The sequence below is a fragment of the Anopheles cruzii genome, chromosome 3, assembly GCF_943734635.1.
Source record: "Anopheles cruzii chromosome 3, idAnoCruzAS_RS32_06, whole genome shotgun sequence".
Lineage (NCBI taxonomy): Eukaryota > Metazoa > Arthropoda > Insecta > Diptera > Culicidae > Anopheles > Anopheles cruzii.
This window is the reverse complement of record NC_069145.1, coordinates 82,752,951-83,029,329: the sequence shown is the minus strand read 5'-3', so window position 1 is coordinate 83,029,329 and position 276,379 is coordinate 82,752,951. Positions and strand designations below refer to the sequence as shown.

General features: G+C 52.3%; 3 protein-coding genes across 3 annotated transcripts; 1 reads left to right on the top strand and 2 right to left on the bottom strand.

Moving 5' to 3' along the window:
- The first annotated feature begins 1,207 nt into the window (after positions 1–1,207).
- Positions 1,208–6,944, top strand: LOC128271148 (tripartite motif-containing protein 45). The gene is made up of 7 exons (XM_053008588.1): positions 1,208–1,830; positions 1,890–2,101; positions 2,746–2,918; positions 3,152–3,391; positions 5,016–5,583; positions 6,100–6,629; positions 6,699–6,944. Exons 1-7 carry the CDS (start codon positions 1,208–1,210, stop codon positions 6,942–6,944), a joined length of 2,592 nt encoding a protein of 863 aa, XP_052864548.1.
- Positions 6,945–34,490: 27,546 nt separating this feature from the next.
- Positions 34,491–139,725, bottom strand: LOC128274670 (neural-cadherin-like). The gene is made up of 11 exons (XM_053012938.1): positions 139,623–139,725; positions 83,407–83,550; positions 52,521–52,636; positions 52,274–52,438; positions 40,886–41,023; positions 36,844–40,487; positions 35,835–36,005; positions 35,518–35,759; positions 35,234–35,443; positions 34,939–35,112; positions 34,491–34,810 (listed from the first exon to the last, which is right to left on the bottom strand). The coding sequence occupies exons 1-11, from the start codon at positions 139,654–139,656 to the stop codon at positions 34,692–34,694; spliced, it is 5,157 nt and encodes a 1,718-aa protein (XP_052868898.1). The 5' UTR covers positions 139,657–139,725; the 3' UTR covers positions 34,491–34,691.
- A 112,244-nt stretch (positions 139,726–251,969) lies between these two features.
- Positions 251,970–272,660, bottom strand: LOC128271147 (geranylgeranyl transferase type-2 subunit alpha). Its single transcript, XM_053008587.1, has 5 exons — positions 272,651–272,660; positions 259,766–259,803; positions 253,452–253,690; positions 253,208–253,386; positions 251,970–253,147 (listed from the first exon to the last, which is right to left on the bottom strand). Exons 1-5 carry the CDS (start codon positions 272,658–272,660, stop codon positions 251,970–251,972), a joined length of 1,644 nt encoding a protein of 547 aa, XP_052864547.1.
- Positions 272,661–276,379: the final 3,719 nt, after the last annotated feature.

The following is a 276,379-nucleotide window of genomic DNA, read 5'->3' as shown; positions in this document are numbered from 1 at the left end:
CTGACAATGTATGGATTTGCGCCAGTCAATTTCGAATCATACTCGAGCGTAAGATATCGGCTTTGTTGGCGTGATTTAATATAGTTCCATATTTTCAAAACGTTTTCCTTTGCAACAGGTTTTGAAAAAACTATACCAGTTTTTTGTATTGGTCATGCAGTACGTCGAGTAAGATGCATTTTAATTTCAACCTATTTTGGTAAGCATTTTCATAGTGTTTGAGCTTTCTCATACCCATCGCGAATAAAAGCTGGTGAAAGTATTAGTAGCAAGGATCGCTTCGCAAACTGGTACTTGATTGCTCCTTCAATAGCCATTCGTTTTATCAAGCACATAGGCTGTAGTCGGAAATTCTGGAAAGGTCTGAAAATATGGAATTGAAACGTAGTCCTAGTTTAGTCTGACACTATCTGTGTTTTCATGTTCTGCGAGAGCACTGGAAAATTGATCATTGGTACAGAGATAAAGACCGGAACGATCGGAGGTAACAAGATCCTGTGGTTAACTTCCTTGTACACCTGTGAACTTACTGATAGATTTACGTTGTGCATTGCAGCATTTGAAACAACACCGTGCCATTATTAGGCTTTAAGCGGATTACGATTTTCGCTTTGCTAGGTTGATGAGAACTAATTTGCCGATGAACTTGCCTTGGTTGAAATTCAAACGGAACGCACCTCTTCATCAACTTCATCACACAACCACCGCCAACCGGAGACAGGAGTTACATCTTTGATGCTTTCTGGTCACGGCCAATAGACGCATTCCACACAGCTTAGCTCGACCGGCAACTTAGCAACAGGAATGCCACGGCAATTGATGTGTTTTGTGAGAAATAAAATTCAAACCATGCCCCGTGAAGGCGTAAACCAACTGCCACATGCCAAATGCCTAACATTCTGCACTTCCGCGCAATTCCACGGCCGGGAGTCCGGGTTGTTAATTTAATTACCAATGCAAACCACGGGCATGTCGCGCGGGTGTTGTTTGCATTCCATTCTACCTGGGGGTGCCCGGTCAGTTGGGAAATAGCTGCCACCGGGCGCGGCCAGGTTGTTTGACGGAAAAATAGCTCCCCGGAGTGGACTCCCCCGTGCTGTGGTTTGGCCGTCGATAAACTTTCCGCGCGCGCTCAGTCGGTCGGTGGCCGAATTGGCGAATGGATTCGGGTTCGGAGCAATCGAGTGCGGTGTCCGTTGCAGAAGCGATGCCCACCGACTCCGGCGCGAGTCCTCCGGGCGATGAATCGGAGGACGAGGCCGAAAGTGATTACGATGGGCAGCGACGACCATCGGCAATCCGTGGCCGTCCGCCGGCCGATGCACCGGCCGACGCGGAACGGTACGTCCGGCTGCAGGAGGAGGAACACATCGAGCCGTCCGTCGTCGTGCTGAAGAATGGGTTCGGCCACCCTCCGGAGGGTGGCCCGGTGACGGTCGAGTCACTGCTAAAGGCGGGCGGAAAATTGACTTTTAATCTAACCCCCGAGCAACTCGGCTTGCCGCCGGTGCCCGCCACCGGGGGTCGCGCGAACCGCCACCTGAGGACGCCCTGCGACCGAAGTTCTCCGGTGCCGCCGGCCGAAGGATGGCCCCGAAAGAGTAGTCTTCGGCGGGGCTCGATGTACGGCAGCCAGCCGGATCTCGTCGTGGCCGAGCCAACCCCAGCTCCCGGTTCGAAGACGATGCCCCTCTCGACCGCGGGCTGCTCCCCAGGACCGGCCCGGCTCGACGATGACCACTCGTTGGGCTCGAGGGGTTCGCTGGGATCCACGGTCAGCTGTGGCCATCGGTTACAGCAGCGGGTCCGGCATAAATTCGACGAGATATCGTGAGTTGCCCGCTCGCCCATGGACTCGCGCGACCATAACTCTCTCTCTCTCTCCGAAGCACCGTTTACGACCACTTTCCGACCGAGTTCCTGGCGGCCCGCTACCTGTGCGCCCTCTGCCGGAAGCTGCTTCGGGAGCCGCGCGTCCTTGACTGCCTACACACCTTCTGCCGGCCTTGCCTGGAGCGGTACGGAGCGGTCAGCGGCGGCCACCAGGACAGTGCCCTCTTCTGGAGCCACATCAGCGACAGCATCGGCTTCGAGTGGGACCGTAAGTCCTCCCGTCGACGGGCTGTGTTTGTTATGTGTCGTTCCGTAGCCCAGAAGTGCAGCCAGTGCATGCCTTCGATAAGCATAGATTTATTGTGCCCCACACGTGCGGGGCACGTGAGCCGAGCCGTGCTCCGGTCTTGGTAGGGCTTCGCGAACTCGCTGCGGTGTTTGCCGAGCCGAGTTCGGCTGACCCGGGCACAATTTTCTTTGACTTACGCCCCGGCCCGATGCGCCGGTGATTGAGTTGTTTGAACAGTTTTGCCGAGATTGCTGGGAAGGGGCCACGGAGGGGGGACCGGCCACGTCGATGACGTGAGCGTTTGATGCAACTAAAATTAATTTCGAATAGTTTGCCAAAGTTGTACGGAATTGATTACAGTCCGTCCGAAGTGGAACTGGCAAGTCAGGGCAAGTTCCAAGGATCGTCGTTTTGTGCTGAGTCTAGTGCCGGTGAAGAGATTTACAAATGGCCGGCGTTAGGCAAGCTTTGGTACGAAGAACTAGTTTACCGGTGCCAGCGCCGTTTCGTGGATTACTCTCACTGGAGGTGGAGTCCCTTAAACATGGTGCTTCGTTCGCTGGTGACCCCAGCGGGGTAACCCCAATGGATAACGCTTGTGTGTGTTCGTGTGTTCTTTGCAGCAATTTCCAACGATAAGGAGCCGGCGAGTCTGGACGCCGAACCGTTAAACAGCAATCATGTAGCCGAGACCCCGGGGGCTGGAGAGTCTCGGTTCGGGCAGCTGCGCACGTCCCTGCAAAGTTTCCGCGAGCAACACTGTCTGCGGTCACCGGTCCGATCGGAGAAGGTATGTGCGATTGCGTCATTCCCAAAAGTCCGGTCTTTGTGGCCAGTGCAGTTGAAACCGCGAACCACGCGGATTGTGGATTGAAGTTGCGGTCACGAGTGGCCGATTAACTGTCTCTCTTATGTGAGAGCTCACAAAGTACAATCATCCATTTGCTGTTGCATTTATGTGGCGTCCACTTTCGACGATCATCATCATCGTGCTAACGGCACCGCCAACACTTTATTTCGCGTTCGCAGGGCAAGGACAAAGTTCGGGCCCAGGTGATGATGTACGGCGACAAGGACAAGGTGCTCGTGTGTCCCACCTGCAGCCAGCCGACCGAGCTGGCGGGCGGAGTGGCCCAGCTGCCGCAGCACTTTGTGCTGGCGCGGAAAATCGAGCACATCGTGCGCCAGTACGGCCAGTCCTCGCCGACCGCGGCACCGTGCCGTCCGCCATCCTCCGCTTACTGTGAGCTGTGCTCGGACGAGGTCACGGTAAGTGTTGCACGCTGCAGAAGGAGTATCAACGTTACACCTCCCTCGCGACGCGACGGAATGGGATTGGATTGGATCGGAGGGGGGTTCAAAAGTTTTGACATTTATCACTCACTGCATGATGAGTGGATGCTGAAGTTCTGCTCTTCGTTTTTTTGGGGGGGACGCACGGAGACATAGGTGACAGCAACAGGCAGTTGGTGGCGATCGAGCTCTTGGTTTCCACTTTTGTCAGTCAGTGGCTCCCAGTCAGTCAGTGTTTATTAAAAGCCGTTCCAGAATAGTGGCGACGACACTTCAATTTAGAGTTATATAACTATAATTATACAGGGTGTTCCATCACGATCCAACTATTTCAATGTTGAATAACTCCGTTATTTTTCAGTCGATTTTGACAAATTAGTCACATTCTAAAACTTCAGTCTGTGTGTCTATTGTAGTCGATCATTTGATCGATATTGTTTTCTGGGTAAATTTTTAATAAACGGCATTTTAAACTCCAAATAAATCTTGTTCATTTGTTAAAATCGACTGATAAATAGCGGAGTTATTGAACATTTAAATAATTGGATCGTGATAGAACACCCTGTAGATAAAGCACTTGCTGAAATCGATTCAACGATTTGAGCAGGATACCTTCTCATTGAACACATTTTGCTGTTATCGAATTATGGTTTTGTGATTGTATTATCATTTGTTTGTAGTGTATTATGTTTGAATTAGCACGTCTGGGATTACTTTCCGGTTCGCTGTAGACTCACACCGTCAACTTACGATGCTCGTGGTGCCTGTGGTTGCTGTGATGATTCTCGACCGGGCTATCATTTAATCCTACATAACAGATAGAATTTGCTATCCAAAGGATCCAAAGGAAGCATTGATTCATCGCTAACTCCAAAGCACCCGTTAACTGTCCCTGATTCCCAGCGATTGATGAACTCATTAGATATTGTTCACAATTGGGTATTCGGCGGATAATTGATTGGCCATTCAGCATTGTGCATTGGTGCCTATCAGGCCGCAACTCTGCATCGGGATATTTTACATACCGCCCTCTAATTGACCAAGAATGGAAACGCAGTCCAACTGTCGGCATCCGAGCGGCGTTAGTTAGTCCCTAAAGTTTCGTCCGAGAAAAAACACCGGAAAAAAAGGAATGGAAACGCCGGAATCGAATCCACGTTCTCGCCATTTGCCCCCGGAAGTGCATTGTTGCGCTTTATTCGATTGTCTAAACCACGCAGCTTTCATCGGCCGCGGTCGCCCCGGAACAATTTGGAACAATTGGGAATTTTGAGTTAGCGAAACGACGAAACGAGGAGGGCGTCCCAAACTGCATTCACTTCCTTTTTTTCCTCTGTTTTGATAAGGGAATCAAAAACCAGACTGCACCATGTTCGCTAGCGAGTTTGGGTTCACACACACACACACACACGCAAATGTTCCCGTTGTGGGTGAATTTTTTATTAGCCTTCGTTGGTCACCCGGTCCGGGGCGTTAGTGGTGCGAGTTTTAAAAATTCGATTTCCGGCGGCCCGGGCGCAACAGGCCACTAATTTGATTTTTGTTTTCATTTCCCTGCACACACACACACATGCGCACGGGCGAAAATCGGGTGCTATAGGCCACGGCGTGCTGCACCACCTGCTCGTTGCAGCTCTGCACCCTCTGCAAGGAAGCGCACCGTCGGCAGCGCAGTACCGCGGCGCACGCCATCGTGCGGTCGGGTATGGAACTGCTGAGTCCCCCGTGGGGCCGCGTGGGACGGGACCAGGCGACGGTCACCGATTCACCGAAGACGACGGTCCGGTGTCCGATGCACCCGGAGCAGCAATTAAAACTGTTCTGCACCACGTGCCATCGGGTGGTGTGCGGTGAGTGCAGCGCGCTCGTGCACCAGGACCACCGCTGCACGAGCGTGGCCCGGGCCGGCAAGGTGTACGGCCGGTTCGTCACCAGCGCCATCGAGCAGACGCGGCCCCTGGAGGACTACGCGCTGCAGGCGGTCGGCAAGCTGAACGACCTGACGGTGCGCGTCAACGGTCGCTGCGAGGCGGTCCAGCGTGAGATGGACGCGTTCGTCGACGAGTACGTGGCTGCCCTCGAGGAGCACCGGAAGTCGCTGGCCGGCCAGATCGCCGACATCCGGCAGGCGAAGCTGGAGATGATCATGGCGCAACGGTTAGACCTCGGTGAGTTGACATGGAAACGGCGAGTTTCTAAAGCGGGTCCCCAAAGTCTTTCATGTCGACCGGCCGACAGGTCAGGCGACTGTGAAGTTGAGGACTAAACAATTCCCCAAACCACTCGTAGCGTCGATGTAATTATGTGGCACTTGCAGCTTTGCGGCTGATGAAAGCCCGAGAGCTTTTGTCGATTAGTCTGTGGCCGTGGCCATCGTTTAATAGTATGTGTTTTGCGGTAATAATTTGCATAGTAATACGAGCTGTTTTCTAGCGTTGACCCATTAGAGTTATTAGGGTCCAGATAGTTTCAGATCTTGTGAGGCATTATGTTGTTATTAACGCTCGGTAGTTCTCCTTTAAACTGGTTGGTACAGTCTGTGAAGACACCAAGTCCAATCTCCTATCTTAATCCATGTACCGATGCATTGCTATTCCTCGGCACTATATTTGATTGTGGCCGAGTGTGACCAGCTGTGGGCTAATTATTAATCGGTGGTTCTCGACGGTTCCTATACTCCACAGAGCGTCGGTCACAAAATGCGCGAGCCGCGATCGACTTTGCCGAGGAGCTGATGGCCGAAGGCAGCGACGTGGAGAACCTTGTGTTCGTTAACATCCTGCTGAAGCGGTTCGAGCAGTGCCTTCGGACAACGCGGGCCACCGACGGCCGGGTGACGGACACGGTCCAGTTCCTGGCGGACGAGGAAGCGCCGAGTGCGCGGGTCCAGACCGGCGTCCCACTGTACGGTATCGTGACGACGCAGAAGGCGGATCCTCGTCAGTGCACCGTGGAACACCCGGGAGCCGAGCTGGCCACGCTGAAGGCGCACAAGCGGGTCCTGCTGACGCTGGTGGTCCGCGACTACGACGGGCGTCGGCTCGCGTACGGCGGTCTAACGGTGCACACGGACCTCCGCTACCGGGACGACGAGGCGCACGCGGTGGCCATGGCGCTGGTCGACAATCGGGACGGTTCGTATGGCCTCTCGTTCACACCGCCCCGCGCGGGCGTCATGCATCTGGCGATAACGGTCGACGGAAGAACGATCGAGGTACGGGGTAGCTTCCGGGCCGGGGCAGATTTCTCACCATCTCACTCTCACCCTCTTGGGCTTCCGCAGGAGTGTCCGATCGTGTTGCGGATCCACAAGCTGCGGCCGCACTACGGCGTGTACCATTGCTGTGCCTTCTGTTCGAGTGGCGGCTCCCGGGCGAGTACTTGCGCCTGCGGCAGCATCATGCCCGGTGGCTACCGAGGCTGTGGCCACGGCTACGAAGGACATCCGGGCCAGCGGCACTGGTCGTGCTGTGGCAGCTCGCAGGAACACTCCGATTGCACGGCCCGCCGGTCGAAGGCGAACGTCTAGCAGGCGCTGCAGTAAAACACTCTCAACCGACGGGAGCGCCATCTGGCTGGAAAACCGTTGTACGCGAAATCCGAGGCCGAACGCCGAGCAGGAGCCGGATTTCGTGGTCGGTCGTTGAAGTGTGGTAACTCCGGTGTTGGCCATGCGCATGACCGGACCCCGTCGAAAGCTCCGGAATCGTGTGGCAGACCCAAAAACGATGACCAAAGCGCTGTGCCGTTGTCAGTAGAGTGACGGCATCCGTTCCTCGTGGAGGATCGTGGTCGCTCTGGCGCTGGCCACGACACAAACTCATCGCCCTTGAGTTTTCCCACCTAAAAGCAGATAATAAACGCGGGAGTCGGTGCTCTAGTTGAGTCGACCTCATTCGCCATCGCTGGGGTAGCATGATGAACACGGGCTCCGATTGCTTTAGAACCGCACCACAGCAACTTTTTTATGCGCCCCCTGTTTTCCCCCAGTCCTCGGGGTCCACGATCATAAACTAGCGGGTGAGATAAATTATGGCCTGGCCGTTGCGGCAGAGCGCGTAAAGCATCAATAACTAATAGACGCCCGGCCGTTTGATTTAATATTTGTTCACTCGACCCCTCCAATCCGGGACGTCAGGGAGGACAGTGCGGGGCTACGCAAAATCATGTTCATGCGATTTGTAGAATGGAAGCGGTTCGTAAAAAAATCCAGGAACCACTCGTCCTAAAACATTCGAAACCATTAATTCCCGGTGCTGCGGCGGGTGCGCTTGTTATCGGTATCAGTAGTGCCAACTCAATATTTGCACTGAACTTTATCAGCCCAATGCAGCTCGTGGAGTGGTTTTGGCGGGTCGGTTTACTTCGTCCTTTTTGTTTGTGGTGAAATATTATGCAGCGGCACACATTTGAGTAAGCACCGTATTTCTGGGAACTTTTAATGAAGGATAGTATTCCGCATTGTGAAACCTTCTAGCAGTGAACTGTTTGGACTTTGAATTAGTTCACAGCGGTTCATTAGTGGTTTTTGTTCGACAATTGTGGCCCGCTCTTTCAGGTAATTCCCGGATTCCGTGTCGATGGAACTCCTCATCTTTAGAAGCGATCCAATCAGAGATCCATTTTTCGTAAGAAGTGAACCCAGGTGTTCGGGATTTTCGTAATAGTTCCACTTTTCATCACCAATGAAGATTCGTAATGACAGTATCTGTCAAAAACATTGTAAACCCGCATGAATTAAATCAAAGTCCTCATATCACATTTGTCCTGCTGTTAGGATGCCCAATTCAATTTGGTTCGTGTGTCAAAACACGAACAACACGAATTGAAAGGATTTTTGGCACATTGGTAAAAACTGTTTCAGTGAAACTGAGGTTGAATCGCACCCAGTAGAACGTAAGAACTGTGGCCGTTAAAATTGAGCACTTCGGAGAAAAGCAGGAACGAACAGCGCCAAGACTCGAGCTGGGACAGGTCTCTGTACATCCTCCTAACAGCGGGCGGCTTTTTCCAGATTAATTTTCCACAAAATTAAAACAAAACTGAAACGAAGCTTGCACACACACAGTCAATTACACGTCCCGAGTCTGCGTTACTTAATATTCCCACATTAATTATTTTTTTCCTTAAATTCGGACATCTTCTAACGACGACTCGGACGGAGAGACGGCTAATTGATCAAACATTTTACCTTCCCATGTGCCCGGGGCCCGGGTGTCGGACACACGGAGCCGGAGCCGGGAGTAGGAGCTAGTAAATAAAACCTTTTCCCCCCTGACCTGCCTCCCCCCCCGCCGTTGGGGCGTGAACCCTCCTTCGGTCGGTGGTAATGTGCCGACACACCGAGGAAGCTGGTTCTGTTTTCTTTCGCATCCTGTTCCGGCCCCTTTTTACGGCCTCCTCCATTTTCTTTTATTTATGTTACATTTATGTTACGTTTTTGTAAACTGACGGTGGTCCAGCTTTAATATAGTGAAATTGTTTTTGTTGCGTTATTGATACATTACAAGAAGGCCAGGGCGTGCAGGGTGGGTTCAGCGCCGGAGTCCTGTTTGCCGGTTTATGTTTTCCCATCCCCCGGTGTTGATGTGGTGTAAGCTGAATAATTCTCCGCCTCGACGGTGGGATATGATTTGTTAGCAAGATGGCTGTGTTCGCATCTTGCAACGGGCAGTTGACCTGCCCGTTTTCCCGAGGCCAGGATCTTGAGGATCGGTACGCTACGGAAACGCAGCTGACAGCCGGTTGACATGCAATCAGATGGCCATTGCTCATGCAGGACCGAATCGCATCTGCTGAAAGGTCGGCCATCGGGTCAGGAAGCGATATGTCCGAGACGACGCCGATTATCACGGCCGGCACGACCGGCCCCCCGGGCACCCAACGTTAGTGGCGACGGATTGGTTCGACATTACGGATTTGTGAAGATTTATGTGCTCGACTAAGTTTTGGTACCGACAGCGCTTCATCTGTCGCACTGCAGTTGACTCGTTGCCGGCAGTTGTCAACTGCTGTCGGCCCGTCCCGGGTGCATTGTTGCAGATCCGATCCGTTGTTATCCCCGGCGGCTTACGATTATTGTACGCTTCTTGAATCAAATATTGATGGGCTGGAACGCCAGACCAACGGTGGCCATGGTCAGCTAAACTATTGCTCCTCCATCGTCCAGCGTCATCAATATTCAAATCATCAATGGTGGTTCGGTAACAAAACGTATCACCAACCCGGCTAACCCGGCTGAACCCTTGGAGTGGCCCATCAGCCGCTCGGTGGCAAATGGGAATGCAAATATTTAGGCCCAACCCAGGACACCCTAGCGCCACCGAGCACACCGAGCATTCTAATGCACACCAAGAATCGTTTCCGGACCGGCGCTAGAACGGCAATCCGACCAAATCCCGTCCCCGGCACGAGATGGACACTTCAAAGCCGCCATTAGCTGCGGGCCCGATACGGACGGATTAATGCTGGCGGACTCCGCGCTAATGTAACATTCTTCTACCAGCCCCCCACCGGGCAGGCAATTACTTTCAATCATTTTTGCGCACGTCTGCCCCGGGAGGCCGCGCAGATAACCTCCGAACCGTGCACCGTGAAAAAGGCGGCCCCATAATAGTTCGGCCTATTTCGACGATGGAGCCGCCTGGTGGCTTTCGGCCACTGGGCCGCGGCTGCCGGGCCACTTGGCCGTTTGATGGAAGACATGATAATGAAAATTTATTGATTTTCCGAGATAAATATTTCACCTTGTGCCTAATGAATGCACGAATCTCGGTGCTCGGTGCCGGCGGGCTCGTACGCGAAGCGCTAGGCCATCGTGCCACGGACCAGATACGCTAATGCCATCGCCGCCGGTGCGATGCGCTGCTTCGGTATGAATGCTTAAAAGGCACACATTCCACCGGATGAGCCTTATCATGAATAGAGAAATTATCATTTTATAGCATCGCAATATTGCCACCGGGGCCACCGATCACCGATCCTGGCAGGACCGGTTGGCAGCGGCTCGGTTCGGGCTGCTCGGGCGTGGCGCAATCATAAAGGGCCGGGGATATCGGGCACCGTGACAACCGAAACAGGTGACTCTATCGCCGGGCGGCTGCTACCAGGACGCCAGGCGCCAAACACAAAACAAGTGTTTACTCGAGTCCTGGCGCTCGGCTGCCGGTAATTGAACAAGCCGAATGTTAATCTATTATGTGCATGCCTGATGCCGGCAACCATACTGTGGCCACTCGGGCTGCTTTATGCTTTCGGCTGCGTCGGTTTAAAGGGAGACCGGCCGGTGGCTCACGGTGCTCGGGGCCATGTCATTCCCACGCGAACCACATGGCCCCGAGGTGGTGGCTCAACGCAGGATAATGGTGAGATTTTTCCAATGCAACGGGAGGGCACGCGCGCGCGTCGGTGTCCGTGGCACCCATCGTTTGGGGCGCTGGCAATCGTTGGTTTATTAATGGCATTTGTTGTCGGTGGTGGACTGGCTGTAGCTGTCTTCGCAATGCTTTCGGAACAACGTCCCCGGGGGCGGACACCCCGGCCGTAGCTGTCGTTTTCGTCGTCGTCGTTGTCGGCGTCGTCTAAACGCTTGTCACGTAAAGCGCCGGCGAGAATTTAAATTTTCCACACACACACACAAACAGTGGCAGGTGATGGGGATTCTGTTTTGGGCCCCCCAGCCATTCCGTGCGCTGTTCAAAGTTTAGCTTTGATTGTTGTGTGCTACCGGATTGAACACGACAGGGCGAAGGGCAGACGAAATATTATTGTCATTTCGTGTTATTTTTGGGATCCTAAATAAATTGAAAACGGGACGATGATTTTTGCTGTATTTCTTGTGTGGGCAGGAAAAGAAATTGGAACGAACCGATTGCCCTGTAGCTTCGATTGTATTTTCGCCGACAGTGACCGCAAATTTTTGCAATGGTTCAGCCCTCAGATATATTTACATCCACTTGCATGGCGTGCGCAGATTCTTAATAATTAGTTCGAATTGAACTGATTGAAGAGGTATTAAACATTAGACTGATTCGTTAAGAAAAAGGAACATCGAAATCTATGAAGTGGAAACCTCAGAGACCTCAGAGAGAGACCTGATGATATAGACGTTTTAGGTTGAAGGCTTTCCGCTGTAGCTCAGAGGATTGAGCATCACCCTCAGGAGCCCTATTAATAACACCGGTCGGGTTGACATACTAATAAATTTGTAAGACAGTTTAAGTAAGACAGTTAGAAGTCGTCTCGACCACATCTCGTGTGCAGACGGTCGAAGCTAGGGCTATACATACAGAACCTTTACAATCCCAGTGCTGACATGCGCATCTGACACATGAACTCTGTCCAAAATTGACGAACCCCTCTTTGCCGCGTACGGCAGGAAGATGCTCGTGTAGCGTTTACGGTTCGCCAGGCTCCGGTGGACTGCTTATGACATGAGAATGACGGACGACGAACCGTTTGAGATGGCGAGACTGCATCGACAGTAATGTTATAGGGGCCGGGATTACGATGTGGTGGACGCAGGCGTTGCTATGGGAACACTAGTAAAAGTGAATGGAATTACTAGAAGATGCTTCAAAAATCGTCAATTTGAGTAAAGTTTCAAAAATCATTCGACCATCCGGCAATCGCCGGAGGCAACTTTAGTTACTTAACGTTCCATCGGAAGTCTTCTGCTTCCCATTTATGATTTTGAGCTTCTAAATTCTGCCCCAAAAGCTCGGACCTTCCTAGAAGCGCCCGGGAGGAGTGTATAATTTTTGCAAGATCCATGCGCCACTTTGTTGCTGTGGCCGCGCTTGGCACTGCCCCACGGGGACCACGCGGATTGATTTAAATTCATTAATGCATGTTCACCGGGTTGTGTCACTCGTGGGTTGGGTGGGCTCATTCTCGCTCCCCGGGGACCAAGCCCGCAATTAGCGAGCGCTGTTGAGTTGTAATGTTCCCCGTCCGCTGTTGACACCTTTTCGGGCGATCGTCCAACGGGTAGCTGCCCGTGTCCCGTTTGCTGTCCCGCAGGTGTCTCTAGCTTGGTCCCTAGTTCCCGTCCAGAAGCCACGCCGCGCGCCATTATCTTAAACATCGTGGTCATGTTGCCTGGCACGACACCTACGAAGCGTACGACAATGACGAAGGTTATTTGCATCCCGCCGGCGCTACATGAGCCTTTACGCGCGATAATGTTGCGCTTGGAACGGAAGTCGCTGGAAGTTGTGGCCAAATGCCGTCGTTCGCACAGTGTCGACCGCCTAAACAATGGTACGTCGGTGAGGTACAACTTTCGCCCACCCGAACAATGGATGTGCCCACGCCCCATGCCTTCCAGGGAAACTTTTGGGGCCTGCCAGCCGGACAGTGGGTTCTTTGGGCCGGGGCGGAGTAACTTTGAAGCTGCGGCTTCCGGAGTTGCTGCCAAAGTTTGTGTCACATCTCGCTCTCGGTTTCGGCCAAATCCCCGGGCCCAAGTGCTCTCGCAAACTGTTGACTACTTGTCTATTTACTTACGGTTGGCGTATGTTTCGTGGTTTTCGTGGGCTCCACTGAAGTCACCGAAGCGATCAGTCCGCCCCACGATGGGGCTCCACGTTCCGAGCGTCAACGCTTCCGCTGACTAATTGTTATGCTGCGCTTCGGGTTCTACTATTTACCGAACGTGAAATGCATTCCCGTGAGCTGGCCAGCCCAAATAAAACGGCCAAACGGCGTGCCCTCGAATAGTTAATGTGTTCGCTTCGCCGGTTCCTCGGTGGCTCGGTGTTCGGCACGGTTCAGGTGCGCAGTGGTTTTGGGCTGCATTCCCCTGCACCCGAAGGACACTCGAGGACGAGGTCGTTAGGTCCCGGGCACATGGCACAATTTATTATGCGGCGGAGCATTTATTTTGCCGTGTCCCGGCCCGGGAGCTGTGTTTGCTGGCGAAAAGCGGTGGCTTCTGCTGCAACCTGGCCACCGTACTTTAAGGAGCTGCCCTGTGTTCCTCATTACGAACACATGCGGTTTCGAGGGCAGGCCACGGTTGCTTCGCATCGTCGCCGGTCGCATTTAAAGGCGATTGGAAAACTACGTTCCAAGAACCGTCCGGAGGCCACCGGGATGGTTGAAATTGCGCCACCAAGCGTGAGTAGTGAGTCTGACGAACGGAGTGGGCCAAAAGTGCGCCGTGCCATTGATTGTTGATTGCATTTTGTGACAATGGTGCGGAACTCCCGGTGCACGTCCGGATGGTGCAGGTGCCAATGCTTCCGGTTAACCCGGGCCCGGCCACCAAGCAACAACTTGCTCGCCGCTGGCAACTCGCAAACGGAACCGAAGGGCAATTTAAATCCGAAATGCAACCGGTAACCCACCGGGTTGGTCTTTGCCCGGTCCGAAGGTGCCTCTGCCCAACAGCTACTGGCCCTGGCCCTGGCTACGTTGCAGTTTGCCGAGTGGCCGAGTTGAATTATGTTTCACTTCTCGGTTTTTGATGGCCGGCCTGGCCATCGTTCGTTGCTGCAAACCGTGGTCCGTAGGTCCGAACAATTTATACGAAATCAATCTTCTGCCCACACCGGGCCACCAGGATCCGGCGCCCCGGCTTGCGGAAAATAATTTATTTTGTTTGCCAAACGGATACTGCACAGTTGCCCGGCAGTTGACCGATTCGATATTCATTAGTGCCAATCGGAGATAACGATTTTCCGGCGTCACTTCCGGCACCGGTTGTTGTCGTTTCACCCCGGGCCAACTACTATTCCGCAAAGCCCTCCGCTCTCTGTGTGCTTGTTTTTCTTTCAGCACCGGGAAACCGCCGCCGTCTGTTTGCTAATTTGGCTGCTCGCTGCTCGGATGGAGTGGATGTTTAATTTGCGAAACCGAATGCCGGGCGGCGGCCGGACCGATAAATAGTGGGCTGAGTAGAAATTAATGTTGAATATTGAAATTTATTAAGTTTATCCCAATCAACGAGGGAAGGCACCGATGATTTCGGGCATTCGTTTTGTGGTTAGTTTGGCCGTTCCGGGGGGCCTCCGGGGGAGAAGAAGTCACTAATTGCGAATTGAATTCACGCTCCGTTTTTTAAGTGTGACAAATGATCCGGGATCCGGGTAGGCCGAGAGGCACATAGCCATCAAACGTATTCTGTGGTGTGAAATGAGTTTCGACAAGACCGAATGTGAACCGAAAAAGAGGCATATTCACGACCTCGTGTGGCTCATTTTGCCTTCGGATCGACCGGATATGAGTCTCTTGAGACGATGGCGAGTCTTGTTCAAACATCCTGGTGCCTGCGAACGATATGTTTGCGTGCCCATGGCTCCACATCATCCTCCGCGACGATAACTTTGTCCGTCACTGCTGACAGAACAATGATTTGGGGTTGCAAATGTTGTTTGAAAATTCTCAAGCCAAGTAAACAAGATCATGGTGTCTCAATTAGGAGATTGGGGTTCGTTGTCCAGCAAGCGTCAAGAACGGTCCTTCGATTCTTCCCACTGCATCGAGCCATGCTCGGCCAGTGTAAACCCTGGGTTCAAAATGTGAATCTTCATAATCTAAATTACTGCGGGCTTCATACACATTTGCTACCTAATGCCACAGAATCCGACTCGGTGCAGCTTTTGGACTTGGAATGGATTTACCAAATTTGTGCCTTACAAGTGCGCTGGCTGGCCAACGTTACGCTACGAGATGCAACTCCTTGGCCAGAAGCCCCGAAAGCCCCGAAAGACTGGAAGCCGTACCGGAGAGGTGTTTATCAGTTTGTCGCTGCCCGAAAAGCTGGGCCCTGTCCCGGGCACACACCGAGCATAAGCCGAGCACCGAGGAGCATAACAATAAATAAGAAAGCAAAAAAGTGCACCTAACGCAAACGAACGACCGGCTGCACTCGGGGGCCATCGCCTATTTCAACCCGAATCAACAACAATGCGTCGTCGCCGTCGTCTGGCGATACAAATTATGCTTGGTAATTCTTTTTAATCCCATTGCTGAAAGTTTCAACCGACCCGCCCTTCCGAACAATGATTATATGGTTCCGCCTTCCGAAGTCTGGAGTTGAGCTCCCGGAGTTGGGATTTAGTTTCTTCTTTATTTATGCCGCTTCTTCTGACGGTTCGCTGGCTCTCTGTCGTTCTGGCCACCCCGCCGCAACAAATTGCACCCGTTGGCCGCCGCCGGCAACCCGGGAAGTTAATTCGATATCTGTCCTGTGTCATTTCTTTCCCGGAGGTGCCTCGGTGGCCCGAGAAGCAAGGGGGGCCCGAAATCTAGGCGATGAAGATAAAGCACCACGATTCGAGCACGAATTCCGGGCTTCCGATTGTGTGTGCCTCGAAGTGAAGGACGAACGGAGTGCATTCATATCCTTAACCGACACCCCGGTCTCCGGAACCACCACCGCACCGAGACCGGGTGGATCGTGTATCGAGATTTCTTGGACGGGCTGCAGAAGTACACAATTTACGTTTATTTTTCACAGACTTGGGGGCCACAGAGGGGATTATTTCCAAATGCCATTCGGGGACTCGGCTGCGGGGGGGGAGAGACCCCTGGGAGGGAACGTCCCGGCGGGGCCATTGTTACTCGTCTTTTGTGCAAGATGCACTCTGCCTTCGCCTTGCTGCGTGTCCTGTTTTGTAGTTTTAAAATAACAAAAGTAGACATCGGGGACGAGTGAGAGAGAGAGGGAGACGGAGCACACACCATTGTTGGGCACGGCGAAGGTAAGAAGATGCGCCGGTGCATAATGGGGTGCCAGCCAGCCAGCCAGCTACAGATCCCTGTTAGATCCTGTTCGGGATGCTCGGGTGCGCCTACGATCCAATCGCTCGGCGCTGCTCGATGGAGCACCCTTCAGTCGCCCGGCCACTGCCGTTGACAGTGGCATCTACTCCGTCATACACACACACACATGCAGTGTCGAGGTACCTACCGGGTATTCCTGTCCGGTGCCTTCAAAAATTTGCACTCCACAAGGACGGACTCGTTCGTACCGAAGGACGACGACGATCCGGCCGGCCAACATTGCCGGGGGCTGGGTGAAGATGATGAAGTTATTGCGCGCACCAGATGGCGCACCCAGAACCGGCCACCGGGGTGGGGGGACGGGTGGGACGCGGCGTGATCCCTGCGGACAGCTTGTTGTGCCGTGCGGCGGACAATTTAGCATTCAGCACGTGAATCATCGCACGTCCCACGGGGAAGAAACCACGGTACGCAGATGAGAGTGATGATTTCTGGCTCAATTTCGTCACCCGGTGGCCGTACGTGTGTGTGTGTGTTCCGGGTCGGAAGCAGGACACGGGACATGGGCGTTCATTTGCTGAATTGTAAACCGTTCTGCCGACCCGTCTCGTCGGGGCATCCGGACCGGGTGCTCTCGGTTGTTGCCTTACAGTTCCGCAGCCGTCACGGCGCGCACGCCTCGCCGCCCACTAAGACAACGGCCTTGGCACGGCCGGCCACACGTTCTTCGCCCGGGAACGTCAGATGGCGCTGCGAGCGCATCCGCTTCCTATCCGCCGTGCAATCACGCCGGGCGGCCACACCGAAGACACTTGGTCCGTCCTGGCCGGTGCTTCTCCGAAACCGGTCCGGGGCCGGGGAACGGCGGGGCCTGGTTGCCAGAATGTCAGCTGATACCATCTATATGCTAAAATATACAAATCGAGTTGCTCCCGGCGCTGCGGCTGGGGGCTGGCGGATGCAGGACGGGATTTGCAAAGGGACTGCGGGGCAGCTTAAAGACACAAAGATGGTCTTTGCGGATGCGGAGCGTATGCGCGGCTCAACCACAGCCACGAACCGGGGGTAAACGGAGCGAGATCCAGCGTCCTTTGCCCTGGACCGGCGCGAAGGACACTTCTCCAGCGCAATCCGTAGGGCTGCACTTGTCGCGTGCCATTGTCACGGTGTTTCTATACAGTCTCCGTCGGATGTCGGGGTGTATCACACTCAATGAAACGTTACAGGATCTGCCAGCCAGCCGGATTGAACGATTTGCGACGGAGCGACGTGGATTTGCCAGAAACATTTCATTCGAATTGCTTCACTAAAAGGGCCACGGTCTCCAGTGTCTGGCAACAGACGGATCACAGTCAGGTTGAGCGCCCCCTCGTGGCCACACGGCCAACTAGTGGGTCCCGGGCCACCAGCTGCTGGGTGTTGAGAGCGTACATATTTCATTAATAATTTATAATTTCCGAATGCATTCCCCAGGCATTACCGGGAACTCTCGGTGTGTGTGTGTGCGTGGCACCGGGTTGCTGCGATTGTTTTGACTCCTGGCGAAAGCCAGACCACCGTTTCGCCGTGCGCTGTTTTCGACCAAACCAAACCAGGACCCCAAAAAGGAAATACTCGCACCGAGTGTGTGTGTGTGTGCGCATTTCTTCCACATTTATCTATTTATTTATTTATCGCAATGGCCTCCGGGAGGCACGGGAAGTTGTTTGCCAGCTGCAGCCGTACGCGGGCCGTTCCCGTACGTGCGGTTCCCAGCCAGCCAGCCAGCCATCCGTTTTGCATCCGGCAGCGGCACGATAATGCTCCCATCATGATGCACATCACATGCTCCGGAGGCCACTGTGCCGGGAGCGCAAAAACGCACGGCCCCCACTGAAACCCAACCCCGGCATCGGCAGCCCCCGCGGTCCTCGGAAGTGCAACGTTTTTAATGTTTCCATTTATGTCATTTTTGCTAAAATTATTTATTTATTTGTTTTATTTATGACCGCCACGTGGTTCGGTTTTCGGGGCGACGGTTTCGGATGCGATTCGGACATTTAATTAAAATCCGGTAGCCTGTGCCTGTGGCTCACTCACCCCGATTCCGCGGGCGCAGGGGAGCGTCTAATCGCTGTCTTTTTCCGCCCTGGGGCGTTCTTTTCGGTAGCGATCCCCCCCCCGGGTGGATGAAGTACGATGTGAAACGGGCACACGGTGGGGCGATAGATATGCAATCGCGATCCACACGGAAAGAGATCTACCCCGGCGCAGCTGCTGAGCCCGCTGCCGTGTGGGGATTCTAATAATCCTTGCGCGCGTTCCGTGCGGCCCGGGGACCCGGGGGTTTCCTAAAAATTCATTATAATGAGCGAATATTTATGACCCCCCCACGGGTTGGTCATTTATGTGCGGTAATGGATTCGCCGCTCCCCGAACCGGAAGCACCCGTCGGGGGGAGGGTCGTGGTGAAAGACGAAATAGGAAGAACCTCGGCAGGATGTGCTCCGGCTCAGCAATTTGCGGCGGAACGCAATGCGCGGCCCCTTCTTTATACGTGGGTCGACCGGCGGAAAACGAGAAAATATTATGATTCGGTGGGCGGTGGGAAAATGATTATCCCGTTTTCATAGCTTAAATTCGGAGCAGACGGTGCGCCGGAAGCAGGCATCCGGCAGCACCGTGGCCGTGGGTCGCTGGTGGCGCCCATTCGCTTGAATCCATCTTTTGATTGAATCGTTTTATCTCCGCATTATTCACCCAACGCGGCACCCAACTTAAAGGGAGGAAAACTCATCAGGTAAACGCATTCCAGTTACCCGCACACATGCGGCCGAACGACCGGGATACTGCATTTCATCTGAAGCGCAATCTCGCGCGAACCGCGAAACGTGCATGACGTGGGAAAATATGGGCAACAGTCGAAATAAATAAAGGACATCGGCCATAAAACATAAACAAACTCATAAAGTCAGCATTGGCTATCCAGGCTCCAATGCAGGTCGTGGTTTTAATCACTTAGTGTGCCAGTGTTGCTCCGAACTCGAGTGGGGGGGGGGGGGCGCGAGTCGTGACTGCTGCTCCCGCTCGGAATCGCAAGTGATCATAAATTGTTGCCAAACTCTCGGCACCGCCAGGATTCGGCTCGGCATATTTACTTTGTGCCCCTTTTGGGCACATGGGCCGGAACCGAACGGATGGATTCCGCTGCGCCGGGGTGAGCCCAAAAGTTAGTCGCCGTCCGCCGGCCTCCGTCCGATCTCCGACTTCCGGTGCTAAATTAAACACACTCCTAATGAGTGGCGCTCATGCGGCCCGCCAGTCACAACTGGGTGGCAGATTGGTTTTAAGTGCCGGATGGCCGGGCAGAAGGCCGGGCAGGATGGCGGGCATCTCCGGGTGTCCGTGTGGGTTTGGTGTCACATTTAACTTTCGCATATTTCATTTCGAATTTCGCCACCTGCCTGTTAACTGTCACCCCAAATGTATGCTGCGTTGGTGCGATGCATTAGCATTGCTACATCTGGGCACTGGCTCCTCCGTTGGTCCGGTGGTCCGGTGCTACTGGGAAATGCTAGATGAAGATGTGTGTGTGTGCGAGTGTGTTCTTTTGAATTCCCATCACTGTGCTGGGTTCGGGTTAGTCCAAATGAACGGTGAAACTATTTTCAGTGTAGAATTTGTGAGCTGAAATAAGCACGGAGCACCTTTCCACACACTCTCCGTTGGTCAGTTTAGATCGGCAGTCAATATTATGCCAAAAAAGGACCAACGCCGTCGGGTGGGCAGACTCTCGGAAAAGAAGTTTTGTAAATGAAACCCAGCAAACCCGGCTCACTCAGAAGACGTTGGCACCGATTTAAACACACTCCGATGGCGGTGCTCTCAGGTGCCTCTGGATGCGGGCCCCCTTCTGTGGTCAGTTGCTGTGTTTGGTTCTGGGTCCGAGCCCCGCTCCCGGCTTCATCCTCGGGGTCGGATCCCGGGCTCCTTTGGTTTGCGAAAATATTGAAGGAAAACGATGGTGTCGGTTTGATAAACGACGGCACAAAGAACCCAACCCAGTTCTTGATCATGATTCTTGCTGCCCACCCCAAGAAAACCCACAAAGGACTCCCGGTTCCGTCGCTCCTGTTGCATGCCGGGCCAACGGGCCACTGGAGAAAGAATAACAATTGTGGCCCAACCTCTATCGGTGCACCTCCGGTACTGCCGGCCACCGGAGGCGGCTTGTTCGTCGTTTGTTCTTCGGAAAAGCGGTCCGGGCGGGCTTTGTGGAAGTTTATTGAATGTCTGTAGTTGCGGTTGCTGCTGCTTGAAACATGAAACGACCCCAGCCGAAGCCAAGGAAGACCATTTCTGAAAGCGCCTTCTTCTTGGCCGGCTCCAAACAGTTTGAGGGTTCCTACTCTTTGGTCTGTGGATTTATGCTTGCCTGCCGACGAGTCACGAGCAATCAACGAAAATGGTGTCCTTTCGCAGCGATTTGCACGGTTTGTTCTTGAATTGTAATTGAATTCACGTGCGCCATTATCTGTCCTCAGCTCGTCGCCTACAGAAAAAAAAACCGGATGAAAATGCAACTAAAACAAAGCGACACTTTGCTAAACTCGGACCGCACCTTCGGTCCGAGAAACCCGCTCCGGGACCGGGTATTGAAACTTTGTCATTCGGCAGCACCGGATCGGGTCCGGGAAATCGGACGGTAAATGTACTGCGCTGCCATTTGGTGACTCCTGCGGGAGATGCTCTGCTTGTAGCCGGAGCCATGTGGCCGGACACTTTCGATTCCGGTGCGCTTGGGCCAGTCGTGATGGAAACACTCCGGCGGACCGGAGATTTAAAATCACACAGCTTTAGCTGCTCCCGTGGCTAATTCGAAAGTTGATTTCGGGTTTTCGGATTTGAGTTGCTCGCCTCGCACTCGTGAGGTGGTGGTGGCTTTTTCTACCGTTAATCGGCCCGATAATAGGTGGCATGCATTTCGCCGCGTAGTTGCCGAGCAGGGGCTGCGGCAAGTTTTGTAACCGCTGCCGGCCGGGCACCGGAATCGCAAAAGTTTCGGTCTTGGGAAAAACAAAAACCACAAACCATTAACTTTAGCTCCACCGCCGCCGGCATGACGGGTACCATTGTCACCGGTGCGAGCGGGAAACCGGAGTGGCCGGAGTGGCCAGAGAAGCCGTCCGCCGGGTGTGGAATTTGGCCGAGAAAGTTTTTCCCTTTCCCAGCGCAATGTTGCAAAATACATTTCCCACTGATTCATTAGAAAATTTATCTAGCCCGAACAGTAAATTGATGTTCAGCAGTGTTTGGGATTAATTGAAACAAGTTTTCAGTGCTCTCGTCGTTGTTTCGACCTCGACTGCCGGGACTGCCGGAACTGCAATTTGCATTCCACCGCCGAGAGTGCAGCGCTGCAGCCGCCAGCAGCTGGCGCGTGTAATGGATTTGGTTGTTTGGCTTGGGAAAAGAAATTTTCTCGCAACTGAAATTAGTCACGCAGCCGAGGCCAGCTCCACGCTGTGTTTGTCTTCTGATAGAACATGGGCACATGTTCAACCCCACCGTGTGTGTGTGTGTTTGGCCGGTACCATTCGGCTGCCGCGGGTTGGCGCGAGTTTGGAATACGTAGAATTTGTTTGCCTGGCGCAAGTTTGGAGATTAATGTTTGGTTCTTTTGTTATCTCACGCCTACAGTTTCGGGCGCTTCGCGAAATGAGTTAAGACGCAGCTGGATAACTTTTTGATGTACGCGGGCCAATGCGAGCGGGGGATGTGTAATTCCTTACACGCGAGACTTTTGCCCCGTCCGTTCGGGACACTGACTTTAAGATGGAGCATGCAATAAAACTTTTTGCTTTTTTCGGCTTTAGTCAAACACAGTGAAAGCAGAATAAGTAAACACATTAATAAATATTGATAAAAGGGATAAGAAATTGCTTAATTAATGAATTTGATATTTACGTATACAGCGCAACTTAACCCCAGATATTTGACATTTCTGATGTCCATGAGATGGACATAAATCTCCTTTAAGAACAGGTAGCTTTTATGGTTTGTTTGTGTGGTTAATGTATGATTTGGCAAGCGGTATGTAGCATGGCCAAACAGTGCACAGTTTATCAGTTTGAGCTCGAAGAATCAATAAGTTGTCACGTCACTGAATGTCTACAAATAACACCATCATTTGACTCTGATATAGGAGAGCTGTTCAAAAACTTTTGCGACTTTACTCATGAATATCAGCGTACATTCCTTATTCCTATTCTAACATGATGCACCACGGTCCTGCAATCGAAGAAAATTGTAACCAAAACCTTCACATTCGACTAAACTTGGCGCGTGTGTTTTGGTCTCAGCTCGTGCGAACTTCCTTTGGGATGATTGATCTTTGGTTTCCACGTCTTAACCATAAACTCATGATTCGTCATCAGTTATGACGCTCTGGAGCAAATTTGTGTCGTCGCGGACCGAGTTCAACAGCTCGTTAGCGATGCTGGTTTTGGTCGAAATCGGTTGAAAATCGAAGATGAGCCGAAACACGTGCAAGCAAAGCAGCTGTCAAAACTTAACTGAACATTCAAAATGGTTGAACTCTGATCCGATCATCCGAATCATATACGATTTAACATAAGCGGGATCGATTTGACATTTTTACGCTCGGATTTACGGTTCGTCTGGACCTCCAGAGAGACATGAGTAGCAACCCGCGGAAACCTAAACGTTGGGATTCATTCCTCGTATTGTGTTATTTTCCGCCGATAAATCCCCGTTACACCCTAGAACTAAATAATTGGGAGTAAAGCTCGAGAATTAGGACATTTTCCATAATCTTCAATTTAAGACGTACCTAAAACGATGCCGGAATTGATACAAACCCTGGCTGTAACGAATGATAATCCTCCACAATGCGACAGCAGCAGCGGCGGAGCTTTCTTCTACAAACCATCCCATTTCATCGGTAATCCACCCACTTTTGTGGAAGTTAATTTACGGGTGATTAGCTAACAATATTCCGCCCAGGATCCGCGATGCGACCCGCCCCTCGCGAACGGCTTCTGCTCGGTGTTCCCAAAAACAGCCTCAGATCCTCACTGCAGGGCCAGTAAGCAATTAACGCTGAAAGATTAATAGCAAAGTAAGCTCTCATCGCTGCCCTTCATTCGTAGTTTTTTGCCGGCCATCATCGAGTAATCAGTAGTTTCGGTCCGTGAGCCCAACACGCCCTCCACCGCCCTTGCATGCGGGTGCATCTCCCACGTGTGCATAATTTAGTGGCACCGAGAGAGAGAAAGAGGGTGCGGGAGGCACCGGTCGCCGGTCGTAATAATTCATCGCAAACAAGCTGGCGTAATTGTCCCGGAATGGCCGCGTGGAGTACGCGAAAGTAAAACAAACCACACACACACACCGGAACGGACACCGGAACTGGGCGGCCCACGGTGGCTTAAACATGCCCCGGCGCAGCATAACTTTTATTAAATAAACTCATAATCCATGAATAAGTAAGGCGTGGCGTGTATGGGACCGGTTTGGGGCTAAACGGTGTGACCACCGGGTGTTAGGAGGACCTCACGCGACCCTGCAAACACCTCATTCCGGGGCCGGCCTGTGGTCGGTTAGGGCGCGAGTTCTCAAAATCTCGGCCCCTGCACGGGTATGCTGCCGCCCGGCAAAAGCATATTGTGGCGAAAAGTGCGAAAGGAACCGCTACCGGGCTACCGAGACACCTTGAAGGAGTTAAAAGTCCATTTTCCGGCCCCCGGACGGTGCGGTGCTAAAATGTGCAATGAAGTGGCAGCGACGGAGCAAGCGAAAGAAACGGAACGCCACCCCGAAACGAGCCCTAATTGGTATTCGTAGCCGTAATTGCACTACTTTATGGCAATGTTTGTTTTTGCGCAGTCGAACCCACCGCGGGCACCCGAAAATTCCGGAACCTCGGGGCCCGTGGCCAGCGACACCGCAGCCTACGGGCGTCCGGGCGTCCGGAAATGCATAATTTATTCATAAGCTTCACTGAATTAGTCTCCTACGGGTGCTCCGGTGCCGGCCGGGCGCGCACACCGACACAGACAGTAGTGTTCGGTCGGTTGTGCACCGAAACGTGCTGGCCACTTCTTTCTGCACGCTCCCTCTTCCGCCAAGCGCCATGCCGCGTACTTCTTTTGAAAGAAGTTTCAAGATGATGGTTGAGATTTTTTCCTCCGCTTTGCATCTTCTCCGGGGGCGGCTTCAGTTACTTCTGCGCTCCGAGGTGCTTCAGGGTGGCTGCCTGAGCGGCCTTTGAAACCAGACGTCACCGACATACTTTCGCTCCGAAGTACAGCGAGAACGAGTGAGAGAGCCAAGGTGAATCTTTCCTATTTTCCAAACAAACAACATTGAAACAGATTCACATAAAAAGTCCGACCAACGGCGAAGCCAACGAAAGGGGTCTTCCGTTTTGGTGGCGAGCAGGATTGGCGCGGGGATATAAATTGTACGCTTCAGCTACAAGAAACAATAAATTTAAACGCCTTCAATTACACCCATTCGGTTCAATTGGGAGCTTTTCTTCCTGGACCAGTAAGCAGTAAGCTTTAAGCCATCGAAATCTGTGGTGCGTGGCGAGAACTATCCGTGGCGGCGGCGGCTGGAACCTACGCCCTGCGTCGACACCAGCGCGGCGAGTCCTTCTCAGGGCGCCTTGGGATGCTAATAATAAAATTACGCGACGTGGCGCCTCTTGAACGTCATGGAAACCACGTCGTTCGTCCGTGAAGGAGAAGCCCTTATTGTTAGGCCGAGTTCTGCCGTTGCCGATTTCCATGAAAAATTTCATCACACAGCGCCAAGTTCGTCCTGCTGCTGCTGTGTCGTCGTCGTCGGCCGTGACACTGAACCCGAGGGACCAATAATTTACTTTTGCCGACCGGGACTTTTGAATCAATTTAGGGGAATTAATTTTGATCACAGTCGAGTGCCAATAACGGGCGGACCACCAGCGGTCGATCCCGAGCTCGGGCCGGGGTTTTTTGCACTGCTTTTTGCTAATGAAATAAAGTTTGCGGCAACATTCGCCGGGTGGCTCTGCTGCTGGGTGGAGCAGATAGTTTACGTGAGTGGGAAAGAGGGAAATTCGACCGAAACGTCATCAAAGTGGGACACCAAATTCAATGGCAGGCCAGGTAAATGAGAAGATATGAGATACGCCCGAACCGGTTGTTTGCTTGCCACGAGCGCCGAGTGGTGGCTCCGGCTCCGGATACCGTCTGGTCGACGGTGTTCTGGCTTGTGCGGCTCTTGATAGAGCCAAGGATATACACCGTTATCCAGAAACAATCTGCCACACCACACACCACAACCGGCCGCAACGAGGACGCCACGGAACGCGCCACATGCACGTTATTATCTCCGCCACGACCGCCATCGACGTGGTTTTGCATCGTCGGCGGTCGGAACGGGTGCGCCCTATCGCGTCCTTCATCAAATTTGCACGTGATTCTGGCGACTTAAGAAAGTGTCCTTCAGCCGGCTGAACGAGCAGCTCGTCGGGGTCGCAGACACGGGCTCGGAACGCTAGCTTAGGATCGTGCCCTGCCCGAGAACAAAGGGCCACAATTCAGCACCAGAATAACGCACCCGCGCTGTGGGTTTTTTTCAGCACATAATTCTACCCAATTCCAGTCACCTCGTTAAATTCCCATTAAATATGGCCTAATGCGATAATGTTTTAATTTTAAATTATATCACTGGTTCCAAACACAGTATTGCCACAGTATCCGAACGCACCACAAAAACGGACTCTGTCGGGTATTAAAACACAGGGGTTCATTTGTTTGTCCCGTAAGCATATCAGCGGACATAATCGGATTAAAATGTAACTAGTTTTCGCAATTTGTGTGACGAGTGGTGGCTAATAGCTCGGGTGTCGGCTCGGGTGTTAATGTCATCGGTTGGTCGACCAACCAACGGGGGCATCCAATAGCATCCTGGCGTCCGGAACGGGAATTTGCGCCACCCAACGGAAACGTTGATTTTCTTATTCGCCGCCGCGCCATTGCGGCGTTTACATCGACTGCGGCAACATAAATCGCGCCCCGAATATGCTCGCCCCGGTGATCAGTATCGGGCGACGAGGGGCACAGAGCGCGTGGCCTATCAGCATGCAGCATCGGGCTCTTGAAACTGGCGCGACTGCCAGCAGCTTTCTTCAGCTTCCGGGCCTTCCTGGCTTTGCTCCGTAAAGTCGGTCGGCAGTTGGTGTGAAAAGTGTCCTCATCCGCGGGCCACCCAGTCGAGCGTTGCACACCTTAACACTTGGAGGACACAATGTTCGGCACCAACTAATGTCTTCATTGTGTTCGAAGTTCGAAGTAAGTTCGTCACCCACCCCGAAAGTTGCTCCCGAAAGATGGCCACCTCGAGCTTGAGCCTGGCTGGGGTGCCTGAAAATAGAGTGCCGCCTGGTCGATTGTCGTCCAGGAGGAGAAACTTTTTGCTGCCACCCCGCTGCACCGGGAATGCACGTCCCGCGAATTCGATCGAGGCCAACCTGTTTCGCGTGTTGCCTTTCGGTAGCTGGAAAATGGTTGTTACGTGCGCTGCCGTGTGCCACAAAACTATTGACTATCACCGCTGTCTGATGCAGTGCGATGGTGGTATTTACCGTGGTACAGGGTGGGACAATTACTGCACCGAAGGCAAGGACCCACGACGGGTTTGTGCTCGGAGCACGAAAGATTTATCCCAAAGTTCAACAAATCCTCATTTCGGGCACGTGATCACGCTGTGTATCGTTAATTAGTCTACAACTGGGGCCACCGTCGGCGGCAACTGTAGCTCTAGCGGTAGCTCTTGGAAAGGACTGGGCGAAGGACTTTAATACAACGGATTCTGTTTCAGGTGTATCGCAAGGATGGTTTTTGGGGCCAACTATTAAGTATTCATAGGACGCCGTAAAGCTGTGCACAAATTGCACTATAAATGGGTACTGGCGATTAACATTGCTGTTGTCTCAGGACTTCTTTAACGGGTTTGCTACGGCAACAATAGAGATTGTGTTCTGGGGTGACCAACGGGTTCAGCAGCGGTTGACTCATTTTCATCGGACTGATTTCGTTCCCTAACACTTGGGACGCGCAGGTCTAAAAGTCGAAAATGAAATTGTATAAACAGATGGCTCTAGCTGTCGATTTGGTCTTTTGGGAAGATTTCAGGTCGAAAAAATAAATTTACTTTGAAATTTATCTTTGAAAAGATTAAATCATATCCACTTTTGTGCCTGAAAAAAACGTTAAATAAAATAATAACGAAAATAACATTTCCTTTCTGCTACCTGGTGAAGAAACCTCCTACAGAATCGCATCAAATGCTCGTCGAAGCTTACTGTGATCATGCTCTAGGAAGAACGCAGTGCTCTGAGTGGTTCAACAAATTTAAACAAGGCGATTTTGACTTAACAAACTCCAAAGAATTTCGAGGACGTTGGACGAAAATGACACACAAACGCAACAACAACTCACGGATCAGCTATGTGTGTCTCAATACGCCATATTCCTACGTCTGAACGCCCTGGGAAAGATCGAGAAGATTGTAAAATGGGAAAGATTGGGTGTGAACGGCTGCCAATCAGCAGAGAGATGAGAGAAATGTAAATAGAGTTTTCCATTTTAATGTGATTGTGATTTCTGTGAAAAATATTCCATTTTCGACATTGTAGACCTGCGAGAGCGTAGCACTTGTTGGGTATTTGATTTACTCTCATCGATTTAAAAGCAAAAAAGGCGCTAGACGTGCCTCAGTGTGCCTCGCTGGGGCACCCCGATTGTGGTTGAATCGTCCATAATCCTGACCTGGTAATGCTGGCTTTAAAGCCATTACGCTAAAAGGAGAAAAAATGGATGAGTTTGATTCGTTCCGAAAAAACCCCGGACCGCTGAGCGATAAGAAGCCCCCGGTAAGTGGACTGGACCGCAGAAACCGCAGAAAGCCACCGGTCCGTCGAATTCCGGTGTGTAGTTCCTCCAACAAATCCGCTTATCTTGGCGTAAATAGGATCAACAAGGGTCCTGCAGTGGAGCTACTCTACAACCACCCCGGGCGCCGTGATTAAGAGCTTAACGGCAGCCGGGATGACATTTTGATTGGAGCACATCGGAACACAACCACACCCGGAACCGGCATCCCGTGTTGGTCCCAATTAAACGTGGCGCTGTTTTATCGCCTTCCTTTTTCAGGTCGCTCCCGAGGTACCGAAAACTATCAACTTCACGCGCGCTGACCGTATCACGGTGTGCCAATATTCCCACATGACAGCTGCCAGTGGGCAAATATTATGGCACTCGGCAGAAATGGACCCACAGAACAGTTGGAACAGAACCAATAAGCCAAATGGCCAGCCCCGCAACTGTGCAAATAAGGTGAGAAGCCGTCGAGGTCACCGAAGAAACTTTTCGCAACGAATGCAATCAACCGAATGCCGTTCCACCACCGCGCCGCCGGTGGCCATCCTGCGAATGAACAATCGGAACGCCACACCGGAAGCCGGGCAAAAAGAAAGTGGATGTTGCATTAGAAGGACAACCCATCAAAGAATGCAGCACCACAAAAGAGGCACCCGACTCTGTGTGCGTGTGTGTGTGTGACAAGATTCCTTCTTCCCGATGCACCGACCGACACAGTGGCGCTCCACGGAGGAGGAGCCGGTTCCGGTGGCAACTTTTGCCATTCGCCGAAAAAGTTGGCCGGCGCCAAAGAGTTTTCCCGTTTTGTCACAGTTTCTGCCTGTTTTTCCTCCGCCATTTTGCATAGACGCTGGTCAGTCGAGGCGAGGCCGCGATGAGTGGCCGCACCTGAAGCGCATCGCACGCTCGGCTTGGTGGTTTTCCCGAGTGACAAATGCTTTCCAATAAAGTGTGCGCCAAAAAGGCGCGCACAATTGGCGCGACGGGTTGTTGCTAATTGTAGTTGGTGATGAACGCAAGAGTTTTGCGACCGAAAGCCCGTACCGTGGTCGGAGCTCGGGTTTCCCCGTGGGCCATAAATTATGCGAGCACCAAACACACACACACAGAACCACAGCAAATTATGCTTGCGAAAACGCCATTTACGCCAAGATTGCAGCGCCGGGCACCTGCACAGCGGGTTTGCCTTGGGCTGTGCTCAGCATAAATACCGGTTTTGGCAACATTGGTCGCCGGTCGCCTGTGGCCCGTCGGCAGGCAGGTTGCAGGTTCACCGGCATCGCTGATTACCGCCGCTCGGAGCCAGTATGCCGTGCACGTACTTGGGGCGGAAATTGAAAGTACCGGGCGCAACAGAACAACTCGTATTGCGCTCGCTTCCAACACATGCTGCCCCGGTGCCTGAGAAGCGGACCCCAAGATGCTGGTTCCGCAACAAGGCCTGGAAGAAAGCGACCTCAAATCATGCTTATCTCGACCGAAAGCGAACTGTAGTGCACTAAATCCGTCCCAAGAAAGAATTCTCAAGCAAGCAGCGAAGGCGGATCCGGCAATTATACAGATCGACCGCACCAGGGTCTTAGGACTAACATCGGAACCACAACACTCAACACGACTTACGCCGGCCTTGTGGAAACTGCGCCGCAACTCCACCGGAGCCGGCAATTAACTGCACATCGGATGCCAGCCCAAGATGTTGAGAATATTAAATGGCCTCGCCGCACGGCCCTGAAGCATGTAAAACACTGAGCCAGCACTCCGTGGTGAGCACTGCATCGACCCGCGTGTGTGTGCTGCAGTTCGTTGCATAAATTAGAAGGTGCATTAATGAAAGCAAAATAGCGGACGGCGCGTGAGAAGCGCAAATCCGGCCCCCTAATCCACCCGACGACAGGGCACGGCGGGTTTATTTTTGGTGAAAAAATAATGCCCCCGTTTGATGTAGTGCGACGCAAAGCCTTCGCCGGTGCCGAGGCCACCAGGCACCGGTACCAGGCGTTAGCACTTCATCCGAGGGGATAAATAAAACAGTCGAGCAAACAGCCTGATGAACTGCCGATGCCCGAGCCCGACCCGAAGCCGGCCGGGAAGTGGTTTTGGGTCCTTTTCTTTCGGTGGCCGAACACCGGGAGCATAATCGCGGCGGCGGGATTAATATTCCACGCACGTTTCACGCCACGTTGATAGCGGAAACATGCCTAAGCAGCGCTAGAGCAGCGTGCCCCCAACCGGTCCCGGGGCTCAGGCACCAGTGGAACAGGGGGTTGCAGCGGGTGGTAACGATGTGTTAAACAAACGGCACACAATTGTTTATTTTATTCGCTCGGCTGTTGATCGGCGGCGGCCAACCGGCGTCGATCGTTCGCCCCACCTGAAACGATCCGAGATTAGGATGAGCGCGTATGTTCCGTGGGCTCTTGAGTTTGAGGGAAATTATGCACCGCGGAACGTGAGTAATGCGCCCGGTCGCTCTTCGTGGAAGAGCACGCTCGAATCGGGCAGTGTGTCCTGCGACGATCTCGGTCGGAACGCTCTAGAGGACCCATTTAAAGTGCGTACTTATCCCTTACCTGGAAAATGGGCCATTTGTTCTAGGTCCTTTCCTACGGGGATTAGGAATTTCGGTACACAAAGCTTTCGGAGAACAAGAATGTCAAAAGGAATGTGTATGTGCCATCGTTATGTCTACTAGATTGATCCACATCTTTTGCATATGTTTCGGGTTTACGTTTACGATGCGTCGTTGAAAAGTAAACGTAGAGCGCGAGCCATTTGTGGTTTATATGTTTTTATTAAAGAGTAACTGGGAAGGCCTCCAATTCATTTTGGTTGTGGCGTGACAGGATGGTCGGCGTGTGGCCAATAACTTTGTCCGTAAAAAACCACATTGTTACAGAAAGGAACAAAAGATTAACATTGCCTCTGTTGCTGTGCTATTGAAGATGAATCATGTCTTATATTTGGAATGTGCTCCGGACTCTTATTCAGCCTTGGACTAGCTTCGGACTGGCTTGCACTGTCAGAGTTACAGCCCCAAAATTCTTTGACCTTTGTTTCTGAAGTCAGACCAAATGTAATGAGCCAAGCCATGTGGATTTTATCTCGCGGAGAAGATATGCAAGACTTGTCAGAAGCCAAGAACAAACATAGACGCACTTTGGTTAAGGAGCGTAGCAGGGAAAGCCACACGGTGACCGCACCCTTGGGCAACAGGAAACCCTGGCTCGAAAACCCAAAGCATGGTTACCAAGCCTCGTTACCGAAGCTGAGGATGTCCTCATCATCGCGCTGTGGCCATCATCGTCATCGTCATCGCCGGCTGGTGGCAAGAAATCCCTGTTTACTGGCAGCTCTCGACATAACTTAAAGCATACTTCAAACGGTAAACTTTGCCGCAGCGGCAGCCTTTTAAAAGTGGAAAAAGGAAATGTAAAAGTTTCGTCCGGTGAAGTAATCCGGTGGAGTGGCTGATGCAGAGTGCACTGGTTCGCCGGTGCAATAACGTCCATGTGGTAGTAGCACTTCCCTCGGAAACTTTGCACTCCTTTGCCTCCGGTGCCTTGTCCGAGGACCGATCGAACAATGTGAGGCCAGCGAGCCGGTGTTGTCGTCGGACCAGAAGCCAAAAACAGGGAACAGGGAAAAGAAACTCCAATCCGGATCCAAAGCTTCCGGAGTTTGATGGTACCGCCTTCGCGCCTGGTGGTGGTTGTAAAATTTATGCTAAATTGTTGTTTATCGAGTTTCGTGCGGTGGCAAGGTGTCTAGTGGTCAGTGCAAAAAGACAAAAAAATAAGACCGTAGAGAACGGCCCTTGCCTCGAGTGGCAATGGTTTGCGGTATTGTTGCGGAAAAAGTAAAAGTTTGATCATTTACCGCCGCAAGGGGCCGTCGGGCTGAAGGGCTGATCCGCTGAAGGAACAGGCTGGCTCCAAGTCCAGAGTCTGATGTTTGTTTAGTGAAACCGTTTAAACAATAACCAATGGGCGCCAGCCCGGTTGATTGTGGCCTGCCAATGGCGTGGGGCGCGAGGGGACCCCGTTTAAAAATCGGTACCGCGGCAATGGCCGGAACCGTCCGTAAACCGGAAATTGATAGCCCGGTTTCATTACCATTTTTATTGGATTGTAAATTTATTTCACCATGCACCGCCTGCACCGGACGTCCGGAGCCGCCGCCGCCGTTTCGGGATTCATTTGCGGGCTCATTTCTTTCGGGTGACGCTGGCGACTTGACTTGGAAGGCGAGTAAAAGACGAGCGTGTGTTGGTGGTTTTTTTATTTGTATTTAATAATTTTTTATTAAACTCTTAGTTTGGTTTTTTTTACAACGATTTTCGTTCTGCTGCGCGACGCGTTCGCGTTTAGATGGGCGCTGGGCGCCACAGGACCCGCCCCGCCGGTCACGACGCGTGCGCGCGCTCGCGTGTATGTGTAAAAACAAATAACCGGAAAACAAGGATTACCGGTTCTTGGACCGGTTTTACGATTTCTTTTCTTTTTTGGTGAACGCCATTTTGGGGCGATTTTCTATTGTTTTTTGTTTGAGCTTTTAGTTTTGATTCTCGGTTTTCTTATGTCTGTGTTTTGATTTTCTTTTCTCCCTTTTTTCATCGTCTTCCTGGCTTCGTCTTTTACCTATGTGTTTGATGCTTTTTTCTGCTTCTTTTGTCACTTTATTCGCTGTACACTGACGAAAATGAAAATGATCCGGCCATTTTGTTATTTTCTCTTTCACCACGCCACGATCACTGCCTATGGCGTCCCCCACTCACCTTTGTCGGCCCGTTCTTGGCCCGTTAAATTGGCCCGTTAAATTGGCCCGTTAAATCATGTATCAGGATCTACGATTCCGAAATGATTCGCCTTGAAACTGTTAACCAGCTCGCGGAGGTCCAAAGCATTAAACCAAAGTCTGCCAACGAGGACGCAGAAAACGGAACAGAATGCTCAGCAAACAGCGCGGTAACAAGCGCAGCACAAATACGCTGCCCGGTAAGGATAAAATATGTAAATTCTTGCTCATAACAGAGAGTGGGTTAAACAAAAACGTAACACTCGTAAGTCCAACAATCTTGCCGTTCGCTGCATCGTTGCATCGTGGCTTCCGGAATGCCGGTTCGCCTGTGGTGCCACCCCATTCATCCTTTCGAGCTTCCATAGGATTGCTTGAGAGAGAAATTATTCGCTAAAAAACTAACCTCGACCTCAGCGCGACTCGGTCTCGGACTGAAAGGAAGTGGCTCAATTGGCTCGATGGGTCGGTTCTTTGTACGGCAGGTTCCCGCTTTCGCTTCTCAGTTTCAAAGCCCCGGTTCCATTGATGAAGATTTCCCACCCGCCGGCTTCCGGCCGGGACCGAACGGACAAAGCGAACCGAAAGCGCGGGGCCATTTTGGCGCCACTTTTTGTCAAATCTTTCTTCACAAAGTTTTCACACGGAATCACGATGAATCCCTCACGGTGGCCACTCACTGGCCAAAGGAGTTTTGTGCTTCGTTCGTGGCTCCGAACGAACGCCACCACCGCCTGATCCTGACCTACCCGCCAACCGCCACTATCATTTCATTGCAGCTTTGGCTTGGTTTTTGATTGAGTTTAGAGTTTTGTTGGTAAACGGCGTTGGCCCTTTGGCGTTTTTTTTTTGCTTTCTTTCCACCGCCTTTTGTTGTTTTTTGTTTTCAATTTTGATTTTCCGTTTCAGTGGGTTGATTCGAAGATGGTTTTCGCGTTTCAGCGCGGCCTGTTTGTGGCCGTGGCGGTGAATAGTGGTTCGTGGTTCTGCGCTAATGTGCATTATGATGGTTGCACTAATCGGTACGGTGCCGTTCGGTTTTGCACGCTGAAACCGTAATCGTAATGGCGCGGCCCTCGCTTCCGAATGTCGAAAGGAAGGGGCTTTTAACTACTAACAGTTTATTGTGTCGTTCGATGTTGTCGGGCGCAGTGGCGGTGGTGGATGGCCAATGCTACACAAGTACACACATTCACTTACATAGTGCCCTGGGGGGCTCGGGCTGACGGGGCGATGACGGGGCGACGATAAAACATTTTTTATGTATAAAAAAGAAAACCTGGAAAATGCATTTCCCATTCACAATTGGCTAGTAGAGTGGAACCACCGCCACCACCGCCGTCGCCGCCGCCGTGGCCACTGTGGGCGCCGGGGAAAAAACACTCTTCGGTAGGTTAATTTTTACATGCACTATTTACAGAACGGGGTTCCGTTTGTTTTTTTTTTGGTTTCATTTCATCAATATTCTCTAGCAGGAAGTGATCCCCCGTGTTCCATTCCATTCTGCCCTCTCTCTCTCTGTTTCTGTGTGAGCCTCGACCGTTATTAAAATCGATTGTAATTTTCATTTATCTACCACTTACGCTACACGCGGGCGGAACTCCACGCAAGTTACTGGGCGTCATGTACATGCATTAGTGTGAGTGCGTGGCCCGGAGGTTGCTAGAGGGATAGTAAGGACCATTCCGCTACCGCATTCTGATGCTTAATCGCAAACTACAGCCGTATCTACACAGAGCGGGTGGTGCGCCTCAAAGGGGGCCGCCCTTTGGCAGAGCCACCGGACGGTCGCGGGGTCTCGGATCGCACGGTTACGGTCACTCTTAACTAACATCGTCATCTTCGACCTGCGCCGCGCTCGGCTCGTAAATATTGACTAACTTATCGAAACGGGGACCCCACGCGGTTAAAAAGCTATACTCGTGGGGTTCATCGTCCGTACCTGCGGTGGAACAGTGGAACAGGGTGGAACAAGTGGTTGTTTTAGAAGTGTCAGTGATTAGAGCTGGTTCGGCTGCTCGGGGCAGGCGTGGAAGATTATAATGGGTTTGGGAGATTTTTTTGATTTACCTGACTGTAAGGAACTTAGCGAGCCAGAGGTACTCCCACAACCTTCGTAGGCGTAGTTGCGCAGATCGTCGAACGGTCCGGAGCCTGGGTCGACGTCGACGCGCCGCTTCCGGTCGTCCAGGAACACGTCCACCTTGCCGATGACCTGGTCGGACACGACGGCAATATCTGGACCTGCGGCAAGAATGGCGGGTCAGCCGGGGGACCACTCTCCCCGGAAAAAGGGGGGCCCTACGGACAGGCGGGGCGGGGGGGCATCGCAGGCAGGCAAAAAAACACACACACTACTACTTACGTACTGGCGGTGCCTTATGTTGGACGAGCTCCGGCAGCGGCCCGATCGGGATCTTGAGCGTCTTCATGTCGAACGCGGTCATGTCGTTCTCGCCGCCACCTTCGTCGCAGTAGTTGATGATGTTCTCCCGGATGTCGTCCTTGGTGGCCGGCTTCTTGTTGAAGTTGGCCGACCGGCGCCTCGAGCAGGAGAAGTACACAAACAGCAAAACTGTCGGCCAAGAGACAGGCAATCCACGCTTAGCACAGGGTGACAGCACAGAGCAGCGGGCGGGCGGTACTTACTAATGATCAGTAATAGGCAGGCTATTACGGCGGCCAAGGCACTGGTGCTGAATTTAAGCGCTTGTCGCTCCTTGAGAAACTCACAACTCTCGCCCCAGTACGAGTCCGGGCAGATGCACTTGTACTTCAGGCGCGGCTCCTGGTTGATGCACGTGCCACCGTTCAGACACGGGTACTCCAGACACTCGTTCCGATCGATGCAGGTTTTGCCTTCCGGCGAGATGATCATGCCATCGCCGCAGCTGTCAAAGCCACAGAGAAAGAGAGGGTGGACATTGGAACAACGGAAGCTGCTGGAGCAAGGGGTGGATACTTACGCGCACTCGTACTTGTTCCACAGATCGACGCACTCGAACGGATCCGGGCAGTACGCGTTCTGGCAGGGATTGTTGGACGAGCAGTAGCGCTCGATGTTCTTGGCCGTGGTCGCCTGGCCCCACTGCGTGCCGTTGGTCGCCGGCGGAAGTGGCAAACTTTTGCCGTCCAACCTAAAAGATGATCGGTCAATGCGATTCGTTAGTCGCGCGCGCAAATCGGTGCCCATGATCCAATAAGGGGGGATTTGTATGGGATTGGCGGACATATTTGGTTTTGGGAAGAATCTACGGACTTTTTTCAACGTTTTTGTTATCTTTGCATGTGTTTTGATTGAATTTAACATTTTATATGCAATACCCGCGTTCAAGAATAATAAATAATCTTTTTTCGCTATTTTAAGGGTTTTAAACGCCTGAGCTATGCAATCTGCATGACACTAAAATGTTTCAATGGATAATGCGTTGCAAATGCGTAAATATTCTGCAACAAGAGACCAGGCGCCTCCTTATTCATCAGGAATTGTTTTCTTAAAATAGGAATTTGCAAAATTTGTCGCAGGAATTCGCAAACAAAACTTACTGGAAATCGTTTAAAATTACCTGTATTTCTATTGTAATGCCTCGTTTAGGTGGCTGAACGCGAAGTTTTTTTTTTGCTGCATTATCAAAGTTGATAAACAGTATTTTTTCCTACTTTTTATACTAATTCCCGATAAAAATGTACAAGCAATGCCAACCGTGAATATTTGATTCCTTCACATCAAAGAAGGATTCATTACCTTTCGAATGATGTACAATATAGGTACATTACCGTTGAAGGACTGTGCTAACGACCGCGTTAAAGTAGCTGACAAAAGTCGGTTTTAAAGAGTAATTTAATCCTTTAAAATAAATTAAGTAAAGACTAATGAAATCCTCACTTTCTTAAGTTGGTTTATGTCCGTCTTTTCCCCATAGTGCTCCCGTCGGGGCCCACGCTCCGCACCGCATCGTCGCACCCCTGGCTTACCTGATGTCATCGATGCAGCTCTTCTGGTAGTCCGCCTTCACGTCGTACGTCTTGACGCCCGTAAACTCGGGCTTGCCGCCCGCGTACACACCCTCCTGCTTGTCGACCGACAGCCACTGGTGGCCATCGAACGAGAAGCTCTGGTTAAAGTTCGGCCCCTCGCCTCCATCCAGCTCTAGGATGGCGGCCGACCCGTACCGTTGCACCTTCACCGTGTGCCACTGACCATCGTCGACGGCGACCGCCACCAGCGCCACTTCCCGCTCGTCCACCTGGGGGCCCGTGTTCAGGCTGTACCGGAAGCTCACCCGGGCGCCCTTCAGCTCGACGATGCCGTACTCGCGCATGTGCTGGTCGCTGATGCGGAACAGCTCGCCGTACGGTTCGCGCGTCCGGAACCGCAGCTGGATGTGGGTCGTGAACTTGTCCGGCTCGAAGCTGAGCGCGTACTTGACGTAGCTGTGCGCCCGGAAGGTGGTCGGCGTCGTCGGCAGACTGCAGTAGGTGCCGGTCCAGCCGGGATTGCACTCGCACTTGGCCTCGTCGAAGCTGCCGACGCACCGGCCGTGCTCGAGGCACCGGGCGACCTGCGGGTTCAGGTCACACACCTCCTGCGTGTACAGGCAGCCCGGCGCACTGCCCTGTGTCAGACCCGGGTGTGACAGATCGTACAGGATGCCGTTGTGTTTAAACTCCCGGATGCACCCCTCGAACCCGGCCCCAACCGGAGCGTGCTGCCACCGGGCGTGCGTATAATCGAACTTGTCCCTCAGCAACCCCCCGATCTGGAGCGGCGTGTTGAGATTCAGATACTCGTTGAACTGCGGAACCCGTCCGATCGCCTGACAGGTGTGGTCCACAAACTCGACCAAGTTTCCATCGTCCGCTTCGGTAATTTCGGCCGTCTTGCAAAAGTCCACCACCAGCTTGACCTGCTCCGTGTCCCAGAACACATCCACCCGGTGCCACTCGCCATCGTTCAGCGGATTCTTCGTTTGGACGCGGAGTTCCAGGGTCCCTGACCCGTAGTCGATCAGGAGCCGCGGGTAGCCTCCGTCCAGCTCGAGTGCCACAAAGTCCGACAGTTGCTTGCCGGTGTTCCCATCGCCCTCTCCATCCTCGTCCTGTTTCGGTGGGGTGATGGGCCCATTGTAGAAGATCAGCCCATCCGCCTTCGTAGTGATGAGTTCCACGCTGACGTGCGATCGGTCACACATGTCAAGCGGCGCATACCAGGCCCAGCCGTGACCTCGGAAGCTGCGCACAACCTGCTGGCACCGTGGCCCCGTGTAGCCTGGTGGGCAGGAGCACCGTACGCCCGACTTCGAGTCGGAGCAACGGCCACCGTTCAGACACGGATGCGACTTGCACGTCTGCTGCTGCCGGTACTCCCGCGAGCTACAGACACACTCGGCCGTCGAGTTGATCTGAACTCCGACCAGGGCCGTCTTGTTGGCATTCACCAGACACGGGTTGGTCTGCACCTCGACGATGCTCGTGCACGATCCGCCACAGTCCGCGTTCTCCAGCAGACACTCGTCGACGTTCACCATCGTAATGTTAATGCCCACGTCCTGCTCGATCTCGTCCTTGTGCAGCAGCAGCACTCCGTTCAGCTGGACCGCCTTGTAGTAGTAGGCACCGCGCACTGCAAAGCGCACGTCCGTCACCGGGACGGCCCGGTCACGCATCTGCACACTGAACACGTCCACGTGCTTCGCGTCCACGTGCAGCAACTCGGCCAGCTTGTCCCGGAAGCGCTCGAGCCGCGACCGGAAAATGTTCTGCGTCCGGTAGTTCCACACGCGGATAAAGTCCTCGTCGGTGATGCCGGCCAGCCGGACCGAGCCCGAGTTGACGATCGCCTCGTACGAAAGGTGCTTCACCAGCACGGACATGTTGGCGTACGACTCCTGAGCGTGCTTGCGGTCGTAGATCTTAAACCGCAACCGGTAGCGGCCCTCGCGGGCCCCCCGACGCATCGTCACCATGCCGGAAGTGTCGTCGAGTTTGAACCGCGGGTTCTCCGCCTCGTCCCAGTAGAACAGCTTGTCCGCCGTGTCCCAGTCGTCCAGGTCGTTCACGAACACCCGGCCGATCGGTGTGTCCGGCGCTTGGCCCTGGTAGTTGTACACCGTCACCTCCTTCGAGCCCGGCTGCATGATGTTGTCGTTCAGGTCACCGATCGTGATCGTGAGCGTGCTGGTGCCCGTCTGGGGCGGCGTGCCCGAGTCCTTGATCACGATCGGGATGCGGTACTGTTTGCGGTACTCGCGATCGAACGAGCTGAGCGACGAGACGATCGCCATCCCGTCGCCCTTGTTGTTCTGCTCTACCTTGAACGACGTCCGGATCGTGTCGTCCGCGTCCGGATCGAGCCGGAACTGGAACGGGGGGCCGTTGCCCCGCAGACGATCGTCTCGATCGGTGGCCCCGATCTCGACCACCTTCGAGGGTGGCGAGTTTTCGAGCAGAATCGGCCGATAATGTTCGGCCAGCTCGGGCGCATTATCGTTCACGTCCTTCACCAGCACGGTCAGGATGGCGGAAGCGGTCCGCGGCGGTACCCCGTCGTCGGTGGCCAGGATCTCGAGCGAGTGCTTGGCCGTCGCCTCACGGTCCAGCTCGCGCTGGATCGTCACCGTCCCATCGGGACTGATCGAGAACTGGCGTTTCCGGTCCGTCGCCCGGTTAATGGTGTACGTGATGCGGCTCTTGCCACCCCGATCGATATCGACCGCCTTGAACGTCCCCAACAGCTTGCCTATGTCCGCGTTCTCGTAGACGGCCGCCTCGATGTGGGGCTTCTTGAACCGTGGCGTATTATCGTTGATGTCCTTCAGCTTCACGATCACCCACGAGTGATCGACGTGGTACTTGTCGCTCTCGTCGATGCCCACGTTGTCGATCACCTGTATCCGGAACCGGAACCCATTGATCTGCATCGGATCCTCGTAGTCGAGCGGCTGCACCACCTTCAGCGAGCCGGTTCCGTCGGCGTTCTTCACCATCGCAAACTTGTCCGCCCCGTACCCGCTGCTCTCGATGATCTTGTACTGGAAGTTGTTCAGCTCGTCATCGTCGTTCACCGTCACGGTCAGGATCGGCGCATCCGGCAGTACGCTGCCGTCCGTTTCCTCCACCTCCACAAACCACTCGTCCTTGGTGAAGCGAGGCGGCATATCGTTCAGGTCCTTCACCTTGATCGACGCCGTCCCGGTTCCCTTCAACCCACCACCGTCGGTGGCCACGATCTGCAGCGAGTAGTCGGGCGTCTTCTCCCGATCCAGACAGCAGACGGCCGTCGTGATGGCGCCCGTGTCCGGGTTGATGTCGAAGATCGGCAGCCCGGTGTCCTCCTCGATGGCGTTCTTCTCGATCGAGTACACGACCTTCGCGTTGGTGCCCTCGTTCGGGTCATCGTAGTCTTCCGCCTTGATCGTCATCACGTGCATCCCGACCGTGCCGTTTTCGGTGACGTTACCGTACGCGATGCCGTTCGGGAACGCGGGTGCATTGTCGTTCACGTCCTTCAGGTTGATTTGCACCTCCGTGAACCCGACGAGCCCTTCGCCGCCTTCGTCCTGCGCGAACACCGTAAACTTCCACGAAGCCCGCCCGTGCGGTGGATCCCGGTTCAGTGGCTGTGTGGGGGAAGCGGGGAAGAGAAAGGAAAGAGGTTCAATTCATAAGAGTGTCCAGGAAATTCTTCTGAGGGGACTTCCCAGAAAATGGTGGACCATTAATTCGTATTCGATGTTACAATTCTTGAGCGCCCTAACAAGGTCCTGCGAGTTTGTGGGGACGACCGTTGCCGTTGCGAAACGTCACCGACCGCATCATGGGGAGTTCTAACTTCTAATCTCCTTTCCACAAAATGGACGCTGATAACCAACGTCCGGCTACCCGAAACGACACGAACCCTTGACTGCTGGACGACGAAGAGTGCCGTCTCTTGGTCATTGCAAATGAACTTTTTCTTCCTTGACCGCTCCGTTTCCGGTCGGGGCACATTCCTTGACCGGCAGCACACTACACTTACCTTCAGCACGAATATCTCCCCGGTGGCCTTGTTGATGTCGAAATTGCTCTCGGAAGGATTCTCGATGTCGATGCCGGGCCCGGTCAGGAAGTAGATGATGTTGTTCGGCCGCTCCACGTCCGCATCGGATGCTGTGACCTGGTGCGCAAAAACGAGAAAGGAAAGCGAAGTCGGCTTAGCAAAAGCATCCTTGAGTGAAGCAAATGAAACGTCAAAGCGATAGGAACTCCGAACCCAAGCCCGAGCTCGAGTCGTCGAGAAATCGATTTCTGATCGATGGACAAAAGATTCGGCCCCTTTGGCGTGCCGAAAAGCGTGCCTGCCTTGGATTTCTGGTTTCTCGAAATCGGCCCACACGGAGAGGAGGCTAAGAGGGCTGGAGGCTGGAGGCTAAGAGGGCTTAGCGAAGGGGAGAGCCAGAAATATGAATGTCGACCAGTATTTGACATGACGGGCGCGCGCGCGTCAGTATTTCAGGAGAGAGAGAGACAGGGAGTGGCATGCTAGGATTCGATTTGCAAACCACACACACACATACAGACAGAACACCGTTGCCATGGCAACTAATTCAATTCCACGGCCTGTCAGTTGGAAAATTAGTTTTTCATTTATTACTGCAAATTGCGATTGCTCGATCGGGCGGACTGCAATGGGGCAATGGCCGGTTCCTGGCTCCAGGGTGTGTGTGTGTTGGTCCAACGACTGCGCGAGGAAACTGATTTATTTCCCCGTTTGTCTTCCGGGCTGTCAATCAATCCGGGAATGTAAGGATCATGTTTCGATTGAGATATTATGACTGCCTTATGACGCGCGGCGCCGTCGTTGTTTGGCCAACCGGATGTTGACTGATTAATGTATGCAGCTGCTCGGAACCGGAACCGACAACCGGGCTCCTAAGCATCCGGGCTCCACCGTCCGTTTATCTATGCAAATAAGGGCACTCGAAAGCCCCGGTGGCCATTTGCATGCCAAGATCGTTGTGTTCGCTCTCATCGGAACTACCGGATGTTGGAAAATGCAGCCCGGAGGGCGGCACCCTCGTTCCGATATGTAAATGGTGAAAATAATTTCAATTGTACATTACTTTAGCGCTTCCGGTGCACCGGTCGGCCCCCGGGATGGGCAGTAAAAACCGAGCCCGAGCACACCGTGCAGGAACGTGGCACACGGCCCCACGGAACCCATTAGCTGATTTGATGTGGTGCATTCTGTAATCGGAATCGTTCAACTATCTAGCGCCCGGCGCCCAATCGACCCGTTCCGCGCCCGCACGAGAGCTTGGTCTCGGACCAAACAAACCACCAATTTACAGATGCAATTACACCGTCCGCTTCGGGTCCCGTTCCCACCGCGGAACGTGCGCGGAATAGTTGCAGGGCATAGTTTAAAAAACAACTTCTCATCATCATCGCCACGCCACAGCACCGGAGCATCGGCGTCATTGTTCGCTCCGAGGCCAGCGCTCCTTGTCGTGCCAGATTGCACAAGTGCACCCGGACCCGGGGACAGAGCAAGTTTCAAGGACCGTCGACTGGCGAACCGAGACAAGGATAAGCCCCCCTCCGGGCCGCCGACCGGAAGTACTACAAAACGATTTTCTTCTCCCGTAGGGCACGGAACAGGGATGATCTCGGCACACGGCACGGCCGAGTAATGCCGAGATTTGCAAAAGGGGATGTTGGCCGCGGGGTGTTATGTAAATTTTAATGAAATTTCATTCACTCAAACGCGGCAAGTTTTTCCTTCGAGGTGGTTTTCTTTTCCGACCGTCTTTTTTTGTGTTGTTGCTCCCGTGGCCTGTGTGTGCCCAGAGTGTCCCAGCTGGCTTGATGTTTTTTGTCGTCCTGGCTCCGCTGTCCATTGTTTCCGTGAAAGTTGTATCGTCGTCCGGAAGCAAAAGGTGCGCTGTGGATGCGCAGAAATGTCAAATTTATGCAAATCACACTCTGCGTGCCATGCCCGGTTCCGGTTCCGGTGGTGTCCCCTTGTCACGCGTGTGCCCCAAACAAGGACCCGCGGGTGCCGCGGTCTCTATCTATATTCATTAAAAAGTTCCCCATCAGCACACACGAACAGGAGGCGCACGGAAGTGGCCGCACCGGAAGTGGCCCCACCGGCAAAAGGATTCCATGCACGGGTTGACGGTTTGGCGGTGCGTTAATTTTGACGATGACGACTCGTAATTAGCCGTGCCCTCGGGGGGGTCGCCATTTCGTTCGGTCCGGATGCTGCCGTGGCCCCGAATGGCCAGTTATAAATTGTGACAGCAGGCAAACGGCACGAGCAGTCAGTCAGTCATCCGGCGCGTCGTCTGCCGGGCGTTCGAAGAGACGTACGGCACACACCTCGAACTCAGTTCGGTCAAGGACACTAGCGCATAGAGTAATGACATCTTTTGCACCCCGGGCCCACGTGAGCTTGTTAATGCTTATCCACCTCGCTTCGTTAAGGCGGTGCTCGATCGCCCTTCCTCCGGCACTCGTCCGCTGTGACTCAGCGTCCCGGCTGATGACGTTATTATCGTCGTTATCGTTTTCCGATGCCGTGGACGCGAAGCCGTGCCAAAGTCACGTTGGCAGCGCTTCCCCCGGGGACCCGATGTAAGGACGCCGGAGAAAGATCACGTGGGCGCCCGTCCTTCGGGGGGGGGGGGAGGCTTGGTAAATAAGATTACGCCGTGCCAGTTAGCGGCATCTTCGACGCTGTGCCGAGACGAGACGAGACGATGGGTCGCCTCGTGCTTCGCCCTGTGTTGAATCCTTTTTCAGAATGTTCTTTTTGTCTTTTGACCAGCAAGGATAATGGACCGTAGAGCGGACCGATGGAGATCCCGGTGTCCCCGAGAGCACCGCTGTTGGCTAATCAGAATCGCAATGGGGTTTAATTTGAATAAACAAGTTTCCATCGGATTCTGGGCGCAGATAAGGAGACCGGTTAACCGGATTCCAGGGTTCACCGAAAAAGGTTTGTTTTGTACGAACGTAAGTTGTCCTTTGTTGTCCACATCCGCAATAGTTCACTTCCACGAGAGCGATGGTCGCAAACTTTCCAAAACATGATCTGGTGACGAAGCTGCTGCAATCTCGTCCGGGGATGGTGCAGAATGATTAAACTATCACCGGACCCCCGTATCGATGTATCCTTCCGCCCGCGTTTGTTTGTGTCCTGGCTCCGGCTGAAACAAGTGCTACGTGTGCATCGGACATCCACCGGGCAAACAACAGCCACGTCGGTCAGCCGGTGATGCATACCGTTAGCCATTAGTGCGGATCCCCCATCACCAACATCATCATCGCCATCATCATCATCATCGCCATCACGGACCGGTGCGTGGTCCCCGGGTCGGTGGCAACTTTGTGAGCATTCAACAAACTATCCCATAAATTAAATAAATGTTTTCGGAAGACATTCCCGGCCCCCAAGGCCCAGGGTTGTCTCCGGTCCCACCGAAGTGGATAATCCTTAGCACGCGTTGCGTGTGTGTGTGTGTGTGTTGGGGTCATAAAGCAAGCCTCTTTACGTGCGGGCCTCATGCATGTCTCTGCCCCAGTGTGCCGGCGGAGTGTGTAACGGTCAACGGCCATAATTGAACGTTCGAAGGCAATAAAATTGATAAGTGTCTTCCATCGTCCGGTCCAGTGAGCACCCGGCGGACCAACACCAGGACCTGAAGTCGGTCCCGGGCACTAATGAAAAATACAATTTATCTCCCATGCTTCCGGCGCCACGCTTTAGAGTGTGCCCCGGGGCCGTCGAGAATCTATCGAGGATCTTCCAGTGCGAAAGTGAACGGAGAACGCATCAATTCCTGGTTAGTTTTTTTCGAAGCTTAACTCCGGACCGGCACGCTTCGATCGGACTGCCCGGAGTCCGGTGGAATGCATAGCTTTACATTCGAGCTCGTCGAGCCATGGCGCTTGTGTTCAAACTCTACTGGAACGAACGTAAGATCGGAATCTTGTTAAGCGCCCGGCCCGGGAAGGTAGGATTTGAGAGTGTTCCGTCCGATGCGTCTGTCCCGAGTCGAGTGGTCAAGGACGTCGACAAGATGCCACCGCTTGCGCTGGGAAATTGAATAGTGCGCTTTGTCCCCGGCTCTCGTGCACTGCGCTTCGGTTGGCTTTCGGTTCGGTTCAAAAGTCAAAAAGATTGGCCGATCCGGGGCGGACACTGTAACACGCCTTTCCGTAGTTTCCCGGTTTACCGTCACTACTTTCAAGTGTTTTTTTTTCAATTTCGCCCCAAAAGAAAACGGCCAAGACTCCTGTTACACGCGCGCACACACCGGAGCGGGTCCATTATGGGACTAATAGAAGAGCCGAGGCCCCGAGTCCGTGCGGTGGCAGGGGTCCTGGCAAGGAACCGGGAATCGAAGTTTACGATTGAATCGACATGGCTGCAGCTCGTCGCAGCAAATGTGGCCTTTTATGTGCCGTCGAAGAGCCGAAGCATTTACGGCTACGTAACGACACGAACGTGATTTTCCACTCTCCCGTGTGTCCCGTGTCCTACACGCGCGTCCTCTCTCTCTGTCTGTCTGTGTGTGTGGTAGTGCTCATGTTATTCGCATTTTATAGACCCCTTTTGGCACCAGCACCGGCGGGCGGCGGTTTGGCAACTGTTATTGCCGTCCCGTCCCGTAGGCCGCTAGCTGATAAGTGAACTGCCGCTTTTCCGGCTTTTCCGGCACGCGGTGTCGCTCCGGTACGTGACCTGCAGCCGGAGGACCTGCCTCGGTGCAGTGCCGTGCCGTGCCGGGTGACGGGAGCTAGTACATTCATCGTAAAACACCGGGCGTCGGCGCCGTACGTTTTTCGGGCACCTCGGGTGCGCGCTTATCGGGGACGAAAGGGACGCGCCCCCGGACACTTCGGTGGTCACGACGATTTGTGACAGTTTCGGGGCCGAGCCTCTCCTGCTGCATGTCGTAACAATTTGGTTGGAAATAATAAAACGTTACACAAACGTACTGTGCCCCGCACACATCATGCACGCACGTCCCTCCCCAGGCCCCGGAATGGTACGATTCGTTCAGTGACCGAAACAATAAGTCGAGAGCTTGGCCGATGACAGTGCGCCCATTCAGACAGTAAACTGTGCACGATAAAGTTCCGAGTTTAACTTTAACGGCCGCCGCCGCTGCAGCATGTGTGTGCCCGTTGGCGTATGCTCCGTGGAATGCACAAGGATCCGGGCTGCAGAATGATAGACTTTGGCCGGGCACCGTGTAGAGTGCAGCCTGAGGAGTTCCGCTCGTCGTCGTCGTCGTCGTCGGTTTCACTTTAGAAAGCATTTTGGCTAGCTGTTCCGTGTCCTGTGTGCCGTGCCAGCTGGCGTATCTTGAGCCCCGGCTCTCTCTGCTCTGCAGGCAGCAGAACAGAAAGCATATGATTTGACTATTTGGACTGTGAACCCCCCGGGCGGCGGAGTGCACCGGCACCGGGTGTGGTGGGCAAAAGTTTCATCAAACACAAGTTACTGATTGCGAACGAATTTGGAGTTCGGACTCCGAAAGCCGGAGTCAGCGGCTCCGGAGCCCAGTTTGCTCAAAGTGTGTTTGAGTTTCACCAATAATTAATAGGTTCCCCCTACGTTACAACGCTACGAAACCGAGACCCAAGCAAGGACGAGCACCTTCTGGTGGTGGTCTGCTGCACAATTTTGGTCTCTAATTCGAGAAATCAACTCGACTCTCAGCGTGACCGTATTAAAAAAAGCAGGTACACATGAAGGAGCAACACCCTGAGTGGCACCGGAATGTGGTTGAATGTTGTTTGAAAATAAACATAGGGCGCGCCCAGCTGTGGGCCATGCTCCAGCATCCGCCAGACGGAAAGTGTCACCCAAAAGGATGACACGCGGTGAAGGTGGACCGATGCACCAGCTGCAACTGGTACTCACCCTGGGACTGGTTTGCAACTGGTTGTTCTGAAGTTGCTTCTGAACTTCTGACAGTCCAACTTTGCTCTGGCTCTGGCTGATGTTTGGTGTTGCCGCCGCGTTTTGTTTAGCAACATTCCGCTACATGTTATTCATTTGTGTGTTTTTACGGCCACCGTTCTTTTTTGTGCCCCACTTGATACCTAGTTCTGGCGATAGTTTTCCCGTTACCAAAAGCATTCCATATTTGCATCGTGTTTGTGCTTTTTTCACCGCCTTGGCTCCTCCTTGGCCACACCGTTTACGGATGGCTGAACATCGGAACAAGCGCGCGCGCGCGCCTTCTGGCTCGGGGTGAAGTGTTTATTCATCCCAGCAGTGGCAGCAGCTGCTGCTCCTGTGGTCTCCTTTTTTGCCGGGCTCCCGAGGGCTCCCTAAGATGGCTGCGTTCGGGTTGGTGTATTTTTAACTGGCCTCGGTGCGCTACAGATAAATTGCATAAAAGTGCGCAGGAAATAAAATTGCCTGCTCGAGCTGCCGAAGGAAAAAGGGTACTTCTGTGTGAAGGTGCCACTCCGGCTACCGACGCCGTGCAAGATAAGCGTTCCGGGGTGCTCCAGTATTGTGCTCCGATGTGCCACAAACGCCGCTCGGATGCAAAACTCGGGCTTTTTTGGGGGGCGTTTGCTGAATTTGTGTTGCTTGCTGCAGGCTGCAGTTGTTGCGGTCTTATCGCGTGACAGCGCCGAGATATGCGGCGAAATTCGAGTAAACACTGCAGCCGTTTGTTTGCCCCTACGAACGGATGTAACGAAGCTGAAAAGGAGTTACTTCTTGAGAAGATAAGAGCGTCAGGGTGCCTTCTTGCTTTCGCACGCTGGCACTTGAGAAGCGCTTCAGAAGTCATTTGGCGAAACCTTACAGAGCTATCTACTCGACTTTATGTATTACTGTGCAGATAAATTAAATTGAATGCTCTGCTCTGCTGTAAATGGAAGCAGGCATAAAACTGGAGCACGATCGTCGTAACCGATCGAAACCGGCCATCCGACAGGGAAGGGACAGCTATTCTGGAGAAATTTCATTTCACCACGGCAACGGTCCTCCCGATGGGCCCATTTTTGTTGATTCGCCCGACACGCCACTAAAGGCTGGTTGGCAGCGCATTTTATTAAACCTTCCCCGGGAATCAAAGATGGAAGTGTCCGATGGTGAGGCGCTCCTGAATAGGCCGACCGCAGGCGACGCACCGGGCAGGGTAATCGGAAACGCCATCAGACCCATTAGAATGCGGCCCACTTTCTTATCGGCATCGGCACGGGGACGACAATAATCGTTCGAAGCGGGTCCAGGTAGGGCGCCGTCACTATCAGCTAGGACCGGACCGCTCCGATGCATCCGATACCAGCGGTGGGTTCGTAATTTTCAACACAATTTCAACCTCAGCGTCTTCGCCGTCGATGGCGCCACAAATGGGCCGACCATCGGTTGAAATTCCGTTCCCGAAATGTCTCCAAATCGGACCGGAAATGGGCCGAATAATGAGTGAAAGAATCCGTTATCAAACCGTGGGGTGCGCCTAGTGATTCAATTCCACTGGAATGGCCACCGGGCAAAAGGTGTGAAGCTTTCGCAGGACATCCTGGTTGGCCTTTTCATTAACCGTAGCGACGAAGTTCGAAACAGTTCGAAAGAAGAGCAGATTTCAGGTTGTTTGCTGGATGCACAGGAAGTCACCGGAAGATTCCTATCGTCCTCAAGCCACTCAAGGCCAATGACGCAATGTGCAAGAAACGGAGTTTCTCGCATTAAAACTGACCAAGTTTTGCGAAAAGACGTAACCACCGGTCACGGGGAGAGTTTTTGTCGCTGAACCAGCAAAGACAGTAAGGAGATGCGGCGAGCATTCCGAGCGCTGGTCCGAGCCAAACGCCTGACCAGCGCACTAGAAGTTTGCCTAAATTATTCATCCCCCGGGAGTCCGCAGCCAAAGATCGATTTCGGAATGCGTCCAAAAACCTCAGACGCCGGGTGAGTTGGAAAAGTCAGAAATTATAATCAGTCTAAGGAATCGGCCCCCGGCGGGCGAGACGCAGTTAATTGAAACGGGGCAGCGAGTAGAAGAGAGCAAGTTTGGGCACTTTCAAGAATCTCGATTGCGGTCCGGAAAAGTTTTGTCTTCATTTCGCTGCGCTCTACTCTGCAAGTCCGACCCGGAACATATCCAGAGCGCCGTTGGATTAAGCAAATGGCGGAAAGTGCACTGCGTGCAAATTCGAAAAACTGTCGAGTAGCCTAACGTACTCCTAATTAATTATGAACCGAAAGTTATATTAACGATGAGTTAAGCATAATTTAAGAGCGTTTTAATTTATGTAGCTCCGACGATGAGTCTCTCGTGGTGGACGCCAATCACGGTTTGTTCCAAATCTCTAAAAAGTGATAACACTGTTGGCGGTTAGTAGTTGCTCGAAAATACTTTCGTAAAATACTTTCCACTGACTACTAACGCGGACGCGCGCACCGGAAAGTATAAACGCTCCGGCATTATTTACGACGTGGAATACATTAGGCAAAGTGGCTACATAAAACTTGCTCGCGCGCCCGTTGATGGGGTCCTGTGGCCGAACTCGGTGGCCGGCGATGGTGTAGTTTTGGCCATGTTTCAACGCAGCCCGCGGGAACCCGGATTCGATCCTGACCCGTAAGCCCGCCGGGCCGGAGGATCTGGCCGGAACCAGATAGCGAGATTTATTCGGTCGAATGAATTATCGTTTCCCGCGTGCGTCCTTTACCGTGGCACTCGCCGGGAACCGATTTTTATGGGCCAAAGCCCGGGGTGAAAGTGTCAAAAAAACGGGTGACCGTGTGCCTTAAAACAGAGGATTAACCTCATCGACCTCATCATTCGGTGTCACTGCGCCTTGGACCTTGGTCCCGAAGCCGGCCGCTGATCTGGATTGGCTGGGAAAGGTACTCCTCTGCCCGGGAGCATCCAGCGAGCCGCCGGGAACTTAATTAAAATGTAAACTAGGCGCCCGACCGATCGATCGATTGGTTGGTTGGAAACTGTTGACGATCAATCGACCACGTTGCCAAGTGTTTGTGGCGCACCTTTTCAAATGATAATAATAGCAAACAGCCCCAGGACCCGAGGACAAATCCAGGCGCGCTTCCGGTGGCGGTGGCGGATATGCAAATTACATTCGATTGTCAGGGGAAATGAGTGTGCCGTTGGGGAGATGAAATTGAACGCGGTCCCTGGGAAGTCAAGCCCACCGGCCGGAGCACCGGCACTCGAAGAACTCGGGGGAGGGGGACAGACACTCGGTGAAAAAGGATGCGTTCGATACGTTAAATAGATTGTTTCACTGCACAATCGCATTAACGCGCGCGCGCCTGCGGGTTCGAAAGGGGACAATTACATCGGAATAGGTTCGTCGGTCGTCGGTTCGAGTGTTGTCGAAAGCAATTACCGGCGCTACTCGGTGTGTGTGGCTGTGTGTGGTACTTCCGTTCGCTTGTTATGTGCAGGTAATGTGAGGCTTATCGCATCGAAAGCATGGCGAACGCGCGCGCGACTGTGAGTTGTGTTATGCGCAAAGTTTTCCACAATCACTATGCTCATCACGCGGATACTTGTTTCGGAAAATGCTCGTTCCCGTTTTTGGGCCACGGCACGGTGGCAAGGCAGTCAAGTTTAAAACTTTTGCCCGTTGCAACTCGGCGAAGATGACAGATAATTAACATTTATTAATTTAAAACTTGCTCTACGGCAACGGCTCCGTGAGGCGCATCTCAGGGAACCGGGACCAGAGAATGTGAGATGGCCCCTGGAGTCCCCCCTAAAGTTCGGTGCATGGCGTCCTGCAGGCGGCTTTAAAACACTTTAATCCAGTTTAGCTTTCTTCGCTAGCAAAATGGCTTCGTTCGTTGGCGTTGCAGTGCTCACCGAAAGTCACGTTACACGTCGACGTCGCTTTGTGGTCCGTTTTAGGGTCGATTGGGACGAAACGAAAGGGAATTTGAATGGCGCAAGAAAAAAAAAGAATCCGGACGCCTTCGGTCTGTTTCGGGTGCTCTTGGCACAACATCGTGCCATTTTGGGCGTTGAGCTTTACAGCCCCGGGAAGTCCCGGGAAGTGGTTATTATGCCTCAGTGATTTGGGGAATATTCGGTTGCGTTGACCGGTTTTTTTGTTTGGTTTTTCTTCTCCGCATTGGCCCCTCGGTCGGGGTCTCTCTCGCTCGCTCTCTGTCTCGCTCTCTATCGCAGGCCATTATTTTTAATGTTTATTATTCTTATACATATTTTACATTTATTGTTATTTTGCCGTGACCTCCGTTGGGCTGCTGGGGCCGAAAGAGACTCCTGGTCCCCAGCGGTGCTCCCGGTTTCCCTGTCCCTGTTCCCGGAGCTTGGGCGGTCACAAGTTTACGACGCCTCAGGGCAATCGTTTGCAGCTTATCGTCGCAGTGGCACATCAATTCCATCCCCTTTGGGGCCAGTCCACCTTCCCACCGGAAGTCCGCCGGCGTGCGCCGGATGGATTGCCGTTCCGGGCGTGAATTATTAATTGGAAGCCCGGGGGACCACGGCTGCAGCAGACCAGGCACGCACTCCTGCTGGATGTCGGATAAAAAGAGATCGCTATCAAGCCTATTGCCAAACGCGGCCCATTGGCTGTCCACTGAAATGGCCTGCAGTAATTATTAGGACTACGGTTTGCGACAATCGGCACGGGAAATCATTGCGTACCGGATTAATGAGCCGATAGCAAGGCCGGCGTCGGAGCAAATTACCTTCGAGCACCTCAATTTGGCACACGGACTGCCCAAATCCCGGCCCGTACCGAACTCCTGGACTGGTATCCGGTGTCCGGATGACGTTGGCACAATTTGGTCGGCATCAGTTTCCGGGCCAGCAATCCGGCCTGGGTCGGCCGGGCCGGGGCGAATCAATCGCCAGGAGCTTCCTCCGTGAGTGGTTCAATTTGATAAGGTGTAGCTCACATGTTTGATTCGTTCCATTCTTTGCCCACCCGGTGACCCCTCCCGTGGCCGCCGGAGCTGTAAATTGATCGCCCAGATTGATCCCCGAAGGAGAGAGAGAGCGCGTGTGTAATTTTCTAACAATCATCCGGCATCGCATCTTTTGTCGGGCGCCACCGGCACCGGCTTAGCCGTGGGCTGCGGTCAGCCCGGGGTCCCCGGGGTGTCCGATGGTGACCCTTGTTAAAAATTTCCCGGAAGGACGCTGGGCCGGGTCCTCGGTGTCGGCAAAAGTGATGCCTGCTGAGGTTGCCCTTTTAGCCGTGCCCCATTGTTCCGTATTCCCGGGGACCGTAAGCCGTGCGCCGTGCGCCGTGTGTGTGCTCCAAGATATCCGGAGCCCATGGCCCGTGGCCCGTGGCCCAGGAGGGATGCGTTTAATCAGGTGTCTCACAGCCGAACGCCGGAATCGATAGGATCGGACCTGGGTGACAAATTGGGTTCAGCGTTACTTACCCGCAGCACCCGCTTCGGGAGGCCCCGGTCGTCTTCCTCGGTGATCTGTGTGCGATATGACGATTTCTCGAACACGGGCGGATTGTCGTTCACGTCCCGTACGCTGACCAGCACCGTGGTGTAGTTCTCCTTGTAGTTATCCGATGCCGTCAACCGTAGCTCGTACTGTGAACGGGGAAAGTGAGGTGTGAGCATAATCCGCCGGATTTCCGACACGTGGCGCCCGGGCCGATCGGTGTCGTCTTACCTTTTTGATCTTCTCGTAATCCAACGCCTTGGCCACGTACAGGGCGCCGGTCGAGTTGCGTATGGCGAACACATTGCCTATGTTACCGCCCGAGATCTTGTATCGTACACCGGACGCTGCGGAGGAGAAAGCCAAGGAGAAAGTGGACAAGCATCAGACCGGTGTCGCAGTTTAATGAAGTTTAATCGCACCGAGTGCTGCTACTAAACGCTAATTACCATAAGTGAGCGTGAGCGGCAAATTAAGAAACACCCTGTATAATGTATAGTTGCTCGCCACGGGCCACCGGCCACCCACTTAAGCTTTCCCGAGGCTGGCCGTCCCGGTAAGCCTGGCAATTTGTGGAGCACGTATGCTCGGCCGTGATAGTCCGTGTATGAACATGACACCCGGCCAGTGTCCGACCATAGTTTGGGCGAACGTTCGTTAAAGTTAACCTAGGCGTCGGCGTAGAATCGGGCCAGGCACCGTGGTGGGCTTGGGAATTATTCCAAAATTATGCTAATTTATGAAACCACAGCCCTCGTTGGTGTCAGGAGCACTGCGGCCGGCGACTGAGTTCGTGGTCTAGTTTATTTATTTAAGCGCCACATTCTCGGGGCCTCATTTATGAACCATCCAATTGCCAGTTAGCATCGAACAATTCTCTAAATTTGCCCGCACATTGGGCCCGCCGAGTCACGTGCCGGTCGCACTCCTGGCTACAGTTGTTGCGCCAAACCAGCTTCACCGAATCCGCCGCCGTTTGACGGGGGGTCCTTTTTTGCGGTTCCCGATCCGCTGACCGCCGGCGTTACGGGGGATACTTTCTGTCGTCGGCTACTGTCCCGTGCGTGCGTGTGTGGTTTGGAATTTATTGTGTTTATTAACATAAATTTTCATAAATTACAAGCTCCCTCGGTGGCCTGGCTCGGGTCGGGTCGGACGGAACATCGAACTGGTTGCACCGAGTGCAGTCGGCGAGCCTCGGATTGCAACGGCTCCGACAGCAGTATGATTGTTGCAATTACCATTACCGAAGTCCACCGGAAAGGCCGGCCAGAGTTTTGGGCCTGATCATGGGTTTCGGTGTTCGTAAACGGCCGGATAGGGAATGTCGGACCGGCCGCTCGGGAGTTGATTAGAACTGGTCGTGCCAAATTAGATTAGTCCCCCGAAAACCCCCCGCGGGGAGGGCAGAGACGAGAGAGAGAGAGCGGACAATTTAGTAAAAAGTTGATACAACCCAACCGAATCCCCATTTGGGGCCGGCATCGGGGCCACACATTTACATTCCGCTCAGCGCTCATGTTGCGCTGGTGTCTAACTTTGATTGAATTATCAGCACCTGGCACCATCGGCGCATCAGTGGCTCTCTCTCGTTAACATTAACCGGCGCGAACCGACCGGGGCGATGGACGCCGGGGCCCTCGTGGCACATGGAATTTAAATATTTCATTTAGTGCACGGAACGTTCCGAACGGGACGAAGCAAACTAGAAACAGACGCCACTCGGTTGACGAGTCCTGGGCGTCGAGTCAGAACTTTGGCCTGAACTGTGGACGAACCACAGATGAAAGACCTTTTCGACGCCGCACTTTCGATAACTTTGGTCGGGAATTGGAACCACGTTGAGCGACCGTCGTCGTCGTCGTCGTCGAGTTTCTTTTGCAGTTTTTTTGGCCCAGAAGGGCGCCCCTTAAGGACAGCGAATAGACATCGGTACTTTCGCGCCGGCGATTGCTTTTCGGAGCGAAAGAATGGCCGTGGAATTTCCACTTAACTTTTGGGAAGGTACGCCCGCCCGCCCGGGGGACAACGAAGTTTCGTAATTGTTGTTTCGTTAATTTGTAGTTCACTGTCGGGTTCTGATTTTGACTGATGAATCGTGCCGTGCTGTAGAAAGTCCAGTTTAGGGATCCTCGGTTTTCTTGTTGGCTTTGCGCATTCTTTCGTGCAGGTCAGCAAACCGAATCACTGGCTCGTAACCGTTTACGTGCCCCCCCGGGGGTGAGAGGGTCAAAAGTATTTGGGACATGTCACGGGTCGCTCCTGTTTTATGTTGTGCTTTGTCAACTTTTCTCGCTCTCGTTGTCACTGTCCGGAATGTCCGAAGAGAATTAATGACAGTGTGACAGAAAACCCGTCATAAGCTGATTTTCGGTGTTAAGAAGGATTAAGGAAGAGATGCCACCGCGGGGGGGGGACCAACATTACTCTCACGTACCGCACTGTCATCGCCGTGGCCGTTCGTTCGACAGGGGGCGCGAAAATCCTTTCATTCAACTCGCCTTTCATCCCGCGACCAGCGACGTCGATAGTTGCTGCAAACTATTGTAAATCCCTCGACATTACCCGGGAAGGAGTGAAAAAACGCACGGGCCGCAGTGGCCACAGGACGGGCTAAAGCTTTTCGTGGACACGAAAATCCACTCCGCAACGGGAGCCGCTGCCGGCGCGCCGCTTCACATGCCACCAACAATGGCTCCGATGGGCGAAACAATAGTTTAAAGTTCGACCGTCCTCCTTGCGATGAAACGCAAGTATACGCCGGGCGTGCGCGCGCCCGAAGACGACGAGTCAATCGACGGAGCTCGCGATTTCGGGGCCGTCGGGACGGATTTATGTTTTCCTGTTCACCCGGCCGGACGGCGGCCGCTCTTTGTTGTGGGAAAATTTAGAGCCAAATTGCTTGCAGTTGAACCGCTACGGCCGTTTCCGGCGCCGAGATGAGATGGCATTCCGTGTTTTTCTTTGGGTCCTCTTATTTTCCGTTACAACCGTAGCTGGTCACGCTGTGACATGATGGATGAAGGTTTCGGGCCGAGACTGTGTGCGGTCAGGGTTTCCATTAACATCGGAGTCCGATTAGGTGTGGCGTTCAAGTTGAAACTTTTCCCCTCCCTGGCTACGGTCGATCGAAGACAGGTGACGGGCCGGGGAACGCTACCAAATGGGCCGAGATGATGGGAAATTAATGGCACCTCATGGCACGGCACAAGGATGACCTAATTTGGATGTTTTCATCACACTGGTGGCCAATCGATTGGTAAATACACTTTGTCAGGCAATTAAAAAGCCAAAGGTATCTTGTACAGGGGCTGCTTTTGTTTTGCTCAAAGGGCCAGGCCTTTCATCGAGAGAAGTTCCGTTGTCTAACGGAGCGAAGCGAAATTTTGGTGCCTTGTCATGCGTTTATCTCTTCAACTCTGTGCGAAGACGAACGACTTCTTTCGAGCTCACCAATCGATCGATCGATCGATTCGGCGTACTGTCTCAAGCTGCACATGGTTTTCTCTGAAAGTCCGCCGTCTGTGCAGTCTTGGGACAGCTTCTTCGAAGACTGCTAATATTGGAAAGCTTTTTATTATGAAGCAACAACTGGAGCCATTAGGGCCTGTGGGTCTTCGGTCTTCGACTCGAAGAAAGCGCTCTCCGGGGACACGAAGACCGTAAGACCAGTGTCGTAGCATGGTTCGCCGGGACTAAACGGCAATGATTTCTCCATTTTCAATTATTGATGCACAAGTTGCTGGAATTGGATGAAAGCCACAAAGATTGCCCGAGACCGAGCTGGGCGCAGAAATAGAAACACAGTACATTAGGGTCTTCAGACGCTCCCGGTTCGCCAATATATATCCCTTTGCAAGCATTCGTGTTTACCGTGCGAGTCGAGTCGCGACGAGACAGGATCAGAAGGCTCCGAAGGCGGTCTAGAGACCAATATTGGCTCGACAGCGATCGAACCGACGAATTACCAGCATCGAAGAAGTTGATTTGCTTGGCTTCGGCTATTGGCGCGGGGGAGAACCGTCGGGTTGTCGAAACCCCCTTTTTGTGTAGATTAAATGCGGGGATCCAACAATCTTCAGAAGTCCCGTGAAACCGGTGGAGAAAAATAGACTTCGCCCTCGTCGAGTTAGCGCTTTCATTCTTCTCCAGCAGCAGCAGCACCGGTTTAGTAGAGCCGGCATGCATCGATGTCCCGAAGTGCACGTGAAATCCGGCCAGTCACTCGCGGAAATCACTTTACCGCTCGAATCACGAGCTACTCACGGGCCAATGAGATTTGCTCGTTCACTGCGTCCCTGCGTGGTGCACTTTGTGGTGGCCACCGTGGCACCCAAAGGCACGTTTCGCCTTGCCTTGGCCGCTGCCTTCGGGCGGAGCGACGACAACCCAATCAGCGTCAGTGATGTGAACGTTCTCAAGACGTGCAAGCTCCTTCTTGCCCCGTTGGGGAAGCTGTCGGGTCCCCACGACCCCACGCAGAACATGCAGCCGGTCATGACATTCGTCGCAAAGTGGTGAAACGTTCGTCATTCGTACTTTGCCACCACGTAAAACGTTTCTTTGGCTCGGCGCTGGGAGCGTCCATTCTGCGTTTGCGAAGGATTTAAAAATTGAAACCGAAGGCACGGAAAAAATGGGTCAAGTCTGGCACACGGTGTTGTTTCTTGTTTTTCGCCGTTCATTAAGTGGATTGATTTCTGCACCTGGCACCCGCCAAAAGGACGGCTGTGGCACAGTTCTTGCGCGTTGTCCTGTTTCGTTTTAATATAATCTGGCTGGCTGTGGCTTTTTGAGTGAGTAGAAAAACATGTTCTAGCCCGAGAATGCGGCCATTGTCACCTTTCAGCGGCAGACGGCTTTGATTGAAATGCCCGACAAATGGGTGTGATGGCGATGGCCCGGTGAAAAATGTATTACCATTGAGCCTGCTGTAAGCCGGCTCTAAGGAAATGATTATTTAATTTGAAAGCAGGTTTTCGTTTTATAATTCGTATAATTGAAATGTTATTTGTTCACTTTCGAATATGGAAGACCGCATTAGGGATGTGTAAATAAAAAGGATTAAAATAATGAATCTTACACTTCATAAAGGGTTTTTTCAGTTTCAGGGTTGAAAGGATATGCTCTTTACACCTTAAATTTAAAATGCTTTGATGTAGCCAAGGTAGGCAAATCGAACTGCCAGCCTTTGGCAGTGAAATCTTAGCAGAAACTGTTACGAAATGAAACGATTGATGTGCACAAAGTAGCGTAATGTTGTTAAGTGAAGCATTCTTTTCCATCGCAAAAAATTAAGCAAACCTTTTCCGTGTCCATTTAGTGTGCTGATAAAGTTGATTGAATCCATTTGACCACCTTCGTTCGCCAAGTGGCACCCGATATCTCGGCCTCAAAACTATATAAAAATGCATTCAATAATGAGAACGGCGCCCATTAGGCAGCGAATGGGACGCAGAAGGCAAAAATGGTCCGCCTTCCGGAATGTGTGCCCCGTTTTAAGACGTTGTTCCGTCGCGCGAACACCGGTGGCAACATGGCAACGCGGATCGTGGAGATGTGTTTTTATTGTTCGCGCTGGTTCGGCGCCAAGAAATGGACAGCCCAAAGATGGTGCCCGAGTCAGAGGCGCGCCCACGGCCACATTTCCCACGGCCTGTTGCCGCACCGGAGACCATGGGGCGGAAATGTGCTGTGAATTGCAATCAGTGCACCGTTGTCCACACCGACACCGACCGGGGAATGGCCGAGAACCCGAAGCGAGTTGGTTTGTAGAATGCAACTTTTGTCATTAACTATTGCTTATGCGCGCTATTGTTTGCCGTCGATGGGCACACCGCCCCGGGTGACAGAGAGAGAAAAAAGGGGAAACCTGTAAACGTCGGTGTCGGTGGATCCGCGTGGTGGATTCTGCCAGCGAGAGGGGCTCCAGCGATGGTGGGCGCCACGGGACCGGAATTCATTGTTGAAAAGTTTCACTAGATTTTTCACTTGTTCTTTCAAGGCGCGCTTTTTTTGTGTGTGTCCGTTGCTGCCCGATTCCATCGTTTGCGCAGTGCTCACCATTCAACAGCAGGATGCACTTTCACGGGTAAGGGTCTAGATTTTTTTCCTCCAGTTTGTTTGTGGCACCATGTTTTGGCCACCCCCGAGGGGGTGTCGGCCGAGCCGGCGCCCCATGAATGTGGACTGATTTTCGGTTATTTGCAGCAATTTTCGGTTGCAAAAAAGTTACCGCACGGCACAGCAGTTTAGGTGAGGGACTGGGACCCCGTTGGCATGCTTTGCATCCGAACCGAGTTTGCACACGAGGGGCACCGAGGGCCGCGGGAACGTAACATAAAACTGCAAATTGCACCAACGAACAAGCGGACGCCCAGAGAGAGTCAGCAGTTTCGGTGCGCATCGACGAACGGAGTTCGCCACTCGATGGAGTGGCGTGTTTTGTTGGGATCGAGAAGTTTTATGGGCAACTCCCGGGGCTAGGCCCGGGGTGGTCAGCTGGCCCGGGGTGGCCAAATAGAATGCTTCCTTATGACGACCCAGCAGTCCATCCCATTCTAGGCGAACGCGAAATAGACTTGCGAGCTTTATTGGCCACGCGAAGAAGGCACGTGCCAAATGGGCTTAATTTTGACGGCCAAAAGTTTGTGAACCGAAGCGAGACCGGCGGCCGGGAGGAGACACGAAGGGGCAAACGCACGCACGCACGCACCTAATACAGTGCTAAAGAGGGCAGCATCCTCTGGGCCACTGTCGCCGAAAGTACCTGTACGTGCTTATCCTTTTTCACTTCCGGAAAACCCACCGGGGTGGCGGGTGCGGAGGACACGTGGGACCCGAAATTCCTTCGGTGCAGTTGGCCGCGAACAAACGTGCCAACATTAGGGCGCAACGTGACAATGATGAGCTGTTTGTTTTAATTGAAGCTCCGCAACTCTCCGCAGGAATCAAATCCACATTCACATGACCTGGCCTCGGAGGGGTCCTCGGGGCTCCGTGGGGGCCCAGACGAGACGCATGCTAAACGGGCCCACAATTGAGACCACTTTTGGGTGACTTTGTTTGTGACCCACTCGCGTGCGGGGACACTACACTTTTACGGGCGAAACTTTTTCCTATAAACAGTTTAATGGCCGTGAGCTATAAAATAAACGATTGTAAGGGAATGTTAACGAAGTTATTTCCGCCCATAACCTTCGCCGGCGGCGTTGCGCCTTCGGTTCTCGGGGTCCCAGCGTTTCGCGGACCCACGGACATGTTGGGCATGGATTGGGATAGTTTTTTGTTTGGTTGGGTTGCGCACCGTGGAGTGCGGAATGTGCCGTGTGGAGTTGTTTACGGAAATTGTACGCCCGTCAGGACTCTAGGGGGCGACTGACGACGACTTTTAAAAGCATTAGCCTCATCTCATATTAATAACGCCCGCTCCAATGTGGAGCTTTTGGGGATCGAGATAAATGTTGCCATTTCCTGCCGAGGACGAATGGTGCGAACGGGATTACTTATCATTAGTAACGTTGGAACGGTGCCTGGTACGACTCTAGATCGAATCACTCCGGTCCCCAAGTGCTCCGAAATGGACACCCCGTATCATTGACCTCAGCACGATACGATGCGCCAGCGTTTGACGTATGCTGTTTTATTAATTAAGTAAACAGTTCTCAACATCACCTCACGGTGGCCCGTTTTTGTCGCTCTGTTGACACACCGACATCATCCGGCATCAAGTGGGATCAGGTGGCATGGGGGGGCGGGATGGATTCTCCCTGTTTTGCGCTTCCCGGCCCGGGCCGGGTCTAATGGGCGAGAAAACAAGGTTGCCATGTCCTGGCGACAGTAAAACCCATCAGCATCGCATGTCAACGCTGGGCTGGTCCCGGCAAAATCCGTTTTCCATCATCGGCCCGCCGGGGCCAGGCTCTCTTGTCATCTTGGCATCCGGGGGGCGGGCGACTCCGGTGCTTACTTCTAAATTAATTATCATCTCCGACCGATCCGACAATGATCCAATGCCCACTCTCCCGGGAGGACCCCATCGGCCCACCGCCCCATGAAACCGCTCGGCCAAAGGGAAGGATTGTGGTCGGTCGGTGTGAGCGACGAGCAGGGGCACCCATTGCGCCGGTAACTGAGTTCCACTCGCCGCTCTTCTCACAACCACACACTCCGCACGGACCGGAATTGTGGTTATTCTTTGCTGGTTCGAAACCGGACTGCCTGTGATCCTTTTTTGACATTCCGAGGACCCAGGTCGCTGAGGGTTTGCGAATCCTACCCCCCGAGACCACCGGAACCGAGAAACCCGAGAACCAATAAATTTTCCCTTTGACAAAGGTTGATTTGGAATTGATTTTTCCTGGGTTCAGGCAACTTGGGTCTGCTTCCATCACTGTCAAGGCCAAAGTCGAATCTTCGTCGTTCGCCGTTCGATCCCCGGATCGAAGTTTCCGATCGGAATCCGGCAACCGGAAGATGGAATGTCGCCCACAGCAACCGAGCAGGCTCGAAAGTGGCGTGGCCCGGTCCTATTACCGACCCATGGAGCACCCATTTTGCGTTTCGCAGTGGCGCGGCGATGGCCAACGGGAACAGGATCCCTCGAGGATTGCTGGGCGGTGGAAAATGGGTTCCGGGCCCGCAAGGTGAAAACATGTCAAACTAACTTTACCTGGCGCATGGTCGCCCGTCGAAGTGGCCGAGCTCGGGCAAAATGGCGAACTTTTTGGGGCACACATTGTACGGCCGGTCCGTGACTTACACTTTTTTGCCACTTCCCGTGGGCCCAAGGATGGAGGTCAGATGATAAAGGTGAGTTATCGATACGTCGTACCGGCGGCCTCGATGGAAATGATAAGTTGAAAAAATAGAATGATTAATGAGCAACGCAAGCGAAGGCCCACGGGCCACAGTCGGTTGGACAACATCCTGGCGCTGGCCCTTGAGGAGGGTCCGATTTTTGCCGAAAGCCTCGATCCCGACAGCGGCGGGCGGACGATGGGCGGTGAAAAATGGCCCACTGATAAGATGGCTCCGTGACGGTTCCTCGAGTTCGGGACACTTTCTTCCAACTGCTAAATGACAGGTGGTTTCCGGTTCCGGGGCAGTGCGGTGCGGTATCGTTAAAATTAAACTTTATGGCCTTTTAATAAGAAGCGGCCGCGGCGCCCGTAAACAGGCGCAAGCGAGATTTTGGCCGCCTACCCAAGACGCCTTCGGGTGCCGCACGGTAGTCGAATTTTATGTGCAGCATAATCGTAAAAGTGGCCCGTTACCGAAACTTTGGCCCACCCGGTGCGGGGTGAAATTGAATGTTACTTGGTAATGTGAGTTTCCGGCCGATGGCCGCCAACCGGTTTTCGGATGGTGTTTTAATTGATTCGCACCTAAGCCTCGGTCGGGGCCGGTGCGTCACTTGTGCTTCGATCACTCTGCCTTCGGTCGAAGCATGGAGCACGAAATTAAAATTCAAACGACAAACCGGCAGCGCCGGGAAAGTATGTTGAATGTAATGAATATTGTTCGCCAGCTGGGGCCGACAACTTTCCCCGTTGGAACTTTGGAGAGCTGTTGAGTTTGAATGTTAAAATTCATGTGAAGTGCGGCTTACGAAGAGATTGAAATAAAAATCATCAACCCAAAAGGGGGTTGGCTCCCGAAGAAGTACATCGGCGAACGGAATGCTTCAAGGGAGCGTCCTAAGTAAACAAGTGGCACTCGATGAGTCGATGTTGGTGATGTTTCCAATTTATTTTGGTCCTACTGGATATAATTCAAAGAAAACGTCTCCGGTCGCCTGGAACGGCTCTAAGTGGATCATTTTTCGATTGACTGAGATTTGCCTGTTTCTTTGAACTCGTTAATCAAGTTGGTTACAGAACCCGGACCGGAACGCCCAATGTTTGCTGCTGCTACTAACATGCAATGTTATTTGTAGCAACAGCGTACACAAACATTCTACAAATTAAGTCTTATGTACTTCAAAATCGAACATTTTTACCTAGAAAATGTACCACAAGCAAATGAGAGCATCATGATTGGCTCACTGCACATTGTAAGCTGAAACGGGTGTATCCGTTTCGGTTTACATTGCCGGGTTCGGGCTACTCTCAGCAAACCGAAGGTTGATTCTTTCCGGAACTCGATCTGCCGGCGCATTGCTTCCGGAGTCCGCCCGAGCGAACCACCAAACAAGCTCGCCGGTGTCCTCGGTGGGGTTATCGGAAACAACGCAAACATTTATCTTACTTTGCAACGTTTCGCAAACAACCAATAAAGATGTAAATTCTGGCATCGAATCGCAATCGGGCACGGGCACCGCGTTGCACTTCTCGGCAATCAATCGATCCGTGGCGTGACTCTACTGCTACAGTTCCTGTGAAAGGTTGCTTACCACAAACATGAAACGATAGAGGCGATACGCGCTGAGTGGGGTAGACTTTTCTGCGAAAAGAATCTGCGCTCTGCTTGAAAGCTTGATGAAGAATCCAAAGCTCACCATTTGATTCATGTGCCTCGGTTCGGTTACACTCCAAAAGTTACTCGGTTCCCAGTAACCGGATCGGTGGTTAGAAATATGAAACTGTTGCGCACTAGTTTTGACGATCGATATCATCGCTAAATTAAAACCAAATATACTTCAAACCGATGAGGGTTTTTAATCTCAAAATGTAGCACAGTGTGTTACACTGAGGCAACATTTGCAAATTTGTTTTGGCCATTAATACCTCTCGAAAGCAATTACGAAAAATAGCTGGCCCTTGCGGGCTCTCTTACGAAGTGGGAATTTATGCGCGTGCTTGATGATCAAATCTATTTAATGAATGTTGTTTGCCGTGCGTTACTACTTAACCTCGTTGGGTGCATTATATTTCACCCCGCTGGAGTTCCCATTTGAGCCGGGATTGTCATTAAATTTGTGCCAGTCGCCAGTGATTGTATCCTCGCCTTCCCGGAAGGGATTACTGATGGGCGACTGTGAGCGATTGATTTTTCAACGCAACAGAAAAACTTGGGCAAAAAAAAACCCCCAGCCTTTCCCGCCGGGTGGAATATAATTCGATGGACGGAATAAAAATCGACTCACGCGTGCATCAATGCCGTTTAATTGCGTTGATGCAACCGATCCGGGGCGCGACACGCGATCGACCATTATTGTGTAAAATTTAATGCAATTGATCGTCTCTGATCAACAGTTAATTACTGGTTTGACATTTATCGACCCCGTTTTGCTGGGTTACTACTGCATCCCCCCCGTCTACTGCTGTCCACTTACCGTTCCCGTGTTTTTTTTGGCGGGGTCGCAATTACCGTTTTTACTGTGGCATCTGCGAGGGTGTTTAACTGACTTCGCTTCGCAACGACATCGAGTGGAGTGAACCGATTGAAACGGGCGCGCAATTTATGTGTGTGCCGATGTTGGCCGCTGCACGATACTGCTAAATAAATCCACAGTTCGGTTGTGCTTGATCAAAGCTGGCAGTCGGGAGTGAAATTAAAAAATTAATTGCAACCCATTGCGGCGCTCGGTGCCCGCGATTACGATAAGCACATCATAGGAGCTTTGATTTCTTTCGCTGCATTTCGGGCGAATGCACATAATAAATATTGATTGCCTTTGCAGCAGCAGCGGCAGAAGCGGCAGCGGTACCCCAGTCGAATGAAGAATATTGTGCGGTCCAGAGTAAAGTATATGAAGTGCAAAAATTGGATCAAGTAAAATATGAAAAAGAGTTTTGATTACTCTGCCCGGGACCGGGCACGAACACGAATGGAAAGCGACCGCTGCGCTCCCTGTGTGTGGACAGACGGACGGACAATCATATATCTTCTTCAGACTGCATCTTTCGGCTGCGTTGGCACTGGACAAATGTCATGGATGCAAAAAAAGAGGAAACAGACGGACCAGAAATCCCTGGAGCGCAAAAAAGTGGAACGCCACCAAAGCCAACCCGACGGAGACGGTGCGCGATTACGAGCCCTAGTCCCGGCTGCGAGCAAACCAATCCGCAACATCTCCGGTTCACCATGTTCATCTACATCCTGCGCTCGTGGCTCGGGCAAAACCGAATTTCCCTCTGCTTGGCGGTATAATATAACGTGATGAATTATTCATACTTTGATTTCGATCTTGATATGAGCAGCATTCCTCGGGCCGGGCCTCGGTGCCGGGTACGCTTGGGCCAATCCTTTTTCCGCCAAGGTCTAAGGTCGGGTGTACGTGTGCATCGATCCTCAAACTCGGGCGCCACGAGTTTCGCCCGGGAAGATTGCGAGCCAGGGAGCCAGCCAGCAAAAGGGTCCGGTAGTAAAGCGTCTGGTATTGAAAAGTTTTGTGATAACGATAAATCCGGAAATAATATTCCACGCCTGGTCTGGCACAACACGAACGAGTTTTTGGGGGGACCGAAACGAAAACGAAAAATCGTTTCGAAGGGCCTCGGCATGGTCGTGTGCCACGTTTGCATATTTCCCGCATGATTCATCTTACGCTTAGCGCGCACATCGCGCGCTTGACCATCCGGGCCCATGCCTTCGCCAATTCGCCGTCCATTTATCCCAATTTTTATGCGCTTTCACAGCAGCCCTTTTTACCGTCCGAAAATTGTCCACCGAGGCACCGGGATTGTGTGGCGCGCCCGAGCGACAAGTGACCAACCAGGCGCCTCCATTCGGACCGGACACCAGCTCCTTTTGACACAACTCGGGGTGAGTGATTTATGCGTTCAAGGCGGGCGTTCCCAAAGAGTTGTGCAAAAATGGCGCGTTGTTTCTCGTGGCCCGGAAGTCAGGCCATTGCGCCAAGGAATGTTTACTTTCGCGTCAGCACTCACACGGCGGTTCCCGTGAGGCTCACTTTTCACTCCATAATGTGCGTGTGTCATGTCGTCGTCGGAAAACATCGGTGGGCTACATCGTAATCTCGGTTCCCTGGTGGCCTGGGGAGACTTTTACGAAGAACGTGGCACCGGGGCAAGGGAAACATTTGTCACTCAAAATGAATGATCGAAAACGGGCGTTCTTTGTCGGACGGTGGGCGGTGGTGGATAATCTTCCACGAGGTGGTGGCTCATCCTTCGGGGGTCCAGGGTGTGCGTTCGATCGGCCCCGGTGACGTTGAGTGATTGGGTTTCCCTCCCAACCCTCACCCAGGGAACTCGGGGCGTCGTAATTTACTTTTTTGTTGTAAATTACAAATTGACTTTCTTCGGCCGGCGGTGGTTTCTTTTTATTAAAGAGAGTTGACGGAATTTTCGTTCCATTTCCCGGGCGCGATGAACCGATGGCTGATCCAATTTCTGTTGAGCGACGTCTTACTATATCCATCACCATCGTCGTTAGCACTGTTGGCCGCAATCCACGCGCCCGCTAGAAACAGTGCCTAGCCCGACTTCATTAATGATACACTGACAAATGGCGTAGCTCAGCTTACGGAAAATGATTTTCTTTGGTGGGCTACTTTTTCCAAGCAATCGCTCGTTGATCATTGACCCCGATACGAGTTTTGATGGAAAATTGGCTTCTTCGGCTGCCGCCCGACAGTGCTAAGTGAAGTCCTTAGCGGGGTTGATTAATAGTTTAGAATAAATTGAACGCTGCCGATGCTGGGCGACAATCGGTTTGCTTTGAACGCAAATAATATTGTTTCCTGTTTCGGTTGCGTGACGAAGCGAACGCAAGGACAATTGCGTCCCTCCACCACAAAAGGCTATTTACGACGGAAACGCAAAACCCGCAAGCCCGGTGAGCGCCTTAACTTTCGCTCAGCTATCGTCCCGTGCTGTGCCGTGCTGGGCCAGAATTGAAAATTGATATTAAAAAGCATCGTCACTTTTCGAAAATCCTCTTTTCCGATTCGATTGCTCGATTTCAGCGGCACCTTTTGTGGGGAAGGGCACGGACTTGGGATCGCTTTCGTGGCGCCACCGTAGCTGCGATGCTTCTGCCTGAATAAATCATGTTCATGGAGGAAAAATTGAATCCACTTCCAGCTGGTGCGGGCCAGCAAAGTCATACATAAAACATGAAATATCCAGCAGCTTCTAGTTTAAATAGACACGAGACAAAAAGAAAACTAGTTTCGCACAGGCACAGGAGCGCCACAGCTTTGCGAGGCTGGCACGAATGTGAAGCACACTTGGCACGCCGCATAAAAGGTGGCATTTGAGTTCCCGACGACGAGCTGGCGGATGCTTTCGAGTGTCGAGCTAGATGTTTGCATATGTTTGATGTGCTGTAACACCACGGCCCTCCGGTTGAAACCGGTATCAGGTAGGTGTGCTCAGAAGTGGCCACGGGGTTTCGCTTTCAACGAGGTGGTTCTTCTAGAAAAACATACCGCTTTTGGCGTGGGAATTAAATATTAGTTGCCGTTTCTCTTGAATCGGTAACACGTTCGTAGACGTAGTGGAGAGCCAAAAAATGCTCTTCCTAAGGCTGGTGGGAGGGTGGGCCTTTATCGAAAGCGTCCTTTATTATTTTCCTCTCCGTTTCCGGCCTTCCGCTTTATGATAAGGGATAAATCAATCTCCGTCGTGCTGGGAGCCAGCTGCTCGAACCGTTGAAATCGCTATCGATGCGAAATCTCGGTGCTCCGAAATAAATGAAGCCCCGAGATTAATTGGGTAATTAATGGGCGCAAGGACTTGAAAGCCATTCCCGGAAGGAATCGGCCGAAAGGAGATAAGTCGTGGCGTGATTGAATTCTTATCTTGTGGAGCATGTTTCATGTGGCAGAAAGGATCGTCGTTTTGCTTTAGATAATTTAATCAGATTACTTCGTTCGGAATCGGGGATTGAGAATCCGTACCAAAAGGTGCGTCTTACCGAGGCTTTCGCAGAAGTGCAGCCTGTTTGCTTGAAAGAAGCTTGCACGTACCGAGTGGAGTCATTTTGTTTTTATGGGTACAGTTGATCAAAGAAAGTCGCCCTTCTCGTGCATTACGGCGGAACGTCGAAAGGAACGCTCCATTTACACGGTAATAGATGGTAACGTTTTCGGATGAAAGTAAAAACGGATACGTTTAATTGCTCTTTAGCCGTTTCGATAATTTAGACTTTCACCCATCCGTGGGACCATCGTAAAGGGTCTGTGTCGTAATTGCAAAATACTCTCAACCAATTGCCACGTACGATCCAGATCTGGCCCCGGGCCGACTGCGGATTTGTCTCGCTGCGACACAAATCACCTCTAATGAGCCATTAATAATGGCCGAAAGACAGCGCGTATGTGAGCGCACGCCGACCGGAAAGCATCGTTAACAGCGCTTGATTGGCGCATTGCTGGCGTACGCACGAACGCTCGGAACGCCAGGACGAAATCGTTACGGACACGCAGCGCGGTCGGGGAGAAAAAACTACAAATTGTTCCGGCCTCATGAAGCCAACCACGACCAACCCGGCAGCCGGCAGTGTCTGTCGGTAATTAACTCTTGACAGACAGACGCCTAGGCCTCGGTGCCCAGAAGTCGGGTCGGGTATTTTTTCGCCGGCAGAAACCGGGACGGCGATCGATGTAAGGTGCATGTACCGGTAATGGGGCCCGCAATCAATCGCCCGGCTTCCGGGGGCCGGTGCCGAGCCTTCCTGGCCTGGCGACCATAATTAACCGCGTGAATCACGCGTTCACGGAATGTGAGGGTTTTTTGAAGCTCCACGTCCACGGGTTCATTAGCGGCGCTGAGACCGGGAGACACCGGTGTTCGTGGGAATTTTCCGTAAAAGAAAACCCGCTCGCGGTTCCCTTTTGAAATACGAGCCGTGCGTGCCATTTTAACTTCCGACCGCCGGTTGGTTGGCGTGAAAAAGTTTATTGTTTATTTATCAGAAACCATTATTTATGATGCTTTTCTTTGGCCATTTGGCCGGTCGGAAACGCGGCAGGCCGCGGCCCGCGTAAGACGTCACGTCCGTCCGTGCAGATCGTGAAGTGAAAACGGACCGTATTTCACTGAACTTTCCATGATCAGCTAAGGGCCACGGTTCGCGGGCGTCCTCGGTGCGTGTCCCGGGGGAGATTTTGCTGTTTTACGATTTTCGCTCTTCCCACGAAAAGCCGCCCGCCAGCACACAGTTTACGGCCCTCCCCGGGGCCCTCGCGGGAAGATGAAGGAAAAATTTGCAAAATTCATGGTAATAAATCAGTGACATTTCACTTTGCCCGGCGCCGTGCGACGGAAACGGGAGCCGGAGTCGGAGTTGGTACGGTTGGCTGTCATGTTTCGGCGTCATTTCTTCCGCAGCGTTACACGACACGAGTTTCGGTGGCCACGCGCCTTGCGGTCGCTACGCAAAGTCCTGCACATCTGGGCCACGGTTTTGCCGCCGTCATCGGTGAGGTGACAAATTTTGGAGGCGTAAACCGGAAGGCGCATCATGGCCACGCTTACAAGCGAACCAGTGGCCAGTGCCGCGGGCGAAGCGAAACGTCACAATCAATAAAGGCCGCGCAGGAACTGTTTGAAGCGTAGCAGAAATTGCCTGGTCCTTCGACGGTCACTCGTGAGCATACAAGTTGATTTGTTTGTGGCCCGATTTTGGCCCACACCATCGGCCATGACCGATCGTTGTGGCGCTGGGCGCTGGGGATAGTAATTTGAGCGACCGTTGCGATGTCAACCATTTGTCTTCCGGTTGTCACGACAGTGGCGTCGTTATCGCCTTCCGGTGTCGGACACTTTTTTATGTTGCCTCTCCAAGTCAACAAACAGAACAAAAACCATCAAAACCAACAACGTCGCTGACGGATGACGCGCCGGGTGACGATGATCTGTGGAACCAGAATTTCGTTACTCGCAAAATTGGATGACTAATCGGATACAGGGTCCGCCGCCGGTGTAGGGCGGCCGTTCCTGGCCGTTCCTCCTCGGATCTCCTCTTCGAAAGATGGACTAAAGCGGCCCAAAACTTGTGCTAAACGGATAAAAGTGGCCCATAAACAACTTCCCCGGGCTGGAGCGTCATGAATATTCCGATTTCCATACACAAACGGCATAAATATTCACACACTCATCGTTTGCGGAAGAAAACAATGTCCAAAGCAGCAGCCCTAGCATTTCAATCCGGGTCCGGGCTAAACTTCTTGCGGATGCTGTTTCGGACCACACCACATGATCCTGACCCATCCTAGTCAGAATGCGGTGAGGATTGCGGGAGGCCGGGAGTCAAGTTTTGCGAAGCATCGGAATAATCAGACAGATTTGATTGTGCGCTGCTCTCGAACTCGAACACTCTTGGGAAACTCTCTCGTTAAACCGAGAGCCAGTGCCGGGAGTTGCGGGAGATAACGCTTGACGGAACCCCTTCCTACCGACAGCAACATGTCTGAAGGTTGAAAGTTTTGCAGAAATGAATAAAATTATACTCAAGACTCACAGGACAGGAGCTGGATATACCGTGGATCTGGCCGAGGTGTTTGGCCTTGGGCAGTTGGGTAACCCGGTCCGGAGTTTAATTACCGAACGATTCCACGCTGCATGAACCGCTGGGTTCACTGGGTTGTTGACTTTGATTTGATTTTTGGGCTTGGCCGACTTGTGTCCCAGGCAAACATTTTTACACAGAACGGTGGCTTCGCTGGCAAAGCTCGTACGAAGTTGGCGCCTTGGCGGTGGTAGGATTAGAGGTAGCAACTTCTGATTGAATCGTGCCACGCTTAACAGCTTGTTTGTTTTCGCCAAACCCACGCCAAGGCCGGTGCCGGTGCACCACGGCCGTATCGTAGGGATTAATCCTTGGCACACATCCTCAGCACGATGTTTTCGGTAATTTTGGGGCTCCGTTTTTAGGGCTGTGGTTGTATCGAAGTAAGTTCGCAGAAAGCAGCGTAATCCTTCGCAAACCAGCGTTCTATCGGTCGTCTCGTCGTCGTGTGTCAATCCGGCTCCCGCAGTGAGCCGGGCGTCGCTAATAGATTACGTCGTCATCGACCCGGATTAGCGGCGCGGCTAATTTATGAAACGGCGCCAATTTCCAACTGAGCCCCCGGACGGACACGAACGGAAATTTCTTCGGTTAATGACGGTGTGACTCCTGGGCAGGATCCGCGCGGCATTACGGGCCAATTAGGCACCGGTTTATCATTCAATCAGTCCACGGATTTCCGACCGTTTTACTCGTCGTTAGTGGGACGAGAACTCGCTTGCAGACTCGCTCCGTCCGTTGTTTGATAATTTGTTGAATCATTTTCGTTCACTCGCCGGCTCGTGGCCACCGCTTTGCTTGTCGAATGATGAACCATTACGGTGCAATGGAGTCGACCAGTTCTGGCAAAATCAATCTTCTATTTCAGATGCTTTCTTGTCACCCCAAACGCTTACGCTTTCTTGCGCCGGTTCATGTTTTTAGACGAATGCCTTTTCGTTCGTCTTGGCCTTGGGAAAGCGAAGCCACGGAGAAGCTTAAAGTGTCGGGACCAAAGCTTCACCCATGTTTTATTTATTAAATACCGTTTCCTCCTTTCTTCCTGTTCCAGTTCCTCGTTTTGGGGACAAGTGATTTTTAGTGGCTCTTCAAAATGTCCCCAAATCCAGCCTTCTCGATGGAAGAAGCCAAAAGGGACGTCAATGTACGTTACGCGCGGCATACAGGCTTTTCGTGGGGGTCTTAAGTTGAAGTCCTCCCGACACTAGTTCCCTACTCCTCGCCTCTCTCCCTCGCACTTTGCCCTTCTTCCTGGAGGTTTCAGAGTTCAAAAGACAAAGTCAAATAATGTAATCTTCGTTGTCGGCGTGGCCGGGTCGTGTTCCGGCAGCTTTCCCTGGCAGGGCTGCCGGAATGTTGGCTAACCGGGCAGAAAACGGGCACACTGCCACGGTTCGTGGAGGTCCACGGTCCCTCTGCGTTGGGTGCCCCGATTGATAAGATAGCGCGCCATGCTCCACGAAGATTGAGTGCTTTTTCGTTTTGGTGGGCTTGAAAATTGGTTGATTTGTCGCCCGCAGACGGCAGACCGGCAGAATAACGGCCGCTTCGACATTTGGTGGCCCGAAACTTGTGGGGGATTAAAGAACAAACAACACACAACGGTGCCACTTTAACGACCGAAAAATCGGGCGCAAAATGGCGGACGCTGGGGATTGGTGGTGGTGGTGGTGTGATGAAGTTTCAACGGGTGGCACCGTACCACGGGCAACCTACAAGTTGCCGGGCCTTCAGCAAGGGGCATAATGGGTCCGCATGACTTATGGCCTATCAATAATTAAGATGGCGATGGAGTAAGTTTCACTCTCCATTAGCCGTTCATTGAACGGTGGCTTCGGCCCCGAATCCGTTCCCTTTCGACCGCCGGGGACCGACCATCCGGAAGCTGTTAATCTTCGCCCGGGAAGCGGCCGGGACTGGCCGGGCACAAAGTTTTGGTGCTCGTGAGCGATAAAACCTAAATTATCGCAAACATCATCAGGCATTAGCTCGCATCAAGTGCTCTCCCAGGACCGATCCGGCCTGGGGCCAGGGGCGCGCCAGGCAGTCTCTGTGTCTCTCCACTGCACTGTATGTTGGTGTCGGTTGGCGGCGAAAGTAATTCGTCCTCCCTGGCGCGGAGTATCATGTGAGCTGCCCGTGTCGAAGGCGCGCGCAGAGCAGCAGAATGTCTTTTCCTATATTTTCCGCCCCCCCCCCAAACCAGTCCTGGGGCACCCCCGAGAGGGCAATAAATAATCGTAAATGGTTCCGTTCGGCACATTTAAGGCTCGGCTGGCTGGCTGGCTGGCTGGCTGCTGGTGAAATATGTTTCCGTCAAACTTTCCCATCAAGACGCACCGCATGTTCCGGTGGGCGAGTCGAGAAAGTGGAGCAAAAAAAGACGAATCGTTTTTCATCCTTCCTGCGCCACCGAAGAGCGGGCGAAGACGTGGCAGTTGGCTGCCAGCAAACTGCAGACAGTAAAGGGGGTCCCGATTGTACTGGCAGGGTGTGGCTGCGTTCGAGTCGGTGGCGGTCCCAGTTACTATTTGTTACCAGACAAACCCACACAAACACATGTTTACGCGTGAGTGAATGAAGGTACGACAGCGGAATTCTATCGCTAGCCCAGTTCCAAGCAAAGTACTTGAAGCTAATGCTTCAGAAAACTTTGACGTAGATTAAGAAAGGAGAAAAAACCCAAGTTTCGGTAAACCACCGAAAGTCGAAGCACGGCCCGGACGCCTTCGCCATCTTCTTTTGCAATAAATAGTGGCCCCGAAAGCATAATTCGAAACATTTCAAGTTTCGGAAACCGAACACCGGAGTGTGAGGCGCCGGTGCTGCTGATAAGCCCGGCTTGGGAGCCCCGGCCCGGAACAGGATATTCTGAACACGAAACAAGTCTTTAAGGGAACGAAGGCGGCTCGCTTGCGGTAGGCAATTTGCGAGCCCATCCGGGCGATGCGGCATACTTGCCGCTGCTGCTGCTGCTGCAGGACACACGTTGTTAAGGACGGAAAGTTTTGGCCGCCATTTTAAAAAGTAATCACTTGTGACTGGTCGTGTCGTTTCCTGCTTTACCCGCGCTGACATCTTGCGCCCTGCCGGGAAAGATTCCGGGCCTGGCGCGTGGCGTGCAAATGGTTTTAAAATGAGGACATCGTCGGTAAATTCTGTTCGCCCGTACCACCGCCCGTACCGTACACGTGCTTTATTGGTGGACGGCCGAAACACCGCATGTTGCTGTCCGACACGGTGTCCCAAAAGTTTCATCATGGCCACCGACGCCTCCGGGGCGGTCGGTGGGCGGTCGGATCAACAGAAATTAAAAGTTGATGAGCGAGCCCGGGGATGAAAGTTTTGCGCCCGGGTCTTCTCAGTTTCCCGGACGACTCCCGGCTCCATTACGCCCATTCGTTGCCGTTTGACAATTTTGGTCCCGTGTTTCGTTGTGAGCCCCTCGGGGGGCCCCACGAAGCCGGAGCCGGAATGCGGGGATCGAATGGTTTTGCGATTCGGCCGGTTTTCGGCCGACGGCACTCCGAAAAGTTTCGAACAAAATCCCGGTGTCCCGGTGCGACAGCAAACAAAAACCAAAAAACGGTGCCCGTCAAGTAGAAAAGGTACAAGTTTACCAGTGGCCGCGCCCGGTGAGTGGGGCACTGCTTCGGGAAGATGAGCCGGCCGGATTATGCTGCCCCCCTTGGAGGCCCGTCTTGTCACCTTGGAGCCGGGAGACATTTCAACCATTCTGCTTATGTTACGGTACAAGATTTGGATTATGGCCGCTACCGAAAGCTTCAAATTAACCGCCAAAGAAGTCAAAGCTATTTGGCAGCCATTTAGCTGCCGCTTGGCGGACGGCGGCATCGTCTCGTGAAATTTGAGTTGTAATGAGTTTTTTGGCTCATCTCAAGCGGAGCCACTTGTTGTAGTCTGGCGCTGTTGGGCGCTTGTTTTACAAGCACCGTAGAGAAGAACCGGGAAACTTACGGTTGTTAGCAATTATTCACCAGCACTACGAACCGCGGCGCTCGGTGTCCGCGTGACTTTGCGTGTTTTTATGTTCCATAACTTTCCCGGCTCGTTCCTCTCGTCCGCCGTGGTCCGGGTGGTGTGGTTGCGCACTGCACTTCCGCTAATTCGTTTATGATGATGGATACGGTTCCGGTCTCCGTCAATTAGTTTTGTCCCGACGTGGCGTCGTTGCACGCGAAGCGCACGCCATCAAACGACGCCACAACATTATACGGCGTAACCATAACGCGGCGTAACGGGAAATGAGTCGTTTTGTGAAGGATTTTACGGAGCCCGAGATCCGCGGGTCCACTAGCGCCGCCGCCGCCGCCTCCGGAGCCAGCTAAAAGATTCACACTTGATTGCTCGTATTATTCTGCAATCTTCTACGACCACTGCTTAGCGCCCGGCTCATTAGACCGCTCGTCGTTGTTCGTCGTCGCCACGAAGGAGCCTTCAGTGACACCGACCGAACTGCCAACCGATGGTTGAGGCTGGCGTCTGCGGTTGGCCTCTTTGGCGAGAAAGTGTTCGGAAGCGTTTCAGCAAGACGCCAGACGGTTCGGGTGGCGGTGGCGACGGCGTTATTAATGCCTGCCAACATCTTGATGTTCCAGGCGCTAAGGCGCTAAGGCGGTTGTTCGAAAAAACCTCAAACTTGGCCCGGCTGGCTGGCGTGTGCATCGCGGCGCGGGGACATAAATGCAAATGTAAATAAAATAAATTATGCCATTTTAATCAGAATTAAGCGACGTGCAATTTGTACGGCGATGACAGGCGTCCGTCTGGGCGGAGCCGAAGGCACTGCCGCCGGCACCTTGTGCGTCAGGTGAAGACATTTAATTAAATGATTGTAATACTCTGTCATTATTATAATTGCATACTTAATTAATGGCAACCGATTTTGCGCTGGCTGCGAAATCTGGTGCCCGCGGGTTCCTCCTGTTTCTCGGGCCGGACCAGAGTTGATGGATGGCGGCGTCGACTGTGGTGACACCATCCATTCGCCGTCCGGGATTCAAAATTAAAAAAAGGAAGACCAAAGACCGTGCCTTGACTGGCGCGTGGTCTTCGGCGAATGATGCGGCGTTCAGCGGAAAGCCTTGTGGCAAATTTCAAGGCCCCCGTAACAATCGCAGGCAATTTGTCGAACACAGGGTCGCAGCGTGCTGTTTGCTATGGGGACAAACTTTGAGCTATAGGCGATGTCCTTAATTAATTAACAGCATTCCATCATTAGCGTTCGATGAAACAATTAGTTGTTTCCATTGAATTTAAAGCTAGTCATTTGAGAAAATAATTTTAAAAAAATCTTGAATTTGTTTAATGATCTTTCTACAGGCACGAAATTAGTTGAAACTTAGAAGCATTGAGATGGAATTATGCAAAAACAAAACAAACATCGCAAACGATCAAAGATATTATTATTTGCAATGCATTCCAATAGTCGCGGCAGTAGAGCCTCGCAATTTCGTTTAAGTATTGTTAAACAGTCATAAATGCTAATCGAAACTGTAACAAATTGTCGATAGCATTACAGATTGTTGGCTTTCCGTAAGGTCTTAATCCCCAGGATCAGCCCCGCTGGCCGATTGGATTTGGTCGATTCCGGTGGCGCGGAATAAATTGAAATGCTACCATCATAACCGTTACGCAGCGAAGGAAAGGAACTTGCGCCACGAGCACATCGACCCCACGGCCCGGCCCAGTTCCTTTTCCCCGAGCGTTGCTTTTACGTTCGTACGCGCGCCCCGGGCGATCCGCGCCGGCCGCGGAAAATCGTTATCAAACTAATTAAATTAAAACATCGACCCGCCATCGCCCGCGCGCATCCGCCTCGCCTCGGCGACGGCTGTTGATTTATAATTTCAATTTAGCCACTTGCCAGACGTGCCGGCGCGAGCAATTGGAACGTCAGGGCGTCGGGCGCCAGGCGTGATCCGGGCGGAAACAGATGCTCTCGCGCCCGGCATCTTGGCGGGATTATTGGGCGACGAATCGATCGGTTCGCCGAACGGAAACCGACGGATTGGGTGGGACAGTTCGGCTGGGCCATCGAGCGGGAACACTTACATTTTACGCTCTCGGCCACGGCACGCCTCGCCCATACACAATTTCCGTCCATCGTTTGCCGATCGTCGCTCCGGTAATGAGCCGGACGCTCCGTGGCCCCGGGCTGGAAATGCTACCATTTTCCAGCGCCATTATCAATTTGTCTTCTTTACATGCACTGGATACTCTTACATGAGCGGACACTCATCTGCCACCTACTTTCGGCGCCATCATCATCATCCTGTGGAGGTGACCTCCGGCCGACGTACGCGTCGGTGGACGCGTTGACGTGCCTCGAGGCGACGGGATGCTCGTTTTGCTTTCGCCGCTTTCGCTTTTAATTAATTTTCCGCGATGTAAAGTAATAGTTAATGAAGTAATTATCATTTTAAATCAGTTTTCAAATTACCATTCGGTGGACGGGCACATTGTTCACTGCGGCGGCGCCAGGGTGGGATCAACTATCGCGGCCGTTGACAGGACGGAGAGACGGCTTTCTGGCGCCTTAAGGTGAGCCATCGCTCACATGTGTGTGTGTGCGCTCGTGTCCTTCCCATCTGCACCGGCGCACCGACACGCATCAGTAGCGAAGGCTGGCGAAGTGTTAGGGCGTAAGTTTTAGTTCGTTGATTAAATTGTCAAAAAATAAGACACCCGGGCCAGGGATCATGCCGAAAACATCAGGTGTTCCGGCCCTGATAAGGCCAACCATGGGGGGAGAGCTTTGTTTCGGGCCCACTGAATGCCACCGAGTGGAGTGGCGCGAGATACCAGGGTTTAAAATTAGCATATCACATGAGCCACCACCGGAGTGGCTTTTCTTAAAGTTCGCGACAAATAGGGATACGGCTTCGGACCCGTTTGGCACCCGGCTATCGGACTGCAATTGCCTTTGACACGCACCTCGAATGGAGAGAACCTTCAGCTTGATTAAATGAAACGGTTTTCAGGCAGCATCCCGGGCGCCCTGAAGTCGTTCTAATTTCGTGCAGTTTTTTTTGCCACGCACTGGCCGAAAGACAGTGGCCGCCCTTCGGATGAAGAACGGTGGGTGAGACCTACACAAATAACTCCAGCCGGTACACCCGATGCCCGTTGGCGGCGAACGCCGGGGGCCAAGGAATATTAAAGCGTTAAAATAATCGGGTCAACCGGGGTCCTTCGTTGGGTCATTTCCGAGAATTCTGGGTGTTGGTTTTCCTTCTCTTTTTTTTTAAGAGGGCTCTGGGAAAATCAACACACCGACTGCGCCGGCGAAAGTTGGTTTTAGTTTTGCTGGCGAAACACAAACACGGTCCCTGGTCTGTCCGCTGCCCGCCGAGGGCACTCTTGGGATCGGCCGGTAACGACAGTGCTCGAAAGCAGACGAAACAGAGTGCCGAAAAAAAAAACACAGGAACAGGAACGGGGATATAGTTGGGAGAGTGACGGAGAGTCGCGTAACAAAAACAAAGAACGGAGAGCGGGAAAAAAACAATCTTCCGCAGATATAGTTTGCTCCAGTTAAGGCAGTGGCGAGTGAAAATCGCACCAAAAACAAAGTCGCGCACTGGAAAGTGGAGTGGAAAATTCGATAGCACTTGGGTGTGGTCACCACGTCACCAGCCAGCCTGCCTGCAGCTGAGTGCCGGGAAAGTCAACAAAATGGCCCCGGAACGCGGAGGTTCGAGTAAAAAATTGGGAATATTTTTTTTACATTTCACCAACTTGCGAAGAGACATTTTGAACTAATATCTGACTCCGAGTGGGTGAGCTCAACGTGCCAATGTTTCAATTTTGGGCCGGAAGAAGGCACACATTCAGGCTGTTCATTGTTCATTAATTTCCCGTTCCGTACGGCGTTCGCCTCGCCTGTGAATGGCTAATTTTGCCGAGCAACGCGCAACAGTAACCCCGTCACGATGGTTAATGATCTTGAGGTAAATATTTGCAGATATTTATGATTAATGATTCAAATGTTGATGATGTTTGTCACGTACCACGGCCCAGCAGCAGATAATCAGCACGTTCCCGGGGCCGGAGGTGATTATTTCCCCAAGCCCACTCCGCACAGTGTTTACTGGCAACGTGCACATACGACGAGCACCCGGGCCCGGGAACCGTTTTCGTATGCTGGGCACCGAATATCGTATTCATTTTCTGCCATTTGCATTTAATTAATACCCGGCACGGGGCTGGTCCCCGTGCAAACGACAACGGACCCGAACCTCCCGGCGACCCGCCTGATGTTCTCCGGGCGTTTTGCCAAATTGTTCTCTCTGTGTCCGTGAGTGTGCCCACGAACCATAAGCCTTTTTCCGGGGACCGCATTACACAGGAGCTTGGTTGTGCTGTGCCACGGTTCGGTCCGACCCAGCCAGCCCCGACGGAACAAAGCCAGGGCGGGTTTTGGGCGCCGTCGGTAACACAAACACTAATCCGCCCATCGTCACATCGTTTATGACGGACGCGCGAAAAGGGGTAGCGGGACAAAAAAACCAGCGGTAAATAAATAAAGAGAACCAAGAACCGCAGGCCAGGACAGCTCTCCGGGGCACATTCTCGTAATTACAAACTTTTGCAAAACTTTACTGCACTTCCTTCTTAAGTCTCCTGAAGAGTGAGAGGGGTAGAGAGAGAGAGAATGAGCTTATCCTGCTGCGAGGTATCGTCCTTGTCCTTGTGCTGTCCCGTTTTCCAGTGAAAAGATTTCCAGAAGACCCGGCCGAGGCATGGTATGTACAGGTTCTTCGAGCGATGGTAGTCACGGTCGTTCCAGGATCGCCTCTATCCGCCCGGATCCGCACCGGAAAAAGGACCGGTAAAAGGCGGGACGGTCTCCAAGGCCAGCAGACCGAGGGACCATAACGCTTAATCTACTCGTAAGTCGAGATTTGTCAAGGGCAAGAAAGTCATTTCTGATTCCGGTACGTCGTTCGGAATGTTGTTGAATCTGTTATGGTCCGCCCCTCGCCACCACCGGCCCGGTCCAACCCCGCCTCATGACCGTGGGCTCCCGTGGGCCGCCGCTAAAGAGGGATATGAAAAGGGATATTTTCATCCCTCAAATGAAACTCGGTGCTCGGTGCTCTTTCGAGAAATAGCCACCGACAACGGCGACAACGAGGACGACCGTTGCTCCTTTGCCGTGTACCGAGTCAAGACGCCCGAGTTCGTCGCGGATGCTTCCGTTCGGTCCGGAAACGGCCAACAGCCAAACAGTCGTGGCTTGGTCCGAAATCCGGTGGCTGCAACCGTTCCTGCCAAAGACGCCAGCGACAGCTTCCGCATTCCGGTTGGGCGGCAATATTTTGGCGGCACCACCGGAAGCACCGGATTTTGGGTGCTCGGCTCCCCCATCCCCCAAAAGTGTTTCGGAATTTCGGCGGCATCAACATTGCGACAGTTTTAGATTATGAAACGCGACCCCTTCGGAGCGGAACACGGGCACGGGTGGTGATGAAAATCGAAATGAAATTGTTGGTGGCGCTAATCAAGGCACCGGCGTGGGGCTGAACATCCAGCGGAGCACCGACACTTCGAGCGAATCGCGAGCAACCGGAAAGGATCGGAGACTGGTTGGTGTAGTTTTGCAACGGTCGCTGCTCGGTTTGCCCAGCGGAAATCACCAACCGAAGTTTGACGAAACCGAGTCCCGAGCGGAGCCGGAATACACCGTACGATTGTTGACTTGTTCCGCCCGGAACCACTCCGTGTCGATCGGAATAATTTATAAAACTTTCCCAGAATCCACGGTGTGGGTGAGTAGCTCGGCAGTGGCGCCTTCAAGTGTATATATACGTAGGAAACTAATTAAGAATTTGTGTAAAGGGCTCTTAGCCTTACAGCCGCACCGGAAGTGGTTCCGGTGTCCCGTGAATCGTGGCCACGAGTACGGCGAGAGGGGACGGATTTGCTTTTATATTAATTAGAATTTCAACTCCTTCCTGTAACCATGTCGGCACAACACACCGGAAAGTGACTCACGAAGCGACCGGTAATGGAGAAACCATAGCCACGCTGCATTTATGTGCAGTGAAAGATGATGTGCCTTCTGCACTCGGGCCGTAAACTAATATAATCTCTACGAGATCCGCTCGCGCTCATCGTCTGTCGGTTGATGAACCAGAGCTTGACTCAAAACCCGCCTCAGAGGCTCGGAGTTTCTCAAGTGCTCGGCGGTAGTGGCTTGATGCTGCTGCCATAAGATGACGGTTGCGCGTGAACCAGGACATAATCGTCCTAGTGTTGGGCTTGCAACGGAACTCAGGCCTAGAAACCGAGGACCGTGGTGTCCAGCGTATCGTACAAAGTTAATACACTGCACCTCGAATTGGATCCATCTCATGAAACCACCGCCGCCGGGTTACTTGAAGCCGTAGGACCAACCGTAGGTATCTAATTGGATGGGTTTCCGTGAACTGCTGACTACGAAGCTAGCCTATGGTTGTAGGCTAGCTGAGAGAAAGGCAGAGTAAATCAAATTTACTCGTCACCATTTCTACACCTTACACACCTCGGGAGCATCGTCGCTAGCGCTACACAAACAGCAGCCGATCCGAGTCAAGTCAAGAGAGCTTATCCTGAAGCGGACGTCCGGAGAATGAATGAGTGAATGAATTTCATATGAACTTGGAGTAGTCCTTTCTTTCGTAAATAATAACATAATTATGTGGCACGTGTCAATGGCGCACCGGGCGTATTCGAAGTCGCCGCGGCGATAGTGAAAGTAGTATATAGACATTGTATTGATACATGATCGGTGGCACAGTTAATAGTAAAGCTAGCTTAAAAGTGATAACTGTCTTAAAAAGTTTGTATAAAAATGTAGACTGTCCGCGTTACGGCTAACGCCTTTAATTCTGTCCGTCGTTTTCCAGTCTAAAAATTCGACTGCCTGCACCAACCACATTATTTTAACAACATTTAGAGCCGTAAACATCTTTCGGTGAATGACCCGAGGGCAAGCAGGACCCTGTCGGAATAATCCGCCATCCGAGAAATGTTTGTGTCATTTTAATGACGTCCAAACAAGCTAATCAAGGCCCAGTCTGTCCCGTGGGCTAATAAACTCGTAAACATATCCTTCACGGGCCGACTCCCCGTGATCCGGTTCCGGTCCCCTGCCAGTGCGGCCCGTTTGCCTTTTGTGCCCCGTGCCACAAGCAGGTGGTGTACGCTCATTAGCGGAACGGAAAGGCAAAATTCGAGGAAAAGAAAACACGCCGAAGCTTGCAGTAGCACTTGTTAGCCACATCAAAGCCAAAGGGGTTGACGTTTTAATTTGACGGATCGGTCCCACCCGGGGCACTGTTCCCTCTCTCTCTGTGGCCGGAGGGAACCCATTTGCCGCTGTCGCATCGGTTGCTGGACTGATTAAGCTCGTTTCGTGGGCGCTGTGGCCGTCACGTCGGTGGGATCAAGATTTTACGACGCTCCCATTACACGCGGCACGATCGTGAGAAACTTCTCGATCCTTCTCAGTGGTGCTTCCAGAACAGTCCTGCTGCTTCCTGCTAAGCCCTCGGGCGCCGCCAGTCCGACCATATTAAGACCCGGCGTTTGCGCGCGGGTTAGTGGATTGAAAAGTTATGCTTATTGAATGAAACCGTTTGATCCGGTCACGAGCTCCCGAACAGGGCGGAAGTTTTCTCCTTCTTTCGGCCGGTGATTCGAAAGGGATTAATTGATTGAATTAATGGTAACCTGCGTCCGACGACGACGGCGTCGGCGGTTTAACCTTGGGCGCGGCGAAGATCCCCAGGATAATGGGGACGAAAAAAAGCGAGTTTGCTCCGCGATTCGATTTCGCGAGTTCTGTGCCAGCGAACGCACGTGCCAATCCGCCCGGCGTATATCCGTTGTTGGTTCCGCCATCGGTGCGCCTAGCCGGGCGTGATTGTCGTGCCTGCCACGGGGGCCCACGGATGCGGAAGTGCTCCAAAATTCAAATGAAATCCAAATAAATTGACTCTCGGCACCGACGAACGGCGAACGGAGAGCTAGCCAATTTCCATTTGAAGCAGTTTCGCTTCCATCCGAGTCCCTCCCCGAGCTCTGGTCGGAGCGAGAACAATTGCCGGGTTATGCTCGTTCTCAGCGGCCCGCATTCAGGACAGAGGTTAAAGGGATAACAGGGCACCCGGGGTTAAGCAATGGGAAAAATTTCCTTGAAGTTCAAGCATCAAAGCGCTCCCACGTTGAGGGCGCTTCCACGGCGGATGATGAGCGAAGAAATTAGAGCACACACACGGGCTGCCAACCATGTGTCGAAGAAATTATGGAGCGCATTCCTGAGACCCGCTCGCACCGCCCTGCACCACCGTTTGGTTGAATATTTGCATCTTTTCTCGTCGCCGCCACCGCCACCGCCGATGAAGCAATGTGCGCCTCGCTTGCCTCGACGGCGACGCATTATGGCGACGACGACCCTATTCGCGTCTGCTTAAGTAGACAAATTTCCTTCCCCGCCGTTGGCATGCTATTCAAATAATATGGCGAACGAGGGAAATCTTATTTGCGAGCGCGATGAACAATATCCTCCCGCGCGGAAGCCATCCTTGCGCAAGGTGAATGCGTTCCCGGGACGGTTGGTGGGCTCTGGGCTGGGTTCTTTTCTCCTTCATCCGCATTCAAGATACCAAAACCGTACTTCGGGATGAAACACATCATCTTCATCTTCATCATCATCATCATCATGCTGATCATCGTCGACATTAATCGGAGTGTTTTGTGGTTTGGAAGTACACTAAAAAGTCAATTAACTCACCCGGGACGGAGCGACCGAAAAGCGGTTTTCCGCCAAGCTGAGCATGGCGCAAAGCGAACCGTTTGGACTTGTAAAACGCATGTTCATTTGCGATGCGAAACCATTACTCGCGTGTGCCCAGCTTCGGGTGCAAACATGAAACTATTCGCTTTTGATGGCAGCAGCAAATGTAGTTATTTGACTTGACTGACTTTCACGTGGCGTCTTTGGGCGCGCAACCGTATGATATCCGACCGTCGCTCGCAAGGATTGTGGAGGAAAAATGCGGAGCATAATAGAGCAAGTTTCTTTGTAAGTGCGCTCACACACGCACACGTATGCGTGCCAGAAACTAGGGCTTCAAAACCATTCCCGTGTCAAGGAGGGCGGCGAGCTCGTGAAAATGACTTTTTGGCAAAGTTTACCCAGTACTTCAAGATCACGAATCGTCCTGCGTCCTTGCCGGCGTGCCGACGTTTGAAGCCGTGAAGCCGTGAGGTGCCGTGTGCCGCACCCGATTCTCGCTGTAAGCGCGCCGGTGCAAACAGTGCTTAAAGTTTTCCCGACATCCCCTGCCTGGCTGAAGTGGCTCCGGAAAACTTGTCGATGCAGGGGTCGATATGGCCGGGATCGCTGGGATAAAACCGGGGCCGAGCGCCATGACCGTGTGAATACATCACCATTACCGGAGGCGCTTTCGTGGATGCCACGGGTTGTGCCATCCTGCCGCAGGAACGTAGTGCGCGATCCAAATTAAGATACAAATATTTGTGAAACATCGACGGCGGTACACTTTAAACTGTGTGTGTGTGTGTGAGTAAAGATTGTCGGCGGAAAGTGTTAACCCCTTGTTGTTTCTGGCAATCCTCCGCGTCCTTGAGCTGCTTGAGAGAAAGGATGCCCCACTAGACTTACCTTCGCCGTGCGTCTTCGCGGTGACGTTGAGAAAATTGTGATTGATCTCCACATTCTCGTCGATGTCCGCCTCGTAGATGACCTTCTCGAAGTACAGCGGGTAGTCGTTCTTGTCGGCAATGCCAGTTTTGATGAATTTAGTAACTGCAACGATACCGAACCGGAGTGGAGTTTGTGGAAAGAAAACAGAAAAAAAATATTAGTCACAGACAGCGAGCGTACGTAACGTAAGCAAATTGCTTCCGGTTGACATTATTGGACCATTTGCTGGACATGTTGTTTCGTCTGCCGGACAACCGGACGGCACGGACACGGACACGGATGCAGCGACTCGTTCCGTTTTCCCCTTGTGGTTTGATTATCCTTTTTCCTGGCTGCTCCGGATGTCGTGCATATGTGAGTCGAAATGGATCGCCGGCGAGCTCGTTACCCGCGTCGTGCAAACCCGCGTGACCACTAATGGAAAACGAGACCGATAAATTACGATTTTCTTTGCGCTTCCTTTCGACCCAGCGTAAGCACCAGAATGTCGCCGGGCACTGAATGGAAAATGTGATTCCGATCGGCCCCAAAAGGGCCTCGGCACGGCAAGGAACTTTAGGATTGGAAGCACATAGTTGGAGCCGGACAGAAAAAAACCCACAAACTGTCTGCCGCTCGACCGATGGACCACGGGAATCCGATCCATTTCGACGTTTTCCGGCCAGCCGGGTCTGACCGGGCGCACAAATTGCATGTCCAAACACACGGACACGGACACCGACCATCACGGTTGCGCCGCCAGTCTGACTTTTGCGGCTGGGACGGAAGGCGAGGACGAAGCGTTCCGGCGACATTTGGGACCGGAAGCGGAACCCAGAAACCGAGGACAAACTACGATTGTTCCGATAGCGAGAGCGAAGCACAATTTGAAACAATTTAAAATCCATTTTCTAGTGCCACGATTTCTCAGCTTTCCCGTGGCGTCCGCTCGGTTTCGCTTTTCCGTGCACCCCAAATCCGTTCCGATTTTCACCAATCGATGCATTTTCTTCCGTTTTTCTCCATTTCAGTTGTCTTATGCTTTGTGACACTTTTAGCCGCCACTCAGGGAATGGGGGGTGGGAAAATGGAAATGGACGACAGACCATGGAACAGAGCTTCTTACAGAGTTTCTCCCGATTGCAAAGTTGTAAAAGCGAACTCGAACAGCTTCGCAAAGTCGTTGATGGGTTCGGTGTTCGCAGACTGCGAAACTACCTGCCGGAAACTAATCTTCCAACGAGTGAACCACTCCACTATCCACTGAGATTGACCACCCCCGGGCGGGGCATGACACCGAGGTGCAGTTCGCGGACGCTCATTCACCGAAGGACTTAGCCGAAGAAAAGCAAACGTTATCGTAACATTTCAATTTGTCGAACTTCCGTGGGCAAGATTTGACCATTGTGGCAGACAGGCAGACACTGTCAAACTGTGTGGCGAGTTTCCCGGGAACAAAAACGCTTCACAAATCGGTATCATTGTCCGGGTTCTTGCTCCCGATCAAAATATCTCGAACGGGCAGCGAAATATGAGCTTGTGAGATGGGCAAAAAAGAAGCCAAAACTCTGCCCTTATCAAAGTTACGGTATTTCAATAAAGTACACGAATTTTAATGCCAGTCTACGCTATTCGATAAAAATGTTCATCAAAAAACAAAACAGGATCCTCGGGCACTACCGGGGGCCAGTAAAATGTACTGAATTATTTGATTTCGCCTTTGTTTGGCCCGGTGAGTTTCCATTTTTAATGATTCAAGCTCGCCAGCAAACGCCATTTGCGGGTTTCGTGGAAAAACGCACGCTTTCCTTTCCGTTTCGGATGAATTCAGCAACGCGGGCCCGGGTTCCGGAAATGCTCTTCGTTTGGTTGATCAAACTAACGCTGTCCGTGCGTCCGTCCGTCCAATGCGAAGCGGCGCCCGTGACAAATGTCAATATTTTATTCTTGGAAATTTTATTATTGCCACCACACAGCGCTACGGAGCGGCGAGCGATAAACAGGATTGCCGGCCGCCGCTGCGCATAACGCATCCTTGCATCGGAAAACGGATTATCCGCGATTGAATCGCCGTGCAAGTGGGGCGAAAAAAGTCTCGTCCCCTTTGCTAGGTGCCTTACTTTTTGCTTTCGCCACACCGAAAACATTGTGGCGTTTCGCGCGTAATTCGGAGCTGTCCGGTTTTGTTTTTTCCCGCCGACTTTTGGTTGTCATTTCAAATTTCCACATCAATCGGAAATGCAAAAACACAGAGCGCCATTTCGCCGGGGACCGTATTTTCCAGTTTTCCAATTGATTTGGCTGATGTTGGTCATAAATAAATTCATCCGCCAACAATAACTGATGCGCCCGCGTGATGATACGCGGACGCGGACAAAGCTGGCTGGCCATGTGGCGGGCGCTTCAACCTTTGTGTGCCTGTGTCCTTTTTCATGGGTGCATAAATTTGAATCACCACAAAAAAGCGATACGCTTCAATCTAAACATAATTTTAACGCAGAAAAAAGCTGGACCCTATCTACTTTAAACATCCGAGGCTAACGTTAACGATGTGTCCAATTTGGAAATATTTACGACCTGTAACGGACTGGGCGAAGGAATAATGACCTAGCAGATCGGACTAATCGAACATGGCACACAATCGAACCGAGTAGATGCAAATCAAATCCAACGGTAATCGGTGACCTTTATCACGGAGGGATGACAGCAAAAAGTTTAGCCATAAAACCCCGCCGTGCATATTGTGCCAGCCGGCCATCGCCGGCGTGTTTGTTTAGCGCGACACCGTTGGATTGGGCAGTAGAGTCACATTTAAATATGGCACGTGTTCCCGGTTCCCATCGAATTGATCATTCTTTTAAACGCCACCCGGGGGGCACCCGGGGCGCCGTGAAAGGGGAATGTGAAAACAAACTTTTCAATTTATATTGCAGCAATTCCTGTTTGGTTTGCAATTTGCTGCAGTTTCCGCTTCCGCCCGCGGAGGGCTCGCACCGTGCCATGCAGGCAGTCGGTGACAGTCGGCCACTTCCTGTTTTTCTCGAACGGCCGGAAAACGCCATCGCGACCCGGTCGCCCGAGTCGCCCGGTTTAAGTGCTTTTCTGCTCATTTCCTTTCGCTTTTGGTTCAGTTTTCGCGTGGATGCGGTGGATTGACTAAAGTTTGGAAACTCAATAAACAGCAAGGACACGGTGAGTGTACGATAGTTGCATGGCTCCTTCCGCGAGTCAGGGACACAGTTTGCGGCCGATTGCATAAGACTTGGAATTTATTTCAAAAATACGCTGAAGAATCTATCAACAATGTACGGAGACGAAACCATCTCAATGAACGACGACGAGCTTTCAATTGGGAGATTCGTGTGATTGTACACACCGTAAAACCCGCCACTCGTTGGCGACTGGAGGGATGCAAATAACGATGCACGCCAAAGTACTCCACTCAACCTTACCCTGAGTGCAATGCGCCAGACTAACATAATTCAAACAGCACGGCTACCTGTCGGTTTCGCCGAAGGAAGCCGCAGCACACTACCACTGATCGATCGATTGGTCGTGTCGGGCGAGTGATGATTGCGCGACGCCGTAGCATACTTTGTAGGGTGCGGTCCGTGCGGCAGCGGCAAATGGAATGAAATTTATTATTCAGTCAAATATGACTCCACCGATCGTGACGGCATCTGCATCCCAGTGCTGCAGTGCGCGAAAACAAGATAGAGAGAGAGAGAGGACCGGACCCGAATCAAATTAGGTTTCGTTTTTTCTGCCGGCCGGTATTGCTCGATCTGCTCGCAGTGTGTTCACCTGTCCAGGTCCAGGTGCACCGTACGCTGATGTTGCTGGAAAGGAGACACAAAAAAGAACGGTTCCATTTTGTTTGAATAAATAGCCCGCTGGAAGCAGTCAGCGGCTGTCTGTGACACCGGTGGTGATGTGCGGTGAACGCAGGCGTTTAGCGGTGATAGAAATGAGTTTTAAAACTGTCCACCTTCATCTGAGGGCTGAGCTGATTTGTGTTTGCGGATGCTCACAAACGATGTCACACGCCGCCCGTGGTTTCATCCAATTCATAACGCACCAGTTGCCGGCGGAATGCATCGGTGCGTCAACAGCGTCGACTGTGACGGCTTCCGTTTGGGTTTTTTTGTCGGTTTGGCGGTGGCCAGTTTATTTTTACTAGCACAACCCCTGGCCCGTGCTAAAATGGATGTATAATTGAATTAAACACGAGCCCTCTGCACGCCATTCGGTCCGATCCAGCTGAGCGTGACCGAGAGGACGGGATGTTGAAAGTGTATGTTTTCAGTGCGGACACGGCACACACAGTTTGCGGGTGACCGAATTTCGGGCACCGTTTGTTTTGTAGACCATTCCTTAATCAGCTGCTTGCAATATGCTGCCCTCCACGATTCATGATGGACGAACAAATTACGTTTATTATTTTCCGATCTGGCAACCAATTCACTTTGCGATCCCCCGAGTCTTACGGCGGCACTAAAAGCAGTTAACGGCGTCAACCATCACCGGGCACCAGGCGCCTCCATCGGGCGGCACATAAATTAATAGCAACCCAAGTATTGAGAACGCATTTGACGGGCGGAATGGGATCGCGGCAACCGCGAACCCCACGGCCGCGGCCAAATGGCATCCTAATGAATGTTCCGCGCGCTATCAGTGCCCCAGGGTTTCGACCGGTCGCACCGTGATGGGCGGTAATAAAATGTGCGAACTGGCGATAAAACCGTCAACGGCGGAACGCAGGCGACAGAAATTAGATAGCCATGGAGCGTCTTTCTAAACCGAAGCCAAGGAAAGCCACGGTGGCCGCCTGTTGGCCCCGCCGGGTTGCAAATGGTGGCGGTGTATTTTTCCGGGTTTTGTTTTTGTGTCCGATCCAATACAAAGGGCGCCACCCTGCCTTAACGGAGCCGGAATGGCTGATAACAGGCTGCTCCTCTGCGGCTCCTGGCAGTGTCATAAAAAACCATTCCTGACCTCCGATCCGGCCGGGGGCGGGAGGAGCGATTTTATTCGTCCATTTTTATGTTTTGCCATGCCGTCGGTGGGAGGTTAACCCAATTATTGAAAATGGTTCGCTGATAGAATGGCCGTGGGTGGCGAGGATAAAAGCACTCTCCCAGGCGGGCCGGCGGACGAACGGACGGGTCTGACGGCTAATTGATTCCGGGATGGAATAATATTTTGTTTTACGAGCGCTCCATTAAAACAACCCCGCGGCGCGTGGCGCGTCTGCCGGGAAGGGTGATTAGGAACTTTCAAAACAGGACCCCTTAAACCGGTGACCGGGTTGTGGGCGACACGCATTAACGCCATTCGGCGAAAGTGGGACATGCAGCGCTGGAACCATGTGTTTATCGGGCCACAAGAATCCGATTGGTCCGCGTCTGACTCTATCCGACTCTCCGCCATTGTGAAAGAAATTGGGAGTACTTGAGATTAATTTCGGAGCATTTTGATCAAATCGCGTTATTGCAGCACTCGGGGCGACGATACGACTTGCACTGGGGATCCGAATAGGGAACAAAATAAAGCAATAAACATTGTTTCCACCAAGCTTCCGCATTCGCCCTTCCGCTTGCAACGATGGAGGCGGAAAAAAAGCTTTCTCAAAATAAACTCCGGCGACCAGACGGGTCCGACAGGTCGGATTAAGACATGAGGCTTCGCTGTGGCCGTTCTTTCCACCCCTTTGTTTGGCGTCATGTGAAGTGGGGAAAACAGCAGACACGCAGGGTGCGCATAAAAGTGGTGGAAAAATGTAATATTCTTAAGCTGCCGGGGCGGGGCGCCCCTTGGTCCACTCCAGGTTGACGACAGTTTTGTGCAATAAACAAGCACTAAGTGGAATTAATTAAATAAAAAATGGCATCAATTTGTTGCAGCATGCACTTGGTCGGAGTTTTTGGTGCAGAAAATTGGGTTGCCCATTGAGTTGCGCTGCCTCGACTGGCGCTGCCTCGGTTTCGCTGTCGTTCTCTTGTCTTGCGCTGCCTTTTCCTGTTGTTGTTGTTTCGTTCGTTCGCTCGGAACGCCCGCGGTGGGGTGAAATGGCCCTCGGAGAAAGTGCGCGTGGAGTGGAGTGAATAAAACAAAACCATCGTCCTTCCGGGTGGGTTTTGAGCAGAAGATTGCAAAAATATGCTCCCCCCGCCGGGGTTGCCGGGACGCTTTTTGATCACGATCTTTCCACTTCCGGTCCGGTCCGGGCGGGGGGCGAAATGAGAAAAAATGGCTGCGAATGGAGGCGAACTGAAGGCGTCTTCTTTGGCGGTGAGCAAGCGAAGACAACGATGGCCAACCCGGTCGGGATTCATTCTGGGCAATCTTCGCCCATGTCCGAGATCGTGGGCACTCCGTCGCCCACAAGCAATCGGATTCACATGCACACAAACACACGCGTACACAGAGAGAAAGGGGTCGACGTGGAGCGAAGCTCATGCAAGCAAACAATATGGAATGTTCCGGTTCAGCGTTGCAGCGTGCCTTGCTGACGCAAGCAGACAGCATGGCCGAGGCCGTGCCCAAAGTGCACGATCGATGTCCTTCCGCTGTGCGATAGCAGGTTTTCGAAGCTGCTCGCCACTTTCCGGCAACTCCGGAACGGGAGCTCCCGGGCCACATGCGTTGCAAACGGTTCCGCAGCATAATGAGGTCAAACTGGGCGAGAAGAGGGCCATCACTGACAGCTCACATCGTTGGTTGCCGGACGGACGGACGACGTAGGTGATGCTGCCGCTTCGGGGCTTCATCTAATTGATGAGGGTGATTTATCTACGACGGGATAATTTCAATTTGCGACTTCGGGTTTTTTGGGGGCCACCGAGCCACATTCATTTCCGGGCCTCAGTAGCTCACCGATTGGAGTTGATACGCTGTGCGACCGAAGCGTCTCAGCATTTGCAGATGATTGACGGTAGACTTTTGGGTCGCACCGATTGCCGACTCATTTGTTGACGGATTTTATTACCGTTTCAGTTTCTGCCGCTGTTTCTAAGACGATCCGCCCAAGCTCCGCCCAAGCTCGGCGGTTCATATTTGAGTAAATTAATATTCCACCAGCGAACGAGCAGCTCGCGCACGGGGCCACGACACGCTCGCTTCTTAATTATGCAAATAAAACATGCCGACTGAGTTCACTTCCGCGCCGTGGCACGGCTACATCAAACGGCCCTTCTGCCGGTTGGGCGTGGCAACTCAACAAGTTAAACATCGTTAACGAAGCTCTTCTAATTACATCATTCGTAAGAAAATTATAACTCACCACCCCGAACGAGGTCGGAATTATTCATTGGATCCGCGGTGCGCCGGAAGGGCCCGCGTCGCAAGCGCGACACCTCGCGCGAAGGACCTCGAGGAATAGCTCGACGGCTCGACGTTTCCATCGAGAATCGATTACGGTCAACGTTCGCTGCCAGTTTGATGGACCCCAAAGGACCCCGTGTGGTCCTTTGGTCCCACGAACCACAACCACCACCCTCCGAAAAGGGATTCGCGGAGGCTCGTACAGAGGATTACTCACTCACCCCGGGCCCCGGGGGGGTTGGACCGACCCTAGGGCGACCGGATTACTAATTAAAGTACCCGCATAATCCGGGTTCCGGATCGCAAACGAAAGAATCGAGCCCGAGCCCCAGGCCGGCGGCTCGACAAGAGACGCCGAGGACGTGCCGCACTAACCACCTTGGGAGTTTGGGATTTATCGGCCATCGGGCCATCGACCATCGGAGATCCGACGGCGCCGGGCCGAAGAGATATGCGGGTCGCTGGGCTTCTTGAACTTCTTTCACTGTGCCGCCGACCGAGAGAGTGGGATGTATTTGTGCGAAAGAATCACGGGTCACGGAGACCCGGCTTCTGGGGGGCCGCCTTACGGTGCCTTTGATTTACCAGAGATTGGTGGTTACGGTTGGCCTGGCTGGCGGTATGCATGACGAAACCGATCACGCCCGTTGCTGTGGGTTTTAATTTTTGTCCCTTCCGTTCTCGTTTTCCCCGAACCGACTGGCGGGTAGCCGGACCCAGCCGGTTTAGCCGGCCGGGACCCGGCCCGTGGGCGGTTGGTTAACTTTTCGTGGGCATGTCGTTAAGGGTCTGTTGCCGGTGCTGGTAATCTTATCGCCCGGTATGGGCCCATTTGCCTGATACGGTACGCGCTTTCGGGTGAAGTTATGTGCCATTTACCTGATGCGTGATTGAATTTTTAACGCCCTCTCCGACTCCCTTCTAGCGAAGTTTGTACACCGCGATTGAGATGTCATCGAAGGGCACACGAAACCGTTTATAACCTGGCAGCCCATTAGTGGTGGTGGTGCCGGTGTGACAGAATTGATTTAAAGACGACCCGGAAGCCGGAGCCATGAAAACGGCCGTAAAGAGCGTGGCTGAAAGTATTTAAAAGTCCACTTTTCAGCCTCACCGTGTCCACCGTGTCTGTGTCGCCGTGGCAAGAAGAATTAAAAGAAAAACTTGCCTCCCCCCAGGAAGCCAGCGCGGTTGATGAAAGTTTAATGAGTTTTAACGTTTCGTCAGGAAACTAGGTTTTCCTCGGCTTCGTCTTTTCGCCCGTGGGTAGCTTTTTGTCGCGTTCGTCGAAGACACTTTGGAAGGGGCCAGAACACCTGACACCGGCCACGGCTCTCTTTAGCGTCGGAACCAGTCCCCCAGTGTACATAAATGAGCTGTCTGAAGGGAGTGCTTTTGATTTCCACGTAGCTGCTTTCCCGGTACCGGACACGGCACTGGTTAGATTGCATTTCCAGCGTCAATATCCGGTGCCCGGGGTATGCGGTCATCATCTGTCAAACCCCGATTCGGTCAACAGCTGCCATTAGAGGTGCATCCACAAATGAGCATCCGAGTCGGGGAGTTCAGGGCTGTCCACTTTTCCCGGAGCGATTTCCGGTTGATGAGCCATGAAATGAGGACATCGCGCAGGATCCAATCCGGGAACCGTCATGCTCCGGAGAGAAGAAATCGATTCGATCCGACCACGGGTTCAGCCTGGACGGTCGTCCCCGTGAGTGACGCCAAACGAACCGGCTGGACTTGCCTCGGAACCTCATCGCAAACACACACACACACACCGAAAAATCCTTTCATTCGTCATTATGGTGACCGACGCGCGTGGGCACACATCGGCGAGGAACACGCTCAGCAGGGATCGTCAATCACCGGAGCGCCCGGTGCCCGCGATGGCCGGGTGGCACCAAGTAATGCCCCCGGCGTGCTGTAATTAAATTATGTTCCCTATCGTGTTTCCCCCCACAGGTTGGTGTTCATGTCAAAATCATAAATCAAACAATCATTTCCAGCTCATTCGTTATCTGGCCCCGACGATCGGGCGGCGACCACATTGAAAATCATTGCCCACCCGGAACCGGAGCATGACCATGCCGTACCGGTCATCGGGAGGCCCGGTGAATTATGTGGTGAGTGCGCCCTGGATGGAGTGGATATGACGATAATGTCCGGGCCTGGGTTGAGCGGAGAACACATTAGGTTTGCTTTTCGGGTGGCGAGAGACTGGAAAATGGACACCGCACGGCACACACACAGAGCGCAGGATGGAAAGTTTACTCGCGCCCGAGGCTAGATTGACCTCTGGATGGACGACAAAGAATGGCGGGTTTGAGCACAAAAAGTAACTTGCGAGCGGAAGCTTGAAGCTAAAAACAACTCACGAACAATCTATTAAATAGAGTGAGCGAACTTTTTCGTGTTCCTGCCCGGTCGGTGTTACACAAACACAAACGGCCGGCAAGTTAGGTGGCCATCGTCAGCGTACATATGCTCTTTTTAATTCCGCCAGACAGCAAACCATGCAAACAATCATCCTTTTGGTCACCCCGTACGGGAAACACTTAGCGCCGGTGGTAAGTGCCAAGTTCGCCAAGTGTCCTGATGACTTCCCGCTCGGTTTGCTCGGCGTCCCCGGTCCCCGGGGTCTGTGTTTGCTGATGGATTTATAAACCAATAATGTTGCGCCGGTTGCCGGGCAAACATAATGATGATTGATTATGGTCGTGCGAGAAATGGCGCACGTTGTGCCAGTTTCCAAGTTTTGTCCGACCGAAGGTGTCTTCGCTGTGACATTTGCTAAATCCGGCCTAAAAGTGGGCGCTTCTGCTGGGGGAGGGGCCCCAGTGAACCGGATGAGTGATATCCCGAGTGGCCGGGTCACTGTGTGCTGGTGCTGGTGCCATCAATCAATTAGTGCGAGTCAGGACCCCTGATTTGGGCGCCACGGACTGGCCGACAAACTTTTCCGGTTCAGTGTGCGTTAGAGTTTGCTTACGTCCGGAAGCCCCCGCGTCGCGTTAAGCCGCGTGTTTAACCCGGCCACCGAGCGGTGTTGGTAGGGTTCCGTCTTTCGGATCCGTGGCCAAATCGAATTATAAACGAGTGACACAGAACGTGAAGCGGTTTACTGCGCAGCGTTGTGTTCGCTTTGATTAAATTTAGTAGATTACTTTTTAAGCCGCTGGAAAATATGGAGCCAAATCGTCCGGACAAAGAACTCACGGACAGTTCCCTGCCATGGCGATGCCGTAGTAACATTCGCACAGCATTAATCCACTTGCTGTGCTGTGTACTTTCAACGACATCTCACACTAACTAGAGCCCTGGCCAGTTGACAGCCTTTCAAAACGAATTACAAATTGGTGCCGGTTTGGGGCGAGCGCAAAACTAATGTGAAACCCGTTTAGTGGCTGCCCGAAAGAAGCACCAACAACAAAACATGGCCGGCAGTGGTCGTTAGAAGGACCTCGGCGGCTGGCCCTTTTCTGGGTCTCCTTTGCATCCGCAAAACATTTGGAACGGAAACAAGCAAAATCCACAATCAGCAAAGCGCACGTTCCGTCCATGCAGAGCCTGATGCCAGAGTTACCGCCCGGCCATTACGCCCGGGCTTGTTGCCGGGATGTCCAACCGGTGACAGTGATGGATTGGCAAGCCGGTTGCGTCTGGTAATAAATAAAAAGTGGGACCGAAAAAAGAAAAACGGAAGAGGAAGTACCGAAACGTTGCCAAATTATATCATCATCGCTTTCGAAGTGGCCGTTTGTAGCGTGGCGAAACATGATGTTTGCTCTACTTACCCGATTATTGGGGTCATTTTTACATTTTGGTCGCGGTTTTTTTTTTAGTATTCTACTTCTGTCGTTGATCTGAAATGAAGCACATTTTGAGGCACTGCATTCTGCTTGCCAAGCAATGTTCTCTTCCATCGTTCTGTGATGTAGTTAAGTAACGGTTACTTAGATTGACCATTGAAGTAGCGAACTTATTTCATTTATTATTTATTCTGGTAATGCTTAGCAACGCAGTTGAAGAAGGCCTCGATATACTCGATTATAATACTGTTGCTTTAGCATAGCTGTATTTTTATAAAATTTTCACTAAAATAGTATTAGATTTCATATGAGAGATCCATTAAACAGGCGTCCGTTTACACATGCGTTTTGCAAATTACCTGAAAGTGGTGTTCAATGTGCTTTGGTGAAGTACACAAATGCATCAACCCAGTAACAGGCAGTAACGAGAACTCCGACGTGAGGCTTGTCCATCGCGAACCATTGATTGACGGGTGTGGGCAGCAGATTCGTGGTACAACTTCTGCTCCTTAGCGTCCATTCGCCGCTTCCGGCGAGTGAAAAACGATCATTTACCAAACGGTTCGGTAGAACCGTGTTCGCTACGCTTCGCAGATCAAACGAAGAGAAATGGCGAAACACGGCTGATGTAGCACCATAATTGCAGCATCCCGTGCAGCAGCGCATTAGAACCTAGTTAAGAGTCTCGGCGCTGAGGGAGTCTAACGTCCGGAATGGCGCTCTGCGTTGGTCGAGTGGACCACACGCACCCGACGCGGACTCGCATCTCGACGCGGATCTCATCCGGCAGCAGCGAAGCGACCATTGCCAGAAGCGACACGACGGTGCGTCCCGTCCGGTATTCAGTGACCGAACTAACGAACTGGTTATTAGTATCATAGCCGTGCCCGTGTCGGTGAAAATGTGAAATCTATTCGAAAACATCATCCCCCGGCGGTGGCGCTATAAAAGCGTATCGTCCTCTATTCTAGCGATGGTTCCGTGGGGCAACAACACATTCAGCAGCGCTGCCAGCTAATCGGTTTAGCACTGGCACTCGTGGTCAGAAAATAGAGCTTCCCGGAGTCGTACACAAATTGCGGGGCCATCGTGGGCCAACGGCGGTTGGCGCCGGAGCGGTGGATTGATTTGCCAAGTTATGCTCATTTACACAAAGTAGCAAGGAATTTACACCACACCGTGCCGCTTTCGATGGCGGGGAGGCAGAGGGAACGCAGACCGTGTTTGCCGTGGCCACAAAACCTTGAACTAGCGAAAACCCATTATTCGCAAGCCGCGAACTCAATTTTCGTCCGGAGTTCGCTCGTGCGACCGCAGCCAACCAATTTATCCGGCGGCTTAGCTTAGCCTTAGCCCCTCGTGCTGGCCACAGAAATCTTGACGAAAGCTTTACCCGAAAGCGGTCTTCCGGTCGGTGGTGAGCGCGCGATTGCATTCCGCACATTAGCAGGGGGTTTTGTGGTGAAGCGACACAAATGGAGCAGCAATTATGAGTGCCATCTGGCCATCTGGGAGTGTAATAATCACCTCCGTTACCGTACTGCGCCGCGGAAGGCCACAAACTTACGGCTCGGGTGGACATCAAAGAAGCTGTGCGGGGAATGAAATGAAGAGATGCCCGGTTTCGAGCCACGGTAAGCTGCCGATCACGTATGGTTTGCTGTTCCGGTGCTTGACTACTTTTACCCAATTTCGTAATATACGACGTGTGTAAGAGAGAGATAGAAAAAGAAACAGAAATAAATAACCAGAACGCATCTTCGGTCCCCATTGTCGAGCCTCCAACACTCGGAGTCCCCTCGAGGAAGGTCCACTTCCGGCTCCGGCCGTTACCGAAACGGCTGTAATCCGGGTGATAATCCGGCAATCCGGAATGTACACTTTACCGGCGCGTTCCGTCGGCTCGCAAGGGTTGACGGGCCCACATGTGGAGTGGTGATCGTTTTGCGCGTGTGTGTGTGTGTGTGGGGAAGAATTCTTCCACGTCTCCATCGGAGCCGTTCAGAGAAATCTCCGAAACATTCCGAGCCGATGGCGTGGGTTGCATAAATTTGCATAAAATCGATCGAACGCCTAATTCAGTTGCCGGGCCCTTTTTTGCCCCGTCGCCTTGGGGCCTTGGGCGGACACCCTTCGTGCCTGGGCGGCCACTACTACGGTGGCCGGCGAGATTAGAGAAATTCCACGGGCAAATTTAGAAGAAAAGCTTACCGCCTTTTTGGGTTAGAATTTAGGGGAAAAGGCCGGCCGGCCCCCCCAAAAGAATCGCAAGCCTCAACGAAACAGCATATTTCAGCATAACGTGGGAAGCATATGGGGTGGCCACGCGTTATAATCCCCCCGCCCCTTCTGATAGTGGTGCTGAGGTGGAGTGGAATCCGGGACCGTGTGGACGGACAATTCCGAGCACCGGCCGGGTTCTCGGGAGCCGGGCTGGGACGGGCGATTTGCGAAGGATTACAAAATGGCCGGCTACGGGCTGCGGGCGGGCGGCGTTAAGACGCTCCGAGGACGGAAAATGATATTCGGTGGTCCACCGGTGCCATCGGCAAAATTTGTGCAAATCTTCGCCACAGCCGCCGTAAATACGGAGCCCATATCTTTTCGGGATATTTTGCACACCGGTCCTCGCACGCCCGGGAGTGCCATCCGAAATCATTAAATTCTATCAAGCACACATGCTGCGCCTCCGAGCCACCCGTGGCACGGAAGGGCATCGGAAGAATCGGAATGAGCTCCGATCGGGAAGCGCTTAAAAAGCGGTCGCTTCCAAACGATGGTCTCCTGCTCTCTCTCTGTGAGTGTTCGCGTGAAGGTGTGTGGCATGTTTGTCGGTTTGCTTTATTGGGCAGCAGACTGCTGGGGACTGCTGACAGTCGGATCATGGGTCGATTATGGCGCATCCGAAGCCATCCCGAAAACCTGTCCGCCGGGCATCGCGAATGCTGGGTGGCCTCTGTCACCAGGGCGGTCGCGGTTTGTTGGTGGTTTTGAGGAGTGCGAGCGGCGTGATAAATTCTGAAAACGGATCCTCCCGGGCGTCGTTACGCTTGCCGCCGGCGCTAAGTAGAATATAATGCTCTATCCGCGCGAAATGGTGCCCGGCCCGGGTGGAAAGCTGGCGAGATGGAGTTTTATGGAGTGACGATCGAATATCGTCGATTCCAATTCCGGTGGCATCCGCGGTAATGTGACACCACGGGCGAACTTTTTATTGCACAAAACGACTCTCTCTGTTGGTGCGATTGAGGTTTTTTGAGTGTTACCAGCATATGCAATTTAACGCCATCGGATCCGCCACGCGGAAAGCGGGTTTTGAAAAATTGCTCTAACCCCAAACCTAAAATATTCATTTCGAACTTTTTACCGAGCTAGTCGCGCGATATGATCCGTATACGACCTCGACATTCTGATTTTTTTTGAATTCTTTGTTCTTTCTTGTGATATTTTTGCATCAAATGTCGATGATCATTTCGTGATTGTTTCGGTGCAAACCGCTCCGTGGTCCTGAAACGAACGATTCGGACCTGGATGTATTACACAGGATTCTAATCACTTAAAAGGTGATGACATAGATTTAGAAGAATAAAGAAAGTATTCCCGATATTTTTTAGCCACAGCCCGGTGTGTTGTTTTAATCTTTTAAACCCCATACCGAACGCGCAGTCCCAGTTTGGCGGGCAACTTTCGCACATCAAAGGCCAGACCAAGGCCGAGAGTGTTCTCATTTGAACCACCGTCAAGATAATGAGTCCACGCTGCTGACGCAGCAAAACACGGTATGGGCTCACTTTGCTCCCCGGGATTGTTTGTGCGATACTTTCGCCAGCGCTACATCAACCACGGGAGCTACCACAGGAACCACACTGGTGAAACCTGGGGCGCAGTGAGTGAAGCATACTCAAAAGGCAGGGCAAAAAGAAAGGAGAAGAGAAGAAAGTTAACTAACGAAATCTGGGAAAACCCGCCGCGCTGGCAGAACGGGTAAACACGTGTGCAAACAGAGCAATTTTCATCTTATGTTAAGCGGAACCAAAGTTGTTGCTTGCCAACCGTACAGGGAGCGGCCCTCGGGAGCACCGCGCCAGGACCGCGCGAATAGTCGGCTACAAAGGCAGGAAAAGTTTCTTTGCTCACGCAAGTGTTTGCGCCCGCGCGACGAGCCTCCGAGCGGAGTGGTCCCGGAGCACGGATGACTCCAGAGAAAGTCGTCAGCAAACACACAAACCTGGGGCCCGGTTGGGCGAGAGATCTAGGTAAGCGGCAAAGAAAAGCGAAGCTCAGTTTTACGAAATTCAATCAGAACCGCCGGGGTCGCCGATGTTTGTTGAGTGACCACGGGGCCGACCATAAGGGAGCCGGAACCGGAGCGACCTATAATGACATAATATTTGCTCCGCTACCGAGGCAGCCTTCCAGGATGGACTGGACTGAAGATGTCCGGTCTATGTATGTTTGCATCATCAACTAAATTCCTTAGACTAACATCAATTGAAAGCGAGTTTATGGGTACACGGCACACAGCGCGGTCTGCGCGTATAATTCTCGTCCTCGTGCTCCCAAGGCACCGAATGTCACACCTTCTCGTGACGTTTTTCAGTCAAACACACACGCTGCCACCCGGGAACCCTTGTCATAAAAAGCCTCGGAAACTGGGGGCCGGCTATGAATTGGTGATGGGTGACGTAAAACGTATTTTCAGCGCCCCAAAGCGTTAAGTGTTTTAGCGACTCGAGTGATGGAACTCACGGACCCGACGGACGCCTGGCTGGCGCCGGTTTTATAACCCCCCCCGACTTACGGACGGGTCCAAAGAATTTGACACTTTTCCGACATCCGAAACCGCACGGGTTTTCCAGCCGACCGAAGCAGGACGGTGCTGAAAAATTCATTCCAGTTGATTTCCATTCCGGGACCGGGACCGCGACCGGGTTTCGCAGTTCGTTTTGTGCGTCTTGAAGCCAATGCCAGCCAGCCAGCCAGCCAGGCTCTGGTGGAAGGCGTGTTGAGGCTTGACTTTAAGCGGTTCGAATTCTGAAAGGCTCGGCGACAGCACATTCAGCCTTAGTTGGCGCTGGCGATCGGTGGTCCACGGTGAGTGTCGGGTGTTTTCCAATAAATTTTCACTTCATCTAAATGTTAATGAGCCCGACAGCTGCTTCCGGTGCGGCCAGCACTATTCCATTCGAGCCGCGGGGCCAAGCGCGGTGCGTGAACGGAAGGCAGCACGGAAAATAACATCAATAAATTATTTCAAAGTAGATTTTCCTGCTGCCGAACCAGGGCGGCGGTTCTATTTTGCATGATCGCCCGCGCCACCCGGCCACATTCCATCGCGCCGGGCGGGGTTCGATAGGAAGTTCTAAACTACAAAACCCCGCGCCGATGGTGACGGATGTGGGCGAGGCAAATAAATAGAAAGCAGGATCGTGGCAGCCCGTTTCCAGGGTGCTTCCGACGGCTTGCGTAGGCTTCGCGGGCACCAAATAGATTGACCACAAAATAGGAAAATGTATTTCCGTCGCCGACGCTGCCGTCGACGTCGACCCGATTTGCAATCGGATTGGATTTGGCGCCGCCGCCGGGGTTAAGGTATAATCTAAAAAGTGACACAAGCTCAGCGGACAAAAAAACCCGTAAACCATGCCGCAAACGAGCAGCGACAAATGCATATGCCACGCGTGCTGTTGAAATGCAATTCGAGTTCCGCCGATTCCTGTGTGCCGGTGCGCGCGTGTGTGTGTGTGTGCAGGTTTGGCACACAAAGGACGAATTTTGTGCACGATCTGGCGGGCGACGGCCACGGTTGTCGATGGTTTTGAGTGAAAATTTAATTATTGCATCATAATTTTGAGTTTGCCGTTGCGCCCGACATCCGGTGGAGCTTACACCGTGCCTGGAAGGTTCAAATATTGACCAACACTTCGGTCGGACACGGGGCCAGCCGCAAATGCTTGTTGAGGTCGCCTTGTCGCACAGAGGGGGCCACCATTTTATGCTACGGACAGGGCTTTGACTCAAATTTTGGCCATCGATTCGGCCACATCGGAACCTGCGGCCGTCCGGCCGATCTGGTTTAGTGTCACGCTGGAAACCACATCAAAGACCGCCGTGGCAGGCAGGCGACGGATACTTGCAAGAACCGGAAGGACCTCCTTCGAAGGATGGTTGCCGCAGTGCCGGATAATGAGAAACCGGTCAACCTTGGCTAACGTATTTGCGCCCGAAGGATGAGTGATTAGGTTGTTGTTTGCGAGATGTTTTTTTGCACGGATTTTGTCGCTCGTCTGTGGACATCCGTGGCCCGAGCTCATCCCGCCGCGCCGGTAAGCCGATTAATTTCTGTCATTTGTATTAGACGTGGAAGACAAAACCGGAAAGACCGGATCCAACGTGCCTCGAGACAGAAGCTTATCACGAATTCACGGATCCTTTTATCAACGTCGTTCTGCTTGTTTTTTTCCTTTTCCGCGCCGCTGGCACGGTATTCTTGTCATGTATTCGGAACCGCACTTCGGTGGGACTTACCGTTGTCTGCGTCAAGAAAAGGCACCACTGACGGAGCCGAAAGCAAATGAGATTCTCCCGTTTGCGGGAACATTACTCTTAGCGGCTGTCGCCTTTAAAGCCAACCGATACCGTCGAGGCCACCGTAGGCAGGCAGAAGATGAGCCCGTGCGGTGCGGTGGGAAAAAATCTCGTGTCACGACGAAGGTGTCACCGATGGCAGGCAAGGGCGCATGTTTGCAATTTATCACCACCAACAATGCCGATGGCACGGAAGCTGATCAAAATGCACGTGATTTGAGCCGGGCCACCGACTGACTGATGGACCCGACCGAACGCATTTGTTTCACCACATGCTCCCCCTCCGGGGGCTCAGGTTCGTCTGAGACGGAGTCTGAGACGGGCAACGTGCGACAACGCTGGGGAACCGAAATGCGGCCCCATAAATCTTGGGCTAATCTCTTCGAAAAACACTTTCCATTCCACTGAATTGGTGGTTTGTGGTGCGTGCTTTGCATAAATCATTACCCACCGTTCGCCGTCCTGGCCGTGGCGTCCCGAAAAAGGACGACCGAAATCGAGTGACAGTTTGTCAAACACCGGGCGAACGGTTTCGCCTCGCGGCATTTGTTTTCACTTACGTCACAGGTCAACAAGGGACCAAGTAGGGGCCGCCAACCAACAACCTCCGATCGGATCGGATTGGGAATGGAAAATTTTGACAGCCGTAATCGCTTACTGTCACTTTTAATGAAAAGCTACGCCACGGTGACCACCGTTTCTTCCACACTTATTAACCTACCACGCTCGTCGGGACCTGTTTTGTCTGGCTGTGATTGGCACAATAAATTAGACCGCCCCCCAAAACAAAAATGTCCTCCCGTGCGATGCAAATACGGAGCGAGCATTTGGATTGTCGTTCAGCGGGTGTGTTTCAAATTCCTGCCCACCGACCAATATTTTAAATATTTTATTTATCTTTATTCAACACACCCCCAGGGGGAAGCGTATTTTTTCGGGAATCGGTACATAAACTGTACAAATTACGAGCGTTACCTGGAACCTGTTCTGGATCAACGGGCAATAAAAATTTAAACTTTTCCACTAGGGATACCATTGCGTGCGCGTCCGGGAAAGTGCTTGCCCCTTGTGGATTGCCTGTAATTGAATTCCAAACGTCTTGCACGCTCCGGACGCTTCATTGAATTAAAAAATACTCGAAAATTTTTCACACCTGAACAACCACGCATCGCGGCCGGCTGCGAGGCCTGGGCCCGGTCGCCCTAATCGTGATAAAGCCAGGGAACCAGGACCAGATTTGAAAATTCCCAGCTCTTGCTTTCTGGCTACTTCTGCTTCTTCGGCGAAACCGGTGGAGCAATTTTCAATCTAAGTTTATTATTTTTCTCCCTGCCCGGTAGGCTCACCATTTCGGCGAGTGAATAAAATTCAATTTCCGGTTGAAGAGTTGCAAAAGAACTCGGAAATCAGGTCATCTGATGCCGAACCATGGGCGAGTGGGCCGTTCGTGGAACCGAATTGCACGGCTGTTGTTCCGAATCCCGGTAATGTGCCTTTTTCTGCACTTGTGCAGAAGTTGTTTAGGAACGGAACCGAAAGGTTCAACAAACAAATTTCGCACACCATTTCACTGTGCGAACGTTGTTTTAATAACCGACGGCGTTTGCCGTAAACGGCAGACTGGCATTAAACGGTGCGTTGCGAGAGTCATTTTCCAAAAAATTACAAAACGAGTGTTGCAAAGTTTGCCAACGAAGTTAAGAGCGCGACGCCCAGCTGGTTCTGTTTCACCGTTTTTCTCTCCATTCGCTCCCAACCGCTCATTGAAATTCGAAAAGGGGAAACAAAACCTCGTTTACAATTCAAATGAGCGTAAGCATTTTAATTTGAAATCATCGCGGCATAAATGGAATTAAAATGCTTCATTTCCATTCCGACATTCGCATGTCATTTGTTGTGGAAATTCGATAAAAACACCCTCCCCGGGGTCATATATTTTGCACTCGGTTTCGGTGGTTCTCTCTGAGCGCGTAAACAGATTGACCGGAAGATGAATGATGGGAAGACAAAACGATTTTACCGGCTCGATTGTCATCCGATTGCTGTGTGCTCAGTTGCTTTATGTCAATAGCGCGATGGAGCCGCCTGGTGCTTTGTATTAAAGCAGAGCACGGCATAACCGGTCCGATAATTTGTTTCTACAATAACAATAAAATGATGCTTTATTGTATCCATTAACAATGAATTTAATTTAATGCGTGGTATTTATTCATTTATAGATTTAAATGCTAACATTGTCGTTAGATTGGTAGAAAACCCACACAATTTTTAATATTTAACAGTAACATCGGAATGAAAGCGACAGCACATAACAATTGCGGCAAGACGAATTGAAACATATAATCAGTGTTTAAATTTTTAAGCGCATCACACGTCAGGCATTCCCAAAAGGAGAACAATTCCGCCGTCCGCCGAAAGAAGCTGGAAGCATCCTCGGAGAGCCAAATCGCCCGGGGTCCATAAAGCGACCGTGCGGTGCATTCACATCTCTGACAAATGGCCATTCGTAAGGGTCCCTTTCACCGCACCGCAAGGCGTTGCACCCGAGACATGCGCGAACTCGCGTGAGAATCGGTAGTATTTTCGGTTCGCGCCAAGCAAGCGAAAAATCTGCGTGTGCAGCAGATCGTTGATACGCCCGCCAGGAGCCAGGAATGGTTTCGGCGCACACCACCGAGAGACCGCCCGATGTGATTAAGTCATGAAGTCGGCCGGGACGACCACCGTTTCCGGGAACGGTTCGCAAGATGAAAAGAACCGCACCGCATCGACTCCGACTGCCGTAGCTGCAGCATCGCCCGTGGCGGAAGGATGCGAAAATTTATGGCCCATTTTATACTGTGGTTGCAACTTAATAACCGCAATAAAGTGAATTCCTGGTTGCAGCGCTAGAATTCTTTCTCCCCGAAGGGCCACCGTCACCGCCCAGCGGAAACCCGGGGCAAGGCGACTCCGGGAGCAAGAGTTACACGAACTGTAAAGCAGCTGGCAATCCGCTCCACTGTAAGTCGATTGGTGTGTGTGTGTGTGTGTGCGCTGTTTCGGCAGCAAGGTTCCCGGTGCCATTCGCGGCCACCTTCTGTGGCGAATTCTATTCAGCGGATGGATGACTTAATGTCAGAGAGCGACTATCAATCCTGGAGTGCTGGATTGCCATTCCTTCGTGTGTGCTGGCTTACGATGGGAAGCACCAAGAAGTGAGCCGGAAGTTGCACCAGATCCCGAGCTGGGTTTGGTGCCTGGGATTCATTTGAATTTCTTTCTCCGCTGGGCGCGATAAGTAATTGCCGCTTAATGTGGCAATGGCAGCCTGTTTAAGTGATAAAAATCCCCCGAATCCTCCGTCGGTCGGTCGGTGTTTTCCCACGGAGGTTCATTAGGAGGATTAGCTTAGCAACACGCTGGGGCCACTAATACCAATCCGGAATGGCTGACAGTAATTGAAATAAGCCCTTACACTGGCACCGGAAATGAAATATGTCGAGATGAACGCTTCATTTTCACTCGTCCAAACTCTCGCTTCTCGCTGTCGATGAAAAGTGGTCGCCGTGGCCCAGAACAATGGGAGACAGTTTATGAATAACTGCTGTTTGGAAAAATACTTTAATCCCAGTTCATTACGACATTCCAGCATAAATTTATTTCCAAAACATTCCAACGAACCATTTATCATGCGCTGTTCGTTCGCTACCAGGCAGGCCGTTTTGTCATACCGGGAAGCGCGAAAAATGCCGGCCCAACATCTCATTTAGCCCACCTGATGACGTAACACGGTGGAAAGTGACCGGATTGGATGGTTGGCTGCCAACATAGACGCTTGAACATCGCGCAGAAACGCACGATTGGCGCCCTTTAGCTCCTTGAGCAGATATTGCAAAAGGGTTGGCTCGCACCTGCTGCCACCCGGTCGGGATGATAATTGAAGATTTCACTCCGCAACAGCTGCTTCGGGCAATGCGGCGAGCGATGCACTCATTCATCTTTATGGCACGAGCAGCGAAGGATCATTATCGCGCAATTCATCATCATGATGTATGCTTTCACACGATTAAGCGAATAGATTGAATGCTGCATGTTTGCCCCGTTTCTTGCTCTCCTAACATCCTAACTCCGAAACGAGTGCCATTGGCACGGTGTGACAGGCTTTTTTCTAGCCCATTCGCACGTAATAGTTTATTGATCGAGTTCTTCCACTCCATCGCGTGCCCGTAGCAGCAGAACATTCGTGCTCTCCGTCCCGGATGAATGCGGCGTTTCACATCGTTTCGGGTTGTTCAATGTAAATCAAACAATTCCGGTCGCCGTGAGCCTCCAAATAGCATGAGACGACTGCAAGCAAAAACTCTGTGTGTTGTGTGCCTGGTGACGCACCGATAAAATAGATATATGGTGTGTTTGTGTGCGTGTTTGCTAAAAGACCGCATCGAAAACCCCGGGTTTACGGTCCCTTTCGGGCGGTGCTCGCCGTGAGGCCACCGGCAAAAAAAAAAACTGCCAATCCTCTAAGCGCCCGTTTCGATGCCACAGATGAGCGTTTTATAGACGCATATCCGTTACCCTGTCGTCCTCGGTGCGCGGTGCGATGTTGCATTGCAAAAATGGCCGAGGTCGAAAATAAACGGTCGTCAGTGGGAAAATACTTTCCATCCGTAAATCAACACCGCCATCGACCGCGTTTTGTGCTGGCGGCCGCGCCTTTTTGCTTTTCAGCACGCGGCGCAGGTTGAAGTGAAAATGCCGATCGATTTAACACCATTCCGAAATGTGCACCGCTGCACGCCTAGCCACGCCAGTCACAGAGCACGGCGTTTCGGGAAATCCCGTGTGTGAAGCCGTACAAAGTTCAGATAGAATACTAAACAACACTTTATCGCTTCGCTTTTCCGGGACTGCGGGATGTGCCGGGACAGAAGATTTCCGGTGCACCTATCGCGCGCCGCGGGCCATAACCACAGCCGTGTTTCGCACCAGGACATTGGCTGGATTGGCGCCTAAGCAATGTTCTTAAGCAAATTGATACAATCGCCGGTTTGGTCGCTCGGGTGCCGATGATGGTTTTTTGTTGCACAAGAAAAGCAAAGAGTGTACCTTCCAGGAAGGAGAAGGCCGCCGGAATTGACCGGTGGCGGAGAAATACGTTTGGTAGCATAATGTGGCGGATGGTTTGGGGTCCTATTATGGGAGAAAATGTGTTTTCCAGGCAAAGTGCCCGGATTGCCCGGACGACGGAAAGAAGGGTGCTTCGGGCCGAGAGTGTGTGTTATTATTGTATCGAAGACACTTGAGACATTTTCTGCTTGAGAGGCGGAAGGAACAATAGAACGAGCCCGCCGTGCTGGAAGATTGGTTCGGGTTGCGGTGAGATATCTTTCAAGTTAAACAAACATAAAATAGATTGCGAATGATTGTATCCGTTCTCGATCGTCTCTTCGTCTTTTTCGACGGCAGTATTTGATGTGTTAAACATCGCACTGCTCGTATAGGGTCATTGTAGTACCGCTTTGTGTCGTCCTCAATTTGAGGTTTCTTGTTGCCGGAAGACTTGTCCGCAAGCATCGTTCCTTACATCTTCAATCATCCGTTGGCGAAGCGTTCGTTACTATAATTACATTGATCATTCTAATTAAACTATTAGTGCCACTTGCGGTCCCTGCTGCTGCTGTTGATGTAGCAACATCAAAGAGAGTATGGTAATTTCAAAAGTAATCCTTTCTTGATCAGTTTACTCAACCAATACGACGCTGAGTGGGTTCCGATGGGCGTGGTGAACCACTGGCCTAGCCAGGCCTACAATCAATCTCGTCGCTAGTAGTTTTGATTGCCCAAGTCCACACGCCCCGGTGGCGGTCGTTTCACCATTTTCTGGAACCCGCCGCAAAGGGACCCGTGGTCCCGCGTGGACCTAAACCGGAAGCTTTACGCAATGTTTCAGGCGGCTCTCTGCTTCGCTGTGCTTTTTCAGCAAAGTATCCTTTTTCGGTTTGTTTCGGGACAGTTGAAACAATAGCGAGCGAGAGAGAGAGCGGGAAAATGAAAGAAACCAAACAACCCATTCGAATGTATATGATCGTATAAATTGTGCCCTGATAAATGGAATTGTCTCGTTTCGGATAGCGACGGATGCTGGCGTGGCCGTGGCCGTCCCAGGTTCGTGTTACTCGCCCTTGTGTGCGTGCGTGCGTGGCCCAGTGTGACAGCAACGGCGAAGCGACGGCAGCACAAATCACACCCATTTTGGCTGGGTGAGCCCGAGCCCAGCTCGGAAAATGGCTACAGAAAACAAAACGACACAAAAAGAACAAAGCTTAGGAGCTTCGCGTCGTCCTCGTCGTCGTCGTCGTCGGCGTGTGGGATTTCTCTGTTGATTGAATGCGAACGCAGGCAGCACGCCTGCGTGGCCCGGTTTCCCAATTGTTCTTTACGAGGAAACCCCTTCACATTCCGTGCTTGGGCTTCTGCTTCGCTCCGTTCGCATCCATCGTGGTCCGGTGCGGAACACAATCTTCGTCCGTTTCGTCCCCGGAAAGCGTACGGCGAGATGATGTTTGACAAAGCTCCTCCATCTTGGGGCTGCTTCGGGCGATGGAAAATCCCGCCGAATGAAACGGACACGTGGCACGTGGGCCGTGGGCCGTGGGCTTGGAAAATGGATTTGCTAATGTAAGTGCCTGCTCCTGTGCCGACGGGGTAGGGGGTTGCGAAGGCGCGGTTGGTGTTAAGGTAATAGAAGAAGGTGGCCAAGCCCGACCATAAAGCATTTTCCTTCGTTTGTTTTTCGCTTTCCCGGACATTCCCCACCGTCAGAATTCTAATTTTCACAAAAAGCAACAAAATGGTTCATCGCTCGTTGTCATCAATTGTTTCGGTGCCGTTTGTCGATTCCCCCTTCGCCGTGGTTGTCCATCGTCTGCCGTTCTTCCTTCTCGATCCTTCGTGGCTCTTCGGTGGGGCAATCATCGTGTTTTTGCCGGGTCATTTCGATGGTGGACGAAAAAGCGAAAAAAAAAATCGCACAAAAAGGGAACACGGCGCGGGGTCCAAGTAGGCGTTGTTTGATGTCATAGCAGCGTCCATTGTTCCTGCGCGGCTTCAGACCGAGGCGTTCAAAGGGGGCAAAAAAGGAGGAAACGGAGTGCCGCAGCGTCGGTACTTGGTTGGAAGTGGCCGTAATGCAGTAGAAATTAGTACCTTCGCCCTGTGGAGGTGCCTTAAAGTGTGTGTGTGTGCGCTTCTAAGCCGTTAATGGGTTGGGCATGCTGCCATTGGCCATTGGGCTGCCTGAGCGGTCGATAGTGACGCAACCGAGGGATGGATACGGTTTCATTGCGTAGGCTGGAAGGTGGTGTGCCCGTTAAAGAAAGACGAATAAATACACCCCCTCTGGCCCAGCCAAATGCCCCAGGTTTTCTCCTACGTCACTCCGGTTCCTTCGAAGAAGTAAGAATTACTTCGATCCTTGGGAAAAGGATGAGCCCCGTTATCGAGCCGGGAAACGGAAATCGTTTTACGATGTTTTTGATTCGCCACTCGATTCCGGTTCCTCGGCTGCTGCTGCTGGTGTGGACAGCCCGTCGGTCGAAGTTAATTGAGGAAGGCACGTCCCGGGCGCACGGCCAAAGGTGCACACCTTCGGGTATGTGTACACGTCACGTATGCACAAGACACGACCACAATTTTCCAGGTAACGAGTTCCCATCTCCGGTGCCCGGTGTGGGATCGGTGCCTTTGTTAATGAAACCAATCTCGGACCGGCCACGCCCGAGATGTTGGAAGCATCTCAGGAAACGGGATCGCAGTGACACCAGATGAAAGGGTTTAGCTAGGCCACCTTCGCTCGGAAGAAACGGCAGTCCTTTGAGGGCAGACTGACCTCCGAAGATGGGCCGATAAGAAGGCAGATCAGCTTCTGAGTGCCCTTCATCGGATGGCGTACTGTGCTAAACCGCACATTTTACGAGCGAACCGAGAACGCTTCCCCCCAGGGGATTGCTGACGCAAGAAACGAGTCCGTGAAGCCCGCCAAAGGATATCTTTAATTTCGAAAACTAACCATCGACGGCGAACGGAGAAGCTCTGCTGATTCGGCAGCAGCGCCCCACTGGTGCTGGCAGTTTCAGGACGAAAGTTCCGGCTACCCGTTCGGCAAACATGCGCCCGTATCAGTGCCGGGGCTAATGAACTAGGGCTTATAATGTTCGTCGTGTAAAATATGTTTATGCTGACTCGATCGCTCTCTCGCTCGCTCGCTCTCTCGCTCACTCTCGTCGACCAGCCGCATCGCTAATCAATATGCAAATGCGATGCTGAACGCGCTGATGGGCGCACGGGACTTAACACGTAATGCTTCCTTCATCGCACGTCGGGCCGGAGTGCACGGCGCAAATGGAAAAGAAACATTATCGAAATGGGCCAACCGATGAAAGTAATTTCGAACCAGCGCATCCGGTTCGTCGGTTAGCAACAAAGGAAGAACCATATTATTATTATTACTTTTGTGTGTTTCCCGTCAATAGAGGCACCGACCTGGTGTGGATGTGTGTGTGGGAAAAACGCCTCCATTTTTGCTCCAATCACAAGTCGGCGCGGTTCGCAATCGATTGCATAATTAATGTGTGTTGGCGCGATTACGCGTGATCGTTGGCTGGCGCTGAGCATGATTTGAATATTACACTTGCCGTCATGGTTCCGTGAAGTTTGGAACTCTAATAATGCTGCGGAACGGTGTGATAATGTGCGGTGTGCCGACCGTCAGGCCCGCCGGAGAAGCTCGTCTTATGCCACACAGCCTCCGGGACGGCGACCGAGGCAATGACACATTGGCCCACCGCACATTGCGTGTAAAATATTTACCACTGAATAATAATAACGATAACGGGAGATTAGGTAAATGGATGCTATGTCCGAAGAGTGTGTCTGTCGGCCGTGTTCGGTTCCGATCGGATCCGGCGATGCTCGATTGTTGCACGGAATGCCACTCCCGGAACGGGTCGATGCTATCGGCACCGGACCGCACGTAGGTGGGCTCCGCATTACCATAAATTCCGTCCGTTTCGGAGAAATGCTCCGCACCACGATACTGGTTCGTAACAAATTGTTTACCAACTGCCATGCCACGCTTAACGAAGATGTTGGGTCGAAGCGGCAACCTTTCGCCTCGGGGCTCGTCACGTTACAAATGACATCGGTTGCGACCCCGTTCTGCCAGACAGGATGTGGATGTGCCTGCCGGGCTGGGCGTCGTGCCGTGCCGTCCCGCCATGACCAACACAATGCACGACGGTGGCGATGGTCACTTAAACCGAACCGGAGAAGATGTTCCGGGTTAGGGTGCCACCTAGGCGGCCACGGCGTACATTATCATAAACATAATAACCAATCTTCCGCAAACGACCCTTCGGGCGATGCGTAACACGGGGTGGAATAAATTACCGATTTGCCAGCCGAAGAGCTTAGCACGGAAGAGGGGAAATCCTTTCCGGGTTTGGCGGGACGTGAACAGAAAAGTCTCACGGACCTCACTGCGAGACGAGGGCAATTTTAATTAACCCATCCGCGACGAGCATTCGTCCTTGTTTTATTTCCAATCCGTTCCAGCGTGTAGATGATTGTTTGGCCAAACGTTTAAATCCACGAATCGAATGTGCGTGTGTGTGTGTTTGTTTGTTTTGGTCAGTTTTTGCCCCAAGGACCATGTGATAATTTATGAAATAAGGATAATGGCCACAGCGATCAGCAGTGGCTGGGTGACTTTCCGGCGCTGAGTGCATGTAAGTTGCGCCGTTTGTTATTTTTATGATCGTTATTTAACATACTGAGGATTAATATCGTTTTGTTCATCGCTCACGCACCAGCCACCAGTACCCCTCGAGGGGTGGAACCGAAGGATCCGAGTTTCGCCCGAGGCACGCTGCGTGGTACGTCCAATGGCCGGGTGTGTCGCCTTCCGGCGCCCGCCATGTGTTTGCCGTCGTCCGTTTTATGGCCGTCATCTTTTTGCCAAACGAGAACACTTTTTGCTCCACTTTCGCTGGGGCGGACGAAAGGACACCCGTCAAGCCACCCCCCTGCTTGTTGCGAATCAAACAGCTTTCGGCCATCAATTGGCTGTCCGGGGGTCTGGCGTGGAGCGAGCTGCACACGCTGACGACAGAGAGGCTAACAAAGACGTCGACAAATTGGTCACGAAAAGAATACGACACTTGTTCGCGCGTCTAAGATGGATGTGATGTCCGTTCCGGAGGTGTGGTTGGCGTTCGGTTTACCTGCGGCGGTCGGTCGAGACGGAAAAAGGAACAAAACCCCAAAGCTGCTAACGCTCGTGTAAGCGATTGGAACGAAATTCTGAGAACGATTGTTTTGCGATTCTCTCTTCGCGGAGAAGAAAAGCCATTTCTGTAGAGCAAATAAATTAGGTTTGTCTGAAAGTCCATAGACCATATGCACGCTGGCCATATCTCGGTGGGGACTCCCGACCGGCCGGGGGTCGCATCCTGCTCTCGGCGCCCGTGACATGAAATATCGATTCGACGCATCAGAGGCGACTTCACCGTGGGAGATGATGGCGTTTCTCGCTTGCCATCGATCCTTGGGGCCCACATTCACACGGATGTACTCCGCCCGCTGCAGAGCTACAGTCGGGTCGGATCTGCACGAATCCACCCGCCCCGGCTGGGTCGGATCCATCCATCATGGGAGAGAAAGTTATGCTTTTTATTTGGCCCTCATTTTTCTTGCCGGGTTCATGTTTTTCTCTTTATCTTCTACCACGTCACGAACTCGACGCTGCCGCCACTTCGCCAGAACCGATTCGTCTTTTCACGTTCCACCGGCGTACCCCGTTGTCACCGCCGTCCAATCTGCCGTCGCAGCGCAGCAAACTTGGTCCCCTCTGGTCTCACGCTTAGAGATGGAATTCCGTCATTTTCGCTCGGTTCATTGAAGATACGGCGCACTTTTTGCCCGGTGAATGATATTCACGGTCGCCAGGCCGAAGAAAGTCGGCCGGCACCCGAAAGTGGGTGAATTATCGGGAAGGAAAAGTTTGTCCTCTTCAATCACCACCACCCCATCTATAGCGCGGGGGGTCGATAGCTTCTCGGCATGCAAATGTACTCCGGTTGCGAGTCCTGCGGGTGTTTCAGGTACGCGCTCGCTTGTGGCGAAAAAAAAAATCTATTAGTTTCGGTATTTTATTGGCGAGTGGCAAAGTGCTAACCGATACCGGCTGAAAACAAACTTGCCGCACGAACAGAAATGCTTCGCGTTACTGAGCTCGGGTCACCCCTTGCCCCCGGGGGGATGGCCATTTTAAAGGTTATCCTTCGATCGTTTTTATGCTCCTTCGGAAGTTGTTTTTCTTGCGCCCCGAACATGCGCCAGTCGTTATAAGTTAAAAGCGCCGTTTTGCTCGAAAATCGTCAACGGGCAGCCGGGTCGAGTCGACCGGGGGGTCGGCGGGATAGGTCTCAGGGTTCGCGTGTGCCTTCCCCGCACGCTGAACCGTGACGACGTGTTAAAAGACGAATGGATTCAATTACACTCTCCCCGACGACGACCGGCGGGTCGCTTTTTCTCCCACTTTCTGCCTTTGTGCCTCGAGCAGCAAGGCACGTAAAGCCGGGCGAGTGAGCGTTTCCGAAATTAGCCGAACCGATTGAATGCCGTGGGCTGTCCGATTGGAGAAAGTTAATTTGAAGAGAGAGAGCAAAAAAAACGGCGGTACATTGCCTGCAGCAATGCCATTCGTCATCGAATCACCGAAGACGCATTCGGGCGCACTACGGGATTACGTCTCGTGGGAAATGTGTCGGAAAATAGGATATTTTCAATCAAACCGTGTCGGGCTGCCGGTAACACGAGATGCAATCGAATTAAATCAAATGCGTTGCGTTGATTGGCACAAACCAGGGCAAAAAAGGAACAACATTTGAAACCTTCCAAGCTGTTTGTTTGAGTTTCTAATTTATTTTGTGTCCCTTTAGTCTTTTTTATATTTTTCGCGAACACACTTCAAACTGACCGCCGCCATTTTGTCAAGCGGATCCCCGTAGAACCCACCCAACTGCCTGCGGACCACCAAAAGGATACGCCCTAAAGGGACTCGATTCAAAATTCATTAAGATATACGCATCTTACATGGATAAATCATGACCTTTTACCGACCGGATGCATAAACATTCCTTAAAATAACATACAATTACTAGGATCGGATCGTGACTCAGCGGAACGCTACTGGCCCGGAAACGGACGCACGACATGGGCGGCCCTTCCGGCGCTCGCTGATGATAATTTATTCCCTCATTTGTCATCCACATCAAGTAATTGTTGTGTAAATCATAGCGCGCATAACAAGCCGGGACCCCCTTTCCGACCGCAGTGGGATCCGAGTCGAGGGGTTAACCGGGTGAGGGGCCCCGGGCCAAATCCAGGCCGGTCGGTTTTATTAATAAATTCATTTCCGTTTCCCCCGTGCAGCGAAAGAAATCAAAAGAAATGTTGCGAAACGAAGATTGGTTAGGCCCGTCTGAGTTTGCCGCGGCCTCCCCGCGCCCGCAACAAGCTGCTGCTGCTGGCCCGGCACGTACGGGATGTTTACAGCAAGGACCTCAACCGACGCACAGATCGCGTGGGTCGAAAGACGCCCCCAGCTCGGTCCACAAAGTCGCTGTCATCCGCTTGCCACTTGGGATCTCGATTGGATGGGATGATTCATGAACCTTTCCTGCTGTCCTTCGGGCCGCACGTCTCGTTGGTAGCCTGACGTGGTAGCGGATCCCGAGCCCGATGCCAAATGAATCGGCCCGGCCGCCGGCCTTGTAAGCAGCTAATGGGGTCGCTTTGGTTCGTATAGGAAAATCCGATTCCGACTCGAGCTGGAAGGGGCCCAAATTTATGATCGGATTATGTCCTTCCGGCAGTCCGGAAAGGATAATGTCCGTAAGCACCTGGATAATTTTTATAAATCGCTATCGATCCGGATGCGCTGCGACGGGTGCGTGAAGGTGTCTCGAGTCGAGCTTTCCTCGGCTCTCGTGGCTTGCGGTGTCCTCCGTGTTCCCTGGACCTTCGTTGCGCATGAATCACGTTAATGGTGGTTTCAGATGTTTTAACTGCCCCGAAAAGGGCTGGCCAGTGCCGCTGACCACACGGCACACGAACGAAAGCCCGTGGACCGTTGCCATTGCCGACGCCGGGCCGAGCCGAGCCGAGTGCCGAGTAGATCAACACGAAGATTATGGATTTTGGGCTGGGATCTTTGGCTTGCCCGTAAGAATGTTGCTGGGTAATTTATGCACCTTGTTTGTTGTTTCGTTATTTCTGTTGATTTCTTGCCAACAACAAATCACCCATCTTACGGGGCGGGGTGTTCCACTTTCCGACTCCGGCCAGTCCGTCCGCAAAAACTGCGCGAAGGAAAGCTGTGTGGGAAAAAGTTTTCTCATCGACAACCACCCGGCAGAAAATGGGAACCAAGTGTATTTTTTCCCAACCCACCCGGTCCAGCTCCGGTTGCCTCACGGTGCCACGAAGTTCTTCGCCGAGCACGTTCCGTGCAGTGTTTTATTAGATCGGGCGGTAAGTTTTCGTAAGCTTCTTGACAGCGATTAGCCACCCAGTGGCAAGGTACCGTTACAGGTACGGCGTGGACATGGTGCTTATGCGCCATCTTCTCGTGCGGCATGCTGGATAAGCAGCAGCATGTGACCAGTCCGTAATGATGCCTCCCAGAAGCCTCGCACGGTTGATGTTTTTGGACGAAATTTATTTGCGCACGCACCACGCAGATCCACCGAAGATCCATCATGTGCGCCCGGCCGCGCAAACTTTTGCCCGGCCCAAATAACCGGCCCATCATGGGACGGAGACAGGCTAATGTTTTACCTTCGAAAATCCCATACATCTCCGCCAGCGGGCAACGAAAGTCGTGAAGAAAGTTAGGTACCGGTGACCCGTGACCGGTGAAACTTGCTTGGTCCTGTTTTGGCATGCTAATGAAAAGTGCGTCACAAACGAGCTGGGTCCCAATTGGGAGACACGACATGTCCTGGTGTGTGTGTGTGTGTGAGGTTTTATTTCCCAGACGAGCTTCGAGGTTCTTTCATGCGCGTTATGAGACGATTGTCGTCCCATTCCCAACGGTAACGGAGCTCCGCCAAAAGCGGGTGTCCTTGGCAGACAAATTGCACCATGTTGAGCGAGTTGCTGGGCCGTGTAAAAAGCTTAGAGCACGGAGGACTCCAAATCCACCACCAACCCCTGAAGAGGGCTTACGGAGGGCCAGAAAAAAGCACCGTGTTGCTGATGCAATTTACACTTGACACTAGCCGCTCAAGAGGATTCTTCGGGAAAGTTTTTCCACGCCAAACGTGCACGGCTTGCGAGGGAGCGCGGCGAGCTAGGGGTCGCTGCACGTGGCACAAACAAACACCCCGGCCCCGGGTGCTCGGGTTCAGTTTTCCCGCGTTGCAAAAACATTCGTCACCGTGAGGTACGTGAGGCACTCTGTCATGCATACTAAATGGCTACCCGTCTGGCCTAACAAGCCTTTGAGGTTTTTCGCTGCGACGATGACACTGTAGGACCCGGTCTTCGAGAGAGAGAGAGAGAGAAAGAGGACCGAAAGTAAGCGTGACAGGCAATTGTTATAAATTCCATTTCGGGACACACCACAAGGAGTCGGCTCGGGACTACAAATAGGCAGTTGCACCTCAGCCGCTGTTTGACGCGGATTTCACGGAAATTGCCAGCAGTTTACTGACGAAAACATGGCGTGACATCAGACATCGAAAGTCACGCCCGCACCGAGGCGTTCGTGCGGCAGATTGGTTGGCTGGCGAAGGATCTACGCCAAACCTAATCAGGGTTTGGAAGATTTCATAAATACGCTTTCGGCTTCCGATCCCAACGATCGGAGCGCTTTACTACGCTCTCTGTTTGGCTCCTGCGAACGGCGATGGTCTGATTACTTAGCGGCTGATGCGACGGCAAGTGAAGCGGGACAATAAATTTATGGTCTGCGAGCGAGGATTTTATTTGCAATTGCCGTTGATGATCAACATTAATCAAACGAATGTTTGAGGTGAAGCTCACTGAATATATTTGCCGTGTCGAGTTGGTGGCTTTCGTAAGAAGCATAAATTAAATAACAGCGGATCAGCAGCATCAGCAGTTTGCCGATGGGTTTTTTTCATTGAAAAGAGCTAATTAAACAATGTTTTATACAAAAGAAGTCTTTCGCCGGAATGGGCACCTCATCTCATCTTTATTCACCGCCCAGTCCGGGCATAAAAAGCGTCGGGCGAGAAAACTTTGCCGTCGTAATGTTCGTCGCAATGGAAAACTTAAACAATCGAACTGGGCCCTGGGATACTTCGCCAACACACGTATCGATCGATTAGCCTCCATCGGCGCAAGCAAAACGCCCATCAAGAAAATTGCCTTATCCCAGCAACACCTGCACCCGGCTTCGCAACAAAACGGAAATGGGAAGAAAAAATAACTTCCAAGATGGACACAAAAACGGATGGAAAAAACTTTTCTCGTCACACCGCATCGCCGCGCTATCGGACGGGCACCATCGACGAAACACGATACCACCGGGCGACGTTGCTGGTTGTCGTCGTCCTCCCCCGGTTCCGTAATGTCCTGTGAGAAATGACAAGAATTCAATCTACAATCACTCCATCTCTCTCCCGGCCTCTCATTCTCTGTACCTTTCTCGGATCGAAACGACTTGCCGCCAGACGATAAGATGCAACACGCCACGTCTCCAATCGGCCCACCTCGCAAGGAAGCTCCGGCAAGATGGACGCCGCCGAAAGGGTCGCAGCGACGACGGTGCAAAGTGAAAAATGTGGCCAACATTATTATGCATGGACAGGGAGTTTTGGAGCGTGAGCGTCAGCGTGTGCTAAGTGTTGAGGACGCCTTGGTCTCGCGCTCGTCCTTCGCTCCAAACGAGGTGAACCGACATTATGTTCAATTTGCGCGCAATGACGTGATGATAGTGATCTCCCTGGCGGGTGCGATCGTTGAGTGGATTATCTAAGTAGCAACGAAGCAGAGGCGGTGGACACTCGGTTCTGGTGGTGCTATTGGTTCCATCTTTTTAAACTTCAACCACAGCACAAGGTTGTGGATTGCCGGCAGCATCAGTAGCAGCAGCACGCTGGGAGAACACAAATTCAAACCAACTCCCAGCCGACCATTAGTGCAGTGATCGCAGCGCTCGGTTGCTGATACAGCGTTCCATTGTATTGTTTGCAATGTACGACCGAGGACACCCGGGCGTGGCCTGGAGGAAGTTTATGCTCCGGAGCTGCGCTCCTTCGTCGTGGGCCGCATTCGCTCGCTCGCTGCATTATTCATAACTTCTATTCCCGATGAACCATTACGCTTACGCCGGGTGGCGTTTGCAAACCGTGTCCGTAGCCATTTCCGTCGTGCCGCGCCTTATCAAACAACCAAACACTACTACCACTACTGCTACTGCTGCGTCAATGGCACTTTTGTGGTGTGCCCCGTGTCCGAGGTCCGTCGGTTAAGCACACCGACCGACCGAGAGGTGTGGCTTTGACTGGCGAGTATCTTGCGGAAAATAATGGCAGAGAAAAACCTTGCCACTGGCAGCGAACGCGATGGTTGGTAAACAAATATTTATGCTCGCTTGCATGTTCCGGAGTCCCGCCTGGCGGCGGCTGCCGCTGACAGCGGGCAGGGTGGGCCCCCGGCACCGATCCCACTCAGCTCAATTGCAACACAAACATTGTTGAGCGGTGAAAGATGTTGCTTCGGGACAGAGATCACGGGACAAATGGACTCCGGCTGACCGGGGGTGACCGAGGCGGGGCTGATAACACGTAGCAACGAGACCACCGATGGGACCTTCCCCGAAGCGAACCTTCGCTTCCGGCGGGATGCCGGCAGGATTCGGTTGTGTGGCGAACCGACTCCTCGGTCTGTGACGTCCGTAGCCCGGGAGCGACCACTGGAGCGTTTCACACAATCCACAACTGTGTGGACATGATTATGCTGCCGTCTGGGACACTAGTGGGACACACGAATTATGATGCTGAAAAACACTAAATGCATATTTTATTTGGCACACTACCTTCAGTTGAGTAAACACGACAAACCGAAGATAAAATACCGAAGCAAGTAGCCAAGACTAACTAACGAACAAACACCGACTCCTGAGGGTAAAGTTTATCGACGCCAAAGCCTCGAAGCCACCCATTCGGGGGGAGTTTGTCAGGCACAGGCAGTGAGTGGCAACACCACAAACCACTGCCTCACACAACCACAATGAAGCACGCAGTGGTTTAACCGTACCACCCTGATGAGATTGACGTCGAAGATATGTTCCGGGCCGGGAACTAATACTGGTACATATGCTTGCCGAGACGCCGGGCCCGCTGGGATCTGGCGCCAGGCCACGTCAGTTGTTTCGCTGATCGTAGCATATAGAAGCCGCAAGCCCGGTACGTTCGAAGAACGCAAACCACACCCCGCCAGCGACGAGATGGATGGAGATTAAAATATTTTCGCTCCAAATTTGACGTAAATCAGCTCCCATGGCAGCGATCTTGGGGCACAATCGGAGGCCAACACTCACGAATCTGTGCTCGTGTTAAAGAAGCTCGTGCCCGAACTGCACTTTATATTGCAGAGTAAGCAGAGTAACTGTACCCCATTTAAGGATCAGTACGGGTTGGTTGGATCTTTTTCTCTCTTGGCTGCGATGTTGATGAAGCTATTCAATTAACAGCACATTGTTCGGTCGCACATTGCGAGCAGCAAACTTGTTTAGTTGCTCCGCCTCAACCTGCACCGGGGTTGTCCGGACCCGGGGGTAGCCTGCCAAATAATGCTGAGGCCAAAGCTGGCACGTGTGTACGTTGGTTTCAAGCCAGGTGTTGTTTATTGTTGATAGTGGACCTCTTGGCTGAACGTCTCGGGCTTCCCGGGCAACCCGGTCCACTCAGCCCAACGACAAGCGACTGGATTTAATGCTGCGGTTGCGGTACGCTGTTGGTCCCCGAAGCCCCGACCCGAGCCGGCGACCCGAGCCGGCGACCCGAGCCGCCTTCGGGCGGATAAAGTGACGGTCAACATTCCGCCAACCCCGGGCAAAACCGGCGCGACATGTTTTGCATGTGTCCTGCAGCAAGTGGTCCCTCGGCGGACTCGTGGTTCGATGCCGAACCAGAGATGCCTCAAACCGCATGAACTTTCGGGGCCGGCCTGACGGCTGACCTTCCGAGGAGGCCCAGTGAAAACACTCGCACTCCGGCAGTGCGAGGTGTCATAAGCCATGATTTTTATAAGCTACACGCCCTGCCGGAATGACAAACTTTTCGGGACTGCACGTTGCGCTGTCGGCCACTTCAATTAATAAATTATGTTTTGTGGTTTGCATGAAGTTGCGCCTAGGACTATCGCTAATCTGTGCAGCATTCATTTTGCCAACGGCCCAACACGGCACAAAAGCTCACTGAAACTTTGCCGTACCGTGACCGCTGGGACCGTAGATCTGACCAATTTGTGAAACGGGTACCTGCTGAATGTCGCTCATCAGTCAATGTTCTCGTAGGTCCTCGCTATAGCTTCCGGTCAATCGATGGGTTTTTGTTTCATCCTTACCTAGAATGAGGATCAAAGGGAGAGAGAAAGAGAGAGAGTTACAGAACGAACGCACCATAAACGCGCCGGAGAATCGAATTTTCCACACTGCACTTGATTACCATGTGCCAATCAATGATGAAAGGTTCCGTGTTTCCCGCCCCATTTCCCCCCTCCGAAAACACCGTCCACTGTCGAGCGCAAAGTGAAAGATTGGGCAAACTTATTTTGAGTGCAACGTAGGTTGCGACGAGATGAAATGGGAGCTGCAAATGGTTGGAAACGAACCCGAAAAAAAAAACCCGGACAACAACTATACACCGGAAATGGTACAAAAGCGGCTCGATTCAACGGAACGGGGCACACACAAGTGTGCTGCTGATTTGCATTTGCGGCCCGGTTTTTCCGGTCTTCCGAACGGTCCGGGGTTCGGGTTTTTTGTTCGGGCGGTGCCTCTCGATTGCTGATTTCCTGTTTCGGGAAGGTAAAAAAGCTTGATTTTCATAAACGAAATCGAATTAGCTTGTCCTGGCCCAAGGACGATCGGAGCAAGAAAACGCTTGATTGCTGGACTGCAAAGACGGACATACCGGAAGTGCCGCCCGGAGCCCAGAGCTGCTGACCAATCAGGTTTTGTCAGGACGATTGGTGTCAGCCGGACGCCAGACGCTCCGGAGGCGAGCGGAATCGAGCCCAAAACCAAGAAACTCGATTATCCTCAAACGCCTTCGGATGGTTCAAAGCCACGCCACGCGCTCCGCCAAGTTTCACCGGGAACCAAAAAACGAAACGACCTACTCAGCTATCCGGAGCAACTTCGGAGACGGGAACCGAAAAGCCATAATTACGTTGGGCACATACCTGACGAAGCGAAGCACTGGTTCCACTTTTTAACTCAATTCCCACCCATCCGGTTCTCCGGAGGACCCCGTTTCTCAATTGCGAAATCCCCGGGGTTTCGTTTCGGAAACGGCAAACGGATTGAAATTGGTCCAGCCAGCATAAGGAGCCAGCGTCGGTCGGTCGGTCGAATGTGCTGCGGTGCGGTCTGTCGGTGGAGCTTGGCACGGATTAAAAGCCGTCGCAATCAGTGCACCCAAGGTGCGCCTGCCAATCATTTGCCGGGCTTTTCTTGCGGCCAAAACCACTCATCGGCCTCATTATCGCATTCGGGATGCCGGCATGGCGGTACCGTTAAGACCCCCGTTTCCGAGGCGAATGTGGGCTTCAGAGAGTGTCAATCATGCGCGGTTTGCTCCACCGGGGGGGGCTGGGTTCCCGAGCGCTCGGGATCAAAAGTCAACAGATAGACAACGCCTAGACACGACGACGAAACATATAAATAAAGATTTCCCGGAGCCACCCCTCGACGCCTCGGGCCCCTTTGCCCAACACCGGGCTTACCGTGAAAAGGGACCGAGCGGTTTTTCCGGCACAGCGACCGCCGGTCTATCGGCAGTTTTCGGACCATTAGCCGAGGAGCCGGGACCGGTGGCACGTGAAGACAGTGCAGGCGCTTCGGAGGCTTATCTGATCCTTTTTTTTTTGTTTTCCCCTCACGGAACAAATGATCCTCTGGTCGGGAAGTTTCTTCCCTGAATTTCTTTGACAGTTTCTTAGACACATCGAGGAGCGGCCGGCTCTGGACGGACGCCGCAGAAGTTTGCAGACGACCAATGTCCCTTTCTCAAAACGGGCAATCTTCAATTATGGAGCAAGCGGACGGAAACCGCTTTCGTTTTATGTTTTCCACAGTTTCTCAGCAGAAAACGTGGGGGGGGGGTCCCTCGTCCGGACCCCCAGCCGCTCGGGGCGCCAAACTGCGAATGATTTTATTCATACGCAAATTTAAGGCAAATCTGCGCCTTTTTTTTACTTTGGTCCGCTCAACTCAACGTGACACCCGGAATTAAATTATTTTTGAAAGCTATGCAGTTTCGGTGGAAAAAAGTTGTGTCCTTCAGCTCAGGTCCTGGCCCGTTTCACCGGACTCAGCTCGAAAGCGCATTCCGTTCCGGCGGCCCCACCAACGGCCCCCCCCCGCTCGGGTTCGCATTGTTATTTCGATCGCTTTTAATTGGACGGTTGGCATGTTTTGTCCTTTGGCAAAGCCCAGGACACCCGTACACGAGCATCACAGAGGCTGCTCGCTTGGCGGTCGCAAGCAGCCGGTAGGCAGCAGTGCTTCGATCATCGCTGCCGGCCGGGACGGGGGTTCGGGAAGGGCCAAAATCACAATCCCACAAACGGGGTCAAGAAAATGAAAATCGTTGGAAAAGCGATGCGACGCTACGGCGAACGTCCTCGCCGGAACCGGCTCGCAAACTGGCTGGCCGCCCGGCCGGACACCGTTTACGGTCCTCGGTTTACGTTTTCATTATTTTCCACTCCGTCGCAGGAGGTCAAGAGGGTGGGTGGCCGGTCCATCCGATGGTTAGCCGTACCATTTTCTGGACCTTCGCATACGTATGTTCGTTCGGTGGCGTTCAATGGTGGTGATGGTTGTAGAAAAATTGGAAATCAAGTGCCCGGTTCTCCACGGGGACCAGATCCTGGAGCACCGAAACACGGGTCCCGGTTGTGGCGGGTTCCCTGGACGGTTTCCTTGCTTTCGATGTTTCGGTGGGCCGAAGGTTGTTCAATCCACCGTCGCACCGGTGATCGCAGTTTTATGGCGAATGGCTTTGATTGTCGTAATTGTTGTCGGCCACCGGCCAATGCTAGCGGCTTTCCTTCGGCTAAGCGCCGCGGTGGTGGTCATCCGGGAGGGACTGGTTTTACCGCAAGCCCAACCCACCGCCGGCAACCGGTGCTTGCTTTAAAACGGTTGTTAAATTTACGCAGCCATAAGCTTTTTTATGGCTCATCATCCACGGCCGAGCCAGGATGCCGAACCGATGCTCGGGTCTCCCTTCGTTCGTTCGCTGGAGGGCGGAAACAAGTGTTTTAGCAATGATTTCTATTGACAGGTGAAGTGCACGCCGTATCCTTGCGAAGGCCGTGGGGTCGTAAAGGAACATCCGGCCGGCTGCTTGGTGCTGCGGTCGAAATAATTGGGAGGTTTTACGACTTATTTAAATAAGAGCAGTTCATACGTTCACTCACTCAACCCCCGAGTGACCGCACCGAGCGGTTGTAGACCGAACGAGGACAGTGTCAGCGGACCATATTAAGTGGGATAAAATGAATAAAATTGTTATTTTATAGTGCACAATATAATCCAACATTAATCATTCCATTGTTGCCGTGTTGCAGGATTGTTGCGAATCGAGCCGGAACGAGCGAGGTATGTGTTTACTCTCTGCAACACTAGCAGCCAAACGGCGAACTTGGCGAGGGAAAATGAAAGGAAAAAATTACACCGGAAAGGATTTGTTGTGTTAACATGATTCGTTTAATTAAATACCCTGGCCCCGATGATGGAACCGGGCGCCCGGTTGATCCCTAGTTTGCTATTTTCCGCCCGGCTCGAGCGATGCTTCATATAATTAATTCCAAAGGATGCCCTTACTCCACCGTAGCACCGGCAGCTCGTTTTAATTTGTTTCACTTTCAACATTCACTCGTCGTCGTTGCCGACAATAAAACGCAACACTATTGATTGAAGATTTACGATTCCATAAACCGTCGCCGTGACTCTAGGCCGGTGACCCAATCGAAACGCGCGTTTTAATCATATTTGGAAGCTTTTAAGAATTAGAAGCACTCAAAGCGTTTGCGAAAAGAAGAAAGTGGTCTATTTTTTGGGCTTCGTTTTATTTCGCTTTCGGCACGCCATTTCAAAGCTGGTGCTGCTGGTGAAGTTTTGGCCGAGATTACGACTCAATCCGGTAGATACGCACATTTTTGCGAACCGAACGCCGCAACGGTGATTGAATGAAATTCTCCCGAAAAAGGTACGCCCATGAGCATGAAGGCTCTCGATGTGCGCGACGGACGGAAAATGTTGCCACAGCGTGGGAAAATTAAATTATTAAAACCGGCGGCCAGTGGACGGCACGAGACCGGCAGGTTGGGGTGGCGTGGCCGGGTCAGGATCGAAAAATATCTCCTCCTCAAACAACGGCGGTTACGGCAGCACCAATTTCTATCATGCGTTTGCTTAATGCTATTCTGTCCGACGTCAGCGATCCGTCCATCTGCCCAGCACCGGTCCAGCCGAATGTCGAAAGGACAACGGCAACGAATGACCATAATAAGCAAACGAAATTGAACCTAATTTAAATCTGGAAAAGTAATTTTAGTCGAGCACTGCGGGAAAGGACCGCGGACCACTTTTTTGGTTCAGTTCCGGCGCTCGGCTGTCGGCAACTTCTGGGTCCGCGAAAACAATGCTAATAAGGGGCCAAGTATCTGGGTGGCCTCCACAAGAAACCAACTCCCGCAGACCATGCGCTGGCGGTACCGGGAAAACAGTTCAGTACTGGCATCCGTTGCTGGGAGCCGTGCGGTTCCCGTCAGACAGCTGGTTGAATGATCCGCCAAGGCAAAGTCCTTAGCGACAGGGCGTCACGTGGTGAGCGGGAAGAAAATGAATGAACTCCCCTCGCCGGCGACGGGTGATTGAATGCGGTTCATCGCACGAAGCGCCATTAAATATCGCTTTGTCAAAGCCCAGTTAATTTGCGTCCCACAACGCAAACCAAAAATATTGCGCACAACCAAACTTCAGCTTTAACTTTAACTTAATGACCCACAAAAACGTGCTCAGCTCGTAGGCAAGAAGAGTTTTCACCTCAAGGAGATCGGTGATCTATTTGTGGTCCTTAATTTTATGCGGGATTCAGCTCAGGATTCCGGATGGGGTCGGTGAAAGTAAGAATAAAACAGTCCCTCGGCGCCTGCTCCGGAGCTGGCGGCCCGGAAGGGATTGTTTGCGAAATCAATTAAATTTCCTCCTCTGTCCACAATGGCCGGCGAATCGGTACAAATTGCTACCGATCCCACGAAACCCCTTTCTGTCCGTGTTTCGTGGGCCAACCAGCAAACAGCCAAAAACCTTACACCGTTGGCCGACTGGCTCCACTTCTTATCGGCGTGCTTCGATTAAGGAGCTGTAGTTTCGATCCCTGGCGGTCGGTGGGGCAGCGAGTAATTTTCTTTAATTTGCCGATCCCCCCTCCCGCGTTTGGGGCGGATGGTTGGGAAAACAACTTCCTGCCGGCTTGTTGTTCTCGTTAATCGATTTTAGCACCGTCATATTTGCCACTGGGTGTTAGCCTTTTCGCCAGCTCCGGCTCCGGCTCCCGACGAGCTTTCTCAATCTTCATTAGACGCCGACACGATGAAGGAAGCAATCGGTTCCGAGGCATCCGATCCGTAGCGGTCCGGCCCCGGAATCGGTCGTAAGCCGGAACCGGAGCCGGCGCGAGAAGCATCTTCTAAAATGTCGAGTGCCATTAAACTTAATAAGCCAAACGAACTGATAATTATGTAATTCGAGTATTCTCAAGTGCAGGCAAAGTCGCGCCTTTTGGTCGTCCTGGGCGCTCTCTCTCGTGGCGCTAACGACGGAAACTGAACACGAAACAAGAGCCAATTTGTTTGTGTCGGCCACGATTGCGTCCGGAAAGTTGACTGCAAACGGAACGGACGACCAACCTGGTCGCAAAGGTGCCTAAAGGCGGCTGTCACGCTGTCATTGTAGGGGATAATTGATATCGGGACTCCGAAACGGACCGGCTCGGGCGGACTGTTGGAAGAAGGAAAGTTTTACATAGTTCTTACATTTAATAATTGTACCGTGTCTTAGTCGAAGCCATCTCTCGGAATGTGTTGATCGTTTCGGAGTCAAAAGTTTTGCTGGTGGTTAATGAGAACAGTTTATAAACAGAAAGAAAGGCGGATAGTTTGAAAATAAGTTAAAACAAATAAAATTGAAAAAAATTATCTTAAAGGACAACTAGTGTCGGAGATGAGATGGCGATCGGCTTGTCCGTGCTATAGTGCGATGTTTGATGCATACCTTTCCTCATTTGCAATGCTGTTAATGCAGTGTGCGCCATTATACGAATTTTCATCGTAGTTCGAGGCAGAGTAATGGCATTATTTCTAATGCACGATCACTCGGCGAACCAAACATATACGGTCCATTAAGATCGCCTTCGATTGGTGTGACCGGTGGAGCGGACTTCAAAGGATCTGCTGGTGCAAGTGACGGGAATTTAGAAAAACACAGCCAACGAACCCACCATTCAAAGCGAAGCGTCGTCTCGACGAGTTCCGCTCGACTACAGTTCCACGCGAAAGAGCTTTTCCCAAGGGCGTCGATTGAATGGTGCAACGGGGTTGTGCTCGACCGCATCACCTAACACACGGTTTTCCCCGGGAAAATGTCTTCCGCCTCCCGGTCAAACTGTGCCTCTGACGGCCGGCCATCGTGCCAACGTGGTCAGTGTTTGAGGAAGAAAGCAAAGCAAACATCAATCTCGAAATGAATTACGGCGGTGTGGCGTGGTGTGCCGAGGACACCAACGACGGCGATGGTTGAACCGCCGAAAACATGACATTTGCCCGTGTGCCAAGCCCCTGCCCCTGCGGCTCGCTGAGTGCGCAATATCATCACAGATTGATATGTCGAAACGGTAGATCGCGAGCCGTTTTGTTTCTTTTTTTTTCTGGGTGTCCCGTATTTTGGCCCGAATCTAGTCTCCTTCCGCAGAATCAGGTTGCACAAGACTCACAACAGGTCCTTTCGACCGTCGACGAGCACCGAACACCGAACATATGCGCCGCCGATAATGTTAGAACCGACCGCAAACACAGAAAGCGCCGGCCGTGGCGCGGTCCTTTTGGTTTGAAGTCGGGCTAAAAAAGCCCAAAACAGCTGGGACCGTATCGAAGCTTCCGATCGTTCCGCTGGACCGCTCGTTGCCGGAGTCGTGTTTGTTTACGGACCCTACCCAGGGCCGCCGGTGGTCGGCTAATCAAAAGTCACATCCGCCGGTGCACTGGCACCGGCATGATGAAACTGGCACTCGAGCGATTGCATTCCGGGCCGGGACGAAAGTGAAGCAAATCAACCGGCGATATTTGTGTCCGACCCGCTGTTGAGGGGGGAGGGAGGGTTCCAATCAAAATTCACATACATATATTTATATTGCCCGGCCGGTGCGCGGTTTTCCAAAGTTTATCCCTTCGCTCATAAATACCGGGGCCGGTTGCGGTGCACTTTTGCGTTTCGGGTTACGAACCCTTTGTGCGAAGGTGACGGCGACCGGTGGCAGGACATTCTGCTGCTGATGGGATCACGGTGCAGCACTCCAAAAGTTATACGATTCGGTAGCGCGGCTGTCAGCGGCATCGTACCGAAAAAAGGACCTCAGGAAACAAAACAACCCAAGCAGCGTATGACGAGAGCAATCGAATGAATTGCGTGCTGCGTCCGCCGAGGTCGTCACAGTTGAGGTGGGCCGGTTGGCAGCAGTTACCTGTCGTTGACGGATCTCCCAGTGAGCTTACTGTCACACTGAACTGTGTCCTTCACGCGCTACACACCGTATTATTGATGTCCGCGGCGAAAAAGACACATGGAGTTTCGCAGCAAACATGAGCTGCTTGCGAGTCCGAAAGACAGTCTTTTTGAGCGAAACTCGACGTTACCATTCACACTTTGCTTTCCAAAGGCTGCATTTCCATCGGTTGTATCGTCTTACACGCTTCTCGGCACTTACGGTGCAACACAAGCGAACTCGGGTGCAATCCTCTCTTCGCGTTGAATATCATTTATCTTGCATTCTCTAGGCTCTAAGCACGACTGTGGCAGCGCTCTGAAAATAAAAGTCCTGCGAGAAAGGCGAAGGATAAGTGGTTTAGGTGTACGTGCGTACGTTTCTGTGTTCAACCGACGTTCAAGGACACTTGAGCCGAGCCAATGGCAGGCACATTTGTAATTTTAATGCCGCTCCGTAACGCTAGACTGTGAAACTATGGTGCGCACTGCAAATACCATCCGGAAAGAGTTGCAATGCACGATTTTTTCATTACATTTCCTGCAGCTAAAGTTCATAAAAGGCGAGGTTTGTGGAGCTTAAAAACTCCACTTCCGCTGTTACAACGAACGTCAGGGGCATTGACAAAGGTTGAAATGAGCGAAAACCAAAAAAATGCGCCACTCAACCTCCGGCAATTTCGAATGCATACGTTCCTTCTGTCTCCTTTTTTTCTGTTTCGGGCGAATTGAAATTATCTGCCATTCCCCGGGTCCTGCTCTTGTTTGCCAAAGTGCAGAAGCGAGCGAGCAGGCGAGAAAATTGACCATTTCCTACGGTGTAATACATAATTTACGGTGCGACGATGATTGAAATCGGTTGAAAAGTACCGCAGCGCCGCCGGAACGAATGTCGGACCGGGGATTCCGGGGCTCGCGCGCGGCTGCGATTTTTGTTCCATTTTACTCCGCTTGTTGGCTTGTTGAACCGATACATTCTCGTTGGTGATTGGCACGCGCGAAAATCATGGTGAGCTATAAATTTTCAACCACTTCGCGCCGTACCCCGGACGGCGGGACCCCATCATCGAAGGCCGGGCGCCGCATGTTCAATCCATTCGAATTGAGGTCGAAGAAAGCGAATGAAGGGTACGATTGTTTTTTCCTTTTTCCATTTGGGCGCCCGCACACGATGGATTTCAGTCCGCCAGCCGGGCCTGGCGTGTGGAACGGAAGTGGGCGTGAAGTGGGTGAGGAAAATGCAGAGCAGCGATGATAATGTATTCAAATTATAAGCAAATATTTTCCCTCGTTTTCCCGTCGGACCGAGAGATGTGGAGGCGCAATGAAAAGCGACTCATCCGGCCTTCACCGTGCGCTCGTTGCCATTTCCCGTTGCCATTTGGCGCTGGTCGGCTTCGAGAGGGACGCCCGGCAGGCCCCCCGCCCACCCGATAATTGACAGTGCGATTTGGCAGCGGGGCCAGCCAGGGGCTGCGGGGCTGCTCGGGCCGTGCCGATGGCTTAACCTGCGAAATGAAATGTGGAACCGTGCGGCGTGCGAACCATCAAAGCATCCGGAACATCCACATCGCGTAAGGAAGCATAAATCTTGCGCGGGCGGCCCACACCGGCCAGCGCAAGTTGGCGCAACAAATGGTAAAGCGTTTCGACATAAATTTGCCGGCTGGGCAAACTTTTAGACCCATTTGGTGCCACGGGGTTTTATGGTCCCCGCCAATAAAAATGGCGATTCCGCGGGCGTCAGGCGCTTCAGCTCGCCGTCAGGTATTCCGTAATAATGGGCGTTCGCGCGCGCGCGCCCCATGGAACCCTAGGCCCCGTCCGAGGTCCACGTCCGCAATTGATGTCGGTCACTCTCGGTTCGCGCTCGGTAAGGGTTCTGGGTGTGCCGTTTCTGTTTTTTTCTTGTTTTTAAGTGGGCCCGCTAGTGGGTTTATGGCCGGGTAATTTCGGTGATCCGCACTCCAGTTAGCATAAATTGGCCAACGTCAAAGATGCTTCTGAGGGTAGGATTTCGGTTCGGTTTTTTTTTTGTTCCGAGGTGGTATGTTTGTCGGCGCGGCTTTTAATGGCTGCTGCTGTGGTTCGTGCAAAAATTTGGACAACCCGGCGAATGATGGAAAGTGTTTCTATTCAAATGAAATCATTCTCTACGTTGCCGTAAAACGTTGAAAGCAGCATGTCTTCTTACCAAGTCTGAGAAAGAGTCTTTGGTCCCAACTTTCTTTGGTCTTTGGTTAATTGTCATACATTCGATTATATAATATAATATATTCGGTGTCCGAATGAGTGAAATTTCGTTCCTGTAAAGAAGTTGTAGTAGCTATTTCTCTGCGTACTCTCGTAAGTACGAAATTTGAATCAATTTCCATCGTCCATGAATTCGTTATGAAAGTGAACGAGTTGAGAACGAGAAATTTGCAAATCACTTTATTATGAGCACACACACAAGTCGGATATTAGCCCAGTCTTTTCCGACTTAGAAAGTGAATACCTGCCTGATGAGGATTTAATCAAAACGATGTCGGTCCTGGGTCCAGGCGCATAGCTATTAGTATCAATGAAGGAAGGATTACCGTGCATGCACACTCATGTTTCATGCACTCACCTGTTATTGCAAAACTTCGGACATTGCCCATCGAGCAGAATTTTCCGAGAGTGATCATGATTGATTCTATCCACAGGATTACACTTCCGGACCGTGGCGTGTTTGAGGGGATGTGTTTGTGCTCTTTGAATAGGGAAATCGTTTGTTTCAACGTGTGTACCCCGAACACGAACTGCACGCTGAGCTCGCAAAGATTCGGAGTAAGTTCTTCGGTGGCATCGGTCCTTTCGGCATCAAAAACAGAAACTCGATATTCACCGATGTGTGATCGGTGAGCGGATAAGGTGCGTTTCATAATTGCTGTTGTGGCTGAACCCGAAACATTCGAGCAGACTTTTAATGCGAGAGTCGATTAGGATCGCAAGCCGTGCTACATTTTGATTTTGGTTGCCTGTTACGCCTTGTGCTGTGAGCAGGATTACGACATGTAATCAGTGTGCGGCCCCTAGGGTTCGATTTGCTTACAGGTTTAATAAGTGGCCCCGACGATCCCCCGATGGTGCCCCGATTGTTTCAAGTACTTTCGAAGTGCATCTGTATTTGGTCTGGTATTGGGATTGGTTGAAACACGTAGTTTCGGTACTTGTCCTGTGCAACTGAAAATGGACTCGGACGCCCTCATCGGTACCATCTGTAGCGCCCATCTTCCGACGGCAACTTGTTGGCCAGTCTCCCTTCCTCGATTTAAATCAAATTCATTTCAGATAAAATGATACTGTCTCTCTGGTGCTCTTTACCAAAACCACCATTACTCGGGGGCACCATTCTTCGGGACGATTTTTTCATCGCATCTTCAATGAAGCACCCCTGAGACACCGGCCATGAAACCTGTACCGAGTTCCCAACGCCCTTGCCTTTGAACTCAAATTTGGTCTCCATGAAAACCGAACCCCAACCGGTCTTTGGTGGTGGTGGTGTTCTTTTCCAGTTCATTCTCTGTAGAGCGCCTGCGGCCGAGATTGACAGTGTTTTTCACAGAAGTTACTTTCACACCGAGCTGCCAGCCAAGTGGTGCTCTTTGCCGAGGACGCGCCAGCGAACGGCAGACGGCGGCGGTTATTACGATTTAACTACACCGTCCGGTCGTCCCCACGCGGAGAACCCTTTCTTTTGTGAACCTCAAAGGCTCTCGGGAAAAGTGGCGACTTTTCCGGGGTACGCCGCCGCGGCCGCCGCCGGGTGGTAGGGCAAGACAGATTGGGGCTATGTACGAGCTCCAATTCAATCTAGTTGATAAAATCTTCACATTCTCCTCGCTCAGCGATACGGGCTCGCGAATGGGGAGTTTTTTTCTGTGCGCCCGGTTTTTCGGTCCCCGTTCCATCGGAATGAAGGCAAGAAAAGGCGCCATATAATTCGCCGGAAACGGGCAGGACCGCGGAAATGGACAGCCGGGCCCCGGAGGGCAGCTTTTCAGCGCTGGGCTCCGCGACGATAGAGTCGCGGAACGCCCGCGGATGGCTGATAGTTGCTATTACCACCGCCGCGAAGTACTGCAGTAGACGGGAAGTTGATTCAAGCTCTTCCGGACTCCTAACCCGTGCTGGGGCTAGTGGCGTCACGACTCGCTGTTTGGCAATTTTGCTACATAAAAGGACGACGCCGGAAAATAAAAGCGACGGAAAAGCGGATCATCCACTCACCAGTGTCCCGTTCACCCAAACCCGGTTACGTTATCCGGCGAGGGAATGAAAATGCTGCACCCCGCAGCCAGTCACCAGTCAGGGCGCATTCTTCGGTGGGTGACATAATTTGCTTCATCTCGTAATCATTTCGCTATCGGCACAAAAGTGGCGGATGAAATATTTGGCCACACTCTTCGTTTGCCACATTTCAACGACTTGTTTTTTTTTTCTCTGTGCTGTCGTCGCTCTTGTGGCATGAAATTAAAACGATGTCGCTCGATGGTAATCCGACTGTGACGTTCGTTAGATTACACCACTTCCGAAAGTTATTCATTTTAACCCAATTCTCACGTTTTGAGCTTGCCCGACTCACGCCCAAAACCGCAAGCTTCGTTTCGGTGGCGACCAAAATCGATACCCGCAAATCAACTGGCCCCTTGTTTTGGCACCAACCGTCACGAAAAGGAATCCGTTGCATGCGGAAGGAGGCCACTGGGCCACTGGGCGGGCACCAAACCCCCACGCGATTGTCCAACCGAAAACCACCGAAGCGTGACCAACGTGACAAAACGAATACTTTTTAATAAAGTCATAAAAAGTAGTACCCATGCGCCCTCCGCAGGCCTGGCGTCTGCCCGAAATGTTGTACACCCTACCCCATCGGGTTGGTGGAGAAAAAAGTACATAAAACCAGCCACCCAAATGGGGCACGGGAAAGTGGGCAGCGCGCTCGAGGCCCGCAGCGAGGGACGGCTGGAACAGCAAAAGGAATCGATTGCCATGGATTTCAGGGTTTTATGGTGGAATAAAAATATCATCAGCTTAATCACCAGTCCATAAAAAGTCAACGCCAACCATTAAACCGGAACACGGGCACACTGGCCTTCGGGAGAGCTTCCGGCTGGGTGGAGCGTCACCGAAGACCGACGCAAACAAAAATGAAAGCTCCAGCGCACGGCGTAAGGGACAAGGGCAAGCATCGCTTAAGACCGACGTGGTGACGAGGTACGCCAAAAACAGGGTGGAGGCGAAAAACATATTCAGCCCGCTCCGTACCGCACACAGGACGCATCAGCGCGGTGGCACCCGGGGAAGTCATTAAATTTTCACACTCTTTATGGCGCACGGTTTTGAAGCTGCGGCCGATATCGATGGCGAACGCGTCGTCTTTTCCCATCAATCGGTTCCTGGCTGGCTTGTTGGTTGATTGTAATTTTTTTCTTCCCATTTCCCTTTCGAACGCTCCGTGGGTCCTTCCTTCCGAGAGCCCCGGCCTAGAGCTGGCCTTCCGGTCTGCCGTTTGATGGCAAAGTGGATAGACACAGCATCCCTTCGCTCTGGAATGTGTTACAAGCTAGCTTCCTGCGCAAGTTGGCGGTGGTCGGCGGAGCACGCTGAATGGACTATGTCAGCGAGATGAGTTTCTTAGAGCTTTCTTGGCCGCGTATCTTTTTGCTGCCAAAGACACAAGGATAATAAACAGAGTGCAGCGAGAAACCGCTGTGTTGGTCACAAAATATTTCACAAAAACGAAGCTCGTTTGCTTGGAACGAAAAAATGGCTTATTACTTCACATTTTGTACACGCGGAATTTTTAGGAGTCTGTTCGTGGCATCCGTTCCGAAGAAGATGGATAGCAGAGCCATTCTATGAAGGAATGAAATTTTTCTTTCCTTCTGGTGCAATGCACACCGAATATTTGCATGGAAAAGAAATGAGGTCTAATCGTAAAAAAATGGCACAACAATATGTTCAAGCCTAGTTGGCCCGGTACGTACCTAGGACGAATAGTTTAAGGATACGTTCAATCTTAGCAAAAAGGTTCACCATCAGCGTGATGTTTTTAAAGAGATGTTGTGGTAAACATCATAACTGACAGCGTTTGATTATGTATGTAAGTAATAAGTAATAAGTATACGAAATATGAATCAATTTCTGTAATAAATGTTTTATTTTAATAAATAATAAGAACTTTAAAGACCGTTTCAAAAAAAAATGTAGACATAGATATACTGCATTGAGTAGGGACTATTTTAATGGTAAGGACCTAAATTTAGAAGAATAGAGAAAGATTTTCGAGCTATCTTCGTGCTCCCGATAGTTTTAGGCCACAGTAGCAAACAAAATAAAGTTTAAGTTTAATAAATAACAAACTTTCAAATTCTTCCAGCATGTCGTAGACAAGTCTTCTACAAAAACTGCAGAGCTATTATGGTTTTGTTAAATAAAAAATGCTTTCGAACGTATGTGCCTTCAGTTGAGTGGCGAAACGCCCATCAACGCACTTCATTCAAGGTTCGGCAGTTCGCTCCTTTCAACATTTTCGAGCCGACAGTTCACAGTTCACCATCGAACCAACCGTCGACGGTGACAACCGTTGAACGCGTTACAGCAAGCGTTGTGAAAAGAAATTTGAAAAAAAGGACGAAACACCCTCATGACCTCGATGGGAGTGCGAATGGCACTGATTTCCATGTTGCACACAGGGCATGTTGGTGTTAAAACTTGTGGCCCACTTTTTTTGCCAACCCCAGAACATGTCGTTCACGGGACATCTCGCAGCGCAAGGGCGTAAGCTTCGAACGACAGCTCATGTTGGCGGCCGACTGACGAACTTGTCCCTCTCTAGTTCGACTGCCAAGGATGAATGCTTAACTTCCCGAAAACTGGCCGGCTGCCCGGGTTGGGTTTTCGGGGACGGGGGACGATATTTTCTCGTCATCGTCCGGCAGTTGGAGTGCCATCGGATGTCATTGTCATCGCCGTCGGTGGCCACAGCAGAAAGTGCAAATCACACACCCCAGTCCACTGCAAACACTGGTGATGTGTTGGGTTCGAAGGCTGTGCCCGGTCCTTTTTGGGTTGCCCGGTCCGAATGCGAGAGGAGCGTTTGATTTGATTGCGCAAATGGACGGCCTGGAGGCTGGAGAGTTTCAGCGTGATTGCGATAAATTCATAAATATTAAGCATAATTCCAATACGCCCATAATTCAACCGATGATTGAGCGTATATCCTGCCCAATGAACGTCCGCCGGGATCCGCCGAACCGTACGGGCCGACATATGAAGGGACTTTGGCGTCGAGTGGAAAGAAGAAATCAATTCCATTCCCTGCACTGACCAGTGCAAGGCCGGTCAAGACGTGTGCGGAGCCATTTCGTGGCCCTCATCATATTAGGGGGCCAATTTTGAGTGGCTTTTACGCACGATGGGTCGTAACGAAACGACGAAAGGATCGGTTCCCGTCCAAAGTATCCGACTTCCTTGCGAGGGTTCGCGCTTCTTTGATTGATTGATGACGTGGTGTTCGGTTGTGGCGTTCTACGGTTTACGACGGGGGTTTTATTGGTTCCTTTCTACTAGCATCACTGTTGTTGCCCGTTTGTTAGTGCTCATCAAGGCACGGGTTTTTGTCCACGTGATTTGATAGCTGCACGAGTCCACCGTGGTTCTGGCGTACGTCAATCTCAGTCAGTACGGGGAATTTGTAAATCAAAACTGCACACTTTAGGGGTAGATCGATGGTGTAACTGTGTACATTACACGCACTGCTCAACTGTTTGCTTATTTGTTCGATGAACCAACGTGGCGGAATGGAAAAAGAACACGCTAATGTCACCTGTCAAAGCAGACCGCTCGTGACGGCTTGGTGAAAATTTAAACCACGCCAGCGACCGATTCTTAAAGCGTATCTATGTCACGCCCGACAGTAATTATTCTGTTAATTTCATAACAGAGATTATGACGCGAGCTGCCATCACCAATCAATCAAACCGCACGTGGTCTGTGGCCGTTTCTGTGGACCGTTCGGCCTGAATGATTGATTTGTTTGATGCAAAATACGTGGCGCCCGCGCCATGACGAAGGCTGTTTGGCGAGTCTTTAGCGCTAACCACGGTGACACGGTGTGTGTACGTGGGAATAGTAACTAAAAAATGTCCGTTTCAGTGGCCCACCCCAGCAGGACATTAAATTATATTCATCACCCGAAACGCGGCGTGAGGCGAGTGAATTTTCAACAACATTCCGGCAGAGCCGAGACGACCGGCACCGAAAGTTTCAACATTCCAGCGTCCGATCGTGGCCACAGTATGCTCGAGCGTCCCATAAATATCGCAACGAGCGTTGCATATCAATTAATTATCGTTATTCAATTACCGTCCTCATAATTAATTTCGATGATGATTCACCTTTATTGTGACAACGGCTCGAATCATCATAAATTGGGAGCGCGAGAGCGATTTTCCGAGCACTGCGCATGGCGTTCGCTCGTCGGTTCCGGGCCACAGACCGCAGGCGGCACCGAAACCGTGTCACGATCACGCGTCACACACTGCATGGCCCTTCGTCACGATCGGCCGATCGACGGCCCCGTGGACGCTCATTATCGCTACGCGTCTCACGCGTTGTGGAATTTCCACCAATTTTGGATAAAATATATAACAACAATTACGAAGTGAAATAACTCTCTCCGCCGCACAGCGCGATGCTTGCGGTGATAGTAACGGGGTGGTACACATAGCCCGAAGGATGAACTGGAACCGCGTTTCATCACCAGGGCGCGGGTTTCATATTTCAACACACCGACCGAAGCATTATTTTTTTTCACACGATGCTCACGACCTTCAAAGTGAGGGCATGGCACGACGGCATTATTTATGCATTTATGATAATTAAGTATGGCACGGTGGGGCAACCGCAGCCCCCAGCTGCATCGGATGTCATCGAGAAACGGGCCACCGCACAACACGCCACGGATCGCTATTTATACTATCGACTCGCGCTTTCGCGTGCGACAAAAAGTTGTGGTCACTGGTCACCGTTTAACTCGTGCCGTGAGGGACAAATACATTGAATTGTTTTTGAGGCCTGGACCTTTTTGCTCATTATCATATAAATTGAGATTTGAATAGATCAAAAGTTAATCACTCTACCTCGATAATAATCATTAAATTCCATGTTTCAATCTCTCAAATCTCAAACTCATGTACAAAAAATAAGATAAACCTTTTTTAAATAAAACATTAGTCATTTCATTCACCCTTGACCCGCGAAAACAGGGAAAACTCAACAGTTGGTACAAGAAAATGACGATAGATGGCAGCACAAGTGCGTGGGAATGTTTTGCCATAATTTTGCAATTTCCCAAAAGTTGCCACAAATTATAACCATAATATGCCATAATATTCTGAAACATTCAAGAAGCTTAAAATTATGGTTCAGAGATGAGCTTTTGAGGCACGGTCCTTTTTTACGGTATAGGATCCTTTGCGTTACGCACACCTGTTGCTTCTCAGCAAAAGCTCGCACACTCAGCAAAAGCTCGACCAAAGCTTTTACAAAGAATGTGTGGTCCTTTGGAATGGAATGGAACGAATTCCACTGTTCAGCGATCCTAAAATTCAGTTTTAGTTGGCGTTTTTAAACCATTTTTTATTCTACTATTGCCGTTGTATTATTAGAAAAAAATTTGATACAACTCTCACAATGAAAGCTTCCTAATTGTGGTTTCTTAGTCCATCATTTGCACGTCATTTTTCAAGCGACATTTCAAGTTTGAAAAAATACGACTCTGTCCATCAATAATAGTAAAGAAAACAGGACAACCTCTGGACAAACTACCTGGCACCGGCTGGTGAAATATGAATGCAATTTTCGCTGTCAATGATTTGATAAGCCCCCAAATAAATGTAGTGGAAACCTCACGGCCATCAGGACCACAGCGCGACAAATAAGCCCTTTTCGCACGTTTTAAGCTCTCGCGACCTCAAACACTGAGGCCACTCCAAGCGTTGGCCGCTATCAGATTACCGGCCAGATAAGCCGGCTGTGAAGTGTCGGCCGAGAAGTTAAAATGCGGTAGGGGATCCGATTTTAAGTCTGTTGAAGTTAAGGTCGCGTCGTTCGTTCTGCGGCAACCGTTCGCGGGTTTACGTGACACTTGTCACGGACAGGTAACGGCCAAAACTTCGGCCAGCACGTTCGTATCCGCGAAATCACAAATCACGCCACGGGATTACGGCCGGTTTTGCAGATCGGTTGACGAACAGCAGCCTCGGGGAGGGGTTTCCATCGACGGCAAACGATTTTCATCCCAAGACCTGATGGTTCGGCTTAAAGCTTCAGGTGTGCTGCTGTTCACCTTTCGCCGGGCCATAGTTTCCGCCCAATTTTCGGGGGTGAATGAAAAACGCCGGCGGCGTCTGGGCCTTTCGCTGAGAAAAATCTCGCAAATGCAAATGAAGCCATCAAGGGAACTGCGAATGGTGAAGATCAAAGGAAATATTGGTCGTTCGCAAACGCCGGACGGTGCGCGCCGACTGCGAAGGACCCTTCCGTCGGGCCGGAGTTTGGCCGGATCCGGCACCGTGGAACCGTGCGCTGCACATCCCGATAAGGACGATGGGAAGAGGATGATTTTATCGTTTCTGCAAATGTTTGCGAGTAAAAGTGTGCGTATATGCGTGCCTAGGCAAGTTTTTTCTTCTCTCTCTCTCGCAGTCTATCTCTCTGGGCCACCGTAGGGAAGTGGGTTTGCTCCTCGGACGCCCGTTTCCTTCGGAAGCGGAAGGTTCCTTCTTTTCGGTCGGTGAGCTTTTTTTCACGCTCCTTCGTGAGGAAACCTTTTATGCACCCACCCAACCGGTGGCTGCCCTTTTACTACCAACCGTCGTCGCCGTCCGACGTGCGCTGACTCGTCCTTTATAACATCCTCTCACGGCCGTTGAAGTAGCGCTGGGGAGAGGAAACTTTGGAAATTCGAAGAGTCACACTGGGCGCCATTTACAGGACACGGTCATCGTCTTCGTTCACTTTTCTCGACGTCCGCGCTCGCCCACAAGTATCAATTAGGGTGGTAATTTTGGGTCCGAGATTTCACAACGCTGCAGATGCGTGAGACGGCGGTGAAAAACAGGGAGGAGTTTTCGTTTTTTTTTTCTTCCACCGACGTTATCGGGTCAGTTGAGTAAGAGTGATAATTTGAGCTGTCGTCCGGGTTTTCGTCACCATCCGTCGCTTTCGGGGCTTTAATGGTCGACCGAGCCGGGCCGGGCTCTTCGTAACTCTCGACTCCGGACGACGGCCACCACCGGCCATCACGGTGCCATTTGTGTTCGCCTTAACGACGGCCGACAGTTAAATTTGTTTTATACGCTCGTCGAGTGTTAATATATAGGACCACGGCGAACGGAACGTCATCTCGAGGAGGACCCCCGGGAAGTACTCCGGAAGCGGTAACGAGAGAGGGGCTGGGCCAGCCGGGGTGCGTTTGAAAATAAAATCAAAATGTCACCGAAGTGGAAGAAGTCCGGTAGCATGGTCCGGTATTACTTTCTTCTGGCCATCTTATCTCGGTGTCATTTTCTGCTCGACCGCCACGATCTTCTGTCACCGGCAGCCCGAGTCGTTCCGGGAGTCGCTCGTTCCCAAGGCCTGGCAACCATCTTGCTTGTCGCCTTTCGAGAGCGAGAGATGAAAAAAAACTTAAACAAACCAGAACGCTATGCGGACGCAGGACGATGATGACGGCCAACGTCCGGCGAGTGTCTTTCTTTTGATTACCATGACAAGATTGAATGAAATTCGCAATCAATTAGCTAAACGCTTGGGAGCACCGCTGGCGGCGAACCATTTCAAACTACTGGTCCCAAAGTGGACACTGGAAAAGAGCGCCTGGACTTACGGACGAGCACCGTTGCTGGAACACGTACCCTGGGCGGTTCAGGGCTGGCCATTTTGTAGCAGAGTCAGTCCGGTACTCCAACAAATGGTCTACAAACAAACAACAGTACTACAATGTTTGTACCGAGTGTCAGATTAAAATGGTCGAGAGCATGCCGCTTACTGGCCACACTGTGGTATGAATAACAATCACTGGCCACAAACCCTTCACGATGAAAGACGAACGTTCGGACATGACATGACAGTGAAGAATGTACATTTAATAAAGTCTTTTTGATGGTCTCTTGTAACTGTCGTCCAATTGATACGGGGATTGAATTTATCATTCTGTTTCAGTCTTTCATTTCCGTATCAGAGGTTCATAATGAAATGGCAAATCAGGAGTCGACGAACGTTCACTGCACTTTGTGAAAATTCAAAATTAAACACCACTCACTGAGAGCGGGGCCACATGAGTTACCCGTCTGAACGGTTCTACTTACCTATTATGATTTGCAGCAATCCAACCACATTCATTGGGATCGGCTAATGGTGAACCTTCTGGCTGCAGCATAAAAAAGAAATCGACTCGGTCCCTCGGTTTCCTCCAGCGCGCAGGATGTGGGTTGTGGGGCGACTTCAGGAGCAGACGTTTGCCGCTGGAAGCTGTAGCCGATCGCCGGGCATCGAGGTTAATGAATCATTCGAAAGTGTTCCGCTGCCGATTCACTCGCACACACACACGCTATATCCTCAAGAGGACTTTAAGGGAGCGCGCGCTCGGTTCATGCACTTTGACGCCGAGTCACTAATCGTCGCGGTTCCTGCTGGCAAACCGTTTCAAGTTTTCTTTTGGGACTTTTCATCCATACGAACACACACTCGCACAGTGGAAGTGTCTCCGATACGGCGTCTCGCCGGGCGTCGGGATCCGCGACCCGTCCAAGTCGTACTTTATCGCCTGCTTACCGGTGCAAGCGGCCACTCCATGGATGTAAGCCTGAAAATAGGTCAATGAGAATGGTGGAAACTTCAGAAAAAGGTAGTAAAGGTAAGGAAACGAACACGGAACAGGTTGAGCGCCGGTGCGATGGTTAGTATTCCGTGCGGTACCGAGGGACGAACCAAATTCGAACGAACAACTCCGACTCCGGTAGAGCGTCAGCACGATTGAGGGGGGAACCCAGAACCTGACCGGAATGTTTTAAAGCAAAATCTGCCCCCCTCACCGTTTCCAGACGGAAATGGTCGCCACAATCCAATTGAGTCATGCCCCACGGTCCTTCTTCCCACGGCCGACAACGACGTCGGTCTCAGCTGCCGATTGGAAATGGCGCCGTGAGCAGTTTTCATCTGCCTTCTTTCCCGTATCACTCGTTTCCCGGTGAAATATAAAGTCCACCAGCGGCGGGCGAGATCTGCCAAAGCCGATAATTGCTGACCTACGCGGAAAACACTTTTCTAACCCCCCCCTGGCTGGCTCCGGAGCTGGCCAAGAAAAGGGCCGGGCAGCCACTTCAATGTGCAGCCAATCAGCAGCTGGCCACCAATCTCGGACCACGCCGGTTCGGAGCTCATTAAACACTTCCTAACCTTCGATGGTCCATTTCTCTTCTTCAAGCACCCATCTCTCTCCCAGCGGCCCATGCAAACTCTGAAAGAATTGAGGGGGGAAAAAGTGTAACTAGCCTTGGCACGTCACCCACGGGGAGTATTCGATTGGCAGAGAAATTACGGTGGCTAATCAGAGGGTGGCCCTACGAAAACGACGAGAGTCGAGCCGAAAAGCCGGCCCAAAGGTCGAGCACTCCACTCCTGGTTAAGGCGGTGTCAGGAAGTTAATGAGTTGCCCCACGGATAATGGGCAACGTCCTCACAGTAAACTAATTTAAGAGATTAATGGCCCTGATTGGCCCGCCAGGCTGCGGCCCCGTTAATGGTTAGCAACAAGCAAACGGGGAACTAAGTGACCGCCCGGAGCACATGCTTGGAATCGCTTCGTAATGAGTGTCATAATTATGCAGAGAAAAATTGATTCCCTTGTGGGAATCGCCCCGGGTGGGGGGGACCATAATGTATTGACCGTCTTTACATAATTCTCTTCAATTACTTTCTAACCGTCGAGGCAGCTCATGCCTTCATGATTTGCTTGCCAAGGGGACGACGACGCTCAATTGGAACCACCCGGGTGACCCGGTGACAGCTGGAAAGCTATTTATAACTCCAGTTTGGCGCGCGTAAGGAAAGAAAATTCTGTCAGCTCACGGCCAATTGTCACAAAATAAAACCGAAAAGGCTGTTGACAAACCAACGAAAATGGTCTCTACGCAGTAACACCATCCCGTGGCTTGGCTTGGCAGCAGCTGTCACCGGGCGAGCTCGAGCCCAACCACGACAGCATCGCAGAACACAGGGCCCTGGCTCGATTTGCGGTTCTCGCTCGCGCCGTGTTCCGCCAGGAAGCACCTTGCCGCCGGTTGGCAGGGCGTGGCACGAACAAACTGACAGCGATTTTAAAACAACAACCAAAACAAGGAACCGCACCCCGAAACCGAGGTTTGAAGGACGAGCCCTGAGCTACCGGGCCCGTTTCGGTAAATGAATGTGCCGCACGCTGTCGAAAGTGGTTAAAGCGTTAATTATGCAAGGGTTACATCCCTGCAGCAGTGCCACCCATCGCGCGCCCGGGCACGCTCGGTTCTTAAAGGACCCAGGACGATGGTCGCCAATTGTGGCCAGCACTCCCATCAGAAGGCAAAGGAAACATTCAGCAGTAATCTTCTCCCCCCCCCCGGGGGGTCTGAAAGCTCTTCGCTCACGGACTTCCCTTTGGTGAATCCTTTCCCGTGACGCCGGCGGGCGGCGCTTCTCGGTTGGTCGACGGCGAAAGTCAACACGAGCGAGGCGGCAAAAGCTATTTCTCAAAACATGATGCGCGACAATTTCCCCGGAGACAAATGGTGCAAGCAAACACCGTAGCCGTGGCCGTGGCCGTGGCGTGGCCGTACCGCTGGCGTGGGAAAATCGGAGGAAAAACCCCATTTTCCAGCCGTTTGCGCGAGAAACATTATCAGTCTTATTTTGTTCCCAGTGTCCCCCACGCCCAACAACGAGGCCCGTCGCTCGGGTCCACAGCACGCAGAAAACAATGGCCGAAAAGCGGAAAACAAAACACCCCAGCTCCCTGCCGGCGTGACAAAGTTGGCAAAAAAAGCAAAACCCCCGGACCGAATGAACCACGGCACGGAAAACGGAGGGTTCATTTCATTCACGTATCTCGTCGGTCATATTTCACTTTTTATGTCACTCGCATATCATCGTCGTCGTCGGCGGCGGCTTTTTCCAGCCCGGCCACTGCGGGGCTGGCCAGGTGAAACGACCCACCGGAGGGCGACGGGGGGCGACGTTTGATCGTTATGTTTCTAACAAGGCACGCCCGAAACAATGCGATCCGATTCCGCTGCAAAACATAATCAAATACATCCCGTTAAAGCGTGGCACCGCAAGGCACTGAAAGCGAACCGGGCAAACCGGCCAACCGGAAAGGGGGAACCGGGGCCCATAAGAAACCTAAGCCTGTGCCGAAGCGAAACATCCCTCGAAGGGACACTCCGGCCGGGCACAATGGCCGGGCCGGGCGCACAATAGAACTGTCAACCGGGTGGCCCCCCACGATACGTGGGGTCAATGGCTAAGATCAAATACGAGTTTTCCATTTCCGTATATTTTGCCATCGTACGTACATCGTTTTTGTCCTTTCGGCCCACTTTCGGGTCCGGGTTTTGCTTACAGTGCCCCGTGGGGGTGTGGGGAAGCGCAACCGAGTCCTTTTCTTGCGCAAGACGACGCAAGTCTTTGGGGTCCCCCTCGTTTTGAAACTTCTCCTGCTGCTGCTGCTGCCGACACGAGGGTCAAACAAAAAGGACCCGCGCCGTCGGATCCGGAGATGATGGACTTTCGAAGGACCGTGGAAGCGTGGTGGTGGTGCGAGGACACAAATCTGCGTGACACGAAAAGTAATGCGACGCATTAGCGTGTGCGTCTTGGGGTCGAGGCAGTGAAGACGTAAATTTGGGTTCCCGGTTCCGTTTTCTTTGGGGACTTCTCGACGTTCCGCTTCCGTTAAGATAATGGGTGAAAAATTGTCTAATTAATTTGCGGCCTTAGAGAATGGGCCGGCCGGCTTTGGAAGGATGCGTCCCGTGACGGCCCGAGGAGGTCCCCGGGCACGTAACCGACATTCGACTAGGCTGGGACGTCCCGAAGGATTTGATGAAAAATTCGACGGTCGCGCAGGGAATCATTATGTGGCGCTCTCCTTCGGAGGATGCTTGCAAGAAAAAGTGGGTCACACTTTGAACGCAACTTCATCTTAACGTGAGCCTCGCTTTGCTTCGTAATAATCTGTGCACGATGCGCGATTCATGCGCAGCTGCCCGGCAACTCCACTCCCGGCACTCTCCACGTGGCAGCCATCGTCCATCGAATTTGCATTCCACAATCATTTGCAGCGTCCCCATTTCGGTGGGGACGCTGCATCTGCTGCTGCCACCGTGCGGTGTCAGCAAATGTGCTGGAAACACCCCGGCCATTGCTCGACCCACCGACTCCCTGAGGCCCTCGCCGCTACGGCAAAGAAAGCGGCAAGGATTTGAATGCACATGCAATCATAAATTTGCAGGGCGCGGCGCCTGGCCGCCGTGTACAACCCGACCGACGGCCCCCGACGGCGGTGGGTGTCTTTGTCTGGCTCTCCTGCACGCTGGCCACCCATCTCTTCGGGGGGGACGGGAATCCCGGCGGAATCTTTGCTTCGCAATTGTCGTTGTTCTAAATTTTTATTGCCAACGGGTTCTTTCGGTTCTCGGTTCGGAAACGTTTTCGGAACTGTGTGCAATGGGGCAACGATTGCAACGGTGGCGGCGCCCGTTCGATTCGGCCCCGAGCAAGTGAGAGAGGGACGGAAAAAAACCATTAACAACTCCCCGCTTCCGGGGCTCCACCACTTCTCGGACGGAGTGCATCCACCGACGGCGGCGGCGGTGGCCGACTCCTGGGAGGTGCATTTGGCGCAATCGAAACCCCGGACCACCCGGACGCTTTGGCATCCTTTGCAACGCGCGCGTGTGTGTGTGTGTGGCCACCGATGGGCCACCGTGTCTGACAAATTGTTTCGCCAACCTCCGCACACCGCCACCGACACGGCACTGTTGAATGTCTCCGGAGACGGGCCGGGGGCCATCCCTGGGGGGGGGGGGGCGAGAAAGTGCTTCCGTGTGGGAAGCAACTTTCCCGAACACGCCACAGCCGTCGTCAGCGTTCCTCGTCGCGGCGCCACACGGAGCCACAATCAATCTCCACTTTCGTCGTTCGGTTTGTCTCTGGTACCTTCCCCGCGCTGGTCATATTTAGACGCTGGAAAGGACACGGTTTAAGCGGAAGGTTTGTCCTGTCGGCCTCGCTTAACCTCAGCGCTGCGAAAGGGATGAAAAATAATTTCTTTCCCTTTTTCTGACAGTCTCCGCCGCCGTGGGGAGCCAGCGAATCGAATCGATTGCTTCTGCGGCAACTTGGAGTTTCCAGCTTTGTGGAAAGCCCTTTGTGAAATATTATTTGCATTGGCCTGGTGATTGTGGTGACCGGCGGACGACGTTGTTCTCACCGTCACTGGCTTACGAAAATGTAAATCACTTTCATTGTGTGTTCGTTTCTTGCCATCCGAACCCCGTCTCTAGTTCATACATTGGGGCAATATTACTCGGAAGACTGTTTGATGCTGAGAAGCAGACGTCCTAGGGGCGAGACGAAATTAGTTTGTCCGTCTAAGAGCTTGAAGGTAGGCTGCTCCCTGAGCTCGGTTGGTCGAAACGATTGGATTCGCAAATGATCAAACCCACGGTCACGGGACAGGGGACGTAACTGGCAACTTGGCACCATTTCGAGCGGCCCGTCCCATTTCATTAGCACATTAAACACCCTACCCGGTAACCTTCACGATTCCGCCGCTAGGCTTGGAGCACAAAAATCAAACATGTCGAAAAACTCCATTTTCCATTTTTCATCCTTCAAAATTGCGTCGGCCACACCCAGGCCCGTGCGGCTGACAGAGCCAGAGATTTTGCTCTCTGTGTCCGCTCGCCACGAACTACTTGAAACTCTCCTGCACGCGTCTGCACTCTCCTCCGGCGGGACTCTCCCTCCCGGTGATCGTAAATTGCGTTGTCTGGGACCGGAAAAGAAAAGTTTCCCGCCCGGAGCGGTTCCGGCGGGATACCGGTGTCGGCGGTGGTGGCTGGCGGCAGCTGGGCTGGTGGGGTCCAAATTGTCCTTTCTGTCAGTTTCCGAAACAATCCCCAGAACAGCCGGACTCAATTCCCGGAGTCCGGCTGTTGAAGCCTGAAGTTACGGTCGACACCCGCCCGCCGCCGGAGTCCTAATAGGCGCAAGTTCCGGTTGACAATGCCCGCTTCCCCGGACAGTGAGTGGTGACCCTTTTTATTGCGGGCGGGCTGCACTTTGCAGACCGTAGAGACGAGTGCCAAGTGTCGGCCGGCCAGCGTGATGGATCCGCATCAGTTGAAGCATCTGCTTGACAGGTGCCACAAGTCCCGAGCCCAAAAACGCTGGGGCAGGATCTACTTTTCAATCAAGCGCTATCGAACGTTCCGAACGTGGCCGTGAGATCAAGGTTGGCGCATACTTCAAACGCGTGTGGAAAAATAATCATTCTTTGTGCGTGAAAAACACCAACACATCTTTTCGGGAGTTCTATGACTTTATTGTTCGTAGATTGCTAAGCTACCCCTAACTGTATGGATCGTCACGGCATCCTTGACATCGGGACGAGAACGTCAACTGTGGTCGATGGAAACTATGGCATCCAAAGTTTGGATAGCCTTCAACACATTTTTCGTTTCGGCTTCTAGCTCAACAATTGACTGTAAAAGGACTCCACGGAGCGCTGTCTTGAGGTAGCCAGAAGTCACTAAATTGATCTAAATGAGGCAAATACCAAGGATCACCGAAATGTGATGCAAAAACATCACCAGGAACTCAAACAAAGAATTCAAACCACGATATTCGAAGACAACTGTTTTCCGTTATTTTTTTGTCAGAGCAATACTTCGTAGGATCTGTTTGCATTCCTCCATGAGATCCCTTTTCTAACGCGATCCTTTAGAGACGATTTGGTTACATCTTAATTGATAACCCAACAGTATTTTCTCGGCGTGACTAAAACGCAGACTAATCTTTTATACGCGAATGGCGAGCGCTTGTTTCGAGCGCATCCCAGGTGTTAGCCAACACTTTAGAATGCAACCACACAGAAAAAAAATCCCTCCACAGGCTTCACTTAAAAACGCTCGCAAACGATACGCAATCGAACGCCCAACCCAAAACTGTCGGTTTCCATGCACCATTTACCGGGCGCATCGAGCCGTGCGAGAGATACTACAAACATCAGGAGCGCCCGGTTCCCCTCGGGGTGTCGTTTAATTTTCGAACCATTTTCACTCCCAATCGTCCCGCGGCACACGGCGCACCAATGTTCCACGCATAACCTGCCGCCGTGTCGTGGCACATTTTCGTCGTTCCATCATCGAAAAGAGCGTCGAAATGAGCGGCGATTTTTTTCTTTTATGCTCTTCGTGTTTGCATTCGAGCGTGTCGTGCATACGAAAGTGAGCTACCGTTTGTTTGGAGAGCACTTTCCCGGCAGTCGGGAGTCGCTGCGAAGCATAAAAATCCTGCCAGCTCGAACCGAACCGAAGGAAAAAGGGCAACCAATGTGCCCACAAAAAAAAAACCAGCGTTCGCCATCGTACGGAAAGCGTAAGTACGTCCCAGAATGGGGAGGGTCCTGCGTTCGGTTGTGTTAGAAAACGGTCGACCGACCCGACCGACGGGCCAGCTGATAAATAATGACAAAACGGAAAATTAGTTACCAACTCCGACTTTCTGGATGAAAGCCGACAACCGAAAAGCCTTTCTGTCCACACATTAGGGCGCACGCGATGAAGGGTGGAAGCCCTCGGCGCGGATCGGAGACGCCAGACGAGTCGAATTTAAAAATTTACCCAAAATTGGCGGACGCTTAATAAACTCACCAGGATGCCGGTCTGATGCCGGAAAAATGGGGTTCAGTTTGCGTGTTGGGCAAACATTTGCAGCAATATGTATTATTATGCTTAAACGGAAGCACTGAGTCCGTCGAACGGGCCGTGACGATAATTTGAAAGTAAATCCGTAAGAAAGTGGTGAACATTAAACCGTCAGGTAACGGCAGGACTTAGCCATTGACTGCCTGCCAGCGGCCATCTGTTGAGCTTGGGTGGGTTCCGCACATTTTTCGGTAGCAATCTAAATTGCTGCACAAAACAAAATGAAACCCTTTGACAGCCGCCAGACATGCCATTGTGTCATAAAGCTCGCAATGGTCACACCGCGGGTAGCAATAAAGCGCGGGGCAACATACCGACCAATGAACTCGATCCGCAAGGCAACCTGGGCTAGAAATTTAGCTCACCATCGGCGGCCAGGCAAGTTCATTAAATCGCACCACATCATCGCCCGGCTAGGCCGTGCTCCGGTAACCCAGTTCGCCGGCAGGATGTTCGTCTACGTCCGGTGCACATCAAACATGAACCTGGGCGGGTTCTGCGTTGGTCCTGCGCGGTGGAACCGCTAATGGAACGGTGCGCGTGGTGCGTGTGCTGAGAGTGTCGAGCGCAGTGACAAAACATTATTGAAAAGTGCATCGTTCGCAGCGCATTAAATTGAGCCGCCGGAGCCGAAAGGAAGGGCGACAAAAACCCGGACCCGGATGGATGGGCAAAAAGGGCTTTACAATGTTTTCCGTCCGCCGCCGTCGGTCGTCGATCGCGGAAAAATGAAATTTAAACACGGACGCACGGACTTCCGGACAGCGTTGTGTTTTGTAGTTCCTCTTCCGGCCGGCCGGTCGGTGTTTTCTCGTGTCACGCATTTTTTCGGCCCACAAATCATGCCCCGGTATCAGCAGTGGACTCTGCGGTTTGACGCTGTCGGATGGAGTTAATGATGTTCAGTTCCGTGTGTTCCGTGTGGCGCGCCGGTGTGCGGGGCACCGCGGCGAACGTAATTTTTAGTGCCGCTGACTCATCATCGCAAGCATTTCGCGGTCGTTAGCGGCGTGACGGACATTTCAATTCGTGCCCCGAACCGACACGCCGTCCGATTGGTCCCATTTGGGCATAAACATGTCAGCGACCGGCATTGACGGGTGTCCTTTTTTTCGCCAACCAACACGCAGACACGCCGGCCGCCGGTGGCGTTAGGATTTATGCGAGCAACTTATCCTGTTACTTTTTGTTACTCGCGGAAAAATGAAATTTAAACACGGACGCACGGACTTCCGGACAGCGTTGTGTTTTGTAGTTCCTCTTCCGGCCGGCCGGTCGGTGTTTTCTCGTGTCACGCATTTTTTCGGCCCACAAATCATGCCCCGGTATCAGCAGTGGACTCTGCGGTTTGACGCTGTCGGATGGAGTTAATGATGTTCAGTTCCGTGTGTTCCGTGCGGTGCGCCGGTGTGCGGGTGCAACGCGGCGAACGTAATTTTTAGTGCCGCTGACTCATCATCGCAAGCATTTCGCGGTCGTTAGCGGCGTGACGGACATTTCAATTCGTGCCCCGAACCGACACGCCGTCCGATTGGTCCCATTTGGGCATAAACATGTCAGCGACCGGCATTGACGGGTGTCCTTTTTTTCGCCAACCAACACGCAGACACGCCGGCCGCCGGTGGCGTTAGGATTTATGCGAGCAACTTATCCTGTTACTTTTTGTTACTTTGTTTGAACCTTTGCTGTATTACCACGAGTTCGGCACGAATCGCAAGTGATTTCAGGTCAAGAAGAACTCAACTCAGTTGCGTTGTGTATCGAGTTGGAGCCAAACAAGTTCTGATATTAAACTTTGAGAACTCGTCTCCTGAGAATTTGCATAAATTATGCCGCAAAGCATGACGCAACGGTGCAGATAAATTCCCGTTTCGAGCGCCGAGCACCATCCATCGATGAGCAGCGAGGTCGATTGGATCCACCATATTGCAGCTGGCTTTCTTTTGAATTTAAATTTAATAAAAACCCCTCGACATTGCTCACGGCATCTTCACGGCAGCGATGGCGGTGATGAATATAAAGCAACTATCCACCGTCGGGCGGAGGGCGGAACGGTCTCGGTGGTGGGCGAAGTGCATCATCGGCCACCATCCCCAATCATCGGCGTCGTCTTCGGGGCGTTTTACACGATTACTTAAGCCCTGCGGTCTTGTCGGCGAGCGATTGGGTCGGCAAGCAAGCGCAAGCCGTTTCGAGTGCATCCGATCGCATCGGATGAAGAAAAACACAAAACCCGGGATGATCTCCGTCATCGACCATTCTTCATCCCCGGGGCGATGGTTCCATGGTCCGTACCCAGCTCACGTATGCGATTGCGAGTCCCGGCTGGCTGGCTGACTGGCTGGCTCTGCATCGGCAAGTAGTTATCGGCTTAAAGCCACTGACTGACTGCACGGTACGGAAAGGAGGAATAACGGCCACGAGGACTGCAATCTGATAGGTACCGGGGAAGCGGGTCAACGGGGCACGCATCCCCGGAGCGGAGCGGTGGCTGGCACAGAAGTATAAAAAGCCCTCACCTCAAGTCTAACCTCGTGCGGGGTCGCATGCAGGGTTCAGCGAAGTTGCAAGGATATGATTTCTTAACCGCTCAAAGTTTCCCGGCCCGTGGTCCTGGGTCTGGGTGAGGTGGGCTCCAGCTTGCTCCACTCGACCGGCAGAGGAGTCCTTGATCGTGATGTCAACATCGATTACGGCCCTGGTACAGCGTCGCTTGGCGTGCCTGGGGTTGTGAAGTGCTATTCATAAATTTTGCTCAGCCGTACTCCAAAGCCGTACGCCACCGGCCTCCGTCAAGGGACACGTGCTCCTGCGTGGACCGTTTTCTTCGTCTTCTTCTGCTTCTTTTTCGAGGAAAAGGAAAAGTTTTACCATCAGCCCAGGTCGACCGGAAGTTGCTGACACTCTTTTGCGGTGGCCACCTTCAGCACACCGTGTGAAGTACCGCGTGCGGCGTGGTCTGGGCTCCTTGCAACACTCATCAACAACCTGCACACCAGAGCTCCACGTGGCCTCGTCCGTGGTCACCGCCGCCGCCGACGGTTCGGGAACTTAACGACCATACTCAACTCATTTCCGTGAAGTTGTTTCATCATTCCGAGGGCCGGGTTTTTTCGTCCCGCTTTCTCTGACCCGTGGCGTGGCGTGCATCGTCTTCATCCGAGGAGAAACTTTAATGAGATACATCGCGGTGCCGTGTTGCGTTTTGTGCGGTGCGGTATGAATTTAAAGTCCGCTGCTGTAGTCACCGAACCACTGTAACTGTCGGTAAACTTTTAATACGCTCTTTCGCTGTCTCTCTTTCTCTCTCTGTCGCTCTCTTTCTCGCTCTCGTGGGACTGAAGTGCAACGGCAAAGTACCCGCTGGCAGCATTACACACTCCGGCCGTCTGTTGCTTGGTGCGAACATTGAATTTAAAATGTCTTCTCAACCCGCGTGGCGCGTGGAACTAAACTAAATAAAAATTGCTTCTCATTGGCCCGCCGGGGCAGGTCCTATGGCGCACCGTCGAGGCACCGTCCGGATTCTATTTGTCGAAAGTTGTGGCTCGGAAAGTTGGTTGTAATAATTTTTCCGGCCCACAGTCGCTTCTGTGTTGTCTCTCTGCCTCTCGCTGTTAATGGATTTTTGAAACGGCCCCCGCAATGGGCGTGCTGTTAGTGTTGGCGCTTCCATTGAAGTTCGTGGCGTCGGGTGTCTTACAGTTTTCCACTTACTCTCGGCAACGTGCATTGCAGTTGGTACGCGTTTTGAAGACTCAATTGAACGCGGCAAAACTTTTCACGAAAGCAAACCACGACGATCGTTAATTGGAATCACGCGGTCCGAGCGCAGAGACCTCCGGCAGGCAGACAGGCCGAGAGAGCCGAGAGCAAAACTCGTACTTAAGATAAGCAATTACATTCACTCGATGAACCAACTGTTTATCAGCAAACAATGTGCAAAAAGGTCAGCGGCGCCGGAGAAGAAAAACGGGAATGTACATCCATTTGTCTTACCTAGAGCGCACGCTGAGACGCTGACCAGCGGGCCGACCAGCCGGACAACTTCCCGACAGATAACGAACATACTCTGCCCCGCAGGGCAAATATGGCTCGGAGCGTGCTTATGAATGAGTAAAGTACGGGGGAAAAAGAAAAACCGCCGGAACAACAGTGGCGCAAATGGCGAAGGAATGGCCAGGCCGCCCAACCAACGCAGGCACAGGATATGCTAAATGAAAACCGAGCCGAAAGTAGGCAAAAAGTAAGCTTACTACTGTGACCAAAAACTAACGGGAAACAGTTGTCTTCGATTGCGGTGGTTTGCTGCATTACGAATTCTGTCCGATTCTTGGTTCAAATGCCTCGTGATGTTTTTACATCACATTTCAGTGATCATTTCGTGACAATTTCGGTGATAATTTCACGAATATCGTTCCATTTTTCTCTAAATTGCAGAGGCCGCTCATGGGGTCCACAGAGCTGATAGAGGAGATAGGAACCTAAACAAAGGATTTGTTGAAGATTATTCTTAACACGAACTTTTCGTTTCGAAATTTGGATCAAATATAGACACAGAGGGAGAATAGATTATTTTAATGATGATGACATAGATTTAGAAAAAAGGACTTTTTGAATTATAAGCAAATTCCCGATATGTTTTCGCCCCAGTAGTAGATACGCCGTGAAGAGTGGTGTCTAAAATGAAAACATAAACCTGATACCGTTGGAGGAAGCGTCGTTACGGGCGCAACACTGGCCATACATTATAATTATACAATTGCCGGCGGCGCAAAATGGAAATGGCACGGAATGGAAACCGTAAACGGTCCCGAATGGTTCCGCTCCGTGCGAACATGACGGAGGTGGCAGCGCCACCGTTCGTTCCGCCGGGCGCCTAATGGGCAAATGTACTGTTCTCGAGATAATGCGCTCCGCCGTGTTTTCTGAAGCCCCACCAGAAAAGGTAGGGCCCCCGGCGGAACGGGAGCTACAGCACTCGTACCCAACTACGCCGCGTATCGCTTTCCAAGGACTCTTCCACCTTCTTGGAATTGAGCCGTGCCCGCTGATACAAAAGTTCCTGGAGCCCTTGAACACTCGAGCCTCGAGCCGCAACCGCACACAATATGCTGCTGCCGTGGCGTTCGGCTAATCATGATCCACAACCTCCAGAGAGGGTGTCACTTTCATTGATTACCGTCACTTAGCCCACCGCACGGCCGGGTGGCCGGCGTTATGATTCTGCCCAGAAGGACAGTGGTCAATTGAACGGAAAAGATGCCCGCCGCTCCCGATGGCCATCAAATCTTCGCATCGCAAGAAGAAAAACGACACGCCGTCCGCTCTCCGGTTTCGGTCGATAAACGGAGACAAATTCGGTTGCCGTCCTTCCAGACTTGCGTCTTGCGGTGACGTCAGTTCGCTTACGCCCCTCTCGAGCCAGATCTCGAGGGCGATCTCGAGGACGATTCGTGCCAAGAAAAGAGGAGCCCAGAATGGGCGGGAAAGTCTTAAAATGGAGCAAAACGAGGACGAACACGGAAGACACTCTCCGAATCTCGTCCTTTTAAAGCAATCGGCAGAGTTTCGCTCTGTTCGAACGGAAGAAGCTGGTTGGCGCTCCCCCCCAGGGGCCCTACAAACCCCCCCCTCCCGGTCCGTCGTTGCGAATTAAGCTGAAATTTATACGATTTTGATGGCGTTTCGTTCGCTGTTGCTCAGGGATCCCATTTCCGGTTCGCAAAACCCAAACGTCGGGCCTTCCGGGAGGCGGCATTACTCGCTTACCTGTGTTTGACCCAGCCGGGGGCGATGGTCGCAGTCTGCGCAGCGGATTTTGCAGCACACTGTGGGAGAAACATAAAAAACGATAATAAACTGTTATTAAAACTATTGCCACAAGTTCGATTATGGAGCCGTGGCCCCAAAAACCCCGACCAACGAACTGGTTGAAGCTGGTTGTTGGACAAATGTAAAGCGATAAGTTTGGCAAGATTATTGGCCGTCTCGGACGGCTCTCGGTCGATTCCTCGGGGTGGAGAAAACACACCACACCAGCCGGGCTAAACCCGGGCTGAACGAGCTAAGGAGCGAGCGAGCGGGTGAAGCCTGCGGTTGGCCGGGCAATGTTGCCAAAAGGGCTTTCGATTGGAAACATCTTAACGAAGTGATTCGGTTGACCGCGCACCGTGCCCGGGCAAAAGTTTCGGCCGCCGGGCAAATCGGTCTGCCAACATACCGGAAATGTACCACCAAACCTAACAAACAAACAAACAAACAAACAAACAAACAAACAAACAAACAAACAAACAATGTAAACTCGGCGCCATCGCGTTCCTGCCATCGGACCGAGCTGGCTTTCGGGAGGGGAGTGTCATCTCGCGTGGAGGTGCCGGCCGGCCAGGACCGGCTTCCAAAAATTCGCTAACGAAGCACGGCCGCCAGCGGTCCGCGGCATAATGGGGAGGAAATTAATAAAACATTCTCACGATGAAACTTTTCCGTCTTCTCACGAGCAGCCCGGGAGTCGGCGCGTTTTAGGACGCCATCCCGGACGGCGTCTTATGCGGCGGGTGAGCCGTATTTCAAAGCACGCCCGGCCCGGCGCTGCCCATTCGGTCGGTCTGGTGCTGTCTCACACGGAAAGGACACGCCAAAAGTTCGCCATTTTTGCGTGTGTTCGATCGGTCACCAAAACTGTGCGGAGCGGGGCGATCCGAATCCGCCCAGCCCAAGATGGATTGTTATTGTTGTTGCGAAAGTTAATTTCCCATGTGAGTAATGGATTTTTGATTCAATATGCGTTCCGTTGGTGGCCACTTTCGCTACATGCCGGAGTCGGCGGAGTACTTTGCGTCGGAGCGGCCATTCCATTACGGGGCGTGTGTCGCCAACAGTCGTCACCCAGGATCGCCCCACACGCGGAATCCTCGCGGGAGACCTCGGAACACTACTTCGCAGCGCATGAGCTAAAGGAGATTGAACCACGCTAAGAAGGACCACGAATCTGTTGTTTACGCGACCAAGTTCCTCTTATTTCCTTTGTCGTGATAATTTATTCCTCTTCCTATCTGACCATTGCAACCGTCGACCGGTCTTGAGCAGAGCGCTGTTGCTTTCTGTAACATTGCGTTTTTAAACGGTAACTCTTCGGGTGCTCTATAAACAAGGGCATTAAAGTCGATCATTAAAGCGGTCAAAGGACACCGCGATGCACCATTTTGTTTGGTGTGCCTCTTTCTGACACCTTCTCGGTGGAGCATAATTTATGATTCAACGACGGGCGCGCGCGTTCTTTGTTTGAGGTCGGATCCCTTATCCGGTGGTGGGCTGTCTTTGACTTAACCGCATCGCTGTCACCGGGACCGTTTTCCAACGTCGTGCCTTTTCACCGGACGATCATTAGTTTTGCCGCGCCGTTGACAAGCGCTTGCACTCACTTCACTCCCGTTCGGCTAACGAGACGAGAAGAAAGTCGTTCGTTCGGTGGCCGTCTTTCTCGGTGTGAAGCGATGTGAAAGAGGAAAAAACCAAAAAAATCCGCACTGGCTTGAAGGGCTTGAAATATGGCTTTGTCGGTGAAGGCGCGCCAGGAATCGCGCAATTGAATTCGACCGCCGAGAGGGAGACAGAGAGCAAGGACCCGCGTGACAATGTCGAGCGGGAATTTGGGGTCCCCCGCCCCCCACGGCGGGGGGCCCAATAATAAATCAATGATGAATCGAAGCCTCGGTTCAGAGGCAGGTGGGCTCAATGCAATGGTGGGCTGAATGTTGTGCCCGCAACCACACAATGTCGGCGTCTGACGAGCGTGTCGGGGCGAGGGAAGCCAAATTCTTCATTAATTATGGAGCACGTGGACTCCGGGACCGGTGATGGCCGCGTGACAAATGTGGAGCGAAATGCACCGCGTGCCACTTTTCCAGCCCGGTGGCATTTTCTTTTCATTTAAATTTTCCACGCGCCACACGGTCGTCGTCGTGCCGGAATTGGAATTCCGTCCTTGCCCGGTACTCGCGCCCCAGGAGCGACATTCGACATTAGCGCAGCTAATAAACTGATAATGGTTGACGGTGAAAACGGTGACTTCCGCGCGGCAGATGCCAAACAATCGGCAATGGAGTGGTCTCGCAACGCCGAGGGACGAGAGGGGCCAATGAGGAGCGAGGACGGGGGATAAAAAATGATCCCAAGGCGAAACCATTTCACAAATGAATACACGCCCCGAGCTGGCGCAGGATGAAAATAATTCATCTTCGTGCCCGCGGCGACCTCCCTGGAGAGGGTCCGGAGATAGACCGAACCGGGTGTTGGTGGCAAGGAGTCGCGCGGAAACGCGCCGATCCAGTCGCGGATAAGCACTTCCGACTCGAGTGTAGAGGGCCCCGTGGAACCGTGGAACCGAATGAGGCGGAAGTGATCTATCACTCCGGACTTGCTCCGGTGCGTTTTGCCGAGTCCCGCGGGCCAGCTTTGGCCGCACCGAAGCCAAAGGTCTCCGCTGGAGCCGAACGAACGGGCGAATGACTGGGGAAAGAAATCAAACTCCACACAGTCACACAAAGGCCGATCCACGCAATTCATAGACGTGGCTTCCTTTCCGGGGATAACTGGTCCAACTCGTCCACAATTCGCTACGCAGTTCCCCAGCGCGGTTCCAGTGTCTTTCCGCGAAGTGTTGCAAGACACCCGACGACGACGACGACGACGGGGCCATTTCATTTGCCCATCACCGGCGCCCATCGCGATGCTGTCATTAATCAGCATCAGCACCTCGTCCACGTGGGGTGCGGACGTGGCCAAGGTGTTGTTTATTGGGAACTGATTGATTGTTTTGCTTTTCGATGCCACCGGATGCCACCCTACATACGGTCCCGCAGTCTGGGCCGGGCTGGGAGGAAACAAATGGACTCATAAGTGCGCCAACAAATGACAGAAATTGGCATCTCAAAACACAATGTTCCGAGTGCAAGAAGTTCCGGGGCGGCGAATTTGTCACCTTCGTGAGAATAGTTTATTTGTCTTCGACCGTCTGTGTCTCTGTCGAGGACGGTTTGGGGTGCTTCCGGGGACCGAATCGAAGTGTTGTGTAACACGTGTTCCACGGGAAGTGAGCTCGGCGTGATTTATGAACGCTTTGCCCAGCGCGCGGAACCGTGGGGCTCTCTGATTTGTAAATCGAATTCATGCGAACTGATCCGTTTGTTTGATGGATGTCGACAAAGTGGGAAACGTTTGATTTGTGACCCACCACCGGCAAACGCGTTGCCGTAAACAGAGCCCTTTTGTTTCGGTGGCTTTTCCCTTTATTGGTGTTTATGCTATTTTTAATGGCTGGCGGCATATTTAATTTATTGCGGCAATTCCCGTGAATGTGACGAATGGTCAATGGGGCAATTTATGAAAACTGTGCCCTTGGCCGGCACTTTATTCGGAGTTCGGAGCGCCAAACATTGGGTGGAAAGTAGCATTTCCATGGTTAAATGATTACCTAGAAGGACCACATCATAATTAATTCATCTTAAATTAACGTGCGGAACCATATCACCTGCAGTGCAAGTGGTTTTCGTCGAATTTGGTGCGTTTCCATGGTTCTATTAAGCGTTCATCCGATTGTGATCAATCAGCAATCAGCAGCACACGTAAATAAAATGATCCTCTTAATAAACGAGCAATTATGAATCTAATTTCGCACCCGGCAGTATCAGCAAATGAAGATCTTTCAAGAGATCTAATTGAATTGGAAAAATTTTCCCCACTTACTGCATTATCGAACGGTCAGCCACCACGGAAAACGTCCATCAATCAGTTTATTTAGCTCACTTTTTAAGCCTGGATCCCATCTCACCAACTAATTGAAACAAGCAATTCCAAAACGAAGAAAGTATCCCGATTCAAAGCATCGCGATCGCTAAGACCGGAATGAATCCCTAACGGTGCGCGCCAATGAAGCACCCAAACCGTTTTCAGGAGTTTCAGGCTTCCGTTAACTTCACCCTCAGCGCAAATTTGCTCCCTTTTCTGTGATCGGAAGAACGATTGGCAAACGACGATACGGAGAGTAACGTTTTTTTTTGTCCGATGCTACGACTGCAGTTCGTTCTCCTCTTTTGGGTCGGGCCACGATGCCAACGCGATGCCGGTATCGAAGTACCTAGCATCGAAGCCACGAATCGTGGCATGTTCTTGTGAAGAAACAAAAAATACAGTTATTCACGTCAATTTCTAGTAAATTCAATTTTGCTCTGTACCTTTTTCGCGATGTCCGCCGAAACACCATTAAGGTCCACGAATAGCGTGCCACTGTTGGCCGTGCGCGAGTGATAGGATGGTCTTACCCATAGCCCGACCAACATAAAAATCGTCCCCATCATCATCATCATCATCGTCGTCCTCGGCGGAGGTTGAAAGCTAGAACATGTAATTCCGTGTTTCGCGAGCCACTCGGCACTTGGCACGCGAACGTGGCCTACCTCTACTATGGAAGGCTTCCTAGGGGTGGCCCACGTACGGAAGGCAGCGGTGCACTTTTGCGTCTGTTCTCTCTGTGTCGTAATCAGTTTTGAGTAGAGTGTTTTCTTCGACGCTGAACTTTCTTCTTCGGACACTCTCAGTGTGCGTCTCGAGAAGGACGCTTTCAACGAAATTCTTACGCCCATTTATGTCCACTATTAGGCCATTTTGTTAAAAGACTCCTCTCCGGATCATTCCTGAGCCTAAAAAGCAACTCGCGTAGAGCTTTTCGGTTCACCGTCACCTTCAGCCCTACCTGGGTGCTTCCGGTTGAGGTTGAGGCCAGCGTTCCAGGAAAAGCGTCCTTTCTCCGCCGGAAGGGTCCAAGCACGGATTAGTCGTCCGTTCCCTTCCGAAGCTTACTGTCGCTCGGTATTTTTCATGTCCTTCCAAAGGATCCGACACTCTTTCGCCGGTAGCCTTCTTCGAAGGCCCGGCTTCCAGCGGCTTCTTCGAGTGTGCCAGCCAGAAAAGAGACAACAAACCGACAACGTGTGGCGAGGTGTTTTACAGTGTTTTGCAGACCGCCATCGGCCCCCTGTCTGGCTGTGGGCGCCGTGTGGGAGGAAAATTACATTTCCTACCTGCATTTCCTTCGCCCGCCACTGCCCGCCACTTCGCGTGTTCGATTGGCAATCACCAGTAAACAACCCGCGGAAGTTTGGTGTTGCTTTTGCACTCGATTCTGTTCCCGCGGCGGCGATGGCTGCACGTTGCGATTCGGGGCGATGACACAGCAACACTCGGCCGGAACCATTTCCGGGGGGGCACAGAAATTGAACTACGATTTAAGGATCATTTAGTGGCGGGGTTTTTCCCGCCGCTTCCGTCGGTACGCCGGGGAAATTGATTGCCTGGCACACGGACACTGGCGCGCTTTTAAGTGTAATTGGAAATTCCACTTTACTTAACACGGGATGTGGCCAGCCGTCGTGTGCGCGTCGGCGAGGAGGCAAGGCTAGGCCAATGGGGTTTATGGGGCGAAACGGATTGAAGAAACTGTCAGTGAGTTAACATTGATAGGTGATTTCTCGTTCGATCGAAAAGGATAAACTATATTGCGGGGCCGGGGCCGTTTCGGGAACTTTCCGGGTCTTCTTGAGTACCGCCATTTGTCAATCAGACTCGGAAGCACAATTTGTGTTGAAGGGCCGTTGACGTTTGATTCGACGTGGAAATTAGTCTTCCGATGGTAAGTTTTTGCTGCCTTTTTTAGCTCTTCTTAGATTTATTATAATTTGCTTTATTAAAATGTCTTTCAAACGATCATTTTAGGACATTTTCGACACAGAATCAACCAGCCTATCTCTAAGACTAGCAAAGAGGCCAACCTCCGAGTTATTTGTGTCCTTCTTTTCGTCAAAATACTCGTCTACTTGTTAGGAGCTCGAAATGTCGACCAGATGAAACCATCGGACCGCAAATGCTGTCGTGACATTCCAACAAGACCTACCCCAGAAAGTGTCCTGCAGAGGCCGCTGCAGTATCTTCTCACGCACTTCGGGAACGCATAAATTGCTTGCACCCTCGGGCACACAGTTTCACGCGCTGGGTTAACAAATTTTATAAATTATCAGATTGATTGCAGCGACGCGTAAAGGAGCATGTACGATCGTTGCTTTGGGCGCGTTGTTGCTTCGAGCCGCCCGGTACCGGGACCAAGGTCCGGCCAACGGACAAGCTAGGAGTTATGATTAGCGTGAACATTGGTGGCGCTGGAAACGGTCGCTGCTCCCACTGCGGTTTGCCGTTGTGTATCCGTTTCCGGTTACTGATTGCCAGCAATGAGACACAATTTAGTCGCTATCACAACCTCCGGTTCCGAGCCACACCGGGCACGGGCACTATCTTCTATCATCTCACGCCGCATGTACGCAGCAACATTTCGCACATCCGTAAACATGGCTCCCGCATCCTGTCGCATCCTGTGGTGGCCGCCCGAGCCGTACTCCGATGATTGTCGGCCTCCACCGTGAAGCCCATTAATCGATGCACGATAAGCTGAGAACGAATGAACCCGCGCCCGACTGCTGGCGCTGTACTTCCGACCGGGGTTACAGGATTTTCCTCCTGGGAAGCGTGAAATTTACATACCAACAGTGTAGCCACCTGAAAATGACAGCAAATGGCGCTGGAAGGTGGTCCGTAGCGGAAAAGCACCGCGGTCGAGTGGCGAAATCGAATGACTTATCTAAATGTGGCCAAGAATGTAGCCAACCCGTCAGATTGGTGTTTTAGGTGTAAACAATTTTGCCTCAGAATGAGGAATTTTTTTTTGAGAATATTAATACAAACTTTGTATTCGTCTTGGGAAATATGACACATAACACTTTTGTTTACAAAGAGTTTGCTTCATAGCATTGGTAATTAAATTGAAATTATAGTTAGAAGTGTTTCTTACTTAGTCTTTAGTCGTTATGTTCTGTTTTTGAAATATATAACTGTTCATTACATTCCTTTATTATTCCATTTTGACATGAGCAAATTTTGGTCATTTCCTAAGCAAACTGCTCAGGTTCGAAGCACAACCTTAGGACATTCACCGGTCCTTCGCCACATAGTTGGCTACAGTCAATAGCATCCCCTGCCAGTTGTGAGATTAATTTCCCTTCCGACTAACGATCGCTCTGGGCTAGCTCCGCTCTGGGTTTTCCTATCGACGATCAAGATACCGCACAGAGTGACCCATATTTCATTACGTCCATCGTATGCAGTAATTAATTTTCCTGCACTAATGCAAGTTTGGCGTAAACATTCCTCGCAAACACGAACTCCGCAAACAGTCTCTTAGCGAGTATGGAATGCTAACGTGAGGACGTCAATTTTTTCATATTACCTGACGCAACATTGCTAACGCAGATCCAGCGCATTTGTGAATGAACTTCGACTGCTGACTCAAGTCACCCTTGACTGCGGAATAATTGACGCGATTGTTTCGATTGATTTAATGCAAATTGACTGAGAACGGGCCCCCGGGTACAACTGACGACCTATGCTAATGAGCTAATTAGAAAGCATTTAGGGCAGGCGATAAAAAATCAAACAATACAGTGGATTATGTTTGATGAGACCTTGGACGACAGACATCATTCTCACGCTCAATCAGACCAAAGTGGCTTAAGACCTGTAACTATTAGGAAGCTTTCTTTCATCAATTTTCAATCATGAATAGGCGAACTTTGCTAGAGCTAAACCCAAACCGGCTCTATTTTCCTGAGCCTTGAGCCATCCTTTGCTATGATTTGGTGGCCATAAAGTGCCATGTCGTTCGGAATTAATTGAAAATAAAGTTAAGCACATCAACGAGCCGAAACTAACCGGGTGCCATTGTACACAGCGTTTTCCGGCCCCGGCCATGGCTGGCAAACATAAACCGAGCGTTGTGCCATCGTCGTCATCGCCGTCACCGTGGTCGTCACCGTTTTCGTAATGAGCAAACAGAGAATATCAATTTGCATTTTCTAGTGTGCTTTACCGAATCAGCTAAAGAGCTTCATCCATTCGGGAGCTCGCCGTTCGGGACCGGGGGGCCCTGATTAGGCGAATCGTGCGGCCTAAGGGCACGGAAGGTGATCTGCTACACCCATCGCCGCTCGCAGCGACGCGGCCGCTTCGTGGCGTTGCGGTTGCTTTTATGCGTTCGTCGCTTAGTGTGAAGTGGGCAATAAATAATTTATGAGTCGGAAAATGGAATCCTGTCTTGTCGCGTGATTAACTGATACCGTCACGGAACGCCGCCGGCAGGGCCATGATTCATGATTCATACACGCGCAGAACACCAGCAGAAAGTTCAGCCGCTAGGTTAGGGCAATGTCGGTTTATCTGGTAATTTTGAACCACGCAGCTGTCACGGGGATCGGATTGGTCTCGGGCCTTCACATCTCGAGTTAGTCGAGCCTCTAGTGTGCAAACAAACCGCAGAGTTTCTCTCTCTCTCTCTCTCTCGGTCTCTCTCGATCTCTCTTTCTGTCTTACTTGCTCACTTGAAGCTCGTCTCTTGAGAACGACCAAAAACTGCGAAGCTTCCACAGCCCAACCAGATTACTACCGCAGCAATAAATAATAACAATCAAATATTTATCACTCTTCCAGGGAAAGTGCCATCAGCGCCTCGGAAGGCCGGGGACACAAGACAGAGAACCAAAAAGGTGTCTCGCCGGCGCCTTGAACAAGCCGTTACAGAAGACGACATTTTTTTGTTTTCATAGTCTCCCAACACAACTGTAAGGGGTTTCAGTTTCGACTGTTTGACTTGTTTTTCGGCACAGAATCGCAACAACCTTCCCAGCGGGGGACTTATGTCAGAGTCGGTAGGCCGTCGCCGAAGGGTAACAAACTCAGCCCATGGTGCCCTCGCAGGTGGACCCCATATTTCAATCCCGTCCGTGACAGGCTTAATTAAGGAGTGAATTATTTATCGACCACAACCACCGCCACCAACACCAGCATTTGGTGAATTTTTGGGGCCTCCTCTGCCGCGTGGATGCGCGCGTTATGGATTTTGAATTGAATAAGATTAGTTTGTAATGTGTTGTGAGTGCGCAGGATGTGTGCAGGTGGTTTGGTGGTTGTTTGTTTTACGGCGTGACGATGAATAATTTACGCGCGCGTTTGTTTGACGATCTGGAAAACGGATATTTTTCACGGCCCTGTCCTGCTCAGCGAATGAGTTGACGTTGACGTCGCGGAGTTCCTAGCGGATGTCAGATTAATCACAAATCATTGAGAAAAAAAACGTTACTCGGAAGCCTTTTGATCGGAAAATTAGTTTGCTGGCGATGGAGCGAACAGTGGACAGTCAACATTTATCGTGATGACAGACAAGCAAGCAGAATGACCGGGACAAAGTGCTCTCAACATCTGTCACGGCCTAACTATCGAATCTATTTCCACTTAATCCTGGTACATTGTGGTACAAATCCGTTCTGATCGGGGCATACAATAACCGGGCAAAAGAGTCATCAGCTGATTGCAGACTCTTTAATTCGACCGATAAGCTAATCCTTTTTTTGGCCTGACAATGGCAACTCAATGGGGCAAATTTATCCATCATCCCTCAACAACAGAGCCACTTTCCTACGATTGGTTCAGCGACCAGCGAGCAACAGATTTGCGCTCCCCGAATTGTCGTCGTCCGCTTTGAGTAGGACTGCGGCTGACTGTCGGTCCGCATCGGAAAAGGTTTGTTGGAAAAGGATTAGGGTAAATATTGATCGTTCAATGTTGGAAATCCGTTTGCTAAACTTGGAACGAATATCGCCTTGTTTCACATCCTTGCCCGGGTCCGGGCCGACACACCGCAACCTGTCTTGTGACTAGGTCTCCTTTTTTTTCAGTGTTCGCTCTGCCTTTGTTTTTTTTTGGGCAGTTTCGATCCGTTTCTCATTTCTGAAACGACTTTGAACGACGGGCTCCTCCAGAGATCGGGAAGTGTAGATAATGATGTTGTTGGGATTGAAAACAAACCCATTCGTTTGATGGGCAGCTCGGAGAGAGGCTCCGGCTCTCTCTCCGTTACAGGACGGATCATCCTCATCAACACCCGGATCATCGGTGGGCCTATGCGAGCCGAAAACAAAATCCTTATCGCGGTAAGCATCGCGAACCGCACCATTATCGTTCCCGCGCGAGTATCACACTTCATTTCGGGACCTGTTTATGAATTCCATCGCCGTAATCTTTGACCTCTCCTTTGGAGAGCATCTAAGAGGAAAGAACACCATTTCTGTTAAGATAAAACAAAAACAACCACAAGTGGGAAAACGACCCAAAAAGGGCTCGAGGGGCCGAGCGAGATAAAAAATTCCTCCAAAAAGTGGGTGTCAAAATCGATCGAATTCGAGCAGCATAACAGTGCTTATGCAATTCTCTACCCCCGCGCTCACACACTTTGGCACATATTGAGTGCAGCACGGGCAGAGTGAACCCAAAAAAGAAAACTGCTCCCCATTAAAAGGTTTGGGTGGAAAATGATGAAACGAATTTCCAGCGAAAAACCCGAAACTCGTCCCCATTTTCAAATGAACCAACCGATCGGCGTTCGGGTGGAGATTTTCTTCGGGAATGGCGGAACGAAACGTTCGCCGGGGGAATTAAAAAACGAGCATTGGGAAGTCCTGCAAACCGTTTGATGTCTGCCTCGCTGCTCGAATCGAGAGAGATTTCATGCCACAAACAGCTACGAAAAGTGCGCGAAGTTTGAGGACAACAAAAAAACAACCGCACCGAAGTCGAGCAACTCATCGGAGCATCGGAGCGGTTTTGGCGCAGACTGCCGCGTGGAAGCAATTTCGCAAGAAGCAGAAGAATTTTCTTTATGAACTCGATGCTACGCCACATTCATTCCGCCGGTTCCGCCGACAGTGGCGACGAAAATGGCGGCGGAAAATGTCTTCAATTGTGCGGAAACAGATTTTCGCTTTCACATTTCCGACCCCAGGCTCCGGTGGCCCGTGGTGGGCCGCTCCGGTGTACGTGACTGGCCGCCGGGTGGATGGAGTTAACGTAACCGACACCGGGGCAACGTCGTCGTCGGCATAACGACATGCACAATCACGAGACTAGCGAGGTTTCTTCATACGCTGTGCGAAGTGCGCCTCGGAGAATTCGGAGGCGCCACCGTGCGCCTCCATCGCCCGGCCGGCCGGGAAGGAGCGGTAAACTGCTATTATCATATAATTTTATCGCTTCAACAGATGAAATTATTTCACACGGTCGCCGCTCGCTCCGCAGACTCCCCGGGGAGACTGGGCGATGATCATGCTAACCGCAGTGGCACCAGCGGCCAGTGGTGGTCAGCCCGTTCCCACCAAGCGATCCAATATTGTTTGGCATTATTCGATTAGCAGCACGATTTTTTGCGCTCGATGGCCCGTGCTTGTCACCAAGAAAACGGGGGGGGCTTGGGAGTTGACCGGCGTTCACTGGATGGGCCTTTAAGCACCAGAGTTTATTGATTTTTATCGGTTTGTCGGAACCGTTCGGCACGGATTACGCGTTAGCATGTTTATCGGTTAAGCTTCACTTGCCCAGGAAATGCATTGATGTGCCTTTTTGCCGATTCCGTAATGCTTTGGTGTCGATAAAAAGAGATTGTGCGCAGCGTTTAAAGAGAAATATTCAGACCAAAATGTTTTAAAACCAATCGGTTACAGTTAAAAGGACACCAATTGGTTTGATGGAAAATAAAACCAAAAAAAGTGGCCACCGCGACCCAACCACCTGGACCTGGTTGACCGAGCAAGGAAAAGGACGCACAAAAGCGCAACGATTGAATCAATGTTTGGGCTGGGGCGAACAAGTTCAGCAAAACATTGTAGTGAAAACAAATGCTTAAATACGATGTTTGGTTTGCTCACCGCCGTGGCCACTCTTGGATGCCTTGGAACAACGATGACGACACCGTCTTTGTGCCGAGAAAGGGCAGTCCAGGCCCTAATCGGCTAGAAAAACAGGGCGGGAATGGGCAAAAAAAGGTCGTCGCTCGTTCCGAAGGGTTGGTCCGGCGAAGGAATCCCGATTCCATCACGCCTTCGACGGAGACCGGACGGAGCTTCGACGCTTCTCAGAACGCTGAGGGGTCGTGATTTCGGTCAACCATTCTCGGCTCGGCCCTCCGTAAATGGGTAGCCATGTCGGCGGAGAAGAGTGCGCCCTGTTCTTCGTCGGAATGGGTTTATTAGCCTCAATAGTTTGATTAATGGTGTGCCTTTGCGAACTGGCACAGAAAAGGAAAAGAAGTCACCCGCTCTATGTGTGTGTGTGTGTGCGTGTTATTAAAATGGGTTTGTTAGCCTATCGTTCATTATCATTAACAAGACAGCTTTCTTGGCTCTCTGGCCAAAGCAGTGTCTCAGCATTCGGAGCTTGTTTTCCGGATCACCAATAAGGCCTTTATTGACTTCATTAAATCATTGGAGGTGCTCGGCTCAATAAATCATTGCGCTCGTTGTTTGCACCCCGAAAGCACCGTAACTCAGGCTCTAAACTTTTGCTGCGTAAATGGTTATTTGATTTGTTTAAATATTTAATTAATTTTATTTATTTAAAATGTTTAATTAAATTTCCAAATAACTTGTGCTTCGTGGCATATTAATTGAAGGAATGAAGCAAACTTCAGGCCCCGCGCTCAGTCATAATTAAGCAGATGCACCCCCGAGGGCCCAAAACGCAAAAAGTCACGTTAGACTTCCTGTTCAAGTTTAAACTTTCACCATTATAAGATTCATCATCCTGCCCCCCGGAAAGCCAGACCCGGGCGCCTCGCCAATCAACAGCCGCATCCAGGCCTGCGTGCCCCGACGTCAAGACGTCAAAGTGCTGCTGCTGTAGTTGGTGCCACGGGGTAGTAATTTGTGGTTGGTAGAAAACTGTGAAATGTGCACCCAGCACCTTGCCTCCCAGTGCCAGGGAAATGATCTCTGCTACCGCTGTAATCTTGTTAATACGTTCCCTACCGTCGTCTGCTGCCCGGGCCATCGAGGAACTCGGGAACTCGAGGGTTTCCAACCGTTTAATGTACTGAACGAAGTGAACGCTCTGACGTGCTGAAGAATGCTGTCCGCGGGTAGCACCGAACCGAGTGGGTGCTGCAGGCACACGGCCGCAGGATGCCGAAAGGCTAACCACTTGTAGTGTCGTGCTGTGTTGAGGGGCAAATCGTTGGCCGTTCGCTCGGCCCAGTTTACGAGCGGTTCGGGACCACCTTGCGAAGCAGATAATCTTCTTGCTGGTGTACGTTGCGAGGTTGAAGTTTTTATGCCAAACAGCGTCCACCAGTCAGCATGGTTTGCCTCGCCATGAAGATCTGAGCGAGTGCTCTCGTAAGATTGGTGTGAGTTTTCAGTTCCCACCGACTTTCGGCGTACCTAAACCAGGTGCCAGTTCCATTGCTACCCAACAACTGGAGCTGCACTTGCCCAATTTCACCAAACCGAACGATAATTAATTCACTTATTTTCAGTTCCACCAGATCCATCTGCAGATCCTTCTCGTTCGACAACCGTCGACCGCTCCGGGTGGCCACGCCTAATTTCCTGTATTCCTGCGATGGAGTCAGGAAGGGGCCCCTTTTTCCTGTACCGACTTGACTGCCGCTCACTTGACGAAGTGCCCGCTGCCAAGTGCTCTGCTCTGCCGAGTTCCGCCATGGCAATATGGCCCACCAGAGTCGTCAGCCGTTCGTTCGTTCGGGCAATTCTCCGAAATGCTTGAATGAGAAACTTCATTCGACTGCTTCCCACCATCGCGACCCCGGCACTTGCCCGGGTCTTCACTTTTCCTAATTTATCTCAGCGCATTACATCAACTGCTGCTGCTGCTGCTGATGCGATGCTTTTTGTGGAGTAACACATCCATGCTCGGCGGGTGCATTGCCTTTGGGTGCTTTCGACTCAAACGACTGGCGCCGAGGCAAATGAAGCGAACGAACGACACGTAGTGAGCAGTCGGCAACCAAAGAAAAGGACGCTCGCTGTCGGGTATGCAGAATTCCATGGAAATTCTTTCGCACAATTGAAACGCGGCCCAATGTCTGGAAACACCAGCGACAATGGACCGAGAAAAGAAAGAGATGCCCGCCCCATCGGTTTGGCTGGCGCGGCAAGCACTCAGCAACTTCTGCTCGGCGTTATCCGAAGATCTTCGTACGATGTCGCTCGGAACTGCAGACATTTCCTGTCTATCGCAACCGGGGCAGGGAATCTACTGAAACAAGCTTCTGGTCCTGGTTGACAAAAGTTCCCCCCAAAAAAAACCCGTGCGCTCCAAAGTTGGTTACACGCTTTTTGTTCTTGTGGCCGAAACAGGAACAGCGTTTTTCGGAACATTGCAGTGCACGCCGGAAGCTACGCCGTAATGTGCTGTACATTTTCCTGTAAACCAACGGGAGGGACAGAAAAAAACCGACCGACCAACCGACGAAACAACCCGCTCCGGTCGTTCGCCGCAGCAGCTTCGTAGACCGGTTTTGCAGGTAAAGTGCCACCAGACACGAACCGAAACATGGCCAGCTATGGAGAGCGAGATTTTGGATAGAGAGAAGCAGTGCGAAAAATGAAGCAGGACGAATAAACTTGAGCTCGGTTGGCTCGCAAACCAAGACTCGCCAGAGATTCCTCCCGGAGTACTCCCGGAAATGCGGTGGCTCCATGCTAATGCGAAGAACATCAACTGGGGTTCGTGTTGTGTTTTTTTTGGTGGCACTATTTAGACCGGAAGGCTCTTCGCGAATTGCGGATCTTCGCCGCCCAACCGAAGCCAAATGAAGTGCCACACAACAGCGACGCGGGATGGTCCCGAAATGGTACTAGTGGGCCAGTTACTGCCGGGACTCACGGCACACATTATGGCAACCGCACATGCAACCCGGCCCGGCCGTGGCCACCAATTGAAGATTTTATGTTCCGAAAGTGCACCACACGGATGGAGGTGGACCGGCTTTCTTTCGCCGGGCTTACTTTCGGGAACACGTGTCGGGTAAGTAATTGCGTAATGCTTTCGCGCAATCCCGCACGCGCAACCGTTTATGCAAAGTTGACTTAATTGTCCTTCGGGTTGCCAACAGCGACATCTTTGCAGAAATAAAGCTGCAACCCATGAACGGAGTGGTGCCGGTTGGAGCCACTACTGAATCTGTGTCAAGCGAATTAATGGTTGAAATTAAACCTCATCCACGGATCAGCTTAAAAATAAATGATTTCATCATAAACGCATTAATTGCTTCGTTCCCGAATGCGTCGAACCGCGCATATTACGAGCCCGGGATGGCCGTAGCGGGGGCTGGGGCAATTATTTTACCGGGCAATCAAATGCACACCTCCACGAAGCCGGTACGCTCCCGAATCCGGCGTCCAATAAATTGTTCTAAATTCCCGGCCCGGGGTTTTTATTCACCGGCGGTGCTTGCCTGTGGCCGGGCGCTCAAATGGAAGTTATTATGTTGTTTAGCTAGGAGCTCAATTAATTCCCCCCCAGGAACCGCCACCACCCCGGGGAACGAAAAAATCCTATCCAAACAATCTCGACCCGCGCGAAACCGGCACATCAAAGGGCTGTCCTGCGTGCGTGTGTGCCGCTGGGAGACAAACATTTCGCCAGGCCCTAAGGGCCACCCCGGGGTCCGTGTGTGAGTGTGTGTTTGACCGCGCACCTGCCCGCGAACCGGTGTTACAATTACCGACAATAATCGCTTAATAACACACCATCCGACTTCTATCATCTACAAAACCAAATCCCTGTTCAACGGTCACGATCCGCTCCCGGGAACCACTCGCCCCGGCCGGCATGATGCGGTGTGCGTGCTCGCGACCCACACACGCCTGTGTGTGTGTGTGATAATTACAGATAATCCCCGGGAGGGCCCGGGCAAACAAAAGCTGGTTTTCCGGACCACGCAAACCGCTTAACCCCATCAACAACGGCCATTGGTGGACCCCTGGAAATTGGAAATACCTTTCAATACCTAATTCCGTCAATGTAAACAAATCGTGGAGGTGAAAAAAAGCGTTTATATAGCCGGGTCGGGGACATTCTACCAGGGCCACCCCCATACATCACCCAGGGTGTCCCTCGGGGATTGATAAATAGTCGCTCCCGCTCCAAATTCCAACCACCGAGCGGTTTGATTCCGTTTGGACCATTTGGCTGCCGATCCGGGAGTCCAGCCGATCGAACAAAACCGGATTCGGCCCAACCCCACACGTAGCCTCCCGGACTTTAAGGAATGTCACGTGCCCGACAGGAAAGCTTTTAAGGATGCCTCGACCTCAAGTGTCGACCACGGCAGTCCCACGGCAAACCGACCGACAGACAGAGCCGAAATCGATCGGAACACAATCAGCGCAGCATCGCTCGCCCCGGAGCTTCGGGGGTTTTATTATTGTTTCCTGCAACCAAGGCAACCCCGTCACCCCGTCGGTGGCATCGGCAGCATCAGGTCATGTAGTTCTCAGTGGACGGTTAGCGTTGGAGTCCCCGAGCGAACTACTGGGACACCGAGTTCCGGTTCCGGTTCCGGGAGAGTCAAACTAGTGTGGCCGGTAACCACAAAAACCCACTCCCGATCGAGTGGGTTTGGTCGGGCGAAACAATAAAACAACTTTTTATGTGACTTTGGCTATTAGATTATCGATGTAATTCCATTTTATGACCGGACCCACCAACCCGGCCGCCATGCCGCTGCTGCTAACCGCAGCAGCTCAGTTCAGTTCAGTTGAAGTACTTGCCAGGCCTGGCCGATAGCTGGGCGCTGGCAAGATAGCCGGGTACGCTCGTGTGGTCTGTAAGAGGATTGTCCGTGGCTCCTGTCGTCTGCGGCACTCTGATTAAGCAACTCCGAGAGCGAGACAGAGAGAATTATGGCCCCGGAAGCTGGTGCTTCCGACTGAGGGTCCATCGGGGAAGATCCATCCCCACAGAAAACCCCCCGTCCATGTGGTGAGCTGGGTGGCCAAGGGGGGGAAAAATAAAACCCGAAGAACTGACTTCTCCACTTAGCGTCGATGAGCGTGGTGGCCACCCCAAAACACGAGACTCACTTGGTATTCCGATTTCGGACCGTGACGAATGGCTTTGTTGTCCGGTCGGTGGCTCGGCCGGGGTGGGAGGGATTCGTCCGCCGTTGGCACGCCAGGAAATCAGAAAGAAAAGCTCCCGAAAGAAACTTTCCAGCGATTAAGCGTCGCCACAGTTGGCGCCGCTAACTGAGAAAGAAGTCCTGCCGAGAGCCGCCTCGCCGACATCGCGTGACTTGGCAGACTCCGACCCTGGCGGGGACCGACGGAAGGGAAGCCAAGGAACTTCGCAGATCGGCGAGATTTACAGCGTGTGAATCGTCGGAGGCACAAAAATCGGACACGCAAACAAAAAAAAAACCCGGAGCGACGGAAAATCTCGACGATGGCCGCGAATAAAAGCAATCATCCAAAGCGTTCCAAGACAAATGGTCCATTTTTGGTCGGCTAGCGGGGGGTAGGCAGCGGCCGAAATCTTGTTTTTTGTCACACCGAACGGTCCCCTCGGCCACCGTCGGCCGCGAAGGTTCCCCCTGATTCGGGCTGGATGCTAATTTCCAGTAATTGAATCTTGTGAGTCGGTCCCGGACTATTACCAGGAACCGATTTGCGCCCGCTGAGGGGACCCGGCGCTGGAATCCTGTGGGCGCCCCTCTCAGCAGGAACTTGGCAGTGGATATGCGAGAAGCCTTCGCGGGCGCGCGCTACTTTATTAGCGAACGGGACGACGGCGTTCGCGTTCATTTGGTGGCATTTTATTTTCGGCATTCCACCGGATGTTGCTGCCAAGTGCGCGGGTCTGGCCGGCACAAAACAATGGTGTCCCGCCCCCCTTCCCGATCCGCTCCGCTGCGCCACGACCTGAAATCCGGCGTTCCATCCGATGTCCTGAAAGTCCGATTCACCGAACAAACTGGAATAATCGGTGCTGCCAAAAAATGTGTCTCCCCCCGTTTTGGGGACATCGGAAACGTTCGGGGGCGGGTGGTGGCGCATAAAGCGTACATCGTTTTTGGGTTAGCAAAATGGCGACCATTTGGCGTACCGCCACCTCGCCGGTCGCTCAAAGGGAAAGCGGAGAATAATTCAGTTACCATTCGGTATTTCCCCGTACCGGGCGCGCCGAGGGAGGGGACTCCGCAGCGGGTCTGGGGGCGCGTGGTGGTGGCCGTGGCCACCCTAGTAGGCTTACGCCTACGTGAAATCTTTGCTAAAGTCTGCCACCACGGCGGCGGATTACGGCGTCCTTGTTGGCTTTGTTCCGTTTGCCGATTTTTGTTGGCCCCAGGATCGCAGCACCGTGGGGGTCGCAGCACCACAAGATGCGACGGTTTCGGAGATGAAGACGCTGGGAAAGTTCGCTTCCCGCCCGGTGTGAGGGATTGCCTTCCCCGTACCGTTGCTTCGGAAAGAACGTTGGAACGGCCGCACTGAGCCCGGTGAGAGGATGATTTCCGCTTCGGAATGGAAACGGATTTGGCGCGAAAACATAACCCGGCCAAGGAAGGGCCCGGGGGAAGGCGGGCGGGCCGAAGTGTACAACTTTCACCATTCAATTGCCGCTGCCAGCCGCTGCCGGCCGCTGCCGTCGCCGTCACCACCGCCGGGTATCGATGAGAGGGCCCATGGTCGGGAGCAAAATGGAGTGTCACGTCGTCGTTCGCGGGTCGGCCGGGAAAAGCACCTTGATAACGGTTGCGCCCACCCGAATCCGGAAGCCACTGCCTCCTACGCCGCGGCACTCGGCCCCCCCACGGCCGATCGTATCGCCGGGTGTAGTGCGGAATATTTACACTTCATTTAAAATTGATTGTTGCCTTAATGCGCTGTTCCGTCTTAATTTATCGCGCGCGGGCTGATGGAAAGGACCTTATCGATCACAAGAAGTCATGCCTCGCCGCCGTGAGGATTCGATGATCAGAAGCCCCGGAACGGAGAGTGTCCACGAAAGCCACTGGCTGGCCAGCGCCAGCGCCGATCGATAGGACCACTCGGGATGGAAATTGTTGCCATTGGAGGGAAACAAATTTTCCCACACACCACCGTACCGGGCCAGAAGCGTTCTGGGATTTTTGGCGGCCCTGGGGGACTGGGCTGGGTGGAATGGAAAATTGAATGGCCGAAAGTGTCAACAAAAACCGTCAACACATCGGCTCGGCTCGGCAGCTGCAGAAACCATTTTCTTTTATCGATTACGCTATCTTCGGAATCGCGCACGCGGAAGCCAACCGGTTCGATTAAGTTTGGCCACCACCGCCTCCTGCCCCCAGGAGGCCAGAATAATGGAAATTAGGTTTGAGTTGTTGATTTTCGGCTGCTGCTGCTGGCATCGTCTTATGGTTTATTTTGGAGGCTCTCAGTTTTTGTGGCCCGACACACGCTCGGCAATCGTGGGCTGCTGATAGCAGTTTCCGGTTCCGTTTTTTCGGCTTCGGTACTGTGAAAAGGGCGGGTTCTTTCGCGGTTGGCTACCATCGTTGGGGATTGAATTTTGATCGAATGGAAAAGAGGCCATGTTTGATCTATAATTCAGCAGCCGATTCGATTGGCTTCTGCCGGCGATACGGACGATGGCGCTTTAAAACCTTTACGGGGTCAATGGTGCTTTTCGTTTGCAAATAAATGTCAACCGCCGTTTCGGAAAGGGTTAAGTGGTGGCGACGGAAAAATCTTCTGCCATAAAGGACCTTCTAGCGCTGAAAGACACAGCAATCTCGTCGAAAATGTCGTTGTCAGCCATCCTGGCGAGTTCCGCTGAGTGGTCACCGAAAACGGAGGTTAAGAACGTTCAAAGTAAATGTAAACAATAAAACTGATGGTGGATTTTGTGATGAAAAGTCCATTAGTTTGAAGTGATTTGAATAAATTTCCTTTTTTTCACATTAAAAGACCCTTGGCCTGCCAGCCATGCGGCACCTCTTAAAGATCCGGATCCGATTTCGCTGAAGGAGCCGGTTCCGTGAAAAGCCACTCGCCTTAAGTTCGCCGCCACCGGAGGCTAAAGACAACAATTTGTGTTCACCTCATCCAATATTAAGATGGCAGACGATGGATGGCGTCTTTGATTTGTTTCGAACAAAACGAAACCAACCCAAACGGGAGGGGCGGTGAAGATAAAACCGAAGGCGACAGCAGCCGATCAAATGTCAGCGGACTGACGAGCGCGAAATCGATGTTCAAATAACAGAGACTCGGTTGGTGACTCGGTGCACTGCCCGTCACATCCGATCACATCCGGTCCAGTACTTACGCGTGACAAACTCCGCGCGAAGTGTGTTGTTTGCCACGGTCCGCCCTGCCCCGGGTTTTCTGTTGTAATCCTTTACCAGGCACCCCCTCCCAACGAAAAGGATGGCCGCGCAAGGGTTGCGACGACAGGATTAGGCCTGTCAGACCTTATAAATTGCCTAATCCCCGGCTGAACAGGCTCCGTCCCGCCGGTTCCCACGCAGATGTGGCATAATTTCATGAACGTGACAATTACCATTCGGCCGGTCGGTTTCCGTGGCCCCCCTCACGGGCCATTTCCGGGTCGACCGGCCCGTGTCTGGTCGCGCGGAATTTCTGTAACTAATGAACCCATTGACACACCCGAGGAACCATTACCAGGCGCACTGGCGGTGGCAGTTCCAGGTGGCACCGGAAAGGTTTCTCCGCACACAGAAGCGCTCCAACCCAAGGACCCAGCGCCGACCGAAGGATCGCAGCCAGCGGACCAGTGGGGGGACCATTGCAAACACACTAAGCTCGGTATCACTTTATTAGGGCTTTCTTTTGTTCGTTAATTACTTGGTGTTTCTTACGAGCTGCCGCATAAGGAAGCGCCCGGCGTCGTGTTGGCCCCCCGGGGGCGAGGTGGGGACCACAAGCAGCTAATGTCGTATTCATTGCCGACAGAAAGCGACCCAGTGCTTCGGGTTCCGGGTGTCCTTTATTTCTGTGCCTCCAATCGAAGCATCGAATGTGACGATAATTGTGTGAAACGCGTGCGAACATTCAAAAGCTGGGCTCGCTTTCACTTTCGTGCAAGGGAATCCTGCCAGAGATCCTGTACGCACACAGAGAGTCGCTGCCAACGCCACGGCCCGCCACAGCAGAAGTGCTGCCCGTGTTTTCACATAATATTACACTACTAACAGCCAGCCGGTGCCGGCGCAGCGTGGAAGAAGTCGTAGAAGCCGAGGTTCACCATGCGCTCATGTCCTTCGATTCAGTGCCGTTCCGAACGCTGGTTTCTCGTTCGTTTGTCCCGATCCCATTCCCGGTAACAAACCGTTCGACTTCTGTCGTCCGGCTTGTGGCAAATTAATCGAACCGAAAGATTTTATGCTCCTTCCATGGCGACAAATGGCCACAGCTGGTTGACGGAACCCGCTGTTCGGAGGAACATAAATAAATGGCACAAAATCACGCGTAATGCACGCCTTATTCAGGGGCGCGCCACCATATGTCGGCTGGGGTTGAAGCAAATCCTGATCTACGATCGGGTACAGGGATGTGCACGCTGCGAAGGAAAACGATAAAGGGCGTGCGAATTGTGTGCGAAGTATTTCTTTATGTGCTGGATTTCCCAACCAACCCATACGCAAGCGGAAGTCAACTATTTAGGATCGTCTGAAGCGCCAGGACACGCTATCAGCGAAAGTTCGGCGAAACGTTGTCAATGTCAAAACTCGAACGGCAACTTCTTCCAATCTTGGGACGTATTGATAATGTGTTCATTTTTGATTCCTCCTCAAAAGGTCCCCAATTAGGTTCTCTTCAGCTGTCGGCTGTATCAGGTAGTGAGAGCCATACGTGGTGGCTCGTGTATTTTTTCCCAGCGTAGACTAAACCGAGACTAGAGAAGAAGACTGTTTGTGGTATAGGCGCAAGATACATGAGCTGAATTAATGAGAAGAAAAAGGATTCGCTCATGAATAAATTGAACACCACCCGGTCGGTGGGTCGTACGGCCGATCCGCGCCATTCTACAACACTTGAGAATGAGTGTTAAAAAATGAAGCAAAGACTTGGTAAAAATATTGATAACCCTCAGCAACCCCCCTTTTTCTTCCGAGCCATATTTTGTAAGTCCAAAGTACGGCTCCTCAAGGGTGGTGGACCTGCGGACAGAATCACGTTGAGTGGGCAGGAAACGTAAACCACAGTCGCTGCCGACTGAACACACGCCTGAAAAAGCAACCACACAAAGAAAAAGGAAGAAAAAACGTTGATCTCTACCAAACCGAGAAGAAATCAAGAGCGAAAGTTACGAAGTCAGCATAAATATTCATAACCGCGGGGCGTCGTTCATTCCTCTGACCGGGTTTTTTGTGCACGCGCGGGCCCGTGGGTCTCAATGAAATTATTGCTCAGCGATACATCCTGGGAAGTTTCTGGGGAGGCCACCGAACGGCCACAGGACATATGCGAGACAAAAAGCATGAACTCATCAGACAGCGCCATCGATTCGCCGGCCGAGATTCCGGCTGAGCGTCACGCAGAGGGAATTGGCCACGCTCGGATAATTGAAACAATCAGCTACAAAAATCATTTTCGCATGATGAAGCTGCCAACGCATTCGACGAGACGGGGCAGCCATTCGTAGCAGCGAGTGGAAAAGTAGTGATTTATCAGTTCCCCAAAAGCACGGTTCCACCGAGAGGATAATCCGCACCCTCTGCTTTTCTGCTGCAATATGACGACATGATTTTCCACCGGCACTCCGGTTAGGGTGGGGCTCGGTGGACAAATTGAGGCGTCCTAAGAAAATATGTGCTGTGCGATTCGTGGAAATTTTCTTTCCGAAACGCCGGCTTCTCCGAAGGCGACAACAAAACAGAATATGTCGTGGAAAGCCTGCCAGCTGGGTGATTTTGTACCTTTTTAATTGGGTTACCGGCTCCACGAAACTCATCCCCTCGTAAGCTCCGGTGCCATGAACCCGAGCGTGGCAAAAGGTTATCTGCGGGGCCGATCGAGTGGTGAAAATCACATCAAAGCACTCTGGTCACGTACCGTAGTGAAAGGGATTTGCACGCACACCGAAGCGCCTCGAGTAGCTTCACAATTTGGATTGAGTTAAAAAAGGACGCGCTCCGCTCCAAACGCCATACTAACCTTTAGAACTAGGAAAACCAAACATGTCCGATGTGTTTCGGGTGCCGTTCGCTAAATCTAGTTCCCAGCAGTGGAATTAAACTCAATTCGGCGAAACATAACTCACCGATCGCATTTCAATGTGATGAATCATTAGGAGAATGGAACAGGATATTTTGTAACGGTAGCATTTCCCGAAGTTAGTTATTATGTGTCAGATTATTTTTGCAAACCAAATAGGGGCATGAAATACATCGTGACGGATCCCATTCACCCTCTAACAAAAGCCAAAGCCAGAACGAATGTTTTAAAATACTTTCAGTTGAAATACCTAACATTTAGTTCATTCAGCAACATTTTAATTATTTTCAATTGTAACCAAACGCTATGGTGAAATTCCAACGGCAACAGTTTGGTTTGGCCGAATGGTTTGCGAGTGGAGCGATTTACCATAAATGGTTTACGAACTTGAATTCAGGAAGCGATTTTTTTGTTTGTGGATTGTACAACTGCCCGTTTTCTCTGCTTTGTCCACGCTTCCCAATTCCGGTGGATTTCTCGGGAGATTATATTTTATTTTCCGATAGACCTTTCCTAGCAAATGTATGCAGAATGTTGCGCCATCACTTGGCAGTTGCTCATCAGTCTTCCTTCTCGGGGGCCTCACGAGTCACCGGCTGTGAAGTTATATGAACTCAACACTTTCGCATCGTCTCGTTTTATTTTATGACTTTATATTATGCTGAATATAAATAACCACCACGGCGCGTTGCTCCGTTCGCCCCGCTATCCGCCCGGCCCAATCCTTCACAAATCCATGTGGGGGCTCTGTTTTCGGGCAAAGCCAAAAGGGCGCACTCTGGTACTATCGCCTTGGCGTCTGGGTAAAGAAATTGAAACAATTTATTACTGAGTGCCGTTTGCCGTGTCTGCCATTCTCTCGGACTCGGACCGGTTGCGGTTGCGTGCTACATATACCTGCGCGTGGCTTGTGGCAGCATTTACCCCTCTGCCTGGCCTCTGGCCGATACCGGCGTTTTATGCGGCTCTGGTTGAGCAATTTGCTTGCCTGTGAGGTCGAAAACGCCCCAAAATGGCATCAGCAGAAGCAACTATAAACGAATCTACCCTTTTTCTCGGGCACCGCTCCAAGACTTCACACAGCCGTGGATGGATCCTTTCTTCTGGCCACTCGGCCACCAGCCAGTGGCGTCTTAAGAAGTGCGCACACCGAGCAGGGTGAACATAATCTGCCCCTTCGGCGCTGGTGTCTGGCGGGCCCAGATCCGTTCGCTGTCATAAACCTTCCATCAAACGGTCTTTCGAGTTGGTCCAAGTTTCATCTGCACTGCCCCGGCGCAGAACGCAAAGGACAGGAAGTTCGCTTTCTCTCTCTCTCTCTCGTGGGGTCCCATTTGCCCACCGGTTCCTGGAAAACATTCCTTTTGTCCCGCTCGACCGTCGCCAGTGTCCCCGGCATCGGTTCGGGCGCTGCGGAGGCTGCGGAGCCGAAAACCGGATGCAAGACCGGATGGAGCACCATAAGAAAACACACCATTTTCTCACGGCCAAAAACAACAGCCAACGCTGGCCGGCCTGGCCATGTCCCACTAAATGGCATGAAAAAGCGCTCAATGATGCGCCATGGCCGCCTCCATCTGCTGTAAACAAATTGTACCGAAATGAGGAAATATGTTTCAATTTTCCGCCAACTGCTTTTATGGCGTTTGATGTTGCGTGCCTGTCTCCCGGCTCGGGGTTTTTTTTTTCGTTGCGTGCCCCATTCTGTCCCACGGCGGCGAGCACACCGTGAATTGAATCCCTAACTTTGGGACACGTCTGCACGGCAGAAAGCTTCAGGGTTCCAGGGTTTTTTTTGCGTTCCTCCACGTGGTGTCCTGGAGCTGCTCAAGGGTACAGGGCATATTTGGCCCTGTTTGCTTATGCCACGCGAGTTACGACAACAAAATATCATTCATATCGCTTTTTGTCTTCCTTCTAACGGCCGCCAAACCGTTGGACGACGCCGGCTACGACGCCGAACCAGGGGCCGACCATCAGCAACAGCATCGCCGGCAACGCTCCTTTTTCATCATAAAGGACAGCGCAATCGGATAACGAAACCACGGCCCGCACAGTGAGCGGATTTTCATTCGAACGCTCCCGGCCAAAGGCTGCATTCCTTCGGCTGGAGCCTGACACCAGAGGAGTACACGCGTCTGCGAAAAGGATATCCTTTTTGCGGGCTAGTGGAAGGAACCACAACTCAACTCGCAACGGCAAACATTTGCCAACTCCCGCTCCTGAACCAGCCGCTTGCAGGTGACCAGAAAAAGGCTCCCGGGCATTCACTGGACTTCGGGCCTACACTCGTCCGGGCTCGTGGTGTCCGTGAGACGTGCGAAATTTCCAGTCAACGCAAACATACTCCCAAGCACGTTCGCCACTCTCTCTCTCCGTCTCTCTCTGCCTCTCGCTCGCCCTCAGGTCACTCAAATAGAGCTGTAGCCGGTTATCGTCTCCGCACATCCGGCCAGCTAACGCGCGCGTGTTGGACTTTCGGTCGTACACTTTTTCCAGACCACCCCATCCGGCCAGTCCTGTACTGTTGCCAAAACATGCAAGTACTTACGGCGAGGGTCAAGCATTTACTTTGCCTCATCCACTGCCTGGCCACCAGAGCCACAGACCGCGCGCTGAACGTGGAATGCGCTAAGTGAAATTCGACTGACTTTCGCCCAACCGGACCCGGGAGGAGGCCCGTGAGGTCAAGAAACGCGTCGGAAACGCGTCCGTGACGAGCGATGCGTTGCCGCGGAACACGGTGACTCTCGTTCGTTAGCGCCCAAGTTGACGGGGCAGCTCGAATGGAAAAAGCGAACTGCGATTAGGGTGAGACCAATCTGCAACTTACTCTTTGCCGAACCGAAACGAACTCAAACAAACTTCCGGGAAAAGTGGCCGGAAATCGACACAATTGCCTCTGGAGTCTGGACTCAGCCGGGCCGGGTGGAGTGTGTCCTTCACGGTGGCCCCGAATTGCCCGCCGGCAGTGACGGCAATCAAATATTAAACTTTGCTAACTACACTCGGCGCAAAAGTTGTGGCCAGCGTGTACCGTGCCGACGAAAAGCTACACACACTGGTCCTGGCGTTTACGCTTTGGTCGGTGTTGGCGCAATGCGAGCCTTGACGTACGGTACCTCTGCTACGCTTGGGCGCCGACTTGAGAAGTATAATTCACGCCCCAGCGGCTGCTACTACTTCCGGGCCTCGGCACCAGTGTTGATCTTGAGGGCCAGCTGGCCCGGCCCAGGAGCCTAAGCAAGCGGGAAAAGTTTTCCCTGAACAGAACGCAAAACCGTCGGCCCAGCAAAGGCCATAATCGGTTGACGTAACAACTTGCAGCCCACCAGATGGCGCAACCAGTAGTTGGGCGAATTTGAGGAAGTCCGAGAAAAGCCTTCGGCACACCGAACACCGGGCCGGGCGAAACTGACAATAGCTGGGTGCTGCTGGGCAGTCATGGATCGAGGCGAGTGATAATGGCCGAACCGATCCCTAACCTCCACGCTTGCCCTTGGCGACCCAGAGGATGCGTCACCGGGGGCCGGGAGAATGGACCAACGGATACCGATCCGATTCGGTCTCGTACCCATTTGGTGTTAATGGGTGACCGATTGAACTTCGCCGCTTGGCGGTTTGGCAAATACATCTTGCAACTTTGCTGTGACCATTAACCTAACATTTTACCGCCGGCCCTTGGGTGCGGGGGTGCACCGGGTGTAACGGGGAAAAAACATTGTATCGTGTGTTGTTGTTTGAAAGTCCTTCTCGGTTCTCGGTGTATTGTTTGCCTAAAGTTTCCGTAGGGTAAGCCGACGTTGCTGTTGCTCTGGCAATGAGTCCACTCTTCATTCCACATGCCGAATCGAATCTCAAATGTTCGGGGTGGTTACTGAGCCATGACCTGAGGACGATGGTAAGTTTACGCTTCCATTCAGCTGCAAGAGCTTAACCCACAATGCGTGAACTTTGTTGCAAATTCTGAAGTGACTGAACCAAAGTCCCTACTACAGCCAATCTGCTGATCAAAACTTAATTTCCAGTTTCCGGACCAAAGCCGACACGATGGACTAATATAACTGAGAGATGAAACTTCTGATAGAAATTACAAAGTTTAGTGATGCGAAACGAATGCGAACTAAGTGGAAAATACCATAACACAAAACAATGGTAGCTGTCCTCTTTGTGATGTACCCTATCAAATCTCGGAATGAAGAAGTCAAACGTCAGCTCGTCAGGAAAAAGAGAGAACGTCGACCGTGTATCGTTTGCTGCATAAAAAAGCTGTCAGCTGCAATGCTCTACTCAGCGTACTAAATCAATCGGGCTCATAAACTGTAGCGTCGCGCAAATGCCGTCAGTCGGAGCATTTCGAGATTACTCAAGCTTTTATTAGCAGCCGGAATGCAATTTTTACTCCGCTTCGAAATGAAATGAAATTGTTTAGTGCACTTTGTTTCTCGCTCCGGTTACATTAATTAAAACCAACTTATCAAGCACACGTTCCACTCGGTTGCGCCGGAAGCTTGGCAAGTGGATTCCCCTGCTCGTTGCAGGCAGTGCATCCCGAGGTACAATCGAATTGCGCCCCAAAAAGAGATTGGCCAAAAGGGCCAAGGGTGGCCCGACGATGGCGACGTCCACCGGAAATGGGGTGTAATTTTTCGTCTTGACCTGAGCTTTTATTTACAATCACAGCTTCTCCTCCACTTAACTTGCCGTCTCATCGTCAATTTGAAAAATGGACACCGTTTATGGCAAATGGAAATGCTCGGTTGAAAGTCGAGCGCCGGCCGAGAACTCACCGTGTGGGGCACTCGAAAGACAAACGACGGCGTGAGGCACAACCACCACGGGCACATATCATCCGGATGTCACGTATGGTCGTCGGTGCACTTTATTGTTATCGTTCTGTTTCCTTTTTTATTTTCCCTTCTCGGCGAGACAAGAGGAAGATCTGCCCGAGAGCCGGCTGGCCGGCTGGTGCACTAACGAGCATAAACATGATCGATGGTGGCGGAACCCAGCTTGCATCCATCAGCGCCGGTCGATGGGTAGAAAATTGATGAAAACACGCTCCGGCATGCCGGTTCCGGTTTATTTTTGCACCCCGAAAGTAATTTCTTTTCCCGAGAGTGGCCGTAAAACAACAATGAACTTTGCTAGCATGTGCATGCGGCCGGCAAACGGTGGCAAGCGCGACAATCGACTAAAACAACGTCAAGATTTCTACGATCACTGAGGCCACTGCACGATGGGCGCAAAGTGTCTTCCAGCGTCCTCGAAGGACACTCACCGACACTAAAACTACTCGACTCAAACCCCACCGGATGGGAACATTTCCTCATGCGCTTTCACTTAGACCGAACGACGCTCGGTCGGTCTCCTTCACTCCTACGGTAAGGGGCACGGCAGTGACGTGTGTGCAGAATGAAAATTGAAATTTATGACTCGCCCATTTTATGTGCTGAATGTGAAGAGGAAAACAAATTTTATTTAGTCAATGATTTCTGGCCCCCCCCCCCGGAGCCTGGGCCGGAGTAGATCGGTGGACACCAGGACTGTCGTGTAATTCGTAGCTTTTGCAATTTCTCCAGTAAACTGCACGAACTCGTCCTACAGCCCGACAGCGGAGGAACGTTACGGTTTCCCATTTGCCCGCGGGACGCGAAGAGAACGTAGTGCAAACCCAAGCGGCGAGCGGAATAAAATGCTCGCGACTCGCACGGATTGACTGCCCAAAGCTGTCCTCCAGGCGGGCCACGCTGGTGAATTGATATTTATTGTAAGTACCCAAAGCCGGTGGTCTCCAAGGAGGAACACCGGGAGTCGGGAACCTGCGATCGTTATCCGGTGGTCTCAGCCTGGCTCGCATGTGACCCAACTCAAGGCGTTAGTGTTCTGGCAACGTTCCGTCACAGCGGCCACCGGGGAAATGTAACGACCGACGAGTAGGAAGATCGATTCCGGCACACAACAAAGTGCAAATAAATGAGATTTGCTCCAGATTATGATCTCGTGCCGGTCGGAGATGCGTCGTTCGGAGTGGGACAAACGCGACAAACCGGCTGGCCCCAGTTCGCGTGTTTAGGATAATGGACGCAGACCGAGCCCCGAAGGATTTGAATTTTTAATGTACTCTTACAATGGCTGGCTGAATGCATCGGCCACCACCGGTTGTGTCGATTCGTGATGCTGACGGTAAGGGCTGAGTGAAAATTTATTCCACTTCTTATGCACTCTGTTTCGACATTTCGCTCGAGAAAGGTTTATCCGAGAGCGAGCCGTGGATTTGTAAGCTGTGACGATCTTGCTTTTTAACAATGTTTTTGAATGTAAAATGCTACCTTTTCGTTGCACATTCCACTCAAGAGTCGTCTTCGCAGCTTCGCATGTCCGAAACTCCAACACAAATCATCCAACGCAACACTGTCACCTTAGATTCGCTAAGATCCTTTTCCTTCCAACACCTTCATTAGCTCGTCGCAAATGGGGCCGAATAGAAAACCGAAACACGCGCTCGGAAGGGATTATCCCGAGAAAAGGCCATGTCCCAAACCGGCTGGAAATGATAAGTCTATTCAAACTTTACTCCCACGTGGCACGCTGAACTCTCGAAACTCGATCTCGCAAAAGCGACTTCAAAGGACGCGCGACAAAGCGAAGATACCGGGTCGCCTGCAGCTAGTTTCATTGACGACCTTTGTCACATCCAGCCAAGCGCCGTTATTATCATTCGTCCTGTTCCGGACACTCACCCTTCGCCCTCATGAAGCACACGCAGGTTGAACACTTTTTGGAGCCCTGCCAAAAGTGCCATGCGCCCTTCGGAGTCACTCTCCATCTCAATCCATCGGCGGTCTGATGTGTCGAAATGCCAGCAACGAACGTTCCCCTGCGAACGTTTGTGTTCCTGGTAAAGTGAGGCTTATTTTCGTTGCCCCGACGCACGAGCCAACGCACCCCAGCGTGGCCTCCGAAATCCGAATCCGAAAGAAATGAAAAGGACACTAAGTCTCAAAGCAGGAAAAAAAATCCAAACACATATCTTTTCGACCTTCACAAAAAACGGGCCCACATGGGCCGCTGAATAAACGGTAAACGTCCACGCTGGAAACCGATTCGATAATCTTCGATTTTGTGCGCCGGGGACGTTTGGAGACCTTTTGAACGGTTTCAAAATGGATTCCCTTCGTGTGCCTGCTCGGAGTCCAACGATTTGCCCACAGCCACACGCAGCGAGCGAACAATCCGTATCGGAATCGATTCGATTGAACGAACCACTTTGATGAAGTGTGTGTGTGTCGTGACGGCGTGGGCTCGCGAAAAATGCCATTACCAGTTCGCGAAAGCAATTCGCATTGCGCGGACACAGGAAAAGAGGACATTATTAAGAAAGGTGCACTAAACCGGCCGACGGTACTATATGTCGATCCGCAGTACGGTCGAAAACGGCTCTCGCGCACGGATTCATGCCACCAAAATCCATCTGCGAGCATGAAAATCAAAAATGTCATCAGTTGCTGCTGCGGGCTGACGGGCAAAAGCCGAAGAACCGGCAAGCTCCGATTGGGAGAGTACGATAATTTGATTTCCAACCACGGTTGTGACACCGCTCTACGTTAGCGGCCCTTTTTGCGACCGTCGGAGATTGGTACGACGGACGGGTCGTTCGTTCGGAGAGAAAACGAGAACAATATGCCAGAAAAGCCGGTAAAATGCGTGTCCTTTTGCTAGGTCGGCCGTAACGGACGTTGGCCCTTTAGGGAAAATTCTTTCATTTTCAAATTACCGAACTGGGTGACGAGAAATGAAACATCTTATTTAAAAATCACTGGTACGGAACCGTCTTTTTGCCAGCGGACCAGCAAGATGGCATGTTTGTTTTGTCGAGAGCCCTCACGGAGGAAGATATTGCTCTGCAAAGGAAATGACCGGGTCGATTCGGTAAATAAGTGGTGCGCGGATTGTTTGACGTTTCCTCTGGGCCTTAGCGGAGGCAAGATAAATACCAAAAATAACATTACAACTTTAAAGTGTGCCAAAGGAAACGAGATGCGGTCCATTTGGTGCTACACTCTCGCTTTCTCTCTCTCTGCCAACCCGCATCGCTGGCAGCTGCTCCCGAGGGGAAAGCCCTCCATTAGAAGCCGGGATTTTTTCAGAACTTTTCCTTTTTTTCCCATTCCTCTCACGGTGCACCCAGAGGCCGGAGAGCACAGAATGGGAACGAATTAAATGAAATTCAATTGCTGGACCTAATCATGTTACGGGGAAGGAGCAATCTATTCTTCCATGAAGCAAAACTAATGTTAAAATTTGAAGCACCAAACGGAACGAGCGTTTTGAAGGAAAATTAAACGCCCTTCCTGGGAAGCTGTAGGCCGGCCCGATCCGATTGTATGTCCAGCCGATCAGATGAACGCATTGAAAATCTGACGACAGCCCAACGTCGTCCGTACGACAATGAATCGGCGCACCAACTACGCATATGTCAATTGCATGAATTATTCATGAAATATCTCTATGACGAAAGAAAACGTACGCACTTCTGTCGTTTATGGGAAATTGCTTTCCATAACATTACCCGATCCGTGCCGTTGGACCTCTGTATCGCTGGGCAGTGTATTTATGCGTGACAATCTCTCCTCCGACGAAATAAACTTTCCATCGAGTAAAATGGTGTCCCCGGCCAGGGGATGGCAAAATTGTGTGTATCTTCCATGCCTACGAATGTTTTCGGACGCTTGAAGTGGAAAATTTCGTCTTGACGTTCGCTTATTGGTGCCGGCTAACCACAGGCCGGCTGATAAAAGCACCCTTATCTCGTTGTTCCAATCAAAATCCAAATCCACAAAGCACTAGGCGCCTCCATCGGCCACGAGGCGTCTCCATAAAGCGCTCGATAGATGTTCGAATAAGGTCGATGACCGGCTAGGCTTTAAACGCAATTTCTCAATCTTGATCACCGAAGCATGGAGCATGCTGCCTTACGCGAAACGACAAACGACGTGAAATGAGCATAGAACTTTATCTGCTGCCAAGCAGGCTGCCAAATGGCACTCGTTATGAGCAAATGGGGACTCTCGAAGACTTTATGGTGCTACCAGAAGCGCACGCTACAGTGCCTCATAAAGTACAGCCAACTTTTTCCCGCTCTTTAGCCGGAAAAACCCTGCGAGCTTTGCCATCTGCGCGCGGGGACTGGCGGAATTAATTTTTGATTTTACCCATTTACTGCACCGTTACAGTTCGCGCGTCACGCGTGTAAATGACGCTCTTTGATGCGGCGCACCATGAACGACTGACCCGTTACACGTCAACGGGCAACGGGAGGGGCGAAACATAAAAAAGGAAGCATGGAGCGGACCGGCAGCTATTGGCAGCTAATGTGCGGTGCGGACTGGGGAGTGGCAAGAGCATCACCACATAAACTTCTTCCGGGAACATAAAAGCCAATCAGCCCCGCCTGGCTCTTTTTCTATGTTCCCGCCCGCGGAACCCACTGTGTCGCACTCTTAAAGTCGTTAGCCACAAACGTCAAGCTGTTCCGCTACTGCGACCCGGCGATGTCGGCCGCGGTCGGTGAAGAAGAAGCTTCGGCGAAAGCTATTCGCGCACGTCGTGCATCAAACGAAAAATGACGTGAAACACCTCCTTTTGGTGACAGAAGGATGGGATTTTTATGATGTGAAACTCGGCGTGCAAGACCTCGCCATCGCCACCGCCAAGGCATCCGGAAGGAAATGACGATAATTAAAATCCTTGGGAACAAATCTGAGTTAAGGAATGCCGAAACCGCTTCGCAGGGATTTCGGTAAACGAGCGACTGCCACTGAATGGGACCTTAATTAAAACCCCAAAATGTCTGCGGTGTGGGATGTGACCAGATTTGGATCGGTTTTTGCTGCGAAAGTTTTCCAAAATTTCCCAACCCGGTGGCCGGCTTTTGTCGGATGTGCAGCTGTAATTGGGCTCGAAAGTTAGCAGTCCCTGCAATGTACTGGCAGCTCGACGGTGGTTCAAGGTGATCCTCCAACAACGATGCTCTTGTTTCAGGGTTAAACCCACCGTAGAGTGACTTAATATTTGGCGCGCCCCTAATTACCAACCGCTCTTGAGAATTGAAACATGAAGGCAAACTCTTCCAACACCGGAGTCTTGCGCCAGACAAAGACGTTTGGTAGCAACACAGTGGCAGTGCGGTGAAGTGTTGAGAAGCTTAACAGACCATTGACATGCCTCAAAACAAGTGCGGTGTAGTTTTGGCAAACGGAAGAAGCAAAACAACAATGCTTCATTCTTCTTCAACACTCCCGGGGCGAGTGTTCGCACTTGGCACGTTGCGGCCTAGCAGTCGGTGTCGGTCGGTGGCAAAGAGGCGCCGGGACCTCCGTGGCGGTTAGTACCGCAGATTGATAGAAGTTCGACTTCATTTGCGAACTTTTTAATTGAATTTCTACACTCGCTTTGCAGCGAAAGCGCTGCACTTGGCGTTACGTGCAGCAGCGAAAGTTTTCGAGCGCACCGAGACGAGCTGATGCCGGGCCTAGCAGGGGGAGATCACCGTTTCTGGGTGGTTCCAATTTAAATAAAACCCGAGCACGGCACAGTCATTGGACTATTTGAACTATTTCTTTCTCTAGAGTTTGCGTTTTCCTATGGCTGGCGCCTTCTAAGAGTTGATTGTCTAATGAAATGATTCACGGAAAGTTTTATCCGTTGCTTATCGATAGGCCACGAGGCCCGAGGTCCGTCGGCGTGGGCTGGGTGGCGCACAGAAACCGTCTCGTTCTCAATGAGCTGAGAAATATCCTCTTATCCTGGCGAGCTCAAGCCGAGCCGAGCCGAGCACTGCCGCCCACTGCCGCTGCCGGTAATGCTCCAGTGAAGCGCGAAACAAACATTTTCACTATCAGCCGAGCACCGCAGTCCGAGTCCTATGCAGCAGGAGCGGCGGGATCCCCCGTCGAGCGGAACCCGACAGTTCAAGGGCTTCCTCTTGCGTTGCGACTTCATTCTCTCACCGTCGGTAGCAGCATTTTACTAAAGGTGCCAAACATTTTGCAGCTACGAACGAGTGCTATTTGGATAAAACTTTAACCACCCATCGGTTCGTCGAAAGTTGCCACATTTTTGCTCTTCAGCTGACGGCTCCTTGCTCCATTGTGAATGTCAGTTCAGGAACAGTTCAGGTTTTTCGTATCCACGTGCGTAATAATTGTTGCCCAATTTGTGTAGCATTTTAATAAAGTTAATGCAATTAAAGTACATGTTGCAATACGTCAGCGTGTGAGTATCGCTCAGCATCAGTCACTCCGAAGCACTCAGCTCAACGGCAGGCACAACATATTTCCATAAAGCCCAGCACCACTGTTTGTGAGCCAATTTTAGCCAAGTCAACGGCCCCGGGCGTTGGCAACACGTCTGGTCACAATGTCGAACGCGTCGCAAGGGAAGCAAGTTTGTTGCTTTAGCACCGCGCAGGATGGCAAAAGTGACACCTTCTGTGACACACATCCCGGCAGCCCGGCAACGAATCGGAGCCAATCGCAGATGCTGGCAGATATTGGCACCATTCTCTGCGGGTGGCTGTGCCCGCGGCGGGCCACGTGATTGTTTGTTTGCTCGTGATAGTTTTTTGACGCCGCGGCTTTTCTTATTTCTGCCGTTGTTTGGAAGCGTTATCGTCACCCGTGCAGCAGATCGCGGCGAGGACGAGCATAAACATATAACGCACACGACCGACCCAGCCGCCAGCACGTACGTTCCGGAACGGAGGCTTCATGCGTTGCGTTAAATTGTAACATTTTAGTTACGTCTTGCTGCGGCCGCCTCGCGGAGTGTGTTACATTTTTCCAGCCTCACATCGACCGTACTGAGGCTGGGGCGGTGCCGGGTGTCGTTCGTCTTGCCTCAAGCTAACCGACTGTGACTGAGGAAGACTGCCTCAATGCCCCGTCGGTGAATTGTGCCGTTGGCGTTAAAGAAGGCAGAAAAAGTGATGCACGAACAGAGGATTCAACATATCGCCCTCAGGAGCATGTGTCTTTATCATCCGTCGAGCAAACGCACATGTTCCCGGAGGCCTATTTCGGGATGGTGGCTGGAGCACCGGTAGGTGAGGCTGGAGGGGTGGCACAGTGCTACTACGACCGAACCATCGCCACCGGTGTCACCGTTGATGATACAATTCTTATCAGCGGAAGTCAGCGTTTTCTTCCGCCGCTTTTCAACACCGCGCACGGAGTCGGAGCGTGGTGTGACGAAGGATAGGTGGGGCCGCATTGTCGGCTCCGTTGTAAGAGATTACATGCTTGCGGCATAAATTTGATGATGGGCGCACCAGCCGTTGAAAAGAAATTAATTTTCTCACTACGCTCCGGGAAGCATGATTGAATGAAGCGGTTCTGACTAGCTTCACAACCAGGAAGATGCTCTTTTAAAGCTTATTAGCATTTTTTAGCATTCATTCCATTGGGAGCTTATTTTACAGAAGCAGTTTCGCTGTTTCCAAACATGGTCCTGTTGGAGCCGATTGAAGTTCCACAACCGAACAAGTTCACCGAACAAGGTGTGGCGTTCTGTGAAAACGCCTTAACCTTCGTCGAACGTTTATTGAGTTGAAAATACAACGTCATGTACAGGAGGCCACATATCATCGGCACCGTCAAATAACCGACAAAGGTGCATACTCATTTTACGACGACCCAGCATCATCCATCATTCCGAGCGTTTTCATCAATTGTCCCTTGTCCCCGTTGACAGAGACTGCAGTTCTGCCTTGCACCTTGACACGGCCGACTACCGAACGTCCGACACACACGAATGTCGTTAATTTTGCTTGGCTCGACTCTCGATTCGACGGCGAAAGAAAGTGACGCCATCGCAGGCGACGCAAACCGGCGTCACCGACGTCTAGACCGGCGGCGGCGACGGCGGCGGGTGTCTCCAGCGTTCGAAAGTGCAATCGATTAACTTGCAAATAGCTTTCGGAAGACGAGCGAATGCTCCTCCGTTGGCTGGTGCACCTCCGAACGGTGATTAATTGGTTTCTCTCGGGCAGAGTGCAGCTTCGAACGGCGAACAATGAGAAAGTAGAGCAGCCAAGCCCAAACGCCAGCCAACCGAGCGGCCAGTGCCGGCCCGGGGTGGAAAATGTGTGGAAAACCTGCACCAAACGATGGCAAGGGAAATCTTTCCGAGTCATTTGCTGCGCGAGTCCGGGGGACCGCCTTTGCCGCCGGGGTGCATTCTTTGCGCATAAGGTGACTTATGAAACGGCTTCGAAGGCCACCCCGTCCCCGGCGAGGAACCGTCACCGGTGCGAAAGAATAATGGGACAGTACGTTCCGCAACGGTATACGATACGTATCATGCCAATGGAAAGACGGTCTTCGACGGGTCTTCGTGGAAAGGAACGAACTGCCACGCAGAACACTCGAATTGCCTCTCTTTCTTTCCATCGAGTTTTCTCTCCCGGAGATGAAATTCATAAGCGAACGATTCGTCGACCTGCTCGACACTCGGCACCGAATGCAAGTGCACCTGTGCATAATGTGCATTGACATCGATAATGCCACGGTGCAGGCGAGTGGCGCAAGATGATAATGAAAGATACTGCACCCAAGATAAATTGGAAAGTGGTTCGGAGCCTCTGATGGCTCTTGTGTCCTTGCTCCTAATCCGGCGGTGAGTCGATTAACTCACGACGATAACGAATAACGAAGAAACGTTGCGCGTGAGAAAATACGTGAAGGTCCTCCCCGGTCTAGGTGGGAGAAATCCATTCCTTATCACTTCGGCCGCCACGACCGAGGCACGCCAAGGAGCTTTGCAATTGGACAGCCAGGAATGCAGCAACGCCAACGCCGGGGCCGAAACGAGAGGCGAGCTGCCACTCCCGGTGACAGTTAGGTCGACAGTAACGGCGCTACTGCGAGGAGCTACCGAGGTGGGTGGGACCGACGGAAGGATTAGAAGCGTACTTCACATTATTAAATATTTTCTCACATTCCACCGTGCGGAGGGCGTCCTCGTGGCCGTCCCTTTTTCCCGGACCACGGCGGCGATCGTTCATAACCGACTCAGCTAAATCCCTTTCGGCCATCGAGGACACGGACCAACATTCTCGCATGTCCAACCCCGTGGCTCGGTCCGGGCTGTGGGGCACGTGTATAGAATGCTGACGACCGGCGACCAGTCGGGCACTGGCGAACGGATTATGGCCAAGAACCGGTCACCATGGTTCGTTTGCGAGTGCACCAGTTGATCGGTCCGGTTACGGTGGCCAATACCTTGAACCATCGGGGGGGAAAAAACCCCGAGCGGCCGATGTAATGAACAACGCTTCGTTGCCGGCAACGTTTAAGCTGTTTTTAAGGATTCATCCTTGCGCTGGTAATCCTGCGAAAGTACCTTGTTCTGTTCGTCCGGCTGCGCTAAGTGGTGACCGGAAAACCCAACCCGAAGCCGTTCCCGTTGCGCTAGAAACCGTATGCAATGCATCTTCACTGGCGCTCCGAGGTTGTCAACTGCAACTCAACGACCATCGATCGAGGGTCTTCTCGCACGTTGCGCCCGTTATCTTTCTTCGCTGAGCCGGATTGGGAATTTATGCTACACTACAATTGTGATAGCCGATCCATCGCCTCCATCGCAGTTCCCGGATGCCGGTTGGATACACCTTCTACGCTGTCCGGTGCTGGCCAACGAGTGAGGCCCTTTTTTCTAGCGCTGTTACTAGCATGTCCTGCAGGCGGCCGAGGCTCCGGTCTTCGGTCCAAGTGCTTCCATGCTGCGCCAAAGGGAGTGTCAGAAAACATCGTTTCTCTCTCCGGTGAAGCGCAAGAGCAATGGGAAATGATTTATTGCGCCACCCGGTTGCTGCAACCGAGCCAAACGGTGCTCGACACGTAGCTTTCGGATCCATAATAGCCACATGTTTGGATGGTTACCATCGTGTAACCGAGCCGCCGGCTGGCCAGAGTATGGGGTCCAACGAAGCAAAAAACGAAGGACAAGAAAACGGATGCAAAATGGAACGCCTCTGAAACGCTGGCGTAAATTGTAAGGACCCCACCCGGGCTCGGGGCAATGGAATGGTCGGCAATTTGCCGAAGCCCGGCTCGGCAGCGCCAAGCGTCCGGACGTCGTTGCGATGGAAATATTTCCTCAGCATCTCAACGATGCGGTTTAAAAACTGGAGCCGCAACCAGAGAGATGAGTGCAGAGCGGCACACAATGTACACCAGAAACACAAGAAACAAGCGTCGAACGCCCGGGGGGCGATTAGTGTAATAACGCTCGAACGATGGCTGCCATATGGTACCATCGTCATCAACGGGCTTGGGCCGTAGAATTTTGGCGCCCGAGAACGTTGTAAGAATCGAGAGAATTTCCCACACATTCCACGCGATGGCGTGTGTGTGTGTGTCCACAGAAGCGCGCCTCAAGAATAAGGTGTTCCCTCCCTTCGCGGGGGCTTTCCTCCATGCCCTGCCATGCCATGCAACTGGCCATCAAAACAATGTTGTGCCACGGCACGATACGGTATTAGACATCAGAGACGCATTTTTCAGCGAACCCAACTTCTTCCAAATGGTAATGTTTTTATTTTAACCCTTGCGCAGGTGGCCCAGCCACTCAAGGCGTTCTCGAGCTGCATACTTCTAAGAAATGTGCGGTCGCTTTGAAGTCTGCCAACCCGGCCCCGGGGGGGTCGGTGCTTATGCAGCGCTCTGGTAGCTTCGTGCGTTTTTAATCCGAAGGCGAGGGTTTTCGCAGAACTCCCGGTGCACTCAAAGGGCGAGAATGCTTAAGTGTGATGCTTTAAAAGTGGCGTGCTCACGACACAGAACGGGAACATTACCGAGCCTGGCGTGAACACTTTAACCCGCGACACAAATTAGTTCAACAAGCTACCAACCGCCGACCGACGAATGCATTATTTAAGTTGCAACCAGCAAAACATATTGTGCTTTCACAAATTGAAACTTACTCCATTTCCAGTGGCCTAATTGGCCTTCAATTGGAACAGTTAAGGTAATTGAATGCCTGGTAACGTCATAAATCGATTTCCTCGTTCCTAATACCGGCATACTCTAGGCCAATAATAGGCACATAGTACATTAGCATACCTGCTCAATAAATACTCGATGTAAATAGCAGACGCACTCAATCAGTGGCGAATAAACTGCAGAACTGATCGACAGCAGAGATAGCATGTGCTTCATAATTCATAAGCTCCGCCCTGGGGAGGTTCGGAAGAAACCGTCGGTTGAAACATGACCACAACTGGTCCGTTTGAACTACTCCGGCTGGTGAAAACTATGGACTCATTTGCAGACTGGGTTAATTGTTCGCCCGCTGTAGGTGTTAATAATAGATTGTAGTGGCTCAACAAGTCAGCAGCACATTTCAGATGACGAAGGACCTGTCCGCTATTTCTCGCGCGCCATAGTGCTAATTTTGGATGGAATTCGTCCAGTAGTCCAGTTAGTAAAGTATCTCAGTTACGGTTCGTTCACACTCGGAAAACCGATTACCATTGTGGTGTATAAGTGTCGCTTACGAATCCGATTACCCCGTTGAGTGGGCACAAGTGTCAAGGCTCAGATTCCCACCAAATTCCCCACCCGAGAGTTCCCACTCGCTGGAGTGTGCATTCGAAACCACTTCGACCGATGAAGCGTGATTCTAATTTAATGATTCTTGATTGGCACTATCGATGCATCTTAATGGCATTCCTGGGGTTCCACGAATCAGGCCACGTCGCAGCGAGTGTAATGAGCCCACTATTAGAGTGGGCACAGCAAAATATGATACTAATACTATCGTGATACTAAATATAACCCGATGAACGTTCCCTTAACGAGCTACCAATCATTTTTGCCGAGCGAGTAAATAAGGCGCTCTATTTCGTGCGTAGAAACCACGCACCACACAGAGTTGGATTATCTCAAATCACCCGAACGGTGCCTCTTGTTCGCGATGTTCACTCTGAACTCATTCAATTCGAACTACAAAGTGAAAACAAAGCGCACGTCCTCGTAGTAATCCGCACATTATCCCGAGGACACCTGTTGACTGCGTACACTAAGACACTAGCGAGCGAGTCGTACAAAGTGTCCAAATGACACGGAAGTTGTGGCATTTAAAACGCAACATCATAACTTATCCGTATCTAATACAAGTTCGGCCCTAGCAGGATCCATTCTCCGCCCGAAGCCGTATGTGCTAGGCGGCTAGGTTTGATGATGCGGAAAAGACAATACATCATAACGCCGGTGGGCTGAGTTATGGTCCGAGCGCATGATGCATTCCCCGGCGGTGCAACGGAACGCTCCGACTCCAACGCCCTAAAGCCACCGCACCACAGCGCTGCGGTGACGTTCGGTAGCGTATGAATCATGTTGTTCCGTTTCGCTCGAGCCCGAAACCATCCGATGAACCCGAACCCGGAATGTGCCGTGCCTGCGATACTGCGCCAGTGTGCGCCTGGCAAACCGATTATGCTTCAGCCGAGAGAGAGAGAGTCCACAAACCAGTCCCGGCGAGTGTTGAAGCATAAGCGGACGGACACAAATAATAGCACCGGCAGACGATGGGTATCGGGGGGGCCCATCCACTAGGTTTGATGGCTATAAAATGAAGAACGATGACGGCGAGCATAATGTTCCTGCTCCCGGTCGGCAGGACCGACCTTCGCACCATTACGAGCGAGCTGCACAAATGGGACCCATTTGGATCATCCGCACATGAGCCCCACAACTGCCGTTGGTGCTGCCGTTTTTTGACAAATGATTTTTTGATACACCCTCACATGTGGCCTCCGGATTCGCACAGTTCACTTGAAATCCGGGCAGGACATTCAGAGCGCATAAAACGAGCCACCGACAAACGCTCGACCGGCACGCACTTCTGATGGACGGGCAAATCAAGAGCGCCGGCAACTGGAGCGACACGGCACAAGGACACGGCACCGGCTCCTATATCCTCCCTTGTCACCGGCGGCGCTAGTGACTGCGAACTCGCACTCGCGCACTTCGCCACCGGGATCGGGGGGAATATTGTTTGCGAATTGTGTTCATCGCGTTTCGATCCGGGCCACCGGGAATTGTCGACCGGCGGAGGGGGTCCAGAATTTGGATGCGTTCGAATGGTACTTATGCTCCAATTTTTCACCCGTCCCGCGGCTCGAGTGCCACCACCACCCTCCGTCGTGCCATGGGCAGCACCTGAAGTACGCGCGCCCCAATAATGGATGGAATAATTTAATCGGAATCCAGTGGCGTCCGTGTGCGTGTCACGGGAATTTAGTTTCAATCGCACAATAAATCCATCCGGACCCTGGAGGGTGAGGCTGGGCCAGGTTTGCATTCCCGGTGTGCGAGCCTTGGGGTTTGGCATGGCTTTTTGGGGCAGCGAGGCGGCATGTACAAAAATGTTGCATGACAGATGTGATGCATAAAATAGACGGAATCGGATGGGCCGGAAATGCGAGGGCCGCGAACCAAAACGACAATCCGTCTGCGCCGATAGATGGGCCATCTGTGGCCCTCCATCCCCCCTCCCCGCCGGGGTGATTCGATAACAAATGGGCAAATAAAACAAAATCAATCCATTACACGCATCTGGCTCCGAAGTTCGCTCCGAAGCATCGAGCAGATCGTCAGCGAATGGCTTAGAAGCGCGATGTCCTCGCGCAGATTTCGCGCTCGCTTTTAAAAACCAACGATTTGATCCTGTGGCGGTGCTTATTGCGTAGTAAACACAATGCAAGCTAAATAATCCAACGGCGAACGTACGTGACCCTGGCCACATTCTGCTCCGACTCCGATAAAAAACCGGCTCCGTCCGTTCTCCGTCCGCTCCGTCGCTCTGATTTCGATTAATTTAGCCCCAAGGCCAGTTCCGGTCGTAGTGTCTGTTCACAGGCCGGGGCCGATAAGCAAGAAGAACCACAAATTGCTAGCCCGGTGCGACGTGAACGACCCTTCGGGGCACTTCAGGGTCGAAGGGACGTGTTGTGACGGCCCCAAAGTAAAGCCGGGTGCGAGCATTTGATTAACTGTATCCGAAGCGATGCCCTTCGCTCACGACCAGGAAGCAGTTTAAAAACGCCCCGAGGCTATCCGGACTATCGGCATCGGTCCCCTTGATGGGTCCGGAATTGCGAGACGCGCTGGTTGCAAGCAATCGAGTTTCGAACAGGGTCCGCTTCTTGGGTCCACCTAGTGGCGGTGCGACCAAGTGGGCTCAGCTCTACATTTGATTATATTCGCTCCGAGCCTCCGGGCGGAAATAGTTGCTCGTCCAGAAAGTAAGTGGCTCTGTGCTCCGGTCCAGCTGCTCGGCTCGTGGTGTGAAAGAATGCGCCAGAAACCGTGCCATGAACTTCCGACGCTCCTATGCTGGTCCCCCGAAGGGCCGACAAGCGGGTGTGTGTGTGTGTGTGTGTGTATGGGACGGAAACTTCAATCCGTGTGACAGCCTTGTCCCGCTGCGGACACGTTACGGATGGCTGCGCTACGCAAAGCACCCAAGATGTCGGCCCAAACTTGACGCCCGGTCCCCGGGAAGGATTGCAGCACAGTCTCGGCACTGAGAAACACATCCTGAGGGCGTTCCTGCGCACGGAAGGACTGCCGTCCGCTGTTGGAGCGACCAGTTCCCCTGTGAAACAACCGGGGCACGACAATGCCACTGCCGGAACGTTGCCGGCTGCGTTCGTTTGATCGCCCCGCATAAGTAAGTGTAGCGAGTCGGCAACCGGTTCGATCCGTTTGCCGGCTCAGGCCGGGGGCGGCACCGGTCCGGATGCAGCTCGTGTAGCACCGAGCAGGCTTAATCCGCTCCAATCATTCAAATGGAGACATACGGGGATTAAATATTATGAATGCTCGTTTGCAATAAAAGATTACAATCCGTGCAGTGCAGCCGCCGATCCCGGTGCACCAGTTACAGCGGTGTACTCCGGTGGCGGAAGAGTGAACCGGAACCGGTTGCACTTCCGGCTCAACGGCCAGAGACGCCGTTGGGTCCTTTCTTCCAGTTCTGCTTTCCGTTCCGTACGGACCCCCGCCGGGATTACTCACCGGGCAGCGTTCTTTTTTTATGGCTGCCTCGTGTCTGGCTGGGTCTGCGGCATGCAACATATGTTTCTGATTATTTTCGGAATCCAATATTGTTTCTCGTGCTTCGACGTAGTATGATTGAATAATCCGAGTTTATCGGCTGCAACGCGTTTCGTGCTAAGCTTCGCAGCTCCCGCAATAACTGTGGCTTTAACACTCCCTGGCGGCGAACGTATTAAAGTTCGGTACGTTATTTCCCAAAACAATCAACAATTGGTTTCCAGTGGGAGCCACCCAAGAGTGTCGGTGTGCAGGTGCTACCCGCCTGTTTTGCTATTTTTTTGTCCTACTTTTTGATAAGTTGCTGTTTCTCAGCTAGTGAAACGGCGGAAAGTGTGGCTAGGGAAAGCTGCTAGGGATGATATATTATCTTTCAAACACCGGCCCGCTACAGCCACGTCACGTCCGCGAGTGAGAGAGAAACACACACCGATGGGAGTTTCGAGTTCCGGAGCCGTACCACAACTTTTCCTCCGACCCGAAGCTAGCGGTGAACTCGGAAAATTATGCTACCAGCAGCCGCTCTCCATCTCCCAGTTTGCGTCCTCCCCTTTTTGCTATTGTTCTACATCAAAGCCCGTTCCGAGTACGAGGACTGCGTGCAACAACTTTGACGTCGCGGCTTTTGGTCCCGCGGTCCCGTGTGCATCGGCAAATTTATGGTGCGTCGTGCAGCATATATTCGGTTTTATTCCGTAACTTTTTCTTCACTCGGCCCGACAGCATAATGCAGTTTTGTGGCAACAAAAAAAAAAAAAAAAAAAAGGAACAACACCAAAACCGAGAGCAACGTTCCTTCGGCCGGCGATCAAACGCTGCGCGGTGATGGTTTGATTTTATGCTGCACGCTTCGGTTCGGCGCATATTGAGTTTTACTTTGGTGTTTTCCACCCACCCAGCCGGTGGAAGTATTTACTGATTATAGTGGAATATTTTCCGATAAACTTTCTACCCAAACTGGCACCAACGGAGGCACCCGCTGTATGTGTGTTTACCTCGCGAAGGGTAAACCAACACGAAGGAGCGCATAAAATATGTATAGCCCAGTTTCGAATGCTGCCTGACGGGATGGACTCCCCCGGGAATGCGAAGGGGGGGGCGGTCGAAGTAAGAAAGTCACAGTCCTGGGTCCCGGACTCGTCCGTGTGGTCCGTTTTGTTCCGAACTCCGGGACTACGGGTCGGGATAGCGCACAGAGCATAACGTCTTAACGATAATGGTATAGCAGCTCGTTACTGATCATCTTGGCTGACCACCACCCCTTCCCCCGCTACACCCGGTACCACATCACACCAGGCTGTCCGGATGAAAAAAAATGGATTCCCAACGGAAGTGCGACGGCAGCGCATCTGGCCGGCAACAGCTGCGAGGCAGAGGATTGCATTTATTAACAATTCGCCAACGCCGGTCGCCGCTCTCGCCTCGTTTTTGGCTCGTTATCTGCTCGTTCCCGAGGGCGCCTGCCATCTTGACGGCGAAACCCCCAACCGTGCTCCCCCCCCCCCCCCTGCCGGGTCGGGAGTCGTTCATTTTTAGATTTAATTTTCCCGCTTTCCCGCGCGGATCGCCCGCTCGGGGTGCAACATCACACGACACGGCGCGCTGCCAAGCGCCTGGCGGGGGGTTTTGCGCGCTTTTGCGTGGGGCCCACGGGTGGTGCGGTGACGGAGGTAGAGATTGAAACACTGCAGTTTGTGGTCGTCGCTCGGTGGTACAAATTTATTCCTATGCGGTAGAGTTCGGGTCTCGTTTGCCAGCAGCGGACGATGTCTTCATTTCCAGAGCCACCCAACCGTTCGGGCTTGTTTTGTTTAATGTCCCCATTTTCAGCAGGGGGAGGGTGGGGGTTCGCTGCAGGCCCTGCGTTGTCCTGCCCGGCCATTTGTAGGGTCGTGGTCGCGTGGCTGCAATCTTAAAATATTCTGCAGGCAACAACCCGCACACACACACAGAGAGTGTCTCGTGTCTTTTCAGTTTTTTTGTGGCATTCGAGGACCCGCAAAAAAAAGGATACGAGCAGAAGCCAATGGAAGGCAGACATCTGCTGGAAGGCACTCCTTGCGCCCAAGCCCAATTTCATTTTCCAATTTATTAATCAAAACGCCCCCCGGGCTGGGGCGTTTAGCGTCTTCCGCTTCCGCCGTCAACAGCCATCCATTAGTTTCCCATCATAATTGCAGAAACATTCTGCACACTCACGAGCAGGAGCCACTCACACTAGACGGCCCGTCACAAGCGAACCCGGTGCGAGGAGCACCGGAGTTGGCATGTTGGCCCTCCTTATGCTCATCCCCGTTTCACCTTCGGGTGGGCTCAACGGCTAGCGATACAATGGCACACAAAAGCATTGTACAGATAGAAACTGAAATGGGGCCAACACGGATCGTTTCTGCCACTGGTCGCCGGTAAGGCGCAAGGTAGTCACTATCGATAGCTATGGCCGGGCACGTTGCTCCGGGTGCGCTCCGATTGAATCCAGCCGCACTCGCTCCAGACGGAGCACCAACACGGCACGTTCCGCTGTAAAACCTCGATCGTGGCACAGAAAACCATGCCCCTTGCGGTGAGAGGATGCATCGGAATGTGGTGCACAGCATGGCATGCAGCTTGTGGGCAAAATCTCCCGGTCCGAACCGGGAGTGTCAGCACGCTCCGACCCGGGCACGGCATGCATTCCGATGCGCCAAACCCTTTGCCCTCGTCTTGAACACTGCCCGAGCACCGGACCGGGAATAAAATATATTTGATTCCGGGGAGCTTACTATTAATAGTGTCCTCCTCCGTGCCCCCTGCGGGATTGACCCTACGCGGAGTGACCGGGGTCCACGTTCCGGTCCAGACATAAATAATTTGAAGTATTAATTTTATTGATATTCATACCGTGATGTACAATGGTTTGCATAAATTGCACACACTGTTATTATTGCATTCGGACCGGGGCGTCCGGCTGGCCACCCGGCAGGCAGTGGGTCTCCGTGGCGCTGGCGAGAGTGTTATTGCAATTCACCGGCACGTACCGTTTGCATATGAATGTTGCTATAATTGCCACATTGATGCCGCTGCGTTGAGTGGCAGCCGTCAGAAGGCTGACGAGACGGGCCACCGGGGGCCCGTGCAGGCGGATGCATATTTACCGACCGAAAAGTACTGCGCCAGTCGAACACACAGTTTACGCAACGATGCAACTCATTTCGACCACCCAAACTGGGCCAATGCTGCGGAGCATTACCTGGAAAGAAAATGGTGAATTAAAGAAAGCGGTTAATAGAGTGCAGACACACACACACACACACACACGCATCGAATTGCAGGGTGGGATGCAGAAATGATCGAAAATGGCCGCGAAAATGCGTTCCTTTTCATGCATTTTTCATTAAGGCAGCGCCAGTGCAAGACAAAAAAAACCCTAAAACCAAGCATCATTATTCAATTAATATTAGGTTGGGGAAAAAGTAATCCATTATTTTTGGGTGAAACTCAAAATTTTATTTAAGATGGTTCGATTAATGTCTAATATGTACCGTTTTGTTGGAAAAATGTGTTGTCTTTTCAAAGGTAGGCTTATAATGCCTCTCTTGTAAAAGGCTTAGTCGTTATTGGCGAAAAACTCGAGCAATCCATTTTCACAATCCGTTTTTGATCTCAGTTTTCACTCATCAAATTTTGTAATGCGCGAAAAAGGTGTCAATCGCTTGGTGCAAGATCCGAACTATACGTTGGATGCATTAAAACTTCCCAACCAAGCTCCCACACTTTCTAGCGAGACGTTAAAGACGTGTGTAACATTTCGTTTCGTAACACAACACCTTTTCTTTTAGTCGATTCTGGCCGTTTCTGATCAATCAATAGTTTCGAACGGTGCAGTTATTGACAGTAGAGATTTGAATTTAGTGTTTGGTTACACGGAAGCAACTCATAACAAACGGTTCCTTTAAAGTCCCACCATATACCCAGTAAAACCTTCCAGGCCGTGAGTCCTGGTTTAACCATCGGTTAAGCTGCTTGACCACGCTTAGACCACAATCGTTTTCAGACCACAATATTGTCGTATGTATCCCATTCCTCCCCAGTACCCATCCGTTGAAGAAATTCCGTTCATTCCGTTTGGCCAAAATTGCGCAAATGGAAGTTCGAGAATCATGTTTTTTGGTGTAAATAGGGTGGCGCCCAAACATCGAGCTTCTTTATGAATCCAGCTTTGCGCAAATGACCTCAAACTGTTTGATGCTTAATCTTTAGCGCTTGACCGATGCTCTGACTACTAACATGCCGATCAACTTTGATTATTTCTGACATTTTATCAACATTTTTGATGACGTATCTGTCTTGGTGAGGTGCATCTTTAACCTCGAAAATAACCGAAACGAGTCAACGAAACCAAAATTACACGTAGCTGACTGTTACAGTATCAGCATCATGAACAACATGCAAAACTTCAGCCGCCTTGCTTGAATTTTCGTCTTTTTCAAAGAAAAACAGTAAAATGTGTCGAATTTTCTCCTTGTTGACTTCCATTGTTAACACCATGTAACTCACAAACGAATGGAATAAACAAAAAACAGTGAAAGCAGTTTTTAAAGTGTCACAACGAGCCTAAACATGAAACTGTACGATCGATACCTCACGAGATATCGATCACTAAAGTCATCTTCCGAGAAAATAATGGATTACTTTATCCCCAACCTAATATTATCATTAAGTGTGGACGAATTTTGAACTGAGCTCGGACACATTATTTTTCACAAACGGACATGACAGAAAATCGGGAGTTGGCAGTGACAACCATTCCCAGGATTTCATTGAGTTGAGAAGAACAAGCGCTCCGATTGAGGCGCCGTCACGCAAGGGTGATAGCGGCACGATTTATCGGCTCCTTTCTTTGGCTCACAATGCGGCCGATACAAAAAAAAACAGGGCCAGGCCGTGTACAGCAAAGTGTACACACATTTTTGCCACAACGCTGCCGACGATAAAACATTGTAATCACAATGGTCGCGCACCGGGACGTAAACGTTGTTTTAATCCCCGATGATTTCGTTTCACCCAAAGCGCCCATGCTGTGCGGTGCGCGGAAATGGCTCGGAGTTTTGCTCGGCATTCCCGGGTTGGTGTGCAATAATTAGCATAGCCAGTGCCGGTGCTGGTGGTGCCTTTTTTCCCACGACAATCCTGGCGCGCTTTCCGGGGCGCTTCCACGCTCGACATGCGCCCCTGACAATGTAGCGACGATAAACAAGTGCCACAATGTGTCCGACCTCCTCGGGCTCCTCGGGGAGCTTTGTGTTTTATGCAAAATCCATTTCTTGTGCCCCGGACCGGCCCGAGAGATTCCCGAGAGTCGTGCTCGTGCCGGTGTCCTTCCCGCAGATTGGGTGGCATTAATTAATTAGTTTCGGTGCTTGAGATGCTCTCGGGAGCGCCAGCTTTTCGAATGCAGTGAACCTGCATGTCCACGCAGGTGCACCGGCGGTATAACTTTGCCTATTTAGAGTATTAGTTTCAACAGCTCCCAGCATACGAAGTGGCACACTAGTTTCACTCGGCGCAGGATCATACATTCCGGACCCATCCGGTAGTGACCTTTCATTTCGGCGAATTCAAGGCAGTTTTTGTGACAGGCGCTGGCGCTGTTTTTTGCACGTCCACCAAAAGCATAACGAATTTATGCAAATCCATGCATTCAGCTTTTTTTTTTGGTCTTGTCTGGCCACTTTCAACGCGGCCATCAGGCGGAGTGCAGTTGGTGCAAAATGGCGAAACAGTTGCGGTTTCACAGTTCGTGTCACACCGGTCGTCGCGTGTGTCGGAGTTCTGCGTGTCCTGCCGATCTGACCGCCGCCAGTGCTAAACGCGCTAATGGGGATATTAATTCATGGCCGCACGCTAACTCCTGTAATGAATGCGAGGTCACGGGGGCGGTTCCGCCGGTGCCGATGACGGCGGTTTGTGTGGCCGGTGGTTGTTTTTTCGCCGTCGAATCAATTTTCCGATTTCCATCGTCGCACCGGCTTCGGTCGGTCGGTCGGTTGTGGTGAAGCGGGTCAGTGGGTAGGAGAGGATCGGGTGTGTGTGTCCTGCGGCGATGAGCCTCGTTCGCTCGCTCGGAGGCTTAATTAATTTTGATTTCATCTCCGCCGTCGCATGATATGTCAACGGGAGTCGATAGGAGCGGGAAGCCGGCGGACAGATCCCGCGTCACGAGCCCGCCAACCGATTGGCTCACAGCGACGCGGTCAAACTCGTCACGCCGGTGATTTATCGTCAAGCGAATCGACCAACCATTAACAGGTGACCGAAATCGGTGAACAATCTGTTTGATCAGTGCCTGTAATTTATCCAACAAACTGGTCTGGGCGGAAGCATAATTAAACCCAAATTTATGTTTCTTTCTCCCAACACGCTGGATGGCTGGCTAAAAGGGAGAAGTTTTGCTTTTGAATATTGAACTGATTCCCGTTCGTAAGAAAATCCTCGTAGGAAATCGAGTGGTGAACCTCCTTACAGTTTAAAGCTCCGGATCACGGAATTTCCGGAGTGGAAGAGAGTGGATTTTATCGGAACGATCCCCGTGCGGTTCGGTACATTAATACCCACGTGCACCACACCATACATCAATCCGTTTGATATGCCGCAGGACGAACAAGTGATCCCTGTTATCGGGGTTCGTGTTCGCCATTTGCCCGAGAAACGCTGACGAAACGGAGCCAATTAAATGGAAGCAACATTTGTCCGCCTCCGCCTCTATGATGGTGCGGTTCAATGGAGCGGTGGCTTACAGTCCTGCAGTTGGAGGAAAACTTCCCCGAAAGGACTGCCACCGCCATCTCCAGGATAACCGCGTGCCGGTTCGGAGCCATAATACGACAACAAAGCCGTACGCAAGAAAGTGGTAATTGAATTCGAGCAGTTTTACATGGTTTCACCTCGGAATCCCCGGGTTTCTAACACCGGGGCCAGCGGAACAACAATGATTAGCGCAACGCTCCCGTACCGTTAGGACGAGATAATGCCATCCGCCTTTCGGCAGCCGAGCCGAGCTCGGCTCCGAGAACTTTCCGGGAACAGCAAAGACATAACATTATCTTCACGATCACTACCCTCCGGTAGCGCTGGCGATGGTTCCCGGCTAAACACGAGCAGCGGTGTACCGTCCCGGAAGGTTCCAAGGATAAGAAGAAAAATAAAACGAATGCTGTATTTAAGATTGGTACCAACCGAACCGAGCTGTCGTAATGCTCGAACACAATCTCGAAACAACGCACCGCCACAAGGCACACATTAACTAATGCCAGTGGGTACCACCGAGGACGAATGCCCCTCAAGGGTTATTAGAAGGGTGGCGCGGAGTGGCCGGCCGGCTACGGGACGCTCCGCTTCCGCTCGCTCGCTGTTCGCGCATCATGCCCGTAATGGAGTCGACAAAGTTTTCCTTTCGCTCGAGCTGATCTTAATGTTTCAATATCGTTGTTTTATTCTCCGCTCCGTGTGTGTGTGTGTGCGACAGGCCATGTTTTGTTTCAATGTCCTGGAAGTCGCCGTTCGCCGCCGGAGGTTGTGGTGCGATACGGCAACAATCAAAAGATCCAAATCTCATCCTTGTAGCTACAACCGCCACGAACGGGGAGAGTTTTCTCTCCAAAGCATCCCGATATGGGGCGAACGAAGCGATCCCTGACGGAAGACGGAACGGGCCAAATGTTTGCCATTATTTACGCCGAATTAACGCTCGCGCACGATCTAATGAATACACGGCACACGAGGAGCTGGAGCTGGAGTAAAAAAGGATCCGCCACCGGTGAAAGCTGAAACATTCGCCAACGGATGATGAATATCGGTGCGGAAGCACACCGTGTGCGGAAATTCATCGGAATTCGGAGACCACCCACCTACGGAGACGCTAATTGGGGGAGCGAGGCGAGGGACTAGAGAGTAGGGATGGTTTACCACCAAAGGCACCACCACCGCTCACAATGGTTTAGGGCCGGGATTATTCCTTCGCTCAGTGTCGGGCACCACCAGGTACCGGTCGCCTCGGGCAACGGACACCGACACCGCTGGGAGCTGACTGGTTCGTCCCGAATTCCCGAAATGCGACCAAACGGACCATCTTGTCATGGACCAGCGTGAAGCGTACGCCACTCGGTGCCGTACCGGGGCAAAGTTATAACCCAATTACTCATCCGGAAACCATAATCAGTGAACCACCCGCTCCGGGCACCATCCGGAGTCCGTACGCCCCTGGGGACCGATGCCTTTCATCAGCGATTCATGCGCTACGCCCCGGACCCATGCATCGGAATGACGCCATCACGCATCCGTATTAATATCGAAAATTAATCAATCCGTTCTATTGTTCCGCCGGTCCGGGAGAAAAAGGTTTGCCTTCGATCATCGATGACATTTCAGCTTATCGATTTCTGGTGCCGCAGAAGAAAACACTCCTCGGGCTCGGGCTCTCGGTGGGACGCGCCCTGTCAGCCTGACAATTTGCGTTGTCAGCGGTCGCGTGGTGCGCAAATTAATGTCACGTCGCACGCAGCGGGAGCCGTGCCGTCGTCGTGGGGAGCCGCGGCTTCACAAATTAGCTGGCGAGTGCCAAGCGCACCGTCCGTTCGGCCGTCCATATAATTTCATGAATAATGTCAATTTATTTTAACTTGCATCACTTCTCGTTTCCCGCGGCCGGCCGGCCGGCCATCGGATCGAGAAGAAGCTTTTCCGATCGACGGCGGGGATCAAACAATTTGGCGATACATACGCATAGCACAAATGATAATAATGGCCGGGCAAAAAACAACCCCGACGAGGACGCCGAGCACGACGGGACGTCCTGATGTCCGCCGAGGTGGCCACATCGCGAGTCACACGTGAAGCATAAAATCATGAAATGCGGCAAACGCTCCAACCCTTCGTCGGTCGGGAGAGGAAAACGCTCATCCTGGATGTCCACAAGGTTGTTAATTTGTTAGCATCGTGTCCGCAGTGGCCGCAGTTCGTCGTTTCTGCGTAGTGTACGTATTAATGTGGCGCTCATCGTGTTGTGATTGCAGAGTCCGCAACAATAATTGAGGTGAATGAACGGGCTGCATCAGCATCGAGGCCGGGAAAGAAACCATGGCTCCGATAGCAGCAGCAGCAGCAGCAGGACCATTCCGGGGGATGATGAAAATGCACGCTGCAGATGCACTTATTGCACTGCGCTGCCGGTGGCCGGTTGCTTGACGCACGGATCGCTTGCAGAGATCGTTTATCGATGCCCGGATACTGGCATCGGCCGTGTATCCTATTTCAAATTCCGATGCAATCACACACACACACAATATTCTCGATGCCACCGGCATGGACCACACAGTGAGTGGCAGGCTCTTGCGACCGGCGGTCTGCTTATCGGTGTATACCGCACACCGATGATCTTGCTGCGCAACCGTACTTTATAGACGATTTTTTCGATTTTAATTGCTTTTCTCAATTCCCGTACAGGCCCGTTGGGGGGCCGCACACCCGGATCGTGCGGTTTTTCCGGCCACGCTTCGGCACTTCTGCCTGACGTCACAACCAACCCGGAGTGAGGTCGGAGCGAAAGGAAAATTATTTCTCCAAGCAAGCTGTTGTGTCTCACAAGATTCATTCGCCTGATTAAGACATTGCCCTCGCAGCAGGATACCGGCCGGCTCCCGGAGCATGAGAGTTGTGGCAGCAGGGGGCCAGGGAAAAATTAACAAACAAACAAACACAAAAAATACTCCAAAAAAAAGCACTCCAACAAGTCGGAAAAATAAAAAAACGGCAGCCGTTTCGCCAAGATTCCCGGGGCCGCCGACGTCGTCGTCGTTGCCTTGGGCCCCCCGTCTTGTTGAAACCAAAATAAACGCCAAAGGTGGGTTGGTGGCCAAACCTTACATAGTGGCGGCCCCCATAGCCTTTGTTTCTCTGCCCGTGAAAAATGGGCCCCTTCTTCCTGAGCCGTTCGTCCGGTCCCGGAATTGTGTCGGGAGGGCCCTTTTTGCCTGGCGAGACGACAGCACAATGTGACTTGCGCGCCCGGTGAGACACCACCCGGTCGGTCGGGCCACTGTTGCTCTACACAGTTCGTTTACCTTGGCTGTGTTCCTACCAACAACACGCCGGCCTCGGCCAGAAGGACTTCCTCGAGCGTGAGATGCAGACATCCTTTCGTGCGTTTCGCTCGCTGTCCCACCGGAGTGCGGAATTTTTGGACCAGAAAACCCACAAACACGACGACGAGAAAAACACGACGGTAGCCGTCTTGGTCCAAGCACTTGCTCCGGACACGAATTGGAGGGCCGAGCAACCCACCCCACGCCTTACTTTACGGGTATTGCTCAGGAAATTCTTGCATCTCCGTCGAAGTATGCCGCTTTTGTCGGCCGCAGTCAGCCAGGGTTTGAAACAATAGCCCCGTCCGGTGGGTCTTCCTCGCTCCTGCATACTCGCTCCGCATAGCACACCACCGCCGGCGCTGTGGCCAGAGAAATATTTCAACCTCCCCCCCGAAGAGACCCCCGAAGGGCCCGAAAGAGAAGTCAGCCTTCCCGGGGCCGGCGGCTAGGCTTAAAAGCGTCGCCAGCCGACATTTCCACCGGAAAATCATTACCCAACACAGCCTCCGACGAGTCCGGGCGACATCTTATCGTGCCCGGGCTGGGCTGCACATTAGCAGCACGTAAGAATGGGCGCCTGATTAGAGCGTCTGATGAACCCGATGGTGGAGAATGTCAGTACCGACCCGTTCGGGTGGAACGTGGCGGAAGGAATCCGGGGCTGTAAATGGACTCATTAATATGGGCCAGCCACCGGAAGGACGGCCCAACCTCTCCGACCGGTGGACAGTGGCTGCCGGACGACAAGCGTTTAAAGTAACTTGTCTTTATCCATCTTGCTTATCTGGGCTGAATGGCTCAATGGGTGGCCACTGGCATGACCTGCTCCGAGAGGGGTTTTACCGAGAGCGTCCCCGGACGAGATAGTCGCATGAATATTGAATGTGATCGGTCGAAGGGCCACCTGGACCGCCGCGGAACGGATGGTTTGGATTTAGGAAATGGTCCCTAAAATAGGTCCGAACTGTACCGGAACTCGTTTTTCGCACAAAGCTGGCGCTCTGGGAAAAACGCTCGTTAATCTGTTCACCATAAAACCTTAACCCGTTAATAATTGAATCCATCCCCAAATCGAACCCGGCGGCTGCAGCAACAGGCCGCCAGGACGGCCAGGAACATTAAATTTTCCAGCGAAACGACGCCTTTAATGGCCATCAAATTCCTCGCCCCACGGCACTGACGATGACACCTGTTTTTGTATCTTCAATCCGCAATTTCGCAGACGGCGTGTCAAAACCGACTCTGGCTGGCCTCGGCGAATCGATTAATCTTTTGCGCACCCAGGCGCGCACCGTTTTTGGGTTTTGGCCGGAAACCGAAACCACCGGGCGCGCGTAGATCAATTTTAATTAACAACAGCTCATTAATCTTTCTGCAACAATCAACATAATTCCGTTCGCCTCAACTTTCTTCGTGCACTGACGCTTTGAAGCTCCCTCAGGACGCGCGCTGGTGCTACGGTTCTAATTAATATGGGAAGTGAAGTACCGTCAGACAATCCGCCTGTTAGGAGATGGAGAGCGTAATGCTCTTCTTCGTCGTCGAGCGGCTTCGTCCTTCGTCCTGCTTATCGTGCTGTGGTGCGTGCGTGTTATCGTTCTGTGCGATCGTTGCAGAGATATTACTTGAGCCCGGTGCACGGGGTAGAACATTAAATCCAGATTGCATCCGGTGCAGTGCTATCATTACCATCATCATTAAACAGCTCCCGTTCAAGATTATGACACCATAAAATGTTGGCATTTAAAGCCGTCCGCCATGACACCACCCCGCCCGGCCTTTCGGTGCTAGACCCGGGGTCCGGACTCTATCTATCGCACTGTGGCCGGCCGGTGCGTAGCCAGGTTAAACGATTAACGTTGCGTAAAATATGTATTTGTGTGTACGCTTGTGGCTCTGTGTGCCGGCGAACGGTGTGAAAATGGCCGCACCAGACGCCCGCGATCGGCTGCCGGTAGGCATTAAGCCGAGCCGAGCACCAGCAAGGAGGATGTTTTGCAGAAGACCATCACCTTCGTCTCGTTCCGCTGCACGATTTACGGTCCTTTGCACAGCACCGAATTGCACGCTGCTTCACCTCAAAAGGCAGCGCCGAAGTTGCGGGCCAGCAACCGCCCCAGCCCGAAAGGCTGAATGTGCAAATGTTGGCTTGTTTAAAATATCGTTATCCTCTCGCCCAAGCGACGGTGCGTTCATGTGTGTGCCTTCTCTAGTGGCTCTGTTAAACTTCGTTTGCTTGAAGTGACACTTTATCCCTACGACGGTTGAAGGAGTAATTGCAAAACGATGACTGAGTAACTGCATGACTGAGAACCGACGCTCGGGCTCTCGGGTTGCTGTGGAAATGTTTTAATAAACATGTAATCTCAAGTTATTAGCCAGGACCTGGGTACACCTTGGGCTCCCACCTCCGTCAGTACCGTCTTTGAGCCTAATGTTCTCCAATCAAAAAGTCCCAGCCATTTTAATTCTGCTAAAAGCGTTCCCGCAATTTGAGATTAATACGAGATGTGGATGGAGTTTCACCGGTGGCACGACGTCACTGCGTGCGTACCCGTGAAGGATAAGGTCGGGGACAAATGCTTTTCACATCAATCCGTTGAAGCAGCACCGGTGCGTAAGCTTTGCTCCATTTGTAACGTCGAGATTTGTATGAGCATTTCGCAATAAGTTTCATTTTCTTTTAGCAGGCTTCAATCCTTCCTTCAAGACTTCATTTAAATTATGGTCCAACAGTAGCGGCAGATGCGACTTATGCGAACGCTTCCAGTGCTCCGGGATGCATCGGTCTGCCGAGTGCAGTGTTTCCTGTGCGGCAACAAAGGCCTGCCGTCGATGCGCAGAGCAACGCGACGCAACCAAGCAATTTTTAACCAAATTACCACAACAAAAGTCGCGCTGATGGGCAGCATAATTGTAATTATGTTCGACCTAGTCTCGCTAACCGGATATAAATTGTCCCATCGGCACCCGGCACGGAACCGGAGCGCCCGGGGGGAAGGACTTTTGCAAACCCGGACAGCCGGACCAGCGTCAGCAGTTCGGTGCAAGTAATTCATCCATTCACCGGAAGCGACCGAGCCCGTTCCGTTCGAATGGGATGAAAGGGATAATTAGTCACCACCGCCAGGGATACGATCCTGAGCTCTCGTGATCCGGTGGGCGTAGTATTGGAGTGGCCGGGGTCGGGGTACGTGTTGACCGATGGAACTCGGCGCCTGGCACCGGCAGCATAAGGCTCGGCTCACTAATTATATCGAATTAGTGCGGTTGAATAATTCAATCAAATTTATCTTCGAAAGGTAATTAGCACTTCTTCATTCAAATTAGCCCGCTATTAGTGGATCAAACTGACGCCTCACGCTGGGCGTGTCAAGATAAGACCCACGGTGTGACCGCATCGCAAATGTGCACCGACCCAGGACTCCACCCGGGGGTAAATCGCGGCCAAAAGGCTATTGAGCCAGAAGTTCTACTTCTTGCGAACGTCTGCCCAAGGATTCGAGGGTAAAAACACGGCCCCGAAATTACCAAATCAACCGACCGAGAACAGAGAGTCGATTCCTGGGGAGTGACCGAAGGAAGCTTCCGGACGCTGGGCCGGAAATGGGCCATCTAAACTGCTCCGCAAATGGCCGGTTAATGTGCAATTGATGAAATGCCGTTTGCTCGTTTCGGTGGCCTCGGGGACAGTCTATTAGAAACCGAACCGAACGTCCGGAACGAACTGCCAGCCTGGCCGGCACACGACTAGGCCACAGCTTTATGGCCACCCCGTAATGAACTCTTCTCGGTTTTTGAAGAGTGAAGTGTGTTCTTCGAAGAAACAGTTCCAAGGGTGGGTTAAATAAAATCGAATGGAAATAATATTTACCACTGGCGTACCGTAGGCGAGGCAGGCGCATGGCAGGGTTGGGCACGCAGTTTGCAGTTGCCACCAGCCACGGCCACCAGTTACCGTTCTACACATTAATGATCGGTAATGCTTATGGAAATTATCGTTATCATTGCGATCGAGGCGGTCCTTCGGGAACTTCGTCTCGGTGCGCTGGAGAACTGGCACTAACCGAACCGGATGCGACCAGGGTGCGCCTCTAATTGACTCTGAATTGGGCCGGGCCAGGTGGTACCAGATAGAGATCTGCGAGTTTGTCGTACAGTGGCGAAATGACTCTGGAAGGAACACATGGCCCGCTTAATGAGAGCCGCAAGCATAAAGGCCGCCGGGCCATTCGTAACGTCGGTGCAGTGAATCCTGCATCCTGGTGAACGAATCGCATCGGTTGAGGCCCAAATTGCCATTGGTTTCCTTAGAAAGCAGGCATCGAGCCTGGCAGCGTCACCCAAAAGAGACACCACACCGCCATTCGGTTTTTGGTCGATGTTCAGAGGACCCAAGAAAGAACCGTCATTAGCTATTGGTTGCGTGAATTGGTTTGAAATTATTTGCGGTCAATTTGCAATGCTGGGTCCCTCTTTTGGTCTGTTGGTTTTCGGGAGTGCACCGGAACACCAGGATGCAATCCAGAGAAGGACAATATATGCCTAGTATGGCATCACGCTGCAGTTATGGTTCGTCTTTAATTGGCCACCTTCATTAAAATTAACCCGCAGTTCAAATACAGTAACGCGGCTAACAGGATTCAATCCGTTCAATACGATTTAGCATGCGTCCAATCAAACCTGCTCGGCCGGGTACGCTAGCTTCTCCCGAGTGATTACTGTTACACACTCGATTGACCTGTTCACCATCAAAGACTTCTACTAGAGTAAACCCTGCCGGATTAACGAGCCACAACTACCTTGGCAAACACTAGAACCATGAGCGTGAAATCGAAGCGCAAGGCAACCAATCGCAGACGGTCCGGGAAGATGTTGAGATGAGGACCAATCGAAGCGGAAGGAGAATCACGCTTCGATTGATGTATCCCACGTTTGACAAGACCTTCCGTATGCTGCGTAATGCTCGATTGGAATTTACTTCAAAAACGACGACAACGTCTGTAAACAAACTGATAACTGCTTTAATACAACCAGGCACCGGAACATGTGACCTAAGCGGTGCGGCAGGAACACTTTCAATTGACTTTGCGTCACACTGTCCGAGGTGTTGTTTGACACTGATCCTGTCGGTTTCGAAGGGAGCCATCCATCCCCGTTCAAGGTACGGTATTTTCAAAACGTTTCTACCGAACCATGGCGCTGGCGTAGGGTTGACCCAAACCTTGCCCAGCCAGATAAGGCAGCCCCGTTCATGTGAACCTAGACTCCGTTTACCAATTATCTAACAAATCTGGCGAATCATCCAAATTGTCCGATGTTTGCACACTATGCGGTCACTTGGTGCCACTCCGAAGGCGCTCCAAACTGTCGTCCGAGTCCGGGGGCCAGAAACGTGATTCGGAATCCCCCGTCCAACCGGTGACGGTGGTGACGATGGGGCAGGGGCCAGAACGTCAACCTTCCGACCACTGCTGCCGCTCGGTCGTAAATCGGACACATGAATCAATTGGCCGGAGTTTCTTTGGCTTAAGCCCCACCGACGGACCCGATGATCTGGACTTCCGGAACTGGATTGTGTTTGGCGGCGCCGGCATTGTGCGGCCGACGGTCTGTCGCCTCGTTGCCACTGCTTACATGACAATGTGTAAATGGACGTTGCGGTTTGGCGAACCGCCGATAGGCTGGGTTCGGTACGGGATCCCTTGCGGTGGTCTTCACCGATTGACCGGTGAAGTGAGACGAACCGAGCTAATCGAATGATACGCAAGTCGCAACAACCACACAACAACCGAGTAGAGTCCACGGAGCGCCAGAGAGTTCATCATATCTCTTTGGACGATTGGGTGCATGCTCGCAATGGAAACACAGCACAGCCTGGGCTTCTCACGTCATCGAGAGGGCAGTGGACAACATTGACGCACGACCCGCAGGAGCGGGATAATACAATTTCGCGGTAACACCCGAAGCGACCGTGGGTCAGCCACAGCCCCGGGCACGTTCAGCTTCAGGCTGTGCGAGGATGTGCTTCTGAGAGATTCGTTTTTAGATTCCGGCATTCGGGCTTCCAGCTCTGACTATGCTTGACTTTGGCGCGCGGGTTCGCGTCGTCCCCGGCACTCGGTTGCTCGGCCGCTGACAGACATAATTCCGATTTATGGACCATGAAAGCGTTTTAAGAGCTTACGGTTTGTAGTACAAACACACGCGAGGTGACGAAAGCGATAGGCCTTCCGATAGCTGTTGGCCCCGTTGGAGGGGTTGCTCTTGTCGCGTCGACAGCCGGAGCTTCCGGTGAAACTACCGGACCTCGAACAGGACGAACACACGATTCATTAGCCGCGGTAGCATCGTAGCTGGCAACGCGGGCCAGTTGTGCCAAATGGTGGCGCACATACATCTTTAAATGGCAGTAAAATATTTGTGTGTGTCACGCCGTTAAAGCAGCGAACCGATAAAATGGCGGCAAATCCTTGTCGAGATCAATCCATCATCTCCATTGACCGTGCGGCAATAAACCGGCGTCGTGTGTGCGGCCACCGCCACCGTTTGGTCACACATATTTACGGGTTCTCGTACATTGTCAAGATGGCGGAGTATATTGATTTGATGGTTGTTGTTGCGTGGGTGTGTACGTTTGTGTGGGACTGTACGTTTTTGCCCGCCAGGGTTTTTGGGGTAATGAGCTCAGCAAAAATAGATTGTCTCTCTCCATTGACGCACTTTCACCGTTTTTATTGATTGACTCGGGCGTCGGGTCATCGGGTGGAACGAATTGGTGTCGTAAAATTTCGAACGATAAAGCCTCGCAGAACAAACCAGCCCCCAGGGGGGTGGGTGTAACATGATCGAAAGATCAAGCTCCTTACAAGGAAATAAAATTTTCCGACGCATTTTCATGCCAAACAATGTTTCGGGGAGGGTGTGCAAATAAAAATCCGTCACCCGAGGCTACGAAACAGGACGCCGATGTGTGCGGATGTGTGTTCTTTTTATTTAGCAGCAAATTTTGGGGACCCCTTTAATCTATGGGAGGAATGCTTATCTGAAGTCTCTTTTGTTTTATAGTGAAGGTGAGAAAATTGAACCAAAAACTGGAACATGATCGAAATAAACATTCCGCGGATGCCATTTAAGAAAACAATGAAAATGCTTCCAATTTCCGTCATACCATTTCCTTAACCAACCTTCCACTCGTTAGACCAAACACAAAACGGGTTCATTTTCCTGAAACTCAACCGCTTAAAAATGGATGGAAGAACTCTTATCGAAGTGCAAATAACGACATTCGTTGAGCTGCTCGATGCTGAATGAGCGCTACAAATGAAATTCACTCCCAGCGCACGTATTGATGGTGTCCTGGTGCCGACATCGGTGCACGGCTGCACTTGCATCGCCCGCACATGTTTATTGCTTCCGGTGTCATGTCCACACACAATCCCAGCGCTCCCGGATCGAACGTGACAGAATTCGGGGGCGATAGTGGCCAACGCGGCAACGGGTCCCTCCCGCCGACAGTAACAAATCATATGAAATCAATTGCAATACCCTGGCAGTCCCTCCGTCCACCGGATCACCGGATCCGGTGCGAGTGCGCGACCGGTGACAATGTCTCCATTTCCGGGTGCGCTGCGGAAAATGTGCAGCACCGGGGGAAAATAACTTTATCATTCCGTCACCAGGGCGTGGGATTCGGCTCCCGCCACGGGTCGGACCGGCGGACCCTTCCGGCACCGGGCGGTGCTGCTGTGTGCGAAGAAATCTAATTAATTTTCAATTACATCGCCAGCTGTCAACGTGTTTTGCACCTTTTCTCGCACCGTCACAGGATGTCGGCTTGCCCCGTAACCTGAACCCCGGTAAGCTGCTGATCTCCTGCTGCAGGAAGTTGTCCGAGCCGGTGTCCCTACACCGGAGATAAATGCACCACCTTGCATCGGATCGGCCCCCACAGGATGTCACTGATACCGGTTGGTGTTTCCTGTCACCCCAGCCATGCACCGCGCGAAATGCGTGTGCGGTGCGCAATGGCAGACAGGATATTATTAGCCCGTACAACGAACCTTTTGATTAATTTTCCCGCCACAAGTCACGCCACGAGGTCGGGTCGGGTCGGGTGACGGCGACGATGTTGTCAGTTGCTCAGGGTAACACCGTGTCGGGTTTCCGTTTCCTTTCGCAGCAACAGCTGGCGACGTCGGCAGGTATTCGATTTTCGGTATTCGATGACGTGATTATTGGCTGCGTAAGCGACTTCCGGGGGGTAACATTTTTCGCACTACTCAGACTCAGACTGCCGGATGTTTGACGCAGAACCACACAAAAGCACCGCCAACTTAGCAATTTTACACTCACAGCCTTCGCTGCACGTTACCTACTGGGTTGGGCAATTAGCGACGCACTTCATTCACTTCGGTACGCACCTTACGCCAGGTGATGAACCCACTGCACTGTGACTTAATTTTCACCCAAGATCAACTTACAACACACACTCACACACGTACGCAGACTTCTGCTGAAGTACAGGCCAAGGCCGGGGCATCCAAGCGGGCCTGGTAACGCCACAAACGGCAAACACTAACTCGCTCGCCTACTGAGCTCACGCGAGACCGTAACCTATCAAAGCATTCTTGATGAAGGTTGTTTGAAACTGAACCGCACATCGACGACACACACTGCTGCAAGAGAGATGAAAAGGCGGGGGGCATACATGAAAGGAACCGCGTTAGTAAAGGACCACACTGAAAGACGAAGTACACCGCCCAAAAGGGAAGCGGAATTCCGGGACGCGTAACACGAAACTTTCCCCTAGTGCTTCGGTCGGAAAAAAAACCAAGCAAATCACACAGACACTCTCACACGCACACACACACACATCCGATTAAAACCGTTGGCACGCGAGCTTTTCGAGGGCGGTTTGCTAAGGATTCCGGTGCACTCGCTCGCCGGTCCACCGTTTCGGGTGATTTCTAACCAGGTACCAGTATCCCCGGAACATGGTGCGAATAAATAGTGGATTTGCTTAGTTTAACACACTTCGGAACACGGATCGAGGGCACAACCGATGGGCACGCTTGCCAACGTTGCAATGTCGACTAGGATGCGCTTTAGCAATCATCGCACACTGCGAAATGAGTACTCTGGTACCCTCGAGGGTAACCGATCCATCGAGACGATCCATTGAAAACAATTTAAACAATTCAATCGAGAAAAAAGGGAACGGGTTGAAACGAAAGGACTGCTCGAGTTGCAGCTGTTTGAGTAGCGCCTGGCCCGAACGCGCCCGTCCGAAGTGAGCAGTAGAACTGTATAATCCGATTTGGGAACGGTCACCGGGCAGGATTCTTTTTTTGCTTGCTTGCCGTAGAGTACGCCGAGCAAAATGGAAACCCCCACCGTTGCGGGATCCTTTGAACGGCGTGTAAGCGGCGTTTTCAGCTTCCGGTCGATTGCTTGCTCACTGTGCTCACCGCGCCATTACCGAGACTGTGTCACCGTGAGGGATGTGAAGAGAAGCCGAAAACATAACCCACCCCAATAAGTGACCGGATCAAACGAATCGTAGTTCACAATCGGACCGAGCGCAGTTGAGTTTCACCTCGCCCGCTAACGCTAATCGGACCACAGTGCTTCAGAGTGCTATCTTTCGTCCGATTTTCTCGAGCTGATGCACCTTGATCCCTGGACTCTGCAGCTGAAGTGTCGACAAGGGTTCCCGGCACCACTTTCTTCGAGATCTGCCGGTCGACGATGGTCACTTGGTCGAAGGCGCGTCCCACAATGAACTCAAAGTCCACACCGGACGTGGATATTAAATTCGGTGTTCTCGGTGTGTAGTTGCTCACTTCCAAGAAAATGGTCTACTCCAAATCCTGATTGCTTCCGCCCGGTCACCGTACGAGTGGGCGAAGGTGGGTGGCCTATTTCGGCACTCTTGCACAATCTCGGGCGAACGTTGCTGGATCATCTTCACTTTTTTGCCATGGCCCACGGCATCACTCTGTGTCACTCTCTCTCTCTCGTTGGAGAGTGGCGTTGATGTGATGCCGGATTTTTCCGGACCACTCGCCGGCACTACTTTGTTGTGATTTTGTTTTCCACTCCCCACCGGTTGGTGGCCCGTGCCATTAAGATTCGATTTCGAGTTTTTGTTTACCCAAAAGCGGCATCTCATGCCATCACTTTGTCACTTTCTTTGCTTTATTTTCCACTGCAAGAATAGTACGAAACCAATTGGCGTAACGAGAATCAGCCTCAAGGAGCGTTTCCGCCGTCGGGGGCACCGAGACACCGAGGAGTAGCGAACGCAATTTTCGAGGAACGCACTCGTCAACGGTGTGCTTTAAACTTGGGCACTCGTTCCTTGGACCAGCCCACGTGGGCGCAGACGTTCGAATCGGCGAACCAACAACGCCCGGCTACTCCTCGACGCACGGAGCATCCGGTACGGTGGATATTCTTTCGATCTTCCCACGGTCGATGGCACTTACGCGTCAGGAACACCTTCTCCGCGGGGTACGCCCGAATTTGGTCGGAAAAAACCATACGTCACAGAATCCGGCAAGTAACTGAACAGCGACGGGATGCTGCTGGAAGCTCCGAGCTTCCGTCGTGTGCATCGCGTCCTCCCCGTCCGCGCACCACCGCCCCTGGCCCCGCGGGCCACGCCAAGCGCGCGGGTGACCTAGTACAACGCCTATCGTTCGGGTACCGTGCCGACTTCCACTCGGTTAAGTGTTGAGTCGGCGCACTCGGCACCGACTCCGAATCCGGCCCGACTGGCTGGCCGATTTTCCCCACGACTTCCAGCCGTCGCCGACGGGACAGGAACAGCCTCGGGCCCAGGCGGGGAACGTTGGGTCGCCCATTCCACTGGAAAAGCTCACTGGCCGGCTGCGGACGGTGTTTGTCGGGAACGCCGCGAATGAAAGGAAAAACTAATGAAGCTTTTCCTCTCGTACCGCGACCGGTGGTTTCCCCGCCGCCACTCCTCCAAAGCCACGCAGACAAGGACGGCCAGGATCCTGTGGCGTCCTTCGGTGGGTCGCTCGTTATCCAGTGCCGTTGCGTTTCCGTGTGTTTACACTTGTAATAGATTCATTACTATTTGCACTGCAAATCATCATCAATCATCTGACGCCGGCTGACGGTCCGCGGGGAGCACTAGTTGTTTCGTCCTGCCACAATCGGGCCAGCAGCAACGGACAACGGAGCCGAAAGAAGAGCGCCGTGGAGTGTCTTTATTTGTGCCAAACATCGCTCATTGTTGTTGTGCCAAAATTAATAAAATTGAACTTGCCGCTACGTCTTCCGCGGGCGACAACACTCCGACAGGTGTTACCTGAAAGTGGGCATTTAATCAATTCCATAACAGCATTTAATTTACAGCAGCTCTAATAAAAAGGGACTCCATCTCCACTGAGCTGCTAAATTCGGTAAATCATCATATTATTTTACAACTTTTGTTCCAGTCTGAGCCTTCAAAAAATGTCTTTTATGGGAATCTTTTTTTGTCTAATTAATTTTGTCTGTTGTTGAGAAGAATTGTAACTAATATTTCTACTGGAATGATACAATTTTACTGTAGCCTGTATAATAGCGGATACACCCGGACAGTGATCGATCCGGGAGAAACCGGCTCATTTGATTGCTAGGCCCTATCGGGTACGATATTAATCAAATACTCCTATCATAATGCATTTAATCATGTCAAAGGCTTCCAGGACGTGCCATGGGTTCCTTCACAAAACCACCAGCACCGACTCGGGCTCGACCTCGCCTGGTTTGTTAATAATTTAATTACTATTTACTGTGTGCACGGACAATAATCGCATCCTTCCGCGCGCTCGGTCGCGACTCGATCGGACATGGATCGCGCCAGGAAAATGGTCGCGAAATGGTCACCCACCGATAACGGTGGGCAGGCCAACGCGCTGGTGGCATCATTATCAGTATCGTGCGCACTAATTTTCCGCTCAATGTCACCTGTTCATCCGCACCGCACAATGATTGCGGCCAAAGCCCGACGAGTGGCATACCAACGAGCATCCTTCCCAAGTGCGCTCGGGATGCGTTCTCCGACAGCCAAGGTTTCGCCGGAAACCCGGAAAGGCCACCAGCGTTGCGAGGTCTGGTTGGATGGACAGAAAAAAAGGTACACAACTCGGTCCTTGCTCGATTCTCGGCCTCTGTCCCGGCCTTCCCATATGCGGAGGGTCGGGCTGCAAGTGTCGGTACCGGGAAAAACCGGGTCGCTAGAAAACTCTCCTCCGCTCAAGGAGTTTTAAGGCCAACACCTGACGTGTACGTGCATTAATTTTTAATTTTCTCCACTCCACCACACCGGAACTCCGAGAGCCGTGCCATCGCCCGTTTATCCGTTTGCGAGCTTCGCCACCGTGTTAGCTTCGTGGCCGAGGCATTGCAACGAAGCGGGTGCAGCGTTGCAGGGCCAAGTGGAGCAAACCGCAAGCATCACGATGCATCACCATTCAGAATGCATCTTTACGTCCCTTTACTCCGGCGAGCGTGCTGTGCAGGGAGGGGCAAAAAAAAAGAAACAGGATACTCAGTGCCGCCTGACGCATCCGTTTGCTAGCGCAAGTCGTTGCTCGTCGAAGTGGAAAAACAAGAAAAAAAGAAAGCGGGGAAAACTATGCTCTGGCGCATCATCATCCATTTTGATTCCGGTCGACTTTATTCATGGCGAAAAATTATCTAAATCCATTCCGACGAGTTTTCCACCGCGAACCCGCCCGGTTCGCTGCTGTCGGTGTTTGTGCCCCATTGTTCGTGGGCATTCCGGAAACTGGTCGGTGGTGACGTCGGGCAGGGGTTAGGTGGGAAGTGAAAGGACACGTTAATGAACATACGGTAGCGTCGGCTTTGTCTTCGTTCATTTTGCGTCTTCTTCGTTCGGTCATCTTCACCGGCTGTCATCGCGCCGGGCGTTGCTTTGCCATTCCGCCGGTGACCGGTGACGCCATTTTGTACTGCAGGCCCGCTCAAATTAAAACGCTTTATTGTTATGGTAATCGAGGAATGTTTGGCGACCCGAGAGCCCTACCCATTAGTGTGAATTTGTACACACAAATCTTGCGCTGAACTGGAAACCGCCAGACACCAGACGGCTGAGCCTAATCTCAATCGGTTTGCCCCTGGAATGTGCCACTCGGTCACCGGTTCCGCCCTAGCGGATCCGGTAAATTGTTTCCGGGCCCGGTTTAACGACATCTCCGTCACCGCAGGCGCAGAAATGCGAGCGAGAGTGTCATAATCGATAAGAGGGCGCATTAATCGAATGCCGGCCGGCCGGCCGGGTTCTCAAAATTGTTGCACCGGGGAAAAAGGACACCGGGAGGAAGGCAAGTTTAATGAGGTGCAAGTGTGAAGCGAGGACGATAGCGGCCTTACAGCTGCCGTCTGCCGATAAAAGCTTGAGGCGAACAGTCGAACCAGGACACCAATGTTTTATGTTTTTCTTACCTTACCTAACCCTTCGTACGGAAACCGGTCGCCTTTCTTGAACATTTCTTCAGCAACGCAGCGTCACAATAGCCATCCCCCAAAAAAAAAAGAAATCCCGCACGGGAAAAGTCGTTTTAAAATTTTACGATAACACCTCGAAGGTTTGCCCGAGGCACACACAACGCCAGGCTCGTTTGCGGGCGCACACTAATTAAAAAAGGAATACTAATTGGTACAGGGTCTGCGGCCACATTATCCCGGAACTTGGCGTCACTCGTTAAGAGTTTTAGATAATTGCCCTGCATCCCGGCCGATCCCGGGTCCCGGGCCCCCTGAAGGAGCGTCCCGGAACCGGAAATAAAAACCCGGCCACCGAGACACTAACAAACGACATCAAGAAACCGTGGTTCCACAAAAGCCATTACACCTAATCTGGCCAACTTTGGCGCTGTTTTGCGCTGTTCCGTTCGCTTGCCGATGTGCCCTTCCGTTTTTTTTCCTGTGGCCACCAATGCGCAGTCACCCGGCGTGCCAAGTGCCTTCCGGTGATGCCTTTTAACGCTCCTTAAACACCGAGGGCTGGCTTTTGATTCTTTACTTTTCGGTCAAACTTGGCGCCGGGAGTTTTTCGCCTGGTCTCCAGTTTTTGTCCGCCCGCTCCGCGGACCCCTACCCCGTTTTGGCGCTTCCCCACCCAAGTTTGCTGCACACTTTATGCTGCATCCCGGGGCTTAACACCCGACCCGACAGGCCCCCCGATAGGCCCCGGGAGGGTCGGTAATTTTAGTTTCTGACCACGCCACCGACAGCACCGCTGACGGCAAACAAACGACCCGACTGGGCACACCGGTCCCAGGACGCCCAAGCGGCGCACCTGAGTGCAGGCGTGGGACTTTCCTGACACCCGGCCTGGCGCCCGGCCGGCGGCCGACGGACACGAAACGAACGGATGCCCTGCGCGTGGGGCTTACACGGCACGGCGCCGGAACATGTTGTGATTTTCCAGAAGGAGAAAGAGCAACAAAGCCCGAAGCCCGAAGCCCGACACTGCCGGGCGACGGTGGCCACGTGTGGCCACCGCTGCCGGACCCCCGGACGGACAGAAATTGACCAGGACCGACCGTGAAAAAAAGGAGCGCCACAAAGCTAGCGCGAGCTAGCGGGCGTTAGCACATTTTAAATTATTTTCAAATTTAAATTTTTAATGCTCCTCCGGGGAGCGATTGAGCGCCACGGGCACACGGGTAATGCGCAGCAGCAGCAGCGCCAGCGCCAGCACCAGCGGCGTGTAGCGGCTTCTAAAAGCTTTAATAATGTCATTAATATTATCATCGCAATTTGTCATGTGGGCCCGCGAGGCGCAGCAGCTGGACTCCGCTTTGCCACAACGGCTCCAGGGGAAATCTTTGGTCCGTGCCGGAGGCGATTGACGAGCGGAGCGGAGACGAGAGATCTCAGGCAGAAGAAAGAAGAAGAAAGGCGCGGTGCTATTACGGCGAATGGTTTTCGTCGTCCCATCGTTAAGGTACGCCGCGCCGCTCGAGGCGTTTTCGCGCCAAAATTCTCCACCCAAACAGAACCGGGACGCGTCCCGGAACGGCGTCTGTCGATCAGCGTGCCGAAGGCGGCCATAGTTTTGACCCCCGTGCGCCGGGCGGAGCAGCCTAATTGCCGGCGATGTCGGGAAAGCATTTAAGACGATACTTTATATCAATTATTACATCCGGTAACTATACGCCGGGCTCGGCATCATGCGAGGCCGAGAGCGGACCAGATGTGCAAACGGGTTGCGAAGGAAGCGTTCTGATGGGATCAGCAGCAGCAGCAGCCGACGGAGCATCGGGCCGGCTCAAATTGCGCACATCCGTGCGAGCTTCTTGCGAGCGTCAGCAAAGGGGTTCCGACCAAAGAAAGTGGCATCCGACGGAACGTCGTTCAGCAGCCGGCAGCCGGCAGGTCAATGGGACGGTGAATGGGAAAATGAAAAGTTGTTCAATTACCAGAACCATTGAACAACGTCATCCTTATCCATCGGCAAGGCCATGCGGAGCCGGGCCAGAGCCAGACAACTTCAACGACAATTCGGTGAGCGCTTCTTGGGGGGAGTCTCACCGGAAGACTGCGCCACCGGAGATCGGAGGTTATTAAATTGAAAATTAATTATCCCCCCGTAACAGGTGTTTGTTGAAGTCAATCAAAAGATAGCAAAAACACGCCCATCGGCCGTCCCACGGGGCCCGATAATCGAGACAGCAGCGAACGCCTGGCGCCGGTCGGCTCGTTGGCAGGCAGACAGGATCCGGAAGACGCGCGACTGTTGACGGTGCCGACTTAATCACCGAGATGCCGGACGAGCAGCACGCCACGTCGCTGGCTGGTCGTTACAATCTCTGTGCCTATAATGGATACACGCTTCGCGGCCGTCGCGTGTAATGGTTTCCCGGAACGAGCAAGTGCTGGGTGTAATTTGTGTGTTATGTTAAATGTTTAAAAATTCCCGTTACAAAAGGCGGTTGCCGTTTCGCCATCGCACAAAGAAACGCCGCAGGCGCAGGTTTTCCAAACATGAGCCACCGTTAGCGATGACAGAGAAGACAACAATAGGCCTCAAGGTTCTTTTGACAACCGCGGAGTGTTCTAGGAATGACTCGGGGGATCAGAATGTCCTCGTCAAACCATTTATTTAATCCAAAACAATGGCGCGTACCAAATCTAATGGTGCCCGATTTATTTTCGCCCAAAAGGAAAGTACTCACAACGGAGAACACCACCCCCGGAGGAAGCCGTTCTCAAATGGGCACCCCACTTATCCACTCAAACGCCAATCACGGTAATTCTCTGGCCGGAAGCGTTCCCGGAAGTGGTCAGCATAGCCTCCCAGAATGCAATATGTCTCCCGGGACACATCCTCAATTTGAACAATTTTCCCTCCGCAAGCCCTGCGGGCCTTGATCATTACGAGCATAATGTCGTGATGTGCACTCGCTCTGATTCGTCCTTTAACGTGTCAAACGATCGCCTGAGCAGGACTCCCTCCCACGTTGGGCACCGTGGGCTGCACCCGAACCCTGCAATCCTTCAATCGTAACGGAAATCCTTTCAGCTTGATAAATATTCATGAACACCACCGAAGCAGCGCCGTCGCCGATGGACACCACCATGGGCCACCACCCTCACCGGAAAATCCCGGCAGGAAATGGTGAAAAAAAAACTTTTCCACTCTCACCACTCCAACTGACCAGCCCCAACGGGGGCCGCGGCGGGATATCTGGCAAAGACATCTTTCCGGAGTCTCCCGGACAGCTCTAATTGCTTCTGAATCTCCCTGGCACCATCGAGCCCCCCCGCCGGTTCGGGACAACCCGAGCCCCGATGTGGGTCACGGGGTTCGCCATCTCGGACAAAAGGAAAAAAAAACCACCCCGCCGTGGAAAGCGCACGTGGAAGCGAAAGAAGCGAAACCGGAAGCGCCAGTTTAAAGTCTAATCAAAATTTGCATCCACAGATCGGACCCGTGGCGTGGCGTGGCGTGGCGCGGGAATAGTGCCTCGGACCTCGAGCAAAGGGGATAAAACAAACCTGGAGGAGCCCTCGAGGAAAAAGCCGGAAAAAGCAAAACACGGCAAATCGGAAACGATGATGAAATTTTCCGCAGGCATGAATCCGTGCGAGGCATCGCCGGAAGTGGTGGGCCGGTGGGTTGGTTGGCGTCAGTGGAAAGCTTCGAAAGTTTGACAGACCAATGGGACGGGTTGGGAGGACGATGGGCGGTGGTGGGTGCATGCGTTATATTCGGCCGCAATGGCATTCCCGGTTGGCAGTGGGAAAGATGGCAGCCCGGAGTGCACTATCGCTACCACCGGGGAAAGCGGATCTCGTCGTGCGCTAGGATGACGACCGAACTGACAGAAGGACCCGGACGCGAGGGCAAAGGAGAGAGAGTGAGAGAGAAAGAGCGAGTGAGATGGTTGCATCGCAAAAGACAAATAAACAATACTCAATCGAGAGCCCGGTACGCCAGGGTGTCCTTTGGCGAAGGAGTCGCATCTTCATCCGTCGTCTGAGGCGTGAGCCCGGGCCAAGTGCGGGCCATTCGTTACCGATAGCCGCCTGTGGCGCTAGAGCGGAAAAAAGGCGATGGCATTGGCTTTGCGGGAAAAGTTGGCACACAGAGTCGGGACCGCCATCGGGCGCGGTCCGTGAAAAGAGTCACCAAAAATCGGTACAAAGAGAACGCGAGACAGAGAGAGAGCGAGTGAGCGCGCGATAAAAAGAGATAGCCGCGCATGGTGCACCGAATCAGAACAAACGAAACGAGGATCGGCTTAATAATAAAGCTATAAAATATTCGTTTCATTTATGCAATAAAGGCTTATAGTTTGGGATACGGGCTAGCTCCCGGGTCTGCGGCCCGAAAGGAAAACATATTCCACAGCCTCTCCGATAGAGTGTGACAACTTCGATGGACTTGCTCCAATCCCGGGCCCGGAGACGATGGCAATGTTTATTTGATTTTTCGAGCCGGGCCGGGCTCGGGCTTTCCGTTTGGGACTTTTCCGGGACGACGCGCTGGAAAGCGCTAAAAAATAATTAAACTCAAACGTGCAATTTATGTGCACTGTTCCGGCCCGGCCGGTTGACGGGAGTTTGGCCACCGAAGTGACTGATGTTCACTCAAACTCGGACCGAACGTCGTCCAACGCACAGTCAAACTTGCGGAGCGGAGTGCGGTTTATAGAGCACTGACAGATTATTTTCCGGCAATCTTCCGATACAATGGGCAATAATAATGCGCCAGGAGTGCTCAGCTTTCAGAGTGGAGTTTTATGCTCGCGTCAGCGCGTGAGCTTGGTCGCAACTTGGTGTAGTAGTAATAAAAAGTACGAATTCAGGTGAAACCCATAAACCTGAGGCAGGAAAGGACATTAAAAATTTTACTAAAAAGTGGGCCATCGTTCGACGCAGCTCAAACTTGCATAACGTATCGACAGATGGATATGTTTTCCAGAGGACTTTCGAGCACCGAGTGCCATTCGTAGAGAGAATATTTCATATTCGAAATATCTGACTCAAAGCGATCGGCAATTAATAATAATACATCACAAACCTGCGTCCCCTGGCACGTTGACTGTCGCAGTGCCTGGACAAGCGTGGACACGAAACAATACACACCCTTAGATTGCCCATTAATGCGTCCCTTGGGGTCCGGAAGTCTTGGTCCTCACACGACCTAAGGATAATTCTCAGACTAATTACGAAGGTCCCTAACGACGATGCCGACGGTAGGGTTTCGGCAAATTTGCATCCACCACCGCTCGGTGTCAATGGTTTATGGGTCCCCAACCCGATCGTGGGACGCTTGTTTGTCCTGCCCGTTAACCTACCGCCCGTTCGGGAGGCCACCGAACCCAACACGCGGGGACCGTTTTCACTTACTAACCAATTAAAACTTTCATCAAACTCGGCCGACACGGAGCCGAAGAAAGCGGCCACCCTGCACCGCCTGGGGTAGTTTCCTGGGTGGGGGGGGTTTCGGGTCCAAATCCACGAGCCAATAGAGCGACCCCCTTGTGCCGTAAAGCTCCCTAAACTAGCCGCCCATTAAGGGTTCATCAACTCCATGGCTCACATTACCCGGACCCGGAGTATCCCACGCTCGTTCGCCACGCGGCTGGTGAGTAAGATTGTCACCGAACAATGCCCGTCAGCCCAAGCCCACAGTCCAACCGGCCGGCCCCCCCCGGTGGAAAATTGAAATCCTTGATTAGTGGCCGCGCGCACGCGAGCTCAGCGAAAAATTTGCATCTTTTGAATCCCCCCTTCGCCAGGGAACCGGCGGGCCCGACGAGCCATGTTGCGACGATGCTGACAAACAACGAAACCACCCGGCCGTTAGGGATCAGCCAAACGGCACCCGGGGCACGGAATGTCCACCCTGAACGAGGAGATCGTGCCCGGCATTACAACCCGGAGAGGCCGACCGAAAGTAAAGACGACTTGTGTTCGGCTCGACTCGTGTAAAATTTGGCCCCTCCGATGGCTGAGCTGGGCGGGCGGTAAGAAACGGGAGGAAGGAAGCCCAACGAGGCTGCTGTTGGCCGCCCCGGGGAAACGGACCCGATCTAGGCCGCCGCCGATGAGTTTTGCGTGAAATGTGAATGAAATTGAACCATTTACATAGAAACGCTATTATCTAATTGTTGCTTCTTCTGCTACGGTTACGGGTTGTCCCCCCCGGTCCGTGCCACAACACAACCCAGCCACCGACCACCGACCGCACGGCAACAACAACAACAACCATCTTTCGAGCCCGATCCTTGGGAAACCGTTGGAAGTGGAGCAGCCAGTGACTGCGGTGTTGTGTGATGTTTTTTGGGTGAGCTTTTCCGGCTTTTCGCGTTTCATTAGGCACGGACAGGGGGCCGCTCTCTCCCACCAGGCCAGTCACATCTGGGCCAGCCCATCCATCACGCGGCCAGCCCGACAGCCGGGGCTTTCCGGGGCATCGAAAGTGAATCGAAAGGCGGAAATCGAACCAGGAGAAAGTTGTTGAAGCTTAAACCTAATGCCGGCGCCGAAACGTAGGGAAGGGAAGCCTCCAGCAGGAGGCTTCCGTGTCGGTGAAGCCGGCCCGCTCCGGCCGGAAGTCGGGTGGTCCGTTTTTGCTTCCCACTTTACAATTTGTTTCTCGGTTGATCATCTCGGGCGCAAGGGGATTACAGCGGGCGCGGTACTGCGGGTTCGGGGGGACGGTTTGGTCCGAAGATTTATGATTCTGTCGAACTGCTCCCCCTGTTGGCCTGCCGGGCAACTTTAAACAGCAACCCAATGGAAAAACAATTGGACCTTCGGACCGGCTGGCGTTGGCGAAAGTTTCAGCGAAAAGCGTTCCCGACAAGCGCTGCGCTTTCACTTTCGAGCCCCCTTCCGGTCACCGGTTGCCGCCCTGATGCAGATTTGATTCTGGGCCCGACCTGGGCAACAACCAGCCAGCCTCCTGGCGTACTGCTGCCGGGAAACCGATTGATAGGCTGACACAAATTGGCGCTGTTTTGAGGAAGAAGAAAGCAAACCCAAAAAACGTTGTCCACATCCCGGAGCCCATGGGCAAACTTTTCGGTGTGGGCCCAAACAAAACTTTACCCCAAATCGCCGGGCGCCGTCACCCGACAGTTGGTAGCTTTGCACCCGATTAGTTTGAGTTTCACCATTTGTTGCGTTCCCCGTGCAAGAGGCCCTCAATTCCGCAGACGGCACACGGTTCGGTTCCGGTTCCGGGGCTCGATTTCACAAATTTCTGAAGACGTCCGTGCTCCGGTGCCGGGCAGCCAGCGCCCGTTCGGGGCCGGAGGTGCACCGAAAGGACGTCATGAATATTTATTGGCAGGGATCCTGTTTGGGGGCGTCCCTTTGCGCCGCCGCTCCCTTTGCCCCGATCCCCACCATTACGATGTTTAACTTTATCCTACGCGCGCCCGACCAGCGGTACGCCGTGGCCGGTGCCAAAATTACGAAAGTACAGTGCCTTTCGCGTCGAGGGAAAGAAAAAACGGAAGGAGGCGACGGCGAAAGTTGTGGCCGGTGGCCGCGCGTAAAGTTTTTCCGCGGGGCCGTGGAGTTTGAAATTTGAAAAGTTGAATTGAAAATTGATGCACTTGAACTACAATGCAATGGTGGCCCTTCTGTAGTTTGTCCCGGCGTTATCCGGCGAAGCGGATTGACAGCACACACACACAAAGCGGGGACACAAACGGGTCCCGTCCCCACCGGGAGGGGCAAAAGCTTGATTTATTTACGATTTTTCATATCCGCTGCACTGCTTCCGATTCGATCCATCGGGAAGCTTCGAGCAGTTGAGTTTTCTTTTGCCCAACCAGCGCGCCGTTGATCGTTATTAATGCCCAGGATCACGGAACGTTCGGACCTGCTGTCGGGATGTCGCTACAAATGGATACGAAAACCCCGACCGACGGCCGACTGATGGCTTCCACACACACGACTAGTGCAGGGCCAGTCACACGGCGACGATAAGCCAAATCCCGGAATGCGGAGTCTGTAGTCCGGAATCTTGCCGTGTCCGCCCTGCGAGCACGGCGAGAAGGAAATTGAAATTTTCCAGCGCGCCAAGCTCCCGGAGGAATGATTCTCTCTCGGCAGCCGACATTCATCATCTGCCGCAGCGCCGGGTTCGCCGGGCACTACTGGCAATCAGATTGCCATCTCCACTACAATCTTGTGCTGCACTCTGGGTCTGGGTCCTGGGTGGGTGGTGTTTGGTTTTGCCACTCTGCACGAGTGTCAAGATCGATTTTCAAGCATCCCTGCACCAACCAGAGAGAGAGCGAGAGAAGCGACCGAGGTGTTGCGTTTCAGACTGCCACTGGAGCCTGACAGCTGGCCGGGGTCCGGGTTTCGAAGTGGCAATGAAAGTGGTCTTATGCCTGATTTATTGCACATTTCATAACCACCCAAGACACGCCGATGTTTATTTTTTTTCCAGCGGAAGCGCCCCCCCCCCCCGGGGAAGATGGCCACCGGGCGCGGGGAAGCGACAACTGTGATTGATACATTTCAGGAGTGGAAAATATCGTTTCCCAACCGGCGACCGAGGCTGGGCAAGGATATCAGTTTCGAGCCCCGAGCTTCGCACTAATTTTCGAGCACCCACCCGAGGGTCAAGGATGGGGCGGCGCCTGCCCTGGATCCTGGAGTGGCTGGGTGCTGCAAATTTAATCCTTTTCACTCGGCCACCGCCTTTGATGTTTGGTAGCAATTTAGCAGCGGCAGCGGCCGATAAAAATGTTTCTCGGTAAGGGTGCGTATCGATTCCGGTTTCCGGTAAGTTGTGAAGACCGGTTCTCGAGTGTTTGGTTACGCGCCGGAAGTGGATGATTTGACCGCCGCTGCCCGATGAAGTACACACGGACACCGGTTCATCGGTGCGAGGAATTCGGTGCAATCCGGATCCGGTAATGCGAGAGGTGCGGGTCCTGGGGAGACACAAACTTCAAACACAATTCGTGACACGAGAGACACCACGGCGTCACGGCGTACTTTTCGGGAGCAATTGTTGAATTTCGGGTTCCGTTAAACCTTCATCCTTAATTCAATACATCAACGGTGCTCGTCGGCGAAAGGGCGAAAATGGGCCAAGTGTTTATTTTGCAAAACAATGCGCGGCTTTTCATCGAGATAAAAATGTCAAAAGTGCCTGTGTGTGTGTGTATTCTCTTCGTTTCATTTGTGACGAAGGTTGATGCGGAACACACCAAAATCAACCGAATTTCAAACCCTGTTGCTACTTCCGCGCTGTTGCGCAATGCTTCGCAGTCGATCAAGTTAATCGAATCGAACGCTCGGAGCCTCGGATTCGATCGGATCGGATCGGAGCTGGCGGAACGATTAACGTTCGTCTGGTACCGCCATTTTTTTCCATTCGGCCGCTGTCAGTGCGATTGCTCGCGGCGGCTGGGTGGAAAATATATTGTTTCACTTGCAATCAACCGGTCGAATCCGGTCGGACTCGGGTTCGACATAAATTTTCCGTGCTACCAGTACGAAATCGTTCCGCGGGCTGACAGCTGTTGGCCGGCAGCCGTGCCATGCCAACGAATGACGCCATGACGGACGCCGCCGCCGAGGAAAAGCCACGGCAGTGGGAAGAAATGGCCGTGCGGGGGAAAAAAATCAAATATTCGAAGAAACACAAAAATCATCGAAAGCGAAACGAAACCAAAGCGTCCTAGTCTGGCGCTAGTTCGGTGCGAATGATTTGGCCTCACCGTTTTTTTTTTTTTGCCAGTCTCAATGTTTCCTACCCACGGAGGACGCTGGCAGCAGCTGGTGCTTTTCCAGCCGGCCGTCCTCCCGAGAGATGTCTTTCTCATTACACCGAATAAAAGAAGTCCGGGACTTGATTTTTCATTCCACTAACCGGTCTCGTCCCATTCTTCTGGCCATTTAACATTCTCGACTGTCTCGTTTTCTTTTGCGTTGGTCTTTTGTTTGTCTTTGGCACTCGCACTGTCTGTTCCAGTCGCATGATTTTCCTGCTCCTAATTTTATCCAACCGGAGACAGTTCCGAACCGGGAAGCGTGAGTCCAGTTTTGCTGTCAGTCATTAAAAGGCCAATAAATTTGTCAAAAAAAGAACCTGTCCATCGAACGTGGCCATTCGCTTCATCTAGCCGCCAACCCTTTACGGAGTCCGCCCGGGGACAGTGCTTTACCGTAACGGCTTGGCACTGCGGTCAGTGTTTCGTTGCTTAGCTGATGGATGTCCGTTCATTGGAAAGCTGATGACATCTGTACAATTTTCCATCCCATTTCCGAGCGTCCCTTTATTGTTTTGCTTGTTTATCAGCTCATCCACAAGTATCAAACTTCATCGCGCGCGCCCCATTTTGGACGTGACGAAGTAACGAAGTTTCATTTTTCACTGCCGAGGCCAAGGATATTTCTTCTTTGCCGAGGTTCACAGGGGCGTAATGAAACAAAAAATAATAACTATTACTGCCCGATAATCCCTCACGCAGACGGTGGAAAGTGGAGTGAAATCGTTAGGAAATTTGTCGCCCCAACGGTTTCCTGTTTATCCTCGCCACATCTCGGAGCGCTCTGCCCGAGGACGGAACGGATTCGAGCAGAAGATTGGAAAGACCCGGCGTAACATGCGGCGTCTTTCGGGAAGTGTCTTCTTCTTCGTCACCTTCCGGGCTCGCAGGCTCATTAGGTTGCCGCACTGCCTGGGGCTGCTGGCGCCAACGACCTACCGCGGAGCCTGCGGCCACTATCTGGCCGGAGCGTTGGACCGCTGCCCAAACTTACTGCCAACAGCGCTAAAACCGAAAGCGGCTCGGCGCTTAGCGTGAAGGATTTCGCATTTCTTTGACAGATTTATTTCACCAGCCTCAGCGCTGCCGGTCCCATGGCCGCCAGTGGCCGGCGGAAGTGTGAGTGAACTGTGCCGGATGTGCCGATGGCGGCAAAAGTCGTGAAAGATGATTGATTATGACGTTGTCTTCTGCCAGGCGGCAGTCACGACATGCTGCCTGCTCCCTCCGACCGGCACGACGACGGGAGGGCGGTGATGAAATTACTTCTCCCGCAATCTGATGGATCGGCCGGAGCCACGCAGGATGCAAACATCGAGCGCCGGGCCGTTGCTGAAACTCCCGAGCCTCCACCGACTTCGATGCACAGTTCATTGGCTCGCTCTTTCTCTCGGCGGAGGTTCTTATCTCGAATCATAAATCTCAGATCCCGCCGACGACGGTGGGTGTAAAGTTTTTGAACTAATTTATTCAAAACTGCCATCGCAGACTCCCGTCCTTCAGCCATCGCTCGAACGCACACACACACACCGAGAACACTTACGGAATGGTACGTGCAGCACAAAAGCTTCCACCAAACAGGCAAACATAATCGGCATGAAACGTGGCGCACCATCCACGCCCACCGAGAACCGGGACGGACGAGTTATTGACTTAATTTACGCGGTGCAAATTGCTTGCTAATCGGAGCCCTCTGGAAGTTACAACCCAGACGGTAAGATCATCCGAAATGATCGTTGTTTTGCACGTTACAGCATTAAAGTTTCAGCCAAACAATTGAGGCACTCACTTTCCGGGCGATTGAACCCACCGTCGTGCTGATTGATTGAATCAATCGAGTGAAGCGAACCACGGACAGCGTGCTGACGTGGTCCTTGCAATCGGCCCGCCATCGGCATAAAATGAAATGAATGGAAATGGTAATAAAACTCAAACCGGAGCGAAGCGGAATATCTCGATCGGAATGCGCCCAACGGTGTGCAGATTGATGCGCACCCATTCATCGGAGGCCGGATCGATGATGGCCCATCCATTCCGACTCGACGAGTGTAAGCGATCCCGTGATACACATCGACTCGACCCCGGGGGGGGGGGGGGGCCCAGCAGCATAACGGTCATAATTAGGTTTACCTTTTGCTCCAACGTCCGACGTGCAGAAAGGATTGCTGACCCGAGAAAAGCGGAAACCTGTAGCTTTATCATGCATAATGCAGCGTGGTCCCCGGGGGCTCGGAATAAAACCCACGACTTAAGGGCTGTTTATTCGGGGTGATTTATTTAAAACAAATCATACCGCCGGCTTGACCAAACTGAGTGATGCTCGCTAAGGGTTCATCACATTACACGACAGCTTCGCCAATAAACGCTTTCGCGAAACATTTACCCAAAGTGGGATATCAGGCCAATAACCACTCGTTCGCTCGGGCGAACTTTCGCTGCAACTCGCAACTCGTTACGGAAGCGAACTTATTTGTCAATAAAATCGCATCACAACCGGTGTGACTGCGACGCCCCCGGCCGAAAGCACATTTTCCGGAAAGTAGGTACGCCCACCGGAACGCTGAACGGTGCCCTCGGATTGCCGCGGCAATTTTGCACGCGGAGTGTAAATTGAACATTCGGTTTCTTCGGGCACCCTCGGCACCGTCGGAAGTCCCCATGGTAACATCCTCGCGCGGAAAGTTTTTTCACTTCAACGGGGCGGGAATGGAAAATTGCTTTCGCTGCGCCCGCAGGCAGGCAAAAAAGAAACACGCACTCCCAGCGCGGAGCTGATTCTCGGTACCTTGGATATGCCTTGGAAGCCGAAGAAAGGTTCATGCAAGTTTCGTAATATAACACCCTGCGGTGCGGTTCCGGAGTCGATCCCTTTTTACACCGTCCCGCTTTGGTTTGCTTTTGCCTCAATCAGCGCACCGAAGGACATCAAACCGGAAACGCACTGCGCGCTTTGGAAGGAAAATATAAAAACCGGCTCGATCGGCTTTCGATCGTCAGAGAAACCCCTATTTCCGTTTGATTTGACGAGTGATCGTAAATCGCTGCCCCAAGTGCACTAACAGTGGATGAAGAGCACTTTGAAATGCTTTCGCTTATTTGGGTTTCCGAAAATTCACCAACAACCATGCGTCTCCATCGAGCAGAAGAAAAGTCGAAGAAAAGTTGCCATCGTCCGCAGTAATTATCGATCGATTCGTGTCCGACCCGTTCGCCACTTCACCGGTTCGAAAGGAAGTGGACCCGCGGACCAGTTGCCGCAGTGAACCCAAAAAACTCCGGCTAACTTGCAGTAAACTCCGGCGGCAGCGGGAAGACGGAGCGCCGAAAAGTTTAAACCGAATGTAGTCCGAAACAACCCGACGCGACACGGCTTCGGCTTCTGAAGTTGTTTTCTTTTTTTGGCTCGGCCGTGCGCCACGGAAAGTTCTGTTGATTACTTTTCTGCTTATTTGGTTTTGATTCGTAACTTCTTCTTTGATTTGCCCGCAAAATGAGAAAAGCGTGAAAATTAGGACGAGTAAGGATGCCGGATTGTCTGCCGGAAAGAGTTTTTCTCCGGAAAGAGCCCAGCCCTGCGAACGGGGAATCGAAATTGCAAACCCAAACAGACGCATGTGTCACTTCCCACTTTGCAAGGTTGCTGTCTATTGCTGGGGCTGCTGTTTAAAGGCACAATTAGAAACAACGATAGACCCAGGCGGGCACTGCACATCTTCGAACCCCCGGCCTCCCGGCAACAAGGGGCAACTAATTCAAACACAATTAAACACTTTTAGCAACATCTGTTGGAATCAAATCACCCTGCGTGCGGACCCGGCCGTCGACCATCCTCAATCGAGCGTAGAGGACGTTCCACCAGGCCTTGTGGAGCACAGTTTTGTCGCACTTGGCAGTTGCCAAGAGTATTTAATTTACGCCGACAAACTCAAACACTTCCGGCACACAACTTTTCATCACATTAATTCCCACATTCCGGAGTCGGCGCTCCGCCTGCCTGTCGCCGTGTGTGTGTCTCCAAACATGATGCTGATTGCAGGCTCCTAGGGTCTTTTCTAGGTCGAAATTGTTGCTTCGGTGGCGTGGCGTGGCGTACGGCGTGGTCCTTCTGATGTGGGGCCCGATGTGTCCTCACCTCGCCGAACGATGATTGCCACCGCACGGCACATACCGGCGAGAGGGCTACATGTTTTCTAATTCATGGTTTTTGTTGCTCCCGGCGGCCTCCATCAATGTCAGCGCGCCGCCGTCGGCAATCGAAGTTTCACTTCGCCTCGGATGGGGCCGTCCCGGTAAGATGAAGGAGCATTTGTCGTGCGCACCCTCGTTGCGGTCGAACGTTCATCAGGGCAATCATCATCGTGTTGCCGGGCCCGGTTTCCTCATCCGGAGAGCCTTGGAGTTGGAGCGAACGAACAGTTTCCCGACTTTCGAAGTAAATAATTTATGTGCTCACTTGCCTAAGTTCCTTTGGCAAAATTAAAACAACACACTCATTTTTGTGCTCAATTTAATAAAATATTCCTTACGGTGCTTACTCGGTACTCTTAATCTTCTTTCATAAGTTGGTCCTTGTGCCGCCCAAGAGTTGATCGCGTACGATGCCATGTTTTGTGAATTTAGAAACTTTTCTACTCCGACGAACGGCACTGCCCTACAAGCCCTGTGTAAGTAACATCCTCGTGAACCCTCTTAACCCGCTTAGCTTGCCGCACTTGCCGAAAGACCGTGTCTCGTAAGGCCGTCGTCAGAATCGACATGTCAACGTCGGCTCGTCGTCGGCGTAGTAATGAATGTCCGGAATCAGCTACTACACCGCAGGCAATCAAGGAAGCGACCGACGAGCGAGCGCCGAGAACTTCTTGCACCACAAACATGATCTCCCATGGTTCCCGTGGCGACCCAGAAGCCTAGTTTGTGTTCCGCGTTCGGTGTTGGCCGCTGAAGCCGGTACAGCGTCACCTATATTGCGCCTTGTCGAGTTGTTTAATTTAAGTTCGGATGGAAGAAGCAAAAAAGAACCGGTCGGGCTCCAAGTATCACCAAAAACTAAGCCAGGCATCGTTACCGGGAACGGGTTGACGAGAAACACAGCCGTAACCGTGTCTGGCGTACACACCCGAGCGGGAACTATAAACCCCAGCCCAGAGGTTGTGTTACGTCGGCACAATCGAATTTTCTCGCACCTTAAGATGGATTCGGGCAGAGAAAGAAAAGGATTCCGACCACACCCGGCACACGCGTACATGAAGGAAGTTGTTCTGCTTCGTGGACGAGGTGGGCCTCATATGGGACCGGCAAACCGAGGACGGCTCCACGGCGCCAAGACGCCAGACGCCAGCAAAGCGAACACATTTTAATGCGATGTAGCTGAATTAAAATTTAATTATCGTTCTTAATCTTTTCCAGGAGATTACTTACCAGCGCCCGGAACGAGCAGCGTGTAAGTGTAAAGAATGTTCTTAATAAAACTTTTTCCACAGCCCCGTGGCCCTGGCCGGCACTTGGCTTTTTCGGCACGGTCTGGGGCGGATGTTTGGGTGTTTTGGTTTTATTTTTCTTCCTTTCTGCCCGAAGCTGCCGGAGTCTTGGCCGGAAACTACCCGCTCGGTGGGTCGACGGGTGGGTCTGGTTGTGGTGGTAAATTTTAATCATTGGCTTGTAGCCGAGCCCAAAAGTTGGCGCACACTTCCTTGCTTGCTTGGTGCCCGAGAAGGGCCTCCCGAAATCTACTGCTCGTGCATTTCATTATGATAGTGGTAAGTGAAAACTCCAACTGATCAACAAAAAAACGGAACGAAACGAAGAAAACTCACCGAGCAGGTCACGCCCGGCTGGCAAGATGGTCCCGCGATGGCCTGACCTGAAGCGAGTGGAAAGTTGAGTGCAGTTTTAAGGTGAAGCACGGCCCGAGTCGCATTGTTATCGCGAGGCTAAAGCATAAGAGCTCACTACGCTCACTACGGCGGCCACTGGCGGAAACTTTCTCCGAACCCGGCGGAGCATTTACTGCCCACTTCGGCGGAAGTGTGATAAATTTTTGGCAACAGCAAAAACGGGGAAACAGAACACACCCCGTAGCACTGTAGGCTCCGGCACATTTAACCGGAGCACGTGGGTCAATAAGCCCAAACGATCGCGGAGGAAAGTACCTCCTTCGAACGTGACATTTGACGTAGTTCGACGCAGTGTAGATTATTTCGTATGCAACCCCAAAACAGACAATCCGCCCGCGAAGGGTGGCAATCCACATTCGAGAGTTCGAGGTGGCCGTTTGGTGCGGGGCTTATTAACCCATTTGGCAGTCGCTTTAAGACCGAAGTCCCGAGCCACCGTTTTCGCGGCATGGTCGGTCGCGTTTAAAATCCAATTCTACATCCTTTTCACGCTGACCCCGTATGATTTATGTACTTCACACTCTATCGTTCAAGGAAAAAACGATGGCATTTTCCCTTCCCCAAATCGACATCGAATCGAAAAAAGACCACCGGCAGAACCGGTACGGTGGAATTCATCAAAACTTCCGGCCCAATTTTTCCGACCCACACGAAGCCCGCAATCGCAAAGGGCCGGGCGCCGGGGCCATTGTTGATAAATTTTCGCAACCCTAACGATCGGCGATGGTTGGTTGCTAAGCATAAATCTGCTGCGAGGCGCGACTCCCAATCGATACCTCGAGGGTTTCGGCAATCGATTCCGGATCCCCGTGAAAACCCGCGCAGGACCCGATGGGAGGAAGGAAGGGCCACACAGGAGATTGAGGGTAGTAAAATTTTCCGCCCTTCTGCACGCCCTGCGAAACTGTGGCGATGGATGGCGGCCGCCCGTCGGGATGTGATACACGTGATTCGTTGTGCTGGCAGTTTTATGATTTGGAGCCCGGCCGTAGTCTTTTTTACGGCATCCTTTCTGCGAACGCTCAACGTGTTTTGTCTTAACGCACCACCAGCAGCAGCAGCAGCAGCAGTGCCTTCGGTGGCACGAACCCGACACTGTCTCGACTTTGCGGGGAGTTTGCGGATCGGAGATTGGATTTGGGCCTCTTCAGCTTCCAGTGTGTCAATGTCTATCTTCAAAAACGACCTTCATACACGAATCACGGTCTGGCCGGGCTGTCGAATGGCGTCGATTGGTGTCAAAAAGGATTTTCTTCTTCGCTGCACCGGCCACCGGCAAGGTCTTTTTGAATCGAAACTCGAGCAACAGAAGAGCACAGGAACGTGACAAGATACTTCTCCGAACTCGCCGCTTGACGAATAACCCTTCTTACGATTAGAACGACGAATACAGAGGCCACAAAAAAACCAACGCCAAGCCCAAATCCTAGCCATCGGTTCCGGGCGGAACACAAAAGATCAAAAATAAATAGGACGAAGCGAAAATAAACAAATTTTATGCCTCTCTATCAGGACCCGCCGCGGGCCGGCCGCGGGTGCGTGACCTCGGCCGGCCCCGCCATTGTCCGTCGAGCCGCTTGAGAATGGAATCGATACTATTTTCGGGCAAATATTTTCGATCGCACTCACAAAGGACCCACCGGACGGCCCAATCGTTACGCCACCGGATCCTGTTTGCGGTCCTCAAGTTTGCGAGGCTCAAGGGGGCCCAACAATCGGAGCGCCGAAATCTTACACCGAATCCTTTCGGTGACTCTGCCACCAGTTTGACCCATTCATTCCGTTTTTTTTTTCGCTTTTATTTCTGCGCTCCGTCCATCCGGCCATCAAGAAATTCGACCAGCCCAGCCTTGAAGGGGACTCAGGGAGTACTTCACATTTTATTGGCCTCTCTTTGGCTGCAGCTCACACAGCCCATCGTCTTTGGACCCCTTTTTGGGGATAAGGACCACTCCGCTGCTGGGCTCCGGGGGTTGGACGGCGGATCTGCATGATCAAATCATACTTCACACACGGCGCACACGTGCACGGGCGTCCAGTCCGTCACCGCAAGAAAGGTGCCCGGTGCCTCGGGTCCTGTGCCACCGCTGACCTGTGGAATGTCGCTTCGCGGTGGCGACGCTATTTTCAGATAAAATCTTAATGTTTCCAGTTCATGAATATTCAGAATAACAGCAGGAGGATGCCGCCTTGCCGATGCTGATGAGATGCTAAGCCGCCTGCCGCAAAGCAAATGCACTCCGTATGCGCGTCTTACGGAACGTCTGGGCTGTGGGGTGGGCAAGTTTTTAGAGCCTCACCGCGGGAGGTATTAACGCCGAAATAATGCAACGTACGGGAGAGGGGCGGGATCCACAAAGCCCCGACCGCGGAGCGCGCATTCGAACGCTTCCGTCTCAAACCTAAGAAAAGTCCTCAGCCTTGCCTCGACCGCATGAAGGCCCCGTACGGGGCATTCCAGGCGGGTTGCATGCTCACATTCCTCGAGCAAGAACGCATCCCAGAGCGGTGCAGCGACTGCCAAAGATTCCAGCGGCATACCGGTCCGGATGCTGCAAGGATACTCGCCGAGAAGTTTGTTCCGAGTTTCGCTGCACGGCGCTTGTGGTTGGTTAAATAATTTTGATAAGGGGCGCGAAGAGCAACAACCGGCAACAATCATCCGCAAGCACTGTTTCGTTCGCTGAAAATCAACACCCGAAAGACGGTTCCGACGGATCCGGTGTGTGTCAAATGTGTCAAAAAGTGACGGTGCATCAAATCGGTCGAAGAAAGCACATTGCCAGTGAGGAAAGACGTCGATTTTTAACTACACTTCACTGAATTAAGTTTGTGACACTTTTAAACGCGATTGATTCCGGGCGATTTCTATCTTTCAACAGACCAATTATAGAACGCGAGTTACAGATTAAGAAAGTCAACCAATAATTGAGAGCTTTCGAACTGCTCGAATGCGCAACGTACGAAGGAGCATGAAAATCGTACACTTTCCCGGTTCTCTATGGCCGATTGTTTGCTCTCATTTTGTAGAAAGTTTCAAAGCACCCTCAAAGTCTTTAATATTACACCCAACAAGAGCGAAACAAAGATTTCGTGGCGCTGCTCTTACTTAACGAAATCATTTTCGTTGTTCTACCAAGCCCACCGAAGCGGCTACTCGAGTGGACAATGGTGCCGCTAAGAAGCGCACGAGAGCGGCCATTTTCTTCCCATCGAGCACACACACATTGTGTCAATAGAGAAGGACAATGGCGCAGCTTCGGGCATTCTGACGAAAGTGAAACACTTGCCAGTCATTGCAATCATTTTTGCCCATCATCAGCATCATCGTCTTCGTGGCGCACCTTCGGGCGCCTTCTGGGAATTGGGACTTAGACCACGATACACGCAAAGCCCACCGTCGTCGTCCCTGGCTCGGGAAGACGGTCTTTCTTACTGGTGACTGGAAGTCGATGCTGCTGCCAGTGAGTAGTAGTAAGTAAACCGTAAGTGCCGAGTCCTCCGCTGCCAGCACGGGCACGATTAAATTTAATCAACCAAAGCAACTTGTTGCGCAACGGGAAACGGAACTACTTCCCCGGCATTGTTCGACGTTACACCGGGGCCGGGGCCGCTCCTCGCTTTCGCTCCCACGAGCGCGTCACGCTCGGGAGTCTGGGAGTTCGCCGAAAGGACGCCGAAGCTGCCAAACCGCTGCCAGGCCGCAACGGGTTGTTTATTGGAAATTCCACAGCCCGTGGAAATTGATGGTGTGTGTGTGTGTGTCTGTGTGTGTGTGTGTCTGTGTGTGTGCGGGCGGCACAGCCACGGCACGGTCGACCCGGGCCCGGAGTTTCGCGTTGGGCACAGGGTGGCAGAAAATCAATTCAATTACACGATCAAAGTGACAGTGCCGAATGAAATGTGCAGCGGCACCATCCCGCCAACATTCCGCTGCCCCCGCAGTCCCCTAAATTCCGGACCAGGACGGGAAACCACCGAAACAGAGACAGAGAGAGACACAGAGAGAATGAAAAAGCCTTACCGGTGGGCTTTCAGAGGCAGTGCAGGTTGGGAAGCGATTTATCCTAGCGTTCGACCTGCCGTTTAAAAAAGGGGACGAAGGACGCCCGGTGGCCTGGGTGGGTGATGGGTTCGAGGGAAAATGCCAAGGCTACCAGGTGGTCGGGATGTGATACTTTAAATTGATTTGCAATCAGTTGGCACAGCGAGCGAAAAAGCGAAGCGATCGAATCGATCGGAGCCCAGACGACGGCTTGACACCCCGGCATAATGGGATCCCGGCCCGGCCCGTCCTTATCGACGGGGGCAACAATTGTCAGAGCCTTCGGTTCGGAGCGATTGCCGAGCTCGGCTCTGGCCCGGAGCAATTATTCTTCTCGCTTATTGGATTCGTTCACACACAAAAGCCGGGAAACATGGCGCGCCCCGAAGTAGAACCAAAGACCGAATGGTCTTTCTCTTGTGCATAAATACCTTTCTGCTGTCTTCCTTACCGGTTTCGTCTTCTTTTTGCTTCTGCGTTGTTCTGCTGGCAACACGCAGCTCTCGCACGGTCGCCAATCTACAGGTTTATCGTACCAAATCATCTTTACAATGCCCCAGCCGAGTGCTGAGTCGAGCATAAATAACTGGCTCACCGGCCGGCCGGCCAACCGGTGGAACTCGAACCAGTTACGCCCCGGAAGTTGAATCCTTGGTTCTCGAAAGTCAAATCTAAATTCCAAAATTGATCACAGCTTGCCTGGCTTGCCTGGCTTGCCGTCACCATGGTGATGCATCGTGGTCGTGGTGTGCTTATCCCTCAGCATGGTGCTCCCAATTAATGGGTCCTCTTCGTCGTAATCCCTAGGGAGCTACTGGTCGTAACACATCCAACACCCTTCCCCCCCTGACTGCTGCTAATCAAGCAACACATGACTGCACCGCATGCTTATTTACGATCAAAAGTTTTTCTTTTCTTTCCGATGCTCCGTCAGGGGTTGGCCAGCATGCGACATCCACCCGTAACGTAGCAACCCGACCCCGCACACATAACCTGTTCGTGAAACTTACACCATAGATTAGAGATCGTTACGTACGGGATCCGGCAGCAGCAGCAGGACACGGATTTATTAATGTGACCGCGCAATCGGTGGCCACAAAGCGTGGTCTCGTAAAGCGCCCACGGCTAAGGCACCATTTAATGCCCAATTTAGTAACGTAACGCGTCGGGCGCTCTTTCGACGTTAGCAGCAAGCTTGCAGCATTTTACGACCCCACGCTAGTTAATCGTTTAAGCGTCGACTCGTAGTCGTGCTCTTGACTTTCGCGCATAAACACGCGTAAATAGTGATGTCCTCTAGGAGAAGGCCAGCTCGGTTCCTCTCGTTGGTCCAGTGGAAAAAACATGAAGAACATAATACAATTTTCAACTAAATGAATAATTGCCCCAGCATGGGCAGGGTCCAAAACAAGCAAGAAAAAAAAAACGCGGCCAATTATCAATTTTCGCCGGCACTCATTTTCCGCCCGGGGGGGATTTGTACCACACTCTGCTGAGTGTGACGTTATCAGCGAGGGCCAGGGCCGTGCCGTGCACATCGTTCACACACCGAAATGCCACAAAAAGCACAGCGGGACAAGACAGTTGGCAAATATGAGGTAGTCTAAAAAGAAATCCATTATTTTCACGGTAGATGCCTTTAGTGATCGATATCTCGTGAAGTATCGATCGTACAGTTTCAAGTTTAGGCTCGTTTTAAAGCTTATACTTTACACTTAAAAAAATGCTTTCACTGTTTATTGTTTGTTCTATTGGTTTGTGAGTTACAGGGTGTTAACAATGGAAGTCACCATAGAGAAAATACGGTACATTTTACAATTTTTCTTTAAAAAAAGCGAAAATTCAAGCTAGGCGGCTGAAATTTTGCATGTTCTTTGTGGTGCCGATACTCTAACAGCTAGTTGCGATAAATTTTGGTTTCATTGACCCGTTTCAGTTATTTTCGGTGTTAAAGATGCACCTCGGACAGGCAGACACGTCATCGAAAATGTCGATAAAATCACAGAAATAATCAAAATTGATCAACATGTTAGTAATCAGAGCATCGGCCAGGAGCTAAAGAATAATCATCAGACAGTTTTAAGCCATTTGCGCAAAGCTGGATTCACAAAGAAGCTCGATGTTTGGGCGCCACCTTATTTACACCAAAAAACATGATGGCTCGAATTTCCATCTGCGTAATTTTGGCCAAACGGAATGAAATCGACCCATTTCGTAAACGGATGGGTACTGGGGATGTGAAATGGAATACATACGACAATACTGTGTGAAATCGGTCGTGGTCTAAGCGTGATGAAGCAGCTTACAGGGTGGTCAAACCAGGACTTACGGCCAGTAAGGTTCTACTGGGTTTATGCAGGGACTTGAAAGGAATTGTTTATCATGAGTAGCTTTCGTGTGGCCAAACACAAAATTCAGATCTCTACTGTTAACAACTGCACCGTTCGAAGCTAGCAATTGCCCAAAAACGACCAGAATCGGCCAACGGAAGAGGTTTTGTGTTCCACCAGGACAACGAAATGCTACGCACGTCTTTAGTGACTTTCCAGAAAATCCGGGAGCTTGGTTGGGATGTTTTAATGCATCCACCGTATAGTCCGGACCTTGCACCAAGCGATTGACACCTTTTTCGGGCATTATAAAATTTCCTGAGTGATGAAAAACTGAGATCAAAAAAGGATTGTGAAAATGGATTGTTCGAGTTTTTCGCCAATAACGACTAAGCCTTTTACAAGAGAGGCATTATAAGCCTACCTTTGAAAAGACAACAAATTTTCCAATAAAATGGTACATATTTGACGTAAATCGGACTATCGGAAGTATCTTAAATAAAGTTTTGAAGAACACGCAAAAATAATGGATTTCTTTTTAGACTACCTAATATTATCGCACCGCGTTAGCGGCAACCATCCGACCATCCACCTAGAGCCTCATCCACGGGAACGCCATCAACGTCTCACCAGCGCCATGTTTGCATAATTTTTCATTTTACACCGTACGGTACCGGGAAGGATGTGAGGGCCCGGCACACACCTGAACGCGGGCCGAACTTCAAACGGTTTTTGATGGACATTCGGCCCAGCCTGTGGATGGCATAATTACATTTATCTCTCGGTCTCCCGGCGCCATTGTTCGTCTTAATTAATTTACCTAATTTCCATAGGAATGCGATAAATAATGTAACGCGGTTGCCGCTCGCTCTCTCTCTCTCTGTCTTTGTGAAAGCGGATTCCACCGAAAGTGGGTCCGTAGTGGCGGACGGAATGACGTTTTCAACGGGCCGACCGTCTTCGGCTTCGGGGAGGTAGCTTTGACAATCGATGGCCACGGCACCGTACGGAGCCCAAAGTTTTGCCGCCGCCATCGAAACGCTGATAACGGGCCATCGGCCGTGTGCGCCAAAAAACGTTTGACGAAGCATCCTAACGATTCGTGGCCGTGGCCGTGGCCGTGCGGCCCTGACGGAAACTTAAAATATTATTTATGTGACCTCCGTACGACCCGATTATTTTGCCGGCTTCGCTGGCTGGCCTCCGTGCACTTCCGGTTCCCGTGCCCCGGCCGGCAGCTCGATCGACCGGCCCGGGGATCAGCCCTATAATATGATTATTGTTCATTATCCAGCAGAGCCCGCCGTTGGGCCGATAATGTCCGGCGAAGCGCGCCGCCGGGAGTTGCGATTAAAACGCTTGCCAACGGATGTCGCTCCAAGAAAACGATTTATTGGGCGTTTGTGGGTAAAATAGAAAACAAGCCGTCGGGCGATTTCTGCTCCTCGAGAAAAGTGTCCTCAGTCTTACCGGTGTACGGTGTGTGGTTCTCCGGTTTAATGTTTTAAATAGGACTCAAACATTTTGAGCCCACGACGCCACGTGCTGACGTCCGTGAAGCAAACCGAGGGGGGCGCGCGTTCCATTCTCGCAACGGAAACCGGCGTTCCGACCTCCGCCCCTCGTTCAGCGGCCAAACTCCGCGCGGGCCAGAGTTCTTCGCAAACTCTGGTCCGAACCACTTCCGCAGTGCCAGAGCGCTGACAATGTTAAGCAACTTGGCCGCCTCGCAGGCCGCACTCCGTTTACCGGTGGAAACCGGTGAACAAGGATCCCCGCCCCGAGGTTTTGTTGTCGGTCGGAACGAACCGAGCGAAGAAAGAAGAAAAGCCACCCACCCCGGCCACGTGGGTGGTTTTTTGGGGGGTGTTTTTTCTTTTTTTTAATTTTCATTATCAGAACACGACGGTCGTCGCCGCCGCCGAGATTCTCGGTACCGCCGCGCCACTCAGAGAGCGACTTTCCGAGAGGAGGCTGTCGGGGGACGGCCTAAACGGCGTCGTCGGCCAGGTGTGTGTGGCTGTGTTTGAACCGGCAATGGCAAGATAATGAAGCAAAAAGTATTTTCGGAACTTTGGAAATAAATTTTACTTTCATAATATTACCATCTCCGCCGTGCGCTTCGTTAATGTTGTGCCTCGGCCGACGTTCTTTGGGCCGGGCCCGGGCGGGGCGATGCGTACGCAAATTTTTCTCCCGCAACTCGCATGTTCATGTGTGCGTGTGTGTGTGTGTGTGAAGTTTTCGGCATTCCAACCGCCGGCAAACTTTGGTGGGCCACACGAACTTTGTCGGGCATCCGGCCCGCCTGGCTTGGGCCGGAGCATTATCGGGGAGCCACTCGGTGAGTATCACTTCCAGACCCATCCGCCCGTCCCGGGCAAGTGCTCCGGACCTGTCACACGGCCCTGTCGACCGTTTCCTGCACCCCAACCCGAGGCTTGTATGGGGTTAAAAATTTGATAAACAGTCAGACAGCCCGCCCGGTTCGCAGGCTCTCGGTGAGCTCGGAGATGAGTAAAGTTTAGAGCCCGCCACCGTGACGGTCCCCCCCGGTTCGGGCCACTCATAAAACTAAAGCCTAAGACCGGGTGAAAATTATGGCACCCAAGGACACCGGTGATCTTCGCAGCACTCGACTCGGCCACACTCGGCAAGGACTTACTGGGAAGCGCCAGTTCGGGTTCGGGCGATGGGACGATGAAATCAAACTTTTCACACCTTCACCATGGTTCGGGGCGGTGGGAGGGAAAGTTGTTCCTGCCCCAGAGGTGTTTATGGGCCCCGTTGCCAGTCAACCGACACCCAGGACATCCGGGAACTGTGGACCGAGTGGGTGGAATCCAGGTTTTCGGCACGGACGATCCGGGCCCGAATTGGGCCAAATCACTTTAAACGGGACATTAAACTAACGATCGTTTGGACGGACCGTGCCGAAAGCGATCCACCTCTCTCTCTCTCTCTCTCTCGGTCTCTTCGTGCACTTAACATTCGTGTTTCGGGGAGATTTAGCACATCGTAAACTCATCCACACACTGCTGGCCACAAAACCCGGATCCCATTTGGCTTAGGCCCGTCCGGGTGAAGCCGACAAACCGAAAGGTGAGTGTTGGCCACAGGCACCGCCCGTATGGTGGATGGCGCCCACCATTTCTTGACTTCGTATTCATTTCCGTCATTTAAAACACAGGTCACGCCCCGAACGTCATTATCATCGGCCAGGCCAGCCCAGGCCAGGCAGACCGTAAGCAGCAGCCTGGTCGGCGGAAACTGTTGACCAACATTAAGCCGGGACCAAAAAACGGAGCCGAGCCCGAAGGGTCGCCCCAACACACGTGACCCCACACCGGACAGCCGGAAAGTGTCAAGCATGACTCATTTTGTCACCCCCGGGTTCTGCGTGGGTTTTTTCCCGACCGGTGTTTGCCCCGACACGGATCATTCCCGTCGGCACCAATCCCGTCTTTCCCCTATGCAAACAGCCGGCAGCCCTTTCTAAATGGTTTCCGAATTAGCTCGGGCCCCCGTTTTTTCCGGCCCCATTTTTACCCATTTCCACAACGGCAGCATTTATCATGGTATTTTCGGTCCACCGCGGCCCGGGCCCAAGCCCGGGTGGCATTTGTTTTAATCAACCACCCGGGCCCGGGGATCGAGGGCTGTTCCGTGCTAGTTACAACTAATGGGCTTTTTCGCGCGCTGCGCGAGAACGAAACAAAATGGCGACGCAAATTGATAACTTCCCCAAATAACGGGCCCTTTCCGGGTGACCGGCAGTTTGTTGGATGGGTTTTGATGGATCGCGATGGCAGCGGGGTCCGTGAGCTTTGCGCCCGTGGAAGAGGCAGAAATTATTTCGACCGGGCACTGAACACCATACGCACCGGTGCCCAGCAACGTCAGGCCACTGAAATGCTGTACAGAAATGTGGTGAAGCACCCCTAATGTAGACGAAGCATCCGAGCGGTGTTTTGTGATTCGGAACACATTGCAGCATCACCGTCAGGCGATTCCATTGACGTACTCGCTGTGCAACGGTGCGCTTCAACCGCAAACATTCCGTTCCGAACATGGGCGAGAAACAATTTGGCAAAAACTCCAGAGTAATAAACCGGACGCACGCATTTCGCAATTCGGCATTCCACAGGATTCGCGAGGAACCCCGTTACGAGTCGAGTGCGTCTGTCGAAAGTGACTCGGAAAGCAATTTTCTGCTCGGCGACGTCCGGAGCACCATCGTGTGGAGCGTATGAGCCGTCCTTGCGAAGCATGGTGCGATTCGTCTAAGAACTCAGCATCCGTCTGGAGATAATAATTATTCGAAAGCGCCAATTCGACATTCGGACTTTAGAGCCTGGATCTTCGATAATTCATTTGTGTGTCCAATCCCTACGCGTCCCAAAGCACTGGCTCTCGCAAATCCGAGGTCAGTGCAAGGGCAACGAGCAGACTAAGGCCGTAATGATGCAGATGCGGTGATGATGGTTCCGATTGCCAAAAGTGCGACGGAGCCATGTTGCGAAGTGCATTAAGCCGGCCCGATGACAGGACAGCTGCTGACAAAATGCTTCCGAGCGACTGCACCACGCGAAGGCGTTTGCCAAAACCGAAGAAGAATCGATGCGCCGCCGCCGCCGCCACCGCGACTTGCAGGAGTTATCCCAAGGATCCGGGCCCGGGCCTTTCAAGGGCCAGCCACCCACCGCCCGCCACCATTTGGCAGCAAACTTGGGGGCCATCGACGGCTCCCGGTTCCAAGAATTCGCCAGTTCCAGTGCACCAGATTACTGTACAGCGTTCGTTTCGCTTCTACAGTTCCCGTCGCCGAATGCATTTCGGGAAGAGACAAAAAACAGACAGAAGCCAAGTTCGCAGCGCGGGCACAACACGCCACGTCCGCCTTTGCATTGGTCCTGTGCCGGCACTCAAGGGCCCCCGCCTCGGGGGTGTCCTTCGAATGTCGGCCGGAGCCGGACAGCTATCTGTGTGTCTGTAGTCCGGGTACAAGGTCCTCCGTCCGGAAGATGCAGAAGAAAGCGATTCGGCGCATTAAATTGAAGAACTCGGCAGCGGAATAAATCAGATTAATTGAAAAGATATGTCTCCTTAGCCGACGCAAACCCGGATTGGTGGCGGCGGATTGAAAATCGGTGAAGGCCGGCGGCCCGGATGTGTTCCGAGTGCATCATCGAGAGAGCATCGGATGGACGCGTTCCAAGTCGTCATCGTCGGCCCTCGGGCGTTGGAGGCACAATATTTGAGCATGTTTTGCACGACAGCAACGGCCGCCCTCGCCTCGGCGATGATGAGCATGAATAGCAGGAAAACACATGTCCACAAACACACGCCCCGGACACATACGGAACCGAGAACACGGAGCACTAGCAGGGGCGGGATGGCGCGAGAGAGGTGAGACACACATTTCCTGTTTTGCATGGGCGCACGTACGCCCTGGCGACATCCGGTTTACAGGATGCACCAGGACCCCGCTACTACCGCTTCCGCCAGCAAGCACGCTTGAGCGCCCTCGAAGTGCGATTCGTTAGCGAGAGCGCCACCGAGACTGGCAGGACTCGGGACGAATGCCTTATCTCCGTGCACTTCCGGTGGGCTTGACTTGCTCGGTTGCCTGCTCCGGACGGCCGGAGGATGATCTTGCAGTCCCCTGTTCTTGCACGGATGGGATGCGTCTTCGGATCAGGTGGCGAGCGCACCATCCACGGCGCCAAGCTTCCGGGCTTCGTCCCGGGTTGCAGTTCGTCCCGGGAGCGGCGTCTTACCATTTCTTAAATTAGATTGCTGCAAATGAATTTCTTATTCAACGTTTCGAGTTAATTTTCCGTTACTTAAATGCAATCCGTATCCGGGGCCGTTGATTGGATTACGGCCTATTAAGACGCCGACACCCGGACCCGGGCCCTAATCCTTCCCGGCCGCACACCACGCCACGCCCGGTAGTTGGAGACTGCCTCCGGATCCTCGGCAGAGTAGTGGCACAAGAGCCACTGACGCGGGCGGGCGCTTGGATCCAGTGGAACCACCGCAATCAGGATCCTCAGGCGACGGTGGTCGGATTTTCTCTGGGAAAGCTACTTAAATATTTGTCCGATATTAATTAACTGAAGCCCGGACTCCCGGCCGGGCCCGGAAGACCCGGAGTCGGAGCACAACAACCAAGGCACACCACAATCCAACGCCTCGGATTCAATTACCGGGTTCGGTGATTCGTGAGTGTTTCGTTCGAGAGCCCCTCCATTCCCGGGTCCCGGGCACTGGGGTTGGGTTCAATTACGGCCGGCCGGCCGGCCGGCGTAGTCCTGCGGAGTTCTGTAACCCTTGAAACGCTGCCAGATGAGCGATTCGTTGCGAAGGTCCCATTTTTTGAAGTTGCCAAACATTTACTAAACTTTATTGCGCTACAGGTAGTTCGGTGGAACGGTACAGCCGAGCGACAACCGAGAACACTTCAAACGCATACGCTATTTGGACATAAAAATGCGCTCCCCGTGGAGGAAAAGAAATGCCGGATAGCGTCTCCTGGAAAAGTCTCGGAAAGCTTCTTACATTGCTACAGCGAAAAGCAGCGCGGCAAAAACACACCCACAACGAAGTAGGCGAACCGACCGACACACGTTGCTAGCCGGTTGCTGGGAAAGTTTCTCGAGCTACGGCAGCGCGTTGCCAACCGGGGAAAACTTTGCGTTTCGCGCGGAAAACATGTGTTCTGCAAAGCGACGCCCCCCGTTGGGCGAGCGTGTACTGTCGCGTGGGAGCGAAAGAAGCAAGGAGCAAAAGGCTGGCTGGAAAATCCGTAACGCTCAGTTTCGAGACATCGTTTAGCGCTCGTTGCGGATGAACTGTGGAGCACGGGCGTGGGGTTGCCCGAACTAGAGACACTTCAGCGTGCGAGGTTATTAATGAAAATAACCAAGATGAGCCATTCTGTCGCCCAGAGGGCCGAAGCTATTCATTAAAACTTTTCATCTCACTGTCGATCGATGCGCGTTGCATGTGGGTCGAGGCAACGAGTGCCACAGAATCAGCCCCGGCAGACCGTTATCACGCAGTTAAGAGTTTCAAAGTCAACGTCTTTCGCAAAACCCACCGTTCCGTGGGATAAAAGTAGAATCAGAAAAAGTGAACGCCTCCAGTGAAAAATTGTCCCGTACCGATGTCACACATCATAAAAATTGAACCATTTTAGATTACTTTCCGAATGTTGGTTCGTTTTCGGAACAACATTTCGCTCAACTCAAACATTTCCGATGAATCGATTCGAGTGATTTCGGTGGGTATTTGGACGATGAGACCCACTTCAACGAGAGCTCCCACAAAGCTCTAGTTCTCCGAATGCCACTTCAAGTTGCCCGATGCTGTTGATTTACATGTGTGTGGGTCTTTTTCCCGGAAATTCAGGATATATTTTTAGCCAAATGTACGCTCCTAAAACTCTATTCAGTATCGTAACGCGACTCACTGGGGATCCTTTTTCTCATTAGCTCTGCGAGGCATCCTGGCATCGGTTAAGGGCGCCGGCAGCGATGCACTCTATTAATCTCTTCACAGCGGTTTGTGCCGTCCAAATAGCCAGCGGCTGTTGACCAGCTCGCCATTCAACCGATCACTCTGCTCGTCCAAGCGACTCCAGGGTCCGTGGTCCTTGATTAATCTACTTACTTGGCTAGCGTTTACGAGAGAGAGAGACCGAGATCCGTACAGCCACACGTGTACTCGCACACACCTACGAAAGATAGCTTATTAGTTTTCTGTTTTTACGCTTTTTGCGATTCCGTTCGCTCCGTGAGCTTTGCCAACGCACGCCGCGCTAATCCGTTCACATGCCCGACCGGCCAAGGCACCCGGGCCCGGAAACTGCGGGAAGGGAGGGGTACTGTTTGCGTAGGAAGGCTCGTGCTTTATGTTGCACCGCAGGCCACAGTTTTCGGTGCCGTTCCCGACGAATGGCCCTTACGGTGATTGCTTCCTTCCTCATTTGGGTTCTCTACACACCGATCCTGCGGTGGCTGCACTCAGATACACACACGCACACGTTGCACACTCACTTCCGTTCGCGGGTGCGTTGCGGTGCTCGGCCGCCTTTCCGTCCGGTGTTTGTTCCAATTCTTGAGCCGCACTTCGCAGGCTTTCGCAGACCAAACTGGGCCAACTCAGGCTCGAGCTTCAGGTACGACACACACCCATATCTGGCGCCCTTTCATTCGGAAGGCATCGCGGCATCCTCTGGTTCCGACGGGATGGAGTGTCTTTGGCAAATGCACAATTTTCCCGTGTGGCCGTGCGGCTTTTGTTTGTGGGACGGCTTTCTCCTGGCGCAAGGACACTCGCGCTGTGTCCTACTCTGGGCGCTACCTCGGTGCTGTCCCGGATTTCGCCGGAAATAACGAGCAAAGCATGGCCACGAGTAGTCTCGCTGGCGTCCACATTCTCGGCCCATCTCGCCGGGCCGACATTGATTCCTTTCATCGCCATGTTCCGGCTCCTTCCCGGAATACGGTGGTGCAGAAAAAAGCGAAAGGGAGAAAATAAAAGGAAAGCGATCGAAAAGGATTATGCTGCCGCCGGCGTGCGGGAGTTGTCCTTCGCCGGATGTCTCCGGATGGGAGGTTGGCTTTTCCTGCACGCAGCAGATGCCGGGGATTCAGAGCGATGGTAAACAAGGTTTGCATCATCAAGCGTTTCATTAGCTGTTTTACCAAGCGACTTACCCGTGTAGCGGCCATTAAAGCCCGCTGTTCGGATTCACTCTCCAGGAAACGTGTTTCTTCCAGGAGAAGGAAAAAGGATGTCACTGTGTGCGGTTGACCGTAGATGGCCCTTGGCATGTTGATTTGCTTGCATCTCATCAATCGCACCGTGGGGCGGCATAAGAGAGAAATTAATAAAAAACACAGCAACCCATCTCCGATGCCCAACTGTGCCCAGTCCGGTCACCGGCGGAAGAAGGTGAGGGCACCGACAACTCATTACATTCCATCCTGAGCGCTTCGACCGCAAATAGTATATTGGAAATCGTTCGCTACGCTCACCACAAATACCGCAATTATTTTCCGTAAGAAATGGGTTCCCTTTGATGAAAATATTTCGCACGGCGCTATGGTGGGGCTCGAGGGAGGGAAAAACCAGAACCACGGTGGGGTGCTTCATCCAGAAATTGATTTTCGTGGCTTCGGACAGTATTGATTTATAAGTGTCGATTGTTCCATCATTACTCACACTGATCATTCCGTCATTGTTTGATCACGCAATTAGAAAACTCTATTCATTCAAAAGGAAAACTGAAGGCAAGCTCCTTCCGTTGATATGAAGGAACCGGTCACTTACGAGCGGTCAACGTAAACAGTGAACCCGACTTTAATCTCAGAGTGTAAACGACATTCGATACTCATGAATTTTCCCCCGGAAAACTGCAGTTTTCCCCTGGAATTTTCCGGAAAAATCTTACGGGGAAAACCGGGTGTCTTAGCTTAACTCGTTTTTAGAACACCGTCTATTTAGCTATGCTGCAAACCGCCGTTATTTTCGCTCAATCGTGTCATCGCTTAAGTCACTCGTTACACGCCTTACGTGTGTGTAACGCTTTGGTTCTGCTAAAAGGTTTTGAGTTGAACAATTGTGCTGGGTGATAGCGGTTTATTTGTGCATTGTAGTGTTAAAAAGCCCTAAACCTAGGATCGGAATGCCGTCTACAATACAAGTATGCTCACTTTGGCCCGCAAAGTGTCTGCAACCTCTTCACTTTTCTCTTTCGCGCTCAAACTGAGTTCCGTTAGCAGAGGCAGTTTGGGGATCGAGGCGTCAGCTTGCAGCGCATTTTCGGCCAAATTCAACCTCCGGCAGAACACCGCGTCCCGGAGGGTACCCACGTTCCGTTGTACGAGCCGGTTGTGGCTCAAATCGATTGCATCCGTAGTCGCCAGGTACTGGCTGTAGTTTAGAACGGTCAAGTCCAATCGCGACAGATCGATGGGCGACGTTAGATCGCCTGCCTCAATCCACAATTCGAGCTGTTTTTCGATCGCCCACTTGCTGGCCAGATCACGGTAGTAACCGCGTCGCAGCGAATCAACGCTCTCGAGCTTCGCCAGGTGGTCACGAATAGTCGCGTAATAACCCCGCCGATCGATGACTTTCATCAGTAGGGCGGCCGTTAGCAGTGTCCACTTGCTTTCCGGTTCGAATCCGAGCAGTTCCTGACAGGACGATAGCTGCGCCTTCAGCACCTCTACGATGGCCGAACCGAACTCGTAGCCGAACTTGGGCATCTTCACGCCGACGACGATCCCGGGCGAAGGGCTTTTCAGTTTCAGGCGATGCTCGATTCCGTCCGGTGTGGCAAGGGTCACTTTGGCGTCGTCCATTTGTTCGGCGAGGGCCACGGAAGCGGTCAAAATCCAAGTCGTTGCGGACGAACTATCCCCGACCGGCTTCCAAGCGGCGGTATCGTTGCAACCATCACACCCCGACACGGTCAGCCGGTAACCAGCAGCCCCAAGTTGGATCGGTTTCGTGAAGGACACCACGGCCAGCCGCTCCTTTGTGTCCACCCGAAAACAGGCCAGATCCAGCTCCGGCTGCGTGTACCCAAGCAGCCAGCGCTGGTAGAACCACGCACTGCTGTCGTTTGGATCAGTGAATGCCGCCGTCAGGACGAGTTCCAGCTCTTCCTTCAGCTTCTCCTCGCTGATCGGTCGGCTCGGATCTTCCGTGTGCGGCGCGAGCACCGGCAACAGCTGGCTCCGGTAGTGCCACGAAGAGTAGTTGGAAAAGTTTTTCTCGATCTTTTCCGTACAGAAGGCGAACTCTTGCTCCGGCGGAACTTGCGCCTTGGCCACCACGTATCGCCGATAGTCCCAGCAGTGAACTGACCGGGAGAATGAACCATTTTTAGACAGATTGCGGAGGGAAGGCAAGCCACACTTACAGTTGCGTTCGTCCAGCTTCAGATACTTCGTGCAGAGGTCCACTTCCTTCTGCCAGTTGGCCGCAGGGGCATTCTCCAGGATCCAGCATCGATGGTGCCAGGCGCAGTACGATTTCGGGTTCACCCTCAGGCACATTTCCGTAAACTCCAGATCGTCATCGAACACTTTCTGCGCCTCGCTAGAGGGAAACAGGGGAACCATCAACACCCGGCCGGTTTAACACGTCTCGGAAACGCATCTTACGGTTCGCTCTCCTTCTGCTTCAGTATGCACATCCGCCGCACGTTCCACAAGGTGGCAATGTCGGGGTTATTGCCAAGTATGCTACTCGTCAGGTCCTTCAGCGCGGTGTCGAATTCCTGGGCCGCCTTCTTCGCCAACACTTTCTCGATGGCCGCCCGGTAAACAACCACCTTTTCCTGTTGGGCTTTCTTTTTCCGTGCCGCCTCCTCGGCACTGGTGCGCACCTTTAATCGACCGTGCTGAAATAGGGAACGTATGAGCCATGTGGCGCTCGAATAAACCATTTTTCTTACCATTTTCACCGATTTTCTCGACGGATGATTTCGTTGTGATTGTTTTGTTGTTTTGGTTCTGATTCATCATTTTCTTGCAGCTGTTTTTGACAGCTGTTTGACAGCTGTTCCTGGCTGCGTTCGCTCGGTCGGTTCGTTGATTCGGCTGCGTACGTTACGTGAGTTACGGACAAAATGAATTCTTGTGGACAAAATGAATTCTTGTGGACAAAATGAATTCTTGTGGACAAAATGAATTCTTGTGGACAAAATGAATTCTTGTGGACAAAATTCACGAGGAAGAAATTGAGTGCCAGATGAATTGTGAGTTATTTGTCAGGTTCGGTATCAAAGTTAGGTTCGCAGTGTCTTAGTTAGGTTCAGTTTCATAAAAACAACATTCAACAACAACAAAAAAATTCAAAAAAAAATTCAAGCTTGGCGGTCGGACGCATTTTCGCGCGTGAAGATAGGTAATTTTCCTTCGAATTTTACGTGTTTAAAGTATTCGTGTCTTCCGGTTGGAAAATAGAAACGTTAAGTATTTTCCGAGTTTTCTTCGCGCAAAGTTGTGTGTTTTTGTGCCGGAAGTCGCGCTGGAAAAGCGCCGGTAACGTGCGGAGAACAACGGCGGAAAAGTGCAAAGTGAAACAAGAAGTACCGAATTTCCTGCCCATCGATCGATGGGGCGTTTGTGGGTGTTCTCTTCTTCGTCGTGGTGTAACATTAACACAGAATCCTTTCAAACGTCCGCGTGTGAATGGGAAAAATGTCTCCGAAATTATTCCCTCGGTCGGCACGTCTTGTGTGAAAGCCTCTGCGGTGTGCGAAAAATGCGTTCCAATAGTGTGGGTGGTTTAAAAATGGTGCGCCGTGAAACAAAAATGCGGAAACGGGAATAAATTGTTCGACCCGGCAAGGCAGAATATCGGAACCGGCGCGGGAGTAATATGACGCATTTCGTAGCTTGGTGTTTGGCTTGGGTTTCGCATTCCCCGGTACGGTTCGTCGGTCAAAGGAAACGGTGCAATTGAAGTGAAAGCGTGTGTGCGTGAGAGATAAGTAAATTGGCAAAGTTCAATTGGATAATCGTGATCGTGAGAGTTCCTCAGAACGAAGAGGATCGTCTCCGGCGGCCAAACAAACAAACAAATAATCGAACCGGAACCGCGTGGAAGTTCCTCGAAGAGAGTGTGCAGAAAGAGTCGCATTTATGTTGTTCGTATTAATGGGAATCGATAAAAATTCGGTCCCTGATCGATTGGATTGCGTGCTGAACCTGACACTCTGATGAGTAAATTATGTTCGGAAAAAGCGCGCCAAGCAGCATCAGCAGAAGGTAAGTTGACGATCGCTAGAACGCGGGCAGCTGTTTAGGGCGGGTTATTTATAGTTCTTCTCGGCAGTGAAATGTTCACCTCCAGCATGTGCCACGCCGGGACGAACGAACCTTGAATATTGGCCTCGCCCGAGATCCGAACCGTGTTCCGTGCGTTGCTGGGGTTCACTTACCGCACGAGGAAAAGTGTTGTAATCTCGCCATTCCGGAGTTATGCTCTTTCTTTGAACGAACCGTTGTTTTTTGGGTTTATTGTGCCTAAAAAACAGATCATTTTCCCTCGAAATTGGTTAAATTCTTGTTGTAAATCGTTCTGAGTTAACTTAATTGCCGCTATTTTTACGTTTAATTCTTTTTTCACTGGCACTGGCGGAACATGCCCGTTCGGAAGCTATTTTCGTTAGAGCATCGCGAGTGTAAGCCATCCCCCACACTGCATCCCGCGACCCAAACGGGCGCCTGGACGCATTTCGTTGCCAATGTTGCGCATATGCCACCGTCAGAGAGAGGGAAAGACGCGCACACGCAAGCAACTCTCGATCTTACGGGTTTTCGTTGGGTTTTCCTCGGTTTTCCCGTCGGCGGATGATGCGCCGCGAGGGTGAAAAGGGGCTCGGAAACAAAAATATATGCTGTGGCCCAAAGCACCCCAAAGAAACCACACACGCGGAAGCTAACAACATCGCGAAGGAACGCGCACAGAACGCGTCGGGGTCTCTTGTCTCGGCAGACGATTGATGGACGAGCTTCTTCTGTTGGTGGGGCTCCTCAGACCCGGCAAACGGACACCGAATGGCAGGGACAGAAGCGACAAAAACTTGTCACTCTCCCGCGATGAACGCGAAAAAAAAGAAATTGGGCCACCCGATTTGGGTCCGGAGATTGTTTGGCATCATTGGCACCGCACCGGGAATCATAAACCACAGCATCCGCCAGAGCACCTACAAAAAAAGGAAAGAACGAACGTGAAACGTAAACGGCGGAATCGAAGAAAAAAAGACGCTACATGCGTCTCAGCATGTTTCTTGGCGGACGATGGGAAGCGGCGGCGGAGTCGATTTTTTATTGTCTGAACTCCTGACACCGGCAATGGTTTGTTATGATCGGATCGGAAACGAATGGGGAACAGGGAACGCAATGTGTTTCGGGCCGGGCGCTGAGGGTGGTGTACACCTGTTAATGACTTTGACCTTTGATTCGCCCCGTGACCGACCGCGGGGCGTTGCGTTGCGTGCCGGGAGATTTTGGGCGGCCAAGAAGAGGATACTGCTGCGAGCGCGTGTGGTGTCGATGAACCGACTGAAACCCGGCTTTCCGTTACATCGGTAAAATCGGTGGACCGGGTGGTCCGTCGTCGTCGGATGATTTCATGCTGCTAGGGACACCATTTTCTTGGGAATCAAGCCGCGTGAAGGATTTTCGTGAAAAATGATCTCCGAAGGTTCATCAATTATGCTGCCGCGCATCGCGCATTCTGTCTGTCTCCGACGGTTGACCACCACGATCCATCAAGGAGGGCCGGCTTAGTTCTAGAATTTCACCAGAACACGAAACTCTCGCGGCACAACCCGACCGCGATCTCCGGTGTCTGGAATGCTGCGGTTGGCGTCTTGCGTGATGGAGTTTTTTTTTCTTTCCTTGGTACCGAATTTTGTTTGACAATTCGTTGACGTTTTGTCACTCCAATCTCGCGGGGCCCGGAAATTGGACCAACTTTGGAGCGGACTGGGTGTTGAATAAATAAATTACTCGCTCGCTCTCTCTGTCTCTTACTGCGGGTCCGGGTTCGCTTTCTCGCGTAGACTTTCTTTCGTTATTTGCTTTCCCGCCGAAAACGTCGCGGGAAAACGTTCATCACCACGAGCTGGGTGCGCCATCAAAGCTGTGAACCAATTTCGTGTGCAGACGAAATGTTCAATTTTGTGCCCGACCTAGTCGCTTCCGGTGGGGAGTCAATCCGGTGCGAAAGAGGAGCACCAACATCTTAAAGATGCTTGCTCTCCAGGAGGAATGTGTATTATTTGATTCAACCTGTGCCCGGTCATGCGTTGAAGCCGGTGGCAGGGATAGGATTCGCTGGCCTGGCCCCTTGATTCTGCACCGTCCGGCGGCAGATGTCTCGTGTGTGGTTTAATTATTGAACGCCCCACCGTCTCGAGATTCGCGCACACAAAATGAAGGGGTTCCGATTTCGTTCTTCTGGATCGGCACCGGGTCCCCGGGTCAATCATCGATACGGAACACACCCGGTACCGTCCAAGCCGAAGCCGATGACCAAATCCGGGACTCCTGGCCGGGTACGCTTCATTGGTTCCATTCAATTATCTTCCATGAGTTTCCAGTTTGACCGTAAAATCGTAATTCGGTTAAAAACTTCTTTTCCTGCTTAGGCCATCGCCATCGCGAAGTTCTCGACCAGCGAGGGGCCCCTTTGGGTGTATCGCCCCCGGTCCGCCCCGTTCGGTAATAGGCTAAAGACAGACGAGGCATCCGGACCGAGGACTGCACGCAGTTTCCGTGCGCGTGTGTTCCACTCCGGGATCGTCACGGGCTTTGGTAAATTATGATAAATTGAAGTCCGGGCTCCGGTGCTGCAGATGAAGCAGGCGAGAGCAGCTGTGGTCCTCCGGCAGCTTAGGCCCTCTGTTTGGCGTTGTTTTCGGACCGCTGCTTTCGGGTACCGTGCGTTGCGTACCGTATTGGAAATGGGAGAGAATAATCCAAAGCATACAAAATCATTTCGAAGGCCACTCGAGCGGAAAGACGGCGAGCCGAGCAGTTCCCTGCTCTCTTCCCTGTATGCCAAATTAATTCAATTAAAGCGAGAGAGAATTGTTGGTGTGTCAGTTGATTAGCAGATTCGCACGAGAACTTTGTTCGCAATTTATGTGGTGCCCCCTAACAAAACAGGGCCCATTAAATTCTTTCGCCCCCGAGGGGAAAAGGCCGTTTTTCCGGCGGCAGCAGCAATCCAATCGAACCAACATTACGCTGTCTTTTCAAGATCCCGTGCACTTCCGTGGTTTGCATGAGCTTTCAGCGCATTAGTGGTCTTATCGAATCAGAATGTGATGAACTCCACTTTACTCTGTAAGGTGGCCAACTAGAACCACGAGACACACAGCGCAGGGTCCACGAGCATCGATCAATTGGGTTGAGGATTTTATTTACTTCGCGGGCGCCACGACTTGTGTCCCTCTTTGATGTTGCACCCTGTTGCAGTGCCGCAGAGGTACATGGGTTCGATCGATGGGGAACCAACCAGAGCCCACCACACTCCTTCGGGGTTCGCTCGTGGCCTGCACTTTTCCTTCGTCCCACGAGCTTTTTATGGGTTTGTCGACTGTCTGGGTCTGGGTGGTGGATTGCTTTTTTTAACTCACTTTCCCCGGGTCGTCCGACGACGACGAGGACGACGTCAAGGATCCGTAATAGCGTCTGCCAGAAACGTTGGGCTCGCTCGATACTCGCCAGGGCACGACGGGACGCGGGATAGCGAATTCATATTGCTCCCGAGGCCGAGAGATATGGGACCGGCGCTCGCGATGCGTCCATTCCATAATGCAATGAATTCTAAGTTCCTCCATGCTGCAGCTTAATTGCATCTGCATCTCTCTCGCCCACCGAGCGCGCGGTCCAGAGTTTTATTTATTTATAAATACATCGCACACAGCGCTACCGACCACTTTGGATTGGAAGGCCGGAACACTTCCCGTTGCAGTGCCCCAGTTGGTCGGTTTGCCGATTTACATTTGCCGGCGCTGGAGCGCAGTGCACTTGCAATTTTCATGCAGCGAGAAAATGAAAGTTACGCGCTCGTGGCCAGAGCACAACATTAAATTTTCCACAAACACCCACAATGATGGTCCCCGGGTGGAGTTCTCGTGCTGCTGGTGCGCATCTGTCCATGGTGCCGGAATGGGAGAGTAATCCGATCCGGGGCCGCCAGGACAAACGCCGCCGACCAGAGGACGAGCCTTGCATTGCGAAGTCGAAACTCTAATGCTCATAAAATTTAATTTCAATCCGGCTGCAATCACCGCCGGAGCCCTCCCGAGGCTCGCCGTCCGCCGGGAAGTGGGTCCTGGTCGCTATGGTGCGCGCTCCTGTCACGCCCAGCAGTTCGGCCTTCCAGCAGCGTCCGTAGCACACAGTACACAACCAACGCGCACTGCAGCTCTGGTCCTCGGGATCCTCGGAAGGCCAGCTTTGCATGTGAAAGTTTCGCTATCGTCTCTCGTTCGTGTCTGTGACTTTTTGGGGCACTCGGTGAGTTATTGGCGTGGCCATAGGCAGGAGGCTGTGTGTTGTGGCCCCCGCCGCACCGAACCGAACCGATCGGATTGTGGACGTCCTCTTCTCGTGGTGGGCGACGCATAGAAAAAAGAAAAGTGGGACCCCAAAGGATAACGGATGGCTGTCGGCAGCAATAAACAGGCCGCTCGTCGTTTCTGGCTTCATCCTTTTTGCGCCGCCATCAGGTGGTGGCTTACGGGAGCAATTTGGATAATTGTTTTTCTTCTCCCTGGGCTGCACTGCCGCCCTCCGGTCACGCAAGATGCCACAGGATGTTGGGAGCAATTATGTTATTGTTTTACACTCAATATCATCCTAGACCCGGAGGGTGGTGCCGGCCTGCCGCTGGGCGGTTTCCTTCGTAGCATCGCGTCCCCCACAACGTGTGCCTGCCTCAAATGACTCACCTCCGACGAAGGGAGGCTGATGTGCGTTTCATTCGGACCTTTGACCGAATGAAAAATGAGTTACCGGGAGTTAGTGGTTCCCTTATGTTGCCGCTGTGGCTTCATAAATCAATTTCCCTTCGGGAAAAGTTTCTGGGTTTTTGTGTTGGTTTCCTCAAGCAAATTCCCTCAAACCCTGTTCCCTGTTTGCTCGGGGTTCCGATCGGGACATCCGGTGGCCAAAAGTTATCTCGAATCGAACCGAACCGACACCGGGCAGCTCTGATTGTGTGCCACTGAAGAAGTGTACCACTCTTCGTAATTAGCGTCCGACCGAAGAGCGGGGCTCATCATCACCACACAGTAGAGCCTTCTAACGCAAAGATAATGTCAGCCCTCTGGCAAGCCGCGCACGCCGAGAGACCCCTCATTATTGTGTGGTCGGGCGGGCTTGTGGATTATGCGGCACCGAAACGGCTAATGATGTTTGAGTTTCTTGCGCCTCCGGACCACGGACCCGAAAATTTGTTTACCACCCCGTGGCCCTCCGAGAAGCGCCTTCCGGTTGGTTCATATTTTTCGTGCAGGTTTTTGACTTCTTCAAAGCCGGCCGCTTCGTGACAGCTTAAAGATAGGTTCGTGATCTAATTAGCTTCCGAAATTGGTGCCTGCGGGGCGGTGCGGTGGTTCGAGGTGATGGCAGTTCCTTCACGGTCCCCTGGACACTCCCCTCTCTCGCGCCCTCGAGATCGAGAAGATTGATTAATGAGCGGAGCATGTGTCGAGGAACGCCACTGGCCACCGGTCTATTCTAATTTTCGCTTCATTGCCCACATCGTGGCCAGGCTTATAGACCGTGGCCGAATGATTCGCACGATGACCACAATGTAAGACGGATGTTGCCGCCTATCTTACGCCTGCGGTGAGAAACCCGCGCTCCGCAATGACACGGTTCTCGACGCGACTCCCAGCAGTTAACCGGTCGCTTCCGCACAGTAGGACGGGGCCTATGGTGGTTCTGGGCCACTGAACCTGTCGACCGGGCGGGCAGCATAATGTTCGCTAAGCAAACATTTCCGCCGTCGTGCTGTGAATGGTCTCCGGTCCTCTGTTGCTCCAGGTGCCATTTGCCGGAAGGAAGCTCTTTTACACCCGATGAAGTGTCTTGGGTGCTTCCGGTGGCCGTATCGGACCATAAAGGACATCTGCGCCACAAGCGAACTAAAAAACCGTGTACCGATTTCGATGGCCAGAGGACGAAGGACTTTTAATGGTTTATGGTTCTGCATGTTGCGATCTTATGTTTATGTCGCCAGAAGTTCTCGGCATCACCAATCCATTACCATGTCGTTCTTCGATGCGGACCGAGTGATAACGGCAACCCATCGTCACGCGGCAAGTGTGAAGCTGCATTTGAATTTCAATAACCAACTTGGGCACCGCTTCCGGGCACCCGAAACCGGGACGAACGTTGCTGCACACAATGTCCAGATGTTCCGTTCTGTATCTGCTGCTGCTGCGACGTTCGATTAGAGATTGGAAACCCGTCTTTATGCGCTGCTCTGGTGGGCCACGTGAAGTCAAGTGGTCCCAGGCTATCGACGACGACATCATCGGTGTGTGTCCCGGTACGGGCGGGTACATCCAATCATACCAACAATCTCTTCTCCACTACTCCATGGCGGGGTCGGTGTTCTGCACACCCGCCAAAGACCTGGCCTGGCTGTTGGTAGCTGAAGCTGAATTTCCATAATCGATTCTTCGATTTTATGCTAATTCCTTACATCGTTACATATTTTTTCCCGCTCTGCCAATGGCGAACGGAAGCTCTCTGCTCCGGGGGGCCAAACGGTGGCAGCTTGAACTTCCGCATTCCGAGTGTGTGTGTTTGTGTGCGGTCAAGCGGGGAGAGAGCGGGGTTGCTTCAGGCTCTGTCGGAGGGTGATGTTTTTGGGTATGTCCCGGCCCCTCACCAAAAGTTTTTCTTTCCTATTTTGCCACCCTGCGCGTGTCGTGGTTCGGTGGGCGAACGCGGGGAACATATGGAGTAGTATGAGCCCCTCGACCGAAGGGCGGGAGTCCGGACGGCGGGAGAGAGTGTACGCCGCGTGAATACATAAAAGTGGTGCAAGGACTTTATGATCGACAGTGCCAAATAATATTGGAATCAAATATGATTTGATTGGTATGTTGCCACGGCGGCCCGGAGAGGGAGGTTCCAGGGGGCAGCACGCAAGCGGTAATGGAGGGCAGGAGCACATTATTAGAAATTCTTGCCATGCTCGCGCCACCGCGTCGGTCCGTCGGTCGGTCTTGGGTGGAATCTTGGGATCGTGTCGAACGTCAAGTTATGCTTCATACGTTCATTAATCTTAATTGTCCGGCAGAGGATTCAGTGGACTGCGCGGGGGGCGATGTAGTAAGGCGGATTTGGGTGAATTCCACTGACCCCATCCGCAGTTGTGGGGGGGACTCACTGGACCTTTTCTTTTCTTCGACCGTTGTTTTTCTTACGAAAACTAATGGCAAGTTAGGCTCCGTTTTGTTACAAACCGATGTTTGGTGTCCGACTTCTCTTCCTATTGCGCCGCGCTCATAAGCCGTAGTTCCTTCGTTCGTCTACAAAACTACAAAATCCCTTGCTGTTCACAATTGTTTGTCTTTGCCAACTTTCGTGGCCGACTGTCTCGAACCTTGATTGGTGCGGTGCTAGTGTTGCTGATGTTGTTTCACTGTTTACGTGCCCTTTTTCCGATTTTCCAGATGTGTTTTTGTTGTCGGTTTTTCCCCCAGTTTTCCATCGAAAACCAGGACCCTGCGACCGCGGACCGTTTATCGTCCGGCTGTGTGCCGTCTGCATCGCCGCGATCTATGCTTTGTTCACTTCGTGGTGTGGTCGCTCTATATATAGGTTATGTAGGTAACCGCGGGGACTAGTGCGCTGCCAGCACCACACTGGATTACGTCTGGACGTGAGACCGTCGGTCTATCCGTCCCGACTCGGGCACCGACGAGCGAGGTTATAGAACCCAATCAACACGTTCGCTCCGTGCCCGACTTCGGACCCGTCCAGTCCTCAGGTCGGTGGGCGTCAATGTTGCAGGACGAATAAGTTGCCCGAAAGGAGGTGGCAAGGGGGGTTGCAGGTGTTGTTGGGCGGCGTGTGTTATGTTAGAGGAGGGTGGCCATAAGGGTGGCCAAGGGACCTTTTTTCCCCTGAAGGGGGGTGCGTTTATGAAGTTGGGAGGACGAGGTCTCGCGCGCTCATTTCATAATCCATTCCGCGGGGGCGTTGCGGGGGTGATTCGAAAACAATACTCCCCCCCAACACTAACACACAAACGCCAATAGGAGCAGCAGCTTAAGTCACAGCAATCGTGTGTTTCGCACAGGATTTTCGCTCTTTTTCTCCTCGTTCTAGTTCTAAGTCCAGAGACACGCACACACACGGCCTGAGTACTACTTTAGTGTGTAGTAGTGGCTCTCGTCAGCGTCAGTGGGCAGCGCAGTGTGTGTGCGTTTGTGTGTTTACAATTTTACTTAAGTGGGTGCCTCATTTTTTTTGGGTTCTGAGGGTCCTTTTTGGGGGGCGGCCCCCATGATAAGCGCGCAGCAAAGATAATTGGGATAAATGAGCGGGGGAGCTAAGCCTAGTGTTCTCTTCTTGGAAGTTCCACTTCTTTTTGCATGATGAGGCCCGAAAACAATTCTACCGCCTACGTGGCCGGGTTCTTCTGGGTACTTGACGGTGGATGAACAGATAAAAGAACGGCCCTTTCGGCGATTCTCTTTGCGAAGCGAGAAGGTTATTAGAAGTCGTTTTTCATTCGACTTTATCCGTTACAGCTCATCCCCTGCACGGTGTAACGTGGTGTCCCCGCGTGTTTGTGTCGCTTCTTGCCTTTGATGTGGCCTCTTAGCATAGCTCAGCCTCGCAGCGTTTGGTGTTATGCTTCCAACAATAAATAAAGCCAACACCGAAAAAAAAACGAAAAGCAGCAAAGTCAGGAGATGTATGCTCAAAAATCAAATCCCACCCAGCGGCGACCAACACCACCAACACACCACCGTGTGCAATCTTTTGCAAACTCAATCCTGTTCTCTCTACTCTCCCGCGAGTTGGGAGAGTCCAGAACCGGTCCGTTTTCCCGGCAAAGGATCGCTCCTATACTATGCTTTTCATGCGCTGATGGTGTGTTGGTGACTTTTCCGACTTGTACGCAGGACATCGACGGGGCGCGTGTTCACCAACACCACCACCGCCCCTAGCTTTTAATGAACGGACGAGAGCGGAACTTCACAGCGGAACAGTGTGCGTGAGGCGCCCATCGAGGGCGACAGCTTGGTGTTGGTTTGGTTCGCTCGCGAGTAGAGGATTTTATTGATTTTACGGTCAGAATCATTTTCCTGGCTGGCAAAATTCGGCCCATCCTGGCGATGGAGCGTGTGCGCGCGAGCTAGATAGAGTATGTGTGCGAGAGAGAAGGCGACTGAGTTTGATGGTAGTGGTGGTCGGCAGATTTTCACCGAGAAAAACCGTGCTCTTGTCAGCAGAGGCAGCAGTGTTCAGTTTGTGCTGTGGAACGGTGCAGGAAAAGTCGTGTGAAAAGTTGGCTCCCGAGAACAACCCCGTCCGTCTAGCAGCAGCAGGCGCGCGAGTAGAGTGACGTTTCTGGACCCCAAAAGTGGTCCCCAGGATTTCGGGTCCAACCCCGCCGACCGGTTGTGTCCTCGTTCGTTCTTTGGTCGCGAAAGAATTTTCATCAAAAAGGCGGCCGCCCGGAATTCGGTAGCCCGTGTGTCGCATTCTCGGGGTGCGTGTGCAACGACGGTGTGTGTGTGTGGTGTGTGTGTGCAAAAGTGCACTTCGCGGGGTGGTAGAGCGGGTGGAACGGGTGGCCACTCGGCGGGTTGGTAGAGTAAAGTGAGTGTGAATTTTCCAGTTTTCCCGATTTTTCAACCTTAATGAGTGTGTGTTGGCGTGGCGATTCGTGGGCGAAAGGAAGCGTTCGGGTGTGTGTCCATTTCCCAGTGGAAAACTTGGCCGGGGAGGAAAAGTTGCGCTGGCCGAGAGAACCCTGCCGCGCGTTGTGGAATACTTGATAACGCCCCGCCGAGTAACGGAGAAAAGCTTTTGGAAGAAGTTTTCCACACATTTTCTTCTGCGAAAATTGTTCATCGCCTAGGTAAGCAAAGCACCAGCCATCATCGTCATCGTGCAATAAAGCCCCCGTGCCCCCCCCTCTGGTGGCCCTCCCTCCGCTGCCGAGAGGGAGCCATTTTCCCGGGCTCTCACGTTCGCGCGATGCTCTCCGTCCACCGCCCGGAAAAATGGGCGCAGCTCGTCCTCGATTCGACGGACGGCGCAGCGTTCGTTTGCTCCCGCGAAGAAGGATCTTAAGAATGGCCGGCGGGTGGCTTTCTCAAACGGGGAGGACCGGAGCTTTTCACCTTCACGACCAATTACATCACACGTCGCCTGACGATGCCTGACCCCGATGCTTTCGTGTAGTGCGATGGAATTTTCCGCCCAATGGTGGAAAATTTTGGGCCTTCGCTCTCGCGCAGAGCCCGGCTGGCTCCCCCTTCCGTCCCCTCGTGTGGTGTGCGCTCCGAATTAGGCTGAGAGAAAACAAACATGGCGGCGGCGACAGCCCCGCCGCCGTCACGAAGTCCTTCGCTGCTGCCTGCCCGTCGGAAAATTCCGATGTATAGAGGCCCCTTACTACACGAACACGGGGGGAGGTTGGTGGCGACGGGAAATACTACAACTCGACCACCACATCCGGTCCGGAGAAGAAGGACGACCGCGCTTCCCGAGAGTGTGTGTGTGTGCGTGGTGGTGGACACGGGATAAAGTGGATCAATGTGTGAGTGAGTGTAGAGCTCCCCACACAGAGAGAGAGAGAATGTACGAATGGGCCTCCAATGGTCCTCCAATTCAGCGCGTGGTAGGGAATGTTGGCGGGCGCACGTCCTTTCGCCACTCACCAAGGGGATCCACGTCCTGCGTCCTACTTACCCTTCGTGTGATGATTCCTGACAAGGATTTTTTCCGTCCAGTTTTTACGGGCGCACACAGCCGAAGTGCATCGAAAAGAAACACGGGCCACGGACTTCTCGGCTCTCGGTGTTGTCATCGGCTCACGTTTCGGTTTCGGTGGCTCACGTTTTCTCCGCGCTCACGAAACGACCGGACCAGAGGGCTGGGGGGGAAGTGAGCGAACGGACGGACGGACGGAATATTTATACTTCCCCATTTCGCGTTCGTATGCCAGGGCTCCCCCCGAAGGCTGGGGGAGCCTCTGCTGGGAGCTCCAAGCGACCAAGGAAGCGACCATAAATCACGGGACCATGTGCCGCCGCCGTCGTCGTTCACTTGACGAAGCGTGCCCGGTGCGTGGTTTGTTCGCCTTGTGTTTTTTTGGTTTGTTTGCGAAGGTTGTAAATTATTTGTAACCCTTTTTTGGAGACACGCCTGTAAGGGCCCTGGATGGATTTCGGTACTTGACGTGACCGTTCGTTCGATCAAAGGTCTCGAAGGGTGCTTCTACACTCTCGATAAAGCCCCTCAACTCGAGCCACAACTCGAGAGCATCTTCCCACCAGAGACCGGGGACCCCCCGGCGGGATCGCTGAGCACCTAACGGCCGCACAGTAAAAGTCTCTCAGGTCGGGCTCTCTACTTAACGCACCATTGCATTTAATTACCCCGAGTCTGCGTCTGATGCGAAGAAGTATCTGTTTTGCTTCGCGTCTCCGGATCTTGCGAATCTCGGGCGGTGACAGCACGACACTCGCTACCTGTGGCGGCGGCCACGCTCTCTGGGGTGCTAGGCGGTGCCACCACCTGGACAGTGTCCGCATTTTTCGGTCCGAAACCGCAGCAGCAGCACAGCAAGTCCCTTGCGAAAGGGGTGCCCACTTCCGGAGGCTGCAATGTAATCACTGCCGCCCCGTCGAGATGGAAGCGCAATATTTGCAAATTAAATTCCCCAGAAGGAGCAGGTTACCGCGAAACGGCGACCTGTGGAGGTGCTTCCATCTCGTCGGAGATAATCTGCTGCCCGTCTGTGTGCGCCAGCCAGCTCCGAGCAATTAGTTTAATGTTTTCTGAACTCGCGCATCCTCCGCCGTCTCGATTGATGGGGCCGGCCGGAGCGGGATAAGGACCGCCACGGCCCCCCGGGGGTCCGCGGGAACTGTTTTGCATTAATGAAGTTTCGAAGAACTGCGTTTTTCGTGCTCCGTGGCGGTGCGTTGTGTGTTCCAATCGAGCGCGAGTACCATTCGCGTATTACCGACGCTACTAATTGCTGCTTTTACAATCGAAACAATAAAATTTAATTGTTCTCCCACCGACCCCCCGGGTATAGAGCATGTTGCGTGGTGGGCTGTGCGTGTGTGTATGTGTGTTTGAAGTGTTAAAACATGTTTATATTGCTCTCGTCCGATTAATCGATCTGTTGGGGTTCCGTGGTTCGGATCTCGCTCCAAGGTCTACCGCGGTAATGATTGAACCTTGTGACTTTTCATAAAATTCGAAGACTTTGTTCATCTGCTAATGTAATGGCGATGCGGCAGTCGATTGACGTTAATCGCACGATCTTCAATATCGACTATTAATGACATTCCAAGCACTCCGTTGGAATAATATTCGCAATCGTTTCGAACACTAGAGAGGTGTAACAATTGAAAGTCGCATCCCTTTATCGCCTCCAGGGAGTGCAAAAACCAAAGGTAAGCAAGAATTATGCTTTCCGTGGCCCCACAACACTCGCTGGCTGGCTGGCTGATTAGTGTTTTGGGGCAGCCAACCACCCAAACTTGAAAGCAAAACTCTCACGGGTGCCATGATTTTATGCTAATTTTTATGATCCTTAAATTTTCTGCCCACTTGCGCGGCTAACGGACCCGACGCGCTGCTGTGTACGTGCCTCCGTGAAGGAATGAAGCAATTTCGGTCGCCTCGGTGAAGGCTTCATTCTGGGGCTGGCATTTTACACACGGGCACTCCCCCCCGAGTGCCGGATCGTAGCCGGAAGCAGTTTTAAAGACCCTCGGAGCACTAAGTTTCCGCCCGACGTGTTGTCTAGGAACCGTAGCCAGCCCCGCGGGGTAGTTAAATTTTCCAAAGCAACAGCCAAAGTCATGAAAATTGGGGCCGTCGTTGTGTGGACGGAATGCGTTTTTATATTGCGTGGCTTGGATTGCTCGGGCAGCAGCCCCATGCGAAGTAAACCCTTTTTTATGGGGCCACTATGCAAATGTGCTGTAATTGTGGGGGTCTTTTTTGATTTATATCGGAAATATTGGTGGGCTCACCCCGGGAAGGTGCCCGGAGAAACGCAGTTCATCTTTAATATTCTCGTTAAATGGAGTTGGCGCTGCTAGTAATAAATGCTTTGTATCGGGCAAAGAATAGCAAAAGGTCGTCTTGCCCGACAGCAAGGCAACGGAATCCATCTTCAGCTCATTGATAATGCAGTACAGTGGCAGAGAGTTCCGTATCGATCCCGATCCGCCTGCCATGAAGTGCGCGCGGCTGAGACATTTTCAATTATCCCACAAAACTCCTGTCGTACACACGGGTGCAGCAATAAAGCACATAGCTTGCAGCCGAAACTGCGGTCGCTGCTGCTGTTGTGGAGTACCGTTGCCTCGGCCAACTTCCCGAGGGCTGGCGGGGGGGGGGGAAAGTACCCGACCAACCGACTGTACATCCAAACCAGTGCAGAAACTAATCCAATTAGCGAAAGTCCCGCTATTGTTCGGTAGACGGCGAACGAAACAGTTCTGTCAGGGGTTCCTCTAGACGCGGCTGCGTCAAGCGCCTCCAATTAAGACGTTCGATGCAACTTACGTGGCGGGGCGAGGTGCTGCGAGGTTTTTGTGCTCGTTTCGAGGACCCAATCGATGCGGCATTACTACGGCCCACCGGAGAATCTCAGAGTCGCCGCCCGTGTAATGGCTTCACAAGTGACTTCGCGAGGCTTCCGTCGGTCGGGTGAGTTCACGTTACCATGCGTGGCCCATGGCGCTTAGATGTCAAACGAGCGCGATTGGTTCCCATGGATGGCTCCCGAGGGCGGCACAACTCCATCAGACGGTGGTAGGTGTCCGTAAGTGGTTCGGATCAGCAGGTGCGGTTGACAAGCGGAACATCCTCTCTCTCCGTCCAGGCGCCATAGAAATCGATGTGTGGAAGAAGCGAAATTTGTTCTCGATGCAGTCGTCCAAGAATCTCTGCTTGGCGCTCACGTAGTGACCCCGATAACGTTACCGGTCCCGATGCAATTTCGACCATAATCTTCGCCCGCCAACACTGGCCGGAACGCGTGCAACGGACAATCACGTTTTCGTTTTGCTCGAAATACCGCTCGCCAACCGCGGTCACGACACTCGACCACCACTAATTGAGGACACCACAGGCTGCCCGGTGGATGCATCAGGTTGTGGTCGCCGCATTCCAGCGCGGCGCGGGTTCGAAGATCGTCTCGCGCGCTGGTTCCGGCAGAAAACGATCCGCTCGTTTCCAGTCCAGAGTTCAGTGTCTACGAAATACGACTCACCGTCAGCAACAGCAAAAAATGTGGATGTTTTAATAGAAAGTGGGATAACCTTAAACCCGACTGGGAAGACGAAGCCGCTGCTGCGTACGAAGTCAATGTTGCATCGCTTCTTCACCCGACACGTTTTCCGTGATAGAACGCAGCCCTCTCGCAGGGCTCGCCGCGCTGGGCCGGGCAGCTCTCAAGTGCAACATAATACCGCACGCGGACACACCGCGGAGCTCGTGACTCGCGGTGTTTCTTTCTCCTGACCCGTCCCGTTTGGAGTTCCGAACGGCGGGACTATCGAAAAGACGGGAACGACGTAAACGAATTTACGTGTCGGCCCCCAAAGGTTAGACCTAGCCGTGCCGTGCCGTGCCGGCCGAAGTCCGTGGTCGAAGAAATCGCGTCGTTCCTTCTGGCTGATCTCTCTGGCACTCTCTCTGGCCTTGCAGTTATTCGAAGTGATGCGAACGCAAATCCAATTGACGCACCGTCCGACGGAGGACGAAAGGTGGCGGAAGAAGTAAATTACATTAATGAACTAGATTGGTCTGCTCACGGCAAATACCACTCCGGTCCAAAGACGACGACGACGACGACGACGATGACCGATCGAAGAAGGGCCAATCACAGAGCACTTCATCGCACGCGAAACACAAGCAACAGCGCACGGTTCGAAACTTTGCATCTTCTTCGTTCTTGGGGCGCAGCGTTCTTGACAAGAAGTTGAGGTCGAAGAGGACTTGCTACAACACTGTGTTTAACCTTTCAGTAGCTTATATTACTTCTTGAACTTTCGTGGATTCTTGGCTTTCTCTCCGACGGGGTTTACTCTTGACGTACGATCACTTCCTGGGTGACCGATAGGAAGTTGCTAATGAAGTGACATTACATCGGGAAAGACCTATTAAGGGTTTTATGATAAGCCTCGTGCACCTCGTCAGCAATCGGAACACAATCGGTCCCAAACCATGAGCCCCAAACGGGGCTCCCCAAAACAACGGAGATCTAGAACTTGGGAAACAGTAGTGGCTGGTCGTAAAACTTAACAGCATCCCCAACCCGTGCCAGGTTCCCAGAAGCCGAGTCTCCCGGCAGCTCGCAGGTTCCCACGGGCTTCTCCGTTACACGCCGCGCCCGGCCTCACTTTCCCAAGGCGGCTCGGAAATCGGCGCCACAGCGGGCCGACGATGACCGCCATTGGCCCGGGAGTCGTGAGCGTTCGCGTTCGTTTGTAAATTAGTTGTCTACTCCGCCGGTTCGCTGTGAACCGCGCGCGTCCCATTCCGGAAGATCTCGTGAACCGCTTCCGTGAACCGTGGCGTGGCCGCGGCTCTAGCTGCTGTGCCGTAGTTGATATTTACGAGCGAATTGCTCGTGGGCCTCTTGGTTTCCGAAGACACGTTTTAGGCCGCGCCTCTAGAAGCCGGAGCTTCCCAGTAGTTTACGAGTCCCGTAGAGCGAGCGATTTATGCTAGGACGGAGTTCACGCCGGCCACAGATCCCGCCCGCCTGAACCCGGCCGAACGGAACTGGTTTGATAGTTTTATGCACACAAAGTTGGTGTAGGCGACGTCTCCAGTTCCTTCGCAGGTCACCTTCGCCTCGGCGATCGCAAGTCGCGCCCGGTGCTCGGCTTTTTGCCCGTATCGAGATTAATGGCGGCGTGCGAAAACAGAGACGACCCATTTTTATCTTTCTTCACGTTTTTATGTTGATTTTGTGACGAGGCCACTCGTGTGTGTGTGTGTGTGCGATGTTTAGACCAAATCGGTTGGGTCACAAAACAAAAACGACAGAGATACCCAATCGATTGCCCAGAACGATAGTTTCTCTTCTTATTCCCGGTTCGACAGCATGTGAGCTCGCTTCGTTGCTGATGCGAAGGCAATCATCGTCACCATCATGCTGTGAGCATCACCGTGGGTGGATGACGGTCACACACACACGCGCCCGCATATGTGAAGACGTGACGGGTCGCTTCTTGTGGTCACGTTTTCCCACGATACGCCCTGCGATGCTTCGCTCCGTGTTATTACTTTCCCGGGCGTGTGTTGTGGGGGCTCCAAAAATTGCTTAATCGTGCCGTGAGTCAGGGCGCGGGTCGATCAAGCTTGAGGGGTTCGTCGTCTTCCTCGGGCGAACGATGATTGACACCCCTTTGGGGGGGCCGGTTGATGACTTCCAGTCATTGCGTGAAGAGAGGCTGTGTCGTCCCTTTCTGACGATCCAGCCTCGGGGTTTCTCCGCCCGGCCATTTCGATTTCGATTGGCAATCCCGGGCAAGTTTTGGGCCGAACTGGGTCGTCTCCCGCGAAATGATCGGTTCGAAAAAAATTGGTTTCGAAATAGTGCTGGGCGCCAGTATTTGGAGGGAAAAATCACAAAAATGGCCATCTGCACGTCCAATCGTGCGTGAACTGAAACCGGGGGGATCAAATGCGTTTTTGCTAATCCCCACGGCCAAGGCAGTCCGCGTGGCATCTCCCGAGAGATGTCCCGGCTTACGAGACGGACACTTCACCAGGTTCTCTCACCGTGACAACACGGCCAACCGGCGGCGGCGGTGGTTTTGTTCAATTGTCGTTGTGCGCGCACACATTCATGTTCCCGCTGTGAACGCGGGAATGGCGCTGGACCGTGACGCATAATCCGTCCCGGTACCTGTACCCGTACCTAATCCCCTCGCTTGTGTTGTTCGCCCAAAAAAGGTTCCGATAGAAGTGGGAAACAATTTGAAGTAACCGCAGCAGTGATCCACCACGGCGAGGTCCAGCTTGTGGCGCGATCTTCTTCGCATTTTTGGGGATTGAAATGGAGAAGGCCTAGACCAAAAAGCGCTTCGTCACCAGCATCGTGAGGTGATCCCAGAGAGACAGTTCCCTTGTCTGTGCCCTCACCTGCTGGTTGTTTACAGTAAAGGCTCTGTTTGAATTTGTTCAACTATTTATTTCTGGTCTTTTCACCATTCGATGCGCGCTTCACTCGAGCATTCCGTTCGGGATGTGATCTATGGTCGCTGGACATTCCAGCGAATTCTCCTCTTAGGCAACGTGTCCCACGGAATGCCATCGCTAGGGACTTGAGAAGCTTGAGCAGCACGAAAGAACTTCACGCTAAGATTGAGCTAAGGGGCACGTTATTAAGTTATCCGATAGCAGCCATCGTCCAACTACATTCCATTGCTTTTTCATTACAAAAATCGAACCCCACAGTGTGTACTGCTTTCTGCAGAAGATTCACAGTCATTGAGTGTTTTTGTAGTGCTGTTGCTCCATCCTACCCGACGGTCGGTCTCCAATGACTTCCACTTGGGTTCCCAAAGGTGCTGCTGCCGGTGGTGGCTTACTCTCGTACATGCTGGTTGTTTGTCAACGGCCAAGCATTGATATTTCATTTTCTGTCGGGACTTGAATCACGAGGAGCCGTTCCGCGAACGGCCAGCGTGTTCCATTGCCCAGCAACCAACCTCTCTCGTCGATGATTGTACTTCACCGACGACGGTGACTTTCATGGGGGGGGCTATCGTTGGACGGACAATTTGTTGATAAAGAGCCGGTTCCGATGGCTCACTGCACTGCCAGCATAACCGCTTCATCATGGCCCAATCGAAAGCGATTGATTGGGGCGCGTTGAGCAGCAGCGTCTCTTCTATCTGAAGGCTTTGTGGAGCTTTATCCGTCCCGAATTCGACCCGATGATTGATGTTGCACAGAGTTGTTCTGTTCCATCAGAATGCAGAAGAGGCGGCGACCGATTGTGCTTCGGTGGTGTCCTTGATCGATTTCTTGGCAATCCATGTGATGGCCTTTGCCTTTGATTGGATTCCATCGCCTAACGCTCGCTCGCCCTCCTTTGGCCGGGTGCTGTTCGGAGGATTTTAATTGAATTCGAAAGAATAATATTTCGAACAAAAACTACGAAAGGAATAATTTTGCACGTCTGGAAATTTACACCAATCAAGCCGCGTCGTCGCTGCTAAATGGCGGTTTCCTCCGTCCCGAACGTGGATCTTTTAATGATAGGCTTGGGTTGCAAGTGTTGAAATAATATCGATCGCGCTCGGTTCGGGGTGGTCTCACGCGGCGAATGAAGGAACACCTCCTACTAACCACCGGGTTTCGTTAAAGTGTTAAACTGACTAACGCGAACACGTTGGTGGAGCGCAATCTTCTGCGCACAAAGTGTACGGTTTTCGCCTTTTTTCGCCTTGGCCTCACACAAATAATGGAGCGCCATAATTATGAGTGTGTCAAGAATCGTATCATCCCCTGCTAATGGTGGCTGTAAAAACCCTGACTTTTGCTACCTCCTTCTCTCGGCTCGTCGCGGGTTCGAACGGGTTATCATCTTGAAAGATTCATAATTTATCGTCTAATCCCTCGGATCATTTCGTAATAAGTAGCCGCCATCCGGGCGGATAAACCATTGGGGCTTCGATGCCGTTATCTGCAGATTACTGTGCTGGCGATGCTGCTGGCGGACCCACACCCAATCTTGGCACACGTCTGGAGTATGTGAAGTATCTTCGGAATTGTGAATCGCGCTCAGTATTGGTAGCGCCCGCCTGGTAGTACATAAGAGCTGTGGAGCATGCGCCAGGCTGTCCCGGCGGCGAATCCTTCGCCGGTGTTGACACTGCAGAAATGTCTGACTGTTGACTGCGAGTGGTCGGTGCAACTATCTTCACGCGAGCTGTTGGCTCACAGTTTGTACAAAATTTGTTAAGATTTCTTCCCTTTTCGGTGACGTAAAATTCTTATTTGAAAGCGAAAGGTACCAGAATGCGGGTCAGTATTTTAAAAGATCATCAAAAAACCATAATCTTCTCGTGCGGAGCGGGCGGACGAACACACGATAGCCTGCGGACCGTTTACCTGACCCCGGCTCTCTGTTCGGCTGTGAAAAAGAAACGAAAAAATCCTGCCCCTTTTCGTCGCCCATTAATCAGCGACCTTGCTCGCACAGAACCTCGGTCCGAGGATGCCGCGTTGACGGCAAACATGTCAAAATAAGACGCACTCCGTTTGACATGGATTCAGTTTCCGTTGCGCATCGACGTCCTTAAAGAGCTCTTCTTCGACGAGGTGATAAAAGAGGGTCTCAAGAAAAGTGTAGAAAGGTCCGTGCAACGATCGGGAAGTCCGGAGGTACTTTCCGCTTCGATGCATCCATCCCATCTCGGCAGCTTTCGTCAGCTTTCTTTGCTGGGTGATTCGTAGAAGTCGTCGATTGTAAATGATACTCCGGAGTTCGGTGTGTTCCGATGTGAGGCGCTCATCAGGCGCTTGGACGGCGTAAGGCCGGCGATGAGCTGTAGGCCCTGATTTTATGATGCTGTAAAATGGAGGAAATTGATGTTTTGTCGTGTTTTATGTGAATGTCCACCGTGGGTCGATTAATCAATGGCTCATCAATGTTTAACGGTCGCATGCGTCGCAGCACCGTTGGTTAAACACAATCGCAGGTTAATTATCAGCCGCCGCGGTGGTGGGTGCCTTTGGGTCCCAAGACCCGAAAGGTGTGAGAAAACAAATAGCGCCACTCCCGTGGGCCACTGATTACGCATCTCCCATTCCGGGGGCCGCAGCAGTAATGTTGTGGATAATTAATTTTACATTGTTTACCCCACAATGAAAAGGTGCCTTTTTGAGTAACCTCTCTAGTCCTAGTGGAAAGAATGTGGACCTGCATGAAATCCGATAGCTACTGCTCCCGAAAGCGTACCTGTTGGGAGCGGCGCACTGCGGCGCAATTTGTTGAACCATTAGCACTACTATTGTGGCACACAGTTTTCACCCTTTGTCGTGAATGAAATCCCCGTGATTAACGAGAGTTCCCTTCACGCATTAACGCCCGTCAAGAGAGTCCGTAAAGAAAGTGGCGCATATCCGAGCAGAAAAAAACACTCCAACCGGAGAATTATGAAACCGTGTCTGGTTGCAACAGACTAAATGGCAACCGTAACCATTCGAGGCGCAGTCAGGATTCGCAGACGAGAGAGGGGGATTGCGGGGTGAGCCTATCACACGAAGCTACAGTGTCCCGGGCAATGGTCGTCGCGTGTGCTGATTGCCAGACTGCGTCCTGCTTCGCGTCGTCTAACCCCTAAAAACGTTCGTCTATCGCATAGCAGCAACCCTCGGGGTGTGCGGTGGTGAGGGTTGCGTCTCGAGTACCTTCGGGGTGAATAACTCGCACCCCCGGGGGATCGTGTTGTCCCCTGACGCCGAAGCCCAAAATCTGCCGAACTCTGCTGCGCCACGTCGACACATTAATTTCATCCCTTTGGCAGTGCGGAGAAACTCCGAATGCTACGAAGGGTGGCCGAAGATGTCCATCCCTTACGATGGCGCGGCCCGCAGGGTTCATTGACTCAGCCGTCGGGGTGCACGAATAAGGGGCGCCGCATATACTGACTCTTTTCTCCGACTTTCGCCGGCGGCAGCAGGGGTTTTAAAGGCCACATGCCCAAGCGGAGACAGCGGCTATGACCGCGGGCGGATGTTGTGCATTCGATTACGGAACTCAAGGTTACGGTCATAAGGTATCTGAAAGCTATCGCCCCGATCCCCCCGCCGGTATCGTGTTTCTCGGGCGACACCGAAACGCGCTCCAAAAGTTATGCGTCAACACATAAGATGACGCCCGTGGACACACCGAGCATTGGCCGAAGCATGGGCCTCTCGCTCGCTGATTGATTAGCGTCCCCTCTACGGCCAGCCGGCCAGTCGATGTGTCGGTGGGTCGTGAATTAAATTATAGGCCTCTCGCGAGGGGTCGGTTTGGCGATTAGATTGCGGTGCGTGTCACATTCTTATTTTCGTCGCCGTCGCCATGCTGGCTGCCGGATTAGTAGTGCTATTCCCCCAGTGATGATTCCCGGCCAACGAGCACAGCAACGAGTGAGCGGTTGCCATCGGACCAAGATTGAGACGTGCCGGCAACACTATGCTCGTGGCTAAAGTGCACGCGTCCGGCCGGTGCGCTAACAGGACATGTACGATGATTGAATTTATTTAATGCTGCATTGTTTGACCTTTTTCGACGTCGAAGGCGATGAGATTGTGGGCATACA

Bases quoted from the DNA above. Each gene is read 5' to 3' on its own strand.
- LOC128271148 (XM_053008588.1), top strand. From the start codon at position 1,208: ATGCCCACCGACTCCGGCGCGAGTCCTCCGGGCGATGAATCGGAGGAC. The intron at 1,831-1,889 runs GTGAGTTGCCCG...CTCTCTCCGAAG, and splicing joins CATAAATTCGACGAGATATC to CACCGTTTACGACCACTTTC. The intron at 3,392-5,015 runs GTAAGTGTTGCA...CGGGTGCTATAG, and splicing joins TGTGCTCGGACGAGGTCACG to GCCACGGCGTGCTGCACCAC.
- LOC128274670 (XM_053012938.1), bottom strand. From the start codon at position 139,656: ATGAATGTGGTTGGATTGCTGCAAATCATAATAG. The intron at 52,439-52,520 runs GTAAGACGACAC...CCCCGTTCACAG, and splicing joins ATTACGAGAAGATCAAAAAG to TACGAGCTACGGTTGACGGC. The intron at 35,113-35,233 runs GTAAGTAGTAGT...TTCTTGCCGCAG, and splicing joins ACATAAGGCACCGCCAGTAC to GTCCAGATATTGCCGTCGTG.
- LOC128271147 (XM_053008587.1), bottom strand. The intron at 253,691-259,765 runs GTGAGTCATTTG...TCCCTATTTCAG, and splicing joins TCAGCCTCCCTTCGTCGGAG to CACGGTCGATTAAAGGTGCG. The intron at 253,387-253,451 runs GTAAGATGCGTT...GTTTCCCTCTAG, and splicing joins AAGCAGAAGGAGAGCGAACC to CGAGGCGCAGAAAGTGTTCG.